The 264,744-nt window shown below is 46.3% G+C and overlaps 3 protein-coding genes across 8 annotated transcripts; 2 read left to right on the top strand and 1 right to left on the bottom strand.

Annotated features, from left to right (window-relative positions):
- Window positions 1-101,833: 101,833 nt before the first annotated feature.
- On the top strand, window positions 101,834-151,034 carry TINF2 (TERF1 interacting nuclear factor 2). Of its 3 annotated transcripts, XM_063913659.1 has the most exons (8): window positions 101,834-101,962; window positions 102,284-102,324; window positions 105,340-105,536; window positions 106,652-106,753; window positions 123,966-124,067; window positions 125,242-125,352; window positions 125,434-125,500; window positions 150,845-151,034. In XM_063913659.1, coding segments are annotated over exons 1-8 (633 nt in total). In that variant the 5' UTR covers window positions 101,834-101,960; the 3' UTR covers window positions 150,856-151,034. The 3 variants fall into 3 exon arrangements, with proteins under 3 accessions (XP_063769729.1, XP_063769731.1, XP_063769730.1); XM_063913660.1 differs by lacking the exon at window positions 101,834-101,962 and having other exon boundaries at window positions 102,107-102,324; window positions 125,248-125,352; XM_063913661.1 differs by lacking the exons at window positions 101,834-101,962; window positions 123,966-124,067 and having other exon boundaries at window positions 102,105-102,324.
- GMPR2 (guanosine monophosphate reductase 2) lies at window positions 151,022-226,717 on the bottom strand. Of its 4 annotated transcripts, none has more exons than XM_063913656.1 (10): window positions 226,629-226,717; window positions 225,952-226,044; window positions 206,438-206,557; window positions 186,145-186,228; window positions 185,463-185,636; window positions 185,282-185,363; window positions 184,278-184,384; window positions 183,517-183,559; window positions 151,605-151,764; window positions 151,022-151,493 (listed from the first exon to the last, which is right to left on the bottom strand). In XM_063913656.1, exons 2-10 carry the CDS (start codon window positions 226,036-226,038, stop codon window positions 151,307-151,309), a joined length of 1,044 nt encoding a protein of 347 aa, XP_063769726.1. In that variant the 5' UTR covers window positions 226,039-226,044; window positions 226,629-226,717; the 3' UTR covers window positions 151,022-151,306. The 4 variants fall into 4 exon arrangements, with proteins under 4 accessions (XP_063769726.1, XP_063769727.1, XP_063769725.1 ...); XM_063913657.1 differs by lacking the exon at window positions 226,629-226,717 and adding an exon at window positions 226,492-226,615; XM_063913655.1 differs by lacking the exon at window positions 226,629-226,717 and adding an exon at window positions 226,447-226,614.
- Window positions 226,718-226,786: 69 nt separating this feature from the next.
- NEDD8 (NEDD8 ubiquitin like modifier) lies at window positions 226,787-264,116 on the top strand. The gene is made up of 4 exons (XM_063913662.1): window positions 226,787-226,873; window positions 229,025-229,072; window positions 263,103-263,185; window positions 263,865-264,116. The coding sequence occupies exons 1-4, from the start codon at window positions 226,856-226,858 to the stop codon at window positions 263,947-263,949; spliced, it is 234 nt and encodes a 77-aa protein (XP_063769732.1). The 5' UTR covers window positions 226,787-226,855; the 3' UTR covers window positions 263,950-264,116.
- Window positions 264,117-264,744: the final 628 nt, after the last annotated feature.

Here is a 264,744-nt window from a genome sequence, read left to right as displayed (position 1 = left end):
GACAGGTGAGCACAGACCTCAGAAATACGACATGAGGCCATGAGGGACAAAGATTGCTGTTAGATGACCCAGTAATGGACATAATGTACTATGGCCCTATTCCACGCCCCCTTGTTTTAGGGAGCCATAAGTACAAATTGTGCATGCACATTCAATTCAGGAAAAGAGCAAGTTGCAGTCAAAGAGTGTGCAGCCTGGTTCTGAGTTCTGAATATTAAATATTCCAATCTTCAGATATAAAAGTACATTTTAATAATGCAACAAAGGCTCTTATTCCACAGTGTTGGCTTTAACATCACATCATATATGACAAGTAAACTGTGACAATATGTACTGCCATAAAGACTTCATATCAGAAATGGGGGAAAGAAACAGGAAGGAGAGGAAGAAGCTGTAAGGTAGGATACAAAAGCATGATTAGGGTGAGGAAATGTCAACAGTTAGTTGTATGTTTAGTAGGCACCAAAAAGAACATCAGCTATAGAAGTACAACTCAAAAATGACCTGAAGGAGGATTCTATCAATGTCCTATAGACTTTAAGAAGTAATTACTGCAGAAAGAGATCTATTACTTGGGGTTTGTACCAAATTTCATCTATAAGCATCAGGCTCGGTGAATCTCAACCAGTCATACCATGTACATTCAGACTCCAGATTTTTATGTAAGGCTGTCTAAATAAGCTCTTCCATGATCATATAGAGGGGAATTGAGGCTCTCCAAAGATAAGGAATTATGGTGTTGGTGGCTTTCATTGAGTGATTATTGGGTCTATTTACTAAGCCTTGGAGAGAGTACCAGTCAATCACTCCTGTCATGTTAGAGAGCATATATTGAATCATGTTGGGACTGTTTTGGAGAGCCACAATGTAAGACAGGAGTGTTCCACTTATATTCAATGAGACCTGTGATTACTTGCTGTTATAGAAGCTGTTAGAGCATCCTGCACCACCACCCGCTACCTACAAACACTCACTGGCTGGAAAGCTGTATGACACCACACTCCGCTCAAGTTCTGCTTCATCTAACAGTGTGTATAACTGTGAATATGGCTGTACATGCTGTAACTCCCCTGTTAAGTATCTGGGCTGTTCGGAGTTGTAAGGCAGTCGCTGGTGTGTATAGAAACTGTGGTACATCCTCAAGCTTGGCTCTGGAATGGACATGGTATGCGGTGGGTAGGGGGGGCATGGGGGTTAGGGCAGGGTGCAACTACCCCACCCACTCTGTTGTTAATCCGTCTATGAGATTAAGCTACAAAAAAATGGGCCAGGAATGATTAAAGATATCAGAATCTATTCCAGATCTGTAGTGTGGACATGAATGTGCAATGGTGAACCCCAGGAGTTTTTGTAAGCCATTGGAAGAAATGATCTGGAGCTTGTAATCATTATGAGAATCAGCTGTTTAACAACCCTCTCTCTCTGGAATTCTTCACTACTTGTGTGAGAGTGGCAAAATGGGAGGACATGACAAAATTATGTAGGGGAGACCCACTTTGAAATTGCTCTAAACTAGGTTCTGGTAAGTCTGTGTCACCAGCCTCCCTGGAAAAATCCAACAGCTCTCTGAAGCTCTAAAGATATCTATTTCTAAAAATCTGATTTCAATTTGGCTGTTAAAGATGAAAAAATTATTTTAATAGGCTTGAATTATTTCTGGTCAAGGCGATTCCCAGGTAACGAATATGTGAGAGTTGCCGTTTGAACTCAAAGGATCCTTGGAGACTTCTGATCGTGACCTCCAGCTCAGAGCCACTGACTTAGTGACCACTGGGGCAGGGAGGAAGACCACTGGGTTAGCAATTGTAGCAAAGAATTATCTGAAAACAGTACAAGTTTATGCACCGCCATTCCACCTGGATCCCACTAATGTCTCAGTTGATATCCGGTCTTTAGGTCGACAGTAAAAAGGTCAACAATCAATAGGTCAACCAATAATGGTCAACATGCATTAGGTTGACATAGTCAAAAGGCCGACATGGTCAAAAGGTTGACATGGCCATGGTTGACACATCACATGGTCAACATAAGTTTTGTCAGGAACCACAGTTCACGCACTGCTCGCACACGCCACTTACCGGTACGCTGGTGTATTCTGTGCCGCAGATCAGCCACTGGTGCTTTCTGTGGTTACTAGCATGATTTTTACTGACTCTGGCAGAGTCACATGATCCAGAGTCACATGATCCAGAGTCACATGATCCAGGTAATTACTTCCTGGTTCTGTGCATGCTGCCGACAGCAACCAATCAGCATCCTTCTTGGGGGATATAAGCAGACTTACCAGAGTCCTCATTGCCTGGAACAACTTGTCAGTTCTCCTGCAAGTTCTCCAGCGTCGCTCTCAAGGCTCCAAGCTTGCTCCAGAGATCCGTTTACCTGTGTCCTGCTGTACCTGCCTTTCCTGGTTACTTACTTGCTGCCAGAGACTTCCACTATCTCCATCTCAGTGTGTTACCAGTCTGCGGTGCTCAGTCCAGGATTCCCCTCACAGGCTCCGGATATCCTCAGCTACCCAAGCACTCCAGAGTTCACCGTCTCCGATATACTTACCTTTTCAAGTCACCATCGGACTCACCATTGATGGTTAAGCACTTCAGTATAATCCGGTATTAAGTATCCCTCACAGCCTCCACAGAGGAATCTGAGCAGAGGGCCGCGACCTGCCCGTCAGGCGCAGCGAAGACCATATCCCCTGGCGGGGGTCACTGGCGAAAACCCCTGGCGAGTTAGACTCCGCGCCTCTGCTTCAGGTCTCGCCAATTCTCTGTGCTCACTGTGTAAACTTCCGGAGTGCTCCAGCATATGACTTGTCCATATCTCAAGCCACCTGACTTCTGCCTCCCTGCGCCCTCCACTGGCTCACCCAGGTCATTACCGGGAACACAATCAGACCAGCCCGTGACAGATTGTTCAAGGCCGATGGACTCGGCACATGACCACAGTGTGGGCCCAGCGGCTCTTCAGGATGTTATTTCCCGTATAGAGACACAGGAAGCCACACAGCAGCAAGTCACTACCTACCTACAGGAAGTGTCTACTCACTTGGATGCCCTCCAGCAGTCACTCAGGTCACCTGCCCATGTAGTGTCCACTCCACCAGCTGCTCATTCTTCTGTGTCTGTCTCTCACTTACAGCTTCCTGCTCCTAATAAATATGCTGGCAACCCCAAGCTCTGTAGAGGATTTCTCAATCAATGTGACATCCAATTTGAACTACAACCACAGAATTTCCCTTCTGCTAGGACCAAGATAGCTTACATTGTCTCCCTGCTAACTGGTTCAGCTTTAAGTTGGGTATCACCGCTGTGGGAAAGGTCTGACCCTTTACTCACTGATTACGTCAAATTTGTTTCCGCATTCAGACGCATATTCGACGAGCTAGGTCGAGCAGTGTCCACCTCTACAGAGATACTCCGTATTAAACAAGGCTCCCGTCCCATGGGACAATTTGTAGTCCAATTCCAGACCTTGGCTTCCGAATTAAAGTGGAACAATGAAGCACTAACTGCTGCTTTCTGGCTAGGAGTTTCGGAGCGCATTAAGGACGAGTTGGCTACCCGTGATCTTCCAGTTCAGTTAGAAGATTTACTCTCCCTGTGTGTTAAAATAGACCTACATCTCAGAGAGAGAGGTCTAGAGCGGCAGGGAAAAGTTTTCTCCAGAGTTTCTTCCCCGCCTCTGCATTGTCCAGTGACTGCTAGTACAGAAGAACCTAAGCAAACAGGTAGATCTAGGCTCTCACCGGAAGAACGATCCAGGAGGCAAAAAGAGAAATTGTGTTTGTATTGTGCCGCTTCCGGACACTTTATCGGGTTCTGTCCTGAGCGTCCGGGAAAACACCAAGACCTAACCTGCAATGGGGGAGTCAGGTTAGGCCATTTAATAAAGTCTCCTCCTTCTCCCGACTTAGTACTTCCAGTTACCCTTGTGATTCCAGCAGGTTCCTATCACGTCTCTGCCCTTGCGGACTCTGGGGCAGCAGGGAACTTCATTACCTCAGACCTTGTCAAAAAATGTAATATTTCAGTCTCTTCATTGTCTCCGCACCTCTATCTGACTGCAGTCGATGGTAATAAAATTCTTGGCAGTTATATCACACATCAGACAGCTTCTGTTACCATCCAAGTGGGGGTTCTTCATCAGGAACGCATTGAGTTTCTCATCATTCCACAATCCTCGCATCAATTGGGCCTCACTTCAGATTGAGGAATGGAGTGATTATTGCCAGAAGCATTGCATAAGTGAAGTAACTCCTATCCGGTCCACTGAGATTAAGCCCTTGCCCGGCCTACCCACAGCATATGAAGAATTTTGTGATGTATTCAGTGAACAGGCTGCTGATGTGTTACCTCATCATCGTAAATGGGATTGCCCCGTTGACCTTCTTCCCGGAAAGTCCCCTCCTAAGGGGCGAACATACCCACTCTCTGTACCCGAGACTAAAGCAATGTCTGATTCCATTCAGGAAAATCTGCAAAAAGGTTTCATCCGCCCTTCCTCCTCTCCCGCCGGAGCGGGTTTCTTCTTTGTAAAAAAGAAAGATGGAGGCATGCGTCCCTGCATTGATTACAGAGGCTTAAACAACATAACAGTCAAAAACAGTTATCCTCTTCCTCTCATAACTGAGCTGTTCGATCGTGTCAAGGGAGCAAAGGTCTTCACCAAACTGGACCTCAGTGGAGCATATAATTTAATCAGAATCCGTGAGGGCGATGAATGGAAAACAGCTTTCAACACCAGAGATGGGCATTACGAGTACCTTGTAATGCCCTTCGGATTAAGTAACGCCCCTGCAGTTTTTCAAGAGTTTGTGAATGATATATTAAGAGATGTACTATACAAGTTCTTCGTAGTATATCTCGACGACATCCTGATATTTTCCCAAGATCTCCAAACCCATCGCAGTCAGGTGAAAGAAGTCCTGTCCCGTTTTCGTGTAAATAAATTGTACGGTAAAATCTCCAAATGTACCTTTGAAGTACCCTCTATACCTTTCTTGGGGTACATTATATCCGGCTCAAAATTACAGATGGACCCCGAAAAACTTGAGGCCATAAACGGTTGGTCCCAACCAACTACACTAAAGGCTGTCCAGCGCTTCATTGGCTTTGCCAATTATTACAGAAAATTTATCAGGGGATTCTCCACGCTCATCTCTCCAATTACAGCCCTGACCAAAAAAGGAGCAAATCCTGCCGCCTTGTCCAAAGAAGCCTTGTCCTCATTCCATCTGCTAAAACAAGCCTTCATCTCGGCTCCTATTCTCCAGCAACCAGACCCTGATAAGCCCTTTTCCCTTGAGGTTGATGCCTCTAATGTTGGTATTGGCGCAATGCTATCCCAGACCGCGGAAGATGGGAAGCAACATCCATGCAGTTTTTTTCTCATGAAAATTCCTTCCTGCAGAGAAGAACTACTCCATTGGCGATCAAGAGTTGTTAGCGATCAAGTTGGCATTGGAAGAGTGGAGGTACTTGTTAGAGGATGCCAAATTCACTGTAACCATTTTTACAGACCACAAGAACTTGCTCTACCTCCAAGCGGCCCAGTGCCTGAATCCTCGCCAAGCCCGCTGGTCACTATTCTTCTCGCGTTTTGATTTCAAGATCTTGTATTGTCCAGGCTCCCAGAATGTAAAGGCAGATGCGTTATCACGGTCCATGGAAGAAGATGTTCAGCCTCATGACCAGCGTCCCATCATCAATCCCACTGCCTTTGCCACCTCTCACGTGTCTCCTGTGCCACCTCCAGGGAAAATATATGTGTCGCCTGAACTTCGGCCGAAGTTACTATCTTGGGCTCACGCCTCACCGTTTTCTGGTCATCCTGGGGTTCTCAAGACACTTGAACTTGTTTGTCGCTCTTACTGGTGGCCCAAAATTAGGAAAGACGTCCAAGATTTTGTGGCCTCTTGTTCCACTTGTGCCCAACATAAAATACATCGCCAAGCTCCTGCAGGTGCTCTCCTCCCATTGCCCATTCCTATGCGTCCATGGTCACACTTATCCATGGACTTCATCTCAGAGCTCCCAAAGTCCCAAGAGTGTAATACCATCTGGGTAGTGGTGGATCGATTCTCAAAGATGGCACACTTTATACCACTCACCGGTCTACCTTCGGCTCCCAAGCACGCCCAAATATTCATACAGCATATTTTCAAGATTCATGGACTTCCTACAGAAATTGTCTCTGACCGCGGTGTACAATTCGTAGCCCGCTTCTGGAAATCCCTTTGTTCTGCCTTACAAGTAAAGTTAAATTTCTCCACAGCGTACCACCCCCAGTCCAATGGGCAAACGGAGAGGGTCAACCAGGACCTTGAAGCATTCCTCAGGCTGTACATTTCCTCTTCACAGGATAACTGGGTTAGTCTACTTCCTTGGGCAGAGTTTGCCCATAATTTCAGGTACCATACGGCTACGGGTTATTCACCATTCTATATTGTGTACGGTCAACATCCGCGTCCACCTAACTTCGAGGCACTACCAGCTTTAGAAGTGCCAGCTGCATCTTCTACACTCAAGCACTTCTCTCTAGTTTGGAAAAATGTCCATGTCTCGCTCAAGAAAGCTTCCAAGCGATATAAAATCTTTGCTGATAGCAAACGGCAAGCTGTTCCTCTGCTGAAACCTGGAGACAAAGTTTGGCTCTTCACTCGGAATCTACATTTAAGGGTTCCTTCCATGAAGTTTGCCCCTCGATTCATAGGCCCATACTCCGTGGAACAAATGATCAATACTGTGGCATACAAGTTAAAACTACCAGCCTACCTGAGAATACCTAATTCTTTCCACATCTCTTTGCTGCGGCCTCTCATTCTTAACCGCTTCCAAATATCTTCCCTGAGTCCCCCAGAGTCTACACCCGTCGAGGAGTCGAGTTCGAGGTCAATAAAATTGTGGATTCTCGCCGGAGATATGGGCATATCCAGTATCTTATCGATTGGAAGGGCTATGGCCCAGAAGAGAGAAGCTGGGTTAATGCCTCTGATGTTCACGCTCCTCATCTGATCTCAGCCTTCCACAGGGACAATCCTTCCAAGCCTCGTGGGTGTTCGGTGCCCACCCTAAAAAGGGGGGGGTTACTGTCAGGAACCACAGTTTATGCACTGCTCGCACACGCCACTTACCGGTACGCTGGTGTATTCTGTGCCGCAGATCAGCCGCTGGAGCTTTCTGTGGTTACTAGCATGATTTCCACTGACTCTGGCAGAGTCACATGATCCAGAGTCACATGATCCAGGTAATTACTTCCTGGTTCTGTGCATGCTGCTGCTGCTGCCTGCTGCTGCTGCTTCTTGGGGGATATAAGCAAGCTTACCAGAGTCCTCATTGCCTTGAACAACTTGTCAGTTCTCCTGCAAGTTCTCCAGCATCGCTCTCAAGACTCCAAGCTTGCTCCAGAGATCCGTTTACCTGTGTCCTGCTGTACCTGCTTTTCCTGGTTACCTACTTGCTGCCAGAGACTTCCACTATCTCGATCTCAATGTGTTACCAGTCTGTGGTGCTCAGTCCAGGATTCCCCTCACAGGCTCCGGATATCCTCAGCTACCCAAGCACTCCAGAGTTCACCGTCTCCGATATACTTACCTTTTCAAGTCACCATCGGATTCACCATCGATGGTTAAGCACTTCAGTATAATCCGGTATTAAGCATCCCTCACAGCCTCCACAGAGGAACCTGAGCAGAGGGCCGCGACCTGCCCGTCAGGCGCAGCAAAGACCATATCCCCTGGCGGGGGTCACTGGCGAAAACCCCAGGCGCGTTAGACTCCGCACCTCTGCTTCAGGTCTCGCCAATTCCCTGTGCTCACTGTGTAAACTTCCGGAGTGCTCCAGCATATGACTTGTCCATATCTCAAGCCACCTGACTTCTGCCTCCCTGCGCCCTCCACTGGCTCACCCAGGTCTTTACCGGGAACACAATCAGACCAGCCCGTGACAGATTGTTCAAGGCCGATGGACTCCGCACATGACCACAGTGTGGGCCTAGCGGCTCTTCAGGATGTTATTTCCCGTATAGAGACACAGGAAGCCACACAGCAGCAAGTCACTACCTACCTACAGGAAGTGTCTACTCACTTGGATGTTCTCCAGCAGTCACTCAGGTCACCTGCCCCTGTAGTGTCCACTCCACCAGCTGCTCATTCTTCTGTGTCTGTCTCTCACTTACAGCTTCCTGCTCCTAATAAATATGCTGGCAACCCCAAGCTCTGTAGAGGATTTCTCAATCAATGTGACATCCAATTTGAACTACAACCACAGAATTTCCCTTCTGCTAGGACCAAGATAGCTTACATTGTCTCCCTGCTAACTGGTTCAGCTTTAAGTTGGGTATCACCGCTGTGGGAAAGGTCTGACCCTTTACTCACTGATTACGTCAAATTTGTTTCCGCATTCAGACGCATATTCGACGAGCTAGGTCGAGCAGTGTACACCTCTACAGAGATACTCCGTATTAAACAAGGCTCCCGTCCAATGGGACAATTTGTAGTCCAATTCCAGACCTTGGCTTCCGAATTAAAGTGGAACAATGAAGCACTAACTGCTGCTTTCTGGCTAGGAGTTTCGGAGCGCATTAAGGACGAGTTGGCTACCCGTGATCTTCCAGTTCAGTTAGAAGATTTAATCTCCCTGTGTGTTAAAATAGACCTACGTCTCAGTGAGAGAGGTCTAGAGCGGCAGGAAAAAGTTTTCTCCAGAGTTTCTTCCCCGCCTCTGCATTGTCCAGTGACTGCTAGTACAGAAGAACCTAAGCAAACAGGTAGATCTAGGCTCTCACCAGAAGAACGATCCAGGAGGCAAAAAGAGAAATTGTGTTTGTATTGTGCCGCTTCCGGTCACTTTATCGGGTTCTGTCCTGAGGGTCTGGGAAAACACCAAGCCCTAACCTGCAATGGGGGAGTCAGGTTAGGCCGTTTAATAAAGTCTCCTCCTTCTCCTGACTTAGTACTTCCGGAGTGCTCCAGCATATGACTTGTCCATATCTCAAGCCACCTGACTTCTGCCTCCCTGCGCCCTCCACTGGCTCACCCAGGTCATTACCGGGAACACAATCAGACCAGCCTGTGACAAGTTTTTAACAGTTTTTTTACATTTTTTAAACTTTTTCATGCCTTACTATCCACGTGGACTACGATTGGGAATAGTAACCTGTGCCAATCACAGCAGTAGTGGAGTGAGGCACCTTGCCCTAAGTATGGCGAGTGAAGCAAGCCATGCGAGGGGACATGGTACACTAATTGGGGTTCCTGGTGGTTGGACGGTGTAAACGACATAAAAAAACATTGAAAAACTCATGTTGACCTTTTCTGGTGTGGATCTTTTGACCATGTCCTCCTTTTTTCCATCTCAACCTTGTTTCTGTCGACATTTTGGGGTCGACCTAGAAATTGTTGACTTTTTCACTGTTGACCTAGTGAGCCACACCCCATGTCAAATGCTTTCCAGTCTACTATGTCAAATGCTTTTCTCCACCTCTGGTGATATGTGGCCTTCCCCTACCAACATGATGGATTAAAATCAATCACTCTGGTGGCACTATCCTTTACTCATCTACAAATAATAATAATAATAATAATAATAACAACAATAATAATGATGATAATAATAACAATAATAATAATAATTATAATTATTATTATTATTATTACTATGATTATTATTATTATTATTATTATTATTAGATTGTTGGTCAGTTGAAACCTTTTGTCTGAAGAAGGCTGTGGGACACTGAACCCTGGGATTGCAGGTTGGGGCTGGAGTTGGCACTTAAAATAACTGTAACTTTAAAAGTAAGCTCACACACACACACACACACCTCCAGCAACCCTATCATACCAGTACTTCTTTAAAAGAGTCCAGAAAGGAATAGCAGTGTCCCAGTAAAACTGTTAAAACAATCAAACACGCTAGTAAGAAAAAGATGGTCAAGAACCAAAACCTCGCCCAACTGATTGTGAAGGAGGGAATGCAGTGCCTGCATCAAAGAAAAGTAAGTGACCAAAAACCCTATTTTTTGTGTCAGTAAGGCTGCTGGGACACTGCACCATGGGTTGTCTCCAAGGGAGGGAAATGCTCAGGCTTCCTGACTGGAGAACTGTATGACCAAAGTGGGTGTTGCTTGAGGTAAAAATATGAAAATGGTAAAAACAAGTAAACGTGTGGACAGAAGGCCAGTTAGTTGCACGACAGACTTGTTTCGCCGAAGCCCCATAAAGTGGTGTCCAGGATGTTGCCACCACCCTAGAGGAATGCACTGACACACCATCTTAAACCAGGAAAGACAATTTCCTGGTTTAAGTGAAAAGTCGAAACAACTCTCAGCTGGAATGTAGAAACTGTACAGAGAACCACTCTATCATCATGGAAGATGTGAAATGGTCGCTTGCAAGACAAAGCCCTAAACTCAGAAACACACTGTGCCGAGGTAATAGCCATAAGGAAGACCAGCTTCGAAGTAATGAACTGAAGATCCACTGACGCTAAAGGCTCAAAAGGAGTCTGTTTGAGAGCAGACAGAGCCAGATTAAGATCTCATGGAGCTAATGGCGGACGAAACGGAGGATAAATACGCACCATAATCTATAAAAAAAAGTTTGGACTTCTGGAAGAAGAATGTACTTTCAAAGAATTAAGTTTTAAAGCAGCTTCCAAACTCCTCAGAAGGAAGACTAAGAACCGAGAGAGGTGAATCTTGTATGTATGAACCCTTTTCTGTTCACACCACAAGATGTAGATGTTCCACAGTCTGTGGAAATTTCGTGACAAAACCAGTTTCTGGGCTCGTGGAACCATCATGGCATCCGCTGCAAAAGCCAAAGGGTCCCTGGGCCTCTCACAAAACTGTGGAACCTTGTAGAGTCCGTGAGATCCACTTGCGGAAGGCAAGAGTCATCAGCAGTCATCTCTGATGGTGAACAAACCTTGGAGTCGAAGGTGTAATGTCACTGCACATCATGGTTACAATGACCCAATTTGGAGTCATGAAGGATCGCCCTTGGAGAAGAAACAAGCCACCAATTGACATGACAGGGATACTGAACATTTCAGGAGAATTTCCCACTGGAATTCCTGTGAGAAGAACCTGGTGTACTGAATTGTCTCGAATGTATGGCTGTGATACCTTCCTTGTGCACTAAGCTTACCATCACTGGCATGATGTTGGTGAAATCTCACCTTCCTTGTGCACTAAGCTCACCATCACTGGCATGATGTTGGTGAAATAGCCATTGCTATTATGAATGGAATGACCTGGAATTGGAAGGGATCAGATCCGACTGCAAAACAGGGGAGAGAATGATGACCTGCCCAAATCGGAACGTGAAGATAAGTATCCCTGGTGTCCAGCCAAATATTTACTGACCTCATTGATTGAAGAGTTTCCATCCAAAAGAAATCTACCCACAACCTTGTGTTCAAGGCGCAGAGATTTAAGTTATGTCGAAATGAGCCATTGGACTTCCGAACAAGGAAAAGGTTGGAGTAAAACCACAGTTTCCATTCTAGTGAAGGAACTGGAGCAATGATGCCATCTGAAAAGAGATAATTGATAGCCTGATCTAATGCTACACTCTTCTCCATATCCCAGGGAAGAGCAGTGGCAAAAAAAATGCTGTGGTGATGTACCCCTGAGGTCGATAATGTAACCTCTTTAAATGTTGCCCTGCACCCAGGCATCTGAAGATGACTCCATGCAATGGTCTTTGAACCAGAGCAACCGCCCTCTTACTGTTGACCATACTCTGTGGAGAGGGACCCTGTCAGGTGCTAGGCTTCTCTTGAACCTTCCAAACAGAATATAGATAGCGCTGGCATATTAAAATAAATTCCTTTTATTTTTATTTTACACTAGTTTATTATAAAAGATAAAAAATAAAATAGTACCTCTCTAAAACATAGCTGGTTTTCACATAAACTTAAAAACAATTAATTTCTCAGTGGCCCAATATTAAATACAATTAATGTATACACAGAGAAACAGACTTCTGTTAATGAATTCTTTAAACAGCACACTGCAGTTATGCTTATTGTATACTTTGTATCCACTTAATATGTAGCAGATCTGTGGCAAATAATCAATACAATGTTAATGCTCTGAAGTCTGTATCCAGCTAGCACTGTATTCAGCCGCTGTGTTATTGCTTTGTTTTGCAGTAATATAAAGAACTTTTTACTGCCAGGTATCAAGGAATTAATAGTCATAAAAAGTTCACAGCAGTTCTTTTAGCAACTTCTCTCTAGGAGAGGTATTAGCTGTGTAACATGGCCATGTTAATAGGTGTAAATAAATGTTTTACCACATCCTTTTTTCTGGGTTTCGAAAGCAGTTCCTTGTCTCCCGGCTCTGGTGCTGCAAACCTTTCTGTGAGCCTTATCCGGAGGTTTGGTAGCCAATCCCAGCAATTTAAGCAGATCTTGGTTCTGTGACTCACCAGCTAGGTCTCGAGCATGATACTTATAAAAGACGCGTTTCCCCGCCTGTAGTTCAATCAGCCGCTTCCTCAGTCAGTAAAGATAGGTGCCAGGATACACCTAGTGTGTTGTTTTCTTTTTATTCTTCTCTTAAAGCTTGGCTACTGAGTGCCGATTGGCACCAGAAAATCTGCCCTCCGATGCTTAACCCCTGCCAGGGAAGAACCAACCCCAGTAGCCTGGGCAATAATGGTATCTAGTTCTGGTCCAAAAAGAATGCCCCCTTCAATTGGAAGAGCTTCCAAGCAATGTTTTGATTCAGAATCAGCAGTCCTAGTGCAGCGTCAAAGAGTCCTTTGAGTCAAGACAGCCATAGCTGAAACACTGGAATCCATTTGAGCACCATCTTGCACAGCTTCACACACATTTTCAGCTGCCCTGCAAAGCTGTTCTGCCAATTCAAGAAGGGAATTCCTGGACAAATCGTTGTGAGGCCTTCAATGAGTTTGTCGGCCCAAGTTTTCATGGCTCGAGCCATCCAAGCCGAGGCTACTAAAGTTAGCTAAAGACTCCAGAGCCTATAAAAATGGACTTAAGACAACTCTCCAACTTTTTATCTAGTGGATCTTTAAAGGATGTGGAACCCTGTGCTTTGGAAAACACGCAACCACAGCATCCAACTTGGGAGACCATTCCCAATTAGACACATGACCCACCAGGTGTGCAAATTTGTGAGGAACAGAGAGCTTTTTATCTTGGGCCTTCCAGGCCTCCTTGATGAGATTGGAGCGATCTGAAGACAGGAAAATAACAACCTTCTTGCACCAACGCAAGAACAGACCCACAGCCTCCACTTGGGAATCCACCTCTAAGCGGTCCAGAGAGTGGCGCACAGCTGCAATGAGGTCTTTCACACCATGACTGGAAGAAGTCTCTAGGTCCTCACCCTCCAGGATGTCAGTATACTGAAGTTCACCTGGAAGCAGGAAGATGCTTACTTAGGATTCCTGAAAAAGCATTCCAAATAAGTGGAAACTCTTTCAAACCCTGAAGCCGTATGCTCCATGGTACAGAGCATAGGTGAAAAGGACACTGACTGGGGAGCCCCCTGTTTAGGCCACACCACCTCCGGCAGTACCTGGGCCTGGCACTGCAAGATAAAAAGTTCTGTTTCTCACAAATCTCTTCTAACATGGTGCTGGTGATCTCTGTCTCCAGGCCAGGGACTGGAGTGCTGTGGGGAGGACTTAGCCACAGTGCACCCAAATCCCCCCTTCCCCCACCGCAGCTGAAGCATAACAAGCTGGTCCCCTTGAAGCAGCTGCACTGAAAAAGTTACAGAACATAAATTAAACTAAACCATGCCCTATCGCCTGAGGCACCTAAAAGAAACTGGCATGATAGGGTTGCAGGGGGGAGGAGCTTACTTTTAAAGTTACAGCTCCAGCCCCAACTGGCAATCCCATTATCCAGTGTACTGCCAGCTTTGCAGACAGAGAAAGCGCTTTTCTCCAGCAGGACTCAGTCGATTTCTAAGCATCAAAAACATAGAAAATAGTACAAAGGATTTACAGTAGAATAACAGAAAATGGGAAATGACACAGAAATGAAAACATAGAGAGCACAATAAACATAATGCAGGATTGGTGTAGTCATTTTGGATAATAAATTCCACTGCTTATATATTCCACCCTTGAATGGTACCAGGTGAGGCAGTTGTCTTGGGCACACTCTGTAGGATTACACTGTCACACCTAGAAGAGATGACACAAAACAGGGTGCTTGAAATTACCTAACACTAGGAGTAGGGTCCTAACATACCATCAGAACCATGTATTTTTCATCCCATCCAATAGTATACCAGGTGAGGCAGCCATGTTATACGTAATACAAAGGTTAGGGGAGGCATGAGGTAGCACTGCATCTTACCTTGCTTGCTCCTCAATCAGTGTGACCTTCCCCGTGATATTTGGGAAGATGGCACATAAGCACTAGAGGGCAAAGACTCTTGCACAGTGCCAGAGTTCTTACTTTCAAAGTGCGGTGCCTTCTTCCCGAAGATGTCACTGGGATAGGGGGTCATTCAGATCTGATCACTGCTGTGCGTTTTCGCACAGAGGGCGATCAGATCTGAACTGCACATGCGTATGCACCACACTGCGCCAGCATGTCGCACGGCTGCAACGGGGATCACCGGTCAGCGACGTGATTGTGCAAAGGATACATTCGCACGTGCGTTCGCAAGGAGAGTGACAGGAAGAGGCAGTTTGTGAGTGGCACCTGACCGTTTTCAGGGAGAGTCCAGAAAAATGCAGGCGGTCTCAAGGGTTTTCAAGGAGGGTGTCTGACATCAAATCCGGTCCTGAACAGGAATATGTGATTGCAGCAGCTAAATAAGTCCTGGGCTGCGTAGAAACTGCACTAAATCAGTTTGTGCAGCTCTGCTACACGTGATCGCACACTTGCACAGCGAAAATACACGGCGTCGAAAATAGGCGGCGACTTTCTGATCGTAGGACAGCAAAAATCGCTGCCTAGCGATCGGATCTGAATTACCCCCCTAGTGCCGGTCGCCACTGCTTATAACGAGAATGGAATGTAAAAGCAGAAGGTTAACTCTTTTCCACTTAGGACCAATACAGCTCTGTTGCCCTAGAGAACTTTGGGGGACATGTACTAAGCAGTGATAAAAGTGGAGAAGTTGCCCATGGCAACCAATCAGCATTGACATAACATTTATAATTTGCATACTATAAAACTATACAGAACAGTTGATTGGTTGCCATGGGCAACTTCTCCTCTGGCTCACTTCTCCACTTTTATCACTGCTTGGTACATGTCTCCCTTTGTTCGTTTAACTGTATGAAAAGTATTTTAAAAAAAATCATCTTTATCATCACGCTAGAGATCTTTAAATGAATAAGCCTCTAAATCTCTATTACTTTTATTGTTCTTTAGATACCCATAACGAAGCAAACACTTAACAAATCCGTTAATCATTATTTCAACTTTCTCTAGAATTATCCACTCTCAGTTCATCTCTTTGTGGAATGATAGAGCTCAGACGTCACCATACCTAGGTTACATTTCGTTCCTTAATTCTCTTGCTTCTCTCAAGATACCAAACCCTCCGCTACTTTGTACTGATGATGAAAGCTGTGTGTGAGACATTGCCTGCATCAGTGAATTTAGTCAGTTACATGACATCAGCTTTATGTGTCAGTCACTCTATTACAGTAAGGCCCTCTAATCTTTCTGTCATGCTGCCAGTTATATGTATGCTTTGCCAACAAATGAACATTCCGAAATTTTACATGAGGTTGTATTAGTAATAACTTAGTCCTGCCCAGACAGGTTGTTACCTGGATACAGCACAAACAAGGAACCAACAAAACTCTCACTTCACTAGATCCTTTAGGCATGTCTTAAATTGCAGAGAGCTGTTTGCAAAGACACTGACACATTCAGGTGTGCATTCATACACAGAGGCACCGTTTTGTATTTACTTTCCCTCTTGTGGTCGTCAGCGACAAGAACATACTGTTCCTGCTTAAACTAATAGTCCATCTTCAGACTTTATTTTTATATTTAACACTCCGTAATTACCTGTGATTTGCTGCAAATGCTAAGATTTTATATTTGAATGTAAAATTTAAAGGAGCAATCTGTTTAAAGGCTAACGAGTCTATTTTTCCCTTTTAAAAAAGTTGCTTATTGGCTGTTTTTGCGAACCAACTTCTAAAGAGGATAGTTACTAATACCCCTTCCATACCAAAAACTGCAGGTCTTACCCGGGAATACGGTCCCGGGATCATACAGCGGCATTCCCGGGTAAGACCCCTTGCATACTGCAGTCAGCAGCCCGGCATATTGCCGGGTTGCTGACGTCAGCGGTGACGCAGTGGGGGTGACGCAAGAGATCACATGATCTCTAAGCGCCGCCTGCTACATAGAGAGTGAACGGGAGCCGGGGCACATTGACCCGGCTCCCGTTCACACTGACCAGGTTCCCGGGAAGATCCCGGGACCAACCCTGGAAGATAGCAGGGTTGAAATGCCGGGGCAGGAATCCCGGGATTTTGACCCTGTACCCTTTCACACTGAGAAATTTCCCGGGTTGATGCGCGTTCATGTGCATTAACCCGGGAAATTTTGGCTGGTGTGAAAGGGGTATTATTAATTGATCATGCATAAAGAATTTTGGGGTGTTTTAAAATAATTTTTGGGTACTTTTCATATATAATAAGGAATATCCGAGTATATTGTATTTAAATAATCAAACCACATGGGGAATGCTTTATTCACAATCAAAATGTAAACAACTTTTCTTATGTTTATGGATGGGTATAGTAAGTAAGTACACACAGTGTCGGACTGGGGCATGTAGGGCCCCCCGGGGGAATACAGTGGTAGGGGCCCATGTTTAGGGGTGTGGCCAGTGTCTAAAGGGGTGTGCCCAGCCACCACATTGGTTTGTCTAACCATTTTGCAAGTGTTGGTCCCCTAAATAAATATATACAGTAAATACTGTAGTGTATGCATGATAATGTACTAGATTAGTAACAGTACAGTCTGAAACCTGATCCCTAGAGGAGGGGGTGGGCCCCCAGGCAGTAGGGCCCACCGGTGGTTTCCCCTGTATCCCTGTGAGCCAGTCCAACCCTGAGTACACATAAGGCTTAGGGGGCACTGTGTGCGAGGACTCAGGAGGACCCATTCTGCACATGTGCAGTGTCCCCACCATCGGACTTGTACGCTAACCATGAGGTTAGCAAACAAGTCTGAGAGCCTACTTCATATCTGATCGCAGCAGCAAATTTGTTAGCTAATGGACAAAACCATGGCCCTCATTCCGAGCTGTTCGCTCGCTAGCTGCTTTTAGCAGCATTGCAAACGCTAGGCCGCCGCCCTCTGGGAGTGTATCTTAGCTTAGCAGAATAGCGAACGAAAGATTAGCAGAATTGCTACTAAATAATTCCCTGCAGTTTCTGAGTAGCTACAGACCTACTCCTAGACTGTGAACACCTCAGTCTGTTTAGTTCCTGGATTGACATCACAAACATGCCCTGCGTTTGGCCAGCCACTCCCCCGTTTCTCCAGCCACTCCTGCGTTTTTACCTGGCACGCCTGCGTTTTTTAGCACACTCCCTGAAAATGGACAGTTTCCGCCCAGAAACACCCACTTCCTGTCAATCACACTACGATCACTCGAGCGATGAAAAAACGTTGCTCGAGCTTGTGTAAATATCCAAAGTTTTGTGTTAAATTACTTAGCGCATGCGCACTGCGTACCATGCGCATTTTCCACCTAATCGCTGCGTTGCGAAAAACGGCAACGAGCAAACAACTCGGAATGACCACCCATGTGCACTGCAGGTGTGGCAGATATAACATTTGCAGGGAGAGTTAGATTAGGGTGGGTTATATTGTTTCTGTGCAGGGTAAATACTGGCTGCTTTATTTTTACACTGCAATTTAGATTTCAGTTTGAATACACCCCACCAAATCTAACTCTCTCTGCACATGTTATATCTGCCTCCTCTCCCTGTAGTGCACATGGTTTTGCCCAACTGCTAACAAATTTGCTGCTGCAATCAACTTTAAATTACCCCCTAAGTCTTGTGTGGGCCGTAAGAAAAAGAAAAAAGTCTTATATGCAATTATGAAAGGTTAATTAGAAAAAAACAACAGTAAAGTATAATTAAAGAGATGTCAGATGTCAAGTATCGGGAAGAAAATAACTTCAATAGTGTGAGCTGTGTTATTCCCTCTCATATATCACTGTGCGGTCCTCTCTCCTCTATCTGTGTGAGTTGAGAGTTGTGTTATTTCCCCCTCATATATCCCTGTGGGGATGCGGTCAATTTACCTACAATCAAAATTCCGATGTTCAAAATCCCGGCAACCATTGACCGACGGTGAAGATCCCGACAAGGTCAAAATACCGACATTTGAAATACCAACAAGGTCAACATACCTACATTTAAAATGTTGACAAGTCAAAAGGTCGACATGAATTTTTCATGATTTTTTTTATTGAAACCGACTTGTTCATACTTCACCATCCCAGTGGATTTGAAGGGGGAATATAATAGCGTGGCAAGGCACTGTGCCCGAAGCATGGCGAGCATAACGATCCATGCGAGGGGACACGATACACTTACACGGTGTCCATGTCAACCTATGTCGACATACACACCAAAAAAACACAATGAAAACCATGTGTCGACTTTTTGACCTGTAGACATTTTAAATGCCAGTATTTTGACCTTGTCAGTATTTTAAATGTCAGTATTTTGATCTTGTCAGTATTTTGACCTTGTCGGGATGTTGACCGTCGGTCAGTTGTCAGAATTTTGACCATCGGGATTTTGATTGTAGGTATTTCATACTGATCCCTCCACTGTGCGATCCCCTCTCTTCTATCAATGTGAGCTGGAAGCTGTTTTACTCCCCCCTCATATATTACTATAATGCATATTAGTTGAGCTAGTAAAATTTGTGTTTCCAGAAGAATCGTCCTGCAATTAGGGCAGCTGGGTACACAGGGCAGTCAGGCACACACACATACAGAGCGTGACGGCTTCAGAGATGCAGTGGGGGGCAGAGCTTTGCCATTGCAGCTGGGCATGCACTGCAGTTCCCCCCGTGGACTTTTCCCCATCTCTATCACTATCTTCTTGTGCATGTGCAGAACTGTAAATGCTGCCCAATCAGAGCTAAGGTCTGATCAGGGCAGTCTGGTCAACAGTAACTCATTCGGGGGTGGCGGGCCGCATTCCATTCTTTTCAGAAAAGTAAACTTGGGCCGCAAAAGGATGTATTGTGGGACGCATGTGGCCCGCAAGTTTGACATGTCTTGGGGCGGAGTTACAGCATTGTAGGGGCAGCACCAAGAAAATGGGGGTAGGTCAGCGGCATTGCAGGGGAGGCTGCGTGATGTCACGCTCAGCTGCTTTGATAAAAAAATGACTGCTGACCACCTGACAGCACAGCCAGGAGTCAACCTTAGTTCCGATGCTGCGGACAGTAGCGGATCTTGCCACGGGCAAGCAGGACTTTTGCCCGGGGCGCCGCCTTCCAGAGGGCGCCGGCGCCATCCAGAGGGCACCGCACCATGGCAAGATCCGCTACTGCTGTGCCCCCAGCTGCCCACTATGTCCCGCTGCCGCTGCCCGCTGTCGATGCCCGCTGTGAAGGGAACTAGACGCGTAGCGTCTAGTTTCCCTTCGTGGAGAGGACCTTTACTGTGCGGTGCGCGATGATGTCATCGCGCACCGCACAGCATTTCAGCGGCGCTACTCTACTGTACTGGGGGCGTAACTGGCCATGCCCCCTGTATGAAGCCATGCCCCTATTTTCCGCCCGGGGCGCTAAAAGGGCTGGAACCGGCCCTGGCTGCGGACACATTGGGAGGGGGCCTCACACATGCTGTGCGGCCCCCAGTATGTGCAGAGATTAATGCAGATCTGGCTGTGTATGCAGCGATCTGCATTCATCTCTGAATAACCCCCTAAGTGTCCACCAGCAACTGCCAATGTTACCTAATGGTAGCGATGGCTCTGTTTGTTTTCAAAGTAATATTCTCTTTCCGCATAGCTTGCTTTAATCCTGTTGTTACACTTTATAAGTGGCATAAATAATCTTGCCATTGCCAATAATGTGAAGTATGTGAATGAGCTGTAGGGCAGGGCTCATGTAAATATACCAACTAATTGCAGAATTGAAATATAGGGAAAGTAAGAAATCAAAGTAATAATAATAATAATAATAATAATAATATATTTACATACACAGGAATACCACCATGCTTATTATTGCAAGCATGATGAGCTACAGTAACTCACCGTACAACAAGAGACTAGAAATGTATGTGGACCCCAGTGTTTTGGCTTTAGTTCTAATTCATCATAATTTTTTTGTTTTGGCTAAACCACCTCCAAGTGTTTTGGGTCGGATCCAGTTTTTGGTTCGGTGTTGGATTTCTTTAAAATCAATAAACATTGATTAACAAAAATAGAAAAAGGATACAAATCGATAAAAACAGCTAAAATCGTATAATTTGGACTTGTTAACATGCAATCCAGTCTTGAGGACACACTAATAGGGTCCATACATCTGAGTCGCATTTCCTCGATTCCCTGATCCATTCTGCTAATCCGCCAATCAGCAGCCATAAATGATCGATATTACATTGGGGATCTGGAAATGTATATCCTCAATTGCGGCAATACGTCTTTACGGTGCATGTTTCTCAGGTCTCCTCACAGAATCAGAAGTGAAATAATTTGTACCACCTGTGGATCTCTTAAAATATGTTATGCTGGGTACACACTTATAGATATATCTGCAGATCAATTGATCTACAGATATATCTATAGACGGACTGGGCAGTGCGTTGTGCATACACACTACCCAATCCATCTTGACTGACGTCACAAACTGGGCGGGTTTACATGCACCTGTCCAGTTGCGCTGTCAATCGCCTCCAGCTTGTGCAGGAAGTGCATACACGCAGAATGATGCACCAATATATCTGTCATCGTGTGTACTGCAGGGCCAGCGCAATATGTCTGTGAATGACGGCATTCACAGACATATTGTTGGTACACAGTGGCCGACAGACCAGCGATATATTGGCCAGTGTGTATGAACTTTTAGTCAGTATCCAATTAGGGATGAGCAGGTTCAGTTCCCTGAGAACCGAACCCTACCAAACATCACGTCCCGAGCCCTGATCCAAGTCCGGCTTGGCACTTCCCGCCAGACTCGGAAACCAGAACGAGGCAAAACGTCATCATCCCGCTGTCAGATTCTCGCAGGTTTTGGATTCCATATAAGGAGCCTCGGTCGCCGCCATTTTCACTCCAGTCCTGGAGAGTGTAGTGAGAGGACGTGTCTCCTCAGTGTCTGTGCGGGAAAGTGGAATGGCGTGTGGGGTGGTGACCTGCTCTTTTGTGTCATTCCAGTGCTGTCTTGTGCTGCATCAGTCCAGTGGTGGTGTCTTGTGCTGCATCAGTCTAGTCACAGTGGTGGTGTCCTATGCTACCATAAGTCCAGTGCTGCTGTATAAGTCCAGTCCAGTGCAGTTGTGCTGTCTTGTGCTGCATCAGTCCAGTGGTGTCGTCCTGTGCTGCCATAAGTCCAGTGGTGGTGTCCTGTGCTGCCATAAATCCAGTGGTGCTGCTGTATATGTCCAGTCCTGTGGTGCTGTGTTGTGCTGCATCAGTCCAGTGGTGGTGTCCTGTGCTGCCATAAGTCCAGTGGTGGTGTCCTGTGCTGCCATAAGTCCAGTGGTGCTGCTGTATAAGTCCAGGGGTACTGCTGTATAACCCCAGTCCAGTGGTGCAGCCGTATAAGTCCAGGGGTAATGCCGTATAAGTCCAGTGGTACTGCCATATAAGTCCAGGGGTACTGCAGTATAAGTCCAGTGGTACTGCCGTATAAGTCCAGTGGTACTGCCGTATAAGTCCAATCTAGTGGTGCAGCTGTATAAGTCCAGGGATACTGCCGTATAAGTCCAGTGGTACTGCCGTATAAGTCCAGTGGTACTGCCGTATAAGTCCAGTGGTACTGCCGTATAACTCCAGTGGTACTGCCTTATAAGTCCAGTGGTACTGCCGTATAAGTCCAATCTAGTGGTGCAGCTGTATAAGTCCAGGGATACTGCCGTATAAGTCCAGTGGTACTGCCGTATAAGTCCAGTGGTACTGCCGTATAACTCCAGTGGTACTGCCTTATAAGTCCAGGGGTACTGCCGTATAAGTTCAGTCCAGTGGTGCAGCCATATAAGTCCAGTGGTACTGCCATATAAGTCCAGTGGTACTGCCATATAAGTCCAGGGGTACTGCCGTATAAGTCCAGTGGTACTGCCGTATAAGTCCAGTGGTACTGCCGTATAAGTTCAGTGGTACTACCAGATAAGTCCAGTCCAGTGGTGCAGCCATATAAGTCCAGTGGTACTTCAGTATAAGCCCAGTGGTACTGCCGTATAAGTCTAGTGGTACTGCCGTATAAGTCCAGTCCAGTGGTGCAGCCGTATGAGTCCAGTGGCACTGCCGTATAAGTCCAGGGGTACTGCCGTATAAATCCAGTGGTACTGCCGTATAAGTCCAGTCCAGTGGTAATGCCGTATAAGTCCAGGGGTACTTCCGTATAAGTCCAGTGGTACTGCCGTATAAGTCAAGTGGTACTGCCGTATAAGTCCAGAGGTACTGCCGTATAAATTCAGTGGTACTGCCGTATAAGTCCAGAGGTACTGCCGTATAAATCCAGTGGTACTGCCATATAAGTCCAGAGGTACTGCCGTATAAGTCCATGGGTACTGCAGTATAAGTCCAGTGGTATAAGTACAGTGGTACAGCCGTATAAGTCCAGGCATACTGCCGTATAAGTCCAGTGGTACTGCCGTATAGGTCTAGTGGTACTGCCGTATAAGTCCAGTGGTACTGCCGTATAAGTCCAGTGGTACTGCCGTATAAGTCCATGGGTACTGCAGTATAAGTCCAGTGGTATAAGTCCAGTGGTACAGCCGTATAAGTCCAGGCGTACTGCCGTATAAGACAAGTCCAGTGGTACTGCCGTATAAGTCCAGAGGTACTTGCGTTTAAGTCCAGTGGTATTGCCGTATACGTCCAGATGTACTGCCGTATAAGTCCAGTGGTACTGCCGTATAAATTCAGTAGTACTGCCGTATAAGTCCAGTGGTGCTGTCCTGTGCTGTATATTATTTACTCCAAATAAAGGGGTTATTAATATTTAATCCAAATCATTTTTACAGGGTTTGCCCTGTGTTGGGTAGGGGTACGCTCTCCTGTGCCGCATATTGTGTTATATAACTCCAGAAAAAAAATGAAGGACAAAAAATTGGAGGATAAAATAGGGAAAGATCAAGAACCACTTCCTCCTAGTGCTGAAGCTGCTGCCACTGGTCATGACATAGACGATGAAATGCCATCAACGTCGTCTGCCAAGGCCGATGCCCAATGTCATAGTACAGGGCATGTAAAATCCAAAAAGCCAAAGTTCAGTAAAATGACCCAAAAAATAAATTTAAATTGTCTGTGGAGAAACGTAAACTTGCAAATATGCCAATTACGACACGGAGTAGCAAGGAGCGGCTAAGGCTCTGGCCTCTGTACATGACTAGTGATTCAGCTTCACGTGACGATGGAAGCCCTCATCCTCCCACAAGAAAAATTATAAGAGTTAAGCTGGAAATAGCACAGAAAAGAACTGTGCGTTCTAAGATGGTATCACAAATCCCCAAGGAGAGTCCAAATGTGTCGGTGGTTGCGATGCCTGACCTTCCCAACCCTGGACGGGAAGAGGTGGCTCCTTCCACCATTTGCACGCCCTTTGCAAGTGCTGGAAGGAGCACCCACAGTCCAGTTTCTGATATTCAAATTGAAGATGTCACTGTTGAAGTACACCAGGATGAGGATATGGGTGTTGCTGGCGCTGAGGATGAAGTTGACGAGGAGGAGGATTCTGATGGTGATGTGGTTTACTTAAATCAGGCGACAGTTGTTGTCCGTAAGATGAATAAGCCCATTGTCATACCAAAAAAGCCACTTCTACGGTGTAGAATTATTTCTCCACAAATCCGGGCAACAGGTGTCAAGCCGTGTGTTGCCTTTGCTAATCCGTAATAAGTAGGGGTAAGGACGTTAACCACCTAGGAACATCCTCCCTTATATGTGACCTGCAGCGCATTCATCAGAATTTATTGTCAAGTTCAGAAACTTTGTGTAAGAGCGTAAGCAGACCACAATTTCCTCCTCAGTTAGGAATGTCAGTAGTCCTGCAGGCCATGTCACTGGCATGACTGACGAGTCCTCTCCTAACCGGGATTCCTCCGGAGGATCCTTGAGTGGTACGCTTACTGCTGCTTCTGCCGCTGCTGCTGTTGTTGCTGCTGGGGGGTCAATCGTCATCCCAGAGGGGAAGACGGAAGACCACTTGTACTACTTCAACAAAGCAATTGACTGTCCAACAGTCCTTTGCGAGGAAGATGAAATATTACAGCAGTCATCCTGTTGCAAATGAGGCCTTGACAGCTATGTTGGTGTTAAACGTGCGTCCGGTATCCGCCATTAGTGCAGTGGGATTTAGACAATTGATGGAGGTAGTGTGTTCCCGGTACCAAATCCTATCTAGATTCCACTTCACTAGGAAAGCGATTCCCGGACTGTACAGGGACATTAAGGAAAGTGTCCTCAGTGTCCTGAAAAATGCGGTTGTACCCAGTGTCCACTTAACCACGGACATGTGGACAAGTGGATCAGAGCAAACCAAGGACTACATGACTGTGACAGCCCACTGGGTAGATGTATTGCCTCCCGCAGCAGCAGCGGCACCAGTAGCAGCATCTCACAAACGCCAGCTCATTCCTAGGCAGGCTACACTGTGTATCACCAGTTTCCATAAGAGGCACACCGCTGACAACCTCTTATGGAGACTGGGGAACATCATCGCACAATGGCTCACACCACTTAGACTCTCCTGGGGGTTTGTGATATCGGACAACGCCATCAATATTATGCGTGCATTAAATCTGGGCAAATTCCAGCACATCCCATGTTTTGCACATACAATTAATTTGGTGGTGCAGAATGTTGAGAAAAATGACAGGGGCATGCAGGAGATGCTGTTGGTGGGCAAAAAAATTGCGGGCCAGTTTTGGCATTCAACCACTGCGTGCCGAAGACTGGAGCGCCAGCAAACACTCCTTAACCTTCCCTGCCATCACCTGAAGCAAGAGTGATAACGAGGTGGAATTCAACACTCTATATGCTTCAGAGGATGGAGGAGCAGCAAATGGCCATTCAAGCCTATACATCCACCTACGATATAGGCAAAGGAGGGGGAATGCACCTTACTCAAGCGCAGTTAAGAATGATTTCCATGTTGTGCAAGGTTCTCCAACCCTTCGAACTTGCCACACGTGAAGTCAGTTCAGTCACTGCAGCTTGAGTCAGGTCATTCCCCTCATCAGGCTTTTGCAGAAGCAGCTGGAGAAATTGAAGGAGGAACTACTGTAAGACGGAGCAATTCCGCTAAGTATTTGGGACTTGTGGATGGAGCCCTTCATTTGCTTTGCCAGGATTCAAGGGTGGTCAGTCTTTTGAACTCAAAGCATTAGATTTTTGGCCACAATGCTCGATCCCAGGTTTAAAGCCTACGTTTATCTCTCTTTCCGGCAGACACAAGTTTGCAGAGGTTCAAAGTCCTGCTGGTGAGACAATTGTCAACTCAAGCGGAACGTGACCCGTCAACAGCTCCGCCTTCATTTTTCCCGCAACTGTGGCTGCGAGGAAAAGGATAAAATTTTCGAGCCCACCCACTGGCAGTGATGCAGGGCAGTCAGGAGCAAGTGCTGACATCTGGTCCGGACTGAAGGACTACTGACATGTCTACCGTCACTGCATATGATACTGTCACCATTGAACGAATGGTGGAGGATTATATGGGTGACACAGCATCCAAGTAGGCATGTCAGACAGTCCGTATGTATACTGGCAGGAAAAAGAGGCAATTTGGATGCCCTTGCACAAACTGGCTTTATTTTACCTAAGTTGCCCCCCTCCAGTGTGTACTCCGAAAGAGTGTTTAGCGCAGCCGGTAGCCTTGTCAGCGATCGGCGTAGAAGGTTACTTCCACAAAATGTGGAGAAGATGATGTTCATCAAAATGAATGATAAATTCCTCCAGGAAGACATTTACCAGCAATTGCCTCCAGAAAGTACACAGGGACCTGTGATGGTGGATTCCAGTGGGGACTAATTAATACTCTGTGAGGAGAATGTACACAGTGAAAGGGATGAGGAATCAGTGGATGAGGATGAGGACAACATCTTGCCTCTGTAGAGCCAGTTTGTGCAAGGAGAGATGAATTGCTTATTTTTTGGTGGGGGGATTAATTGCTTCTTTTTGGGGGGGGGGGCTCAAATAAACCAATAATTTCTGCCACAGTCGTGTGGCAGACCCTGTCGCTGATGATTGGTTTGTTAAAGTGTGCATGTCCTGTTTATACAAAATAAGGGTGGGTGGGTGGGCCCAAGGACAATTCCATCTTGCACCTCTTTTTTTTCTTTGCATCATGTGCTGTTTGGGGCCTTGTTTTTGAAACTGCCATCCTGTCTGACACTGCAGTGCCACTCCTAGATGGGCCAAGTGTTTGTGCCGCACACTTGTGTCGCTTAGCTTACTAATCCAGCGACCTTGGTGCAACCTTTTGGCCTAAAAACAATATTGTGAGGTGTGAGGTATTCAGCAGTGGCGGAAGTACCAGAGACAATGGAGTCGGTCGCCGCCGGGCGCCTGCTCTGACGGGGCATGCTGACCTCTCCATTGCCTCCAGTGCACTGCCCAGCCACTCCATTCTATTGAGGACCAGCGCCCATTAGCTTAGTGAAAGGGTAGGAGGCGGGGCTTGCAGACAGTGACAGATAATGCACCCGCCTCCTTACAGCCCTGCTGCCTGTCTCCCGTGCAGACCCCCTCCCCCCCCCCCTCACTGCCGCTCAAGTTATTTAGCAGTGCGGACTGCTGAGACTCGGGAGGAACAGGTACGATTGGGAGAGGGGACGGGGAAGAGCGCCGGGTTAGTGACAGAGTGCGTACAGGTGGGCACACACCGGGCTCAGGAATGGAACTTAGTTTAGTGTTTGGGGTAAAGGCTGTGCGTATATATGTTTCTGTGTGTGTATACTGTATGTGACAATGTGTGTGTGTGTGTGTGTGTGTGTGTGTGTGTGTGTGTGTGTGTGTGTGTGTATGTGGCTGTGTGTGTGGCTGTGTATTAATACTGTATGTGGCAATGTGTGTGTATATATGGCTGTATGTGTATATGTGGCTGTGTGTGTATGTGTATATGTGTGTGTGTTTACTGTATGTGGTAATGTGTGTGTGTGTGTGTGTGTGTGTGTGTGTGTGTGTGTGTGAGTATATATATATATATATATATATATGGCTGTGTGTGTATGTGCCTGTATGTGCATATGTGTATGTGTCTATGTATCGCAATGTGTGTGTGACTGTGTGTGTATGTGTGGCAGTGTATGTGTGTATATATGTGGCTGTGTGTCCGGCTGTGTGTTTATACTGTATGTGGCAATGTGTGTGTATATGTGGCTGTGTGTGTATGTGCATATGTGTGTGTGTATAAGGCAATGTGTGTGGCTGTGTGTGTTTACTGTATGCGGTAATGTGTGAGTGTGTGTGTATATGTGGCTGTGTGTGTAAGTGCCTGTATGTGCTTATGTGTATGTGTGTCTGTATATTGCAGTGTGTGTGGCTGGCTGTGTGTGTATGTGTATGTGTGGCAGTGTATGGGTGTATATATGTGGCTGTGTGTATTGATAGATCAACTCCAGCAGTGTGGTTATTGTCACCTAGAAACATTTTCATATTGTACATATGGGGACATCCACCTTTGTTCTATAGGCCTATACCTATTAGTTGTATTTTTATTTTCATTTGCATTATACTATTTTCTATACATATCAGGGCAGAAGCTATTACCAGTGTTCATGAAGAGACTGAGGGTAGGGGGGACATGCCTCAATAATTAGTACACACATACACGGTACTGGCCACACCTTCCCGAATTCTCACAATAGGCCCTTGATCCTCTTCAGCCCCAGACCCATGACCCTTAAATCGGCCCTGCCTGTTGGGGTGTTGCTGGTAAAGCAAGGAGCATACTCTTCAACTGTACCTTTTTGGCAGGTATAGTACCATTTTTTTATGGTCTCTACCGATTTTTGACTCTCCAAACTTTCATTAAAAGTATAGGAAAAGGGGAATGGCCACGCCCCTTTACCAGTGGCCACACCCCCTTTTTAAAATTTGTATCGCTTTCTATGTGTAAAATGTTGGAGGGTATGAAGGAGTGGGGTGGAGGGGGCACTAGTGTTATTATGCCTCAGGACGCCTGGTATTAACTTACGCCCCTGGTATTCAGAATAGACTGTTAATGAATGTTATTGAGGTTAATAATACCGTAGGATCAAAATTACCCACACATTCTGTGATTTTAGCTGTTTTTATGTTTTTTTCAAAAATCATCCAGATCCAAAACTAAAACCCTAAAGGGTGGTTTTGGCAAAACCAATCCAGATCAAAAACATGAGCGGGGATCCAGATCCAAAACCAAAACGCAAAACACAAAAAGTGCCCACCACACATCTCCATAACTAATACACCTATGCTACAGTAAGGAGATGGGGAAAACATGCACTGTTAAGCTAATTAGACACTAAATGATTTTTTTATTGGAACTTCAAACAGCTGGTCTTTTTTTTTTTTATTACCGATTTTCTGCTAAGGAGTTGGAGATAAATAGGATAAATTATAGGAAATATTTGCAAATTATTGAGAAGAATGCCCACACACCATACTTACCTACTCTTCCGGAAGTTGCGAGAGACTTCTAGTGAAGCAGGCATGGGGAGATAATCTCCAGAATTGCGGCACCCCTGTGGAGGGGGTGGGGCTTAGTAGCATGATTCGCATCACTTTATCCCTGTCCCCTTCCAGCAAATCGCAGCATTATGCAGTTGAGAGGGGGCCTAATGATGTGAGAGCCTGGCCATGTACCCTGAAATTTCCAGCAGTATTTCCTTTCCAGGCATCTCCCTGAGAGGAGACACAAAAAGTAGGTTTTCATGCCACATACTGCACAATATTGTCCTATGCGATAGAAGGACTTCTGGTTTAGGAAAAGGGAGTCCTTTTGTGCATGCTGAGAGTGATGCAGCGACGGCGGGAAGATATTCTACGTTTTTACCGCATTTTTAGCTTTAGTACATCCTGTCCTTAGTCTGTATACAGATATTCTGGATGTCCTCCATCTAGAACAGAAATAGAGCAGACTCTAACAAATTGACCACTTGAATTATTGAAAAAAATATCCAGCATTAATAAGTGTTCGGAGTGGTGTGTGTGCACATGATGCTAGCTGCATAGTTTTATAGGCAAACACCAGTGGATGACTCAAGCTATGAACAGCCCATTTACGTAACCAGTGGTGTTGATTATTGAAGTATAGCTGTACTCACTGTTGTATACACACTGGTTCTCATGGACCGAAGCATCAGTGTAGTGCAATTCTATACTTCTGGAGAGAGAGTGTAAGCTGCTTGCAAGTAGTGGTGCAGGATACTGGAACAGCTTCATGCAGGTAATCACCAGTGTCTCTCTGAAGCTAAGTGTGAGACTTGTGTCTCCACCATGTCACTTATAACACAATCTAACACAGTAAAAAGTAAGGATCTACAAAGATGGCTGCAGTCACATGATACAGCAGTACAACATATTGGAGGACAGACTTCTCTGTGGTGTCCTAGTGCCCAGTTTGAATGAGCAGTAAGGAGGCAGTAGTGAACTGCTTTTTAACAATAAATTCAGCATAAAATATATGCATGTGCCGCAGAGTTGCAGTGGACGTTTTACATTAAAAAAAGCACCAGTGTACTTCAAATGTAATCATAATTTACCAGTGTTGTAAAGCTACGCTTATAAAAACCAATGTTACAAAGCTGTGCACACACCAGCATAAACGTATAAATATAAATATATACAGTAGTATGCAGGTGCAAATGCATAGCAGCTGTAACCACATATTGCCACAGAAGTATTTTAAACCCATGGGGGTATATTTACTAAGCTCCCGATTTTGACCGAGATGCCGTTTTTTCATCAAAGTGTCATCTCGGTCAATCTCGGTCATTTACTAAACACTAATCACGGCAGTGATGAGGGCATTCGTAATTTTTTTCTAGTTCAGGTAAAAAATTACGAATGAATACACCATCAGTCAAATTACGCCTGTTTAAGTATGAATCTCGGTCATTTACTAAGAAGTGCAAAGCAAAAAAACCCAAAACACTGCCGTGAAAAATTACAATTCGTAAAAAAGTCCTAAAAAAAAACAGACCTGCTTTTTTTATTCGTGATTTGAGATGCATGCAGGGATCCATGAGATCCGTGCATGTATATCAGTGGGAAGGGGTTGGAAAGTGCTTTTTTTTGCCAAAAAAAATTGCGTGGGGTCCCCCCTCCTAAGCATAACCAGCCTCGGGCTCTTTGAGCCGATCCTGGTTGCAGAAATATGGGGAAAAAAATGACAGGGGTTCCCCCATATTTAAGCAACCAGCATCGGGCTCTGCGCCTGGTCCTGGTCCCAAAAATACGGGGGACAAAAAGAGTAGGGGTCCCCCGTATTTTTAAAACCAGCACCGGGCTCCACTAGCTGGACAGATAATGCCACAGCCGGGGGTCACTTTTATATAGTGCTCTGCGGCCGTGGCATCAAAAATCCAACTAGTCACTCCTGGCCGGGGTACCCTGGGGGAGTGGGGACCCCTTCAATCAAGGGGTCCCCCCCCCCAGCCACCCAAGGGCCAGGGGTGAAGCCCGAGGCTGTCCCCCCCCCATCCAATGGGCTGCGGATGGGAGGGCTGATAGCCTTTGTTGTAAAATAAAAGATATTGTTTTTAGTAGCAGTACTACAAGTCCCAGCAAGCCTCCCCCGCATGCTTGTACTTGGAGAACCACAAGTACCAGCATGCGGCGGAAAAACGGGCCCGCTGGTACCTGTAGTACTACCACTAAAAAAATACCCAAAAAAACACAAGACACACACACCGTGAAAGTATAATTTTATTACATACATACACACATACATACATACATACTTACCTTATGTTCCCACGCAGGTCGGTCCTCTTCTCCAGTAGAATCCAAGGGGTACCTGTTGAAGAAATTCTACTCACCAGATCCAGTGGTCCAGGCTCCTCGGCAAATCCAGGGATAATCCACGTACTTGAATAAAACAAAAAAACGGCTGCCCGACCACGAACTGAAAGGTGACCCATGTTTGCACATGGGTCACCTTTCCACGAATGCCAGAAACCCACTTTGCCTTCTGGCTAAGTGGGTTTCTTCAGCCAATCAGGGAGTGCCACGTTGTAGCACTCTCCTGATCAGCTGTGTGCTGCTGTCCTCACTGACAGGCAGCACGCGGCAGTGTTACAATGTAGCGCCTATGCGCTACATTGTAACCAATGATGGGAACTTTCTGCCCTGCGGTTGACCTAAAGTGACGTCACCGCTGAGCAGAAAGTTCCCATCATTGGTTACAATGTAGCGCATAGGCGCTACATTGTAACACTGCCGCGTGCTGCCTGTCAGTGAGGACAGCAGCACACAGCTGATCAGGAGAGTGCTACAACGTGGCACTCCCTGATTGGCTGAAGAAACCCACTTAGCCAGAAGGCAAAGTGGGTTTCTGGCATTCGTGGAAAGGTGACCCATGTGCAAACATGGGTCACCTTTCAGTTCGTGGTCGGGCAGCCGTTTTTTTGTTTTATTCAAGTACGTGGATTATCCCTGGATTTGCCGAGGAGCCTGGACCACTGGATCTGGTGAGTAGAATTTCTTCAACAGGTACCCCTTGGATTCTACTGGAGAAGAGGACCGACCTGCGTGGGAACATAAGGTAAGTATGTATGTATGTGTGTATGTATGTAATAAAATTATACTTTCACGGTGTGTGTGTCTTGTGTTTTTTTGGGTATTTTTTTAGTGGTAGTACTACAGGTACCAGCGGGCCCGTTTTTCCGCCGCATGCTGGTACTTGTGGTTCTCCAAGTACAAGCATGCGGGGGAGGCTTGCTGGGACTTGTAGTACTGCTACTAAAAACAATATCTTTTATTTTACAACAAAGGCTATCAGCCCTCCCATCCGCAGCCCATTGGATGGGGGGGGACAGCCTCGGGCTTCACCCCTGGCCCTTGGGTGGCTGGGGGGGGGGGACCCCTTGATTGAAGGGGTCCCCACTCCCCCAGGGTACCCCGGCCAGGGGTGACTAGTTGGATTTTTGATGCCACGGCCGCAGGGCGCTGTATAAAAGTGACCCCCGGCTGTGGCATTATCTGTCCAGCTAGTGGAGCCCGGTGCTGGTTTTAAAAATACGGGGGACCCCTACTCTTTTTGTCCCCCGTATTTTTGGGACCAGGACCAGGCGCAGAGCCCGATGCTGGTTGCTTAAATATGGGGGAACCCCTGTCATTTTTTTTCCCATATTTCTGCAACCAGGATCGGCTCAAAGAGCCCGAGGCTGGTTATGCTTAGGAGGGGGGACCCCACGCAATTTTTTTTAGGATTTTACTTTGTTTAATTTAAAAAAAAAAAAAATACGAACCCCAGCACGGATCACACAGATCCGGCCGAGATTGATTGTAAAAAAAACGGCAGTGTTTTGCTAATCACTGCCGTCAAATTAGGTAAAAAAACACGAATGACATCGACATCGGAAGCAAAGAAAAATACGAATACGACAGCTTAGTAAATTAGTCGTAATCAATTCAAAAAGTTGCAGTTTTACACTGCCGATGTCATTCGTGATTGAACTTTGACCTATTTTCGGAAATTACGAATCTTAGTAAATATACCCCATGGTCTCCAATTACCACCACTCGGAGCAATAACTCACCTGTTGCTTATGTATGTAGGCGAGAAAACCTTGTTGAAGTGCTGGGAGAAGAGGCAGTAGAAGCCATTATCTTTGGCCAGCAGCTTATTGCGAACTTGCACTCTGCATTGTTTCCTGTAAACCATCCACCTTGCTGTACTATCTGTGATCTTCCAGCTCTACTCCATGCATGGGTTGTTTCTCGTGAATAGATATCATCAAGGCAATGGTGGGCAGCTAAGCGGAACCCACCAGGGTCTTGCTCTAAAGTTACAGTTCTGTGGGGCCCCTCTGTGTATGGGGCCTCTGGGTGGCCACCCCACCAGTAATCCCAGGCAGAAGTAAATCCCTGCAAGTCCACTTTGGAGGGCAGAGCCTGGAAATTGCTTCAATTTATCTTTATGTTGTTAAGATTACCTAAATTAAGCAACATGTAAAGTAATGGACCCCTAACCTCTGAGACCATTTTATTCCTGAAATTGGGCTTGCTAGTCCCACACAACAATAGCACACACCAAAGCATCCTGCAGTTGAGCTTTAAAGATTTAAAATACTATTTCTGAAAGGAAGATGTTATTGGCCTTGTGCAGACCCTTCACTTCCAAGGTGTACATGAAGGATAGTTTACAATACATTGCATTTTTCTTCAAAGATTGTTGATAATTTACTTGCCATTTATAACTCCTATGATTGGATTGGCCTGTCTCCAATCCACACTTTAAACCAAAGCAATAAAACCCCCAGGCACTGTGTACTGGAGGAATGTTAAGCCACTGCGTATATCATCTACCAAATCTTTGTAATGTACATAGCCCAAATTACTGGTACCTACCTACATGTACTACAATAATATACAGAGGCATAGAGGTTTGTAAAAACCAAAACAAATTCTGAAACAAGCAGTTCCACTTCCAACATAAACCATATCTATCATTTCAATATGTACTGTATGTGCTAGCGGTGCAGAAACACCTGAATTCATACCATATTGAAATGTTTAGAATTAGGGTGTGCAGTCCAGCCCCATTCCCATATATTCCCATATATTCTATAATGTGTACATCTGTGTACACTTTAAGGTGGAGACTCCTTTAGCTTGGACTAGCACCCCTCCCACATGCCCTTGGGTATTTTTAATTAGCATACTAAGACTACATATTGGAATAGGCACTATGGGTGGAATTCAATTGTTTGTCTGCCGTCAGCAACTACATGGCCTCCAAACAAAGCTATTCAACATTAGCTCCGCTTGGGCGCGATGATTGCCGGCACCTGCATTTCAGCTAGCACACCCCTTGGGAGTATACAAGGGGGCATATGCCCCGGGAGCAGAATCTGAGAGGGTGCAGAGATGGGTACTCTGCCTCCCCTCCATCCTCTCAACCCTAAGGGGCTGTTACCTTTTGCTAGGTCCAAAAACTCTCAATGCAAGGTACCCGCTCCCCAGCACCACTAATGAAACTCCCCCCTCCCCGGCAACCAGAACGCTAATGAATGACTCTCCAGCTGCCCCTTTTAATTTCCCAAGCGCTGGTCCATGGCCGCTCACACACTCTTATGCCGGTGTAAGCCATGTCTGCCCCCAGACCTGTTCCCCAGCACCTCCCCCTTCCCGCACGCAGTTCCACCAGGGGAGGGCTACCTACTGCTGGGTCCCAGAACCCTTGCTTCAGGTCCCTGCTCCCCAGTACCACCAATGTGGAGTCCTGAGAAACCAACCCCCCACCCCCACCCACCCCACCTCAGCAACTAGAACACTTATGAATGGGCAGGGGTGGTCGTTCACACACTCCTGTGCCTGTGTAAACTATGTCTGTCCCCGGCCCTGTTTCTCAGGGCCTCCCACTTCATGCACGGCAGCACCACCACAGGAGGAAAGGGCAAGAGGAAGCAGAAGCAGCCGATAATTAGTCTGGGCACTGAGGTGAGGTCTCTATAAGCCAGGACAGCTGCTGCCTCACAAAGTGTGGTCCTAGGTCCAACTTGCATGCAGGGCTTTGTAGTCCTACAGCCGTTGGCAAGTTAGAGCCCTTCCCCACCCGGGGGTGTGATACAGTTATTGCATGGCTTATATTGGGCATATAACACCAGCCAGTCCTAGGGACTCCTCTCTGCAGCCAGGATACCCCACATTGTGTGTCCCCCCTCCCCAGAAAGTTGGTACTCCTCCTTTTTAATTGGCCCTAGGTCCTGACTGACATACTGGGCTTTGTAGTCCTACAGCAGTTGGCCAGTCAGAGTCCCCCACAATACTGTATCTGAGGTACATGTTAGTTTTCTTGTGTACCTATCCAATTTCCTAGTGAATGTGTGCTGGATGCACCCTGACGGTGCTGGTTGTCACTTTGCGAACTGTTTATTACTTTGTTTTTGACATGGTTCCAAAGTGTGTGTGTGCATGGAGGGCTACAAAATACTGCCTTGCCCCGGGTGCCTAAAATCCTAGTTTCGGCCCTGCAGAGCGTGGGGCCTCCTGGGTTGGTGTGGCCAGGCTGCTATGGGGGATCATAATTGTAACAGCCCATTTACTTAACCAGTGGTGTTGGTTATTGTTGTATAGCAATGTTAAAATGAGAAGTTTGATTCTCACATTTTAAAGAATGCCTTGGAGGAGTCATGTGGAATTTTAATCATGTATTAAATTGTGCACGACAGGTTCCATTCTGCAGCTCCCCGGCACTTTCCCTTCTGCTAAGTTACACACTGCCCTTTAAGCAGTCTGGCCACACGTCTCTTGAGTCCTCCCTGCGGCTATCCTGCTGGCTCAATCTACTGGATGCTGCCATGTTGGATTAGGCCAGCTGACTCCTGAGCCACCAATGGGAATCCAGATTCAGTCACCTGATTGAGACCACCAATCCCAGAGCAGCCAGGAGCATAAAAGCCTTTAGGTGCTCTTGTAAGTTGCCAGTGCAACATTGCTATACTGCCATGACCCATGGCTCCTGATCTCCCTGATCAGTCTTTAGATACAGAGCTACTGTCACATGTCTCAGTTCCAACCTGATACCAGTTCCTGCTGCCTGTAACACCAGGGCCGTAACTAGGTGTGTGCCGATGGTGCATTGCCCACAGCGCAAATGCACTGAAGGTGCACCATCTGGCATCACCCCCCAGCACAGCTGTGATCTTCAGTCAGTCAGTAGTGAAAGTCCCGGCGCTTGTCTTCCGCCTCTGCAAGGGAGTGGGAGCGCTGGCGTAGTGGCATATGGCAGCACACATCCCCCTTTCCTGTTGCTCTCTCCCTGAGTCCCGCCACCGCCGCTGCTACTGAATCTCACTGCCTCTGCAAGGGAGAGGGAGCTGTGCGCCATATGACAGCACTCATCTCCCCACTCCGTATGTGAGTTCCGCTTTTAGGAACTCACATACGGAGGAAGAAGAGTGCCTATTCGCTAGTACATTTGTGTACATGATATGGGTTTATAGTTGGTGTACAGCTCTATGTCATGCTCAAGTTTCGGTATTGCAACAATGTCAACCAACACAGTCATCAGATCAAAGGAGATACACATATAAACACAAAAGAAACCAACTGCGCTTAATGAAAAAATCACACAATTTTATATTTACTAAAAACCAATATCCGAATATTAATAAAGATACATGAATAAAATGGATGACAGTAATAATATGAGAAAAAAACATTCTAAAAACCGAGCCTTGATAAGCCAATCTCTAGACCGCAATTAGTCTCTCTTAGGGCAGTCTATATGCAAATGCCTGCATAAGCAACTAATGCTGGTGAATATAAAAATCCTGCAGGACATGCGTATGCATACGTTTTTGTTGCATCCAGAATGAAGATGAATAATTACCAAGTCCCTTGTGGTGTTTCAGTCGGGTATTCCACGTAGCGAGGGTCCAGAGTATTCTCTTTATCCAGCGCAATAACAGTGGTGGTTCTCCCTTTATTAATCTCCACAATCCAAGGACTGGAATCTCCCAATGTACAGACAACTTGTGCACTGTCCTGTAGAGTTACTCAGCAATGCCCCGGCAGCTTTATCAAAGGACTTTTGATAAAGCTGCCAAGTGACAGCGAAACGCGTTAGAGAGCCACATCTCTGACCGGGGCATTGCTGAGTAACTCTACAGGACAGTGCACAAGTTATCTTTACATTGGGAGATTCCAGTCCTTGGATTGTGGAGATTAATAAAGGGAGAACCACCACTGTTATTGCGCTGGATAAAGAGAATACTCTGGACCCTCGCTAGGTGGAATACCCAGCTGAAACACCACAAGGGACTTGGTAATTATTCATCTTCAGTCTGGATGCAACAAAAATGTATGCATACGCATGTCCTGCAGGATTTTTATATTCACCAGCATTAGTTGCTTATGCCGGCATTTGCATATAGACTGCCCTAAGAGAGACTAATTGCGGTCTAGAGATTGGCTTATCAAGGCTCGGTTTCTAGAATGTTTTTTTCTCATATGATTACTGTCATCCATTTTATTCATGTATCTTTATTAATATTCGGATATTGGTTTTTAGTAAATATAAAATTGTGTGATTTTTTCATTAAGCGCAGTTGGTTTCTTTTGTGTTTATATGTGTATGTTTATTGGGGTGACCAACTATCACCTTTTCCAACGGCAGCTTAGATAACCAGCCCAGTTGCAGCGCCTGTTCATTTACCATTTATGGTAAAACCAGATCAAAAGAGGCCTGTCAAAAAAAAGGCACTGACTGCAATTTTTTTTATAGTACTTTGTCATCAATCCAACAGTTTTAAACTCTTTGCTGGCTACTGTTATCTCTTCTTCAGTAATATCTGCTTTCAGTGCAAGAGCTATTTGCTTGGTTATATGTGGGAGGACGGAGATTGTCAGTGAAATACAAGTAAGGGAGTGCAGTGCATACTTCCTGTGCTACAAAAGGGGAATGTTGCTGCAAATTGTAGAGGTCCTATAGTAATCATGAAACTACTTCACCTTTTCCGTCGAATCATAGGTTACCGTAGCAGAGCATTGCAATTTAGTATCAACAATGAGAGCCTTTTCTTTCGGAGCTTACCCTCCAGAACAAGTCTGTCTTACCCACCTTATCTTAATATTGTTTTTAAATATTTGTATCCCTGCGTGACAATATGGTGTTAATTTGGTCATTAAGTGTGTCAATCTGGACAAGCTTCCACTGTACTATTAATAAAGGCTGTAATTTGACACTTTTTCATCCAGATTGCAGATTTACTGTCCCATTTTTTGGCTACTACACTCATGTTGTGTTTTAAGTTTCTACTGCCACTGTTGCCAGCTAGTGGCCATTCTTTATAATTGCATTTTCTGATTCTGTTCCCATCTCTCTGTCCAACTACACACTCACATCTCTATATAAATACTTAGTAGTTCATTGGAATTGCCAGTTAATTTTCTTAGCAGTGTTTTGCACCATAACTAAAGGGGTAACTTTTGGGTACCCTCTAAAGCTAAGTACACATTACACAATTATTGGGCTGATTTGTCAATAATTGGGACATCGCCCTGATTTATCGTATAGTGGGCCTGATATTAAGGTTGCCCTCTGCCTACGCAGCCTAACGGCCCACCCCGCTCCCGCAATGCCACCACAACGTCCCCTCCCACCCCGCGAATGCCTCTGCCTGTTAGTTAAGCAGAGGCGTTTGCACATGTGAGATGCCGTTGCATCTCACTGTGGGGGTAATTCAGAAATGATCGCTCGGTAGCATTTTTTTGCAGTGCTGCGATCAGGTCAGAACTGCGCATGCATATGCACCGCAATGAGCAGGCGCGTCACACGGGTACAAAGCGGATTGTTGCTGTGCAGCCGATCGCAAGGAGATTGACAGGAAGAAGGTGTCTGTGGGTGGCAACTGACCGTTTTCAGGGAGTGGTTGGGAAAACGCAGGCGTGTCCAAGCATTTGCAGGGCGGGTGTCTGACATCAATTCCGGCCACGGCCAGGCAGGAGTGATCACAGCGGCTGAGTAAGTTCTGGGCTACTCATAAACTGCACAAAATCTTTTTGTACCGCTCGGCTGCACATGTGCTCGCACACTTGCACAGCTAAAATACACTCCCTGGTGGACGGCAACTATGCGAACACAGGACTGCAAAAAAACACTAGCGAGCGATCAGGTCTGAATGACCCCCTATGTGCGCACGCACAGTGCGGCTTCTGTATGTGCACACACTGCACAGGGCATCAGCATGCGGATGCAGCCACAGCAGCATTCCATGCTGAATTAGTCCCAGTGTGTATGAACAATCATTTTGGCATTTCGCCAATATATTGAGAAAATCTTGCCCACAAATATGAACGATTGATTATCCAATCAGTCGCTCAATAGCAAAAAACTCGGCCACAATCTCCCGATATCAAGCAGTGTGTGTATTCTCAATAATCTGCCCATATTTCCTATGTTTTCCTGTCACTATGTCATCCTCTTTGTGGGCGGACATATGCAAATGCAGTATGATGTGGCAGAAAATCTGTAACTTTAAAAAAAAAAAATATATATATATATATATATATATATAGAATACTATGTACTCGGCACTCACTCATAAGTTGATAGGTGCTGCGGTGCCCTCCTGGAGGCGAAGACCTCTGGTAATAAATTGATGAAGAAGGCGGCACTCAGACAGGCATGGAAAGCAGTAAAACTTTTGTCAGTTTATTCCAACATGTTTCGGGGTAAATCCCCCGTCCTCAGGGTCATCATAACCAAACTGAACAAAACACCATACATATATACCCATAACAATTACCATTAAGACTCTAATCATACTCACCTGCTCTCACGCTGCTCAGACCCGCCGGACGCTCAGCAGCATTTCCTCGTTGCTCAGCAGTGACGTCATTGGGACGCGCCCCCGTTTGGTAACCATGGGAACCGCCGGGCACGACCTCTGTACACTGTAGATGTAACCAGGGACTCCACGCTGCCGGCCCGTGACGCTGTCAGGCTGCAATGATGCAGGGAGGTGCCTAAGCAAAACCAACATGACATAAAGACATTAAACACATACAGTGCTATGACAAATCAAAAACTGTCCCACCCCCACCTGTCAGTAATGAATATATCGAACTGGTAATGGTGCTATTAGATTAATAAATACCAATAAAGCAAAAAAGCAAAAAAAGCAAAAAGACAAAATAGCAGGAACATAACTTCCGCCAGAGCTCATAGCAGCAATATTATTTACTCTGATTATAATTACCATAATACTATAATGGTGCCTCACATGAAACAATTTAAACCCAGATTCTCATTGAGGCCCCGCGGTGATGGCGTGCCTAATTTGAAAATCCACCTAGACTCCCTCTGAAGGAGGACTCTATCACGGTCACCCCCTCTCAGATTTCTGGGGACATGGTCAATCAGTATTGCCCTGATGCTGGGTACCCCATGTTTGTGCAGCAAACAGTGTCGTGCAAACGGCTGGTCACTATTTCCCTTTTCAAACGCTTTTTTTATAGCACTTCTATGTAGTGCCATGCGTTCCCGAAACTGGCGAATAGTTTTGCCTACATAGGCTAAGCCACATGGGCAAATTAATAGATACACTACATGGGTAGATGTACAAGTAAGGCGATGGCGAATAAGCAATTTCTTGCCCGTATGGGGATGGTTAAAAGTGCTGCCAGTCATAAGGGTATTGCACGTAGCACACCCCAGACATCTAAAACACCCAAGTTTAGTTCTTAGAAAATGGGTTTCCTGTGTACCTGTCATATTAGAGACATCCAGTATTGACTATGTGATCCCCTATATTACGTCCCCTAGTGTGACTGGGTAAGAGTGACGTATTGGCTAAGGATGATAGTGACCCCTCAGTCTGAATGATAGGCCACAATGATTTCGCCCTACGTACCCTCCTGGTGCTAGCTACTGTGTATCTATTGACCCAGGGAAGTTTAGGGCCACTAGTAGTGTGGCTACGGCTTGAGGGGCTAAGGGCCTCTGTTCTAGGAATACTAAGGGCCTTGGCCCTGGCCTGTTGTAAAATGCCTAGTGGGTAACCCCGTTCTGCAAATTTTGCCTGCATGGCATCCAAGGCTAGCTCAGTTTCTTGAGGATCAGACGTGATACGTCTTACGCGCATAAACTGCGAAAAGGGTAAGCCCTTACGCAATGGGGCCGGGTGAAAACTAGAATGCTCAAGCAACATATTCCTGTCAGTTTTCTTGACATACAAGGAGGTGGACACTTGTCCCTCCTTAACAGTAATCAACACATCTAAGTAGTTAATGGAAAGGCTATCAACTATGTAAGTGAACTGTACAGGGTGTTGAGTGGCATTATGGTCCTCCCACAAGGCAATCAGTTCTTCCCGAGTCCCTAGCCATATTACTAGAAGGTCATCAATATACCTTCTATAGTATAGTACCTGTGACATAATGGCGGGATCAAGGTAAAACATGTGCTTCTCTAACTGATACATGAAAGCGTTAGCGTACGACGGGGCCACTGCGGACCCCATCGCACACCCCGCTAGTTGGAGCATAAACCGACCATTAAAAATAAAGTAATTGCGAGTGAGCACCTTCTCTAGTAAACTAAGAAAGAACGAAATCTCAGGCCCTTGGTAGGAATCATTATCCTGAAGCAGACATCTGACTGCTTCAATGCCAGCTCCATGCGGAATGCTCGTGTACAAGCTGGTAACATCTGAGCTGCACAACAACGTACCCTCTGGTATATTACCCAGAAGTTGGAGCTCACGTAGTAAGGACGTAGTGTCCTTGAGGTAAGAAGGAAGGGATTGAATACATGGGTTTAAATATGCATCGAGGTACACCGACACTGGATGATACAGCGACCCCCTGGCAGACACAATGGGCCTGCCAGGAGGGTCAACCAGTGTCTTGTGGACCTTGGGCACAGTGTAAAATAATGGAGCCCTGGGATGCTCAATGGTAAGCGCTCGGACCACTTCACTAGAAATGGTACCGGCTAAATTGGCCTCGTGTAGAATAGAATCAAGCTCAATTTTGTATTCTTTAGTGGGGTCCCTAATGAGTTTTTTGTAAACCTTACTGTCATTCAGCTGCCGTTCACATTCTTTAACATAATCAATGAGATTCAACACAACGATTGCCCCCCCCTTTGTCAGCCTTACGTATAATAATAATGTCGGTGCGAGACGACAATGCTTTTAAAGTAACTATTTCATCTTTAGATAAATTGGGATAAACACAGTCCGACAAGGGGGTAAGTTCCTCTGTTTCAAGCATACGTAGGAATGTGCGTATAGATGGGTTGAGGCTTGGGGGATCAAATTGAGACCGAGGGGCTATACGCCGCAACTGGGCAGGGATCTCAGAATTCGAAGCATCAGCTTTGTGGGTGTTGAAATGTTCCTGCCGTCTAAGAGATCGTCCCAAGCGATATACCTCAACTTTCCATTCTAAAGGGTCCGCCGGAACAGTAGGGACAAAAGAAAGGCCCTTCGCTAACAGTCGATATTCTTGATCAGTAAGAGGAACTGAAGACAGATTAAACACCAACTCTTTCAGGCTCTGGGTGGTTTTGGTGCGGGCAATTCTTTGATTTTGCCGCGACCTCCGCGTCCTCTCCCTCTTCTTGCGTGGGGGGTGCGGTTGGATCGCGTCCGCACCCCCGATGGGCCTTGGCCTAAAGGGAAGTTGCCATCCGATTGTGGTAAGGACCCAGATGCTCCTTCTGAGTCGCTAGCTGAGGTACTAGCTCCTATTTGTTATTCACGCCTCCTCCGAGGGTTAGACCGCCACTGTTGTTGGTCCCTGGACGTCCTGGAACCACCCAGCCATGGGTATACCTCCCGTTGCTGATAATCCCTTTGGACAGTAGCTAGTTTCTCTTTCTTAAACCGCACTAATTCCTGGCGGTATCGCTCTATTTGTGTAGTGAGCTTAGTTACCCATTCATTCTGAGTGTCCTGCTGTAACGTGGGCTTATGTATTGCCTCAAATTGCTGAATTTGCTCACGGACCATATTGAGCTCCCGTGTCGACTCCTCTACCACCAATAGTAGTAGATCCATGGAGCATTTGTTGAGGATTGCTACCCAACGTCTACAAAAGGTGGTATTAAAGCGGCCTATGGTAGGTGAATTGCGAATCCTAAATCCCCGTGGGATTAAATTGGACCGATAATAATCGGATAAAGAAATGCCATGGTAGAGAAAATCTACCTCTCTTTGCTTCATTTTCAACCATTTTCTATACAGTTCCTCATTGGTGTTAGTTATAGGATTATCATCCAACCTTTGTCCCACAAGTATAGAGTTGGCTTCAAAATCAGAGAAGCTAAGGCGTTCACTGGCATCCCGCTGGATCAGGTCCAAAGTAGCCTCACTGGTATTAGGCACTTCCATGGTAAAAAGTCACTGACGGCTCTTATGATGATGCCAGATTATCCAACTGACAGCAGGGTGCAGGGGTGGAACGTGCTCAGAAACACCATACACAAAACGCTAGCAGAGAGCGAGACTGCAGCCCAGACAGTGAGTCCTGTGTGGTCTGTATATAAGCTGTTGGTGCCTTAGCATGAGAAGACTAGGCTAGTACAATGGCACTATAGAAGCCCCATCGACTGTCAGTCAGTCTCAAATGTAGAATACTATGTACTCGGCACTCACTCATAAGTTGATAGGTGCTGCGGTGCCCTCCTGGAGGCGAAGACCTCTGGTAATAAATTGATGAAGAAGGCGGCACTCAGACAGGCATGGAAAGCAGTAAAACTTTTGTCAGTTTATTCCAACATGTTTCGGGGTAAATCCCCCGTCCTCAGGGTCATCATAACCAAACTGAACAAAACACCATACATATATACCCATAACAATTACCATTAAGACTCTAATCATACTCACCTGCTCTCACGCTGCTCAGACCCGCCGGACGCTCAGCAGCATTTCCTCGTTGCTCAGCAGTGACGTCATTGGGACGCGCCCCCGTTCGGTAACCATGGGAACCGCCGGGCACGATCTCTGTACACTGTAAATGTAACCAGGGACTCCACGCTGCCGGCCCGTGACGCTGTCAGGCTGCAATGATGCAGGGAGGTGCCTAAGCAAAACCAACATGACATAAAGATATTAAACACATACAGTGCTATGACAAATCAAAAACTGTCCCACCCCCACCTGTCTCTAATATGACAGGTACACAGGAAACCCATTTTCTAAGAACTAAACTTGGGTGTTTTAGATGTCTGGGGTGTGCTACGTGCAATACCCTTATGACTGGCAGCACTTTTAACCATCCCCATACGGGCAAGAAATTGCTTATTCGCCATCGCCTTACTTGTACATCTACCCATGTAGTGTATCTATTAATTTGCCCATGTGGCTTAGCCTATGTAGGCAAAACTATTCGCCAGTTTCGGGAACGCATGGCACTACATAGAAGTGCTATAAAAAAAGCGTTTGAAAAGGGAAATAGTGACCAGCCGTTTGCACGACACTGTTTGCTGCACAAACATGGGGTACCCAGCATCAGGGCAATACTGATTGACCATGTCCCCAGAAATCTGAGAGGGGGTGACCGTGATAGAGTCCTCCTTCAGAGGGAGTCTAGGTGGATTTTCAAATTAGGCACGCCATCACCGCAGGGCCTCAATGAGAATCTGGGTTTAAATTGTTTCATGTGAGGCACCATTATAGTATTATGGTAATTATAATCAGAGTAAATAATATTGCTGCTATGAGCTCTGGCGGAAGTTATGTTCCTGCTATTTTGTCTTTTTGCTTTTTTTGCTTTTTTGCTTTATTGGTATTTATTAATCTAATAGCACCATTACCAGTTCGATATATTCATTACTGACAGGTGGGGGTGGGACAGTTTTTGATTTGTCATAGCACTGTATGTGTTTAATGTCTTTATGTCATGTTGGTTTTGCTTAGGCACCTCCCTGCATCATTGCAGCCTGACAGCGTCACGGGCCGGCAGCGTGGAGTCCCTGGTTACATCTACAGTGTACAGAGATCGTGCCCGGCGGTTCCCATGGTTACCGAACGGGGGCGCGTCCCAATGACGTCACTGCTGAGCAACGAGGAAATGCTGCTGAGCGTCCGGCGGGTCTGAGCAGCGTGAGAGCAGGTGAGTATGATTAGAGTCTTAATGGTAATTGTTATGGGTATATATGTATGGTGTTTTGTTCAGTTTGGTTATGATGACCCTGAGGACGGGGGATTTACCCCGAAACATGTTGGAATAAACTGACAAAAGTTTTACTGCTTTCCATGCCTGTCTGAGTGCCGCCTTCTTCATCAATTTACATATATATATATATATATATATATATATATATATATTTTTTAGTGTGTAGCTCAGATTGGTGCCTACAATTTCCCGAAAAATCAACCGATTTTTGAGCCAACCAAGAAAAACTGACAGTGTGTACTTAGCTTTAGTGCTGTTATAGATTCACAATGTGCAAAAACCAAAACTCTGATCCAGCACCAACTGTAAGTGCACAACATGCAACATGTATGGCTGCTGAATGCAAGTTTAAGCAAAGCTACAGAGTACACAAATACAGAACACAGGGCCTAATTAATTTTGTACATGATGGCTGAATATCACACAGCTGAGCGATTATCGCCAAATTGCACATGCGCCATTATTGCAATGCGCATGCATGACAGTGCCACTGTGATCTCGCAAAGTAATTGACAGGAAGTAACCATTGGAAGGTGTTAACTGGGAGTTTATGGGGAGTGGTTTGCAAAACGCAGGCATGTCATGGCCATTTTTGGGGCAGGTATTTGCTGTCAGCTGCAAGCACGTACAGTACATACAAATACATGGCTCTGGCGTGTTCAGTCTGCTTAGCCATAGGACTACCCTTAACCTCGATATTCCTTGTTCTTGGCTTCTTGCGTATAGGCTGTGAATGTGTAAGCAATTGTGATTGCGTTTGCGATGGTTCTGGTTGGCTTCTCCGTTGATTCCTGGGCGGCAGCTTCACTTGCTAACATTAGCAGTTCTATAGCCTAGAAAATGGCAATTGCGTAAAAACAATTTAGGTCCACAGTCACTAGGAAAATGCAGGTCTACAGGAGACTTGAAATAGAAACAGTAACACTTAACAATTGCCCTGAAATATGCAGGTATGCGAAATACTGTGGAACAATATTTGAGCAAGCTTCCAGGATAGCACTGGATGAAGTATACAGGTATGCAGAATGATGTGGAACAATGCTTGAGCAAGAGTTCAAAATATCACTGATTGAACTATGCAGGTATGCTGTATGCTGTGGAACAGTACTTGAGCAAGAATTTAGGATAGTACTGGATGGAGTATGCAGGTATGCAGGTATGCTGAATACTGAGGAACAGTACTTGAGCAAGAGTTCAGGATAGCATTAATTGGAGTATGCTGGCATGCTGAACGCTATGGAACAGTGCTTAAACAAGGGTTCATGATGACACTGGAAACAAACATATGAGGACATATGTAATAGGATCCGAGTTTGCGGAAGGTATGGGATGCCAGACGATCTCTGACTAATTTTAAAGTGGCAATCATTTACAAGGCATGGTTTTGCCATGTAAATGATTGGCACTTTAAAAAATTTCCGAGATTGACCGGCATCCTGCACCTACGGCAGTCCAAACACCAAGTGTCCAACACAGACAGAAATCTACAACATTACATGGCAAGCAGTACACAATAATGACCAGCAACAACCTGCTTCAGTGGGTTAATAACAGCTGAAGAACCAGGTGCAGCTGATGAGGTAGGTTAATAAATTGCAGGTCATCAGTCCAGGGACAGAGGAGTTGAGTACTGGTAGCAACCCCCCTGGTGAACACCAGTACTAGACAGGCCTAGAACCGATTCCTAACAAGTGTACTGTGGGATAGTATCCATTTTTCTTTGTTTATTCTTGTTGACATATATTCTACTATGTGAATTACTCTCCTTACTTGGGAAATAATGGTGAAACCAACACCCACACCATAAGACTGTCTATCCCCCTTTCCTTCAACCTGATAGTGAGATTGGGAATTTAAGTCCCCTCACCTTTAACGGTGAAAGAAATCTCAGACACCATGATGTCCCTTATACACCAGCATACTTCCCAACATGACTCTCTCCAGTAGGGACACAATGCTCTGTTTCAGGACTTCCCTCTTATTTTAAGATTGCTCTCGTCAGTGCTGAAACATCTTTGTTATCATTAACCTGTTAAAAACAGATGAGGAAATTCCTAAATTAAGCGGGAAGTCCTGGAACAGAGCATGTTGTCCCTCCTGGAGATTGTCATGTTGGGAGGTATGCACCAGAGAGTTGGGAATCTCAATGCACATCTGGATCTGCTCTATGGTGTATAAACTCTTTTTCCTCCCAGTTATCAGGTTTTGAAAAATAGGGCTAAGTACACACCTGCAAAAACCTCTGTTGATACTCAATCTAGAACCATCCGACTGCTGCAGGAAAGGTGGACAATTTGGAGAATCATCACTAGCGTAATAACTTATGCTTTGGGGGTATACCGGAAAGCATTAAAGAGGTTCAGCTAATGGGATTCTTGAGTATGGACCTGCCTGTAGCCCTAGGTATTAAGGAGGTGATTCAGGTGACCCAAATGAAATGGGCACAGAAACTGGGTTCTGATAAGAAGAATGACTGTACTTGGGTGCACCTTACTTGGTTTGTTCAATGGCAAGTTTGAGATCAATATGAAAGTTTGCTCCAATTTTTGATACTTTCTGTGTAATTCCTCCTTCCTACTCTTATTGTTACTGAATTATCTGGCAAACGCTGTCCTACTCCAATGGTGTCCATCATGATCTTGGTGCTTAGGAAAATTAATAGAAAATGTAATTTAAAGCGTGGTGCCTTGATTTAAATTTCTTAATTTGTTGCACTCTTATGGTTGTTATGTTAACTGTTGACTCTTAATCCCATATATGCTTCTTACAATATTTTTTATAATGTGATTTTGACTATTTTTTATTAAGTGTCTAACCTCAACATTGTCATATGCCAATATGCATTTACTCCTGCTTTTCCATTTATGGTATATTTTATTTATCTGCCCAAGGGGGAATCTCTCTACTACTGTACCTCTCTTCATTTTATTTAATCCTTGCCCGTCTGGTTATTTAACACTACCTTCTAGATCCAGACCTGTAGAGATCTACCTAACTAGAGAGGAGAATACGTTAGTCATGTCATCTTTCTCTACTGTCAATTCCTATCCTCGTACACCGGTGTAGTATGGTATGCCGGCGGTCGGGCTCCCGGCGACCAGCATACCGGCGCCGGGAGCCCGACCGCCAGCTTACCGACAGTGTGGCGAGCGCAAATGAGTCCCTTGCGGGCTCGCTGCGCTCGCCACGCTGCGCTCGCCACGCTGCGGGCACGGTGGCGCGCTACGCGCGCCATGCTATTTTATTCTCCCTCCAGGGGGGTCGTGGACCCCCACGAGGGAGAATAAGTGTCGGTATGCCGGCTGTCGGGATTCCGGCGCCGGTATACTGTGCGCCGGGATCCCGACAGCCGGCATACTGAAGACTACCCCTCGTACACATACCAACTTGAAATTGATCTCCTTGAATGGAGTGGACTGAATACACATGTGAAAATGAGTGGTGCCTCATCTTGGAAAAATTTGCCCAGATTTTGTCTTCCTTCAGAAAACATATTAGGCATGAGGTGACCCTAAAGTGCTTTGAGCACCTTGGATAAGGACATGCATATCTGCTCCATAGCACAAAAACACAAGGGGAGTAGCTATTCTTCTCAATAAAAACTTACCCTTTAACATACTGACACATACTGGACACCCACTTAGGTTAGAGGAGAGGAGATGCCGTACACAGAGGCAGAAAGGTTTTTTCACAGTAAGGACAATACGAGTTTGGAATTCTCTACCTGAGAGAGTAGTGATGGCAGACTCGGTCAATACTTTTAAGAATGGCCTAGATAAATTCCTAATGGATAAGGATATACAGGGTTATGGTGGATAGATCACGTACCATAGTTATAATAAAATGAGGAAATACAACACAACGGCCAACTTTATCAACAGATAAAATTACTCATGAAAATAATACAGAATAGGAGAACATAAATAGGTTGAACTCGACGGACGGATTGTCTTTTTTCAACCTCATAAACTATGTAACTATGTAACTATGTAAAATTATAGATCTGGGAGATCTGTGTAGTGTCATTTATAAATTGGTCAATTTATATGCCCCAAACACAGACAGGAATAATTTTTTGGCACATATCACCCAACACTTCAGTATTGCCCCAACCCCCTCCATTGATGATGATGCTTATATGACATGGCCAACCATTAAGACATTGCTAATCGGCAATTATTGGAAAATGATCTATCGACTCTAGGTAAAAGGGACATTTACTTTACCAGATATCAGATATTGCTAGATCATACGCTGGTCCTGCCTCTCCCTTTACCAGCGCTATACCCGCACGTTGCCTTTTTATGTGACACTCTAAACCACTCTGTGATTTCAACTGGAATGACCAAATGACTTTTGGACTTCCCTTCTCTTACTGTACCCCAGCTGGCTTCCTCTCAAAACCTTTTGTCTTCCAGCATTTACAATTAACTTTATATTTTTCATAAAATCGATTTATGCCCTCTCAGATGCTTCCATGTGTTTTTTTCTTTCCTCCTGCCACACTTGCCCTATCTATGTACAAAGAGGAAGCTGATATTTAACATTATATGTTGGAATGCCTCTTCAAAACTGTTCATATAGTTGTGTATTTTTTAATGTATTTCATACAATTTAAAAGTATTTTTCAAATATTTAAATATTATATTATGCACATCTGCAGAACGGATCTCCTCGTCAAAAACTGGGGGACACAGTAGGATGGCACGGTCGCATGTGATCTGACCATGCCAGTTAAGTGGTTAAACGGGTACTTTTGGCACTTAATTTAACAATATGCACATGCACACTTACTTGAATGGGCAATTTTGGGGATGTTCATATAGGGGACCAATGTGTGATAAAGGATAGCAAGTCATTACTGTTAGCTATTAGTACAGCAGGATGGAAAACTGAACAGGTTCTCGGCCTCCGCAGTGATCTGAGACAACTTGTCTTTCCTGTTCAAAATGAACTGGGTGGACACACTTTTACACTGGGAAACACATACTGATCCTTTCTTTTCTATATGAGAGAGTACATTGATACTCCTCCCGTCTACACTAAAACCAAAGTAAGAAACCACCTGGTACGAACTCAAAATGAGGCTGTAGAGCCCCCAATTTAAATTACTCCTCCTAAGATTGCTGATAGCAACTCAGTGTATGCATTTTTGGCCCCTGCCTACAAAGTACATTAAGTGTTTTCCCTTTTCCTCACTCCTTGACAGTTGCCTCCCTACACCTGACATTATATCATATATAAACTTGCTGACTTTATATATGTTTTATGTTATCTGTTATGTCTTAAGACATTGTGAATCTCATTGATTTCTTGCCAATGATTGAAGTAGGTGTGGTATAAAAAGTGGAGACTCAGGGGGCGTGGCCTGGCCGTTGTGGAGAGTGGACGTGCTTCCATCCAGCTCCTGAAGGCATAGCCCTGAACTACCCTTTTCCCCCACCTGCCCTCTCCCTGGGCGCTCCAGGTTACCCCCTGCGACCCCTCCCGTATTGAAGTTGCCGCTGTGGGGGACCCGTGGAATCGGGGAGTGCTTTTAAGCACTCTTGCAGATTGCGGCCTTCCCCCAGCGTGAAGCCGGGGCCTAAAGTTTGAGGACGACCCGGGCTCGACGTCCGGAAGCGGGACCTCGTCACTGTGTGGCTTCTAGCGGGCCCCATCTGTCTGCTGCCGTCCCCTCTACATCCCCTGCACCTCCGTCTGGAGACTGGGTGCCGAACACCGGCCGTGGGGACGATATTTCTCCGTGACCGGAGATCGAGTGGCGGCCGTCTTACCTGCTGCCCCCTGGAGACGCCGAGACGCTGGTCGCTCCTCCTTCCCCTCATCCCCTGCATCCTCTCTGAAGCCTGGGACCCGCGGCGCGGTGCCGTGGGCTGTTCGGACCCCGCAGACCTCTCCGCCGGCAGCCGCCTTCCTTCTACTCCCCCCCCTGCTATATGCTCCGGAGCTCCGTCTGCGGGTGACGCGGCTGGGTCTTGGATCCCCGGTACGCGGGCGCTGGTCCCGGCAGCACTCGCATTGCAGAGACTGAGCGGGCCTGGGTGTCCCTCCGGCTGCCAGAGCCTGGAATGAACCCTCCTGGAGGCCGGAGCTGTCCTACCCATCTGGAACCCCCTTTCTGCCCCCACTGTGCCCTGAAGCGCCCCTCCTGTCAGCCACCTTGCTGGGTCGGTGGACCCTCAGAGCCCTCCGGGACGGCCCCCCAACGTGAATGCTGACCTCTCCCCTGCTACCTGGCTGCTCACCTTTTTGTGGCTTGTTCCTGCCCCTGGAGAGTTGGTGGAGGTCAGCTTTTCCTCCAAGCTGCAGTTCATGGGAGCTCCCTGGGACCTACACCTGTGCAGTGAGTAACTCCCCCTGCTTTGTGCTAGCTGTTGTTGCTATATATTTCAGTGCTGCAGGCTCCACACTGTTACACACAGCTACACACACCTCAGCATCTGGGTACTTTTACGGGATACTGTGCTGTGACTTTTGCTCTATTCCGACCCCCCTTTTACGATAGCTGTGCACTTTATTGCTGGACTGTTTCTCATTTACATACTCCCAGACGTCTGCTCCATGATCGCTGACGGGATGTGAGTGCGACTGCTCCTGACTGGCTATGCTGTCTATCTAGCAGGGGAATGTGTCCCCCGTCATCCTCCTAGACTATGGTATTGTCCTTTTGAAATGGTCCTTTCATTCACCCTCTTCTGATGGCCAGAGGCAAGAAAAATCAACAGGGAAAATCCGCCCGGTCTACACGTAGTACTTCGTCTCAATTGAATCTCCGATCCTACTTATCTATAACGCCTGTTGCTGATCCCTCTCCTACTACGCCTGATACAGGTATTGACCCGCCCACGATGGCTTCCTCTCCCCCGACTGGAGATCTACAAGCTCAAATGACCCAACTGCGCGGTGAAATTGGGGAAATTCTGACTCACGTCCGCTCCCTTCCTTCTAAACAAGACATGCAAGCTCTTGAATGCCGATTTCAGGACTCTATTCAAACCCAGATCTCGTTGGTACAATCTGATATAAAACATTTGGGTTCCCGAATTGTCGCTCTGGAGGAGGAAAGGGACACAGTGGAGGACCAACTACTTCATCTTCGCGACGTGGTCACTCAACAGGGATCGGACATGGAGCTGATGCAGAATAAATTAGACGACCTGGACAATAGAGGCCATCAAAATAACATTAGAGTCCGGGGCCTCCCTGAAGCGGTTCCTCCATCCGGCCTTCTTGACGCTCTAACCAAAATATTCGGCGAGATCCTGGGTCTGGACTCCGCTGACTCGATTGAATTCGACCGGGCTCATAGAGCCCTCAGACCAAAAGGGCCAGCTTCTGACCGCCCGAGGGACGTCATTTGCAGACTCCACTATTTCTCACAGAAAGAGGAGATTCTACGCAAGGTATGAGATTTAGAGGGAGTCGATTTTAATGGTACTCGAATCCAAATTTTTCAAGGCCTCTCCTGGCGTACACTCCAACAGCGGAGGTTGTTGAAGCCTTTGACAGAAGTGATGCGCAAACGCGACCTGAAGTACAGATGGGGTTTCCCGTTTGCCTTACAAGTGTCCCATGCTGGTAAGATCCTTTCTCTCCAATCTCCGGTGGATTTGCCTGGATTTTGCTCTGCTTTGGGACTAGAAGATATTTCCCTCCCTGATTGGCGAGCTTTTACTCTCCCCACCCTGGCCTCTACCAATTCAACCAGAAGAGAGAGGTGGCACAAGGTCCAGAATCCTAAACGGAAATCCAAAGGTGAAGACCCTCTCCAATCGGTGGATGCCACCTGACGGGAGTGCGGCTGAAGTGCTTTGCTTGTCCTTATTCAAGATCTGATTTCGACAGTCTCCCATGTCAGGTTTACAGACTGACCCCCCTGTGAGACTTATTTGCTTGGTTTCTCTGTTGTATTTGCTTCATGCCTTCAGATTTGTGGTGTACACTTTCAGGTTCCCATAAAGAAAGGAAGGGGAGGAGAGAAAAAAAAAAAGGAAAATAATTCTTTTTTTTTTCTTCCCTCAGCTTCCCAAGATGTTTGACAATAGCTGTACTCTGTTTTTCACCATTGTACCATGTCATAGCTGTCAATTACTAATCTATATTTAGACCTAGAACCTTACCCATACGCGTTGTCAAAGTCAAAAAAATATTACATAAAGAGAACATACAAACTACACACACTTAAGTCGCTATACTTGCAAATACGCGCAGCGAGCACAGTAAAATATGGTAACACACACATTTACACGGACATGCCACAGAGATGGATTCGACACTTATTTCATACAGTACATAATTATAATAATATCAAGCGCCAGACATCATGATGATTTAGAATTATATATATTGAAGTAATATCATGTATGTGTATTATTTGAACGGAACAAGATAGACTGGTCATGTTTACTATTAAAACAACCAGCTTAATATGTAGATTAATTTGATACTTGTTATGAAGTTATAGGACATTGCAGCGAATAGTTATGATTACATGTATAAAAGCTAAAATCGCTCTTATTAGAACAATAGATATTCTTAGAGGTAGAGGACAGGGAACTCAGGCCAGCCCTTTGGATGTCTTCAAGGCTGAATCTGATTACCATATACAAAGGAATTGGTGACTCATCGTGAACCCCTCCCCCAGAAACTAGATGAGACATAAGCTGACCACACAGGAGGTCAGATGGACTTGCTTTTTGGTCTCAGAGGCCGATGATGGACTTGCTAGCAGATCAGTTCCTGTATTTATTTACAGAGAGAGGGAGACATAAGCTACGTTGGAGGGAATAGTAATTGTATCGCTGGCATGTAACTGAAATTGTATGTAATTGTATGTAATTGTATGTTCTAACTGTTTACTGTGTGAGTTGTATTCATGTAACTATAGGTATACTGTACTTTGTAATATATATTGAATCCATATCCTTTTAACAACAAATATATACATCAATGAGCTTTGGAACTCAGATAATGTGTGGGTGTATTGTTTTCTCTTATGGGATGCAGTGTTGTGCGATGTACAGCGCACATTTATGGGATATGGTATGACAATGCTAAATTCCTTTGTCGTATAAACAACCCTTTATGAAGCTAAGAACACTGTACGCTGTTTGCTTAAGAAATACCGTATGGGTACGCTATTTGCGTAACGATCGCTAAGCCGTAGGCGAGACGCTCAAGCGTCACGTTCGCTCACGGCCCAGTGATCACAGGACACGTTATTGGTTATGTCTAGAGTAATGATTCGCTATGGCGTAGCTTACGCTCGAGACCACGAGGAGGTCACCAGCGGTGCAGACGCTCACAACGCTATACCTTAATGTTTAAACCTTATACCAAAGAAATACAAAGAATACCTTAATGTGAGTACAGGGTGTAAGTGCAACCTTGTGTAACCTGACTAACTACAAAGCTGCTTGAGCGTCACCGACACTCAAGTGAACACTTAACACTATAGGAAATACACAGATGCTGGTTTAGGTTCCAAAGCCTATTAACTGTATTATATCTAATATACTTGTAAAAGGGGATAACAGTACAAATGATACACTACAATATAACAGAGACTTCCTAACCACAGAACTAAACAATAAATACAAAAAGACAATACTACACTGACCTAAATGCAATACAATACAATACTATCTAATACAATACAATACTAGCCTAGTCTAGGGGAGATATGAGAGAACAGGACAGAGAGAGAGAGAGCGAGAGAGAGAGAGAGAGAGATTGGCTCACAGAAAGACAATGATAACGGAGAGAAACTTACGCACAAAGGGTATGATCGCCTGCGCCTCGATATCCAGCTCCCGGCTATCAGCAGATAACCGTTGATGAGAGAGTGAGAGCTGGATGTGGTCGGTCTGCCTATTTATGCCCCACACACAATGCAATCTCCTGGTCCTACAATCCCATTGTCCATTGGCCGAAGGAATTCGGCCCTGCATCATAACAAAAGGTCATAGGGTGATTCATACAGGTGGGCTGTGACGATTTCCAACAGCTCAGGTGGGTGGGAAACTGGGTTTCCCGCCGCATACCTGAGTATGTGTAATTAATAGAAATGGACATAAACTTCTTATGTCCATAACTATTCGCACGAGCGATTAATACGCTCCAAACCAACACCGGAATATTGCTAATTAAATACTCTTCCGATGGGTACCAAACACTGCTGTATGATTCCTGTTAGACCCTTCGTACGATATAAAGAGGGATTCCTCAGCTCTGGGACATTGTATTTTAACCAAACTTTCAGAATCTATCAAAGGGACCATGATCTATAAACTACATTAATTGTGAAAATATGTAACGAATGAGTCGCACGCTACGACTATATAAACTCTACCGTAAATACGCATACCGCGCCTGCGAGTGCACGCTATTGCGGGTATGCGCCTCCACGGGAGAGCGTACGCACGCGCAGCGCGGACCAGTGTGTGGTGCAAATATGGCAACGTGCATTGAGACATTTTTCTGACTTTGACAGTCCACCCTTTGGCAGTCAATAATAACTGCCACAAAACATTTAAGGAGAAAAATGTAAGTCAGGGGTTAATTGATTTCCATGGTTGGGTAGGGGAGGAGAGAGGAGAAGGTGTGAAGAGGGTATGACCTAGTGAGATAGCAGAAGCATGTGTGTATGAATCCATGTTTGGGGGGTCATGTATCATCGTGCCGTACGTGTTGTAAATCAAGCTTCGAGGTATTGCGAAGTATACATTTGAATTCCTTCTTATCCTGTGGTACAGGTCTGTGGATGGGCTGTCAAACTTTACCGAGCTCATTTCGGCTGTGGTTGTAACAAAATGGGGATGCACATTTTAGTTGATGATACATGAATGGGGGAGGTATGTGGTTGCTGATATCTGTGCCTGTATTCCCTATCATCTATGTGTGTCGTTACCTGAGGGTTGTAGAGATGAAGATAAAGAACACTTACGAAAAAATGCAATGATATTCTATGTCAGGGAAATGTACATCTGTTGTTGAAGTTGTGTTCGGTATCTGTTGAGAGTCGTCTTCTTTGCGCTGTTTTGCTCCTTAGGCATGAGCAACAAGCTTTGTCAGTGCCATCAGATTTACAAAAATGTTGGGCTAGCGTGAGTTTAAAAATACTAGGGAAACTGGGGATCCATGGCAAAGTTCATCAAGTGTCCATATTTAAAGTTGTCAAATCTTCTTCTTTGGTCAATCCGTTGTCTGTATACATCTCGTCTCGTCAGCTTCCTCGTCCAAGGGGGTCTTTGTATCTTGGAGAAAAGCAGAAAAACAGGTGAAAGAAACGGACCGTATAATCGCATTTTCATCACATCCTGGTTTCTATCATTGGGTCATAAATCAAATCCAGGTTAATTACGGTTTCCTCACTCCTCAAGCTCATCACTTTTGTACTTTGTTTGCACCTCATTAAAGCCTGCCCGCATCTAAATATCAATCCAATCGATATAACGACACCCAAGATACATAGTAGAAACTTTCCAACATCCATTATGACTCCTTGAGCCCACTCTCCCAAACCGGAGAACCAATTTCGCGGGTTCAACCATGACACCCAACTAGTCAGCTCATTACCTACAGCAGCAAGGGTGAGATTGTGTTTTCGACGAAATTCCCACTTCAATTGGAGAATATCGTCCATCTTTTGGTCTATGACCTCTACCGGATCCTCGGTGCTATTCGTGATATACGTGCAACACTTTATGCCGTACTGTGTTGCCAATGTAACACAATATCCGCCTGTTACTGCTGTAAGATAATTAAGAACCATTCTATGCTGTACCAGTTCTGTTTTGTAAGCTTGAAGTTCTCTTCCAGTGTATCTAAACGTGTCATCATACATTTCAGTGATATTATCTAACAAATTGGCGAGTGCGGAAATGTATCTATAATTCATCACCCCTCGAGCGGTACGAGTGAAATCTAACGCTACCAGAACCTGAATCCCAGTGGATTCATGGATAAGATCGGAGGCCGGATGCTCTAATCTTTCTGACAGTTGTCTTTTAACTCGGTGCTCGTAATGAGTGTGAGTATAAGGAGCTTGGGCACCACGGTGTATGTCCTTCATTTTGTCATGTGTAACAGTCATCACTTCAGGCAATACTTTTCCAATATAACACAATCCTTCAGAGTTTGGGGCAAGCCACTTGTACGCCTTTCTCCCGCATATGAAATATGCATCATCGGGGAGAACATAAGGGACGGAGAAGGACATGATCATGTTACAAACCTTCCAGGTGAAATCTCCTGACCCTAATTCTTCCATCTGCTTAATGCACGTATCGGTTTGTACGATATGTGCACAGTATCCTGGTGATACCTCTCCAACTCTAGTAATCCTATTTCCTAAGGTATATCGATACCGGAAAGATTTTCCTCTACTGGCTATGTGGCGTACGAGCTCTGTATCTGTAGGCATTCTATCTGCTCTGTGTGAAAAGGTCATGGTAAGGTTGCTCCATGACACTTCCCAATTTCCCGGTTTTCTGGGATTGGAGATGTTAAAACATAAGAGGGACCTATCCACATGGTATTGGTGGAGCTTCAAACTAGGAGGGCTGGAGATGTTAAACCTCCGGTCCACCGGTCTCCCACCACTTAGCTCAAGTACCTCCCCTAACGTTAAAGGAAATGGTACTAGCCCTGATTTGCTGTGACCCTGAGGTACTTGAGAGCATACCCAACAATCTGTTTGGTTTAACACGTTACCCACTAAGGAGTGATAGTCACTCAATGGATGCCGGTCTATATGGATATTAAAACTAGATTGGCATTTCTTTATGCATCCATCTTCAACCAGATTATCACAGAGCCTACAGATACAATTTTCTTCAGCTAACAATCCATCACAATTTCTTCTATCGGATCGTTTTCTGATACTCGCCTTTGCTTGTTGGTTTGGTTGATCTTGGAAAACTACGCCTCCATCATCATAATCGGAACCCATTCCAGAACCTCTTTCGACCTCTATGGTACTCTCGCCGGAACAGACTGCTCTGGTCAACATCATGGTTAACATCAAAATCCGGATCACAGTCTCTTGGGGCAAGTCCATCTTTGAGGAGGAAATAGAGAAGAATGAGAAGGGGGAAAAAGAAATTTTAAGGGAGAGGGGCTGGGAAGTGGAGAAAAACAATAAAAGGGAGAAGGGAGTCGACAACTGCTTTCGGTCTTCAAGGCTCAGGTGCCGCCTCAGTCCTCCTGGAACAGACACTCCAGTGATACAACCTCTACCGTCTGTTCCTTATCACGGGACTTCTCGGGATCAGCAACCTTTTTGCAGTGGGATGAATGGACCCAAGTCTCTCTCTCAGCAACCTTCAATGCTGTGGTGCTAGTCAATAAGACCTGGTATGGTCCTTCCCATCTATCAATAAGACAACCTGAGCGTAGAAAATTTCGTATCATTACATAATCCCCAGGTTCAATGTCATGACAATTACTATCTGGTAAATCAGGAATCATCAACTTCAGATTATCATTTTGATTCCTCAACTGCTTACTCATGTTAATCAAGTACTTTACAGTTACTTCATTGTTACATTTCAAATCATCCTGAGGGTTAATCATGACATGCGGTTGTCGACCAAACAAGATTTCAAAAGGGGACAGATTAAGAGGGGACCTGGGAGTGGTTCTGATGCTATACAAAACAATGGGTAAAGCTTCTGGCCACGTCAATCCTGTCTCTGCCATTACTTTACTCAATTTATTTTTAATAGTGCTGTTCACTCTTTCGACCTTCGCACTCGCCTGTGGACGGTACGGAGTGTGCAGCTTGCTATCAATACCCATCAATTTACACATTCCTTGAAAGACATCACCTGTAAAATGGGTACCCCTATCACTTTCAATGATTCTAGGGATACCATATCTACATACAAATTCCTGCACAATTTTCTTAGCTGTAAACATAGCGGTATTTGTAGCTGCTGGAAAAGCTTCGACCCAATTCGAGAAAACATCTATACAGACAAGTACATATTTCAAATTTCGACATGGGGGTAATTGAATGAAGTCAATTTGTATTACCTGGAAAGGGCCGCCGGCAGGTGGGATATGGGATGGTTCTGTAGGTATTGCTTTTCCAATATTCTTTCTCAGACAGGTAAGGCATGACATTGCTCTTTTACCCGCATGAGAGGAGAATCCTGGGGCGCACCAGTATGCTCTTACCAATTTGCACATCCCCTCCTTGCCTAGATGAGTCAGCCCGTGAGCTGCTTCAGCCAGACATGGAAGGTATGCCCTGGGGGCCACCGGTTTACCATGTCCATCCGTCCAGAGCCCTGAGGACTCTTGGCCATATCCCTTTGCCTTCCAGACTGCTCTTTCCTGTGTGGAACACAAATTCTGCATCTCACACAACTTTTGTGTGTTGATGGTATTAAATACCATCAACTGTGTGGTGTTTGTCCGTGTGGGGGTAGCAGCTGCAAGCTTTGCGGCTTCGTCTGCTCGGCTGTTACCAAGGGATACTGGGTCTTGGCTATATGTATGTGCTTTACATTTGATAACAGCCACTCTGTCGGGTTCCTGTATCGCTGTTAGAAGCCTTTTTATGTGAGCTGCATGCGCTATCGGTGTACCAGCTGCCGTCATGAAATTTCTGAGCCGCCATAGCGCTCCGAAATCATGGACTACCCCGAAGGCGTATCTAGAATCGGTGTAGATATTGGCAGACTTACCCTTAGCCAATTCACATGCTCTGGTTAGGGCGACCAGTTCAGCAACCTGGGCTGAGTGAGGTGGGCCTAGCGGTTCCGCTTCTATGGTGTCTTGGTCATCTACGACTGCGTATCCAGTACACAAGTCTCCCGAGTCTGACTGTCTGTGACAACTACCGTCCGTGTAGAACGTGAGTTCTGCATCTTCCAGTGGATTGTCACTGATGTCAGGCCTTGCGGTAAAATTTTGGGTCAAATATTCCATACAATCATGTGTATCTTCCTTTGCATTAAATCCTCCTTCCCCATCACTCTCACCTTCCACCCTTTGTGTCTGACCAGGCACACCTGGGAGAAATGTTGCAGGATTTAATGCGCTGCATCTCCTTATGGTGATGTTTACGGGGGCCATTAATGCCAATTCCCATCTTGTAAACCTTGCTGATGAGACGTGTCTGGTTTGGGCAGAATTCAATAAGGCAGATACCGCATGCGGTGTATGGATTGTGAGGTTGTGGCCTAGCACAACATCTTCGCTTTTTGTCACTAGCAATGCTATCGCCGCAACGCTACGCAAGCATGTGGGGAGGGATCGCGCTACCGTGTCTAGCTGAGCGCTGTAGTATGCAATTGGCCTGCTGGCATCACCGTGTTTTTGTGTTAGTACACCTGCTGCGCACCCAGCACTTTCTGTTCCGTATAGTTCAAAGGGTTTCCCATAGTCTGGCATACCTAGTGCTGGTGCCTGCGTTAGGCACTGTTTGAGTCTCTCAAATGCTGTTTCAGATTCGTCTGTATGCGAAATCCGATCAGGTTTGTTTGAAGAGACCATTTCCTGCAAAGGTAGCGCCAATATGGAAAACCCTGGGATCCAATTACGGCAATACCCACACATTCCTAAAAACGTCCTGATCTGTTGCTGGGTTTGCGGCAGTGTCATGTCTCCAATGGCTTGGATTCTATCAGCGGTCAGGTGTCTCAGTCCTTGTGTTAGACAGTGTCCCAAATATTTTACCTTAGCTTGGCATAATTGCAACTTGTCTTTGGAAACCTTGTGACCTGTGTCTGAAAGATGAAACAGGAGCTGTTTCGTATCCTTCAGAGATGCTTCCAGTGAATCTGAACACAGTAATAAATCGTCCACATACTGTATCAATACTGATCCACTGTCTGGTTGGAAAGACTGTAAACAATCATGCAAAGCCTGAGAAAATATACTTGGACTATCTATGAAACCTTGGGGTAACCGAGTCCACGTGTATTGGACTCCTCTGTATGTGAATGAAAACAAATATTGGCTGTCAGGGTGCAGAGGTACCGAAAAGAAAGCGGAGCAGAGGTCAATAACAGTGAAAAATTTGGCAGTGGGAGGAATTTGCATTAGGATGACAGCTGGATTAGGCACTACGGGGAACTGACTCTCAACTATTTTGTTAATCCCCCTTAAATCCTGCACTAGCCTTTAACCCCTCCCCCCACTCTTTTTAACAGGGAAGATGGGACTATTTGCTGTGCTGGACGTTCTTACTAGAATGCCCTGTTGTAGCAAGCGCTCTATTACGGGAAAAACTCCTAACTCCACCTCTGGCTTCAGAGGATACTGTGGGATTTTTGGAGCTATCCTACCATCTTTTACTTGCACAACTACTGGAGCTACGTTTGCCATTAATCCAGTGTCCTGTCCATCTTTTGTCCAAAGTGACTCTGGTATCTGAGATATCATCTCTTCTACTTGGGATGGATTCCTATTTGTCATAATGGAATGTGACATTAATTTTGATGGGGAGTCTAGCATGTCTCGTACTTCCTGAGCGTGATTCTCAGGAATGTCCAAGAATACACCTTCAGGAGTACAATAAATGACGCAACCCATTTTACATAGTAAGTCTCTTCCCAGGAGATTAGTTGGTGCAGATGCAGCCAGCAAAAAGGAATGCTTGGTATGCAAAGGCCCTATTGTAATCTCGGCTGGTTTGCTAACAGGGTAGTGCTGGACTACTCCTGTTACTCCCATGGCTGGAATTGTCCTACCAGTGGTTCTCATGCCCACTGTCGAATTTATCACTGACTTGGCCGCCCCTGTGTCTACAAGAAAGTTTAAAGTTTTACCAGCCACATTGATTGCAATCTCTGGTTCGCTTCCAAGACTGGCAATCAACTTAACTGGCTGCAGATTACAGGTATGGCCACACCCCTATTGGGTATGCTGACCTCCCTGAATCCCGCTGGCAGCAACTACTTGTGAGGGAGTTAGCTGGGAACTACCAGAGGCATGCCAGTCTCTGTTCGGGGGATATCTTTTTGTTTCCCCTGTATGTGGCTCAAAACTCCGCCTCTGTGGACCCTGCTCCCAATGTCGTGTGTTGTGTTGTTGTCTAGGGGGTTGAAAAGATCTTTGTACATTCTTTGTTCTACATTCTCGTGCAAAGTGTCCCGGTCTGTTACAAGAAAAACATGTTATTACACTTGCCTTACCCACAGGATTCGGTGGTACATACGCAGGCTGCCTTGTGGTCAGCGCCTGTATACTTACGGACATCAACTTATCACTTTGCGATTCCCTGTGCCTAGTGATGTTTCTGTCGTGATCAATAGCAGCCTCTCTCAATGTGGACACTGACAGACCTCGCCAACATGGTTGTGTGGTCTGTACCCTAGCTTTTAATGTTTCTTTCAAACCATCCATCAGTACAGATACTGCTACTTCTCGATGGTTTGGGTTGGTCTTAATGTCTTCTATACCAGTGTACTTTGCCATTTCTAATAGTGCCCGGTGAAAATATTCTGTTGCCGTTTCGGACTCCTTTTGCTTAATGGAAAATATTTTATTCCATTTAACAACGGCTGGGAAATACTCCTTTAGCTGTAAATTTATCCTTTTTACATTATCCTTGTTGTACACGTCTGTAAGCGGTACATCTTTATCCAATGCACAATCAGCTAAAAACTGAGTTGCATCAACATTGGAAGGTAAACAAGCTCTTAGCAGTATCTGCCAATCCTTGTTGTTGGGTTCTACAGTGTTACCTAGATCCCTGATGTATTTTTGGCTAGCAACTAAATCCTTCCTGGGGTCAGGAAATTCGGACACTATTGTTCTTAATTCCATTCTGGAAAATGGAGTGTACATGGCAATGTTCCTTATGGGAGTGGCTCCAGACACATCTTTTTTTCCATTGGGAACTGCTATTACCCTTACAGGAGCAATTCTAACAGCCTCTTCCTGTGTAGATTCTACAGCTTGTTGTGGTACAATTGTTTCAGTGTAGTGCATGGTGCCGTACTTACCCGTTGACACGACCTCACCTATCCCTCCGCTAGGGGCTTTCACTAATCTCGTGGGTGTCGCTGTGCCTACTGTGGTCTCTGCTATGGTGGCTGCAAGAGAGAGAGCTGAAATTGTTGCTGAATCGTCTTCTTGATCACACTCCTGAGGAAGGTTCAAAACAGGGTACATCTTGCACGGGTTAATACTTGCATGAGTTATTTGGTTAACATCATTAACATTTACAGTGTTACTAAGAGTTTGTGTTTTACAACCCAGTGCGTTTCTCTCCGCAATCAACCTCTCTCCTGCAATGTATGGTGGAGGAGGAGCTGTGGCAATCAACTTCCTGACTGCCCCAGATCCTGCCGCCAGAGCCAAACCTCTCTGTATCTCACCTTCCTGGTGCCATAACTGTAAACAATCATGATGTTGAATTCGTCTCTTTGTTGATTTTACGAGACATATCCTCCTCCTTAAATTTTGTAACACTTCTGGACTGAAGCTACCTATTCTTGGGAATTTGTCCCTGTCTTGTACAGTCATTCTCTCCCATTCATCACATAAAGATTCGGTGTGAATTCCATATTTTTCACACATTACATATCGTGCCGACCCAACTGGTCGGTTCACAGAATCAACCTGAACCAGGGTTGATCGCCCCCTACCTGAGCAACTGGCCCCCATAGTCTGCAGGTGTTGCTTAGTCCTCCTTGGATCTCTGTATCAAGGTTTTCAGCAAGCCTTTACAGACAACCAAATTACTCCACAGTAGGCCGGCGGTGGCGGTTTACCGAGTACCCCACTCACTCGCCCACCTCGACCAATACGACCTGATCACACCGATATGGTGCTGGCGTACTCGATACAGGGCCCCTATGGAACCTTCAGTTTACTGGAACATATGAGGGTTACCCGCAGGACACTTACTCTTTCCAGTAAAGTTGGGGTTGTTAGATAGTTCCTGAGTGACCAGCGAACTTCCCTTCCAAAAATAAAAAAAATTACACAAATCACGTCAGAATGTACAGATAGCGTTTGTGACCACTTTAATGGTATTAGGTCAGATTACTAACTACTGCACACAATTACGTGCGGTCCAATCGTTCAGTACACGAGCACTACTTGTCATGTACTGAAAGATCAATGGAATCGATGTTTCCGGCCGCGATTCCTTCAGCAAGAGCTTATGGCCTATATGGGTTCTGCACCAACACCCCAGGCGTTGTGCCACTGGACTTTTATAGCGGACCTTTTACCTTACGACCTCCTGGTCTTGTTACCTTATGACCTCCTGGTCTTGTTACCTTATGGTCCGCTATACTCTAATGCTCAAATATTATTTAACCAGGGATGCCTCCCTAGCCACCGTATATGTCACTTACACGTATGTCCCTTGACGAGTACCCGGCTTTCCTTTTGGTTCCACCTTAAAGTTATATAAACTTTTGTATACAAAACACACTCACTCAACACATGTACACTTTTGTTTCTATATCTATTTCTGCGCAGAAATTGTCTTTAGGCCAAAAGTGTTACCAATTAGGAGCAGGATCTGTTAAACTAAATTTCAGATTTTTCCAAAAATAGATTTGCGTTATTTACCGCGTCGCGTTATCTACCGCTGTGCGTTACTTATCGCCTTTGCGTTACTTCACTTTATCACAGCTTGAGCTACGTGGGCGTAACCGGACGCTACGTTGCGTAATGAACGCTGCGTGCGTCTGCCTTTGGATTGCGTACGCTAGTCTTTGTTAGCGACACGTGTACGCAATATAAAGATCCACCGTAACACAATTTCTATTTTTATCAATGTAAATGATCCCTGATCATCTACCGCAATCCACACTGACTGCCTTGTATCTCAGACAAACCGTGTGTTGTTCTATACTTTAACTATTACCTCTACTATTAAATAACAGCAAATCTCTTTTTAGCACTTTCTATCAACTATAAAATTGGCAAACAGGAATAGTGATATACGAAAATGAAACAGAAATGCAGATATATGCGTGCGTACGCAAGACAAAAGAAAAATAAACAGTTTTAAAAAGACACAAGCGTTTTGTTCTTACTTCCGGTTCCCGGATTCCTTCAGCACTCTTTATCTAAGCGAAGCAGACGCTTATCCCGCCAGCACTATGAGACAACCTCCCACCCTTTGCTGGAGGGATAATGTCTGCTGATCTACCTAGTGCAGATATGAGAAGGATAGGACGAGTCCCCAATTGACAATGCTAAATTCCTTTGTCGTATAAACAACCCTTTATGAAGCTAAGAACACTGTACGCTGTTTGCTTAAGAAATACCGTATGGGTACGCTATTTGCGTAACGATCGCTAAGCCGTAGGCGAGACGCTCAAGCGTCACGTTCGCTCACGGCCCAGTGATCACAGGACACGTTATTGGTTATGTCTAGAGTAATGATTCGCTATGGCGTAGCTTACGCTCGAGACCACGAGGAGGTCACCAGCGGTGCAGACGCTCACAACGCTATACCTTAATGTTTAAACCTTATACCAAAGAAATACAAAGAATACCTTAATGTGAGTACAGGGTGTAAGTGCAACCTTGTGTAACCTGACTAACTACAAAGCTGCTTGAGCGTCACCGACACTCAAGTGAACACTTAACACTATAGGAAATACACAGATGCTGGTTTAGGTTCCAAAGCCTATTAACTGTATTATATCTAATATACTTGTAAAAGGGGATAACAGTACAAATGATACACTACAATATAACAGAGACTTCCTAACCACAGAACTAAACAATAAATACAAAAAGACAATACTACACTGACCTAAATGCAATACAATACAATACTATCTAATACAATACAATACTAGCCTAGTCTAGGGGAGATATGAGAGAACAGGACAGAGAGAGAGAGAGCGAGAGAGAGAGAGAGAGAGATTGGCTCACAGAAAGACAATGATAACGGAGAGAAACTTACGCACAAAGGGTATGATCGCCTGCGCCTCGATATCCAGCTCCCGGCTATCAGCAGATAACCGTTGATGAGAGAGTGAGAGCTGGATGTGGTCGGTCTGCCTATTTATGCCCCACACACAATGCAATCTCCTGGTCCTACAATCCCATTGTCCATTGGCCGAAGGAATTCGGCCCTGCATCATAACAAAAGGTCATAGGGTGATTCATACAGGTGGGCTGTGACGATTTCCAACAGCTCAGGTGGGTGGGAAACTGGGTTTCCCGCCGCATACCTGAGTATGTGTAATTAATAGAAATGGACATAAACTTCTTATGTCCATAACTATTCGCACGAGCGATTAATACGCTCCAAACCAACACCGGAATATTGCTAATTAAATACTCTTCCGATGGGTACCAAACACTGCTGTATGATTCCTGTTAGACCCTTCGTACGATATAAAGAGGGATTCCTCAGCTCTGGGACATTGTATTTTAACCAAACTTTCAGAATCTATCAAAGGGACCATGATCTATAAACTACATTAATTGTGAAAATATGTAACGAATGAGTCGCACGCTACGACTATATAAACTCTACCGTAAATACGCATACCGCGCCTGCGAGTGCACGCTATTGCGGGTATGCGCCTCCACGGGAGAGCGTACGCACGCGCAGCGCGGACCAGTGTGTGGTGCAAATATGGCAACGTGCTTTGAGACATTTTTCTGACTTTGACAGGTAATAAGATGTGCAGGCATTTACAATATATATTAGAGCGGGCATTTTAAATATTTGTGAGAAATCAATTTGGCATTCATAGATGATATGGTAATAAGATGTGAAGGCATTTACAATATATATTAGAGCGGGCATTTTAATTATTTGTGAGAAATCAATTTGGCATTCATAGATGAGGGCTCTTACGGGATATCAGGGTCTTAATTATGCACTGTACATTACAAATGTGGCTGTAATTGACCGGCTCCAATGGACGCATTGAGAAGCTGATGAAAAAAACATTCACGTTAATGTATTTTGTGTTATCAGTAAGCCAATTATATGAAATTCAAGGGACAATGCGTTTCTCATAATATTTAAGATGCTAAAATGTATTTTTATTGTTGCAAAACAAGGTTCAAATAAGTCATATTGTGTTTGATTCAGATTGGATTGTTTATCTGTTTAAGTAGGTTTAAAAGTATATTTAAAAGTTGCTGCATAGCTTTGATATAGTTTTTATTTTTAACTCAGGCCTAAAATAACTTCAGGTGCTTGCATGGTGTGTGATTTCTTTGTGACAAAGGAAGCCGCATGGTCTGTCCTCCATTTTGGACTAACCACATATCCTGTCCACCATTTTGTGTAACCCTCATGGATGTGGAAGGGGGAGGAGCAGCGGCCATTTTGGGAAGGTCATTTTTCTAAATGGCTGATTTTCAGTCTGCTCAGAATAATCAGCTTTCCTTGGTCACATCAATCACCATTTATGAGTTACCATGCATTTATTTAACCCATGCCGTAGTCAATTACAAATAGTTTTAGCTGGGCCTAGTGAAAGTTAATAGTGAGATGAATACTTAGTGTAAGAATTACACACAGATATAAAAAAAAGGGTTTTTTTTCCTTTTACCTCTAGGATTCAGTTAACTCTGCTTGCTAGTTTAGGATAGACATTGAAATGTTGATTAACCTGTCCCACTACCCTCTTGAACAGGCATATATATGAACCTTTGTTGATATGCAAATTAGAGACTTTAAAGGAAATGAATTCATTCAGTAGGTATGTACTGTGTGGGGGTTCTATGAGAGTCAAGTGATATATATTATATAAATATATATTATATATATTATTATAATTATGTGTATATTTATATCAGTGTATGTTCTGCAAGATAGCTATCCAATCTGAATCATATCATTTAAATTATTGATCATTGCTAGATTCATTTAGACCTATGTGAAACCGGAGATATTTTGTTGCTATATAGTTAAAACTAAAATAAATGTTAAGGAAGTAAGTGTAAGACACACACGCAGCCTGGCCTTGTTGTAAAGGTTTATACAGAAAGAAACTGTGTGTTGTGTTAAGTGAGCGATTATAGTTAATATTGCTCACATTTATAGAATTGTGTGATTTGTGCTATTGCGGACGTACGGTTTTGTATACGTGTCTCGGACAAAGTACGGAACTGCACATGCGGCGTAAGCACGGTCGCGTGTTTACGCAAATTGCGTAAGAAATACGGTCGCTAAGTACAAATTACACAATAGTTAATTTAGTTTAAAGGCGGGACAGTAGCCACACTACAATAGCACCAAACCACCCGGTTTCTAAAGAAATTTAGTATAAAAACAAAATTTAGTATAAATAATTTTTTTTTTTTAATTGCCTCTGGGGGTAAAGCTGCCAACTTGAATGAATCCTAATTTTCTGTACAGAAAATTAAAGTGTATTTGAGTGAGCGAATGCAGGAGTGAGTGGATACTGAACCCAAGAACTGAAGTGGTCTAGGTGGTCTAAGCTAGGTGGTCTAGGTGGACACACTGGGTTAGTAGAGGCCCGGTGGCGTAGGGTTCGCAACCCTGTGTTATTAACTAGGTGGTCTTGGTGGACTGAGTGGTATCCAATACAACTCTTAGTGGTCTAGGTGGTCTAAGCTAGGTGGTCTACAGCAATCGTAGGGCATATAGATAACTAGTATCTATAGGCTGTGCTATTGCATAAAATGTCAGTTTGTTCTGCACAGTGCAACGGGATATTATTGTGTCATATGCGCTGTGGAAGAGCATACGCAGACGTGATTGTATAGACAAAGGGTTTTTTCATTGATAACTTTGGGAAATCTCCCTGGTGGGCTTCACTGGAAAGGGTGAAAGATAGTTATCTAATTTCTCTGTTTTTCACCCTACAAACAATTCCAGTTGAAAGATACCGAAAAGGAAATTTTCACTGCCTCTCTCAGGAAAATATTCCAAACAGAACTTCCACCGAAAGAAATTACGGTATAAGGTCTGATAGGAGCCCTAAGTTGGGTACATTGCGATCCGCTATCAACAGTGTATCGTTGTATTGGCCAGCGTGGGCGAGAGCGAGTGGAAGTCGCTCAGGTATACTTCCACCGTCTACTTATATTGAGTATTTTGGTGTTTGTGGGAATTTTTTAAAGATATTAGAAGAGACCCACAAATATGGGAGCCAGTTGCTCAAGTAAGAGACGTTTAGACAGGGTTCAGGCAGAATTGTGGCCAAAAGGGTCAGCAAGGTTTATCATGTGTGAAAAATATGGTTCACACACAGAAGTTTTATGCAATGAGTGGGTATGTATGACTAACAATGATAGGGTACCATTCCCTAGGGTGGGCAGCTTTGAACCAGAGGTATTACAGAACTTAAGGTTAAGGATATGTTTGATAAAATCCAAGAAACAAAGGGTCAGAGATACAAATTGTTTAAACCTGTGACAGCAAGAGGGGTTGGCGAGTTTGATCCTAAGGTATTGTAGCGGGATCCGGTCTGAAGATCGACAGTGTCTAGGTCGACAATGTTTAGGTCGACAGGTCTAAAGGTCGACATGAGTTTTTCACATTTTTTTCTTTTTTTGAATTTTTTCATACTTAACGATCCACGTGGACTACGATTGGAACGGTAAAGTGTGCCGAGCGAAGCGGTAGCGGAGCGAAGTCACCATGCCCAAAGCATGGCGAGCGAAGCGAGCCATGCGAGGGGACGCGGTGCACTAATTTGGGATCCCGGTCACTCTACGAAGAAAACGACACAAAAAAAAAATCCTCATGTCGACCTTTAGACCTGTCGACCTAGCACATGTCGACCTAGAAACCCTGTAGACCTTCCATCCATGTCGACCTAGTGACTGTCGACCTATAGTGGTCGACCTAAACATTGTCGACCTAGACACTGTCGATTTGATGAACCACACCCATTGCAGGTGGTATGTTTAACCAAAGTCATATAAGACAAGAATGAAAATATAAGAACTGTTTGAACTTGTAGCAACAATAAATAAGTAGAAAAAAAAAGAGAATGCAAGTACACCGCCTTATGTAGATGTGGAAGCAGTTACGGCCAGCATACAAACTATAGAAAATAATAAAAATATGAAAAATATGACTGTAACCTATATATGTACTAATGAATGTTGCAGTTTTATTTAGGAGGAGAAGGTGACCTGATCGTTTTCAGCCATTTCTCATGCACCCAGAGAAGTATCCAACCGGTAAAAGAAGAGCAGTAGCTTGTGGGGGAAGTGGCTGAGACCAGTGGAGCAGGTAAGTATGGTATCATTCGTGTACATATATAGTAAAATCCAAAAAAATTAAACAAAAAAAAATCAAGAAAGTAACGTCAGAAATAGAGAAAAACCTGTCCGCACATTAGTATTTGCCAGCAGGAAAGCGGACAGAGAAAAGGTAACCCCAGGGTATTTCTTTCAGTTACCATATAAGAAGTATTTGTTCCTAGTAATGCCCCTAGTAAAGATGAGCTCGGAAATGTTTGATGGACCATGTACAGACCCTTAATACGGGATGAGAAGGATTGAATGAAATACTTTGCATGACCTAGAAGTTTGTTAAACTTTTGTTTTGTTTTTGTCTCTTGCAGAAATAGAAAACTCTCCATCTGGATAAGACCACTGGTAAACAGTAATTCGGCAAATGGGAGGTGGCTGTCTCTGTGCAAATGGACGGGCTCAATAAGGCATTGAGTGTCAGGGTGCAGACTTCTTTGCAAAATTGGAAAGGTCACAGTAGCTAATCTTAGATAGTGTGCTATTGAACATCACAAGAATAGTGTTAGGCGCAGAGAACAACAAGTGGAGAGGTTGAGGACGGTAAGTATACTGGCACATACAGGAAAGACCCATCAGTCCAAACCCCAGATCCCAAATGGTCAATAATATGTTACACTTGAAGGAAGGAAGGGCATTTTGCCAGAGATTGTAGGAGTAGTAGGACACATAGTCAATATAGATCCCCTAGACAGAAAACACAAGCCACATTATTAAACACATAGACGGGACCAAGGGACATATAGTAAGGAATCACAAGCCATATAGAAAACACAGATTCGGCTAATGGGAAGAACAGAATAAATGCAACTTACTAATGTTACATTTCGCTGTTCTAGATGCATGTCCATCACAGGTAGAGGAAATTAACTCACAGATACCGGGTTCCCTATGTACTTAGGATGGACAGGACACTGGATTGATGGCTGGGATAGTCCCAGTAGAGATAAGACACACAGAAATGTTTTTTTTTAGGGGAGTAGACCAAGTAGAGAATCACTTCCCCGTAGTGCCCAATCCAGTTGTCAAATTTTTATAAAATCTTCTTCACCTCTACAAAACTCATCTGTCACCAACCTCTATTCTGTTTCTCTACAGTTTCCTCTTCATCTTTTGCGTTCACACAGGGTGGTACAATACATGGACCCAAGTACAGTTCAAAATCCACATGCCTAGGTCCTTCAGAGTTCTGCCCAAACCCAGTATATCTCAACAGCACGATGACACCAGTATTACTGCAGTGTGCCTTGTCATGCACAAAGGGTGGAGAATGGGAATACTGGTGAAGGGAAATTTTGTATAGACACTGATATGCCTGTTGGTGAATGGCAAACCTGACATTTTCTTTTTCCATTTTCTTCTTCCTTCTCTCCTCTAGAGATGTTTTTTTTTTTTTTTTTTTTAGTTATGCTCATGGTACTCTACATTGCAAACACACGATAGTTAAATTAAGATACAAAAATTTGGGTCCCCTGCAGGAAGAGGCCGTCTGGAGGACAAAGGGGTATGGCCACGAGTCCTCAGGACTGTGGGCAGGTGGACACAGTAAGCCAGTAGCCCCCAGAGCATACTTTCCAAGTCTAGCTGAGGTGGCACACGGTCTGACTCATCTAGGCAAAGAGGGTAGGTACAGGCTGATGAGAGCCTACTGGTGTGCGCCAGGATTCTATTCTCATGCAGGTAAGAGAGCAATGACCTGTCTTACTTGCTTGATGAAGAATATTGGTAAAGCAATACCAACAGAACCATCCCATATCCCTCCTGCAGACGGATCTTTTCAGGAAATACAAATCGACTTCGTACAGTCAACACCCTTTAGGATTATTGTTATGTATTGGTGTGCACTGATGTTTTCTCAAACTGGGTAGAGGCATTTCCTGCTGCCACGGATGCTGCTGTGTTTACCGCAAAGAAAAATATTGCGCAGAAATTTGTGTGTAGATAATGGTACCCCTAAAGGTTTAGCAAAGCTTGAAATTGTACTATTGTGATCATAGATACTGCCACTAGTATTATGTAGCTTCGGAACCACTCCCAGATCTTCACTCGACGAATCACCCTCTTCGAAATTTGTTTTGGTTTTGGTATTTGTGTCTTTTTGGTTGTTTTTGAAAGACAACCTCATGTCATGATTGATCCGCACAATGATCAGAAATACACCAATGAGGTGACAGTACAGTACCTTGTTGAGATGAGCCGGCATTTGAGAACTTGACAAAAGAACTTGAAACTGTTGATTGCTGGTGTGCCAAATGCTAACTGTATTGATTATGAACCAAGAGACTGTGTGATTGTTCTTACGCTCAGGTTGCCTAATAGACAGGTGGGAAGGACCATACCAAGATTTGATGACAGCACTAAAGGTCGCCGAAAGAGAGACTTGGGTCCACTCGTCCCACTGCAAGAAGGTCGCTGACCCGGAGAGAACTCGTGACAAAGTAGTTTATTGCTCACATTCATCGAGTTTGTGTGTTTGAAGTGAACTGTGTGTTCCAAGTGAACTGTGTGTTCAAAGAGCAAGGTGGAGAGCAAAGTGAACTGTGTGTTCCAAGTGAACTGTGTTTTCGAAGAGCAAGGCAAAGAGATCGCAAAAGTATCACCAGAGACTCTGTTCTGTGAAGACTGAGAGGCGGCACTGTTGGACACTACCTGAGCGTACTAAAGGACTGCAGAAAGACCAGTCATTGTAATTGATTTGTTATGAACAAGAGTTGTTTTGTTCTATTTCTCTTTTCTCTCTTTCCCGCTGACAAACATTTTCTTTCAGGATATTCTATTTTTGCGAGGTTTTTTTATGAGGAGTCGAGTGTGGGACTGGAACTGGTTCTGTAGGAAGGAGTGATTTCCTTATAGGATCCCAGGATTAGCCGATCAGTATGTTACAGTAGAGAAAAATCTAGTAGTTATGGAGTTATGGAGGAACAGTCAGACAATGGCTATTCACACACTGCAGATAAAGAGCTCATTAATATATGTGGAAGAAAGGTTTATGAGTGGCTATCCCCGAACTCCGAAGGGTTACGTTATTTAGGAAGGACACTACTTATAACCCTTGTTCAATTATTAAACAGACCTAGCATACGTTCCAGAAATGGAAACAATGTTCAGAAAATGACAGAAATATGTAGATCATGAAAATTTTATATGTCACTGTCACGATTTGTTTGTGTGTTCTTCACCTACCCAGCAGAACCTCAATTGAATCCAAACATCAGTGTACAAAGACGTAGGTACATGTATGTGTGAAATGTTCGTTGCAAATCAGACATTATAAGCCAAAGCACTGTCCCAGCATACTCTATAGGTTGAATGTTGTCCCACACCCAACCCGTGGTCCCGTGACCGCCGAGTGCATATAGAGGATGTCTCGTCCTCCTCCCTGTTTTCCCCAAATATAGTCAAGCGTCTGATTTGCGAAATGCATACATACTTGTGTCTAGGTCACCGATTATGGTATGAAATATTTTTTCTTATGTTAATAATTGATGGCAGTTATTGTTTACTGCCAAAGGGTGGACTGTCAAAGTCAAAAAAATATTACATAAAGAGAACATAACAAACTACACACATTTAAGTCGCTATACTTGCAAATACGCGCAGCGAGCACAGCAAAATATGGTAACACACGCATTTACACGGACATGCCACAGAGATGGATTCGACACTTATTTCATACAGTACATAATTATAATAATATCAAGTGCCAGACATCATGATGATTTAGAATTATATATATTGCAGTAATGTCATGTATGTGTATTATTTGAACGGAACAAGATAGACCGGTCATGTTTACTATTAAAACAACCAGCTTAATGTGTAGATTAATTTGATACTTGTTATGAAGTTATAGGACATTGCAGCGAATAGTTATGATTACATGTATAAAAGCTAAAATCGCTCTTATTAGAACAATAGATATTCTTAGAGGTAGAGGACAGGGAACTCAGGCCAGCCCTTTGGATGTCTTCAAGGCTGAATCTGATTACCATATACAAAGGAATTGGTGACTCATCGTGAACCCCTCCCCCAGAAACTAGATGAGAAATAAGCTGACCACACAGGAGGTCAGATGGACTTGCTTTTTGGTCTCAGAGGCCGATGATGGACTTGCTAGCAGATCAGTTCCTGTATTTATTTACAGAGAGAGGGAGACATAAGCTACATTGGAGGGAATGGTAATTGTATCGCTGGCATGTAACTGAAATTGTATGTAATTGTATGTAATTGTATGTTCTAACTGTTTACTGTGTGAGTTGTATTCATGTAACTATAGGTATACTGTATTTTGTAATATATATTGAATCCATATCCTTTTAACAACAAATATATACATCAATGAGCTTTGGAACTCAGATAATGTGTGGGTGTATTGTTTTCTCTTATGGGATGCAGTGTTGTGCGATGTACAGCAAACATTTATGGGATATGGTAATAAGATGTGCAGGCATTTACAATATATATTAGAACGGGCATTTTAAATATTTGTGAGAAATCAATTTGGCATTTATAGATGATATGGTAATAAAATGTGCAGGCATTTACAATATATATTAGAGCGGGCATTTTAAATATTTGTGAGAAATCAATTTGGCATTCATAGCGTTTACTTAACGTAGTTATGGTCCTCATTTATGTCCCTTAAACCCCCCATTTTTTTTTGTCTCTGCTTTGAAAGGACCCTTATTATTATTATTGTTATTGTTACTGTTCCTGGATTACACAGCCAACACCAGTTATCTTTGTTAATTACGTTTCACTCAAAATGATTGTTCTTTAGGATGGCAGGGCCGCGGCCCCCTAGTGTACCCCCCACCGCTATGGTTTCCCCGAGACAGAGGTACCCTTGCGGTCCCTTTCCTGTCTGGATGCGGTATCTTACTGTTCGATTTACTTTGTTATGTTGCTTTCTTTCTCTTTTGTTCTTTGACGCTCATATCTTCTCTTTCCTTTTTAGTCCCCTCCTTCCTTTTCTTTCTCTCTTTACCTGGTCCGCAGTGCACATTCTTTGAGGTCTTTCACTACCTCGACATATGGCTTCTACACTTAGGATACTCTCCATAAACGCCAGGGGTTTCAATGTCCCTGAGAAGAGGGCCGGAGCTCTTCGTTCATTTCATGCGGAGAGGGCTGATATTGTATTTGTGCAGGAGACCCATTTCCGACACTCCCCCTCTGCACCCCATATTAGGAATAGGTTCTTCCCCACCTCGTATTATTGTAATTATTCGCAATCTAAATCTAAAGGTGTGGCCATCCTTTTTGCTAAACATTTACCCATTACCAATGTTGTGGTCCACAGGTTGGAGGAGGGGAGATGCCTTTTACTTATATGCTCTATTTTAAACACGACTTTTACTTCTATGCTCCCAATCAAGGTCAACCTGCCTTCCTCGAGAATATTATGGACAGGGTTGACACGCTGAAACAGGGGATCCTGATAGTAGGGGGGGGACTTCAACTGAGCCCTCGACCACACCCTAGACACCTCCTCCAAGTCCCTGATGGTACATCACCGTTTGTCCAGGAGGGTGAGGCGCCTCCTCCACGTTCACCAGCTGTCCGACGTCTGGCGCATATTTCACCCGTCAGACCGGGATTATACATATTACTCGGTTCCTCATCGTTCATACTCTAGGCTAGATTATATTCTACTTGACCACAGACACCTACCCCTGGTTTGCGATGCTTCCATAGGCCAGATGACATGGTCCGATCATGCTCCGGTTAGACTGGACAATTCCATCGGACCCCCTCCTGCCCAGCGTTGCTCGTGGCGCTTTAACGAGTCTCTACTCCATGACCCGTACTGTAAAGCCCAACTTGAGGATGCCATTGCTATGTATATTGATTGTAATGTCTCCCCTGATGTCTCTGACTTGACAATTTGGGAGGCTCATAAATGTGTAATCCGGGGAAAATGCATTAAATTGGGCTCTTATTTAAAGAAACAACGATTAGTCCAAATTGAGGGACTTTTGCGGCAAACTGAATCCCTAGAAACCGCCCATAAGGCCTCTCTCTCCCCTGACACCTATGTAGATCTGGTCACAGCCCGTTCGGCCCTGAATAAATTACTTCTGGATAAAGTGAAACTTTCCTTTCGGAAGTGTCGCAACCGGTATTACCGCTGGGGCAACAAACCGGGCAAAGTGCTTGCCAGGGCCTTACGTACCCAAAGGGCGCTCTCGTTTATCCCCTCCATAAAGGACACGTATGGCCATCTTTTCCACGACACAGATAAAATTGAAGAGACATTCTGTTCGTATTACACCTCCCTGTACAATCTCCCCTCTCCCGATTCGGCTAGCGATAGGTTGCGCGACGTGGACGCTTATCTTACGAAGATTGGTTTCCCTAAACTCCCGGGGGATGCCGGGGAGGAGTTAGACAATCCCTTTACTTTCCAAGAACTCGATGATGCCATTAAATCCACTCCTTCTGGAAAGAGTCCTGGCCCTGACGGTTTCACCATCAATTATTATAAAGCCTTTAAGGATAAATTAACCCCTCTCCATTTGGAAGCGTGCAACACAGTCTCAGATTCTAACCCTTTTTCTAGGCAATCTCTTGAGGCCCACATCACGGTCATCCCTAAGGAGGGCAAGGACCCCTCCCTGTGTCCCAGCTACCGGCCTATATCCCTCCTCAATGTTGACGTCAAACTCTTTGCCAAACTCCTTGCTAATAGGCTCAAGTCCCTTCTATCCTCACTTATACACAATGACCAAGTGGGGTTTGTCCCAGGTCGTGAGGCGAAGGACAATACTTCTAAGATCATAGCTCTTATTCACCACGTCTCCTCAAAGGACTCTCCGGCGATCCTACTATCCACTGATGCTGAAAAAGCGTTCGACAGAATTGACTGGGGTTTTATGGCTGGGGTGCTGAGACACATGGGACTTGTTACGACCTGCTTGCATCGCATCCTAGCCCTCTACGCCTCTCCCTCGGCCAGAATTGTGATTAACGGTTCCTTGTCCGGATCGTTCGATATAAAGAATGGGACTAGGCAGGGCTGCCCCCTGTCCCCCATGATCTTTGTCCTCTGCATGGAGGCCCTAGCTAGGGTGATTAGGCTTAATCCAAATATTTCGGGGATCAGACTTCAGGACAATGAATATAAACTTGCCCTCTTTGCCGACGATTTACTGGCTACAATCACAAACCCTACAGTCTCCTTGCCTAATTTAATGGACAAGTTTAAGGTCTTTGGTGAGCTTTCCAATTTTAAAATAAATTACTCAAAATCAGTGGCACTGAACCTTACAGCCCCACCTACCATGGTCTCAGGACTTAAAGCGGCACTTCCCTTCACCTGGCATAACTCTCAATTGAAATACTTAGGGACTACCATTACCAGGGATCTTTCACGTCTTTTCGATTCTAACTTTACCCCCCTCCTAACTAAATTACGTGCAGACCTCCAGTCCTGGAATTCCAAGTCTTTCTCTTGGCTAGGCAGACTGGGCATTCTCAAGATGAATTCTCTCCCTAAAATCTTGTATCTATTGCAGACTCTACCGATCAAAATCCCTTCAACATGGTTCCGGGATGTCCAACTGTTATTTAGAGAATTCATCTGGGGCGGTAAAAGGCCCCACTTGAAATTTTCCATGATGGTTAGGCAGAGGGACAGGGGTGGCCTTCGCCTGCCAGACATTCAAGGTTACTACCAAGCCTGCCACCTCCAAAGGATCCTTTGGTGGTCCAGAGCTGAACCAACGAAACAATGGGTGCAGATAGAGGGCCAGGTGCTCCCGTCGCCTATTGCCGTTGCTCCGTGGTTACATACCCTTCCTGTCATTTCCCATCGCACTGTAGGCCCCACTTTGGCATGTTGGAAGGCGATTAGAAAATCCCCTTCTGTTTCTTCACCGGCTTCCTCCTACTTGTCCTTTTTATTTAATGAGCAATTTCCCCCTGGTATGACCACGCGGGCCTTCCAGCCTTGGTATAATTTGGGACTCTGGAGGGTCGGGCAGCTGGTGGGTGGGGGTGGGATTGTCTCCTTTTTGGATTTACATGAGAAATGGCATTTACCACCAAGAGATTTTTGGCGTTATCTGCAAGTTCGCCACTTTTTGGTATCTCAGGGCTACCCTGGGAAGGGACCCCCAACCCTCACGCCGTTTGAACGTCTTTGCGATAGCCCGTCACCTCCGCCCCATTCTATCTCCTTGATATACAACCTTCTGTTGGCAGACTCCAGCCCAACTCTCCCACCCTTCACTGAGACGTGGGATAGAAATCTCGGCCGGGAGCTCGGCGACAACGTTTGGGAGAAAATATTTAAACTGGCTCACGCGTGCTCCCCTAGTACACTAGTAGTAGAGACTCAGTACAAACTGATCTCTCGGTGGTATAGATGTCCTGATATTCTTTCTAAGATGGGTCTTGGAATCCCTAATACCTGTTGGCGCTGCTCTTCTGGCCCAGGGAACCCGCTCCATATATGGTGGTCGTGCTCCTTACTCCAACCCTACTGGAGGGAGGTACTTTCACTTTCTGCTGAAATTACGGGAGAAGAGGTACCAACGGATCCCCTGTTTTGGTTGTTTCATTACTCGTCTAAACCCATCTCGAGCTATAAACATTCCTTATTATGCCATCTCAACAATGCCGCCAAAGCGGTGATTCCTGTCCGCTGGCGATCCTCCTCCCCTCCAACCGTTAGGGATTGGTTGAATAGAGTAGATCTTTATATGGATTTGGATGATAAAATGACATCTGCTGATGGGGGTTATTCATCCTTCAGGGACACGTAGGTTAGATGGCTACTTTTTAAAGATTCCCCAACCTTTAGGTCCATCCTCGTCTCCAGTTCTTCCATGTCCTCTTAGACATTTCTCCACCTCAACGTACTGCTTCCCGTAGTGTCGTAGGCAAGAGACTCTCGATTTGGACCAGGTGATTCTGATTCTGATTCTTGTTCTTATCTTTTACCCTTTCTTTTCCTCCTCTACTTCTCTCCGTATCTTTTCTTTCCTCTTCTTCTTTATTCTGTTTCTTGATTTGTGCTAATAGGGTTAACAAGACATGTTTGACTATCAAATTATTCTTTTCCATGTGTTTGAGCTGTCATAAAACGTTGTTTACATGCTCTCCTGTTATTAGCTATAGGAGCTAGATAGGCCCGCAGTTGTATTACGATACTACTCTTTATTGCAATTGCCTACATGTTAACCGTTTGTCATTGCTACTGTTTTTCAATAAACATATTTTGCACTAAAAAGTGGAGACTGTCAGTGTGGTTGCTCAACTAATACTGCCATACCAAGTGTGTATTCATGCCATTGGTGTCCAATGAGAGAAAAGAAGTAACATTACATAGTTGCCTGTGTCATAATAATCACCTAGACAGTAACATGGACTCCCCAAAAAAACTAAATTAGGGTCTATGGTTCAATTGCCAGAGAAATTTGGTGGAAGCTAATCTCAAAACAGACAATTCTATGTGGCATGTAATCTAGTATTTCAGAATCAGCCATGTACTTCTTTTTCTGATGCCTTGCAATTATCAACATTATGAAAGGACCATGCTCTAGCCAGGGCATCTCCATTTTTAGAAAGGCAAGATGCCATGTGAAATACTCTACCACTCTTTCAACGTGCATCAATGGTGTTTGATGAGCCTCATAGAGCTGCTACCACTGAAGTCAGACTAACTAACTCACATACTTGCCTGTGACACCGGTCATGGCAATAACTGAAGATATTATACTTATGTGGCCATGATCTGGCAAGCTTGGGCTAAATGTCTTTAGCTAGAAAAGACCACAGTTAAGTCTATCCAAACTCAATATACAATCTTTATGGGAAGTATAATGAAGTAACAGAAAATACAAATGGGGCATTTCCATGGACTGTAGAAAGTTTTTACTGTTTATTAAAATGACATTAAAAATTGGACAGAAAGAGCAAAAATGGAAATTAGCAAACATCAAATTATAAAATTTGCATGCCTTTCATCATAGACCTTTGTCAGGAAATGTGGCTTAGTGACTTCATTATAACACAAATGCATGTATGATAATTAACATTCACTTCTGTAGTAACACATACAGCTTTAACATATTATATTAAAAACATCGGTATCAGATTAGTATGTTTAAAATGTGTTTCAACACCTAAAACCCAACATCGATTGAGAAAGATTTTCATCGATATGGAATCGATAAAAAACTAAGAAAAATAAACCCATCAGAGTCTCAAAATGTTACAATATAACCAGTCAGTATCAAAGAAATACAGTATCACTACAGGTTGAGTATCCCTTATCCAAAATGCTTGGGACAAGAAGTATTTTGGATATCAGATTTTTCCGTATTTTGGAATAATTGCATACTATAATGAGATATCATGGTGATGGGACCTAAGGCTAAGCGCAGAATGCATTTATGGTTCATATAACCCTTATACATACAGCCTGAAGGTAATTTTAGCCAATATTTTTAATAACTTTGTGTATATTAAGCAAGGTTTGTGTACATTGAGCCATCAGAAAACAAAGATTTCATTATCTCACTCTCACTCAAAAAAATCCGTATTTCGGAATATTCCGTATTTCGGAATATTTGGATATGGGATACTCAACCTCTATAACTAAATAATTATTTATGCATTCATAAAATATTAGCATATACACAGTCATAGTTAATGTGTTCACAATTAATTGCATCAAAGCGTATCAAAGCAATGGCTTGTAATTCTCTCCCATGCAACTGAACAATTACTGTAATGATTCAGTGTCAATAGAATTAATTCCTTATACATTTTATGGTCAAATTAAATTAATTAACGGCAAGATTAAATTCTACCATCTAATCTTGCTGCAAATGTATTTATTAAATGACCTTAATATTATAAGGAATTCACTGATGCAATTAATTATGAATATGGTAACTATGACTGTCTGTCTGTTAATTATTTTATAAATAATGTAAATGTTTAGCTACAATGAAATTTCTGCATTAATGTGTGGTTATAACTTACAATGTTGAGTCTATGAAAGTTTTAAATGAGCTTAAATTTTTATTTTATTTTGCATAACTGTTTTAGGAGACATGATAATATTTATTTTGGGTATGAACTACTCTTACAGGCTCTTATTTAGCACCTACTTGCATCGCCCTCTTCTTTTCTCTTAATTGTAGACCATAGGGGCGACCTATAACCTTAATCCAGCACTGCATTATAACTAGGGATAGAGCCAACGGTATCCGGACTCTGGGTCCACAGCACTTAGGTTGACACACCTTAGGTCGATGCCTATTGGTCGACAGTGACTAGGTCGACACCAGAAATATGAAAGCGCTGACACTCTGTATATATATATATGAAAATATTTTTATTTTTTTTTAACAATTTTCTTTATTCACACCAAGAGAGACTGAACGGTCAACAACATGTGGTACAAAAAGCAATGGCTTAATAAAATGTACATAACAGTCCTCATGGCGTCAGTTTTCCAATTATTTTGTGTATAATTAACAGATAAGCAAAACATCTCCTCGAAACAGGAGCGCATCATGGGGAAAATGGGAACATCAGGAGGTAACGTGGGAGGAGGGATGGGGGACAGAGAGAAGAAAAGAAAGAAAGAAAAAGGGGAGAGAGGGGACAACATATCCGTTCTAAACGACAGTGGGAGTACAATATCTGGATTGTCTGCATTAATTATAGACACTACACATATAATGGGTATACCTGTATATCATGAAGCAGTTCAGAGACAGTCAGGCACCAAAATTGCAGGGCGGTGTCCGGAGGGAGGGCCCGGGTGCGACCCACTCGGGGGACAATGAGATGGGGTTAAAGGCCAGGATTGAATCCTAAGTTGAGGGGGACCGCGTATTTAGCCAAGGGCCCCAGACTAATTCAAATTTGTGGGGGCAGTCATGCAGGTAATAGGTGATTTTTTCCATGTTGGCTACAAACCATATATGGTTGTTCAGGGCAGGGATCGTGGGCGGAGCGGTAGTTTTCCAATTTTTGGCAATCAAGGATTTAGCCGCTACAAGTATATGGGAAAATAATTTATTCAGTAGGGGGTCAAGGTCTGGGTGTGGACGAGCCAGTAGAAACATCCATGGGTCTAATGTAAGCTTAAGCCCTGCTAAGGAGTTCAATATGTCGAGCACTTTCCCCCAGTAGTTAACGATACGTGGGCAGGTCCACCAAATATGGAGGAGAGTACCCCGTAGGCCGCATCCCCGCCAACACACCGGGGTGGCAGAAGGAAACATCCGCGATAGTTTGTCTGGGGTATAGTACCACCTGTAATATAATTTATAGGATGTCTCCTTGAGTCGGGTCGAGATTGAGCTTTTAGCAATGCCCTCCCGAACTTCCTCCCAACAGGTTTCATCTGGGGGGGGGGGCCCAAGTCCCTCTCCCACTCCCATTCGTGGCGGGTCTGCGGTCCAGAGGAGGTCCCAACCAACAGGGTATATATTTTCGAGATTAGGCCTCTGCTTATGGGTTTTGCAAGACATAAAGACTCAAAGGGTGTAAGGTCCCGCTGGGCGTCGGCCTGTGGTAGGGATAGAAGGAAATGACGGAGTTGGAAATATTCAAAGAAGGGAGGGGACAGTGAGGGGAATTTGGACTTAATAACATCTAATGACATCCATTGGCCTTGTAGGGATAAGTCATGGACCACAAGGATCCGGGCATTAAACCAGGATGTAAATTTACGGGGAGGTATCCCGGCGGGAAAGTCTGGGTTGTCCCAGAGGGGTGTAAGAGGGGAGTGTGGGAAGGATAAGCAGTATTTCGTAGTAGACTTGTGCCAGATAGATAGGTGACATTTAAGGGAAGGTGAGATGTCTCTAAGGGCCAGTCGGTGTGGTTTGCCCAGGCCCCATAGCGAAGCCAGTGAACGGATTCCCATAAATAGTGCGGCGAGATCGACCCAGGCGATACAGCCACGGGGTGCAAATGAGGCCACCATTTGACTAAGATGGCTAGCCAGGTAGTAGAGTTTGATATCGGGGAATCCTCGGCCACCCGCAGTGCGGGGAAGTCGAAGTACATTAAAGGCAATCCGAGGGGGTTTGTCGTTCCAGACAAACTTCACAAATGAGGCCTGGGCATCCCTGAGGACCTTCTCCGGGACCCTCACAGGCAGGGTCTGAAAAAGATATAGAAGTTGTGGCATAGCTGTCATTTTAAGGGCAATTATCCTACCCAGCCAGGATATGATGTGCTTCCTCCATCTTATCAGATCTGAATTGATCTTGTTCAGTATCCGTGGAAAATTTTCGGAGTATAAGGAATTATAGTGGGAGGTAATATAGACTCCTAGGTACTTGATCTTATTAGTTTGCCAACGTAAGTCAAAGGAGGACTGTAGAGAGTGCCTAAGGTCTCCAGGGACATGTAGCAGCATGGCTTCTGATTTAGAGTAGTTTATTTTATATCCCGAGAGGGAACCATATTCCTCTATAATCCTGAATAGGGCGGGTAGGGAAGACTGCGGCTGGGTTATAGATAGTAGGACATCGTCGGCGAAGAGGGAGATTTTGGACTCCTGTGAGCCCATCTGCACTCCCCGGACACTGTCTGACTTCCTTATCATGGCTGCTAGTGGTTCAATGACCATGGCAAACACCAGGGGCGAAAGAGGACAACCCTGTCTAGTTCCATTAGTCAATGGGAAGGGGGGGGACAGTATCCCGTTGGTAAGAACTTTTGCTATCGGAGAGGAATAGAGTGCTGAAGCCCCAGTCAGAAATTTCGCCGATATCCCAAATGCCTGAAGAGTCTGCAGTAAGAACGGCCAAGAGATACGATCGAACGCCTTCTCAGCGTCAAGGGAAAGGATAATAGATGGAGTTTTCCTGGTATTCAATAGGTGGATAGTGTCGATCGCTTTTCTAGTGTTGTCTCTAGCCTGGCGTCCTGGTATAAATCCCACTTGATCATAGTGTATCAGTTCAGGTAACACACCGTTAAGGCGGGTGGCCAGAATCTTTGCATATATTTTAATATCAAGATTCAGTAGGGATATGGGGCGATAGTTGGCGCAATTTCGTGGGTCTCTGCCTTCTTTATGTATAACTATTACTCTGGCCTCCAGCATGGTACTTGGTAATGGGGCGCCCTGTAGGACCGCGTTAAATAGTACCCGAAGATGGGGGAGCAACAGGGGGGCAAATTTTTTGTAATATGAGGCCGTAAAGCCGTCAGGGCCTGGGGCTTTAGAAGATTTAAGGTTTCTCAGAACGGCTGTTATTTCCTCCTCCGTGATATCTCTGTTCAGATCTGCCGCATCAGTGACAGATAGTTGGGGGAGGTCAGCTCGTCGGAGAAATTCTGAGATTAATGCATCAGGAGGGTTGGGGCTTGGGGCCTTGGGGTTTAAGTTATATAGCTTGGTGTAATAATGTCGAAACTCCGTGTTTATACCCCCTGGGTCATATGTAAGTACGCCAGAGTCGGTCTTTACCGCTAAAATATTGTTACGAGATCTTTGGGCTCTGAGGCGAGATGCCAGGATTCTGTCGGCTTTGTCGCCTTTCTCGTAGAAGGTCTGGTTAAGCCTCTGAAGAGTCTTCGCCGTGCGTTCCGACAGAGAAAGTGACATTGCGTTCCTAGCCTCTAGCAGGGGCTCTAGGTTAGATATGGTGGGAGACAGTTTATGCTGACGTTCAAGGGTCTGGAGTTTCGTAGAGAGGGAAAGGAAGCTGAGCTTCTGGGATTTTTTAAACCTAGCCGTCTGGCTTATTAGATGGCCTCGGAGGACAGCTTTGTGTGCTTCCCACAGGGTAGTTGGGGATATCTCCGGGACATCATTGAGAAGGAAGTATTCGGTCAGGCAGTCTTTAATTTGAGAGGTGACTTCGTGGTTATGTAAGACGGAGTCGTTCAGACGCCAGGATGCGGGGGGAGGTCGTGGGGTGATGGATTGGAGTTCGGCAGTGATCGGGCAATGGTCAGACCATATCATAGGGAGAATACCAGCAGATTTCAGTTTTGGGGATATATCCCGGCTGAGTAGGATCATGTCTATTCTAGAGTAGGTTTTGTGTACCGGGGAATAAAAGGTGTAGTCTCTGGTCAATGGTTCAGATATCCTAAAGGAGTCGAATAGCAGGTGGGTTTTTAAAAGGTCTAGCAAGGCAAGGGATGCCAGCGTCGGACGGGAGTGGTGAGGGGACCGAGGACGGGGAGGGGATGACCTATCTATAGAGGCATCTAGCACCTCATTGAAATCTCCAGCCATGATGACTTCTCCTCGGCCGAGACTAGTCAGCTGTGCGCTGATTCTCCCGAAAAATGTAGCTTGGTTTTGATTTGGTGCGTATATGTTAATTAGGGTGCATAGGCAATCATTCAGCTTCCCCACTAGGATAAGCCATCTACCTGCTTTATCTGCATGACTGTCCAGCAGCTCGAACGTGAGGTGAGCAGCTATCAAGATGGAAACCCCCCTCTTCTTATGTGTGGCATCGCATGCATGAAACGTAAGTGGGTAAGCTTTGGATTTTAGGTCGGGGTGTAGGGATTTCTTAAAATGTGTTTCTTGAAGGAAGACTAAATCTCCCTTGGCCTGCTTAAGGGAGAGAAATAGTTTGGTGCGTTTGTGGGGGCTATTCAAACCTTTAACGTTGTGCGAGTAGACTTTAAGAGCCATGTCCGGCCGGATCTCGAAACGCTTCATCTCCTCCCTCCAGACACCGCATCTCTACGGAGAACCAGGACAAAAACAGAGTAAGTATGTGCAGATTCTGGTTGGCATTTATGTATGGACGGACAAAAGAAAAGAAAAAGCCTAGATACCAAGATAGTGAAAGAAACAGGGAGGACAAAACGTGGGAAAGACAGGGAAAAGAGGGGGGTTGGAGACCAGAAAAAACGGCATCTGGCCATATGTGCCGGTCAAGGGGAAACCATAGGGGGTCACCAGGTGACAACGACCGGGCAAGGGTATAAGACCCAATTGTGGGGACGCGACCTGGCCGAGCCAGACGTATCAGAGGTAGTGGGCACTCATCTCAGTGCCCCGAGTCTGGGAGTCTACGTTTGAAGGGATATATGCGTAACCATCTGCTCCCCAACTCCACCCTCCCCTAGGTTATCTAGCAATATGCCAACGGCCAGCCTAGATTACTATATCTAGATGGCGGTGCATTAGATGCGGGGAGGTGGGACGCTGTTGGGGCGGAAGCAGGGGAAAGCCACAACTGGGAGAGACGGACACACAGATAAGCAATGTAGAATAGGAGAATAAGGCAACATTTAGACTAGGCTGTCCTCAGGAGTCTCGACCAACAGAGGCGGACTTCCGAGTTGAAGGGACCCGTGTCCAATCACGGTTCAGAGAGCGTCTCGGAGTGTCGGACGATTCTGCGTGGGGAGCCTCATTTATCCGCAGCGGAGATTCGGGCATATTCAGAGACGGGGTAACGCCTAGGTTGCGTAGGAGATCTTTAGCTTCAGCTAGGTCCTTAGCCGAGTGGAGTCGGTTATGGTGCCACACAAGTATGCGGAAGGGGAATCCCCATCTATATCGAATGCCCTTATCACGAAGAGCCAAAGTGATAGGACGGAATTCCTTTCTTTTAATTAGTGTGCTGGGAGCAATGTCCTGAAATATTTGGAGGGAATGACCCAGAAAGTCCAGCTTGGAAAGTTTTCTAGTCTCCCGGAGCAAGTCCTCTTTAGCCGAATAGTAGTGGCAGCGGAGAATAACGTCTCTGGGTTGTGCTTGGTCCTGAGAGCGGGGGCGAAGTGCTCTGTGGGCTCTATCCAGCAGAAATTGATCTTCCGGCGTTGAGGGCAAGAGATGGACGAACAATTTCTTAAGGAAGCCGGGAAGGGATGTCATATCAATTTCCTCGGGGATCCCCCTGATGCGGAGATTATTCCGGCGCGCCCGATTATCCTGATCCTCCTGGTGTTCCAGGATTAGGCGCATTTCTTGTCTCATGGTATGGACATCATCTTCCACCCCCTGCTGAAAGGCGACCACTTCGTCCATTTTGGACTCCAAGTGGTCTGTTCTGTCCCCCAGGTCTGTGACGTCGGCTTTAAGAGAGGTGATAGCGGTATGGACCTCCGCCTGTATCGCCTGTACAGATCTTCTTGTCTCCTTAATTTCGCAGAAAAGCAGGTGAAGATCCTTTCGGGTCAGAGGTGAGTGGTCGGAATCTTCCGAGTCTGAGGCATCTAGTTGCGGTGTGGTCTCTTGACCTGTTTTTTTGGTGTTTGAATAGGCATATTTCTTCAGGTTCGGGGTCGCCGCTGCCACTTGTTGCTTTTTGTTGCCTTTAGACATATTTGAGCTTGCGTGTGTATGAACTGGTTAAGGAAAATTACTGCATCGGAGTGTTCAAAATAGTCCCGGTGGTGGAGACGGAGCAGCTTCTATTTTATAACATAGGTGATCCCGAGACTCAGGGCATGCTCCAATGGATCACATTATGAGAGATAGGCTACTCAGCCTGCAGCTGGGAACAGATATGAGGGCCGCCAGCAGGTGGAGCTCCAGGATCATATATCATAGGTGAAGCAGAACAGAGTAAAATGGTGAGTGATATTTGTGGTGAATTACTCTGCGCTGGTTATGTGTCAGGCCCCGAGGGTCCCCAGAGGGCTTATTTGTTGAATGCCCAATTGAGTTGAGCTGCACTGGTAAACATGTGGTGGAGAGTAATGAGGTAATGGCGGGCTAGGGCCCACGGGCCCAGCGGATAGCCGCTTCTATATCTGCAGGACAGAGATATATATATTTTGGGGGGCACACTACCAGGGTCCACAGGGGTGGGATCCTGTCTGCGGTCCAGCCGACACACAGGGTCCCCTGGTCTCACCTTCAGCCCCCGCCGGCAGCGACTCCAGTCCAAGATGGCCGCCGGCAACCAGCCTGTCTCCTCCAGGCCCTCGTGTGGGGCACCTCGGTCTATTTAGGCGGTGCAGGCAGCTCCGGCATTATGGGACAGAGCCGCCGCCGCCGCCCGCCGCACGCTGATAGGGTCTGCCGCCAGCCCCTGGCGGACCACGGCGTTCGTCCCGGCGCTCTCAGGGCTCGTTGCAGGCAGCCAGCCGCACCTGGTCTCACTCGCCGCCGGACACCGACGGGACTCTGCACCCACGGATACCGCAGGCGGAGTTGCAGAATAAGTAGCTGGGTCCTGCTTGTTGCCGGTAGGTTCCGCAGCCCTCGTCCACACCGAGCGGGGTCTCCTCCAAAATCTAGCCCCCGGCTTCCGCCCGGCACCCAGGCCCCAACCCGCAAGGAGGCAGGAGGCCTCCTCCGGCTCCGGGACTCGACGTGACGGGAGCAGGGGGGATTGTTTAGGGCAGCAGGAGCTTAGTGGGCAGGAATGTAAGCCAAATAAAGGCCTATTTCGGCTGTTTTCCAGCTCTGGTGCCAGGAGCTGATCCTATGCACGTCCTTCCAGCTTGCCTGCCAGGCCACGCCCCCGAAAATATTTTTATTTTTAAAATAAAAATATTTTATATATATATATATATATATATACAGAGTGTCAGCGCTTTCAAATTTCATCTTTTTTTTCCTTAGTTTTATTTGGGTTGAGTATCCCTTGGTTATATGAAGGCTGCGACAAATCTGTGCATTTAATTACTGGGTATTTGGTTGGCACCGGGAAGATTTCTTTCTTATTTTTTTCTTGACACCAGAAATAGGTTGACGCGGCCATTAGGTCGACATGGAAAAAGTTTTTAACTTTTTTTTTTTTACTTTTTCATACTTTACGATCCACGTGGACTACAATTGGGAACGGTAACCTTGCCCGAAGCATGGCGAGTGAAGCAAGCCATGCGAGGGGACATGGTGCACTAATTGGGGTTCCCGATCACTTTATAAAGAAAACAACAAAAAAACATTAAAAACTCATGTCGACCTTTTTCCACGTCGACCTGGTTCATGTCGACCTAAGGGCCATGTCGACCTATTTCCTGTGTCGACCTAACTGTTGACCAATAGTCGTCAACCTAATGTGTGTCGACCTAGACCCATATCTGAGTAAACAACATTCATTTATTTCAAGAAAGGAAAACATATGGGTTTTGAGAGATATGCTAATGTGATGGATATTATCACAATTTGCATAACGCCCAACATCTGGAGCTGGCAATGCAGTTCTCCCTCGCGTGGCCGAAAGGGGAGGGTGTCCTTTGGGAAGAGGGGCGTGGCTTCGTGGAAGTATCTCAATTGCCAGCCACGTGCCCATTTTCGTCATTGAGGGCAGTGGCAAACGCAGGATTTCTAGAGAGGGGTTTCCAAATGCAATCCATAATCTCCCACTCTGCGGAGCAAGTGCAGGAGTCTGGGGGAGCAGTAGAAGAACCTAGTAATGACCCTGAACATTGGTAGTTTTTATACATTGGATACTGTATGGAATACAGTATTAATATTTAACGCTATAGATTGTCTACAGTATAGGCTGTATCAAACATATTTAAACAATATAAATAAGATAAGTGGTCAGGAAAAGGTTAAACATACCATACTAAATAAACAAACAAACAAACAAACAAACAAACAAACATAATACACCCAGTAGTAGGCAGAAGTGCACTTTCTAAGCACACATTCTCCCACCTCATGGAAAGGCTTCTGTCTCTTCTTCCTGGCAGCTACCTTCATATTATATACCACTGCTATTATCGTTATGATTTGAGCCACTTGCCAAGAGGAGGGGGGTTTCCAGGCAACCAGAAACCCCCCCTGCGTTTGCCTATGGAGGGGGCATGCCCAGCGCTCCATGAGCTGCTGGCATGCTTCCAGTCCCTCTGTCTCCCAAGATTACACGCAGTGTGCATTCGCACAACGTCTATTCACAGAGCAGCGAGTGACAGGGAGCCTCCCAACTCCCCATCACCACTGTGCGACAGTGCGGCCCATGGGTGGGACAGCGGTACAGTCCAAAAAAAATAGGACCGTCCCACGAAAATCGGGACAGTTGAGAGGTATGCAATTTATGATAAGGTGTCACAAGCTAGTATTGTATAGATTTTTTTTCTAGAAAATATCACACAAAGCCCTGCAAATGTCTGTCTGGAAGAATAGTTAAATAAGAACACACCTGCATTATTTTATTTTATACAAACTATGTTGAAGTAAAATAGATTCATAAGACTAATGAGGATATCGGTGAACATATTGACATAAGCAGCTGTGCCAATCTTGAAAATTAATTAAAGAACAGGTGTGTCAAGCTTAAAAAAATTATTATTGTCTCCAGTAGTCTACGATATACAGAATGGAAGTTACTCAGAATCAATTCATTGGCACATCAAAGGTGCTTGTTAGGAAGGGATTAATCTAGACATGAAAAAAGGCAGAAATTCCCCCAGTACTCTGCAATGGACCAGCAAAAGAGAATTGCATCCTACATAACAATAAAATTCAGAGGACTCAGGACCTAATTCAGCATGGAACGCTGTTCCAACAGCGTTCACATGCTGAAGCCCTCTGCAGTGTACTCACACGCAGAAGCCGCACTGTGCGTGCGCACACAATGGGATGCAACGGCATCTCACATGTGCAAACGCCTCTGCCTAACTGACAGGTAGATGCGTTCGCGGGGTGAGAGGGGGCGTTGTGGTGGCATTTTAGGGGAGCGGTCCGGACAATGCAGGCGTGTCTAGACCGTTGTTTGGGGCGGGCTGCAGCGGCTGCGTGACACACAGCGGCTGTGAATCTAAACATACCGGGTTGCTGTCTGCCTTAGCAGCTAGGCTGCGTAGGCAGAGGGCAACCCTAAACCTGCGAGAGCGTCGCAAGACTGCTCTCGCATGTTTGCAGGTGGGGGGCAGGACCTGACATGCGGGGCGGACTTGCCATGTACTGGGCATCCCCCCGCATGTCAGACTAAAGGGTTGTAGGTGTGCGATTTTTCTCACATCTACAACCCATGCTGAATTAGGCCCTCACTTACACACATTTGCAAAAATATTATAAACCATCCAACAAATCATGGCGTCTCTGCTCACCTGGTCCTTCTCTACACAAAAATAGCCCCACTTTGGTTCATATATCCATGTGTTTCTACATTGAGAGCCAACTTACCTGGAGGCACACCATGTTCCTCCAATGTGGCAACACAAGTATCAGCTTTCCTACCAGCCACTGATCTCATACATACCTCTTAAAACAGTGAAACACAGAATGGACATTTTTAGAATCAATTTATTGTTCTACTCTGGAACTTAAGCGTTAACAATGAACATGGTGAAAAGGAATTCAAAGGATCAGCATCAATGCTTGTACAGACTCTATGATGGAAAATGTTGTGCGGAGTGTGTGTGTGTGTGTGGGGGGGGGGGGAGTGATATTTTTGCGTTATTAGAATTTATGTAATTTGAGAATTTACTATATGAACGGATTTCTCTAAATAGGTTGGGGAGTGTGATATGCGGCCCAGTGACAGTTAACTAGAAGAGAATGGTGTATAAAGATTTTTTTATGCACCCAGGCAACAACTATAATGCATACAACGTCAGAATGTCTGTGTATCCAAACTGCAGGGAACTCCATGACAGGTACAAATAATAAGAGGGTACAAATAATAAGAGAGGCCAGGGGTATCCTTGAACCCTGCCATTTTCTGATTTGAAACTACAAGTTAGAGAATCCATTTGCAAATAACAAAGTGGTAGGATTCTCGTATAAATGTCATGTTTATGGATGAAAGTGTGATAAGTAGCACTGCATGTTTAATAAGGCAATAACCTGTTTAGCAGGTGCAATATGGTAGTGACAGCTGATGCAAGTTCTGAATAGTCCTGGTAAAGGTAACAGCAGACAGTAGGGTCTGGAGTTCAATATGAGGGGGAGTAGGCGAGAGCATAATCAAATTTAATTTTTGGGTCTGGCACACTGTTTAAGCAAATAACAAAGGTAAAGTAATAACAATGTCAGGTTCTTGAAGCAATTCCGATTTACAATAATAAGCAGGCAAATGGAGCAGGCACAAGAGATGTCAAAAGTCACATCTAAAATCAGTACACATAGGATAAGAATGAGAGCGTGGTGTACAGTAGTGAAAATAACACTGGCAATCACCTAGCACTGAATGTTACCCCTGACCCTTCTTTATAGTGCTTGGAAACAGATATCTAAGGCTATAGGAAGCTGCTCTCAATCCACATATGTGTCTCTATCGAGAGGCAATCTAGGTAATAATAGGATTTTAATTACCTACTGGTAAATCCTTTTCTCGTAGTCCGTAGAGGATGCTGGGGTCCACATTAGTACCATGGGGTATAGACAGGTCCACTAGGAGCCATTGGCACTTTAAGAGTTTGAGAGTGTGGACTGGCTCCTCCCTCTATGCCCCTCCTACCAGACTCAGTATAGGAACTGTGCCCGAGGAGACGGACAACTTCGAGAGAAGGATTTTACACAGATAGTGGCGAGATTCACACCAGCTCATACATACAAGGCAAACCAAGCTAACCAGCTTGAAAACTCAGCAACGACTGAACAAGGTCACTTAACCAAGTAACAAAACAGTACTTAACCAAGAACTAAGCAGTACTGAACTAAGCAACCACTGCAGGATCACGAAGCGCTGGGCGGGCGCCCAGCATCCTCTACAGATTATGAGAAAAGGATTTACCAGTAGGTAATTAAAATCCTATTTTCTCTTACGTCTTAGAGGATGCTGGGGTCCACATTAGTACCATGGGGATGTACCAAAGCTCCCAGAAAGGGAGGGAGAGCGCGGAGGCTCCTGCAGAACTGATTGACCAAACTTCAGGTCCTCAGAGGCCAAAGTACCGAACTTGTAAAACTTAGCAAACGTGTTCGACCCAGACCAAGTAGCCACTCGGCAAAGCTGTAAAGCTGAGAAACCACGGGCAGCCGCCCAGGAAGAACCCACCTTACTAGTAGAGTGGGCCTTAACAGATGTAGGACATGGCAGTCCTGCCGTAGAATACGCATGCTGGATAGTGCACCTGATCCAGCTAGAGATAGCCTGTTTAGAAGAAGGACACCTAAGTTTCTTGGGATAATACAGGACAAACAAAGAGTCCGATTTTCTGTGACAAGCAGTCCTCTTCACATACATTTTCAGAGCCCTCACAACGTCCAAGGACTTTGATGAAATTGAGGAGTCAGTAGCGACTGCTACCACAAGAGGTTGGTTGATATGAAATGCCGACACAACCTTCGGAAGGAACTGCTGACGTGTCTGGAGCTCAGCACTATCTTCATGGAAGATCAAGTAGGGGCTCTTACAAGACAAAGCACCCAACTCCGACACAGGTCTAACAGAAGCTAAGGCCAACAGAGTGATAGCCTTCCATGTGAGAAACTTGACCTCAACCTCCGGTAGAGGTTGGAACCAATACGATTGGAGGAACTGTAACACCACGTTAAGATCCCAGGGCACCGTAGGTGGCACAAAGGGAGGCTGGATGTGCAGAACCCCTTTCAAAAAAGTCTGAACCTCAGGGAGGGAAGCCAACTGTTTCTGAAAGAAAATGGATAGGGCCGAAATCTGGACCTTTACGGATCCCAACCGCAGGCCCATGTCCACACCTGCTTGCAGGAAGAAGAGAAAACATCCCAGTTGAAACTCCACCGTAGGAAACTTCTTGGACTCACACCAAGATACATACTTTTTCCAATTGCGATGGTAATGTTTAGACGTTACTCCTTTCCTAGCCTGTATCAGGGTAGGAATAACCTTGTTCGGAATGCCCTTCCGAGCTAAGATCTGGCGTTCAACCTCCATGCCGACAAACGTAGCCACGGTAAGTCTTGATAAGCGAACGGCCCCTGCTGCAGCAGGTCCTCCCGAAGAGGAAGAGGCCTCGGATCTTCCAACAGTAGATCCAGAAGGTCCACGTACCAAGCCTTTCTTGGCCAGTCCGGAACAATGAGGATTGCATGAACTCTTGTTTTCCTTATGAGCTTTACAACTCTTGGAATTAGTGGAAGCGGAGGAAACATGTACACCGACTGGAACACCCACGGAGTTACCAGGGCGTTCACCACCACTGCCTGCGGGTCTCTTGACTTGGAGCAATACCTCCAAAGTTTTTTGTTGAGGTGGGAGGCCATCATGTCTATTTGAGGAACCCCCCAAAGATTTGTCGCCTCCATGAACACCTCTGGATGGAGGCCCCACTCTCCTGGATGGAGATCGTGTCTGCTGAGGAAGTCCGCTTCCCAGTTGTCCACTCCCGGAATGAAGATTGCTGACAGCACCACTGCGTGCTTTTCTGCCGAGAGGATGATTTTTGTTACCTCTGACATTGCAGCTCTGCTCTTCATTCCGCATTGTCGGTTTATGTAGGCCACTGTCGTTACATTGTCCGACTGCACTTGAACGGCCTGATCTTTCAGAAGATGTGCCGCTTGCAGAAGACCGTTGTACATGGCTCTTTGTTCCAGAATGTTTATTGGAAGACTGGATTCCAGATATGACCACCTTCCATGGAAGGTTTCCCCTTGAGTGACTGCGCCCCAGCCCTGGAGACTTGCATCCGAGGTTAGAAGGATCCAGTCCTGAATCCCGAACCTGCGGCCCTCCAGAAGATGAGGCATTTGTAGCTACCAGAGGAGTGAAATCCTTGCTTTCAGCGACAGACGTATCCTCAGGTGCATATGTAGGTGAGAACCCGACCACTTGCCTAGAAGATCCAATTGGAAGGATCGAGCATGAAACCTTCCGAACTGCAGAGCCTCGTAAGAGGCAACCATCTTCCCCAGAAGACAAATGCACTGATGAATCGATATCCGGGCCGGCTTCAGGACATCCCGGACCATTGATTGTATCACCGCCTTCTCCACCGGTAGAAACACCCTCTGCACTTCCGTGTCGAGGATCATCCCCAGGAAAGACAATCTCCTTGTCGGCTCTAAATGTGACTTTGGAAGGTTCAGGATCCAACCATGGACCCTGAGCAAATGAGTCGTGAGAGCAATGGACTGCAACAGTTTCTCCCTGGATGACGCCTTTATCAGCAGATCATCCAGGTATGGAATTATGTTCACTTCCTGTCTGCGGAGGAGAACCATCATCTCTACCATCACCTTGGTGAACACCCTCAGTGCTGTGGAGAGACCGAATGGCAGCGCCTGAAACTGATAGTGACTGTCTAACAGTGCAATTCTGAGATAAGCCTGGTGCGGAGGCCAAATCGGAATGTGGAGATACGCATCCTTGATATCTAGGGATACCAGAAACTCCCCCTCCTCCAGACTTGAGATCACCGCTCTCAGAGACTCCATTTTGAATTTGAACTCCCTTAGATAAGGGTTCAACGATTTCAAGTTCAAAATTGGTCTGACTGAACCATCCGGTTTCGGTACCACAAAAAGGTTTGAATAATAACCCACATTGTGTATATGAGGTGGAACTGGGACAATGACCTCTGACTTTTCCAATTTCTGGATAGCTTCCAGTAGGACAGTTCTGTGTGTCAGTAAAGCTGGCAAGCCTGATTTGAAGAATCGATTAGGTGGGGTTTCTTGAAACTCCAGTCTGTACCCTTGGGACACAATATCCTGTACCCAGAGACCCAGGCCGGATGACACCCAGACGTGGCTGAAATGTCTGAGTCTCGCCCCCACCAGCCTGTCCTCCAGGCTGCGTGGTCCACCATCATGCTGAGGTTTTTGAGGTTCCAGAAGCAGGCTTCTGGTCTTGGGAGCCTGCGGGTGCAGGCTTCTTGGATTTTGCCCGCCCACATCTAAAGAAGGTGGTAGGAGGCTTGGACTTGTCTTAGCGGTCCGAAAGGACTGCGATGCAGATGAAGAAAAAGGTTTCTTCGTAGAAGGCGTAGCTGACTGAAGAAATGGTGACTTACCCGCGGTTGCCGTGGAAATCCAAGTATCCAACGCTTCCCCAAATAGAGCCTGACCTGTGTAGGGTAGGTTCTCCACAATTCTCCTGGATTCTGCGTCTGCAGACCATTGGCATAGCCAGAGTCCCCTGCGAGCTGAGACAGACATGGAAGATATCCTTGCAGTCAGCGTACCCAGGTCCTTCATGGATTCCACCATGAATCCCGCAGAATCCTGTATGTTACGTAAAAATAATTCAATTTCACTTATATCTATTGAATCCAAATCCTCTAGTAATGTGCCTGACCACTTTAATATAGCTTTAGAGATCCATGTGCAGGCAATAGTAGGCCGCAGCGCCACCCCTGAAGCAGTGTATATGGATTTGAGCATAGTGTCAATCTTACGATCAGCCAGTTCTTTTAACGCGGTAGATCCAGGGACAGGTAAAACCATCTTTTTAGACAGTCTGGAGACAGATACGTTAACTATGGGTGGGTTTTCCCATTTTTTCCTATCTTCCTCAGGGAAGGGAAAGGAAACCAGAATCCTTATTGGAATCTGGAATTTTTTCTCCGGGTTTTCCCAGGATTTTTCAAATAAAGCGTTTAATTTTTTAGACACAGGGAAAGTTAGCGAGGCTTTCTTATTGTCAGTGAAGTAAGCCTCCTCAACCTGCTCAGGTGTTGTGTCAGTAATATTTAACACATCTCTAATGACCTCAATCATTAGCTGCAACCCTTTTGCAAGGGATGCCGCCCCCTCAGCACATCCCCATCACTGTCTGCCGTGTCAGAGTCGGTATCCGTGTTATCTTGCATAATCTGGGCAAGTGCACGTTTCTGTGGGTATATGCTAGGGGATTTTGAAGGAATAGGAACAGAACCTGACCAAACGGCCATAGACTTCTTTAAAACCTGAGTTTCAGTCTCAGTATGAGCTACCCTAGTAGAGATCTGAGAGATCATTCCCTTAATAGAGGTTAACCACTCAGGATCATTAATGGGGATCTGAGACATTACATTATTGTGCACATGGAATGGATTCCTCCTGAGAGGAAATGTCCTCTGCAGCATAAGACACAGACATGGCTATGTGAGACAACACACACACACACACACACACACGGAAATGTCAGACACAGTTTCCCCCCAAGTATGCCACAGAGAGACACAGCGATTGGAGCCAACCCACACACAGCGCTTCCCTAGGTAGATATACCACTACCTAGCACTTACTGTATACCTTAATAGACTACACAGTATTTACACAGCCTCCCCCCCCCCCATTTTACAACCCTCTGGTACCGCACAGGATAGTGGAGTTGCTTGGAAGGACAGCTCTCCCTGTCAGCGTCTCTGTACAGGATCTGCACACAGGAAAATGGCGCTGAACGCTGCTGGGTCCGCTCTGAGGAGAAGCTCCACCCCCTGAACATGGCGCTGCTTCCCGCTCTTCAGTTCTTTATACTGGCCTGAGGATTGTTGCTGGCAGTGTAACTGAGGTCCCTGACAGGCTTGTGACCAGTGTAGGGTATAAGCGCTGGCTCAGAGCGCCCCCCACAGCGCTGCACCATGTACCGGAGCGTCCGGAGCGCAGTCAGTACTGCGCTCCCACCCTGTTGCCGACATCTTCACACCGGCTCCTCGCTTGCCAGGGGGGGCGGTGACTCACTCACCACCGGAATCTTCTGGCTCTGTAAGGGGGTGGCGGCATGCTGCGGGAGTGAGCGGTCGCCTGGGGCGGCTAGCGATCATCACCCTCAGGAGCTCAATGTCCTGTCAGCGGAGATAGTGGCACGAACCAGGGCCGTCTTAACAGCAGTGTATGCCCCTGGGCACAGCAATGCACTGGGCCCCCTAACCATGCTCCAGCGGTAGGGGTGGGGGGAGCTATCTGCAGCAGCTTTGATGTCCCGCATGCGGTAGGGGGTGCTCTATGTTCTGCTCAGCATGTAGGACCTGGTGCAGTAATTTCTGCTAATTACTCCTTTACTGCACAGATGGGGCGGAAGGGAGAACACTAAACTGTAGAAGGGGGCATTGGGCTGAATGAAGGGGCCCCGGTACATGACTTCCAGGGTGGTAGGGGGTGTTTAATACGTAGGTGAGGGGTGGATAGTGGAGTCGTCTTAATATTCATCATTTTCTGGTGGGAGGGCAGCTTGCTTGACCACAGATATCTCCAGTTCCTGGATATAGATTTCTTAGCTTTGGATAAGAAACTAGAGAGTCCCACCTTTCAAAAGGTACTGGGGACTTGGGTATAAGAGTTCAGGAGCCAAAGCAATCCACCGACAAAAATATAAAACTGCATATTAGGTGTGTGAAGCTAGAGCAAGGACCAGCTGCTTGAAGGCTGATATCTCTGGTTCTGACAATAGTAGAGACAAGCTGCCAGTGTCCAACTAAAAGGAGAGAGTCCCAGCTTTTGGAGTATACCCTCAGAAAACCTCTAAGTCAGACAGAACCTGAGATATCTGGCTGGGAAGAGCAATTGACAGGCTTGGATGCAGTGGCGTAAGTTCATCCAAGACGCCCGGAGGCAAGATAAATATTGGTGCCCCCCCACCCCTGTATTTAGACAAAGTATATATATATATATATATAGTAAGAGAGAGCGAGAGAGCAAGAGAGAGCGAGAGAGAGTGAGAGAGCAAGAGAGAAGGTGATAGATGGCACTCAGGAGGATGGATAATTCAGCACATTGTTAATGCATACAATGCATTACCAATAGTTATCTTGTCAACTATATATATATATGTCCGCCATTCTTTGCAAGCATATTGGAGTATGCTTGAAGAAAATTCCAAAGGACAGCTCTTGCGGTAAGAGCTGTTCTTTGTGATGATAGGACTTCGAGTTTACTGACCCGGAATCCTATCTGCACATGCGTGGGCTGACGTGTGCTGCTGGGGGGATGCTGGGAGGGATCCAATTGGGCAGAAGGACTTAGCAAAGGGGAAGGGGGGGGGGGGAGGGGAGATGAAGCAACAGAGGTCAGACAGCAGGGGGGCAGACCGGAGTGAGCCTCTTCTAATCACAACACCGCCTCGCAGGGGCAAATGCAGGATTTTTATGGGGGAGGGAAGTTTTCCATGTGTGCGTGTGTGCAGTAATAGACACACAAATACACATATATGTGTGTCTCTAAATATATATATATATATACACACACACTATATATAGCACACATGCATATGGCCTCCCACACACATTTTCACTACAGAAACTATAGGCTGCTGCAATCATAATAGCCCACCACCCCTGCAAATATTTACTGTTGCAATAATTTATTATAGATCCCCCCACCCCCAGTACTCCCATCCCAGCAAATATAGACAACAGTCGTCTATTGTAGATCCCATCTCTCCACCCACACATACTGTATACATACTTCCACCAATCCCCCTGGGTTCACTACGATCTGCCGGCGGCTGGCCTCCCGGCGACCAGCATACCGGCACCGGGAGGCCGGCTGCCGGCTTACCGACAGTGTGGCGAGCGCAAATGAGCCCCTTGCGGGCTCGCTGCGCTCGCCACGCTACGGGCACGGTGGAGCGCTACGCGCGCCACACTATTTTATTCTCCCTCCATGGGGGTCTTGGACCCCCACGAGGGAGAATAAGTGTCAGTATGCCGGCTGTCGGGCTCCCGGCGCCGGTATGCTGGTCGCCGGGAGCCCGACCGCCGGCATACTGAAGACCTCCCATCCCCCTCCCTCATCTAGCAAATATATGACACAATAATTTATAATAGACACATCCCCCTCCCCCCCCTCCTGCACATACACAACAAGCAACCTGCCCGGGCTCCAGCACCACTGCATGCACCATACAGTTTAAGCGCTGTCTTACCTGCGGACCAGTACGGAGATAGAGCCCCATAGGAAGTTACTGCAGGAGAAGAGCTGCTCGCTGCCGCTGCGACTACCCCTACATTAGATTCAGGCAGCCGTCTCAGTCGAGATCCACTTGGTCAGCTGCGCCAATGCTTCGGCGGGCAGGGGGGGGGGGGTTTCAAGGAGACAACGGAGGCGAGATGCCCCCTTTAGACCAAGAGCCCGGCGGCAGCCAACTCCGTTGCCTCCCGGAGTTCTGCCTCTGCTTGGATGGTGACCACTGCTTTGAAGTCCGATATCTCTGGTTCCCCAGGGCCAATTTTCAAAAATCTGGTACCCCTGGAAAGAGGGGACCCTCAGCTATCAGCCTGGGACCCTTATACTCCTGGGGCCCTTGGGCAAGAGCCTACTGAGCCCATACTAAAAGACGGCCCTGGCTCGAACCCAGCAGGGCGGACACTACTCCCCCCCTTAGTCCCACGAAGCAGGGAGGCTGTTGCCAGCAGCCTCCCTGTGCCTAACTACTCTTAGAAAAAAAATAAAACTAAAGAAGCTCTAGGAGTTTCCCTAGCTGTGCCCGGCTCCTCCGGGCACATTTTCTAAACTGTTTCTTGTAGTAGCGGCATAGTGGGAGGAGCCATCCCACACTCTCAAACTCTTAAAGTGCCAATGGCTCCTAGTGGACCCGTCTATACCCCATGGTACTAATGTGGACCCCAGCATCCTCTAGGACGTAAGAGAAATATATTTTACACAGCTTAGTGTGTTTATGTGCAGGCTGCACTTTATTTGGAGCTGCCTTAAAATCACTATCAGCTGGAGGTGCTGCACTGTTATTGTGCTGTCATGGAGACAGCCTGCTACCATAGACCGCTATACGCATGTTTCTTATTCCTGCAAAAATCAGCAGCAGAGTGAGAGGAAACAGAGCTAATATACCACACTGACTCACAGGGCTATCTACTGGCCACTTGGACATTATTACCCTCCCACATCGGACATCACAGGACCACGCCACTTGTTGTATACTCTAGTTATGTAATTCGAAACAATTGATTTTTATTACTTCCTGCACAAACTCCATGTTTGTTATACTGGCAGGTGACCAAGCTGAAAAAGCTATGGCAAAGTTGATCCTCCATAAAAAAAACCTCAATGTAATTTTTTACATTTTGTTTTGTAAATGTAAAAAGGATTTTCTCTAAATATTTTAATTATTGAGAAATTGGCAATAGTCTCTCAGAATTTGTGCATTCCCAACATTGCTGCTTGTTTTATATAGTTAAAAATTGATGTAAAGTTTAGTCCTTTTTTTTTTTTACAAATACAATTTTCATTTTGTTGCTATTGAGCAGTTTTAGGTTCTATTAATAAGTATTAAAAGTGGTGATAAACTGTTAAATTAATAGAAAGTAATAATGGAAATTTTACCACCAAAATAATAATGTATTTATATATGATAATTAAAAAGAGTATACACTATAGATCTGTAAAAATAGTTTTTTTTCTGTCTTCTGACCCAGGACAGGGTGAAGGTGTGAATCCTCAAAGAATATACAGTACAACCACCTAGCAAAGTTTTAAAAACCTTCCTCTGTGAAAATAAAAAATACTGATCTGATTAGTAAGATTCATCACAAAGAATGTAAAAAAACATGTACTATATGAGGTTCTATAAAACCCACTCACATACAATATGCTATGTGTCAGACCAGTAGGGGGCACATGCTATCAGACCAAATGGGGACAAACAAGTACATACATTAACAGAAAGGGAACCACGTGAATTATATAATATGCTATTTCCAATGCTGTAAAGTTTAAGACAAGGTAGATCCTCGTTACTTAATGTACTTTATGCATTCATACTATAGCATGTGAAACAGCATATAGAGTAGGTGAGGAACCTGGGTTACATATCAGCCATAAAAGGGACCTTGGATCTAGCCTCTACCATAAACACCCAACGCTAGAGGAAGAAGAGACTTCAGAAATGCATTGTTGTAGTTGTAGTTAACTGTGTGCTAATTGCTTAGTGATATTCGCTGTTCTAGACTACAATTCCCATAATCCAGTTTACTACGTCACTTCCTCCGAGTTTGGCAAAGCCAAGCACTAGAGCTGTATAGTACCCAATTAGGTTTAGAGGCTATCGATGGGGTAGATGCTAGAATCAAGTGGGCTAAGGGACCTTTTCCGTAAGGGGGAGGAGTTACGACGCAAGGGGGAGGAGCTAGGCCAGCGGGATAGTTCCTCTACTATCCACGCCACCAACTATTACCTTTAGTAATTAGGTGGTGAGCGAAGCGGAGCGGAGCGAGCCACCGTGCCCGAAGCGTGGCGAGCGAAGCGAGCCCGCGAGGGTACTTTTCGGGTACCCTGTTCGCCCGTAGCTCCTCCCCCTGCTGGTGTAGCTCCTCCCCTCAAAACGTCACAAGGTCCCTTCAGCCCCTCCGATATAGAACCAACCCTATGGATGGTGCTGCACCGAGTACAACTTCAGCTTTAGATACATGTAAGTGCTGGTTAGTTTGATGTTAATACGAATTTTTATGCCTTTTAAGTTATTTTAAATAATTAGGTGTGTTTAATGTTTGTTAATGGTACTTGTTAACGTAGTATTTCTGGGGTCTAGTCATGAAGCAGTGAAAAGTGTGGAGAAGTGAGCCTGTGTAGAAGTTGCCCATGGCAACTAATCAGCTGCTCCATACAATTGTATAGTATGCAAATTATAAATGTTACTTCAGTGCTGATTGGTTGCCATGGGCAACCTCTCCACTTATTTCTCCACACTGCTTCATGAATAGACCCCTAATTTATAAAAGTTCAGGGTAATAACGTTTACAGTTCAAATTTACTATAGTAGCATACACAGCTAGGATCATATATCAATATTTCACTCTTTATTTCAGCTTGGAATATTTATACTGTACCTGCTTAGTTAGCTTTGCACTAACACAGGTGAAAGTAAAGGTGGGTACACACTAGGCGATGTGCTTGGTGGGCGACATTGCCTAGTGTTTCCCGGGCCGCCCGACGCGGGCATACACATGGTATGTGATGCCATGCCGCGGCCAGCTGGAGCATACAGCTTTGACAACCCACGGGGCCACGCGTCATCAGCAGCAGCATACACCCTGGCCAATATAGTAAACTATATCGTTCAGGAGGGGGAAAGTAAGCTATATAGTTTACTATATCGCTAAGTTTGTATGCACCTTTGGGGCTGAACACATTTTAGCTGATAAGTGTAACAACTGTGAATAGAGCACTGTGGAGGAGATGTTTGAATCAGCGAGTGGACATATGTGAAAAGAGTGGACATGTGTGCCAGTGGAGAAGTTGGCAACCAATCAGCTTTGAGGTAACATTTATCAAGTGCATTCTATAAAGTTATAGGTAGCAGCTGATTGGTTGTAATGGGCAAGTTCTCCACTATTTTCACTGTTTATGCATCTCAGCCCAGGACCATTCCTGTTGTTTGGAAGTGATTTGTATTGGGGGTGATTTATATAAATTAGCATTATTTTACAAGGCTTGGCTAATTAATATTACAATCTATGACCCTCATGGTAGGGTGATCAGCTAAATGGATCTGACCTTAATGTTCTGTGGCAATGCAGCCTACATATTTAATTTAATCCATTCTAGGCCAGTGGTTCTCAAACTTTTTTGAATCACGGCACCCTAGAGCAGTGGTTCTCAGCTGCAGTCCTCAAGTACCCCCAACAGTTCATGTTTTCCAGGTCTCCACAGGATTGCAAGTGAAATAATTTGCTCCACCTGTGGACCTTTTAAAATGTGTCAGTGAGTAATCAATACACATGTGCACCTGCTGGGTTACCTGCAAAACATGAACTGTTGGGGGTACTTGAGGACCGAGGTTGAGAACCACTGCTCTAGAGCAGTGTTTCCCAACCACGGTCCTCAAGGCACACTAAAGGTGGGTACACACTATTAGATATATCTGCAGATCAATTGATCTGCAGATATATCTATGTACGGATCGGTCAGTGTGTTGTGCATACACACAGCCCGATCCGTCGGGGGACTGACGTCATGAACTGGGCGGGCGCGAGCGCCCGCCCAGTTCACCTGTCAATCACCGACGGCCGCCGCAGCATGTGTACGGGCTGTCGGACGACCGCCCCGTACACACACAGCGACGCGCCAATATATCGTTAGATATATTGGCTGTCGGCTGTGCTGCGCGGCCGACGCGATACGTCTGTGAACGACGGAGTTCACAGACGTATCGCCCGTACACACTGGCCGACGGTCCCGCGATGTATCGGCCGTTCAAGAGAACGGCCGATACATCGACCAGTGTGTACGGGCCTTAACAGTCCTGGTTTTAGTGATATCAAGGCTTGAACACAGGTGACTTAATTAGTACCTCAGTTATTTTGATTTAACCATCTGTGCTGAAGTCTGGATATCACTAAAACCTGCACTGTTGGTGTGCCTTGAGGACCGTGATTGGGAATGCCTGCCCTAGAGTATCAGAATTTTTTTCACGGCACCCCTAGGCCAAAAGTTTCTTACTGAGAATTTTTTTTTTTAAATTGAGTACATTGTGTTTATATGTCATCCTTAGGTTCAGTTGTGTGATGAGGGACAAGATCTGCTTCTGATTGTCCACATATTTTATGGTTGGCAGGACCAGCACTGGTTTTGCCTATTACATTGACCATAAATAATTTGAATTGGTCCTGGACCACCAATCCAAGGCACCCCTGCAAGTGTCCCGAGGCAAACCAGGGTGCCACGGCACACAGTTTGAGAACCACTGTTCTAGGCTATAAAGTCTGACCTGGCTGAGTAAATTAGTTTGTGGTGCAAATGATTTAGTGGGGGAGCAGTTAGAACAGTCTTGATTGTTGCAGGTAAAAAGTCTGTGGTTAGAGATAATGGTGCTTAGTTAGTAAAACCAGGCTACTGTATGTTCAAAAATGTGTTATAACTCCTGACCAGTATCTAACAATATTGTCACCCCATTCCCTTGATGTTACCTCCTAACTTAACACATTACGCATTATATGATGTGTGTACCCAGCCGTCTCAGCTGGGTAACGATACATCAGCCGTTGCGTACACACTGAACGAGGTCATTACTGTGCATGGCGCCAAAGAACAACATCGTCAGATTGAGCAACATGTATGGGCAATCTGACGATGCGACAAACAACTCCATAGAAGCGTGCATAGTGCGTACACACTGGACGTTTTGCCATTTTCTGATCTGTTGGAAATTGGCAAATCATTCAAGTTACTGTCTACTGTGTCCCCAGCTTTAGGCACATCTTGTGTCATACCTATAGGTATGGTCATCATTATACATCTTTAAAATCTTACGTATTTTTTTAACTCTGATATCTAACCATAAATTGTTCAGTCTGAAAGATCCACTATGCTGGTAATAGCTGCTCTAGTTATTTGTGAGACGTTCTGACGTTGGAAGAGGCATGAGCTGAGAAACTATATGAAAACCACACACTTTCAGCATATTATGTATCTCTCTCTTTCTTAGGTCAGTATGAAAAAGTGAATCTCAGTGGTTTATCAGAATTGTCCATCTCTGCGGCTGCATGCTGGTGTGTGCTGAGGTCTCGCAATGTATCTCACTTTCACAGAGTGCTAGATTTCTTAAATGCCATATACAGAGCAACACCAGACTTGCTGCATTTTCGTCACTATGCAAAACTGAGCCTGGGTCTGCGTGCTGAGGTGGGTACACAGTTGTGGGCAAAGGAGTAAGTATGTGTGAGTGCAGGGGCAGAACATGGAGACATACTACAACAGGGGCATAGCCAGCATGTGGTGGCAAGTTGAAGTGGGGGGAAAAAAAATGAACGTCATAATACACAGACAATGTGCTGGTGTAATGGACACTTTCTCAGTAGCACTCACCGTATATAGGGGGTAATTCTGAGTTGATCGCAGCAGGACCTTTGTTAGCAGTTGGACAAAACCATGTGTACTGCAGGGAAGGCAGACATAACATGTGCAGAGAGAGTTAGATTTGGGTGTGGTGTGTTCAATCTGCAATCTAAATTGCAGTGTAAAAATAAAGCAGCCAGTATTTACCCTGCACAGAAACAAAATAACCCATCCAAATCTAACCCTCTCTGCACATGTTATGTCTGCCTTCCCTGCAGTGCACATGGTTTTGCCCAACTGCTAACAAAGTTCCTGCTGCGATCTACCCCCATAGAACATTATGAAAAGAAATGTATCCCGGCCTCACGTCTAGGATGTTCTCATGCAAGCTGCCATCTCGTACTACTCCCACAATGATACCCAACATCCTGTATAAGTAAGAAGAAACCAGTACTGACAAGAAACTTCTACACTCCTTGTGATGAGCTTTAAAGTTTCCAAAAAATCATAATGTTAATATTCAGAGAGAGACGTCTACAGCTGAGTGTAGGACCCCCACATGCAGTGGCCATTTTTTTTGTGGTCTGAACTTCCCTGCACAGAGACATTCATTTTCTGGTCGTAGTCATACGGATCACCCACCGGGCACTAACACCATACCTACATAGCGTCTATCACCGAGAGCACATGCTCCATTTGCTTTGTACACACTACACCACTGGGTGGGTAATTATTAGTTTCATTGTTATTGAGCATATTGAATATATGTTCATAATTTGGAAGCAATATGGCATGTGTGCAATAATAAATGGCTGTTTAGGTTTTTTTATTTGAAAGTGTTTATGAAATGTGAGCATTACAATGTTAGACTAATTTACATATTTATCCCATGTTGCATTGTGGTTCTAGATGTTTATTTTTTGCATGTATGTACTGTACTGATCAGACTCTTGTTATTACAGACTATACTAGACCTAGTTGATAGAAATGGCACTACAGCAGAAACATGGGAAGTATTCCAACAACTATTTCCAGATAATCCATTAGATGTTGCTCCACATGCGGTAAGGACTTGTGCCATTCACAATATGGGACATGTGCTTTAGGATTGGTTTAAAGGTATATTATCATGAGAAAATATATGATTTCTCATACGTCCTAGAGGATGCTGGGGACCACATCAAGACCATGGGGTATAGACGGGATCCGCAGGAGACATGGGCACTCTTAAGACTTTTCATTGGGTGCGAACTGGCTCCTCCCCCTATGCCCCTCCTCCAGACCTCCGTTTTAGAAATGTGCCCAGGCAGACTGAATGCACTCTGAGGAGCTCTACTGAGTTTCTCTGAAAAGACTTATGTTAGGTTTTTTATTTTCAGGGAGAACTGCTGGCAACAGACTCCCTGCTTCGTGGGACTGAGGCGGCAGAAGTGCAGGGTGCAGGGCGCGGGGGGCAGCCAGCACACTGCTCAGCACCATTATCTCTCTCTCCTCAGGCTGCAGAGAACACGCTGGTCCTCTCCTCCACTTCTGACAATTACGGGGTGCTATTAAGGGGGGGGCACAAAGCGATTGTGGTGCATTTAATAGTGTGAATTACTGTTTAAAAGCGCTATTTGGCTGTGGGCATTCTGTGTTCACAGGCATAGCATACTGGCGCTGGGATTGTGAACTGACTGCTCCTATACTGTGTCCCTCTGACAGATTTTACTGTGGGTTTGTCCCCAAATAAGTCCCAGTGTGTCTGTGAGTGCGCTGTACACGTGAGGCATGTCTGAGGCAGGGAGTTCCTCCCTGGAGGAAGCCATTTTAGGGACACAGACTTGTAATGTGGTGGCGCTGCCGGCACACCAAGAGCCTGCATGGGTGAAAGAGATACGTGACAGTAGGCATCTGATTAACCGAAGATTAGATAAGTCTGAATCTAAGGCTGTATGCTGGATAAAATCTGTGGAAGATGTGATTTTTCAGGATGCTGTTATTCCTTATGCAGGCGGCCCCTCTGGGTCACATAAAAGACCATTTTCGAATGTTGTAAACACTGATACCGACACGGACTCTGATTCTTGTGTCGACGATAGTGACTCCAGGGAGATAGATCATAAATTGGTAAAAAGTATACAATATATGATTGTGGCTATAAGGGACGTGTTGGAGGTTACAGAAACCACTCCTGTACCTCAGGAGAAGGCTTATTTATGTAAGGAAAAGAAATCCAAGGTCACGTTCCCTCCTTCACACGAACTAAATGCTCTTTTTGAAGGGATGTGGGTGAATCCTGATAAGAAATTTCGTATTCCCAAAAGGATTCAGATAGCTTACCCTTTCCCGGCTGAGGACAGGAAAAAATGGGAGTCACCCCCTGTGTTAGACAGTGCGCTTTCCAGGTTGACAAAGAAGGTAATTCTCCCTGCACCTGGCACGACTTCACTTAAGGAGCCGGCAGACCGCAAAATGGAAACGACATTGATATCCATTTGTTACCAATGGTACGCTGCTCAGGCCCATTATTGCCTGCGCGTGGGTGAGTCGCGCTATTGCAAAATGGTCAGAAAGCGTGTCATCAGAAATTGATACGATTGATAAAGATGAGATACTCCTGAAGTTAGGGAATATCAAGGACGCTGCCGCCTACATGCTGGAAGCAATGATATTGGACTCTTAAGTTTACAAGCCACTACCATGGCAGTATCGGCTAGGCGGGCGTTGTGGATTCGCCAGTGGAACGCGGATACAGATTCCAAAAGAAACATGGAGGCGCTCTCATATAAAGGTGAGGCCTTATTTGGCGATGGCCTGGATTCGTTAGTCTCGGCGGTTACCGCAGGTAAGTCGACATTTTTGCCCTCTGCACCTGCACCGGCAAAAAAGACCTATCACCCGCAAATGCAGTCCTTTCGGCCCAATAAATACAAAAAGACGAGAGGTTCCCCCTTCTTTGCAGGTAGGGGAAGAGGAAGGGGAAAGAAGCCCACAGCGGCTCCAGGTTCCCAGGAGCAGAAGTCTACCCCTACTTCTGCCAAATCCTCTGCATGACGCTGGAGCTCCCTTGCGGGGGCCGCTCGGGTGGGGGCACGTCTCAAACTCTTCAGCCAAGGTTGGATTCTGTCTGGCCTGGATCCCTGGGTGTTGCAGATAGTATCCCAGGGATACAAACTGGACTTTCAAGACGTTCCCCCATGCCGATTTTTCAAATCAACCTTGCCAGTTACTCCCCCAGAGAGAGAAGCAGTAACAGCGGCAATCCAAAAATTATGTCAAGACCAGGTCATAGTCCTGGTACCGTTGTCACAACAAGGGCGGGGTTTTTATTCAAGCCTTTTTGTTGTTCCGAAGCCGGACGGCTCTGTCAAACCAATCCTAAACCTAAAGGATCTGAATTACTACCTGAAAAGGTTCAAATTCAAGATGGAATCACTTCGGGCAGTGATTGCCAGTCTGGAGGAGGGGGACTACTTGATGTCGGTGGACATAAAGGATGCTTACCTGCATGTTCCCATTTATCCTCACCAGGCTTAACTGAGATTTGCGGTCCAGGATTGCCATTACCAATTCCATATGTTACCTTTTGGCCTCTCCACAGCGCTGAGGGTATTCACCAAGGTGATGGCGGAGATGATGGTCCTCCTTCGTCAGAAAGAAGTCAATATAATTCCTTATCTGGACGATCTCCTGATAAAGGCGAGATCCAGGGAGCAGTTGTTACAAAACATATCACTCTCTCTGTCAATACAACAACACGGGTGGATCATAAATTACCCAAAGTCACAGTTGGAACCGACGACAAGGTTGTCTTTCCTCGGGATGATTCTGGACACAGAAGTTCAGATAGTATTTTTGCCGTTGGAAATACAGAAAATGCTAAAACAGATACTGAAACCATCCTGTGTGTCGATCCATCAGTGCATTCGGTTGTTGGGGAAGATGGTGGCGGCCTACGAGGCCATACAGTTGGCAGGTTCCATGCCAGAGTATTCCAGTGGGACCTGTTGGACAAGTGGTCGGGGTCACACCTACACATGCACTGAAAGATAATCCTGTCGTCAAAAGCCAGGATTTCGCTCCTGTGGTGGTTACACAGCTCTCACCTACTATAGGGACACAGGTTCGGGATTCAGGACTGGGTCCTGGTAACCACGGATGCAAGTCTCTGAGGCTGGGGAGCAGTCTCTCAGGGAGAAAACTTCCAGGGACGTTGGTCACATCAGGAAGCCCATAAATGTGCTGGAGCGAAGAGCCATTTACAACGGCCTTCAACAAGCGGTACATCTTCTTCAAGACCGTCCCGTGCAGATCCAGGCGGACAATGTAACAGCAGTCGCGTACATAAACAGGCAGGGCGGAACGAAAAGCAGAGCGGCAATGGCAGAGGCGACAAAAATCCTCCGCTGGGCAGAAAAACATCTACAAGCTCTGTCGGCAATATTCATTCCGGGAGTAGACAACTGGGAAGCAGACTTCCTCAGCAGACACGATCTCCATCCAGGAGAGTGGGGCCTCCACCAAGAAGTCTTCGCAGAGGTGACAAGTCTCTGGGGAGTTCCTCAAGTAGACATGATGGCATCTCGTGTCAACAAGAAGCTTCAGAGATATTGTTCCAGGTCGAGAGACCCTCAAGCAATAGCAGTGGATGCACTGGTGGCCCAGTGGGTATTCCGGTTGGTGTATGTCTTCCCTCCACTTCCGCTGAGCCCAAAAGTACTCCGGATCATAAGAAAAACAAGGGTTCGAGCAATCTTCATTGCCCCAGACTGGCCAAGAAGGGCTTGGTACCCAGATCTTCAGCAGTTGCTCATAGAAGATCCTCGGCCTCTTCCTCCTCGCGAGGACCTGCTGCAGCAGGGGCCGTGCGTGTACCAAGACTTACCGCGGCTACGTTTGACGGCAGGGCTGTTGAGCGCCGGATCCTAGCCAGGAAGGGTATTCCCAAGGAAGTCATCCCCACCCTTATTCAGGCCAGAAAGGGAGTAACGTGGAAACATTACCACCGTATTTGGAGAAAATATGTGTGTTGGTGTGAATCCAAGAAACCTCCTACGGAAGAGTTTCACTTAGGGCGTTTCCTCCATTTTTTACAGGATGGTGTGGAGGCGGGCCTCCGATTGGGATCGATCAAGGTCCAGATTTCGACCTTGTCCGTGTTCTTCCAAAAACAATTGGCCTCTCTTTCAGAGGTTCAGACCTTCGTGAAAGGGGTTCTGTACATCCAGCCTCCATTCGTGCCTCCAGTGGCACCATGGGACCTTAACGTGGTATTGCAGTTCCTTCATTGGGATTGGTTTGAGCCTCTATAAAAGATAGAGTTGAAGTTTCTAACTTGAAAAGTGGTGATGCTTTTGGCTTTGACATCTGCAAGACGGGTGTCTGAATTGGGGGCCTTGTCTCACAAGAGCCTTTACCTGATCTTCCATGAAGATAGGGCAGTGTTGAGAACTCGACAACATTTTCTTCCTAAGGTGGTTTCATCTTTTCACATAAACCAACCTACTGTAGTGCCAATAGTTACTGACACATTCACTGAATCAAAATCTCTAGATGTGGTTAGAGCTTTGAAAATCTATGTTGCTAGAACGGCTCGTATACGGAAAACAGAGGCCCTGTTTGTCCTGTATGCTCACAACAAAATTGGGTGTCCTGCTTCCAAGCAGACTATTGCACTGTGAATCAGAAATACGATTCAGCAAGCTCATACTACGGTTGGATTGCCGTTACCGACGTCGGTGAAGGCCCATTCCACTAGGCATTACAACTGTGCCGAGCAGCTACTTAGTCAGGGTCAAACACATTTGCTAAGTTCTACAAGTTTGACACCTTGGCCGATGAAGACCTAAAGTTTGGTCAATCTGTGCTGCAGGGTCATCCGCACTCTCCTGCCCGCACTGGAGCTTTGGTATAATCCCCATGGTCTTGATGTGGTCCCCAGCATCCTCTAGGACGTATGAGAAAATAGGATTTTGATACCTACCGGTAAATTCTTTTTTCCTAGTCCGTAGAGGATGCTGGGCACCCATCCCAGTGCGTACTTTACCTGCAGTTTAGTTATTCGGGTTACACAAGTTGTGTTATCTTAGTTTCAGCATGTTGCCGCAATGTTTTCATGCCTGTTGGCATGCGTTATGTTAAATGCCATGTGTGCGGCATGGTTGAGGGTGTGAGTTGGTATGTATCTCACCACTAGTATTAAAGTAAGTCCTTTCCTCAAATGTCCGTCTCCCTGGGCACAGTTCCTATAACTGAGGTCTGGAGGAGGGGCATAGGGGGAGGAGCCAGTTTGCACTCAATGAAAAGTCTTAAAAGTGCCCATGTCTCCTGCGGATCCCGTCTATACCCCATGGTCTTGATGTGGTCCCCAGCATCCTCTACGGACTAGGAGAAAAGGATTTACCGGTAGGTATCAAAATCCTATTTTCTCTAACGTCCTAAGTGGATGCTGGGGACTCCGTAAGGACCATGGGGAATAGCGGCTCCGCAGGAGACTGGGCACATCTAAAGAAAGCTTTAGGACTAACTGGTGTGCACTGGCTCCTCCCCCTATGACCCTCTTCCAAGCCTCAGTTAGATTTCTGTGCCCGACGAGAAGGGTGCACACTAGGGGCTCTCCTGAGCTTCTAAGTGAAAGTTTTAGTTTAGGTTTGTTATTTTCAGTGAGACCTGCTGGCAACAGGCTCACTGCATCGAGGGACTAAGGGGAGAAGAAGCGAACTCACCTGCGTGCAGAGTGGATTGGGCTTCTTGGCTACTGGACATTAGCTCCAGAGGGACGATCACAGGTTCAGCCTGGATGGGTCCCGGAGCCGCGCCGCCGGCCCCCTTACAGAGCCAGAAGAGCGAAGAGGTCCGGAGAAAGCGGCGGCAGAAGACGTTCCTGTCTTCAAATAAGGTAGCGCACAGCACTGCAGCTGTGCGCCATTGCTCTCAGCACACTTCACACTCCGGTCACTGAGGGTGCAGGGCGCTGGGGGGGGCGCCCTGAGACGCAATAAAAAATACCTTACATGGCAAAAAAATGCATCACATATAGCTCCTGGGCTATATGGATGCATTTAACCCCTGCCAGAATATACAAAAAAAACGGGTGATAGGCTCCGCCCCTTTTTCGGCGGCCTTATCTCCTCAGCACACTGGCGCCATTTTCCCTCACAGCTCAGTTGGAGGGAAGCTCCCTGACTCTTCCCTGCACTACAGAAAGGGTTAAAAAAAGAGAGGGGGGCACTATTTAGGCGCAGTATTAAAAATACAGCAGCTATAAGGGGAAAAACACTTATATAAGGTTATCCCTGTATATATATATATAGCGCTCTGGTGTGTGCTGGCATACTCTCCCTCTGTCTCCCCAAAGGGCTAGTGGGGTCCTGTCCTCTATCAGAGCATTCCCTGTGTGTGTGCTGTGTGTCGGTACGTTTGTGTCGACATGTATGAGGAGAAAAATGATGTGGAGACGGAGCAGAGTGTCTGTAACAGTGATGTCACCCCCTAGGGGGTCGACACCTGAGTGGATGTACTGTTGAAAATTACGTGACAGTGTCAGCTCTATATAAAAAAACAGTGGTTGACATGAGACAGCCGGCTACTCAGCTTGTGCCTGTCCAGACGTCTCATAGGCCGTCAGGGGCTCTAAAGCGGCCGTTACCTCAGATGGCAGATACAGACGCCGACACGGATACTGACTCCTGTGTCGACGGTGAAGAGACAACCGTGATTTCCAGTAGGGCCACACGTTACATGATTGAGACAATGGCAAATGTTTTTATACATTTCTGATAATACGAGTACCACCAAAAAGGGGTATTATGTTCGGTGAGGGAAAAACTACCTGTAGTTTTCCTGAATCTGAGAAATAAAATGAGGTGTGTGATGATGCGTGGGTTTCCCCCCGATAACAATTGATAATTTCTTAAAAAGTATTGGCTGCATACCCTTTCCCGCCAGAAGTTCGGGTGCGTTGGGAAACACCCCCTAGGGGGGATAAGGCGCTCACACGCTTGTAAGAACAAGGGCTCTACCCTCTCATGAGATGGCCGCCCTTAAGGATCCTGCTGATAGAAAGCAGGAGGGTATCCAAAAAGGTATTTACACACATACTGGTGTTATACTGCGACCAGCAATCGCCTCAGCCTGGAGGTGCAATGCTGGGTTGGCATGGTCGGATTCCCTGACTGGAAATATTGATATCCTAGATAAGGATAGTATATTATTGCCTATAGAGCATTTAAAAGATGCATTTCTATATATGCATGATGCACAGCGGAATATTTGCCGACTGGCATCAAGTATAAGTGCGTTGTCCAATTCTACCAGTAAAATGGTCAGGTGATGCGGATTCCAAACGGCATTTGGAAGTATTGCCTTTGAAAAGGGACATTTGGGGTCGGTCTTTTAGACCTGGTGGCCACGGCAACAACTGGGAAATCCACGTTTGTACCCCAGGTCGCCTCTCAAAATAAGACGCCGTATTATCAGGCGCAGTCCTTTGTTGGCAAGCGGACAAAAGGTTCCTCTTTTCTGCTCGTGACAAAGGGAGAGGAAAAAGGCTGAAGAGATTAGCCAGTTCCCAGGAACAGAAACCCTTTCCCGCCTCTGCCAAGCCCTCAGTATGACGCTAGGGCCTTACAAGCTCAGGCACGGTGGGGGCCCGTTCTCAATGAATTTCAGTGCGCAGTGGGCTCACTCGCAAGTAGACCCCTGGATCCTTCAGGTAATATCTCAGGGGTACATATTGGAATTCGAGACGTCTCCTCCTTGCCGTTTCCAAAAGTCGGCTTTACCGACGTCTCCCTCTGACAGGGAGGCAGTTTTGGAAGCCATTCACAAGCTGTATTCCCAGCAGGTGATAATCAAGGTACCCCTCCTGCAACAGGGAACGGGGTATTATTCCACACTATTGTGGTACCGAAGCCAGACGGCTCGGTGAGACCGATTCTAAATCTAAAATCTTTGAACACTTACATACAGAGGTTCAAATTCAAGATTGAGTCACTCAGAGCAGTGATTGCGAACCTGGAAGAAGGGGACTACATGATGTCTCGGGACATCAAGGATGCTTACCTTCATGTCAAAATTTACCCTTCTCACCAAGGGTACCTCAGGTTATGGTACAGAACTGTCACTATCAGTTCAGACGCTGCCGTAGGGATGGTCCACGGCACCCCGGGTCTTTACCAAGGTAATGGCCGAAATGATATCCCTTCGAAAGTTGGAAGTCGGTGTAGCACTATCTCAGGTAGTGTTGCGGCAGCACGATTGGATTCTCAATATTCCAAAATCGCAGCTGGTTCCAACGACTTGTCTTCTGTTTCCTAGGGATGTTCCTGGACACAGTCCAGAAAAAAAAGGTGTTTCTCCCGGAAGAGAAAGCCAGGGAGTTATCCGAGCTAGTCAGGAACCTCCTAAAACCGAACCAAGGCTCAGTGCATCAATGCACAAGGGTTCTGGGTAAAAATGGTGGCTTCCTACGAAGCAATCCCATTCGCTAGAGTCCACGCAAGAACTTTCCAGTGGAACCTACTGGACAAATGGTCCGGGTCGCATTTTCAGATGCATCAGCGGATAACCCTGTCACCAAGGACAAGGGTATCCATCCTGTGGTGGTTGCAGAGTGCTCATCTTTTAGAGGGCCGCAGATTCGGCATTCAGGACTGGGTCCTGGTGACCACGGATGCCAGCCTGCGAGGCTGGGGAGCAGTCACACAGGGAAGGAATATCCAGGGCTTAGGGTCAAGCCTGGATACATCACTTCACATAAATATCCTGAAGCTAAGGGCCATTTACAATGCTCTAAGCTTAGCAAGACCTCTGCTTCAAGGTCAGCCGGTGTTGATCCAGTCGGACAACATCATGCCAGTCACCCACGTAAACAGACAGGGTGGCACAAGAAGCAGGAGGGCAATGGCAGAAGCTGCAGGGATTCTTCGCTGGGCGGAAAATCATGTGATAGCACTGTCAACAGTATTCATTCCGGGAGTGGACAACTGGGAAGCAGACTTCCTCAGCACGACCTCCACCCGGGAGAGTGGGGACTTCACCCAGAAGTCGTCCACATGATTAAAAAAACTCGACAGGTATTGCGCCAGGTCAAGAGACCCTCAGGCAATAGTTGTAGACGCTCTGGTAACACCGTGGGTGTACCAGTCAGTGTATGTGTTCCCTCCTCTGCCTCTCATACCCAAGGTACTGAGATTGATAAGATGGAGAGGAGAAAGCACTATATTCGTGGCTCCGGATTGGCCAAGAAGGACTTGGTAACCGGAACTTCAAGAGATGCTCACGGAGGATCCGTGGCCTCTACCTCTAAGAAGGGACCTGCTCCAGCAAGGACCCTGTCTGTTCCAAGACTTACCGCGGCTGCGTTTGACGGCATGCCGGTTGAACACCGGATCCTGAAGAAAAAAAAAAAAAGGCATTCCGGATGAAGTCATCCATATCCTGATCTAAAGCCAGGAAGGATGTAACCGCAAAAACATTATCACCGCAATTGGCGAAAATATGTTGCGTAGTGCGAGGCCAGTAAGGCCCGACGGAGGAAATTCAACTGGGTCGATTCCTACATTTCCTGCAAACAGGAGTGTCTATGGGCCTGAAATTGGGGTCCATTAAGGTTCAGATTTCGGCCCTGTCAATTTTCTTCCAAAAAAGAACTAGCTTCAGTCCCTGAAGTTTAGACGTTTGTAAAAGGGGTACTGCATATACAGCCTCCTTTTGTGCCTCCAGTGGCAATTTGGGATCTCAATGTAGTTTGGGTTCCAAAAGTCACATTGGTTTGAACCACTTAAATCTGTGGAGTTAAAATATCTCACATGGAAAGTGGTCATGCTGTTGGCCCTGGCCTGGGCCAGGCGCGTGTCAGAATTGGCGGCTTTATCCTGTAAAAGCCCTTATCTGATTTTCCATTCGGACAGGGCGGAATTGAGGACTCGTCCTCAGTTTCTCCCTAAGGTGGTTCCAGCGTTTTCACCTGAACCAACCTATTGTGGTGCCTGCGGCTACTAGGGACTTGGAGGATCCAAGTTGCTGGATGTTGTCAGGGCCCTGAAAATATTCCAGGACGGCTGGAGTCAGGAAATCTGACTCGCTGTTTATCCTGTATGCACCCAACAAGCTGGGTGCTCCTGCTTCTAAGCAGACTATTGCTCGTTGGATTTGTAGTACAATTCAGCTTGCACATTCTGTGGCAGGCCTGCCACAGCTAAAATCTGTAAAAGCCCGTTCCACAAGGAAAGTGGGCTCATCTTGGGCGGCTGCCCGAGGGGTCTCGGCTTTACAACTTTGCCGAGCAGCTACTTGGTCAGGGGCAAACACGTTTGCTAAATTCTACAAATTTGATACCCTGGCTGAGGAGGACCTGGAGTTCTCTCATTCGGTGCTGCAGAGTCATCCGCACTCTCCCGCCCGTTTGGGAGCTTTGGTATAATCCCCATGGTCCTTACGGAGTCCCCAGCATCCACTTAGGACGTTAGAGAAAATAAGAATTTACTTACCGATAATTCTATTTCTCATAGTCCGTAGTGGATGCTGGGCGCCCATCCCAAGTGCGGATTGTCTGCAATACTTGTACATAGTTATTGTTACAAAAATCGGGTTATTATTGTTGGGAGCCATCTTTTCAGAGGCTCCTCTGTTATCATACTGTTAACTGGGTTCAGATCACAAGTTATACGGTGTGATTGGTGTGGCTGGTATGAGTCTTACCCGGGATTCAAAATCCTTCCTTATTGTGTACGCTCGTCCGGGCACAGGCCCTCATTCCGAGTTGTTCGCTCGCAAGGCGAATGTAGCAGAGTTACACACGCTAAGCCGCCGCCTACTGGGAGTGAATCTTAGCTTCTTAAAATTGCGACCGACGTACGCGCAATATTGCGATTACAAACGAGTTAGCAGTTTCAGAGTAGCTCCAGACTTACTCTGCCTGTGCGATCATTTCAGTGCTTGTCGTTCCTGGTTGACGTCACAAACACACCCAGCGTTCGCCCAGGCACTCCCACCGTTTCTCCGGCCACTCCTGCGTTTTTTCCGGAAACGGTAGCGTTTTCAGCCACACGCCCCTGAAACGCCGTGTTTCCGCCCAGTAACACCCATTTCCTGTCAATCACATTACGATCGCCGGAGCGAAGAAAAAGCCGTGAGTAAAAATACTTTCATCATAGTAAAGTTACTTGGCGCAGTCGCAGTGCGAACATTGCGCATGCGTACTAAGCGGATTTTCACTGCGATGCGATGAAAAATACCGAGCGAACAACTCGGAATGAGGGCCACAGTATCCTAACTGAGGCTTGGAGGAGGGTCATAGGGGGAGGAGCCAGTGCACACCAGTTAGTCCTAAAGCTTTCTTTAGATGTGCCCAGTCTCCTGCGGAGCCGCTATTCCCCATGGTCCTTACGGAGTCCCCAGCATCCACTACGGACTATGAGAAATAGAATTATCGGTAAGTAAATTCTTATTATTATGTACTGGGTCATTTATTTTTAAAAGTGGCAATTTAATTTTAAATAACAGAAATGTATAATAGAAGTACATTGAAACTTACAAATATGCAATTGCTGACCTGACATTACTTTTGTTTCTCTAACGTCCTAAGTGGATGCTGGGGACTCCGTAAGGACCATGGGGAATAGCAGCTCCGCAGGAGACTGGGCACATCTAAAGAAAGCTTTAGGACTATCTGGTGTGCACTGGCTCCTCCCCCTATGACCCTCCTCCAAGCCTCAGTTAGATCTCTGTGCCCGAACGAGAAGGGTGCACACTAGGGGCTCTCCTGAGCTTCTTAGTGAAAGTTTTAGTTTAGGTTTTTTATTTTCAGTGAGACCTGCTGGCAACAGGCTCACTGCATCGAGGGACTAAGGGGAGAAGAAGCGAACTCACCTGCGTGCAGAGTGGATTGGGCTTCTTAGGCTACTGGACATTAGCTCCAGAGGGACGATCACAGGCCCAGCCTCGATGGGTCCCAGAGCCGCGCCGCCGGCCCCCTTACAAAGCCAGAAGGCAGAAGAGGTCCGGAAAATCGGCGGCAGAAGACGTCCTGTCTTCAACAAGGTAGCGCACAGCACTGCAGCTGTGCGCCATTGCTCTCAGCACACTTCACACTCCGGTCACTGAGGGTGCAGGGCGCTGGGGGGGAGCGCCCTGAGACGCAATAATAAACACCTTGGATGGCAAAAAAATGCATCACATATAGCTCCTGGGCTATATGGATGCATTTAACCCCTGCCAAAATACATAGAAAAACGGGAGATAAGGCCGCCGATAAGGGGGCGGAGCCTATCTCCTCAGCACACTGGCGCCATTTTCCCTCACAGCTCCGTTGGAGGGAAGCTCCCTGTCTCTCCCCTGCAGTCACTACACTACAGAAAGGGTTATAAAAGAGAGGGGGGGCACTAATTACGCGCAGTATTAAATATACAGCAGCTATAAGGGGAAAAACACTTATATAAGGTTATCCCTGTATATATATAGCGCTCTGGTGTGTGCTGGCAAACTCTCCCTCTGTCTCCCCAAAGGGCTAGTGGGGTCCTGTCCTCTATCAGAGCATTCCCTGTGTGTGTGCTGTATGTCGGTACGTTTGTGTCGACATGTATGAGGAGAAAAATGATGTGGAGACGGAGCAGATTGCCTGTAATAGTGATGTCACCCCCTAGGGGGTCGACACCTGAGTGGATGAACTGTTGGAAGGAATTACGTGACAGTGTCAGCTCTGTATAAAAGACAGTGGTTGACATGAGACAGCCGGCTACTCAGCTTGTGCCTGTCCAGACGTGTCATAGGCCGTCAGGGGCTCTAAAGCGCCCGTTACCTCAGATGGCAGATATAGACGCCGACACGGATACTGACTCCAGTGTCGACGGTGAAGAGACAAATGTGACTTCCAGTAGGGCCACACGTTACATGATTGAGGCAATTAAAAATGTTTTTACACATTTCTGATAATACGAGTACCACCAAAAAGGGGTATTATGTTCGGTGAGGAAAAACTACCTGTAGTTTTCCTGAATCTGAGAAATTAAATGAGGTGTGTGATGATGCGTGGTTTTCCCCCGATAACAACTGATAATTTCTAAAATGTTATTGGCATTATATCCTTTCCCGCCAGAGGTTAGGGTGCGTTGGGAAACACCCCCTAGGGTGGATAAAGCGCTCACACGCTTGTAAGAACAAGGGCTCTACCCTCTCCTGAGATGGCCGCCCTTAAGGATCCTGCTGATAGAAAGCAGAAGGGTATCCTAAAATGTATTTACACACATACTGGTGTTATACTGCGACCAGCAATCGCCTCAGCCTGGATGTGCAGTGCTGGGTTGGCGTGGTCGGATTCCCTGACTGAAAATATTGATACCCTAGATAGGGACAGTATATTTTTGCCTATAGAGCATTTAAAAGATGCATTTCTATATATGCGTGATGCACAGCGGAATATTGGCCGACTGGCATCAAGTCTAAGTGCGTTGTCCATTTCTACCAATAGAGGGTTATGGACACGTCAGTGGTCAGGTGATGCGTATTCCAAACGGCATTTGGAAGTATTGCCTTATTAAAGGGAGGAGTTATTTGGGGTCGGTCTTTCAGACCTGGTGGCCACGGCAACAGCTGGGAAATCACGTTTGTACCCCAGGTCGCCTCTCAACATGAGAAGACGCCGTATTATCAGGCGCAGTCTTTTCGTGGACAAGGGGGCAAAAGATTCCTCATTTCTGCCCCGTGACAGAGGGAGAGGAAAAAGGCTGCAGATATCAGCCAGTTCCCAGGAACAGAAACCCTCTCCCGCCTCTGCCAAGCCCTCAGTATGACGCTGGGGCTTTACAAGCAGAATCAGGCACGGTGGGGGGCCCGTCTCAATGAATTTCAGCGCGCAGTGGGCTCACTCGCAAGTAGACCCCTGGATCCTTCAGGTGATATCTCAGGGGTACAAATTAGAATTCGAGACGTCTCCCCCTCGCCGTTTCCTAAAGTCGGCTTTACCGATGTCTCCTTCTGACAGGGAGACTGTTTTGGAAGCCATTCACAAGCTGTATTCCCAGCAGGTGATAACAAGGTACCCCTCCTGCAACAGGGAACGGGGTATTATTCCACACCGTTGTGGTACCGAAGCCGGACGGCTCGGTGAGACCGATTCTAAATCTAAAATCTTTGAACACTTACATACAGAGGTTCAAATTCAAGATTGAGTCACTCAGAGCAGTGATTGCGAACCTGGAAGAAGGGGACTACATGATGTCTCGGGACATCAAGGATGCTTACCTTCATGTCAAAATTTACCCTTCTCATCAAGGGTACCTCAGGTTTATGGTACAGAACTGTCACTATCAGTTCAGACGCTGCCGTATGGATGGTCCACGGCACCCCGGGTCTTTACCAAGGTAATGGCCGAAATGATGATATTCCTTCGAGGGAAGGGAATTTTAGTTATCCTTTACTTGGACGATTCCCTGATAAGGGTAAGATCCAGGGAACAGTTGGAGGTCGGTGTAGCACTATTTCAGGTAGTGTTGCGGCAGCACGATTGGATTCTCAATATTCCAAAATCGCAGCTGGTTCCGACGACTTGTCTTCTGTTCCTAGGGATGATCCTGGACACAGTCCAGAAAAAGGCTTTTCTCCCGGAGAAGAAAGCCAGGGAGTTATCCGAGCTAGTCGGGAACCTCCTAAAACCGAGCCAAGTCTCAGTGCATCAATGCACAAGGGTTCTGGGTAAAATTGTGGCTTCCTACGAAGCAATCCCATTCGGCAGATTCCACGCAAGAACTTTCCAGTGGGACCTGCTGGACAAATGGTCCGGGTCGCATCTTCAGATGCATCAGCGGATAACCCTGTCACAAAGGACAAGGGTGTCCCTCCTGTGGTGGTTGCAGAGTGCTCATCTTCTAGAGGGCCGCAGATTCGGCATTCAGGACTGGGTCCTGGTGACCACGGATGCCAGCCTGCAAGGCTGGGGAGCAGTCACACAGGGAAGGTATATCCAGGGCTTATGGTCAAGTCTGGAGACATCACTTCACATAAATATCCTGAAGCTAAGGGCCATTTACAATGCTCTAAGCTTAGCAAGACCTCTGCTTCAAGGTCAGCCGGTGTTGATCCAGTCGGACAACATCACGGCAGTCACCCACGTAAACAGACAGGGTGGCACAAGAAGCAGGAGGGCAATGGCAGAAGCTGCAAGGATTCTTCGCTGGGTGGAAAATCATGTGATAGCACTGTCAGCTGTATTCATTCCGGGAGTGGACAACTGGGAAGCAGACTTCCTCAGCACGACTTCCTCCCGGGAGAGTGGGGACTTCACCCAGAAGTCTTCAACATGATTATACACCGTTGGGAAAAACTCGACAGGTATTGCGCCAGGTCAAGGGACCCTCAGGCAATAGCTGTAGACGTTCTGGTAACACCGTGGGTGTACCAGTCAGTGTATGTGTTCCCTCCTCTGCCTCTCATACCCAAGGTACTGAGATTGATAAGATGGAGAGGAGTAAGCACTATATTCGTGGCTCCGGATTGGCCAAGAAGGACTTGGTAACCGGAACTTCAAGAGATGCTCACGGATGATCCGTGGCCTCTACCTCTAAGAAGGGACCTGCTCCAGCAAGGACCCTGTCTGTTCCAAGACTTACCGCGGCTGCGTTTGACGGCATGGCGGTTAAAACCCGGATCCTGAAGGAAAAAAGGCATTCCGGATGAAGTCATCCCTATCCTGATCAAAGCCAGGAAGGATGTAACCGCAAAACATTATCACCGCATTTGGCGAAAATATGTTGCGGGGTGCGAGGCCAGTAAGGCCCGACGGAGGAAATTCAACTGGGTCGATTCCTACATTTCCTGCAAACAGGAGTGTCTATGGGCCTGAAATTGGGGTCCATTAAGGTTCAAATTTCGGCTCTGTCAATTTTCTTCCAAAAAGAACTAGCTTCAGTCCCTGAAGTTCAGACGTTTGTAAAAGGGGTACTGCATATACAGCCTCCTTTTGTGCCTCCAGTGGCACTTTGGGATCTCAATGTAGTTTTTGGGTTCCAAAAGTCACATTGGTTGAACCACTTAAATCTGTGGAGTTAAAATATCTCACATGGAAAGTGGTCATGCTGTTGGCCCTGGCCTGGGCCAGGCGCGTGTCAGAATTGGCGGCTTTATCCTGTAAAAGCCCTTATCTGATTTTCCATTCGGACAGGGCGGAATTGAGGACTCGTCCTCAGTTTCTCCCTAAGGTGGTTTCAGCGTTTCACCTGAACCAACCTATTGTGGTGCCTGCGGCTACTAGGGACTTGGAGGACTCCAAGTTGCTAGACGTTGTCAGGGCCCTGAAAATATAGGTTTCCAGGACGGCTGGAGTCAGGAAAACTGACTCGCTGTTTATCCTGTATGCACCCAACAAGCTGGGTGCTCCTGCTTCTAAGCAGACTATTGCTCGTTGGATTTGTAGTACAATTCAGCTTGCACATTCTGTGGCAGGCCTGCCACAGCCAAAAATCTGTAAATGCCCACTCCACAAGGAAGGGGGCTCATCTTGGGCGGCTGCCCGAGGGGTCTCGGCTTTACAACTTTGCCGAGCAGCTACTTGGTCAGGAGCAAATACGTTTGTAAAATTCTACAAAATTGATACCCTGGCTGAGGAGGACCTGGAGTTCTCTCATTTGGTGCTGCAGAGTCATCCGCACTCTCCCGCCCGTTTGGGAGCTTTGGTATAATCCCCATGGTCCTTACGGAGTCCCCAGCATCCACTTAGGACGTTAGAGAAAATAAGAATTTACTTACCGATAATTCTATTTCTCGTAGTCCGTAGTGGATGCTGGGCGCCCATCCCAAGTGCGGATTGTCTGCAATACTGGTACATAGTTATTGTTACCAAAAAATCGGGTTATTGCTGTAGTGAGCCATTTTTTCTAGAGGCTCCTCTGTTATCATGCTGTTAACTGGGTTCAGATCACAAGTTGTACAGTGTGATTGGTGTGGCTGGTATGAGTCTTACCCGGGATTCAAAATCCTTCCTTATTGTGTACGCTCGTCCGGGCACAGTATCCTAACTGAGGCTTGGAGGAGGGTCATAGGGGGAGGAGCCAGTGCACACCAGATAGTCCTAAAGCTTTCTTTAGATGTGCCCAGTCTCCTGCGGAGCCGCTATTCCCCATGGTCCTTACGGAGTCCCCAGCATCCACTACGGACTACGAGAAATAGAATTATCGGTAAGTAAATTCTTATTTTTTCTATATAAAATAGTATTACATCTTCTCTGTCTGGATAGCTTACATGATTAGAACATCTTCCTTTATTTTTTTACATTGACTTAAACTTTGTTCTTCTTTTTAGACCCACAGAGATTTGGAGAAGGTTCTGGCAGCCAACTCTAGCTTTCAAAATCTTGTGAATAACCTATTTAAGGATGAACAATATAGGATGTGTTACATGAAGGTGATGTGCAGTTTCATTCTAGCATGGATAGAGTGCCACACTTTGCCATAAGGATGGCCATCGATTATTTAAAATAATCAATAGTCTGTGAACAGTGGTAATACTTTTACCGTTGATGGGGGAGAACCAGATTGTTTCCCGCCATCGATGATACGGAGCTATCAATTTTTTTATTTTTCTCCAAGGTGTGTGGACACGAATCCTAGCCCCGCCCCATGCTCTGGGCAGCAACTCATTGCACCTTAAAGCAGGGATGACAAACCCCTGAAAAATGCCTCTCTCCACTCCAATCTATCCTCAGTGCCGCAGGCCAGCTCATCTTCCTCACCAAACGTACTATGTCCTCCTCCCCTCTCCTACAAGCCCTTCACTGGCTTCCCTTACCTTTCAGAATTCAATTCAAGCTTACACTCTCTTACAAAGCCCTCACCCACTCCACTCCCATTTACATCTTTGACCTTATCTCCCTCTACACTCCCAACCTTCCTCTTCGCTCCGCTAATGCACGCCACCTCTCCTGCCTGATTACTTCCTCCCACTTCTACCTTAAAAATTTCTCACGTGCTGCTCCCTTTCTCTGGAATTCTCTACCTCTCCCCCCTCAGACTCTCCACCTCTCTACAAAACTTCAAACGGGCTCTCAAGACCCACTTATTCAACAAACCCAGCCTAATCTTATCCTAAGCCTCTGTTCCATGCTCACTGTCTACCCCATCTGTGTCACCCCTGTGTCTGCCTCTCCCGTTTAGATTGTAAGCTCTCATGAGCAGGGCCCTCAACCATCATATGCTTATCCTTCTATTACTTAAGATCTTTGACGGCACCAAATCCCACAGTTTTCTGCCTCCCTGATATTTATGTCCGTGTCGTCTGCTGCTGTGGCTATGTTTATTTACCCTGTACTTGGCCTATATTGTCTTCAACTAAATTTTCCTGTTTTGATTATTTGTTTATGTACTCTGTAATTGGTGCTGCGGGTCTTTTGTGGCGCCATATAAATAAAGGATAATAATAACAACATTAGTGGGTGAAACCATCGATAGTTCCCTTGCAGATGGTTTCACACCATTGATGGATAACCCACTGATGGCCATCCCTACTTTGCCAGTAGGTGGCAGTAAGACCATGTTTTATATGCTTAGATGTGTGAAGTGTCAGTATGTCTTTTGTGCAGGAACAGGTTCATTTAGACTTTGGAGAGCCATTTGTTGCTGTTTTGGAGAAGCTGTTCAGAGAATTGTTGGCCAGACTTGCCACAGCACTGCCAGAAAACAGAAGACAGGAGGTACACACGTGTATTTATCTTTATGCACATACATTGTGTTTCCAACTCTTCTGTTACTAATTCCTGTATTTTCTTGTACAGCTCACATGTATTCTAGAAACATATTCTGTCGGAACACAATCTTGTTTTAAAGACAACAAGTCACTGGGTAAGACTAACCAATATACATCCTCTACACTTTCTCCATCTTTCATTAGTGCAGGATTACACTTTACATAATATGAGGGTGGTTCAAAAAGTAAGGTAACTAGACCTCCCACATGTGTAATGTTCTCTATTTCATTCTAATTTCCCGCCAAGCCATAGCAGGTAGACCACTGCTTCCCCTCACGGCCATTTGACTGCTTGGCAGGCCAGATCGCTGTTTATCTTGAATGTCTGCCCTGCTGTTATCAAAGGCAATGCACAAAATCCAAACCTGTTACCAGTGGCAGAACTTGTGAGTGGTGGGCCCAGATTCAAAAATATGTTTCTCTTACGTCCTGGGGGATCCTGGGAATCATTTAGTACCATGGGGTATAGACGGGTCCACTAGGAGCCATGGGCACTATAGAAGTTTGATTAGGTGTGCTAGCTTCTCCCTCTATGCCTGATAAAGCTAACTATTTATCTTATAACATTCACTATAAATGGGTAAGAGACTCAGTACGCAATTGGCGTGTGGGGTACCGTAAGGGTACGCACTTAGCGTAGCATACGCTCGGCCGTGATCGAGACGCACATGCGACACGCTCGCTCACAGCTTTATGCGTGGTGTCGAGCACGCTATAGGCGGTCGACTACCGTAATGCTACGCTACCAGCGTAGCGGACGCTCGAGTCCACAAGGAGAACACGAGCGGCGCAGACGCTCACGGGATGACAATCAGTAAACCTTGAATGTAACACACAGAAAGGATACTCTTATACTGTAAACCTTGTACTGAAATACTGTAGCGATGTAACGCTGCTTAACCTTGTTAATGCTAAAGCTGCTTGAGCGTTTGAGACGCTCCTATTACCCTCTGCAATATAATAAACACACGATACCTTGCTAAGGTTCCAACACCTTTACTAACAAGCTTTTAGTTATATCGAAAAGCGGAAACAGTTACAAGTCATACACTACATGCTAACATATCATTCTAACAGAATATCTAGACCGAAATATACAATAGCGTCACAATCCTATACTATAACAGAGAGAGAGCGAGAGAGAGAGAGTATGGCCAATACAAACAGAGAACAAGTTGGTTACAGAGAATTACTTACACACACTGGGAACGATCGCAGCGCAGCTTCTGGTACCAGCTCCAAGTTAGTCAAGATGAAAACCGTTTGTGGAGAGTCAGAGAGCTGCCCAGGCTGGCTGATCTTATATACACTGCGTACAGTACACTACAAAGGGACCTATAATCTCATTGTTCATTGGACACAGGAATGTCTCCTCGCATCATAACAAAAGGTCATAGGTTAGTTTGAACAGGTGGACTGTGACTATATCAAACTGCTCAGGTGGGAGGGAATCTGAAGATTCCCGCCGCATGGGTAATGAATCGCAAATATAGTAAATGTCCAGAAAATACTAATGGCCATAACTATACGCAGGAGCGATTAATCTTTACCTAACCAGCACCGGATTGTTTCTAATAAAATGTTCTTTAGTTAGGTACCAGACACAGCTGCTCAAACCCGGTCTGACCCTTCGTACCATACAAAGAGGAATTCCTCTGTCCAGCGACCCTTTACATTAAACAAACTTACAGTCATTATTAAGGGGAACATTATCTATAAAACATACTATTTGGTTTTATTATTTAACATTTGAGTCGCCCGCTAGACGCACACAAACTCTACCGTAAATGCACATACCACGCGCCAATGCGCACGGCCATAGAAGCTCCATTACGCAGCTGCGAGTATCCGCACGCACGGGAGAGAATGTGCACGTGCAGCGGGCAAGCGCATGAGGTGAATATATGGCAACGTGCAGCATGATATTTTTCCGACTTTGACAGTCCACCCTTTGGCAGTCATCAATAACTGCCACTTCCTAAAACAGTTCAAAAGAAAAATATATGTCATAATGCAAATACAATTTTATGATTGGGTAAAGGGAGGAGAGGAGCAGGTGGGAAAAAGGTATGACCTAGTGAGATAGTAGAAGCCTGTGTGTATGAATCCATGTTTGAGGGGTCATGTATCATCGTGCCGTACGTGTTTTAAATCAAGCTTCGAGGTATTGCGAAGTATACATTTGAATTCCTTCTTATCCCGTATTACGGGTCTGTGGATGGGCTATCAAACTTTACCGAGCTCTTTTCGGCTTTTAGTTGTAACAAAAATGGGGAAGCACATTTTAGTTGATGATACATGAATGGGGGGATATGTGAGTGCTGATATCTGTGCCTATATTCCCTATTGACTATGTGTGTCATTACCTGAAGGTTGTAGAAATGAAGATAAGAAGCAATTATGGTAAATGCAGTCATAAACTATGTGAGTTTAATATACATTTGCCGATTGAGGTCTTGTCTTGTGTCTTGTCTCGATGTACATGTTGATTGTAGTCTCCTGATGCTTTTGCTATAAATGACGGCAAAAGTTTTTCCATTGTCCAGAAAGTTAGTCACTAAAATATTTGGGCTATCGTAAAATTTAAATTCACTAGGGATATTTGGGGCTTGTAGCATAGTTCATCAATGGTCTGTATAAAAGAGGTTGTCAAATTCTTCTTCCAAGCGGATGTCTTTGTACCTTGGAGGAAAACAAAGGAGAAACGGGTGAAAGAAACGGACCGTGGAATCACATTTTCATCACAACATTGTCTCTATCGTTGGGTCATAAATCAGATTAGTTGTTGTTAGTACAGTGTCCTCGCTCCTCAGACTCATCACCCTGGTACTACCTTTACACTTCGCTAAAACCCGAACGTATCTAAATATCAGGCCAACCAATATGACGACTCCTAGAATACACAAAAGAAATTTCCCTACATCCATAATAATACCTTGGGCCCATTCTCCTAAGCCCGAGAACAAATTTCGTGGGTTCAACCATGACACCCAACTGGTCAGCTCATTACCCACAGCAGCAAGTGTGAGATTGTGTTTCCTTCGAAACTCCCACTTTAATTGTAAAATGTCATCCATCTTTTGGTCTATGACCTCGGCTGGGTCCTCCGTGCTGTTTGTAATGTACGTGCAGCACTTTATTCCATATTGAGTTGCTAGGGTAACACAATACCCGCCTGTCACAGCTGTGAGGTAATTGAGAATCATCCTATGCTGAACCAGTTCTGTTTTGTAGGCTTGTAACTCTTTCCCAGTGTACCTGAATGTGTCGTCATACATTTCGGTGATATTGTCTAATAAATTTGCAAGCGCAGATATATATTTATAATTTATCACTGCTCTGGCGGTACGAGTGATATCTAACGCGAATAGGAATTGAATCCTGGTAGATTCATGGATCAGATCAGAGGCTGAATGCTCTGTCCTCTCTATCAGGTGCCGTTTAACGACGTGCTCGTAATGAGTATGAGTATAAGGAGCTTGGGCACTGCGGTGAATATCTTTCATTTTGTTATGGGTTACAGTCATTACTTCAGGCAGTACTTTTCCAATATAGCACAATCCCTCTGAGTTTGGGGCAAGCCACTTATACGCCTTCCTCCCGCATATGAAATATGCATCATCGGGGAGAACATATGGGACGGAGTATGATATTATCATGTTACAAATTTTCCATGTGAAATCTCCTAACCCTAACTCTCCCATCTGTTTAGTACACGTATCAGTTTGTACGATCTGTGCACAGTATCCTGGTGATACTTCTCCAACTCGCATGGTCCTACTTCCTAAGGTGTACCTATACCGGAAAAATTTCCTATGGTCGGCTATCTGGCGTATAAGTTCTGTGTCTATGGGCATTCTGTCGGGTCTGTATGAAAAGGTCATGGTTTGATTACTCCATGACACTTCCCAATTTCCCGGCTTTCGGGGATTGGAAATGTTAAAGCGCACTAAGGACCTATCCACATGATATTGGTGGAGCTTCAAACTAGGAGGACTAGAGATATTAAACCTCTTGTCCACCGGCCTCCCACCACTTAGCTCAAGTACCTCTCCTACAGTTAAAGGGAATGGTACTAGTCCTGATTTGCTATGGCCTTGAGGTACTTGAGAGCATACCCAACAGTCTGTCTGATTTAACACTTTACCCACTAAAGAGTGATAGTCACTCAATGGATGCCGGTCCATGTGGACATTAAAACTGGACTGACATTTCTTTATGCACCCATCCTCAACTATATTGTCACAATGCCTACAGATGCAGTTCTCTTCAGCTAACAATCCTTCACAATTCCTTCTGTTGTCAATGCTACCAGATCGTTTTCTGATACTCGCCTTTACTTGGTGATTATGTTGTTCTTGGAAATCTACGCCTGCATCCTGGTCATCAGAACCCATTCCCGATCCTTTCTCGACCTCCATGGTACTCTCACCGAAACAGACTGCTCTGGTCAACATCATGGTCAACAGGAAAATCCGGATCACAGTCTCTTGGGGCAAGTCCATCTTAGAGGAGTAAAAGGAGAAAAATAAGAAGGGGGAAAGGAAATAGGAGGGAAGTGGGAACTGGAGAAAATAACAAATGGGAAAAAGAAATCTGGCTCGACAAGCTTCCGGTCTTGTTATTCTCAGCGCTCAGGTGTCGTCTCAATCCTCCCTGAACAGACACTCTAGTGATACAACCTCTACCGTCTGTTCTTTATCACGGGACCTCTCTGGGTCAGTGACCTTTTTACAATGAGACGAATGAACCCAAGTCTCTCTCTCGGCAACCTTCAATGCTGTTGTGCTGGTCAATAAGACTTGATATGGCCCTTCCCATCTGTCAATAAGGCAAACTGAGCGTAGAAAATTCAGTATCATTACATAATCCCCAGGTTCAATGTCATGACAATTACTGTCTGGCAAATCAGGAATCACCAACTTTAGATTATCATTCTGATTCCTCAATTGCTTACTCATCTTAACCAAGTACTTTACAGTTACTTCATTGTTACATTTCAAATCATCCTGGGGGTTAATCATAACATGGGGTTGTCGACCAAACAGAATTTCAAAAGGAGACAGATTAAGAGGGGACCTGGGAGTGGTTCTGATGCTGTATAATACAATTGGCAAAGCTTCGGGCCATAACAGTCCTGTTTCACTCATTACCTTGCTCAATTTTTTTTTAATAGTGCTGTTTACTCTTTCCACCTTCGCACTCGCCTGGGGGCGATACGGAGTGTGCAGCTTACTATTAATTCCCATCAACTTACACATTGTTTGAAAGACTTCACCTGTAAAATGGGTACCCCTATCACTTTCAAGGATTCTAGGGATACCATACCTACACACAAATTCCTGCACAATTTTCTCTAACGTCCTAGTGGATGCTGGGAACTCCGTAAGGACCATGGGGAATAGCGGGCTCCGAAGGAGGCTGGGCACTCTAGAAAGATCTTAGACTACCTGGTGTGCACTGGCTCCTCCCACTATGACCCTCCTCCAAGCCTCAGTTAGATTTCGTGCCCGGCCGAGGTTGGATGCACACTAGGGGCTCTCCTGAGCTCTTAGAAAGTTATAGTCTTAGAATTTGTTCTTTTCAGTGAGACCTGCTGGCAACAGGCTCACTGCAGCGAGGGACTAAGGGGAGAAGAAGTGAACTCGCCTGCTTGCAGCCGGATTGGGCTTCTTAGGCTACTGGACACCATTAGCTCCAGAGGGATCGACCGCAGGCCCAGCCTTGATGTTCGGTCCCGGAGCCGCGCCGCCGTCCCCCTTACAGAGCCAGAAGCAAGAAGATGGTCCGGAAAATCGGCGGCATGAAGACTCAGTCTTCACCAAGGTAGCGCACAGCACTGCAGCTGTGCGCCATTGCTCCTCTCACACACTTCATACTCCGGTCACTGAGGGTGCATTGAGGTATTTTTGCCAGCCAAGGTGTTTTTATTGCTGCCTCAGGGCGCCCCCCCCCAGCGCCCTGAGGCAGCAATAAAAACACCTTGGCTGGCAAAAATACCTCAATATATAGCCCCAGGGGCTATATATGAGGTAAATACCCCTGCCAGAAGTCCATAAAAAACGGGAGAATAGGCCGCGAAAAAGGGGCGGAGCCTATCTCCTCAGCACACTGGCGCCATTTTCCCTCACAGCTCCGTTGGAGGGAAGCTCCCTGGCTCTCCCCTGCAGTCTACAAGGGTTAAAAAAAGAGAGAGGGGGCACTAAATTTAGGCGCAGTATACATTATATATATATAGATATAAAGCTATAGGGGACATAACTCAGTTAGTCCCTGCAGTATATAGCGCTCTGGTGTGTGCTGGCATACTCTCACTCTGTCCCCCAAAAGGGCTTTTGTGGGTCCTGTCCTCGTTTAGAGCATTCCCTGTGTGTCTGCGGTGTGTCGGTACGGCTGTGTCGACATGTTGAATGAGGAGGCTTATATGGTGACGGAACAGAGGCCGATATATGTGATGTCGCCCCCTGTGGGGCCGACACCAGAGTGGATAGAGAGGTAAAAGGTATTAACCGACAGTGTCAACTCCTTACATAAAAGGGTGGATGACGAAACAGCTGTGGGACAGCCGGCTTCGCAGCCCGCGCCTGCCCAGGCGTCTCAAAGGCCATCAGGGGCTCAAAAACGCCCGCTCTCTCAGATGGCAGACACAGATGTCGACACGGAGTCTGACTCCAGTGTCGACAAGGTGGAGACATATACACAATCCAATCCGTGACTTGATCCCGGCAATAAAAAATGTGTTATACATTTCTGACTTTAACCTCTATAAATGGGTTTTAGGTTTGGGGAGAAAAAACAGGCAGTGTTTTGTTCCCCCATCAGATGAATAAATGAAGTGTGTGAAAAGCGTGGGTTCCCCCGTTAAGAAACTGGTAATTTATAAAAAGTTACTGATGGCGTACCCTTTCCCGCCAGGAGGATAAGTTACGCTGGGAGATATCCCCTAGGGTGGATAAGGCGCTCACACGTTTGTCAAAAAAGGTGGCACTGCCGTCTTAGGATACGGCCACTTTAATAGGTACCTGTTGATAAAAAAAAAAACAGGAGGCTATCCTGAAGTCTGTATTTACACACTCAGGTACTAGACTGAGACCTGCAGATAGTGCTGCTGCAGCGTGGTTGGTGACCCTGTCAAACAGGGATAATAGTTGGCAAACATAAAAACATATTAAAGACGTTGTCTTATATATGGGGGATGCACAGAGGGATATTTTGCCGTCTGGCATCCAAAATAAATGTAATGTCCATTCTGTCAGGAGGGTATTAGAGACCTGTCACTGGACAGGTGATGCTGACTTAAAAAGCGCATAGAGAGCCTTATAAGAGTGAGGAATTATTTGGGGATGGTCTCTGGGACCTCGTATCCACAGCAACTGCTGGGAAGAAATAATTTTACCTCAGGTTTCCTCACAGAAAAAGGTACAGTCCTTTCGGCTTCAGAAAAGCAAGCGGGTCAAATGGCGCTTCCTTTCTGTACAGAGACAAGGGTAGAGGGAAAAAGCTGCACCAGTCAGCCTGTTCCCAGAATCAAGATTCTTCCCCCGCCTCCTGTGAGTACACACCATGACGCGGGTGCTCCACAGGTGTAGCCAGATACGGTGGGGGGCAGCCTCAAAAATTTCAGCAATTAGTGGGCTCGCTCACAGGTGGATCCCTGTTTCTTCCAAGTAGTATTTCAGGGGTACAAGCTGGAATTAGAGATGTCTCCCCCCAGCCGTTTCCTAAAATATGCCTTGCTGACAACTCCCTCAAGCAGGGAGGCTGTGCTAGAGGCAATTAATAAGCGGTATTCCCAGCAGGTAATACTCAAGGTGCCCCTACTTCAACAAGGACGGGGTTACTATTCCACACGGGTTGGGGTACCGAAACCGCATGGTTCGGTGTGACCCATTTTATATTTAAAATCCTTGAACATAAAAAAATTCAAGTTCAAGATGGAATCGCTCAGGGCGGTTATTGCAAGCCTGGACGAGGGGGATTACATGGTATCCCGGGACATCGAGGATGCTTACCTGCATGTCCCCATTTACCATCCTCGCCAGGAGTACCTCAGATTTGTGGTACAGGATTACCATTACCAAGTCCAGACACTGCCGTTTGGACTGTACATGGCACCGAGGGTGTTTTATCAAGGTAATGGCCGAAATGATGATACTCCTTCAAAAAAAGGGAGTTGTAATTATCCCGTAATTGGACAATCTCGTTATAAGGGCGAGGTCCAAGGAGCAGTTGGTAGTCGGGGTAGCACTATTTTGGAAAGTGCTACAACAGCATAGGTGGATTCTAAACAGTCCAAAGTCACAGCTGGTTCCTATGACACGTCTACTGTTCCTGGGGATGGTTCTGGACATAAACCAGAAATAGTGTTTCTCCCGGAGGAGAAAGCCAAGGAGTTGTCATCTCTAGTCAGAGACCTCCTGAAACCAAAATAGGTAGCGGTGCATCATTGCACGCGAGTCCTGGGAAAAATGGTAGCTTCTTACGAAGCAATCCCATTAGGCAGGTTCCATACAAGAACTTTTCAGAGGGACCTGTTGGACAAGTGGTCCGGATCGCATCTTCCGATGCATAGGCTGATAACCCTGTCTCCAAGGACCAGGGTATCTCTACTGTGGTGGCTGCAGAGTGCCCATCTTCAAGAGGGCCGCAGGTTCGGCATACAGGACTAGGTCCTAGTGACCATGGATTCCAGCCTTTGAGGCTGGGGGGCAGTCACATAGGGAAGAAACTTCCAGGGACTTTGGTCAAGTCAGGTTATTTCCCTACACATAAATATTCTGGATCTGAGGGCCATTTACAATGCCCTGAGGCCAGCAAGGCCTCTGCTTCAAAACCAGCCGGTACTGATCCAATCAGACAACATCACGGCAGTCGCCCATGTAATCAACAGGGCGGCACAAAAAGCAGGATGGCGATGGCAGAAGCCACAAGGATTCTCCGATAGGCGGAAAATCATGTGTTAGCACTGTCAGCAGTGTTCATTCCCGGAGTGGACAACTGGGAAGCAGATCTTCTCAACAGACACGACCTCCACCCGGGAGAATGGGGACTTCCTCCAGAAGTCTTCCAATAGGATTGTACACCATTGGGAAAGGCCACAGGTGGACATGATGGCGTACCGCCTTAACAAAAAGCTATAAAAGATATTGCTCCAGGTCAAGGGACCCTCAGGCGATAGCTATGGACGCTCTGGTAACACCGTGGGTGTACCAGTCGGTTTAGGTGTTCTCCCCTCTGCCTCTCATACCAAAGGTACTGAGAATAATAAGAAGGCGAGGAGTAAGAACGATACTCGTGGATGGCCAAGAAGAGCTTGGTACCCAGAACTTCAAGAATTTATATCAGAGGACCAATGGCCTCTGCCACTCAGTCAGGACCTGCGGCAGCAGGGGCCCTGTCTGTTCCAAGACTTACCGCGGCTGCGTTTGACGGCATGGCGGTTGAACGCCGGATCCTGAAGGAAAAGGGTATTCCGGAGGAAGTAATTCCTACGCTTACTAAAGCCAGGAAAGAGGTTACAGCAACTCATTATCACCGCATATGGCGAAAATATGTTGCATGGTGTGAGGCCGAAAGGGCCCCAACAGAGGAATTTCAACTAGGTCGATTTCTGCATTTCCTGCAAGCAGGAGTGACTATGGGCCTTAAATTGGGTTCCATTAAGGTACAGATCTCGGCTCTGTCGATTTTCTTTCAAAAAAGAACTAGCTTCAGTACCTGAAGTTCAGACATTTATAAAAGGAGTGCTGCATAGTCAGCCCCCGTTTGTGCCTCCTGTGGCACCTTGGGATCTCAACGTGGTGTTGAGTTTTCTTAAAATCACTTTGGTTTGAACCACTAAAAACCGTGGATCTGAAATATCTCACATGGAAGGTGGTTATGTTATTTGCCTTGGCTTCTGCCAGGCGAGTATCAGAATTGGCGGCTTTGTCTTGTAAAAGCCCTTATTTGATTTTCCATATGGATAGGGCAGAATTGAGGACTCGTCCCCAGTTTCTCCCTAAGGTGGTGTCAGCGTTTCACCTGAACCAGCCTATTGTGGTGCCTGCGGCTACTAAGGATTTGGAGGACTCCAAGTTGCTAGACGTTGTCAGGGCCCTGAAAATATATGTTTCCAGGACGGCTGGAGTCAGAAAATCTGACTCGCTGTTTATCCTATATGCACCCAACAAGCTGGGTGCTCCTGCTTCTAAGCAGACTATTGCTCGTTGGATTTGTAGTACAATTCAGCTTGCACATAATGTGGCAGGCCTGCCACAGCCAAAATCTGTCAATGCCCATTCCACAAGGAAGGTGGGCTCATCTTGGGCGGCTGCCCGAGGGGTCTCGGCTTTACAACTTTGCCGAGCAGCTACTTGGTCAGGGGCAAACACGTTTGCAAAATTCTACAAATTTGATACCCTGGCTGAGGAGGACCTGGAGTTCTCTCATTCGGTGCTGCAGAGTCATCCGCACTCTCCCGCCCGTTTGGGAGCTTTGGTATAATCCCCATGGTCCTTACGGAGTTCCCAGCATCCACTAGGACGTTAGAGAAAATAAGAATTTACTCACCGGTAATTCTATTTCTCGTAGTCCGTAGTGGATGCTGGGCGCCCATCCCAAGTGCGGTTTATCTGCATTACTTGTACATAGTTATTGTTAACTAAATCGGGTTATTGTTGAGCCATCTGTTGAGAGGCTCTATTGTTTCATACTGTTAACTGTGTTTCATATCACGAGTTGTACGGTGTGATTGGTGTGGCTGGTATGAGTCTTACCCGGGATTCAATATCCTTCCTTATTGTGTACGCTCGTCCGGGCACAGTACCTAACTGAGGCTTGGAGGAGGGTCATAGTGGGAGGAGCCAGTGCACACCAGGTAGTCTAAGATCTTTCTAGAGTGCCCAGCCTCCTTCGGAGCCCGCTATTCCCCATGGTCCTTACGGAGTTCCCAGCATCCACTACGGACTACGAGAAATAGAATTACCGGTGAGTAAATTCTTATTTTCTTTGCAGTAAACACAGCGGTATTTGTGGCCGCGGGAAATGCTTCGACCCAATTTGAGAATACATCAATACAGACCAAAACATACTTTAAATTTCTACAAGGTGGTAATTGTATGAAATCAATCTGTATTACCTGGAAAGGGCCATCTGTCGGAGGGATATGGGATGGCTCTGTCGGTATTGCCTTTCCGATATTCTTCCTCAAGCAGGTGAGACATGTCATTGCTCTTTTACCCGCATGGGAGGAAAATCCTGGGGCGCACCAATAAGCTCTTACTAGCTTACACATTCCTTCTTTGCCTAGATGAGTCAGCCCGTGTGCTGCTTCCGCTAGACTTGGAAGGTATGCTCTGGGTGCCACTGGCTTACCATGTCCTGAGGACTCCTGGCCATATCCTTTTGACCTCCAGACTGCCTTTTCCTGTGGGGAACACAAATTTTGCATTTCACACAATTTGTGTGTTAACAGTATTAAATACCATCAGTCGTGTACTATCTGTTTGTATGGGGTTACCGGCTGCTGATTTAGCAGCTTCGTCTGCTCGGCTGTTACTAAGTGATACCGGGTCTTGGCTATATGTGTGAGCTTTACACTTGATAACAGCCACTCTGTCGGGTTCCTGTATCGCTGTTAGAAGTCTTTTGATGTGGGCTGCATGCGCTACGGGTGTGCCAGCTGCCGTCATGAAATTTTTGAGGCGCCATAGGGCTCCGAAATCATGGACTACTCCGAAGGCGTACCTAGAATCTGTGTAAATGTTGGCTGATTTGCCCTTAGCCAATTCACATGCTCTGGTTAGGGCAACCAGTTCAGCAACTTGTGCTGAGTGTGGTGGGCCTAAAGGTTCCGCTTCTATGGTACCTTGGTCATCTACGACTGCGTATCCAGTACACAAATCTCCCGAGTCCGTCTGTGACAACTACCGTCAGTGTAGAAAGTAAAATCTACATCTTCCAGTGGGTTGTCACTGATGTCAGGCCTTGCCGTGAAATTTTGGGTCAAATATTCCATACAATCATGCGTGTCATCCCCTGTATTAGATCCTCCTTCACCATCACTCTCATCCTCCACCCTTTGTACCTGTCCAGGCACACCTGGGAGATACGTTGCAGGATTTAATGCGCTGCATTTCCTTATGGTGATGTTTACGGGGGCCATCAATGCCAATTCCCATCTTGTAAACCGCGCTGATGAGACATGTCTGGTTTGGGCAGAATTCAGTAAGGCTGACACTGCATGTGGTGTATGAATTGTGAGGTTGTGTCCTAGCACTACATCTTCGCTTTTTGTGACTAGCAATGCTATTGCTGCAACGCTTCGCAAGCATGTGGGGAGGGATCGCGCTACTGTATCTAGCTGAGCGCTATAGTAGGCTACCGGCCTGCTGGCATCACCATGCTTCTGGGTTAAGACACCTGCTGCGCACCCAGCACTCTGTTCCGTACAGCTCAAAGGGTTTCCCATAGTCAGGCATACCTAATGCTGGTGCCTGTGTTAGGCACTGTTTAAGTCTCTCAAATGCCATCTCAGATTCGTCTGTGTGCGAAATCCGATCAGGTTTGTTTGAGGAGACCATCTCCTGCAAAGGTAGGGCTAGTATGGAAAAACCTGGGATCCAGTTACGGCAATACCCACACATTCCTAAAAATGTTCTAATCTGTTGCTGGGTTTGTGGCAGGGTCATGTCACGAATTGCTTGAATTCTATCAGCGGTAAGGTGTCTCAGTCCTTGTGTTAGACAGTGTCCCAAATACTTTACACGGGTCTGGCATAATTGTAACTTGTCCTTGGAAACCTTGTGTCCTGTGTCTGAAAGATGAAACAGGAGTTGTTTCGTATCTCTCAGGGACGCTTCCAGTGAATCTGAACACAGTAGTAAATCATCCACATACTGTATCAATATTGATCCACTCTCTGGTTGGAAAGACTGTAAACAATCATGCAGGGCCTGTGAGAAAATACTTGGACTGTCTATGAAACCTTGTGGTAATCGAGTCCAAGTGTACTGAACTCCTCTGTATGTGAATGCGAATAAGTATTGACTGTCAGGGTGCAGAGGTACCGAGAAGAAAGCGGAGCAGAGGTCAATCACAGTGAAAAATTTGGCAGTGGGAGGGATTTGCATAAGGATGACAGCTGGATTTGGCACTACGGGGAATTGACTCAACTATTTTGTTGATCCCTCTTAGATCCTGCACTAATCTGTAACCCCTCCCCCCACTCTTTTTAACAGGGAAGATGGGACTATTGGCAGTGCTGGACGTTCTTACCAGAATGCCCTGTTGTAGCAAGCGCTCTATTACAGGGTAAACTCCTAACTCCACCTCTGGCTTCAGAGGGTATTGTGGGATTTTTGGAGCTATCCTACCATCTTTTACTTGCACAACTACTGGGGCTACGTTTGCCATCAATCCAGTGTCTTGTCCATCTTTGGTCCAAAGTGATTCCGGTATCTGGGAAATCATTTCCTCTACCTTGGACGGACACCTATTTTCAACAACAGTGTGTGACATTAATCTTGTTGGGGAGTCTAGCATATCCTGCGCTTCCTGAGCGTGGTTTTCGGGTATGTCCAAGAACACACCTTCAGGAGTACAGTATATGACGCATCCCATTTTGCACAGTAAATCTCTACCTAGGAGATTAGTCTGAGCCGATGCAGCCAGCAGAAAAGAATGCTTGGTATGCAAAGGCCCTATCGTAATCTCTGCAGGTTTGCTTAAAGGGTAGTGCTGTACTACTCCTGTTACTCCCATGGCTGGAATTGTTTTACCAGTGGTTCTCATGCCCACGGTCGAATTTATCACTGACTTGGCCGCCCCCGTATCTACAAGGAAATTTTGAGATTTACCAGCTACATCAATTGTGACCTCGGGTTCACTTCCAAGGCTCGCAATTAATTTTACTGGCTGCAGATTACAGGTGTGGCCCCGCCCCTATGGTGCGTGGTGGCCTCCCTGCATTACGCTGGCAGCTATTACCTGTGAAAGGGGTAAATGGGAACTATCAGTGACTTGCCAGTCTCTTTTTGGGGGATACCTTTTTGTTTCCCCTGCGTGTGGCTCAAAACTCCGTCTCTGCGGTCCTTGATCCCAATTTCGTGTGTCATGTCGTTGTCTAGGGGGTTGATATGATCTTTGTGCATTTTTCGATCTACAATCTCGTGCAAAATGTCCCTCTTTATGACAGTAATAACAAGTTACCACATTTGACTTACCCACAGGGGTCGGAGATTTATACAGAGGTGGCCTTGTGGTCAGGGCCTGAATACTTACGGCCATTAACTTATCACTTTGTGACTCCCTGTGTCTGGTGATATTCCGATCATGATCAATAGCGGCCTCTCTCAAAGTAGCCACCGACAGACCTCGCCAACATGGTTGGGTGGTCTGTACCCTCGTCCTCAATACTTCCTTTAAACCATCCATTAACACAGATACTGCTACTTCTCTACTTCTCTATGATTCAGATTTGTCTTAATGTCTTCTATGCCTGTATACTTAGCCATATCCTGTAGTGCCCGATGAAAATAATCAGCAGCTGTTTCTCCCTCTTTTTGTTCGATGGAGAAAATTTTGTTCCATTAGGCAACAGCTGGAAAATACTCTTTTAACTGTAAATTTATTCTCTTTACATTATCTTGGTTGTACACGTCCGTAAGGGGTACCTCTTCATCTAATTTACAGTCAGCTATGAATCTCGCTGAGTCGACATTGGAGGGTAAACATGCCCTCAGCAATATCTGCCAGTCTTTGTTATTGGGCTCCACAGTATTTCCTAGCTCTCGAATGTATTTCTGGCTTGCAACTAGATCTTTTCTAGGATCAGGGAATTCAGACACCATTGATCTTAATTCCATTCGGGAAAAGGGGCAGTGCATGGCGATGTGTCTGAGAGGAGTGACTCCTGAAGTGTCAGTTTTCCCATTTGGCACTGCAATTACCCTAACGGGATTAAGTTCAATAACATCATCCTGAGTAGATTCTACAGCATGTGGTGAAATGGTTTCAGCATAGTGTATGGTGCCGTACTTACCAGTTGATACGACCTCACCTGTCCCTCCACTAGGGGCCTTTGATACTGCTCTTACTGGTTGGGACGTGCTCACTGTTGTTTCTGCTATGGTGGCTGCTAGAGAGAGTGCCGATATTGTTGTTGGCTCATCCTCTTGGTCACAATCCTGGGAAAAGTTTAAAACAGGGTACAGCTTGCACGGGTTAATATTAGCATCAACAATCTTGGTTACATTATTCTTAACATTTATACAGTTACTAAGTGCATGTTTATCATTCACCAGTGTGCCATTCTCTGTAACCACCTTCTTCTCTCCCGTTATGTATGGTGGTGGTGGCGTGGTGGCTATCAGTTTTCTGACGGTTAGATTCACCCGCTTGAGCCAATCCTCTTTGTATTTCACCTTCCTGTTGCCATAACTGTAAATAATCATAATGTTTGATCCGTCTCTTTGCAGATTTAATGAGACATATCCTTCTCCTTAGATTCTGTAACACCTCGGGACTAAAACTGCCTACCCGTGGGAACTTTTCCCCATCATGCACAGTCATTCTTTCCCATTCATCGCACAAAACTTCTGTGTGTGAACCGTATTTCTCACACATTACATACCTTGCCGACCGGATTGGTCGGTTTACTAAGTCAACCCGAACCGAGGTTGATCGCCCCCCTACCTGAACAACTGGCCCCCATCTTTGCAGGTGTTGCTTTCACTACCTCTGACCTTCAAATCAGGGTCTTCAGCGAACCCTTACAAAAACTAAGATGTCCGGGGTAGGCCGGCGGCGGAAGTTTACCGAGTACTCCACTCACTCGCCCACGTCGACCAATACGCCCACACACTTCCCTAGCGCTGGCGTACTCGACCTAGGGCCCCTGCGACCTGAACCTCTATTTACTGGAACATGTGGGTGTGATCCGAAGAGCACTTAACCCTTTCCAGTAACTATTGGTTGTTGGATAGTTCCCAAGTGACCAGCGAACCTCCCTTAAAATAAAAAAAAATTGCACAAATCACGTTAGAATGTACAAATAGCGTTTATGACCCCTCTAGCGTACGCAAATGGTACTGGGTCAAGTTACTAACTAATGCACACAATTCCGTGCGGTACAATCGTTCTGCACATAAGCAACTAATCTTATGTGCGGAGCGACCAGTGGAATCGAAAATTGTGGCTGCGAATTCCTTCAGCCAGAGCTTAATGGCCTATATGGGTACCGCACCAACCCTTCCTGGTGTTGTGCTCCTTTACTCTTTATCTATAGCGGACTTCCTAGTCTGCTGTACCTAGACCTCCTGGTCTGTTTCTGGACCTCCTGGTCTGTGCTACAGTAGACCTCCTGGTCTGCTATACTCTAATGCTCTTTTTTTTTAAATGTTTAACAAGGGATGCCTCCCAAGCCACCGTGCAGTCACTTACACGTATGTACCTCACGAGAACTCGATTTCCTGTGGTTCAACCCCAAAAATTAGAAACATATATATATATATATATATATATATATATATATATATATATATATATATATATATACACACACACTCTTTCACCTCATATACTCTTTACTTTCGTTTCTGCGCAGAAATCCCTTTCATTCAGTATCGCAGGCTAATCCCGAGGAGTTGCAACTAGAGAAGGATCTATTAGCTTAAAATTTTGGACGCTGAGATCGATTTGCGCTATTATCGCGTTTGCCTCCTTATCGCCTAACTAAAACAATACTATCGTGTGATTTGTATTATGTGGGCGTACCCAGACGCTCTGTTGCGTAATATACGCTCCGTGCGTCGGCCCTTGCGTCGCGTACGCTAGTCCCGCCCTTTGTTAGAGACACATGTACGCAAGCCAGGTATATCCACAGAAATACAATTAACACGTTTATATCAATGTAGATTATCTTTAACTGTAATCATCTACTGAACACCACACCGAACTTCCTTGTATCTTTAGGCAAGCCGTGCGCGTTTTACAAATTATTCCTTAACGTATTAATATTACTTTTAACTACCAATAGCAACAAATCTTTCTCAGCACGTTATCAATTGTGAAATGGCAAACAGGAAAGTGATATGTGAAAATACACAAATGAAAAGAAATACAGGTGTGTGCGTGCGTGCGTGTGTACGCAAAACCGAAATAAACAGTTTTAAAAGACAATAGCGTATTGTTCTTACCTCTGGTTCCGGATTCCACCAGCACTCCTTCAACGTAGCGAAACAGACGCTTATCTAGCCAGCACTACTGTATCCCGATACGAAGGGATACTGCCTTCCCGCCCTTGCTGACAGATAAAGTCTGTGTTCGCTAGTGCGGATATGTGGAGGACGGACGAGCCGCCAATTGATAAAGCTAACTATTTATCTTATAACATTCACTATAAATGGGTAAGAGACTCGGTACGCAATTGGCGTGTGGGGTACCGTAAGGGTACGCACTTAGCGTAGCATACGCTCGGCCGTGATCGAGACGCACATGCGACACGCTCGCTCACAGCTTAATGCGTGGTGTCGAGCACGCTATAGGCGGTCGACTACCGTAATGCTACGCTACCAGCGTAGCGGACGCTCGAGTCCACGAGGAGAACACGAGCGGCGCAGACGCTCACGGGATGACAATCAGTAAACCTTGAATGTAACACACAGAAAGGATAATCTTATACTGTAAACCTTGTACTGAAATACTGTAGCGATGTAACGCTGCTTAACCTTGTTAATGCTAAAGCTGCTTGAGCGTTTGAGACGCTCCTATTACCCTCTGCAATATAATAAACACACGATACCTTGCTAAGGTTCCAACACCTTTACTAACAAGCTTTTAGTTATATCGAAAAGGGGAAACAGTTACAAGTCATACACTACATGCTAACATATCATTCTAACAGAATATCTAGACAGAAATATACAATAGCGTCACAATCCTATACTATAACAGAGAGAGAGAGTATGGCCAATACAAACAGAGAACAAGTTGGTTACAGAGAATTACTTACACACACTGGGAACGATCGCAGCGCAGCTTCTGGTACCAGCTCCAAGTTAGTCAAGATGAAAACCGTTTGTGGAGAGTCAGAGAGCTGCCCAGGCTGGCTGATCTTATATACACTGCGTACAGTACACTACAAAGGGACCTATAATCTCATTGTTCATTGGACACAGGAATGTCTCCTCGCATCATAACAAAAGGTCATAGGTTAGTTTGAACAGGTGGGCTGTGACTATATCAAACTGCTCAGGTGGGAGGGAATCTGAAGATTCCCGCCGCATGGGTAATGAATCGCAAATATAGTAAATGTCCAGAAAATACTAATGGCCATAACTATACGCAGGAGCGATTAATCTTTACCTAACCAGCACCGGATTGTTTCTAATAAAATGTTCTTTAGTTAGGTACCAGACACAGCTGCTCAAACCCTGTCTGACCCTTCGTACCATACAAAGAGGAATTCCTCTGTCCAGCGACCCTTTACATTAAACAAACTTACAGTCATTATTAAGGGGAACATTATCTATAAAACATACTATTTGGTTTTATTATTTAACATTTGAGTCGCCCGCTAGACGCACACAAACTCTACCGTAAATGCACATACCACGCGCCAATGCGCACGGCCGTAGAAGCTCCATTACGCAGCTACGAGTATCCGCACGCACGGGAGAGAATGTGCAGCGGGCAAGCGCATGAGGTGAATATATGGCAACGTGCAGCATGATATTTTTCCGACTTTGACAATGCCCCTCCTACCAGACTCGGTTTAGAAAATGTGCCTGGAAGAGCCGGTCACGTCTCTGGAAGCTCCTGAAGAGTTTTATTGCATTTATTTTTTCTGTTCGTTATTTTCAGGCAGGACTGGATGGCACCAGCTTGCCTGCTTCGTGGGACTTAGGGGGGGGGGGAACGGCCCAACCTCTCAGGGTTAATGGTCCCGTTCCCCGCTGACAGGACGCTAGCTCCTGGGGGAACTATTCGCAAACCCCACCATGGCGAGCGTACTTTCCTACAGCACACCGCCACCCCTAACAGAGCCAGAAGAAAGAAGAATGGTGAGTACTAATCCGGTGTCCCGGTTAGCGGGTCGCCGGCCATTATGGCAGCATGAGGGTGACGCACGACTAAACGGGGCGGACTGCGTCTCCCGACTGTGTACAGACACAGATGCTGAACAGCGGACACAGTACCCAGACTGGCAACAAAGCCATAAAAGGAGTCTGTCTACATTTTATGCACATAGACACATACAGCCAGTATAAAGAAGAGTGGGAAGACCGCGCGCCATTGAAGGGGCGGGGCTTCACTATGAGCGGATCCAGCAGCTCACAGGCGCAATCTTCCCTACTGCAGCTGACACAGACGCTGACTGACAGAGATTCCAGATTACCTCAGCGGTACCAGGGGGTCATAGCAGGGGAAGAGCGATTATTAGTGCACTAAATCCCAAATCTAGGTACTTAGTCTACGACCCGTCTAAGCTTGGCATTAACGATTAGGGTGCCGTTTGCTGGTTACACACTTTCTCTGTGTCTCCCTGGAAGGCCTCTTTGTGGGTTAATTGTGCATTTAACCTTTTCCTGTGTGTTTTATGTAAAGCACAGTGTTCCTCTTCTCCAGGGGGTACACTAGTGTGTACTCGGTGTAGTAGGCTAGTGGGGCTGAACCAGCATGACTGGACTCCATTAGGGGGATGATTTCCTCCATTTCTACTTAGTTATCTCGGAATGAGAAAGAGACGCAATACTTAAGACACAGTGTATGACTGAGTTTATGAAAAAGGACTCAAACCCATACCAGCGTCCCAGTCCCCTGCCATTTGTCCGCAAAAACGTACTTTTGCCCATATCCTGCAGTCTGACTCTGATGATGAGGGGTCAGACATGGAGGAGGGTGAGGTGAACTCGGAGGTGGGGGAGGATACTCTGTCGCAGGGAATAAAGGCTCTTCTAGAAGCTATCGGAAAAGTTCTGAATATCCCTGATAAGATGACAGGAAAGTGAGGAATCTTATTTTAATATAAAGAAGAAATCCTCAGCCACTTTTCCTGTGTCAAAGGAACTTAATACCGTTTGACAAACCGTGGGTTAATCCAGGTAAAAAATTTCAAATCCCTAAATGGTTATCATCTTTTCCTCTTCCTCCTGAGGATAGGAAAAAACGGGAGAATTCACCGGTAGTGGATGCATCGGTCTCCAGGCTCTCACGGAAAATTGTATTGCCTGTCCCGGGTGCAGCCTCCATAAAAGACACGGCTGATCGCAAAATTGAGACTACGCTCAAATCTTTATACAGCTGCGGGGGTGGCCCAGCTACCCACTATAGCATGTGGGTGGATTACGCGAGCCATTGCAAAATGGTCAGGTAACCTCATTGAGGGGTTAGATACCTTGCCTCAAGGGGAGATTATTTTGCTCCTGCAACATATACAGGACTCTGCAAACTTTATGGTGGAAGTCATAAAATAGATAGGCTTGCTTAATGCATGCACTATAGCTATAGCAGTGTCTGTACGCAGGGGTCTATGGCTACGCCAGTGGACTGCGGACTCCAGGAAAGGTGTGAATGGCCTACCTTTCACAGGCAAGGTCTTATTTGGAGATGAGTTAGACAAATGGATCTCCAAAGCTACTGCGGATAGGTCCACATACCTACCTTCTGCTGCTCCCCCCAGCTAGGAAGGCTTATACAGGATCCAACTTACAGTCCTTTCGGACTGCTAAGTTTAGGGGCAAGGCCAGAGGTTCCTCTACCGCCGCTAGAGGTAAACCACGGAAACCAGCTACTACTGGTTCACAGGAACAGAGTTCAGGCTCTACTTCCTCAAAACCTTCCACATGATGGTGGACTGCAAGGCCTGGAAGACTGTTGAGTGGGAGCTCAGCTAAACTTCTTTAGTCACATCTTGACAAGATCGTGCCAGGATCCATGGGTCATAGACCTTATATCCCAGGGCTACAGCCTGGAGTTCCAGGAGCTCCCACCTCACAGATTCTTCAGATCAGGTTCACCAGTTTCACAAGTGGCAGAACTAACCTTACAGGACACTATTCAAAAACGGTTACAGACCCAGGTCATTGTTCCAGTTCCACCTCATCTACAAAACAAGGGTTACTATTCCAGCTTGTTTGTAGTACTGAAGCCAGACGGTTCGGTAAGACTGATTCTGAACCTCAAATCGTTGAACCCATACTTACGAGTGTTCAAATTCAAGATGGAATTTCTGAGGGCGGTGATCTCAGGTCTGGAGGAGGGGGAATTCCTAGTGTCTCTGGATATCAAGGATGCGTACCTTGATATTCCGATTTGGACGCCTCATCAGGCTTTTCTACGGTTTGCACTACAGGACTGCCACTACCAGTTCCAGGTCCTGCCATTTCTCCACAGCACCGAGGGTGTTCACTAAAGTGATGGCAGAGATGATGTTTCTACTGTACTAACAAGGAGTGAACATAATTCCGTACCTGGATGATCTTCTGATAAAGGCACCGTCCAGGGAACAGTTGTTGGAGAACATTGGCCTCTCAACCAGACTACTCCTTGATCAGGGGTGGATTCTGAACCTACCAAAATCTCACCTAGAACCAACACAGAGGCTTCCTTTCCTGGGAATGATACTGGACACAGAGTCTCAAAGTGTTCCTTCCTATGAAAAAAGCAATGGTAATCCAGTCGATGGTTTCGGCTGTCCTGTAGTCAACCCGGATCTCGGCGCATTTCTGCATACGCCTTCTGAGGAAAATGGTGGCCTCTTACGAGGCGATTCAGTACGGAAGGTTTCATGCGAGGCCCTTCCAACTGGATCTGTTGGTCAAATGGTCCAGATCGCATCTCCACATGCACCAGAGGATTGTCTGTCTCCAAAAGCCAGGATCTCCCTCCCGTGGTGGTTACAAACTTCTCACCTAGTCGAGGGTCAGAGGTTCGGGATTCAGAATTGGATTCTGCTAACCACAGACGCAAGCCTCAGAGGTTGGGGCACAGTCACCCAGGAGGTGCAGTTTCAGGGAAGATGGTCAAGTCGGGAAGCCTTCCTTCCGATAAACATCCTGGAACTCAGGGCTATCTACAGTGCTCATTGACAGGCACGTTTTACTTCTTCTGAATCAGGCTATTCAGGTCTAGTCGGACAATGTGATGGCAGTGCCGTACATAAACCGACAGGGTGTAAAGAAAAGCAGAGCAGCAATGTCAGAGGTGTCGAGAATTCATCTCTGGGTGGAAAAACACGCCATGGCGTTGTCGGCGGTCTTCATCCCGGGAGTAGACAACTGGGAAGTAGACTTCCTCCGCAGACGCAATCTGCACTCGGGGGAATGGGGCCTTCACCCGGAGGTGTTTCGGTGTTTGACACGTCAGTGGGGATATCCACAAATCGACATGATGGCCTCTCGACTCAACAAGAAGCTCAAGCGTATTGTTCCAGATGGAGAGACCCACAAGCAGTGGCGGTAGATGCTCGGACAACTCCCTTGGTCTACCAGCTGGTGTACGAGTTTCCTCCACTTCCTCTGATCCCAAGAATTCTAAGAAGAATTAAAAGGGAAACGGTTCAAGCAATTCTCATTGCTCAGGACTGACCACGAAGGGCCTGGTATGCGGATCTTCTCGAGATGCTGCTCGAAGATCTGTGGCCTCTACCTCTTCATGAGGATCTTTTGCAACAGGGCCCATTCGTCTATCAAGACTTAAGGTGGGTACACACTGGAAAGATATATCTGCAGACCAATTGATCTGCAGATATATCTATGGACGGATCGGGCAGTGTGTTGAGCATACACACTGCCCGATCCGTCGGGGACTGATGTCATGAACTGGGCGGGCGTGTACACACGCCCGCCCAGTTCAGCTGTCAATCACCGCCGGCCGCCGCAGCATGTGTACGGGCTGTAGGCTGACCACCGTACACACACAGCGACGCGCCAATATATCGTTAGATATATTGGCCGTCGGCTGTGCTGCGGGGCCGACGCGATACGTCTGTGAACGACTGAGTTCACAGACGTATCGGCCATACACACTGGCCGACGGATCCGCGATATATCGGCCGATATAGCGGCCAGTGTGTACGGGCCTTTACTGCAGCTACGTTTAATGGCATGGAAATTGAACGTCTGATTCTAGCCAGGAGGGGGACTCCTGACAAGGTCATTTCGACTATGATTGAAGCCAGGAAATGGGTAACGTCTAAACATTACCACCATATCTGGTAGAATTATGTCCCTTGGTGTGAGAGCAGACAATATTCTGCGGTAGAATTCCATCTGGGACGTTTCCTGCTTTTTTCTGCAGTCGTGGATGTGGGCCTACGTCTAGGCTCCATAAAAGTCCAGATTTCAGCCTTGTCTATTTTCTTTCAGAAACAATTAGCTTTCAATCTTGAAAGGTGTTCTGCACATCCAACCTCTCTTTGTGCCTCCCTTGGGATCTCAATTTGGTGCTGCAGTTCCTCCAGTCGGACTGGTTTGAACCGTTACAGGAAGTAGACGTAAAGTACCTTACGTGGAAGACTCACACTATTGGCCTTGGCTTCAGCAAGACGTGTGTCAAAGTTGGGGGCGTTGTCTCACAACGGCCCCTACCTAATTTTCCATGAGGTCAGAGCTGAACTCAGGACTCGTCAGCAAGTTCTTCCTAAGGTGGTGTCCGCGTTTCACATAAACCAACCTTTTGTGGTTCTGGTTGTTACGGACACCTCTGCTACTTCAAAGTCTTTGGTAGTTGTGAGGGTTTTGAAGGTGTATGTAAAGAGAACAACTTGTCACAGGAAATCAGACTCGCTGTTCGTTCTCTATGATCCCAATAAAATTGCACATTGGATCAGGCTCACTATCCAGCATGCTTACTCCACGGCAGGCTTGCCAGTTCCAAAATCTGTACAGGCCTACTCTACTAGGTCGGTGGGTTCTTCTTGGGCGGCTGCCCAGGGTATCCCAGTATCCCCTAGGACATAAGAGCAAATAGGATTTTAAATTACCTACCCGTAAATCCTTTTCTCGTAGTCCGTAGGGCAGAGATTTTCAAACTGTTACAACTCGCGGCACACTGAACAAGATTTAAATATTGCCAAGGCACATTCAAATATAATGGTGATGCATGGTGCAGTTGCGTGTCCTAGGATGTCATGTCGCAGCTTCTCCATAGGTAACGACTGAGCCACATCTGAGGGGTATGGGTCGGTGGGTAGACACAACTTAGGTCGACAGTCATTAGGTCGACCATGGAAGGTCGACATGCATTAGGTTGATGGGGACAATAGGTCGACATGTACTAGGTTGACAGGTCAAAAAGTCGACATGGTTTTTGTAAAAAAAAAAAATTGGCGTTTTCTTCGTAAAGTGACGGGAACCCTAGTTAGTGCACCATGTCCCCTCGCATGCTCCGGGCAAGGTGCCTTGCTCGGCACAGGTTACCGTTACAATCGTAGTCCACGTAGATTGTTAATTATGAAAAAAATCATATCGACCTAGTCGACCTAAAGCATGTCGACCTAATGACTGTCGACCAAAGCTATGTCGACATAACGACCGTATCCCCATCTGAGAAAGCCAGAATAGCCCACCACTGCCCGAGCCCAAACTTAGAACTGGCTCTGCAACCACTAAACCCACCAGTATTGATCGTTCCAGGGCCTCAGTAGTGGCAAAACACTGACGGGCCTGGCTGGGCTTCTATGTCGGCACACCTGGAGACTTCTCAGGGCACACTAGTGTGCCATGGCACATTGGTTGAAAAACACTGCCGTAGGGGATACTGGGCGCCCGCCCGGTGCTTCGTTCTTCCTGCACTGTTACTTAGTTAAGTAATATTGTTTGGTTCAGCTGTTGCTGTTACTGTTTACAAATTTTGGTTAGCATGGCTTTCCTCTTGTGATGGTTGTGATGGTTCAAATCTCACCACTTTCCTTTTTCTATATCCTTCTCTCAAAGTATGTCCGTCCCCACGGGCACAGTTTCCTAGACTGATTCTGGTCAGAGGGGCATAGAGGAAGGGACCAGCACACCTATTCAAACTTCTATAGTGCCCAAGCTCCTAGTGGATCAGTCTATACCCCATGGTACTAAATGGATTCCCAGTATCCTCTATGGACTACGAGAAAAGGGATTTACCGGTAGGTAATTAAAATCCTATTTTTGTTCCCCTCCAGGAAAGATTGTCCTTCTCTATCTATGTACAATCACCTGTAACGTATTAAAGGGTTTGACAGGCAAATTTTGTCTTCACAGGCTATGCAGCTAAGTCCATTGTCCTTTGTTTCAGACAAACTATACATGTGAATGTTCCCATTAATCTACCTACACATTCAAAACTTCTGCTATACCACAAATGATGTATTAATACTTTGTATATTAGTAGATGTTCTTATATAGTCTACTGTGTTTGAAGCTATGTGTCATTGCATCAGAATGTTACCCGTGACGGGACAATACTTTTTTGTTTTTCCTTTTCAGAAGTGTTTTAGCACAAAATCTGGTTGATTCTAATTTAAAAGTTGTGCTGAAGACCTTGCATTTATGAAGGCTGGCTTTGAGGAGATGAGATTGGAGTGTGAGTAACTCTGGAAGGCAGGAGGAACTATATAAAGTAGTACACAAGGAATAAGTATTTCCTTACACAATAAAATACACTTTATAATTAAAACGTTTATTGAAAATAATTCAGCGACTACATGCAGTTTTATACTACCTTAATATTTTGCAGTAGAGACTGGCCCTTGCACAGGAATGCTACAAGAAACTGATGTTGCCATTCACTTGAAGGATATGGAAGTGTAGGTCAGGAGGTAGACCCTGAGCGGAATGGTGTAAGTGTGTAAGCCATTGCATGCAGAGGTGGCACTAAGAAATAAATTAATACATATTGGATTGGTAAAGTTTGCTTAAATTAAAAATCACTTAAGGGAGGCATTGTTGTCAAGGGTTGCTGAACACAGGGTTGAGTTGCTGGGTCACCCTGATGAAAGTTGTTCTACGGCTCAGCTCCTTCAGCTTGGAGGCTCCTACATACGTGCAGGTAGAACGAATTCCTCCAAGTATGTCTTTGATTGTGTCTTCCACGTCACCCCGGAATGGGACCTCCACTGTTTTTCCCTCAGATGCCCTAATAGAGAGAAGTAGAAGTCAGGTGGTTGTTCATGAGACAGACATTTGGCTAGGAGAAGATTTAGAAATGGTCAAATTAGTAAAGAGATGCCATGTGGCTCATAGTCACCTATACTCCGCTACACCTCCTGCATGTTTCTTCATTGCTATTTCTGAACTCATACCATAGAACATTTTATATTTCTTGCCATTTTTCTCAATGGTTTCTCCTCCAGATTGTGTATGTCCAGACAACATTCCGCCTAGCATGACAAAATCTGCTCCAGCGCCTGCAATGAAAAACAGTCTTGTTTTTTTTCCTCTTCGCCAGGATTTAACATCAAAAGAATTTTGATTTCCCACACACTTATCTTATCTACATATTTTTCTTGTTTCTTCAAGTTGATAGATTTGTAATGTATTTACTTCAAACAAGTCTTATTCATAAAATATAACATGCTTGTGTGTTAAACTCCTAAACTGGAATATACTGTTTTTGCAATGCAAAACAAAATCAGCATTGAACTTTGGAATGCAAACTTTCTCTAGGATCCATAAGGGATATTGGGGAATCTAGTACGATGGGGTATAGATGGGGTCCAAAGGAGTGCACTTTAAATTTCTTCAACTGAGTGTGCTGGCTCCTCCCCTCTATGTCCCCTCCCACAGGCAATTTAGAAAAAAGTGCCCTCAGGAGATGATCTCTGAGCTACAGAGTTTTTTCTTCAATTTCGTTTTTATGTTTGTTATTTTCGGTATGCTGTTTGGGCAACAGCATACCTGCACCGTGGGAGTTGGGGGGTGGTCACCGGCCTCACGAGGTGCAGGGCCGCTTCCCCGCTGTGTTGTCACAGCTGCAACACGCCACACACCCCGAACGCTGCCTGAAGGAGACATCGGTGGTGAGAACACACCGGGGTCCCCGGTTCACTTGCGGCTGACCACGGGCGCGGCATATGGGACCCTCCCGGGGGGGGTCCTGCTAAGATCCCCCGTGTAGACTAGCACAAAAACACTAACACTTGTTGTGATGTTTAAGCAAAATGGAGACTTTGCCAGTATAATCTATCACTGTAACTCCAGCACCATTGGAGGGGGCAGAGCTATATCAGAGTGGGACCCGAGGCGTTTTGGCACCTTCCTCTGCTTACTGCAGCCATTCTCAGCACACACAGCGCTTCCTGATTTCTCAGCCACGTTGGATATCTGGTGCAGGGTGTAGAAAAGGGGGAGAGTCGCTTGTGTACACTATCTGGGTCCTCTCTAGGACAGAAGGCCTAATTCAGACCTGGTCGCCCGCAGGCTATTTTTTGCACTGCTGCGACCAGGTAATTGCCGCCTTCAGGGTGAGGGGGTAAGGGCTTTGCAGAGGTGCAATGGACTGTGCAGTGAGCTGCACAAACAAAAGTTTGTGCAGATTTCTGCACAGCTCAGGACTTAATCAAATGCAGCGATGATCAGGGCCGGCGGTCAAGATCCCTCCTCTGCAACGGCTGGGCATGCCTGCATTTTTCACAACACTCCCAGAAAACGGTGAGTTGCCGCCCAGGAATGCCTCCTGCCTGTCAATCTTCTTGCGATCACTTTTGTCAATGAAACAGTCGTTCTCCGGCGACACCCATCGCCTGGCAGTAACGCGCCTGCGCATTGCGGGTCACATGCATGTGCAGTTCAGACTCGTTCGCACGGCTGTGAGAAAATGCAGCGTGCGAACGGATCTGAATGATTCCAGAATTTGTTAGTGTTTACTGGAATATAGTTAGCCGACAGCCTCACTGGGGTTGTACAGCTAGGGCTGTGCTGGTGTCCTCCTCTCTCTGTGTCTCCTCTCACATACAGTAGGACAGGCTTACAATATAACTGTCTATGTGTATGTTATTGTGCTTACTGTGAAACATGGGTAAACACAAGCTGTGTGTCACGACAGGGTGTTTTTGTGAATCCATGGAACTCCGGCTAACTGAAGTAGATATTCCCGTAAGGAGGAAACTGGGTGGACGAAGATTGTCACGTTCAATAAAGTATATGAAAAGAAACTGACAGACTAACGTGCAGTGGAAATAGGCAATTTAGAGTCCATACAACGGAATGGTAGTGGATACTGGGGATTCGGTTGAAAAACTGCAACGAACAGTAAGCAAATGGGTTTTGTAATGTGGCTGAAAGACTGAAGATTTGTGAGCACTGGATGTTAGGAAAACTTGGCTGAAGAACTGAAGGAATGCAAACTTTGGTTTTAAACTGAAGGAATGCAAACTTTTGGTGGTTTAAAAGACGAGGCTGAAGAAGTGCAGACTTTGGTTGTTTGAAAGACTAGGTTGAAGAACACAGGAAATGCAGACTTTGGTTGTTTGAAAGGCGAGGTTGAAGAAATGCAGACTTTGGTTATTTGAAAGACGAGGCTGAAGAACACAGGAAAAGCTGGCAGCCCTCCACGGGACTCTGGATGATGCGGCGGTACAGTTTGCTGATCGGTTAACTGCTAACAGCGTACCGGGGAGCTGGCGGATATCTCGCAGCGGGGACAGCGGAATTAGGACCAGTACACTTGAATAGAGGGCTAGGGTTCTGACTAGCAGCAATGAAGCACTGGTGGAAAGTGCAAACACCTGAACCTAAAGCTCAGGTTGTTAAAGCAACATGATTGGCTGGTTACTTACCCATAGCCCAGTGGAAAGGTATATTGGTCTCCAACATGGCCGCCTCCTGTTTTGCAGACATACACAGGGGCGCTGCAGCCAGACTGGCCCCAAAGAATGCCAGCCTCCCAGAAGCAGCATCATCCCCACCGCATCCTCCTACCGCCCAGCAGCACTAAAAGCAGCCGTACGGGTAGCGCTCGAACTCCGGGCCCGGCGGTGAGTAGCCGGCGCATGACAGTACCCACCTCCTTGAGGGTGGACTCCGGACTCCTTCGAGCCTTACCTGGATTCATGGCATGGAAACTTTGAAGCAGTCTTGGGGCATGAATGTCCTCAGCACAGACCCAAGACCTCTCTTCCGGACCATACCCTTTCCAATCGAGAAGGTACTGAAGACGTCCGTATCGACGACGGGAGTCTAAAATTTATTTAACCTCAAATTCATCACCTCGCAAAGTTTGAATTCTAGGAGGTTTGGGCAATGCAGCACGGAATTGGTTGAGAATTAAGGGTTTAAGAAGAGATGTGTGGAAGGCATTGGGGATTCTGAGAGAGCATGGCAGTTTTTAACTTTGTATGCCACAGGGTTAAGAACTTCTATTATGTGAAAAGGACCAATAAATTTTGGGGTAAACTTGGACGGAACTTTGAACTTAAGATTGCGCATAGAAACCCAAAATTGGTCCCCCACCTTGTAGTTGGGAACTGCCTTCCGTTTCCTGTCTGCAAAAGATTTGTATCGCTTGGGAGTTTTAATCAAAGATTTGCGCACTTGTCTCCAAATTCTAGATAATTGCTTGAGAGCTTGGTCCGCTGCTGGAACTTCCTGAGCCGGAAGAGGTTGAAAATCCGGAACTCGGGGATGAAAACCAAAATTAGTGTAGAATGGTGTGGATTCCGATGAGGAATGAAAGAGATTGTGAGCGAACTCTGCCAGGGGAAGAAAATCTAGCCAATCATCTTGTGATAAAGACATGTACAGACGTAGAAAAGTTTACAAGTCCTGATTTACTCTCTGTTTGACCATCCGTTTGAGGATGATAGGCGGAGGAAAAGTTCAACTTGATATTCAATGAAGAACAAAGGAATTTTCCAAAACTTAGTGACAAATTGCGATCCACGATCGGAAACTATTTCCTGAGGAAGGCCATGCAGTCTGAAGATCTCAGAAATGAATAGTTTAGCCAGTAATGGAGCAGATGGAAGTCCTGTTAATGGTATAAAACGTGCCATCTTTGAAAAGCGATCCACCACCACCCAGTTGTATTCTGCCCCTTAGATGGAGGTAATTTGGTCACAAAATCCATCGAAATATGAGTCCAGGGCTGCATGGGTATGGCTAATGGGTGTAGTAAGCCTGGAGGCGATCCTTTGGGAATGTTATGTTGGGCACATTTAGGGCAAGCGGCTATAAACTCTTGAACATCCGTTTTTAGATGTGGCTACCAGTAGGATCATTGGATAAATTTAAGGGTCTTTTCAGGACCCCAGGATGACCCATAAAAGAAGAGTGAGCCCAAGAGAGGAGTCTTTTCCGAAGATTAGGAGCAACAAAAGTTCTACCAGGTGGAGGTGTTGGAACAGGAGAAATTTGGGTTGATAAGGACGCTGGATTTACTATAGCCTGTCTTTCTGCTTGGTTGTTTGCTTCAGAAGGGATCGAAAAAGGGCATCCGCTTTATTTTGTGAAACTGGCCGGTAGGTGAGTTTGAAATTAAGTTAGTTAAGACATTGGGTGGGTTGAAGATGCAGAAGATTCTTATGGTCGGTATATACTATGATGGGATACTGGGCATCCTCCAAGAGATACCTCCATTCTTCAAATGCCAATTTGATGGCGAGCAATTCTTGATCGCCGATGCCATAATTCCGCCCTGCAGGTAGAAATCGTCGAGAAAAATATCCACATGGATGGACTTTCTTCTCCTAAAACCTGTGATAACACCGCCCCAACTGCTTCCAATGATGCGTCCACCTCCACTTGGAATGGTTGACTCAAATCAGGTTGGTGAATGGGTGCAGATGTGAAGGCATGTTTTAAGACTGAGAAGGCTTCGGTTGCTTCAAGGGTCCAATTCGAGGGGTTAGCCCCCCTACGTGTCAGGGTTGTAATAGGTGCCATAATTGAGGAATCATTTTTAATACATTTTCTGTAAAAATTAGCAAAACCAAGGAAATGCTGAATTCCTTTAAGAGTAGAAGGAACCGACCAGTCTCCAATGGCTTAAACTTTAGTGGGATCCATTTGTAATTCTGAACCTGAAATAATATAGCCAAGAAACGGAATAGATGGTACCTCGAATGTGCATTTTTTTTCTAGTTTACTATATAACCGGTTTCTCCTCCATCGGGTCAATACCTCCATAATTTGGACACGATGGGATTCTAGATCTTTCGAGAATATCAGGATATCATCCAAGTAAACTACTAGACAATTGTAAAGCAAATCCCAAAAGAGTTCGTTCACATAGCTCTGAAACACGGCAGGGGCATTACACAAACCGAATGGCATCACAAGGTACTCGTAATGTCCATCCCAAGTATTAAAGGGCGTCTTCCACTCATCCCCTGAACGAATGCGGATTAAATTATAGGCTCCTCGTAGATCTACTTTTGTGGAGACCGAGGCCCCCTTCACCCTAGCGAACAATTCTGGAATTAACGTGAGTGGGTATTGATTTTTGATGGCGATTTCATTGAGACCGCGGTAGTCAATGCACGGACGCAGAATCCCACTTCTGCGGGAGACGAAGAAGGTCTAATAAACCCTTTGGATAAATTCTCTTGAATATAGTCCGTCATGGCCTGTGTCTCAGGAAGGGACAAAGGGTAAATTCGACCCCTGGGAGGTGTTTTACCCGGTACTAAGTCAATTGGACAATCCCATTCACGGTGAGGTGGCAGAGAGTCAGCTCCTTGCTTACTGAAGACATCTGTGAAGGGTTGGTAAACTGTGGGAAACTTAGTGGTATGAACGGTGCAGAGAGGTTTAACAGAAACTAAGCAATCTTGAAAACAGGGCTCTCCCCAGGAAAGGATCTCCATGGTTCGCCATCTGATTTGCGGATTATGTCTCTGTAACCAGGGTAGGCCGAGAATAGCATCATGAGAGACTTTGGGAATCACGAGAAAGGAGATGAATTCTGAATGTAGGACGCCCACCTTCATTTTGAGGGGCACAGTACGATGAGTGATTACACCATCGGAAATTCGACTCCCATCCACCGCCATGACAGAAACGGCGGGCTCTAAAGGCACTGTCTGAATTTCCGATTGCATAACTAAGGCTGAAGTAATTAAGTTCTCCGCTGCCCTGGAGTCGAGTAGTGCTGAAGTAGAAACTAAAGAATGCAGAACTTCTAAACAAACGGATAAAGTTGGTTCCTTCCTAAAACGTGATTCAATGGTAACTCCTAGCTTAACCTCTCTTGAATAAGCTAGGAGCGAGAGTTTTCCGGCTGGAGTGTGAAAGATTTCACGAAGTGATCAGAAGAACCACAGTACATGCAGAGGTTTCTCTGCCGGCGACGAGTGCGTTCCTCCTCTGTAAGCCGAGAGCAACTGATCTGCATTGGCTCTTTATTTGACAGGGAAGGTTGAGTCTGAGAATAATCCTGCCGAGGTCTTGGACGAAAGCGAGGATTGGGACGTTCAGACTTAGATTTTTCTAAACAACGCTCCCTATACCGAAGCTCAAGTTTGTTGCAAATGGAGATCAGGTCATCCAGTTTCGTTGGCACATCCCAAATAGTCAAATCGTCCTTGATCTTGTCTGAAAGCCCGTTCCAGAAGGCAGCCACCAACGCCTCCTCATTCCAATTTAACTCAGAAGACAAGGTATGAAATTGGATTACATACTGACTGGACAGGACGTGACCCTTGACGTAGACTAAGAATCTCTAAGGAAGCCGAGGTGGTTCTACCCGGCTCATCAAAGATCTTACGAAAGGAAGAGACAAATTCTGTGTAGTTTAAAAGAATTGGATCGTCTCTCTCCCAAAGAGGAGACGCCCATACCAAGGCTTGGCCGGACAGAAGAGAAATAATATAAGCTGTCTTAATCCGTGCTGTTGGGAAACTGGCAGACTGAAGCTCAAACTGGATCTCACACTGGTTCAGGAACCCTCTGCAGAGCTTTGGGGATCCATCGAACTTGCTGGGAGGGGGTAGCTGTAAACGAGATAGCGGAGTCGACACAGGAGAAGCTGTCGCCGGAGGGGGAGTTGCCGGAGCCTGTGGTGTCATAATAGCTGTATGGAGGGCATTCCACCGATTGGATATGGTTTGCATGAATTGGACTATTTGCGTTTGTATTGACTCTTGCTTATTTAGGCGAGAGAGAATATTGGGGGTCATTCCGAGTTGATCGCTCGCTGCCGATTTTCGCAGCGATCAGATGAAAAAACTGCATTTATGCGCATTCGTATGGGCCGCAATGCACACGCGCGTCATACGGGTACAAAGCCCGTTGTGGTTGTGCACAGGTTCTAGCAAAGTTTTTCTTCGCACTGACGGCCACAAGAAGATTGACAGGAAGGGGGCGTTTCTGGGTGTCAACTGACCGTTTTCAGGGAGTGTTTGTAAAACGCAGGCTTGTCTGAAAAAACGCAGGCATGGCTGGGCGTTTGCTTGGCAGGTGTATGACGTCAAATCCGGATACGAATAGGCTGAAGTGATCGCAAGCGCTGAGTAGGTTCAGAGCTACTCTGAAACTGCACAAACTGTTTTTCAGAGTTCGGCTGCCCAAGCGTTTGCACTTCTGCTAAAACTAGCCAGCGAACGATCAACTCGGAATGACCCCCATTGGCCATAGCATCACCTCCAGAAGATTGGTTACCTGACAGATCCATGTGGCCAGTGCTTACTGTCACGACAAGGTGTTTTTGTGAATCCGTGGAACTCAGGCTAGCTGAATCAGTAGATGTTCCCGTAAGGAGGAAACTGGGTGGACGAAGATACTTTCAATAAAGTATATGAAAAGAAACGATCAGACAGACTAGCTTGCAGTGGAAATAGGCAATTTAGAGTCCATACAACGGAATGGTAGTGGATACTGGGGATTCGGTTGAAAAACTGCAGCAAACAGTAAGCAAATGGGTTTTGTAACGTGGCTGAAAGACTGAAGATTTGTGAGCACTGGATGTTAGGAAAACGTGGCTGAAGAACTGAAGGAATGCAGACTTTGGTTGTGTGAAAGACGAGGCTGAAGAAATGCAGACTGGTTGAAGAACTGAAGAAATGCAGACTTTGGTTGTTTGAAAGACGAGGCTGAAGAACACAGGAAAAGCTGGTTGCTGTTGCAGATTTAGCTGCTAGGGCAGATGCAGCACCAACTCCTCCCCTCAGGCAGGTCCACAGAAGCGTGGGTTCCCTGCTCTAGGCTGATACAGATGAGGATATACAGGAGTATGGTGATAACTTGGATACCATTAGTGAGGATCCCGATTCTGCTCAGGGTATTTAACTCCTAATTCTGGCTATACAGGACGTGGTAAAGCTCCCTCTAGAGGACGATGCATCACAGAAGTCGTTTTTCTTTATACAAAACAAGCCTAATGTCACCTTCCCTGACTACAGCGTTAGATGACCTATTCAAACTGGCCTGGAAAAATCCAGACAAAAAAATTCCAAGTGTCCAAAAAATTTTTGCGCACTTTCCCATTTGCTCCTGAAGGTAGGAAAATTTGGGAGGAACCCCCCCAGTGGTTGATGTGTCAGTCTCTCGCCTGTCCAAAAGGCAGTGTTGCCTGCCCCGGGCTCCTTTAACATGAAGGATCCTGGGGATATAAAAATAGAGACTACATTCATATCTATTTACATGGCAGCAGGTGTATCACAAAGGCCGGTCATTGCGGGTTGCTGGATGACCCATGCCATTCATTCCTGGGCCACTCAAATTCAGGGGGACCTCTCGGGGGATCTGCCCTTGGTCACTATGGTGACCCTCCTAAAACACATTCAGGACACGACACGTGTCCTCTGTGATTCGTTCAAGGAGATAGGGAACATTAATGCTAAGACTTCTGCTACGGCAGTGTCGGTGCGCAGGGCCTTGTGGTTGCGTCAGTGGATTGCGGACGCAGAATCCAAACCTAGTGTGGAATCCCTCCCCTTTTCTGGGGAATGGCTCTTTGGTGTTGAATTAGATACCTGGATTTCCAAGGTTACGGCTGGGAAATACATGCTTCTTCCCTCTGGGGCACCGCCGGCGAGACGCTCCTACCCGGGGCTGTCTGCCCAGTCCTTTTGGTCTCGCAGATTTCGATCTAAGGCCAGAGGTGCCTCCAATGCGACTAGAGGCACCAGAGGTAAGTCCAGAAAGCCTGCAAGCACCAGCTCTCAGGATCAGACTGCCAGTTCTGCTTCCGCTAAGGCCTCTACATGACTCTGCCCACCCACCCCGAGGGGATCTCGAGGTGGAAGCTCGACCGTCACTTCAGCCACGTCTGGGAGACTTCCTACCAGGATACCTGGGTCAGAAATCTCATTTCCCAGAGCTACAAGCTGGAGTTCAACAATTCTCCTCCCCACCGATTTTTCAAATCAAGCTTTACCAGCTTTGGAGGATATGCAAGTTACGTTGCAACAGGCCATCCAAAAATTGGTCCAGTCCCACGTCATTGTTCCAGTACCAATACTGCAACGCGGCAACAGGTTTTTTCTCCAACCTGTTTGTGGTGCCGAAACCGGACGGTTCGGTAAGACCCATTTTGAATCTAAAATCCTTGAATCCTTACTTGAAGGTGTTCAAATTCAAAATGGAATCCCTGCGAGCAGGGATTGCGGGCCTTGAAGAACAGGAATTCATGGTCTCATTGGACATCAAGGATGCATACCTCCATATTCCGATTTGGTCGCCTCATGAGGCGTACCTGCAGTTTGCCCTGCTGGACGATCACTTCCAATTCCAGGCGCTGCCCTTCGGCTTGTCCACAGCTCAGAGGGTATTCACGAAGGTGATGGCGGAGATGATGTTCCAACTGCAGGTCCAGGGGGTCAATGTTGTCCCTTACCTGGACGATCTTCTGATAAAGGCACGATCCAGGGAGCTTTTATTGCTCCATATCAACCGTACAACTTCTGTCACACCATGGGTGGATCCTCAACTTACAGAAGTCCCACCAGGAGCAGACTCAGCGGCTCATGTTGCTGGATACTGTGGCCCAGAAGGTGTTCCTACCAGAGGACAAGGCGAGAACACTTCAGGAGATGGTCCACATCCATCCATCTTTGCGTAAGATTGTTGGGAAAGATGGTCGCCTCATACGAGGCGATCCAATATGGGAGGATCCATGCCAGAACTTTTCGGTTAGATCTCCTGAGCAAGTGGTCCAGATCACATCTACAGATGCACCGGATGATTCGGCTGTCATCTAAGGCCAGGATTTCCCTCCTGTGGTGGCTGCAGTCCTCCAATCTACTGGATGGCCGGAGTTTCGGGATTCAGGATTGGACCCTCCTCACGACAGATGCGAGTCTAAGAGGATGGGGAGCTATCAACCAAGGGAAGGGGCACAGCTCCAGGGCAGGTGGTCAGCCCACGAAAGCCTCCTTCTGATCAACATTCTGGAACTTCGGGCGATCTACAATGCTCTGCTTCAGGCCTCTCCTCTGCTCAGGGATCACGCGATCCAGGAACAGTCAGTCAACGCCACGGCAGTCGCATATATCAATCGACAAGGAGGGACAAACGCAGAGCCTTCATAGCTACTCCACTGGGTGGAAAGAAATGCAAGAGCTCTGTTGGCAATATTCATTCCGGGTGTGGACAACTGGGAAGCGGACTTCCTGAGTCATTATGATCTCCACCCGGGGGAGAGGGGTCTCCACCAGCAGGTATTCCAGCAAGTCATCAACCAGTGGGGCTGCCCGCAGATAGACATGATGGCTTCTCATCTCAACAAGAAACTTACCTGGTATTGCTTGCGAACCAGGGACCCTTTGGACGAGGGCAGTGGATGCACTGGCGTCGCCTTGGCCTTACCAGCTGGTCTACCTGTTTCCTCCGATTCCATTGCTCCCAAGGATGATAAAACGAATCAGGGTGTCTAGGCAACTCTGACTGCCCCGGATTGGCCTCGGAGGGCATGGTACGTGGATTTTCTGGACATGTCAGTCGAAGACCCTTGGCCTCCTGCCACTAAGAAGCAATCTTCAACAAGGACCGTTCATCTACCCGGACTTACGGCGACTTCATTTGATGGCATGGCGTATGAGCGGAACATCCTAGCTCTCAAGGGCCTTTCCAAAAAGGTTTTTGATACCATGGTTCAGGCAAGAAAACCGGTGACTTCAAAACACGATCATCATATCTGGAGGAGATATGTCTCTTGGTGCGAGGAGTGCACGTATCCACCTGCTGAGTTCCACTTGGGACGTTTCATACGTTTCCTGTAGGCTGGAGTGGCTAAAGGCTTACGTCTGGGTTCAATTAAGGTCCAGATTTCACCCCTCTCCATGTTCTTCTAGAAGAAATTGGCAGTGTTACCAGAAGCTCCTTTTGTGCCGCCTATGGCACCCTGGGATCTGAATGTAGTGTTGGATTCTCTACAGTCCTCCTGGTTTGAACCTCTGACGGTAGAAGATAAGTACCTCACGTGGAAAACGGTGATGTTACTGGCCCTGGCTACTGCTCGATGTGTCTCAGAATTGGGAGCCTTGTCGTGTAAAAGTCCATACTTGGTCTTTTATGAGGACAGAGCAGAGCTCCGGATTAGGCAGCAGTTCCTGCCGAAGGTTGTCTGTGTTTCACTTGAATCAGTCTATTGTGATTCCGTCCAATTCTGGCGCTTCTGCTTCTCCGGAGGCATTGGATGCTGTGCGAGCCTTGAAGATCTATGTCAAGAGAACGGCTCAGATCAGAAAGACCGATTCTTTGTTTGTGCTCTATGATGCACAGAATAAGGGTTGTCCTGCTTCAAAGCAGTCCATTGCTCGTTGGATTAGGCTTACTATTCAACAGGCCTATGTGTCGGCAGCCTTACATGTGCCTGAGTCTCTGAAGGCCCACTCTACGAGATCAGTGGGCTCTTCCAGGGCGGCTGCCTGTGGAGTCTCGGCCTTACAACTGTGCGGAGCTGCTACCTGGTCGGGGAAGAACACTTTTTTTTGTGAAGTTCTACAAGTTTGATACCCTGGCCAAAGAGGATACTCAGTTTGGGTAGGTGGTGCTGCAGTAGTCTCCGTTCGTTCCTTCAAGTTCTTGAAGCTTAGGGACGTCCCCATCGTACTAGATACCCCAATATTCCTTATGGATGCTAGTAAAAACAGGATTTTGGTACTCACCGTTAAATCCGTTTCTCCTAGTCCGTAGAGGATGCTGGGGACTCCAAAAGGACCATGGGGTATAGACGGGATCCGCAGGAGCTTGGGCACACTAAAAAGACTTAAAACTGGGTGTGAACTGGCTCCTCCCTCTATGCCCCTCCTCCAGACCTCAGTTATAGGAACTGTGCCCAGGAGAGACGGACAGTACAAGGAAAGATTTTTGTTTTAACTAAGGGCTACCAAACTACCAGCCCACACCATAAACATACCGTACAACCGGAATAACCCCAAACCAGATAACAGTATGCATAAAACTCCAGCAACCAGCTGCAACAAACCAATACACAACTCGTGTACAAACTAACTTAACCAGTAAGAAAACACACTGCAAGTAATAGTCCGCACTGGGACGGGCGCCCAGCATCCTCTACGGACTAGGAGAAAAGGATTTAACGGTGAGTACCAAAATCCTGTTTTCTCTTACGTCCTAGAGGATGCTGGGGACTCCAAAAGGACCATGGGGATTGTACCAAAGCTTCAGAACGGGCGGGAGAGTGCGGACGACTCTGCAGCACCAACTGAGCAAACGCCAGGTCCTCATCGGCCAGGGTATCAAACTTCTAGAACTTAGCAAAAATGTTCGAACCCGACCAAGTAGCTGCTCGGCAAAGCTGTAGCGCCGAGACACCTCGGGCAGCCGCCCAAGATGAGCCCACTTTCCTGGTAGAATGGGCTTTAACCGATTTCGGCACCGGCAGTCCTATCGAAGAATGAGCCTGCTGGATCGTACTACAAATCCAGCGTGCAATAATCTGTTTTGAAGCGTGATGACCAATCTTGTTCGCCGCATACAAAACAAACAACGCTTCAGTTTTCCTAGTAACAGCTGTCCTAGATACATATACTTTTAACGCTCTTACAACATCCAGAGATTTTGGAATCGCCACCTCTTCCGAAGCTACCGGAACCACAATAGGTTGGTTAATGTGAAATGAAGAAACCACCTTCGGTAGAAATTGTTGACGAGTCCTCAATTCCGCCCTATCCGAATGAAAAATAAAGTACGGGCTCTTATGAGATAAAGCTGCCAATTCCGACACTCGCCTGGCAGATGCCAGCGCCAAAAGCATAATGACCTTCCAAGTGAGAAATTTCAACTCAACCTTACGCAAAGGTTCAAACCAGGAAGACATGAGAAACCGTAAGACGACATTGAGGTCCCATGGAGCTACAGGAGGTACAAACGGCGGATTGATATGCATTACACCCTTCACAAAGGTCTGAACCTCTGGGAGGGCAGCTAACTCTTTTTGAAAGAAAATAGACAAAGCCGAAATTTGCACTTTGATGGAACCCAATTTCAGGCCTGCATCTACGCCCGCCTGTAAAAAGTGGAGAAAACGACCCAAGTGAAAATCCTCCGCAGGAGCCTTTTTAAGCTCACACCAGGAAACATACTTCCTCCAGATACGGTGATAGTGTTTCGCCGTAACCTCTTTCCTAGCCTTAATGAGAGTTGGAATGACCTCCCTGGGAATAACCTTACGAGCTAAGCTCTGGCGCTCAACCTCCATGCCGTCAAACGCAGCCGCGGTAAGTCTGGAAACACGCATGGACCCTGCAACAACAGATCCTCTCTTAGAGGAAGTGGCCAAGGATCTTCCACCAGCAAGTCCTGAAGATCCGGGTACCAGGCCCTTCTTGGCCAGTCTGGAACGACGAGAATCGCCTGAACCCTTGCTCGACGAATGATCTCCAGCACCTTTGGAATGAGACGAAGTGGAGGGAACACATACACCGACTGGAAGACCCACGGAGACACCAGGGCGTCCACTGCAGTGGCTTGTGGGTCCCTTGACCTGGAACAATACCTCGGGAGCTTCTTGTTGAGCCGAGACGCCATCTTGTCTATCAACGGAATTCCCCAGCGTCTTGTCACTTCTGCAAATACCTCTTGGTGCAGAGCCCACTCTCCCAGATGGAGGTCGTGTCTGCTGAGGAAATCCGCTTCCCAGTAGTACACCCCCTGTAGGAAAACTGCTGACAGTGCGCTGACGTGTTGTTCCGCCCAGCGAAGGATCTTTGTGGCCTCCGCCATTGCCGCTCTGTTCCTCATTCCGCTTTGCCGGTTTATATGGGCCACCGCTGTGATGTTGTCTGACTGTACCAGGACCGGTCGATCCTGAAGAAGACTTCTTGCTTGGAGCAGGCCGTTGTAAATGGCTCTTAACTCGAGAATATTTATGTGGAGACAGGCTTCCTGGAGCGACCATTTTCCCTGGAAATTTCTTCCTTGGGTGACTGCGCCCCAGCCCCGGAGACTTGCATCTGTCGTCAGAAGTACCCAATCCTGGATACCGAATTGGCGTCCCCCCAGGAGAGAAATTCTGGCTCTGGGAGATAGACTTATCTTCCGGTGAATGTGTAGATGAGATCCGGACCATTTGCTCAGCAAGTCCCACTGAAACACGCGGGCGTGAAATCTGCCAAATGGAATGGCTTCGAACGCCGCAACCATCTTCCCCAGAACCTGAGTACAATAATGGATTGACACACTCGTCGGCTTCAGAAGTTCTCTGACCATCGTCTGCAGTTCCCGAGCCTTTTCTTCTGGAAGGAATACCTTCTGTAACTCCGTGTCCAGAATCATGCCCAGAAAAGAAAGCCGAGTGGTCTGAATCAACTGGGATTTCGGCAAATTGAGCACCCAACCGTGCTGTCGCAGAACAGACAGTGACAACTCTACACTTCTCAGCAACCGTTCCTTGGACCTCGCCTTTATCAGGAGATCGTCAAAGAACGGGATAATTGAAACCCCTTGTTTGCGAAGAAGAACCATCATTTCTGCCATGACCTTGGGTGAAAATCCTCGGAGCCGTGGAAAGCCCAAACGGCAACGTCTGAAATTGGTAATGAGAATCCTGTATCGCAAACCTGAGGAAAGCCTGATGTGGAGGATATATCGGCACATGTAAGTAGGCATCCTTTATGTCGACTGCCGCCATAAAATCCCCCCCCCCTCCAGGCTGGCAATCACCGCTCGAAGGGATTCCATCTTGAACTTGAAGACTTTCAAGTATGGATTGAGGGATTTTAGATTTAGAATTGGTCTGACCGAACCGTCCGGTTTCGGTACCACAAAGAGGCTCGAGTAGAACCCCTCCCCCCGCTGGGACGGAGGGACGGGAACAATGACCTTCTGTAGACACAATTTTTGAATCGCCGCCCGGACCACCTCCCTGTCCGGAAGAACCACTGGTAATGCCGAAATGAAGAACCGGTGAGGGGGCATCTCCTGAAACTCCAGTTTGTATCCTTGAGACACGATTTCTAACACCCAAGGATCCAGGTCTGATTGAATCCAGACCTGGCTGAATACCTGAAGACGGCCCCCCACCTGTCCGGACTCCCCCAGTGAAGCCCCAGCTTCATGCGGTGGACTTGGTAGCAGCCGGGGAGGACTTCTGGTCCTGTGCGCCTGAGGCTGCAGGAAGTTTTCTTCCCCGTCCTCTACCCTTTGAGGCGAGGAAAGACGAACCTTTCCCACGCCTGTATTTATTGTGACGAAAGGACTGCATTTGTTGATGTGGTGCCTTTTTCTGTTGTGTGGGAACATAAGGAAGAAAAGAGGACTTACCAGCGGTCGAGACTAGGTCCGCCAGGCCGTCCCCAAACAAGACAGTACCTTTAAAGGGTAGAGCTTCCATAGACCTCTTGGAGTCGGCATCAGCATTCCATTGATGGATCCACAAGGCCCTCCTGGCAGATATCGACATGGCATTGGTCCTTGATCCCAAGAGACAGACGTCCCTTGCCGCGTCCTTTAGGTAATCCGCAGCGTCCTTAATATAACCGAGAGTTAGAAAGACATTATCTTTATCAAGAGTATCCATGTCACTAGCTAAATTCTCAGCCCATTTAGCAATAGCACTACTCACCCATACCGACTTCACAGCAGGTCTGAGCAATGCACCCGTATTAGCGAAAATGGACTTCAGACACGTCTCCAACTTGCGATCCGCCGGATCCTTGAGAGCTGCCGTGTCAGGAGACGGAAGCGCCACCTTCTTAGACAAACGGTATAGAGCTTTATCAACAGTTGGAGATGTCTCCCATTTTTCCCTGTCATCAGAGGGGAAAGGATACGCCATATAAATCCTCTTGGGAATCTGCCATTTCTTATCCGGCGACTCCCAAGCCATTTCACAAAGAGTATTCATTTCATGAGAGGGGGGAAACTTCACCTCAGGTTTCTTTCCCTTGAACAAGCAAATCCTTGTTTCCTGTACCGCAGGTTCATCAGAAATCTGCAAAACATCCTTTATAGCCACAATCATGTACTGAATACTCTTAACTAATCGTGGATGTAACGCAGCCTCAGTGAAATCGACCTCTGAATCAGAGTCCGTGGGGGAAATTTACTAAGCTCCCGATTTTGACCGAGATGCCGTTTTTTCAAAGTGTCATCTCGGTAATTTACTAAGCAATAATCACGGCAGTGATGAGGGCATTCGTAATTTTTTGCAAGTCCAAGAAAAAAATTACGAATGAATACACCATCGGTCAAAACGCGGCTGTTTAAGTATGAATCTCGGTAATTTACTAAGAAGTGCAAAGCAAAAAAAAAAAAAAACACTGCCGTGAAAAATTACAACTCGTAAAAAAGTGCTAAAAAAAAACAGACCTGCTTTTTTTTCCCGTGATTGGATAGGCATGCAGGGATCCATGAGATCCGTGCATGTATATCAGTGGGAAGGGGTGGGAAAGTTGTTATTTTATTAAAAAAAATTGCGTGGGGTCCCCCCTCCTAAGCATAACCAGCCTCGGGCTCTTTGAGCCGATCCTGGTTGCAGAAATATGGGGAAAAAATTGACAGGGGTTCCCCCATATTTAAGCAACCAGCATCGGGCTCTGCGCCTGGTCCTGGTTCCAAAAATACGGGGGACAAAAAGAGTAGGGGTCCCCCGTATTTTTAAAACCAGCACCGGGCTCCACTAGCTGGACAGATAATGCCACAGCCGGGGGTCACTTTGATATAGTGCCCTGCGGCCGTGGCATCAAAAATCCAACTAGTCACCCCTGGCCGGGGTACCCTGGGGGAGTGGGGACCCCTTCAATCAAGGGGTCCCCCCCCCCCAGCCACCCAAGGGCCAGGGGTGAAGCCCGAGGCTGTCCCCCCCCATCCAATGGGCTGCGGATGGGGAGGCTGATAGCCTTTTGTGATAATGAAAAGATTGTTTTTAGTAGCAGTACTACAAGGCCCAGCAAGCCTCCCCCGCATGCTGGTACTTGGAGAACCACAAGTACCAGCATGCGACGGAAAAACGGGCCCGCTGGTACCTGTAGTACTACTACTAAAAAAATACCCAAAAAAAGACAAGACACACACACCGTGAAAGTAAAGATTTATTACATACATGCACACAAACATACATACATACTTACCTTATGTTCACACGCAAGTCGGTCCTCTTCTCCAGTAGAATCCAAGGGGTACCTGTTGAATAAATTCTACTCACCAGATCGCGGGTCCCAGGGTCCTCGGGGCATCCATTTGTAATCCACGTACTTGCATAAAATAAGAAAACGGAAAGCCGAGCCACGAACTGAAAGGGGCCCCATGTTTTCACATGGGACTCCTTTCCCCGAATGCCAGAAACCCACTCTGACTGATGTCTAAGTGGGTTTCTTCAGCCAATCAGGGAGTGCTACGTTGTAGCACTCTCCTGATCGGCTGTGTGCTCCTGTACTGAGTGACAGGCGGCACACGGCAGTGTTACAATGTAGCGCCTATGCGCTCCATTGTAACCAATGGTGGGAACTTTCTGCCCTGCGGTTGACCTAAAGTGACGTCACCGCTGAGCAGAAAGTTCCCACCATTGGTTACAATGGAGCGCATAGGCGCTACATTGTAACACTGCCGTGTGCCGCCTGTCACTCAGTACAGGAGCACACAGCCGATCAGGAGAGTGCTACAACGTGGCACTCCCTGATTGGCTGAAGAAACCCACTTAGACATCAGTCAGAGTGGGTTTCTGGCAGTCGGGAAAAGGGGATCCATGTGCAAACATGGGTCCCCTTTTAGTGCGTGGCTCGGGTGTCCGTTTTGTTATTTTTTTCAAGTACGTGGATTACACCTGGATTCCCCGAGGACCCTGGACCCCTGGATCTCGTGAGTATAATTTCTTCAACAGGTACCCCTTGGATTCTACTGGAGAAGAGGACCGACCTGCGTGGGAACATAAGGTAAGTATGTATGTATGTGTGTATGTATGTAATAAAATTATACTTTCACGGTGTGTGTGTCTTGTGTTTTTTTGGGTATTTTTTTAGTAGTAGTACTACAGGTACCAGCGGGCCCGTTTTTCCGCCGCATGCTGGTACTTGTGGTTCTCCAAGTACCAGCATGCGGGGGAGGCTTGCTGGGACTTGTAGTACTGCTACTAAAAACAATATCTTTTCTTTTACAACAAAGGCTATCAGCCCCCCCATCCGCAGCCCATTGGATGGGGGGGGACAGCCTCGGGCTTCACCCCTGGCCCTTGGGTGGCTGGGGGGGGGAGACCCCTTGATTGAAGGGGTCCCCACTCCCCCAGGGTACCCCGGCCAGGGGTGACTAGTTGGATTTTTGATGCCACGGCCGCAGGGCACTATATAAAAGTGACCCCCGGCTGTGGCATTATCTGTCCAGCTAGTGGAGCCCGGTGCTGGTTTTAAAAATACGGGGGACCCCTACTCTTTTTGTCCCCCGTATTTTTGGAACCAGGACCAGGCGCAGAGCCCGATGCTGGTTGCTTAAATATGGGGGAACCCCTGTCATTTTTTTCCCCATATTTCTGCAACCAGGATCGGCTCAAAGAGCCCGAGGCTGGTTATGCTTAGGAGGGGGGACCCCACGCAATTTTTTTTTAAATATTTGACAGTGTTTAATTTAAAAAAAACAAAAAAAATGAACCCCAGCACGGATCACACAGATCCGGCCGAGATTCATTGTAAAAAAGTCGGCAGTGTTTTGCTAATCACTGCCGTAAAAATAGAAAAAAAACCACGAATGACATCGACATCGGAACAAAAGAAAAAATAAGATTTTACTTACCGATAAATCTATTTCTCGGAGTCCGTAGTGGATGCTGGGGTTCCTGAAAGGACCATGGGGAATAGCGGCTCCGCAGGAGACAGGGCACAAAAAGTAAAGCTTTTTCCGATCAGGTGGTGTGCACTGGCTCCTCCCCCTATGACCCTCCTCCAGACTCCAGTTAGGTACTGTGCCCGGACGAGCGTACACAATAAGGGAGGATTTTGAATCCCGGGTAAGACTCATACCAGCCACACCAATCACACCGTACAACTTGTGATCTAAACCCAGTTAACAGTATGATAACAGCGGAGCCTCTGAAAGATGGCTTCCTACAACAATAACCCGAATAAGTTAACAATAACTATGTACAATTTATGCAGATAATCCGCACTTGGGATGGGCGCCCAGCATCCACTACGGACTCCGAGAAATAGATTTATCGGTAAGTAAATTCTTATTTTCTCTATCGTCCTAGTGGATGCTGGGGTTCCTGAAAGGACCATGGGGATTATACCAAAGCTCCCAAACGGGCGGGAGAGTGCGGATGACTCTGCAGCACCGAATGAGAGAACTCCAGGTCCTCCTTAGCCAGAGTATCAAATTTGTAAAATTTTACAAACGTGTTCTCCCCTGACCACGTAGCTGCTCGGCAAAGTTGTAATGCCGAGACCCCTCGGGCAGCCGCCCAAGATGAGCCCACCTTCCTTGTGGAGTGGGCCTTTACAGATTTAGGCTGTGGCAGGCCTGCCACAGAATGTGCCAGTTGGATTGTGCTACAGATCCAACGAGCAATCGTCTGCTTAGACGCAGGAGCACCCATCTTGTTGGGTGCATACAATATAAACAACGAGTCAGATTTTCTGACTCCAGCTGTTCTTGCAATATATATTTTTAATGCTCTGACAACGTCCAGTAACTTGGAGTCCTCCAAGTCACTTGTAGCCGCAGGCACTACAATAGGCTGGTTCAGATGAAATGCTGACACCACCTTAGGGAGAAAATGCGGACGAGTCCGCAGTTCTGCCCTGTCCGAATGGAAAATCAGATATGGGCTTTTGTAAGATAAAGCTGCCAATTCTGACACTCTCCTGGCAGAAGCCAGGGCTAGAAGCATGGTCACTTTCCAAGTGAGATATTTCAAATCCACCTTATTTAGTGGTTCAAACCAATGAGATTTTAGAAAATCCAAAACTACATTGAGATCCCACGGTGCCACTGGAGGCACCACAGGAGGCTGTATATGCAGCACTCCCTTCACAAAGGTCTGGACTTCAGGGACTGAAGCCAATTCTTTTTGAAAGAAAATCGACAGGGCCGAAATTTGAACCTTAATAGATCCCAATTTGAGACCCATAGACAATCCTGATTGCAGGAAATGTAGGAATCGACCCAGTTGAAATTCCTCCGTCGGAGCACTCCGATCTTCGCACCACGCAACATATTTTCGCCAAATTCGGTGATAATGTTGCACGGTTACTTCTTTCCTTGCTTTAATCAAAGTAGGAATGACTTCTTCCGGCATGCCTTTTTCCATTAGGATCCGGCGTTCAACCGCCATGCCGTCAAACGCAGCCGCGGTAAGTCTTGAAACAGACAGGGACCCTGCTGAAGCAAGTCCCTCCTTAGAGGTAGAGGCCACGGATCTTCCGTGATCATCTCTTGAAGTTCCGGGTACCAAGTCCTTCTTGGCCAATCCGGAACCACTAGTATCGTTCTTACGCCTCTTTGCCGTATAATTCTCAATACTTTTGGTATGAGAGGCAGAGGAGGAAACACATACACCGACTGGTACACCCAAGGCGTTACCAGCGCGTCCACAGCTATTGCCTGCGGATCTCTTGACCTGGCGCAATACCTGTCCAGTTTTTTGTTGAGGCGAGACGCCATCATGTCCACCATTGGTCTTTCCCAACGGGTTACCAGCATGTGGAAGACTTCTGGATGAAGTCCCCACTCTCCCGGGTGAAGATCGTGTCTGCTGAGGAAGTCTGCTTCCCAGTTGTCCACTCCCGGGATGAACACTGCTGATAGCGCTATCACATGATTCTCTGCCCAGCGAAGAATCCTTGCAGCTTCTGCCATTGCACTCCTGCTTCTTGTGCCGCCCTGTCTGTTCACATGGGCGACTGCCGTGATGTTGTCCGACTGGATCAACACCGGTTTTCCCTGAAGCAGAGGTTCTGCCTGGCTTAGAGCATTGTATATTGCTCTTAGTTCCAGAATGTTTATGTGAAGAGACGTTTCCAGGCTCGTCCATACTCCCTGGAAGTTTCTTCCTTGTGTGACTGCTCCCCAGCCTCTCAGGCTGGCGTCCGTGGTCACCAGGATCCAATCCTGTATGCCGAATCTGCGGCCCTCCAATAGATGAGGACTCTGCAACCACCACAGAAGAGACACCCTTGTCCTTGGAGACAGGGTTATCCGTAGGTGCATCTGAAGATGCGACCCTGACCATTTGTCCAACAGATCCCTTTGGAAAATTCTTGCGTGGAATCTGCCGAATGGAATTGCTTCGTAAGAAGCTACCATTTTTCCCAGGACTCTTGTGCATTGATGTACAGACACCTTTCCTGGTTTTAGGAGGTTCCTGACAAGCTCGGATAACTCCTTGGCTTTTTCCTCCGGGAGAAAAACCTTTTTCTGAACCGTGTCCAGAATCATCCCTAGGAACAGCAGACGAGTTGTCGGCATTAACTGGGATTTTGGAATATTCAGAATCCACCCGTGCTGTTTTAGCACTTCTTGAGACAGTGCTAATCCCATCTCTAGCTGTTCTCTGGACCTCGCCCTTATTAGGAGATCGTCCAAGTATGGGATAATTAATACGCCTTTTCTTCGAAGAAGAATCATCATCTCGGCCATTACCTTTGTAAAGATCCGAGGTGCCGTGGACAATCCGAACGGCAGCGTCTGAAACTGATAGTGACAGTTTTGTACAACGAACCTGAGGTACCCCTGGTGTGAGGGGTAAATTGGAACGTGGAGATACGCATCCTTGATGTCCAAGGATACCATAAAGTCCCCCTCTTCCAGGTTCGCTATCACTGCTCTGAGTGACTCCATTTTGAACTTGAACTTCTTTATGTACAGGTTCAAGGACTTCAGATTTAGAATAGGCCTTACCGAGCCATCCGGCTTCGGTACCACAAAAAGAGTGGAATAATACCCCTTCCCTTGTTGTAGAAGAGGTACCTTGACTATCACCTGCTGAGAGTACAGCTTGTGAATGGCTTCCAAAACCGTCTCCCTTTCGGAGGGGGACGTTGGTAAAGCAGACTTCAGGAAACGGCGAGGTGGATCCGTCTCTAATTCCAACCTGTACCCTTGAGATATTATCTGCAGGATCCAGGGATCTACCTGCGAGTGAGCCCACTGCGCGCTGTAATTTTTGAGACGACCGCCCACCATCCCCGAGTCCGCTTGAGGAGCCCCAGCGTCATGCTGAGGCTTTTGTAGAAGCCGGGGAGGGCTTCTGTTCCTGGGAAGGAGCTGCGTGTTGCTGTCTCTTCCCTCGACCTTTGCCTCGTGGCAGATATGAATAGCCCTTTGCTCTCTTATTTTTAAAGGAACGAAAGGGCTGCGGTTGAAAAGTCGGTGCCTTTTTCTGTGGGGGAGTGACTTGAGGTAGAAAGGTGGATTTCCCGGCTGTAGCCGTGGCCACCAAATCTGATAGACCGACTCCAAATAACTCCTCCCCTTTATACGGCAAAACTTCCATATGCCGTTTTGAATCCGCATCACCTGACCACTGTCGCGTCCATAAAGCTCTTCTGGCCGAAATGGACATAGCACTTACCCGTGATGCCAGTGTGCAGATATCCCTCTGTGCATCACGCATATAAAGAAATGCATCCTTTATTTGTTCTAACGACAGTAAAATATTGTCCCTGTCCAGGGTATCAATATTTTCAATCAGGGACTCTGACCAAACTACCCCAGCACTGCCCATCCAGGCAGTCGCTACAGCTGGTCGTAGTATAACACCCGCATGTGTGTATATACTTTTTTGGATATTTTCCATCCTCCTATCTGATGGATCTTTAAGTGCGGCCGTCTCAGGAGAGGGTAACGCCACTTGTTTAGATAAGCGTGTTAGCGCCTTGTCCACCCTAGGAGGTGTTTCCCAGCGCTCCCTAACCTCTGGCGGGAAAGGGTATAATGCCAATAATTTCTTTGAAATTATCAGTTTTTTATCAGGGGCAACCCACGCTTCATTACACACGTCATTTAATTCTTCTGATTCAGGAAAAACTATAGGTAGTTTTTTCATACCCCACATAATACCCTGTTTAGTGGTACCTGTAGTATCAGCTAAATGTAACGCCTCCTTCATTGCCAAAATCATATAACGTGTGGCCCTACTGGAAAATACGGTTGATTCGTCACCGTCACCACTGGAGTCATCGCCTGTGTCTGGGTCTGTGTCGACCGACTGAGGCAAAGGGCGTTTCACAGCCCCTGACGGTGTTTGAGTCGCCTGGACAGGCACTAATTGATTGTCCGGCCGCCTCATGTCGTCAAACGACTGCTTTAGCGTGTTGACACTATCCCGTAGTTCCATAAATAAAGGCATCCATTCCGGTGTCGACTCCCTAGGGGGTGACATCCTCATATTTGGCAATTGCTCCGCCTCCACACCAATATCGTCCTCATACATGTCGACACACACGTACCGACACACAGCAGACACACAGGGAATGCTCCTAACGAAGACAGGACCCACTAGCCCTTTGGGGAGACAGAGGGAGAGTTTGCCAGCACACACCAAAAGCGCTATATATATATCAGGGATAGCCTTATAATAAGTGCTCCCTTATAGCTGCTTTGTTATATCAAATTATCGCCATAAATGTGCCCCCCCCCTCTCTGTTTTACCCTGTTTCTGTAGTGCAGTGCAGGGGAGAGACTTGGGAGCCGTCCTGACCAGCGGAACTGTGAGAGGAAATGGCGCCGTGTGCTGAGGAGATAGGCCCCGCCCCTTTTCTGGCGGGCTCGTCTCCCGCTATTTAGAGAAATTAGGCAGGGGTTAAATATCTCCATATAGCCTCTAGGGCTATATGTGAGGTATTTTTAGCCTTTATAGGTAATCATTTTGCCTCCCAGGGCGCCCCCCTCCCAGCGCCCTGCACCCTCAGTGACTGCCGTGTGAAGTGTGCTGAGAGGAAAATGGCGCACAGCTGCAGTGCTGTGCGCTACCTTTTGAAGACTGCAGGAGTCTTCAGCCGCCGATTCTGGACCTCTTCTGTCTTCAGCATCTGCAAGGGGGCCGGCGGCGTGGCTCCGGTGACCATCCAGGCTGTACCCGTGATCGTCCCTCTGGAGCTTGATGTCCAGTAGCCAAGAAGCCAATCCATCCTGCACGCAGGTGAGTTGACTCCTTCTCCCCTCAGTCCCTCGCTGCAGTGATCCTGTTGCCAGCAGGAATCACTGTAAAATAAAAAACCTAGCTAAACTTTTTCTAAGCAGCTCTTTAGGAGAGCCACCTAGATTGCACCCTTCTCGGCCGGGCACAAAAATCTAACTGGAGTCTGGAGGAGGGTCATAGGGGGAGGAGCCAGTGCACACCACCTGATCGGAAAAAGCTTTACTTTTTGTGCCCTGTCTCCTGCGGAGCCGCTATTCCCCATGGTCCTTTCAGGAACCCCAGCATCCACTAGGACGATAGAGAAAACCCGAATACGACAGCTTAGTAAATTAGTCGTAATCAATTCAAAAAGTTGCAGTTTTACACTTTCGATGTCATTCGTGATTGAACTTTGACCTGAAACGGGAAAATACGAATCTTAGTAAATTTACCCCCGTGTCTGTATCCGTATCCCTCACCTGAGTAAAAGGCCTCTTATGGGACCCGGATGGGGTCTGTACCTGAGATAAAGCCTCCTCCATGGACTTTTTCCACACCTGCGTCTGTGACTCAGACTTATCTAACCTCTTAGATAAAGAAGCTACATTGGAATTTATTGTATTAAGGAGTGCTAGTAAATCAGGAGTCGGCTGCGTCGACAGTGCTACATCTAGCCCCGCATCCCCACCTCCCATAACCTCCTCTGGTGAATAACATTCAGGCTCCGACATGTCGACACGTAGTATCAACACACAACACACACAGAACCGTCCCAGCAAGGTGACAGGCCCACAATGCAGCCCAGAAGAGGAGACAGAGGGAGTATGCCAGCTCACACCCCAGCGCCTGTATATTGGTACACGAATATATGTACCAAGCGCTGCCTTATTATCAAAAAGACTGGTACTCCACTGCGGCTCCCCTCTGGAGATGCCCCCTTTACTTTAAATCAGCGTGGAGGTCCCGGCAGCGTCTCTCCCTCCGTCTGGTGCAGGGAGAAAATGGCGCGTGTAAGCCGCGGACCAAAGCCCCGCCCCCTTCCCGGCGGCTTCGGCCCGCCAAATACAAACTCATGTAAAATGCCGGCGGGGGTCTGTAAAAGGTGCCTCGGCACTCACAATCATATGCCGCCCTTACAAAACTTCAGTAACATGCCTCCCAGGGCGCCCCCCCAGCGCCATGCACCCAGTGACAACCGTTGGTGATATATGTGTGGGAGCATGGAGCACAGCGTTACCGCTGTGCTTTACCTTCCGTCACTGAAGTCTTCTGCCGTCCTGAAGTCTTCTGATCTTCTCATACTCACCCGACTTCTGCCTTCTGGCTTCTGTGAGGGGGTGATGGCGTGGCTCCGGGAACAAGCAGCTAGGCGCACCAAGTGATCGAACCCTCTGGAGCTAATGGTGTCCAGTAGCCGTGAAGCAGAGCCTTGAAACTCACAGAAGTAGGTCCTGCTTCTCTCCCCTCACTCCCACGCTGCAGGGAGCCTGTAGCCAGCAGGGCTCCCTGAAAATAAAAAACCTAACAAAAGTCTTTTTCTAGAGAAACTCGGTAGAGCTCCCCTAGTGTGCATCCAGTTACTCCTGGGCACAAAGTCTAACTGAGGTCTGGAGGAGGGGCATAGAGGGAGGAGCCAGTTCACACCCAATTTTAAGTCTTTTTAGTGTGCCCAAGCTCCTGCGGATCCCGTCTATACCCCATGGTCCTTTTGGAGTCCCCAGCATCCTCTAGGACGTAAGAGAAAATAAGATTTTACTCACCGGTAAATCTATTTCTCGTAGTCCGTAGTGGATGCTGGAAACTCCGAAAGGACCATGGGGAATAGCGGGCTCCGAAGGAGGCTGGGCACTCTAGAAAGATTTATGACTACCTGGTGTGCACTGGCTCCTCCCACTATGACCCTCCTCCAAGCCTCAGTTAGGACACTGTGCCCGGACGAGCGTTCACAATAAGGAAGGATTTTGAATCCCGGGTAAGACTCATACCAGCCACACCAATCACACCGTATAACTCGTGATATTATACCCAGTTAACAGTATGAAATATAATTGAGCCTCTCAACAGATGGCTCAACAATAACCCGATTTAGTTAACAATAACTATGTACAAGTATTGCAGATAAACCGCACTTGGGATGGGCGCCCAGCATCCACTACGGACTACGAGAAATAGATTTACCGGTGAGTAAAATCTTATTTTCTCTGACGTCCTAGTGGATGCTGGGAACTCCGAAAGGACCATGGGGATTATACCAAAGCTCCCTAACGGGCGGGAGAGTGCGGATGACTCTGCAGCACCGAATGAGAGAACTCCAGGTCCTCCTTAGCCAGGGTATCAAATTTGTAGAATTTTGCAAACGTGTTTGCCCCTGACCAAGTAGCAGCTCAGCAAAGTTGTAAAGCCGAGACCCCTCGGGCAGCCGCCCAAAATGAGCCCACCTTCCTTGTGGAATGGGCATTGACAGATTTTAGCTGTGGCAGGCCTGCCACAGAATGTGCAAGCTGAATTGTACTACAAATCCAACGAGCAACAGTCTGCTTAGAAGCAGGAGCACCCAGCTTGTTGGGTGCATATAAAATAAACAGCGAGTCAGATTTTCTGACTCCCGCTGTCCTGGAAACATATATTTTCAGGGCCCTGACAACGTCTAGCAACTTGGAGTCCTCCAAGTCCTTAGTAGCCGCAGGCACCACAATAGGCTGGTTCAGGTGAAACGCTGACACCACCTTAGGGAGAAACTGGGGACGAGTCCTCAAATCTGCCCTATCCATATGGAAAATAAGATAAGGGCTTTTACATGATAAAGCCGCCAATTCTGATACTCGCCTGGCCGAAGCCAAGGCCAATAACATGACCACTTTCCACGTGAGATATTTCAGATCCACGGTCTTTAGTGGCTCAAACCAATGTGATTTTAGGAAAACTCAACACCACGTTGAGATCCCAAGGTGCCACAGGAGGCACAAATAGGGGCTGAATATGCAGCACTCCTTTTACAAATGTCTGAACTTCAGGTACTGAAGCTAGTTCTTTTTGAAAGAAAATCGACAGAGCCGAGATCTGTACCTTTATGGAACCTAATTTTAGGCCCATATTCACTCCTGCTTGCAGGAAATGCAGAAATCGACCTAGTTGAAATTCCTCTATTGGGGCCCTTTCGGCCTCACACCATGCAACATATTTCCGCCATATGCGGTGATAACGATCAAACGCAGCCGCGGTAAGTCTTGGAACAGACAGGGCCCTTGCTGTAGCAGGTCTTGTCTGAGCGGCAGAGGCCACGGGTCCTCTGAGATCATCTCTTGAAGTTCCGGGTACCACGCTCGTCTTGGCCAATCCGGAACCCCGAGAATTGTGTTTACTCCTCGCCTTCTTATTATTCTCAATACCTTTGGTATGAGAGGCAGAGGAGGGAACACATAAACTGACTGATACACCCACGGTGTCACTAGAGCGTCCACAGCTATCGCCTGAGGGTCTCTTGACCTGACGCAACACCTCTCTAGTTTTTTGTTTAGGCGGGACGCCATCATGTCCACCTGTGGACAATCCCACTGATTTACAATCATTTGGAAGACTTCTAGATGAAGTCCCCACTCTCCCGGGTGGAGGTCTTGCCTGCTGAGAAAGTCTGCTTCCCAGTTGTCCACTCCCGGAATGAACACTGCTGACAGTGCTAGTAGATGATTTTCCGCCCATCGGAGAATTCTTGTGGCGTCTGCCATTGCCATCCTGCTTCTTGTGTCGCCCTGTCGATTCACATGGGCGACTGCCGTGATGTTGTCTGACTGGATCAGCACCGGCTGGTGTAGGAGCAGGGATTTTGCTTGACGTAGGGCATTGTACATGGCCCTTAGTTCCAGAATATTTATGTGAAGGGAAGTCTCCTGACTTGACTATAGTCCTTGGAAGTTTCTTCCCCTTGTGACTGCCCCCCAGCCTCGAAGGCTGGCATCCGTGGTCACCAGGACCCAGTCCTGTATGCCGAATCTGCGGCCCTCTAGAAGATGAGCACTGTGCAGCCACCACAGAAGAGACACCCTGGTTCTTGGAGACAGGGTTATTAAACGATGCATCTGAATATGCGATCCGGACCACTTGTCCAACAGGTCCCACTGAAAGATTCTGGCATGGAACCTGCCGAATGGAATTGCCTCGTAAGAAGCTACCATCTTTCCCAGGACCCGCGTGCAGTGATGCACCGATACCTGTTTTGGTTTCAGGAGGTCTCTGACTAGAGAAGACAACTCCCTGGCTTTTTCCTCCGGGAGAAACACTTTTTTCTGGACTGTGTCCAGAATCATACCCAGGAACAGTATACGTGTAGTCGGAACCAGCTGTGACTTTGGGATATTCAGAATCCAGCCGTGCTGGCGCAGCACTTCCTGAGATAGTGCTACTCCCACCAACAACTGTTCCTTGGACCGTGCCTTTATTAGGAGATCGTCCAAGTACGGGATAATTAAAACTCCCTTTTTTTGAAGGAGTATCATCATTTCGGCCATTACCTTGGTAAACACCCTCGGTGCCATGTACAGTCCAAACGGCCGTGTCTGGCCTTGGTAATGGCAAACCTGTACCACAAATCTGAGGTACTCCTGGCGAGGATGGTAAATGGGGACAAGCAGGTAAGCATCCTTGATGTCCCGGGATACCATGTAATCCCCCTCGTCCAGGCTTGCAATAACCGCCCTGAGCGATTCCATCTTGAACTTGAATTTTTTTATGTATGTGTTCAAGGATTTTAAATATAAAATGGGTCACACCGAACCATGCGGTTTCGGTACCCCAAACCGTGTGGAATAATAACCCCGTCCTTGTTGAAGTAGGGGCACCTTGAGTATTACCTGCTGGGAATACCGCTTATGTGGAGCCCCCGCGTCATGCTGTGGACTCACAGGAAGCGGGGGAAGAATTTTGATTCTGGGAACAGGCTGACTGGTGCAGCTTTTTCCCTCTTCCCTTGTCTCTGTACAGAAAGGAAGCGCCATTTGACCCGCTTGCTTTTCTGAAGCCGAAAGGACTGTACCTGATAATACAGTGCTTTCTTAGTCTGTGAGGAAACCTGAGGTAAAAATATTTCTTCCCAGCAGTTGCTGTGGATACGAGGTCCCAGAGACCATCCCCAAATAATTCCTCACCCTTATAAGGCTCTATGCGCCTTTTAAGTCAGCATCACCTGTCCATTGACAGGTCTCTAATACCCTCCTGACAGAATGGACATTACATTCATTTTGGATGCCAGCCGGCAAAATATCCCTCTGTGCATCCCTCATATATAAGACGACGTCTTTAATATGTTCTCATATTAGCAAACTAGTATGCTTGACAGGGTCACCGACCACGCTGCAGCAGCACGATCTGCAGGTCTCAGTCTAGTACCTGAGTGTGTAAATACAGACTTCAGGATAGCCTCCTGCTTTTTATCAACAGGTACCTTCAGAGTGGCCGTTCCTAAAACAGCAGTGCCACCTTTTTTGACAACCGTGTGAGCGCCTTATCCACCCTAGGGGATATCTCCCAGCGTAACTTATCCTCCTGGCGAGAAAGGGTACGCCATCAGTAACTTTTTAGAAATTACCAGTTTCTTAACGGGGGAACCCACGCTTTTTACACACTTCATTTATTCATCTGATGGGGGAACAAAACACTGCCTGTTTTTTCTCCCTAACCTAAAACCCATTTTTAGAGGTGCTTGGGTTAATGTCAGAAATGTATAACACATTTCTTATTGCCGGGATCAAGTCACGGATGTTCCTAGTGGATTGTGTATATGTCTCAACCTTGTCGACACTGGAGTCAGACTCCTTGTCGACATCTGTGTCTGCCATCTGAGAGAGCGGGCGTTTTTGAGCCCCTGATGGCCTTTGAGACGCCTGGGCAGGCGCGAGCTGAGAAGCCGGCTGTCCCACAGCTGTTACGTCATCCACCCTTTTATGTAAGGAGTTGACACTGTCGGTTAATACCTTTCACCTATCCATCCACTCTGGCGTCGGCCCCACAGGGGGCGACATCACATATATCGGCCTCTGCTCCGTCACCATATAAGCCTCCTCATTCAACATGTCGACACAGCCGTACCGACACACCGCAGACACACAGGGAATGCTCTAAACGAGGACAGGACCCACAAAAGCCCTTTGGGGGGACAGAGTGAGAGTATGCCAGCACACACCAGAGCGCTATATAATGCAGGGACTAACTGAGTTATGTCCCCTATAGCTGCTGTTTCTATATAATGTATACTGCGCCTAAATTTAGTGCCCCCCCCTCTCTTTTTTAACCCTTTTCTGTAGTGTAGACTGCAGGGGAGAGCTAGGGAGCTTCCTTCCAGCGGAGCTGTGAGGGAAAAATGGCGCCAGTGTGCTGAGGGAGATAGCTCCGCCCCTTTTCCGCGGCCTATTCTCCCGCTTTTTTATGGAATCTGGCAGGGGTATTTACCTCATATATAGCCCCTGGGGCTATATATTGAGGTATTTTTGCCAGCCAAGGTGTTTTTATTGCTGCCTCAGGGCGCCCCCCCCAGCGCCCGGCACCCTCAGTGACCGGAGTGTGAAGTGTGTGAGAGGAGAAATGGCGCACAGCTGCAGTGCTGTGCGCTACCTTGGTGAAGACTGATGTCTTCATGCCGCAGATTTTCCGGACCATCTTCTTGCTTCTGGCTCTGTAAGGGGGATGGCGGCGCGGCTCCGGGACCGAACATCAAGGCTGGGCCTGCGGTCGATCCCTCTGGAGCTAATGGTGTCCAGTAGCCTAAGAAGCCCAATCCGGCTGCAAGCAGGCGAGTTCGCTTCTTCTCCCCTTAGTCCCTCGCTGCAGTGAGCCTGTTGCCAGCAGGTCTCACTGAAAATAAAGAACCTAAGTCTATCTTTCTTTCTAAGAGCTCAGGAGAGCCCCTAGTGTGCATCCAACCTCGGCCGTGCACAAAATCTAACTAAGGCTTGGAGGAGGGTCATAGTGGGAGGAGCCAGTGCACACCAGGTAGTCATAAATCTTTCTAGAGTGCCCAGCCTCCTTCGGAGCCCGCTATTCCCCATGGTCCTTTCGGAGTTCCCAGCATCCACTAGGACGTCAGAGAAAATAGGATTTTAATTACCTACCGGTAAATCCTTTTCTCGTAGTCCATAAGGGGTATTGGCTCACTGTGGCTTTTCTGCAGGTTTTTGTTATGTGGTTACCTGTTCAGCTGTTGCTGTCACCAGCCGTTGCTGGTTGTTATATGTTAGTGGTGTACTGGTATGTAAATCTCACCACTCTTTGTTCTCATATTTCCTTCTCTCATATGTCCTTCTCCTTCGGGCACTATTTTACCTATAACTGCTTGTGGGAGGGGGCATAGAGGGGAGGAGCCAGCACACCCCGTTGAAGAAATTTAAAGTGCACTGGCTCCTTTGGACTCCGTCTATACCGCATCGTCCTAGATTCCCCAATATCCCTTATGGACTACGAGAAAAGAATTTACCGGTAGGTAATTCAAAATCCTATTTTTATTATTTCTTTTTTTTTTTCTCTTTTATTTGAAATCATTGTAGCACAAATCTCGACACCTCAACTGGTGCTAGACTCGTGCAAACCTGGCACACTTAAGCAGTCCAGTAAAACAAAAGTGGGTGAAACTTTGCTACCAGCTATTGTCAACACCGCCATTGTCATTTATATAAGCTGTATGAGCAAGACATGTGTCTCTATTTCATTTAGTATGGAAACTCACCAAAAGCTTTGGCCACATCACCTGGACATGTGCAACCCCCATCCTGTGAACCACAGAAAATATGATGCTATTAAAAATTTTGTCAGAAGTTCTTAAGTTCTAAAATATGTATACACTGTTAACATTGAAGGCAATTATTTCACTGTGACCACATGCATCACAGTTTTAGGAGTTTAACATAGATTAGTGATCGTAAAGATTTTATATTACAGTATCATGCCTTGCAGCAGGAAGGCTGAACTTACTGCCTTTGCATGCCTGTGTAGAGGCAATAGGGTTGTCCATTCAAGAGGCCATTGTTACCTACCACCAGTGAGAAAACATCAAATGTTTTTAATATGATTTCTCTGTGTTTGTGGTTGAGAACCTGTTTTTGAACATTGATTATTAATGCCCTGCCCGTATACTGCATACAGTATGTCATGGGTTCAGGAACCAATCACAGTGGAGAATCTTACACCAATTCTCTCTGCTACACATACTGAAAATCATAGATCAGCACAACATTGCTTTGCAACAATCAACGGTTGGAATTGGTCCTGCCCATTGATGTTTGTCAAACATCGATTGACACCATTAGGAGGCAAATGTGCATAGTGGTAGGAAGATGGTCTTTGTTTCATGGGGAAATTATTTTTAGATATAGTAAGCGAAAGGGCATCATTTAGAATAAGGAGACGTTCTGTCTCTTGCAAAAATGTAAGGCTACTTATTGTTTATTAGTGTAACAAATCCAAAGTCAAATATGTGGTAATACTTACTGATATAATATGACCATTCAGTCCGTGTGCTGCATCCGCACACTCAATGACAGCACTTAACTGCGGATAGCCGACGCCTGTCTTCTTGCGGGTGGTACAAACAGAACCTGAGTTAGAATAATTGCAAAAGAGTGTGAATAAGGTTAATAGAAAAAAATCCTAATAAAGTGAGAAGTGGAGCAGAATGATGACATGCTCTGTTGGAAAGTTCAGCAGGTGATGTAAGCAGAAACACACAACCTAAAGTGTAAGTTTACACACAGCGATCATTGCACTTTGCCGGAGTCTCAAAGAGGCAGAAACTGTGAAGGGCAAATTGTGCTGTTGGACAATGACTGACCGTCCAATCTCCGTCATTGTGGCATTCCCAGAAAATTGTTGTTTGTACATCACGCTTAGGATGTTACAGATGCTGGGATGTACGTATCTAACCTAGCTATGTAATGGTTTGCATTGGAGGTCGGTTTCCAATGTGTAGATAGGCGATAGGTAAAAGGTAGACCGTACTTAAGATGTTTTTTTTGGTTTTTCACTTATTATTTGAGTTGATTTACCATTCGCTTGGATTACGATTGGGAATAGTAACCTGTGGCGACCATAGCGAGCCAACTTGCCCGAAGCGTGGAGTACACGTTTACACTGATTGGGTGTCATTTTGTATGTTTTAACAACAGTGACCACAAACAATGTCAACCTGTTTTGTATCAACCTTTTTACCCTATTGACCATATGTGGTTGATCTAATGACTGTCTAATTATTGTAGATCTTCTATACCACACCGTGTAGGTCATGTGGGACAAGTTCTTTTAGTCGACCTGATACTAGAGAGCAATAATTGGATACTATGGATGAAGTGTCAACTTTATTTATTCGTACATACAGTATCTTTTGCTCTAATATGTTACTACATATGTGCTCTGCATAGAACAGCAAACAGTTTAAGTTTTACCAGTCTTGCTGCTCTGGTACTCTTGTGAACACCATTAAAGTAATGAAATAATACCTGGTCCTATTCCAACCTTGATAATATCTGCACCAGAGAGGATCAATTCTTCTACCATTTCACCAGTTACAACATTTCCAGCCTAAACACAAATATATTATACAAGTTGATTTGGAAAAAGTAACAATAATCTGTGTAACATGTAAGGAGACAGTAGTATGAGTGTGTATATTATGCTTACCATGATTGTGTGCTTAGGGAACCTGGCTCTTACATCTTTCACATGTTGGACAAACTGCTCTGAATATCCATTAGCCACATCCAGGCAGATGTAGCGAACTTGAGGGACTGCAGATAAGACCTCCTCCAGATGCTGGAAATCAGACTGCCCCGTACCGGAGCTCACAGCTACATTCTGCAGAACATGCAGAGTGTAGAGTTCAGAGCTGACAATTGACGAGTGTTGGTGGCAGAATGCAGGTTGCTGTATTTATGTTATGTACAGGTTGAGTATCCCATATCCAAATATTCCGAAATACGGAATATTCCGAAATACGGACTTTTTTGAGTGAGAGTGAGATAGTGAAAACTTTGTTTTTGATAGCTTAATGTACACAAACTATGTTTAATACACAAAGTTATTAAAAATATTGGCTAAAATGACCTTCAGGCTGTGTGTATAAGGTGTATATGTAACATAAATGCATTCTGTGCTTAGATTTAGGTCCCATCACCATGATATCTCATTATGGTATGCAATTATTCCAAACTACGGAAAAATCCCATATCCAAAATACCTCTGGTCCCAAGCATTTTGGATAAGAGATACTCAACCTGTATTTAACTTTGTTTACTGGAGTCGTCATTTGAAAAATCATATGTAGGTAACAGAAATGATTAAAGAAGACTACTGTATCACTCACCTCCAGACATTCTGGATAGCTGGCAGCAAACTGCTTCCACTCCTCAGCTGAATAATGCTTATGTACTGCTGTGAAAAGAGAATACTAGAAGGAGAGAGAAAGATTAGAGTTAAAATATTTTTTGGTCTCAACTGGAAATCTCAAGCTATGTTTTGGTTTATTAATGAGACACTTTCAAGTGATAATGGCAAACTGATTAGCGGGAAAAGCATACGAAGGGGTATATTAATAATGAATGATATTCTTGTTATCACTCATTTCTAATCTTACATGGTGCTCCAACCAATTCGCTCCTGACTGTCATTTTTCAAACCCATGACAGGATCTGATTGGTTGGAGCACCATTTAAGATTAGTAATGACTGGTAACAAGAATATCATTTGTTATTAAATATTCCCCTAAAGCAGTGGATCCAAAGTACCCACAACAGGTCATGTTTTCCATGTCACCTAGCAGTTGAACAGGGTTATTCATTACTCACTGACACATTTGAAACGACCCACAGATGGAGCTAATTATTTAACTTGCAATCCTGTGAGAAGACCTGGAAACATGAACTGTTGGGGGGGGGGGTACTCGAGGACAGAGTTTGGGAACCACTGCCCTAAAGGACAGAACTTTTAATAAAATTATTGTAAAGCCATCTGTTCAATTAAAAGCATACATTATGAATTGAAAGGATACATGACCCCATAAACTCATCTGCAGCACTGTCATTCTGAATATGTTTATTGATCTGAAACATTAAGGTTGCATCTGATCACAGATGAACAGCAAAGGTTAAAAAGGATTGACACACCCACTGGCTGGCATTTGTGTGCTGAATCACTGCTACATAGGGAACCAGTGACATTATTGGGCACAACCAGTCAGTAGTTCCTTGTCAATTGAGAGGGAGCATTGCTGTGATGAAAAGCCCACAAAGATCACTGCTCCCACTGTGTATACGCAATTATACACTTTTTTTTTTTTTTTTTTTACAAATTTTTATTTGCACCTGGCATCACATGATGTAGATGAGACAGATCCCCGTTACTTATTGCAGAGTGACGAAATTATTATGATCACCAATTTTTGGATTGTGGGAGGAAACTGAAGTATCCTGACGGAACCCACGTAAGTACGGGAAGAATATACAAACTTCACACAGTTAGGGCCATGGTGGGATTCAAACCCATTATCTCAGTGCTGTGAGGCATTAATGCTAACCATTACACCATCCGTACTTTGAATGTGGAATAATAGTACTAGTAAAATTGCTGCAGTGGTGTATTGTTTCGAATGCAACATACTGTTAGTTGAAGATTATCAAATATTATTATTTGATGTACTGTTGTCCGTCTGTTACTGAACAAATCTGCCCACTCTCTGTTCCGCTGAAGCATCCAGTAGCCGTTTATGACTATAGGTCTTGCTCTCAGAACCAGTTTTCTGTCTGCAGGGCCACTGTGTACACTTTAACAAAGTGCTGCACTCAAACAATTTACCAATCAATTTGTTTTGATGGGATGGTACCTGGATCCCGGTGCTTGGAATGCCGGAGGTCAGAATACCGACTACGGCATTCTGATGCACAAAATACAGACACCTGGTAGGTAAGTAGTTTAATCCTCCCCGTCTCCCACCCTAACCCTCCCTCCCCGCGGCCTGACCCTAACCCCCTCCCAACAGCATGACCCTAACCTTCCCTGGCATACTTACGTTCGGGATGCCGGCATTCTAGATTCTGGTACCAGCATTGTGATCTATGTCAGTCTTCTGACCAGTGTCAAGATTCCGACTGCCATCATCCTGAACGCCGATATGCTGACCGGATCCCTAAATTGATAATGCTCGTACCGTAGCTGTGAGTGTCTACAATCATTCCACCTTCCAAGTATCAAATTGTGTAGTTTACCCATTATTTCTCTAACATCCTAAGGGATACTGGGATGTCTAGTATGGGGTATAGATGGGGTCCATTGGAGCCTGGCACTTTGTTTTTCTTCAGAGTGTGCTGGCTCCTCCCCTCTATGCCCCCCCCCAGACCCAGTTTAGAAACATTTGCTCAAGGAGCCGGGTGCATTCTCTGGAGCTCCAGAGAGGTTTTCCTTCAAATGTATTTTAGTTTGTTGTTTTCAGGTAGGACTAGTTGGCGCCAGTCTGCCTCCATCGTGGGACTTAGGTCGAGGACCGGTACCAACCTCTTACAAGGGTTAATAGTCCAGATACCCGCTGACTGAAGGGGAGTTGCTTTGCTCGCCCACAGCGGTGTGCGCTCTCCCCCACAGCATGCCGCCACCCCTAATTGCTGAGATGAAGACGTGCTGGTGGTGAGTACAGAACCGGGGTCCGCTGGCGGCATTAGGGTGGTGGGCACACAGCTCAGAGGACTGCTGTTGTCCCTCTGTATAAGCCCACAAACTGACGCTGAAAAGGGTTTTTTTCAACCCCATTTTCTATGTATAATTGTAACCCTACCAGTATACATAATGCGGGAACACCGTGCACCATTAATGGGGCGGGGCTTCGCGGAGAGCGGGACCAGTGGCTCGGAGTGCCATTTCCTCCTGCATCACAAACCAAGCTGGCTGCAGAGAAGTGCTGCTCCTAGGGACCCTCAGAAGCAACTTCTTTGGTACCAAGGAGCTTTGTGGTGGGGAGCATTATACTGTATATACATAATGCTCTAGGGGGGGGTAATTAAAAAACCATGTGCATTGCAGGTGTGGCAGCTATAACATTTGCAGAGAGAGTTAGATTTGGATGTTTTTTTTTGTTTCTGTGCAGGGTAAATACTGGCTGCTTTATTTTTACACTGCAATTTAGATTGCTGATTGAACACACCACATCCAAATCTAACTCTCTCTGCACATGTTATATCTGCCCCCCCCCCCCCCTGCAGTGTACATGGTTTTGCCCAACTGCTAACAAAGTTCCTGCTGCGATCAACTCAGAATAACCCCCATGGTTTTGCCCAGCTGCTAACAAATTTGCTGTTGCGATTAACCTTATCTAAGGTTCCCAGTTACTGCCTGGCAAAGCACTGCTTTAGCTGTACAGGCAAGGTGTGCTGGTTTCTCCCTCTCTGTCTCAATCCTAACAGGCTCTCTGGGTTACTGTGTTTTGACCTGTTCATGTGTGTGTTCTGCTGTACAGGAGGTCAGCAAGAAAGTAATATGTCAGTCCTGCAGCACAAAGTTTTCCCCTCCCCCGGGGGATCTCTGTTGTGTGCACAGTGCAGCCCCCTTCACAAGGAAGCAGCACTCAGGAGTCAGCGTGTCTGGACTCAATTAAAGGGATGATTACAGACATCTCATCTGAACTGGCTACTGCCAGGCAGGAGAGGCAAGATTTTTTTTTTTTTTAAATCTATGGCTGATTTTTTTGTTACAAAATTCTGACCAGAGGCCAGCTTCTCAGCCTCCTCTGCTTATTTCACAAAAACGCACACTGCCCCATGTTCTCCAGTCTGATTCAGAGGACTATATGCCAGACCTGAAGGAGGGGGAGGTGGAGGTTGATTAAGAAATTTCAGATACATAAGCGGTTACTGACATCATTTCCTTTTCCCCCTGAGGATAGGAAACGTATGGGAAAATCCTCCTACAGTGAATACTTCTGTGTCCAGGCTGTCGCGTAAACTTGTGCTGCCAGTACCCGGAGCTATCTCTTTAAATGACCCTGCTGATAGTAAGATTGAAACTACGTTCAAATCCATTTACACAGCAGTGGGAGTTGCTCAAAGACCCACAATTGCTTGTGGTTGGATTACACGAGCCACTGTTAAATGAACGGGTAATATAATTGAGGTTTTTGACACCATGGGGTACATTTACTAAGATGGAGTTCTATTTAAGATGGGATGTTGCCCATAGCAACCAATCAGCTTCTACTTCTCATTTATCTAGCACCTTCTAGAAGAAAATACCTGGAATCTGATTGGTTGCCATGGGCAACATCCCAACTTAAACAGAACTCCCATTTTAGTAAATTTACCCCTATGCCTCCAGATCAGTTTATCACGCTCCTGCAGCATGTTCAAAATTCTGCTAATTTCATGAGTGAGAAGATTGGCCTGATAAATGCACGCTCTACGGCTATGGCCGTGTCGGCACACAGGGCCTTATGGCTGCGGCAGTGGTCAAAGGATGCTGATTCCAAAAGGGGTGTTGAGAATCTTCCCTTTACGGGGGAGGCTCTATTTGGTAAAGAACTAAAACAAGTGGATTTCACAAGCAATGGCCGGTAAGTCCACCTATCTGCCGTCGGCGGCACCTCCAGCTACCCCGGCCCATCTCTGCAGTCCTTTCGGGTGGCCAGGTTTAGGGGCAAGGCCCAGGGGTGTTTCTAACACCGCTAGAGGAAACAGAGGTATACCATGCAGACCAGCGACTGCTGGTTCCCTGGAGCAGTGCTCAGGCTCTGCCTCTTCCAAGCCATCCGCCTGACGGTTGGCTCCAGCTTTGGGAAGACGTACAGGTGGGTGTGCGCCTAAAATTTTTCAGTCACGTTTGGGCAAAATCCTGCCGGGACCGTTGGGAACGAGACCTAATCTCCCAGGGCTACTGGTTGAAGTTTCAAGCGCTCCCACTTCGCAGATTCTTCAAGTCAAGCTTGCCAGTTTCACCAGTAACAAGGGCTACCTTGCAAGAAGCCATTCAAAACTTGCAGCACATGCAGGTCATTGTTCCAGTTCCACCTCTACTCCAAAACAAAGGCTTTTATTCCAGCCTGTTCATGGTCCTGAAACCGGACAGTTCGGTTCGGCCCATCTTGAACCTCAAATCTCTGAACCCGTACTTATGGGTGTTCAAATTCAAGCTGGAGTCTCTAAGAGCAGTGGTTGCTGGCCTGGAAGAAGGGGAGTTCCTGGTATCCCTAGATATCAAGGATGCGTACCTTCAACATCCCGATATGGCCGCCTCATCAGGCTTACCTCAGGTTTGCACTAAAGGAAGATCACTTCCAGTTCCAGGCCTACCCTTTGGTCTCTCCATGGCACCAAGGGTGTTCACGAAGGTGATGGCGGAGATGATGCTCCAGCTCCGTGTGATGGGAGTGAACATCGTTCCAAAGTTGGACGATCTCCTCATAAAGGTAGTGTCTAGACCACTTTTGTTGGAAAGCATCGACCTGACTACGCAGCTGCTCAGGAATCACGGGTGGATTTTCAATCTACAGAAATCCCAACTGGAACCTTCGCAGTGGCTTCAGTTCCTGGAGATGATACTGGACACGGTGTCTCAGAAAGTGGTCCTTCCTATGGACAAGGCATGGACAAGGCATGGACAATGGTTCGCTCCGTTCTGAAACTGACCAGGATCTCGGTGCATCTTTGCATATGCCTCCTGGGAAAGGTGGTAGCCTCATACGAGGCAATTCAATATGGAAGATTCTATGCTCATCCGTTCCAGCTGGATCTACTGGACAAGTGGTCAGGGTCACACCTGCACATGCACCAGAGGATACTCCTTTCACCAAAATAAAGGATTTCCCTGTTGTGGTGGTTGCAGATCTCCCACCTAGTGGAGGGTCAACACTTCGGAGTTCAAGCTTGGATTCTGTTGACTACGGATGCGAGCTACCGCGGCTGGGGTGCGGTGACCCAGGGAGCCCAGTTTCAAGGATGGTGGTCGCCTCAGGAGGCTTCCCTTCCAATAAATATTCTGGAGCTCAGAGCAATTTACAATGCCCTTCTACAGGCCTCTTCTCTCCTTCAACATCAGGCCATACAGGTCCAGTTGGACAATGCCATGGCTGTGGCGTACATAAACAGACAGGGAGGAACAAAAAGAAGGGCCGCAATGCAAGAGGTGTCCAAGATATTCCTATGGGCGGAACGCAATGCCAAAGCTATATCAGCCATATTCATTCCGGGAGTGGACAACTGGTAAGATTTCCTAAGCAGACAAGATCTGCCCCGGGAGAATAGGGCCTTCACCTGCAGGTGTTTCAGCTGTTGATTCATCGGTGGGGATGCCCACAGATCGACATGATGGCTTCTCGGCTCAACAAGAAGCTGCTGCTTTATTGTTCCAGGACGAGGGATCCTCTGGCCGCATCGGTGGATGCTCCGACGCCGCCGTGGGTTTACTGGTTGGTCTACCTGTTCCCTCCAATTCCTCTCATTTCTCCAGTTCTGAAAAGCCTAAAAAGGGAAAGCGTTCAGGCAATTGCGATTGCTCCAGATTGGCCTCACAGAGCCTGGTATGTGGACCTCCTAACCATGTCCTCGAAGAGCCCTGGCCTCTGCCACTTCAAGATGATCTTCTTCTGCTAGGGCCGTTCGTCTATCCAGACTTACCGCGGCTACGCTTGACAGCATGGAAGTTGAAAGGGAGATTTTAGCCAGGAAAGGTCTTACCGGCAAGGTTATCTCGACTATGGCCTAAGCTAGGAAGATGGTCACGTCAAAACATTACCATCGCATATAGAAGAAGTATGGGGGTAATTCAGAGTTGATCGCAGCAGTAAATTTGTTAGCATTTGGGCAAAACCATGTGCACTGCAGGTGTGGCAGATATAACATTTGCAGAGAGCGTTATATTTGGGTGGGTTATTTTGTTTCTGTGCAGGGTAATTACTGGCTTCTTTATTTCTACACTGCAATTTCGATTTCAGTTTGAACAAACCACCCAAATCTAACTCTCTCTGCACATGTTATATCTGCCCCCCTGCAGTGCACATAGTTTTGCCCAACTGCTGACAAATTTGCTGCTGCGATCAACTTTGAATTACCCCCTATGTCTCTTGGTGTGAGGGTCGACAGTACTTTACTGTGGCTTTTCATCTGGGTAGTTTCGTACTCTTCCTGCAGGCAGGTGTAGATATGGGCCTACGCTTAGGCTCCATCAAGGTTCAGATCTCGGCCTTGTCTATCTTCTTCCAGGGACAGTTGGCTGTTATCCCGGAAGCCCAGACTTTACTAAATGGTGTCCTTCGTATTCAAATTACACGTTGGATCAGGCTTAGAATCCAACAGGCTTACTATTCTGCAGCTGCCGAGGTCTGTTTGGGCCCACTCCACGCGGTCTGTGGGTTCTTCCTGGGCAGCTGCCCGGGATGTCTCGGCCTTACAATTCTGCTGAGCTGCTACTTGGTCAGGTTCGAACACGTTTGTTAAGTTTTACAGGTTCGACACCTTGGCTATAGAGGACCTTCTGTTTGGTCAATCCGGTTTTGCAGGGGTCTCAGCACTCTCCCACCTGGTCTGGGAGCTTTGGGACTTCCCCATAATACTAGACATCCCAGTGTCCCCTAGGACGTTACAGAAAATAAGAATTTAATACCTACCGGTAATAACTTTTCTCGTAGTCTGTAGGGGATACTCGGCGCCCGCCTCTGTGCTTCATTATTTCTGCAAGTTTTGTTCTTGTTTGGGTCTGCTGTTGCTGTCCCTATTTTCAAGTTGTGGTTAGCGTTACTATCCTCTTGTTGTATTGTGTGCTGGTTCGTTTCTCACTACTTTCTGGTCTTTTTTTCCTCCTCTCAAGGTATGTCCGTCTCCTCGGGTACCGTTTTCCTAGACTGGGTCTGCTGGAGGGGCGTAGAGGGGAGGACCCAGCACACTCTGAGGAAATTTAAAGTGCCAGGCTCCAATGGACTCCATCTATACCCCATGATACTAGACATCCCAGTATCCCATACGGACTACCAGTAAAGTAATTACCGGTAGGTATTAAGGGGCTAATTCAGGTTGGATTGCAAATACGAAGCCAACCGGAATTTTTGCGGTGGGCCTGCGAGCGCATGTGCAGCGCCCGTTATGTGCATGCGTCCGCACTTTCTGTGGAGGGCCGCAGAAAATGCGATCGCCTCTGCCTGTCAATCAGGCAGAGGCGGTCGCGGGGGGGCATCAACGCTCTGTTTCCAGGGAGGAGACAGAGTGTTACGGGGGTGGGGTGAACTGAACGGTGGGCGGTGCGAATGGGTCGTGGTCGCGGCGGCTGTGTGATGTAGCATGCAGCCACCGCAACAGGTAAGATGACGCCGGGACTCCTGCGATCGCAGCTACGCTGCGCCGGCAGGAGTCATCTTTAGTTTCTACTGAAAAGCAGAAATTGCGAAGCGATTACAATTTCTGCTTGTTGAAGGGGGGGAGGTGCCGGTGAGTATGCTGTGTGGCCCCCAGCATGCAACCAAAATGACAGCAAATTCTGCTGATTAGCAGAATTTGCTATCCTTATTGAATTAGCCCCTAAATTCCTATTTGCATGAGTGATAATTTCATTGTCTGCATATCTTTGCCTTTCCGTTCCTATAGAAAGGCAGACATCCTACATCAGCATTATCTGCACATAGTGGTCATAATAATTTGGCCACTCAGTGTATATAGTTATTTTGGGAAGATGGCATGGAGGCAGCATTGGGGTTCAGTATGATATACTGACTGACACAATACCGACTGTTATAATCCCAACAGCCATTGACCTACAGTCAAAAACTGAATTTTGGTACGTACCAGTAAATCCATTTCTCCAATTCCACAGGGGACACTGGAAGGTGGGGTATAGATGGCACCCAGCACTTTAACTTCTTGAAAATTGTGACTGGCTCCTCCCTTCTATAGACCAGTTTGAAAATGGATCCTTAGAGGAGACTGCTCGAAACACTCGACAGAGGAAATAGAAAAACTAGTAATACAATAGAATAAACAACAGTAACAAACAGTAAATGTCACCAGTCAACCCAACAGGTAAGTAACCATATATCAATGGAAAACTGCATAACCTGATAAAAGGAAAATAACAAAAACGCTCAGCGCTGGGAGGGCTCTCAGTTTCCCCTGTGGAATCGGAGAAATGGATTTACCGGTAAGTACCAAACTCCCGTTTTCTCCTTCATCCACTAGGGGACACTGGAAGGTCTTTATGGTGGGGACGTCCCAGAGCTCCCATTTCGGGTGAGACAGCTCGATCAAACTGAGAAGCTGAAGTAGCAAATGTATCAAATTTGACAAAGGTATTTTTCCCTGACCAAGTTGCCGCTCTACACTACTGTGTCAAAGAAATCCCCCTAGCAGCCGCCCAAGAAGAACCCAACGACCGCGTGGAATGAGCCGACACCGAACTTGGTGGCGGAAGAGAGGCTGCGAGATAAGCCTGTCTAATGGTAAATTTGATCCAACGAGCCAAAGCCTGTTTTGAGCCTGGCCATCCCGGCTTGGCAGCATCATACAGAACAAAAAGAGCATTAGTCTTGCGCAAGTCTGCTGTTCTCTCTACATAAATACGCAAAGCCCGAACAACACCCAGTGACTTCAAAGAAGGAGAATCACCTGAGAGGACCGGGACCACAACAGGCTGGTTAATGTGAAATGCTGAAATAACCTTAGGTAAGAAAGACCTATGGGTGCGGAGTTCCGCTCTGTCTTCATGAAATATTACATATGGCTGACAACAGGAAAGAGCTGCCAATTTAGGAACCCTCCGAGCCGAAGCCAGGGCCAGAAGTAAAACTACCTTCCATGTAAGAAACTTAAGCTCCACCTATTCCAGAGGTTCAAATAAAGATGATTGTAAAAAGGACAACCGTATCCAGATCCCAAAGAGCTGTAGGAGGAATGAATGGTGGTTTAAGCCGGATAACTCCCTGAATGAAAGTTTGCACTTCAGGCAGTAACGCCAACTTTTTCTGGAAAAAAAAGGGCAGAGACCTTTAGAGATCCAATGCTTAAACCTGCCGAGAAACCAGCCTGGATGAAAAGTAGAAGCTTTGCCCATCGAAAGGAAGTAGCAGAAAACGGACGCTGCTCACACCATGAAATATACGCTTTCCATATGAGGTAATAGTGCTTTGAAGTGACCTCCTTTCTAGCACTCATCATGGTATGAATAACTGGTGAGGGAACACCTTTGAGCTTTAGGATCTCCCTTTCAACAGCCATGCCGTCAAACGTAGCCGCTCTAAGTTTGGAAAATGAAAGATCCCTGTATTAGCAAATCCGGCCGTAGAGGAAGAGGCCACGGGTCGTCTATGAGTAACTGATGCAGGTCGCTGTACCACTTTCTTCGAGGCCAGTCTGGAGCCACGAGTAGAACCTTGACAGTCTCCCGCTTGATCCCCTTGAGCAGACGAGGTAACGGGAAACGGGGGGGGGGGGGGGGGGAATACACAAAGCGGAATTTCCAGGTAATCGGTAATGCATCCACATTGGGATCTCTGGTGCGAGAGCAGTACCAAGGAAGTTTGTGGTTCCGTCTGGACGCCATAAAATCTATTTGAGGGAGTCCCCAACGATCTACCAGTTGTTGAAACACTTGTGGATGCAATTCCCATTCGCCTGGATGCATATCCTGACGACTTAAGTAATCGGCCTCCCAGTTCTCCACCCCTGGTATGAACACTGCCGATATAGCTACTGCATGTCTCTCGGCCCAAACTAGGATCCTGGTGACTTCTCTCATAGCAGCTCTGCTGCAGGTTCCTCCTTGCTGATTTATGTATGCCACTGCCGTGGCGTTGTCCGACTGTACACATATTGCACGTCCCTGCAGGAGATGAAACACTAACATGAGAGCTTTGTAGACCGCCCAAAGTACCAGGATATTGATAAGTAGAGTCCGGGAGTCCAAAGGCCCTGGAATTGACAATCCAGAGTCACCACTCCCCATCCGCAGAGACTGGCATCAGTTGTGAAGAGCACCCAATCTGTGACGACAAAGCTCCTGCCCCGGTCAGATTTGTCGCATTCAGCCACTAAAGCAAGGACAGACTTGTGTCTTGGGTAATGGCTGAACTATTCGATGCATAAAAAGATGTGAACCTGACCATTGGGAAAGGAGATCTACTGTAGTTGGAAAGGCCTGGCGTGAAACCTGCCGTGCTGGACAGCCTCAAAGGCAGCTACCATCTTTCCGAGAAGTCGAATGCAAAGATGAATCGAAACTCTGCGATGTTGCAATACCAGATGAACAAACTCCTGAATGGACTGTATCTTGTCCTGAGGGAGAAACATCCTCTGCAGACCGTGTCCATGATCATTCCCAGGAACTGAAGTCATTGTGTCTGTTGTAACTGAGACTTCTGGATGTTATTGATCCAACCAGTGCGCAGTAAGAAAGTCTTGTGTAATTTTCATATCGCTCACCAACTTTTCCTTCGAGTGAGCCTTTAGGAGCAGATCGTCCAAGTAGGGAACAATGTTTACTCCTTCAGAGTGCAAGTGTGCCATCATTACTGCCATGACCTTTGTAAAAACTCAAAGCACTGAGGAAAGACCGAAAGCTAAGGCTTGGAATTGAAAATGTAAATCCTTGACTGCAAACCTGAGAACTCTGGTGCGGAGGCCAAATTGGTTTATGAAGATAAGCATCCTTGATATCAATGGACAACATATAGTCCCCCGCCTCTAGACCTACTATAACAGAGCGCAGGGACTCCATCCTGAATTTGAAAACCCTCAAAAATGGATTGAGACTTTTCAAATTCAGAATGGGTCTCACCGAGCCATCTGGCTTCGGGACTACGAATAAACTAGAATAAAATCCCTGTTTTTGTTGGGAGAGGAACTGGAACAATGACTCCTATTTCCAGAAGTCTTTGGATCGCCTGAAAAAGGGAATCCGGACGTTCACGTGAAACTGGTAAACCCGTGGTAAAAAAAATCTTGGAGGAGGTTTTAACTGAAAATCAAGTTTGTAACCCTGGAAAATTATGTCTCTTACCCAGGCATCTGTGCAGGTCTCTGACCAAACTTGTCCGAAATCCAGTAGACGAGCTCCCACCCTGGGAGCCCCAAGGAGGGAGGGTAGCCCGTCATGCGGCGGGCTTAGCGGTAGGCTTTGTGTCCTGTTGCAAGGTTGTTGGGGTTGCAGCACGACCTCGGCCTGTTAGCTCTGAACGTGGTGGATCCACCTCTGCCACGTCCTCTAAATTTGGATGGAACCCGAAAGGACCGGAAAGACGGCCTTGAAAAGGTCTTACTAGGAGTTGGAGCTGCCGAAAGAAGATATGTCGACTTACCCCCTGTGGCCTTGGAAATCAGAGTATCCGATTCTAAACTAGTCATTAAATGGAATAGCTTCTACAGCCTTTTTGGATTCCCCATCTGCCTGCCATTGTCTAAGCTAGAGCGCGCGGCGAGCTGAAATCGACAAAGCAGATATTCTGGATTTAATAGTTACTGCATCATTGGACGCCTCCCCTAAATATGCAGCAGATTCTCTGATATGTTCAGCTAACGTAATCAATTGCTCAGTAGATAGACCAGATTGAAGACCTGCTACCAATTGTTCCGCCCAGGCTTCTATTGCCTTTTTAACCCAAAGACTTACCAGGGTAGGGCGAAGAAGCACACCTGCTGCAGAATATATGGACTTTAAAGTAAAGTATTTTCCGATCTGCTTGTTCATTTAAGGAGGTAGCACTAGCTACTGAGACAATGGTCTTTTTTGATAATCTAGATAAGGAGGGATCTACCAGTGGAGGGTTCTCTCACTTAGAGCTATTCTCTTCTGGAAAAGGGTAAGAAAGTAACAGCCGACGGGTAACCTGAAACTTCTTTTAAGGATGCTTCCATGATAGAGCAAAACGATTGTCAGTTTCAGCAGAAATGGGGAAAGAAACAGCATCTCTTTGTCTTTTGGTAAAAAAGGAGGCTGCGGCGAATCCGTATCTCACTCCGTAAAATTTGACGCACTGCTAAAATAAGTGCGTATAAACCCTCAGATTCAATCTCCATTTCTTCCTGAACCAATTCAGTTACTGAATCTAGTTCCATCTCCCCCTCCTCTAAAGGAGGCAAATCTTCAGCGTCTGACTCATCAGACTGCAATGCAGCTGGTAAAAGTCTCTTTTTTGAAACCGTCTGGGAAGTACCAGCAGTAGGAGACTTTGACGCTCCCATGGATCTTCTTAGACCTTCAACTGACCTGGACAGATTAAGAGCCCAATCTGGCAGGGGTGGCGGAGCCTGGGACCTGGAAACTTCTCTATCTTTATGAGAAGCAGCCAGTTCCGCACACAAATCGGACATGACCCCTGTCAGTTGAGAAATCCAAGAAGGAGAGGGGTCCTGTACACTGGCCGAACTCTCCCCTGGGTTAGCTGATTCACAGTTATCACAATATAAAGAACCCTCACTCTGTTATGTGAATTTTGCTGAACATTTCTTGCAGGCATAAAGCTTCTGTGAAGCCTTTGAGTGATTGCCCCTGCTGGTCATACTGTAATTGTAATTGTCAGACGTACACACACACAGGCACATTCATGCATACTGGAAGCTGAAGCCGCCAGGAGCGTAGCTCCGCCCCCGCCAATTGCACCCATTCATGTTTGTAAATCCGTAAGCGGCAGATTGCTGAAGTACCGCCGCGGCTAGTGGCCAGCTACGTACGCCGCTGGGGGAAGTGCCCTGCAGTAAGCTTCTTATGAATCAGAGACACTGCTAGAGCTCCAGTGTATACTCACCCTCCTGCCGTGCTAGCTGGCCGGGCACAGGCTGATAGACGCTGCACGCAGTGGATGTGGAATTACCCCTGGGACTGATGTCCATATAGCTGGGAGCTGAGGCTGCACTTTTAATAAAACAGTGCCAAAGTCCCACCGGTAGCTCCCATGGTGCAGACAGACAGGGGCAGTAGGCTGCCTGTCTGTCCTCCGCTTTCTTTAATAATTTTCTCTGGAGAAGCCCAGAGAGAGGACTGGCACCCTCTGGCACATTTTTCAAACTGGTCTGTAGTTGGGGCATAGAGGGGAGGGGCCAGTCACAATTCTAAATTTAAAGTGCCAGCTCCACTTAGCCACCATCTATACCCCGCCGTAAAGACCTTCCAGTGTCCCCTAGTGGATGAAGGAGAAATACAGACAGTCAAAATACAGACATTCATTATGCTGACATAGTAAGAATAGACATTTGAAATGCCGACATGTCAAAATACAGACATGAGTTTTTGTTGTTTTTTTGTTGTTGTCAATGTTAACATGGACACCGTCTAAGTGTAACGCGTCCCATCACATGGCTCACCATGCTTTGGGCTCGGCACACTATATTATATTCCCCCTCCTGATCCACTGGGATGGTAAAGTATGAACAAGTCTGTTTTTGGGCAAAAATTCCTCAAAAACGCATGTCGGCATTGTATTCTGACTATAGCAGCATTTTGAACATGTTGGCATAATGAATGTTGGTATTTTGACTGTAGGGCAATGGCTGTCGGGATTATGACCATCCGTATTGTGTCCGTCGGTAACTCAACTGCTACACCAGCACTGGAGTTTAGGGACTGTGAAAAGTGATGAAAAGACATTCTATAATGCTTCTATCTGCTGATACAAGCCTGAAACAAGAAAAGAAGTCTCAAACCAAAAAAGTTAGCAATTGGGCAAAATCATGTGTACTGCAGGTGTGGCAGATGTAACATGTGCAAAGAGATTTGGGTGGGTTATATTGTTTCTGTACATGGTAAATACTGGCTGCTTTATTTTTACACTGCAATTTAGATTCAAATCTACCTCTCTGCACATGTTACATATGCCCCACCGGCAGTGCAAAATGGTTTTGACCATTAGTGTGCTTTTTTGCTTTACTAACAACTCTGAATAACCAACTAAGTTCAGTGTTTCCCAAATGCAGTCCTCAAGACACACCAACAGTCCAGATTTTAAGGATCTCCATGCTGAGGCACAGATGACTTAATTTGTACCTCCGTCAGTTTGATCATACCATCTGTGCACAAGTAGGGATAGTCCTAAAACCTGTACTGTGGCGAAGCATTGAGGACCGCGTTTGGGGACTACTGCCTTAGTCAGTATGATGATAATAAGAATTTACTTACCGATAATTCTATTTCTCGGAGTCCGTAGTGGATGCTGGGGTTCCTGAAAGGACCATGGGGAATAGCGGCTCCGCAGGAGACAGGGCACAAAAAGTAAAGCTTTAGGATCAGGTGGTGTGCACTGGCTCCTCCCCCCATGACCCTCCTCCAAGCCTCAGTTAGGTACTGTGCCCGGACGAGCGTACACAATAAGGAAGGATTTATGAATCCCGGGTAAGACTCATACCAGCCACACCAATCACACTGTACAACCTGTGATCTGAACCCAGTTAACAGTATGATAACAGCGGAGCCTCTGAAAAGATGGCTCACAACAATAATAACCCGATTTTTGTAACTATGTACAAGTAATGCAGATAAACCGCACTTGGGATGGGCGCCCAGCATCCACTACGGACTCCGAGAAATAGAATTATCGGTAAGTAAATTCTTATTTTCTCTATCGTCCTAGTGGATGCTGGGGTTCCTGAAAGGACCATGGGGATTATACCAAAGCTCCCAAACGGGCGGGAGAGTGCGGATGATTCTGCAGCACCGAATGAGAGAACTCCAGGTCCTCCTTAGCCAGGTTATCAAATTTGTAGGATTTTACAAACGTGTTTGCCCCTGACTAAATAGCCGCTCGGCAAAGTTGTAAAGCCGAGACCCCTCGGGCAGCCGCCCAAGATGAGCCCACCTTCCTTGTGGAATGGGCATTTACATATTTTGGCTGTGGCAGGCCTGCCACAGAATGTGCAAGCTGAATTGTATTACACATCCAACTAGCAAAAGTCTGCTTAGAAGCAAGAGCTGTTGGGTGCATACAGGATAACAGCAAGTCAGTTTTCCTGACTCCAGCCGTCCTGGAACCTATATTTTCAGGGCCCTGACCACATCTAGCAACTTGGAGTCCTCCAAGTCCCTAGTAGGCGCAAGACACCACAATAAGCTGGTTCAGGTGAAACACTGACACCACCTTAGGGAGAGAACTGGGGACGAGTCCGCAGCTCTGCCCTGTCCGAATGGACAAACAGATATGGGCTTTTTTGAGAAAAAAAAAACACCAATTTGACACTCGCCTGGTCCAGGCCAGGTCCAAGAGCATGTTCACTTTTCATGTGAGATGCTTCAAATCCACAGATTTGACTGGTTTTAAACCAATGTGTTTTGAGGAATCCCAGAACTACGTTGAGATCCCACAGTGCCACTGGAGGCACAAAAGGGGGTTGTATATGCAATACTCCCTTGACAAACTTCTGGACTTCAGGAACTGAAGCCAATTCTTTCTGGAAGAAAAATCGACAGGGCCGAAATTTGAACCTTAATGGACCCCAATTTGAGGCCCATAGACACTCCTGTTTGCAAGAAATGCAGGAATCGACCGAGTTGAAATTTCTTCGTGGGGCCTTCCTGGCCTCACACCACGCAACATATTTTCGCCACATGTGGTGATAATGTTGTGCGGTCACCTCCTTTCTGGCTTTGACCAGGGTAGGAATGACCTCTTCCTGAATGCCTTTTCCCTTAGGATCCGGCGTTCCACCGCCATGCCGTCAAACGCAGCTGCGGTAAGTCTTGGAACAGACATGGTACTTGCTGAAACAAGTCCCTTCTTAGCGGCAGAGGCCATAAGTCCTCTGTGAGCATCTCTTGAAGTTCCGGGTACCAAGTCCTTCTTGGCCAATCCGGAGCCATGAGTATAGTTCTTACTCCTCTACGTCTTATAATTCTCAGTACCTTAGGTATGAAAAGCAGAGGATGGAACACATACACCGACTGGTACACCCACGGTGTTACCAGAACGTCCACAGCTATTGCCTGAGGGTCTCTTAACCTGGCGCAATACCTGTCCCGTTTTTTGTTCAGACAAGACGCCATCATGTCCACCTTTGGTAATTCCCAACGGTTTACAATTATGTGGAAAACTTCCCCATGAAGTTCCCACTCTGCCGGGTGGAGGTCGTGCCTACTGAGGAAGTCTGCTTCCCAGTTTCCATTCCCGGAATGAAACACTGCTGACAGTGCTATCACATGATTTTCCGCCCAGCGAAAAGTCCTTGCAGTTTTTGCCACTGCCCTCCTGCTTCTTGTGCCGCCCTGTCTATTTACGTGGGCGACTGCCCTGATGTTTTATCCCACTGGATCAATACCGGCTGACCTTGAAGCAGAGGTCTTGCTAAGCTTAGAGCATTATAAATTTACCCTTAGCTATATTTATGTGGAGAAAAATCTCCAGACTTGATCACACTCCCTGGAAATTTTTTCCTTGTGTGACTGCTCCCCAGCCTCTCGGGCTGGCCTCCGTGGTCACCAACATCCAAAACTGAATGCCGAATCTGCGGCCCTCTAGAAGATGAGCACTCTGTAACCACCACAGGAGAGACACCCTTGTCCTTGGATATAGGGTTATCCGCTGATGCATCTGAAGATGCGATCCGGACCATTTGTCCAGCAGATCCCACTGAAAAGTTCTTGCATGAAATCTGCCGACTGGAATTGCTTCGAAGGAAGTCACCATTTTTTTACCATGGCCCTTGTGCAATGATGCACTGATTTTAGGAGGTTCCTGACTAGCTCGGATAACTCCCTGGCTTTCTCTTCCGGGAGAAACACCTTTTTCTGGACTGTGTCCAGAATCATCCCTAAGCACAGGAGACTTGTTGTCGGGATCAGCTGCGATTTTGGAATATTTAGAATCCACCCCTGCTGTTGTAACAGTATCCGAGATAGTGCTACTCCGACCTCCAACTGTTCCCTGGACTTTGCCCTTATCAGGAGATCGTCCAAGTAAGGGATAATTAAGACGCCTTTTCTTCGAAGAAGAACCATCATTTCGGCCATTACCTTGGTAAAGACCCGGGGTGCCGTAGACAATCCAAACGGCAGCGTCTGAAACTGATAGTGACAGTTCTGTACCACGAACCTGAGGTACCCTTAGTGATAAGGGCAAATTTGGGACATGGAGGTAAGCATCCCTGATGTCTCGGGACACCAGATAGTCCCCTTCTTCCCGGTTCGTTATCACTGCTCTGAGTGACTCCATCTTGATTTGAACCTTTGTAAGTGTTCAAATTTTTTTAGATTTAGAATAGGTCTCACCTAGCCTTCTGGCTTCAGTACCACAATATAGTGTGGAATAATACCCCCTTTTCTTGTTGTAGGAGGGGTAATTTAATTATCACCTGCTGGGAATACAGCTCGTGAATTTTTTCCCATACTGCCTCCTTGTCGGAGGGAGACCTTGGTAAAGCAGACTTCAGGAGCCTGCGCAGGGGAAACGTCTCGACATTCCAAACTGTACCCCTGGGATACTACTTGTAGGATCCAGGGGTCCTGTACGGTCTCAGCGTCATGCTGAGAGCTTGTCAGAAGCGGTGGAACGCTTCTGTTCCTGGGAATGGGCTGCCTGCTGCAGTCTTCTTCCCTTTCCTCTATCCCTGGGCAGATATGACTCTTATAGGGACGAAAGGACTGAGGCTGAAAAGACGGTGTCTTTTTCTGCAGAGATGTGACTTAGGGTAAAAACGGTGGATTTTCCAGCAGTTGCCGTGGCCACCAGGTCCGATGGACCGACCCCAAATAACTCCTCTTCCTTTATACGGCAATACACCTTTGTGCCGTTTGGAATCTGCATCACCTGACCACTGTCGTGTCCATAAACATCTTCTGGCAGATATGGACATCGCACTTACTCTTGATGCCAGAGTGCAAATATCCCTCTGTGCATCTCGCATATATAGAAATACATCCTTTAAATGCTCTATAGTCAATAAAATACTGTCCCTGTCAAGGGTATCAATATTTTTAGTCAGGGAATCCGACCAAGCCACCCCAGCTCTGCACATCCAGGCTGAGGCGATCGCTGGTCGCAGTATAACACCAGTATGTGTGTATATACTTTTTATGATATTTTTCCAGCCTCCTGTCAGCTGGCTCCTTGAGGACGGCCCTATCTATAGACGGTACCGCCACTTGTTCTGATAAGCGTGTGAGCGCCTTATCCACCCTAAGGGGTGTTTCCCAACGCGCCCTAACTTCTGGCGGGAAAGGGTATACCGCCCATATTTTCTATCGGGGGGAACCCACGCATCATCACACACTTCATTTAATTTATCTGATTCAGGAAAAACTACGGTAGCTTTTTCACATCCCACATAATACCCTCTTTTGTGGTACTTGTAGTATCAGAAATATGTAACACCTCCTTCATTGCCCTTAACGTGTGGCCCTAATAAGGAATACGTTTGTTTATTCACCGTCGACACTGGATTCAGTGTCCCTGTCTGTGTCTGTGTCGACCGACTAAAGTAAACGGGCGTTTTAAAACCCCTGACGGTGTTTTTGAGACGTCTGGACCGGTACTAATTGTTTGTCGGCCGTCTCATGTCGTCAACCGACCTTGGCGCGTGTTGACATTATCACGTAATTCCCTAAATAAGCCATCCATTCCGGTGTCGACTCCCTAGAGAGTGACATCACCATTACAGGCAATTGCTCTGCCTCCTCACCAACATCGTCCTCATACATGTCGACACACACGTACCGACACACAGCACACACACAGGGAATGCTCTGATAGAGGACAGGACCCACTAGCCCTTTGGAGAGACAGAGGGAGAGTTTGCCAGCACACACCAAAAACGCTATAATTATATAGGGACAACCTTATATAAGTGTTTTCCCTTATAGCATCTTTTTTATATATTTCTAACGCCAAATTAGTGCCCCCCCTCTCTGTTTTAACCCTGTTTCTGTAGTGCAGTGCAGGGGAGAGCCTGGGAGCCTTCCCTCCAGCCTTTCTGTGAGGGAAAATGGCGCTGTGTGCTGAGGAGATAGGCCCCGCCCCTTTTTCGGCGGCCTCGTCTCCCGCTCTTAACGGATTCTGGCAGGGGTTAAATATCTCCATATAGCCCCCGGAGGCTATATGTGAGGTATTTTTAGCCAAAAAAGGTTTTCATTTGCCTCCCAGGGCGCCCCCCTCCCAGCGCCCTGCACCCTCAGTGACTGCCGTGTGAAGTGTGCTGAGAGGAAAATGGCGCACAGCTGCAGTGCTGTGCGCTACCTTAAGAAGACTGAGGAGTCTTCTGCCGCCGATTCTGGACCTCTTCTCGTTTCAGCATCTGCAAGGGGGCCGGCGGCGAGGCTCCGGTGACCATCCAGGCTGTACCTGTGATCGTCCCTCTGGAGCTAATGTCCAGTAGCCAAGAAGCCAATCCATCCTGCACGCAGGTGAGTTCACTTCTTCTCCCCTAAGTCCCTCGTTGCAGTGATCCTGTTGCCAGCAGGACTCACTGTAAAATAAAAAACCTAAGCTAAACTTTTCTAAGCAGCTCTTTAGGAGAGCCACCTAGATTGCACCCTTCTCGGCCGGGCACAAAAATCTAACTGAGGCTTGGAGGAGGGTCATGGGGGGAGGAGCCAGTGCACACCACCTGATCCTAAAGCTTTACTTTTTGTGCCCTGTCTCCTGCGGAGCCGCTATTCCCCATGGTCCTTTCAGGAACCCCAGCATCCACTAGGACGATAGAGAAAATGCTGTTTAGACTGATGCTTACCTTGCACAGGGCTTGTGCCATCTCAAAGGTCCCCACTGTGTCCATATTAGCAGCAATTATAGGGATCCCTTCGTAACTTTGGCCAGAGTTCCTGAATGTAAAAGAACGAGAGAGCTCCACCTGCAAGATAAAAAAAAATAAAAAATTGCTATAGAGAATTAATAATTCTCATGAACAGTGTTTGAGAATGTTATGGAATAATCTTATACAATCAGCGGCGTCTGCAGTGTCAACTACATAGTGCAGGGGGTGTTGCTTGGCACATATAAACATACATGTTAAGATGTATGTAATATATGTGCTGGCTTGTTTTATCCCGATACAGCAGCGCTGTGTATAACAGCCACTGTGCGTTCACGGGACTCTGCATTAGGCATAACTCTACCTAAGTCCGCCCCCAGGCTCCCATTGGCTAGGTTTCACAGGAGTCTGGGGGGCGGGATTTATAGGACAGTGAAGCTGAATGTTGTATCCTGGGTGCAGCGGAGGCTGTAATAGACACAGTGCTGGCCATCCCTGGGGAACTGCAGCCAGCACATATATTACATAGATCGCTGCATGTATGTTTATGTGCTAACCGGCTACCCCCTGCACTATGTGTTGTGAGCTGCAGCTGCCACTGTATACAATGCAAACATTATTAGACTTTCTGGAAAACAACAGAGTTCATTTATTTCTTAATCAGGATTACAAAAATATTGTTTTTATGAGCATAAAATGCCAAGTTTTGCCAAGGACTGAATATTGGGTTCTGCCTTCCCTCACATACCTGGATGTTTGTAATGTGATATACTGACACGGCATAGAAGGAACTGAAACACAAAAATCTCTACCTAGCATTTTTTTTCTTATTAAGGCTACTTTACCTATCTCATATCAGAATGTCCTAAGTGGATAAAAAAGTGTATATCCTTGTAAAGAATTGAAAATGAATTAAGTACACGTACTGTGAGTTTTGTTTTTAAGGGTGGACCTGATCACAAGTATCAACTGATTGGCTCCATGGGCAGAATTTCTATGCTAGCACCTCATTAGAATCACAATTTTCAGACATCAGTAGCATTTGCTTTTTGCATCTACACAATCAGGAATTGTCATATTTGTAAGCCGATCCTCTCCTATGATTGACATGGAAGGTTTGGCACATTCTCCGGCATCGCTTGGCTCTTACAGCCCATAAATAACTAAATCATCTCAATAAATACCTATTTTTTTGTCACAATTTGGAATTCCAGGATGGCATGGTTTATTACCTATATGGGAGGTTGGGGGCTTATTCCTTACATCAACTTGACAGAAAATCTAGGAAACACCCTCTTGTTCACTGAGGCAGCATTAAGGCTCGAGAAACTTTGAACATTTCCAATGGCATTTCTACAAGTTCAACATTATCTCCACCGCTACATGGGTCTTAACGGCTGAAGACTGGAAAAATGCTCTAGACAGGTCCATTTTAAAGCATCCCCTATCTAACGCCACTATTTCTCATTACTATGTACTCCTAAGAGAACCATTGATCACAATGCTTTTAGTACTGGTTTTAGGCAATGGCTTACTCATTTTCTTTCTTTTTCTAATCAGGCCCTTCTTTGTATTCTCAATATATCTTGAAAATCATTAACAGACAGCATATACTGCTAACGTTGTTTAATGTGATCCACAGAACATTCCTTTCTCCCCACAGACAATTCTTTGTGAGTTTCAAACCTTCTCATACATGTCTGAAGTATCATTGGGATGAAAATGACTGGTATGACACTCTATGGGAATGCTTGGCGATAAGGGTGTTCTGACTACAGGTTAAACATGATGCAGAATTATGTCCCATACTCTCCAGAATGGACAATGTTTGTAATTCTGCCCAGGTCTCAACTCATTAGTAAGAGTGGCAACAGGAGCTTATTAACAGTGGAGACCAGTGTGCAGCCTCCTCCTTTCATGAAGTCGCCCCCCCCACAACTCTGTAGCATTAAGGGGCACAGACTCTATTGCGCATGCATAGATCTCTGGGAAAATTACATGGTGGCTATTTTGCCAAATATTTCCTTTCTGTGCATGCGCAAAACCCTGGGAAAATGTCCACAGCACCATTTTACCGGTGATTTGTGGAGAGGTATTTAAAAAATGGGTGTGTGGTGTGGGCCCCCCTGCACTCAGGGAACTGCAACCGTTATAGATACGTCACTGGGTGGTAATAAAAAACAAACAACTTTCTACTGGTACAAAAAATAGCTATTTATCTAATAAGATCCACCCTGTGGCCTCCCTACATTGTCATTAAATAGAAAAGGAGACATATTTTGGATTGACTGGGTGGAAATCATGTTTGAATAAGAAAACAGGTAGAGTCCTTTGTTGATGAATGGTAGAGTTATATATAGACAATACCTCTTCCTTTGCAAAAAAGGATTCATGGTAGTGTATGTCTCACTGCTTGGTATGAATTACAGGTACTTGACGAGGATCCTCTGATAACTGTATAAACCATTTGGAAGCGATGATTGCATTTTCTCCCATGAAACAAACAGACTTTGTTAACTTACCTTCTGGTGTTTAATGCCAGGGCTTGATTGATATATTGTGCTTTAATTTTTAATTATATATGTAAACGTACTCATACATGCGAATGTCATTTTACATTCAAATAGCCACAGATCTGTAAAGGGGGGTACTCACGGAGCGATATTCTAAGCAATCTGACTAGATTGCTTAGAATATCAGCATGATCGCTCCGTGTGTAGCCCCCTCAGCGATAGCGATGCGCGGCCCCGCACATCGCCATCGCTGCTGCTAGATTGGCCTGCATGCAGGCCAATCTAGCGAGTCGCTCACTTCACCCGCTGGGTGAAGTGAGCGGCCCCCCCGTCTCCCCCCGCACGCTCAGCACAGATCGTGCTGTGCTGAGCGGCAGGAGAGATGTGTGCTGAGCGGTTCGCTCAGCACACATCTCTCCTTAATCGGCCCGTGGGTACTGGGCTTAACATGCGAGAATTCACAGCTATCGGCCGACACTTTATTTTTATGTAAAGCCGGTGTTCAAAGCTGGCGGTCTAAAACTGTTATTACAAACAAGGTCTATTTTTCTGCTGTGGAAGAGATCACAGAATAGATTCGTACACCCCTAATACCCCTTTCTCATACATCCTACGGACTAAGAGAAAAGGATTTACCGGTAGGTACCAAAATCCTATTTTTCCATTAGTGTAGCACGGGGGTGCAGCCGTGTCGCCTGACACGGCTGCAAACCCGTGCTACAGCCCCCTGCAGACAGCGCTCACCAACCCGGCAATTGCCGGGTTGGTGACGCGGCAGGGGCGGCGCTGGGAGATCACATGAACGGTTTTGAAGTTATATGCCTTTAAAGCTGTAATTTTTTTTTTTTTTTTCATTGTCAATGCAGCTCACCTCATTGAGCTACAGAGGTTATATATATATATATATATATATATATATATATATATATATATATATATATATATCCAAGCAAGGACGTGGCACTCGTGCATAACAAAATCACATAATCATATGTAATATGTAACGTTTCAGTGGACTCGCCACTGTCGTCAGACTTTATTGAAAAAAACAGATAAAACATACCTATTTAAACCACCCGCGTGAACTCCCTCAGCTGATCCACGCCCGAACATCCGGGCGGGAGGAAATGATGTCATAGTGCTGATTAACATATTACGTGCATGAAACCATCACCATGGAAACCAGCAGAGAAGCGTATTTAGCGCTATAAAATGAATGAAACAGTAGCAATGTGTGGTATATACAGTATAACAATAAACATATCAGAGAAACAATGAAATATAACGTTAGTACTATGGTTTAGAGTATCTTTCTAAAACCAAATACAAAAACGAAAATCCTGCAGCGCTACATCAAATACAATATGGTAAATACGGCTAAGGAATCAGTGTAATCTGGTAATAGTGCCATTCAGGCGCTTACACCATATATATACAGAATGAAACCTACAGGTAAAGTACACAAACTTCACCCCACAATTTTAAAAAATTAGCTGATAATGAACAACATCAAAATTTGTAAAGGCAAAGTTTATAAAAAACAGGCGTATGATAGATGTTCATTAAGACCTCTTGGATGTATTACATCAAGTTTAGATATCCATCTTGCTTTAAGTCGTAGCAATTTAGAACTACGGTCACCTCCTCTTATGTCATTGGGAACATGATCGATCATCCTGTAGCGAAGACTGCTAATAGGATGTTTACAGACTGCAAAATGTCTTGCAACGGGTTGGTCACTGCTCCCCGTTTGGAAGGCATTCCTGATGGCTGAGCGGTGGCATGTCATTCTTTCCTTAAATTTCCTATCTGATTTCCCAATATAACTCAGCCCACAAGGGCATATAATCTGATACACTGTATGCGTAGAGTTGCATGTAAGCCGATATTTAATCATGATTTTTTTACCGGTGTGAGGGTGATTGAAAGAATCGCCAGCCAATAAAAATTGGCATGTTACACACGTACATCTGATGCACCCTAATTTAGTATTAGGGATTGACAAAAAATGTGTAGCAGATTGTCCAGCGTTAAGATTCATTTTGGAGACATCAGTCTTAACCAAATAGTCCCTGAGATTTTTACCCCTAGAGTAACATGGCATTAAATTGGTGTTAGTCAGATGTAGCTGTTTATCTGTTTCAATAATTGGCCAGTTCTTTTTAGAAACTTTGGCAATTGCTTCTGATTTATTGGTGAATTTATTGACCCAAGGAAACCTCGCTCTTTGTGGCCCATTGGTGCTTTTCTTCTTCAATAGTGAAGATCTATCCAATGACAAAGCTTTTGTTTTGGCTGTCAACAGCAATTTATGTGAGTAACCCCTACTCAATAATTTTACAATCAAGGTGTCAATTTGTTGTGTCGCCAATTTAGTATCACTATTTAATCTCACAATCCGAATCATCTGGGAATAAGGAAGCCCTCTTTTAAGAGATGATGGATGGCAGCTGTGTGCGTGTAATAATTGGCTGCGGTCAGTTGGCTTAACATAAATTGTAGTGATTAATTTACCATCAAGGATCTTAATTTTAGCATCTAAGAAATGAATCTCACTTTGATTCATATCAAATGTGAATTTAATGGTACTGTTGCTCGCATTATGTTGATCTAAGATGTCAATTAAAGAGTTTCGGTCTCCTTTCCAAATCACAAACAGGTCATCTATATAGCGGCAAAAAAGGATGGCTTGAGCTTTAAAAATCTCATTGTTATAAAATAAATCTTCCTCAATCGCAAACATCAAAATGTTTGCGTATGTCGGAGATACAGCCGATCCCATTGCACACCCCTGAATTTGCATAAAAAATTGTCTGTCATAAAGAAAAAAGTTATTGGTCAGGACTAATTCTAGCAATAACAGGATTATTTCAATCTTGCCAGCATCAAACGCCTGCCTTTTGACAAGAAATCTTTTAACTGCTGCTAGTCCCATGTCATGCGGAATGGAAGTATATAAACTCACAACATCGATGGTTACCAACCAGCAACCATCAGGTACCGATTCTACAGACTCTAATCTGTTGAGAAATGCTGTGGTATCCATCAAAAAACTAGGTTCTTCAAATAATAGGGGTTGCAGCAGAGAATCAAGAAAAACAGATAAAGGTTGTAATAATGATCCCCTGGCCGACACTATCGGTCGACCAGGGGGAGGATATACCTGTTTGTGGATCTTAGGTAATAAGTAAAACAAAGGCACAATTGGAAAATGAGGGACCAAGGTAATCATTACTTCATTAGAAATCAACTTAACGTCAAATGCATATGTCAACAATTCAAGTAGTTTTTTCTTACAACACTCTGTGGGATTGACCTGCAATTTCATATAAACATCAGTAGATGATAATTGACGTAATACTTCAGTGTTATAATCACAAAAATCTTGAAGCACTATCGATCCACCCTTATCAGCTGGTCTAATAATAAGCTTGTCGTTCATGGATAATGCCTTAAGGGCGTCTCTTTCCAATCTGGTAAGATTTGGATGTGTTTTAGCACCAGAAGAGACTGTTTCTTTAACTTCATGATCTAATAATCTCATGAACGTTTTCAAGCTAGAATTATTAGACAAGGGGTCAAACACTGATTTATTACGAAATTGTTGTAATTTAGGTGGAAACGACACCTGCGAGTCAGAACTCTCTTTAGAGCCAAAATGCTCCCTGAGTTTAATTTTACGTTGCAACGAATATTTTTCAATATTCCATTGCAAACTATCAAAAGGGACAGAGGGCACAAAAGAGAGACCTTTGCTCAATAGTTTAAGTTCTGTATCAGAGAGTTCGTACGATGACAAATTATGTACTATTTCTTGGTTTTTGTGCGCGATGGCCTGCTTCCTCGTCCTCTGCCTGTCGCATTGGTGGCCCCTCCGCGTGAATCTTCGTTTTCTATGGCGATTGGGGCCTTTATATTCACCCCTAAAGGGGCAGCAGCAGACTGGGATTTTTCTGATTCACTCGTAGTTTCCTGTGAGGAATCAGTGTCAAACCGAGATTTATACTTCTGTTGTCGACGAAAAAACGGACGTTTATTTCCATCAGGTCTGTTCCCAGAGAGCCATCTGTAGACAGAGTGTCTTTCATAGTCCTCTTCTACTTTTGCTAATTTACGTATTTTAAAGTCAATCAAATCCTTCTTGTATTGTGATATTTGGGCTTGTAACTTATTCATCCAGTCCCCATCTTTGTCTGCAATTAACGTAGTCATATTGGAACTTTCAAAGGCTGCGATTTTGGTTCTAGTAATTTCCAGTTCTTTAGTAGATTGCTCGATGACTAAAAGAATTAAATCTAAAGAACATTTGTTCAGGATAGCTATCCAACAGCGACAGAAACTGGCATCCTGTCTCCCAATAGTGGGACAGTTCCGTACCCTGAAACCTCTGGGGATCTTCTTAGAACGAAAATAGTCGCTCAGTGATAGACTATGTAAATCAAAGTCTACCTCTTTTTTCTTTAAATTGAGAAGATCTCTGAAGATGATATTCGGGGCCATGGAATGTATTTCATCCCGCATACCTTTTTTGCGTAGAATCGTCTCTGCATCAGATTCCGAATAGGAAAGTACATCGCCCACAGGAAAGTTGAACAAACTCCACTGCTCCTGATTCTCCTCCATTGCCACTTGTGGTTAAGGCTGTCTGCGACCTCTGCAAGTCACACTGACACGCTGTCTTCAAACCGGGTTTCCTCAGTCCTAAGTACCTTAGGCAAGTACTCTGTTAAAACGTCCAGCAACAGGACCAGAATGAGAAAAGTCTTAAAGATAGTTTGTATAGAGCAATATAGAAGCTGGTTGCCGTTACCAAGAAGATCATTAAAAATGATCAACTATACAAAAAGAAACGGGTAAGGCACTCCATATAATCAGATACACCGCCGGTGCCGACGTAAAATCAAATAGATATATCCAAGCAAGGACGTGGCACTCGTGCATAACAAAATCACATAATCATATGTAATATGTAACGTTTCAGTGGACTCGCCACTGTCGTCAGACTTTATTGAAAAAAACAGATAAAACATACCTATTTAAACCACCCGCGTGAACTCCCTCAGCTGATCCACGCCCGAACATCCGGGCGGGAGGAAATGATGTCATAGTGCTGATTAACATATTACGTGCATGAAACCATCACCATGGAAACCAGCAGAGAAGCGTATTTAGCGCTATAAAATGAATGAAACAGTAGCAATGTGTGGTATATACAGTATAACAATAAACATATCAGAGAAACAATGAAATATAACGTTAGTACTATGGTTTAGAGTATCTTTCTAAAACCAAATACAAAAACGAAAATCCTGCAGCGCTACATCAAATACAATATGGTAAATACGGCTAAGGAATCAGTGTAATCTGGTAATAGTGCCATTCAGGCGCTTACACCATATATATACAGAATGAAACCTACAGGTAAAGTACACAAACTTCACCCCACAATTTTAAAAAATTAGCTGATAATGAACAACATCAAAATTTGTAAAGGCAAAGTTTATAAAAAACAGGCGTATGATAGATGTTCATTAAGACCTCTTGGATGTATTACATCAAGTTTAGATATCCATCTTGCTTCAAGTCGTAGCAATTTAGAACTACGGTCACCTCCTATGTCATTGGGAACATGATCGATCATCCTGTAGCGAAGACTGCTAATAGGATGTTTACAGACTGCAAAATGTCTTGCAACGGGTTGGTCACTGCTCCCCGTTTGGAAGGCATTCCTGATGGCTGAGCGGTGGCATGTCATTCTTTCCTTAAATTTCCTATCTGATTTCCCAATATAACTCAGCCCACAAGGGCATATAATCTGATACACTGTATGCGTAGAGTTGCATGTAAGCCGATATTTAATCATGATTTTTTTACCGGTGTGAGGGTGATTGAAAGAATCGCCAGCCAATAAAAATTGGCATGTTACACACGTACATCTGATGCACCCTAATTTAGTATTAGGGATTGACAAAAAATGTGTAGCAGATTGTCCAGCGTTAAGATTCATTTTGGAGACATCAGTCTTAACCAAATAGTCCCTGAGATTTTTACCCCTAGAGTAACATGGCATTAAATTGGTGTTAGTCAGATGTAGCTGTTTATCTGTTTCAATAATTGGCCAGTTCTTTTTAGAAACTTTGGCAATTGCTTCTGATTTATTGGTGAATTTATTGACCCAAGGAAACCTCGCTCTTTGTGGCCCATTGGTGCTTTTCTTCTTCAATAGTGAAGATCTATCCAATGACAAAGCTTTTGTTTTGGCTGTCAACAGCAATTTATGTGAGTAACCCCTACTCAATAATTTTACAATCAAGGTGTCAATTTGTTGTGTCGCCAATTTAGTATCACTATTTAATCTCACAATCCGAATCATCTGGGAATAAGGAAGCCCTCTTTTAAGAGATGATGGATGGCAGCTGTGTGCGTGTAATAATTGGCTGCGGTCAGTTGGCTTAACATAAATTGTAGTGATTAATTTACCATCAAGGATCTTAATTTTAGCATCTAAGAAATGAATCTCACTTTGATTCATATCAAATGTGAATTTAATGGTACTGTTGCTCGCATTATGTTGATCTAAGATGTCAATTAAAGAGTTTCGGTCTCCTTTCCAAATCACAAACAGGTCATCTATATAGCGGCAAAAAAGGATGGCTTGAGCTTTAAAAATCTCATTGTTATAAAATAAATCTTCCTCAATCGCAAACATCAAAATGTTTGCGTATGTCGGAGATACAGCCGATCCCATTGCACACCCCTGAATTTGCATAAAAAATTGTCTGTCATAAAGAAAAAAGTTATTGGTCAGGACTAATTCTAGCAATAACAGGATTATTTCAATCTTGCCAGCATCAAACGCCTGCCTTTTGACAAGAAATCTTTTAACTGCTGCTAGTCCCATGTCATGCGGAATGGAAGTATATAAACTCACAACATCGATGGTTACCAACCAGCAACCATCAGGTACCGATTCTACAGACTCTAATCTGTTGAGAAATGCTGTGGTATCCATCAAAAAACTAGGTTCTTCAAATAATAGGGGTTGCAGCAGAGAATCAAGAAAAACAGATAAAGGTTGTAATAATGATCCCCTGGCCGACACTATCGGTCGACCAGGGGGAGGATATACCTGTTTGTGGATCTTAGGTAATAAGTAAAACAAAGGCACAATTGGAAAATGAGGGACCAAGGTAATCATTACTTCATTAGAAATCAACTTAACGTCAAATGCATATGTCAACAATTCAAGTAGTTTTTTCTTACAACACTCTGTGGGATTGACCTGCAATTTCATATAAACATCAGTAGATGATAATTGACGTAATACTTCAGTGTTATAATCACAAAAATCTTGAAGCACTATCGATCCACCCTTATCAGCTGGTCTAATAATAAGCTTGTCGTTCATGGATAATGCCTTAAGGGCGTCTCTTTCCAATCTGGTAAGATTTGGATGTGTTTTAGCACCAGAAGAGACTGTTTCTTTAACTTCATGATCTAATAATCTCATGAACGTTTTCAAGCTAGAATTATTAGACAAGGGGTCAAACACTGATTTATTACGAAATTGTTGTAATTTAGGTGGAAACGACACCTGCGAGTCAGAACTCTCTTTAGAGCCAAAATGCTCCCTGAGTTTAATTTTACGTTGCAACGAATATTTTTCAATATTCCATTGCAAACTATCAAAAGGGACAGAGGGCACAAAAGAGAGACCTTTGCTCAATAGTTTAAGTTCTGTATCAGAGAGTTCGTACGATGACAAATTATGTACTATTTCTTGGTTTTTGTGCGCGATGGCCTGCTTCCTCGTCCTCTGCCTGTCGCATTGGTGGCCCCTCCGCGTGAATCTTCGTTTTCTATGGCGATTGGGGCCTTTATATTCACCCCTAAAGGGGCAGCAGCAGACTGGGATTTTTCTGATTCACTCGTAGTTTCCTGTGAGGAATCAGTGTCAAACCGAGATTTATACTTCTGTTGTCGACGAAAAAACGGACGTTTATTTCCATCAGGTCTGTTCCCAGAGAGCCATCTGTAGACAGAGTGTCTTTCATAGTCCTCTTCTACTTTTGCTAATTTACGTCTTTTAAAGTCAATCAAATCCTTCTTGTATTGTGATATTTGGGCTTGTAACTTATTCATCCAGTCCCCATCTTTGTCTGCAATTAACGTAGTCATATTGGAACTTTCAAAGGCTGCGATTTTGGTTCTAGTAATTTCCAGTTCTTTAGTAGATTGCTCGATGACTAAAAGAATTAAATCTAAAGAACATTTGTTCAGGATAGCTATCCAACAGCGACAGAAACTGGCATCCTGTCTCCCAATAGTGGGACAGTTCCGTACCCTGAAACCTCTGGGGATCTTCTTAGAACGAAAATAGTCGCTCAGTGATAGACTATGTAAATCAAAGTCTACCTCTTTTTTCTTTAAATTGAGAAGATCTCTGAAGATGATATTCGGGGCCATGGAATGTATTTCATCCCGCATACCTTTTTTGCGTAGAATCGTCTCTGCATCAGATTCCGAATAGGAAAGTACATCGCCCACAGGAAAGTTGAACAAACTCCACTGCTCCTGATTCTCCTCCATTGCCACTTGTGGTTAAGGCTGTCTGCGACCTCTGCAAGTCACACTGACACGCTGTCTTCAAACCGGGTTTCCTCAGTCCTAAGTACCTTAGGCAAGTACTCTGTTAAAACGTCCAGCAACAGGACCAGAATGAGAAAAGTCTTAAAGATAGTTTGTATAGAGCAATATAGAAGCTGGTTGCCGTTACCAAGAAGATCATTAAAAATGATCAACTATACAAAAAGAAACGGGTAAGGCACTCCATATAATCAGATACACCGCCGGTGCCGACGTAAAATCAAATAGATATATCCAAGCAAGGACGTGGCACTCGTGCATAACAAAATCACATAATCATATGTAATATGTAACGTTTCAGTGGACTCGCCACTGTCGTCAGACTTTATTGAAAAAAACAGATAAAACATACCTATTTAAACCACCCGCGTGAACTCCCTCAGCTGATCCACGCCCGAACATCCGGGCGGGAGGAAATGATGTCATAGTGCTGATTAACATATTACGTGCATGAAACCATCACCATGGAAACCAGCAGAGAAGCGTATTTAGCGCTATAAAATGAATGAAACAGTAGCAATGTGTGGTATATACAGTATAACAATAAACATATCAGAGAAACAATGAAATATAACGTTAGTACTATGGTTTAGAGTATCTTTCTAAAACCAAATACAAAAACGAAAATCCTGCAGCGCTACATCAAATACAATATGGTAAATACGGCTAAGGAATCAGTGTAATCTGGTAATAGTGCCATTCAGGCGCTTACACCATATATATACAGAATGAAACCTACAGGTAAAGTACACAAACTTCACCCCACAATTTTAAAAAATTAGCTGATAATGAACAACATCAAAATTTGTAAAGGCAAAGTTTATAAAAAACAGGCGTATGATAGATGTTCATTAAGACCTCTTGGATGTATTACATCAAGTTTAGATATCCATCTTGCTTCAAGTCGTAGCAATTTAGAACTACGGTCACCTCCTATGTCATTGGGAACATGATCGATCATCCTGTAGCGAAGACTGCTAATAGGATGTTTACAGACTGCAAAATGTCTTGCAACGGGTTGGTCACTGCTCCCCGTTTGGAAGGCATTCCTGATGGCTGAGCGGTGGCATGTCATTCTTTCCTTAAATTTCCTATCTGATTTCCCAATATAACTCAGCCCACAAGGGCATATAATCTGATACACTGTATGCGTAGAGTTGCATGTAAGCCGATATTTAATCATGATTTTTTTACCGGTGTGAGGGTGATTGAAAGAATCGCCAGCCAATAAAAATTGGCATGTTACACACGTACATCTGATGCACCCTAATTTAGTATTAGGGATTGACAAAAAATATGTAGCAGATTGTCCAGCGTTAAGATTCATTTTGTTTAAATAGGTATGTTTTATCTGTTTTTTTCAATAAAGTCTGACGACAGTGGCGAGTCCACTGAAACGTTACATATTACATATGATTATGTGATTTTGTTATGCACGAGTGCCACGTCCTTGCTTGGATATATCTATTTGATTTTACGTCGGCACCGGCGGTGTATCTGATTATATGGAGTGCCTTACCCGTTTCTTTATATATATATATATATATATATATATATATATATATATATATATATATATGATATATATGATATATAATACAGCAGTATATTTCCATAGAAAAATAAAAATTCCATCCAAAAACATTTTGATTTTCTCAAAAAGACAATATTAAAAAAAAATTTTTTAAATAGTCTCAAAAATTTGTCATGCCGTTGTTAATAAATCCCCAAAGTTTTATTTTGGGATCACATGCTATGAGAGCTTTCATTTTTGAGTGATTCATGAAAATTGTATTTAAAAGTCAACAAACAATATTTTTTCCAGTTGACTATATTAGAGGAATACACGTTCCTCTGCTGCCACTTCTGTGCAGGCATATAGATGTAAGTGAAAAGATACTCCATGTGGAAAGATACTTCAGTTGTGTTGAACATATATTGTGTTGCCTTTCTCTGACGTCCTAAGTGGATGCTGGGGACTCCGTCAGGACCATGGGGATTAGCGGCTCCGCAGGAGACAGGGCACAAAAGTAAAAGCTTTAGGACTAGGTGGTGTGCACTGGCTCCTCCCCCTATGACCCTCCTCCAAGCCTCAGTTAGGTTTTTGTGCCCGGCCGAGAAGGGTGCAATCTAGGTAGCTCTCCTGAGCTGCTTAGAATAAAAGTATAGACTTAGGTTTTTTTATTTTCAGTGAGTCCTGCTGGCAACAGGCTCACTGCATCGAGGGACTAAGGGGAGAAGAAGCGAACTCACCTGCGTGCAGAGTGGATTGGGCTTCTTGGCTACTGGACATTAGCTCCAGAGGGACGATCACAGGCCCAGCCATGGATGGGTCCCGGAGCCGCGCCGCCGGCCCCCTTACAGAGCCAGAAGAGTGAAGAGGTCCAGAAATCGGCGGCAGAAAGCATCTTGTCTTCAAGAAAGGTAGCGCACAGCACTGCAGCTGTGCGCCATTGCTCTCAGCACACTTCACACTCCGGTCACTGAGGGTGCAGGGCGCTGGGGGGGGGCGCCCTGAGACGCAATGAAAACACTATTTATGGTAAAAAATACATCACATATAGCTCCTGGGCTATATGGATGTATTTAACCCATGCCATTTTACCTCATAAAAAGCGGGAGAAAGGCCGCCGTGAAGGGGGCGGAGCCTATCTCCTCAGCACACAAGCGCCATTTTCCCTCACAGCTCCGCTGGAAGGACGTCTCCCTGACTCTCCCCTGCAGTCCTGCACTACAGAAACAGGGTAAAAAAGAGAGGGGGGGGCACTAATTTGGCATATAAAAACATATATAGCAGCTATAAGGGAGAAACACTTATTTATAAGGTTGTCCCTATACATATATAGCGCTCTGGTGTGTGCTGGCAAACTCTCCCTCTGTCTCCCCAAAGGGCTAGTGGGGTCCTGTCCTCTATCAGAGCATTCCCTGTGTGTGTGCTGTGTGTCGGTACGCGTGTGTCGACATGTATGAGGAGGAAAATGGTGTGGAGGCGGAGCAATTGCCTGTATTAGTGATGTCACCCCCTAGGGAGTCGACACCTGACTGGATGGTCTTATTTAAGGAATTACGTAATAGTGTCAGCACTTTACAAAAAACTGTTGACGACATGAGACAGCCGGCAAGTCAGTTAGTGCCTGTCCAGGCGTCTCAAACACCGTCAGGGGCTCTAAAGCGCCCATTACCTCAGTCGGTCGACACAGACACAGACACTGACTCCAGTGTCGACGGTGAAGAAACAAACGTATTTTCCAGTAGGGCCACACGTTACATGATCACGGCAATGAAGGAGGCTTTGCATATTTCTGATACTACAAGTACCACAAAAAAGGGTATTATGTGGGGTGTGAAAAAACTACCCGTAGTTTTTCCTGAATCAGAAGAATTAAATGAAGTGTGTGATGATGCGTGGGTCTCCCCCGATAAAAATTGCTGATATCTAAGAAATTATTGGCATTATACCCTTTCCCGCCAGAAGTTAGGGCGCGTTGGGAAACACCCCCTAGGGTGGATAAGGCACTCACACGCTTATCAAAACAAGTGGCGTTACCGTCTCCTGATACGGCCGCCCTCAAGGAGCAAGTTGATAGGAAGCTGGAAAATGTCCTAAAAAGTATAAACACACATACTGGTGTTATACTGCGACCAGCGATTGCCTCAGCCTGGATGTGCAGCGCTGGGGTGGCGTGGTCGGAGTCCCTGACTGAAAATATTGATACCCTGGACAGGGACAGTATTTTATTGACTATAGAGCGTTTAAAAGATGCGTTTCTATATATGCGTGATGCACAGAGGGATATTTGCACCCTGGCATCAAGAGTAAGTGCGATGTCCATATCTGCCAGAAGAAGTTTATGGACGCGACAGTGGTCAGGTGATGCGGATTCCAAACGGCATATGGAAGTATTGCCGTATAAAGGGGAGGAGTTATTTGGGGTCGGTCTTTCGGACCTGGTGGCCACGGCAACAGCTGGAAAATCCACCTTTTTACCCCAACTCACCTCTCAGCAGAAAAAGACACCGTCTTTTCAGCCTCAGTCCTTTCGTCCCCATAAGGGCAAGCGGGCAAAAGGCCAGTCATATCTGCCCCGGGGTAGAGGAAAGGGAAAAAGACTGCAGCAGACAGCCTCTTCCCAGGAACAGAAGCCCTCCACCGCTTCTGCCAAGTCCTCAGCATGACGCTGGGGCCTTACAAGCGGACTCAGGTGCGGTGGGGGGTCGTCTCAAGAGTTTCAGCGCGCAGTGGGCTCACTCGCAAGTGGACCCCTGGATCCTACAGATAGTATCCCAGGGGTACAGATTGGAATTCGAGATGTCTCCCCCTCGCAGGTTCCTGAAGTCTGCTTTACCAACGTCTCCCTCCGACAGGGAGGCAGTATTGGAAGCAATTCACAAGCTGTATTCCCAGCAGGTGATAATCAAAGTACCCCTCCTACAACAGGGAAAGGGGTATTATTCCACACTATTTGTGGTACCGAAGCCAGACGGCTCGGTGAGACCTATTCTAAATCTGAAATCTTTGAACACTTACATACAAAGGTTCAAATTCAAGATGGAGTCACTCAGAGCAGTGATAGCGAACCTGGAAGAAGGAGACTATATGGTGTCCCTGGACATCAAGGATGCTTACCTTCATGTCCCAATTTGCCCTTCTCACCAAGGGTACCTCAGGTTCGTAGTACAGAACTGTCATTATCAGTTTCAGACGCTGCCGTTTGGATTGTCCACGGCACCCCGGGTCTTTACCAAGGTAATGGCCGAAATGATGATTCTCCTTCGAAGAAAAGGCGTCTTAATTATCCCTTACTTGGACGATCTCCTGATAAGGGCAAAGTCCACGGAACAGTTGGAGGTCGGAGTAGCACTATCTCGGGTACTGCTACAACAGCACGGGTGGATTCTAAATATTCCAAAATCGCAGCTGATCCCGACGACACGTCTGCTGTTCCTAGGGATGATTCTGGACACAGTCCAGAAAAAGGTGTTTCTCCCGGAGGAGAAAGCCAGGGAGTTATCCGAGCTAGTCAGGAACCTCCTAAAACCAGGAAAAGTGTCAGTGCATCATTGCACAAGGGTCCTGGGAAAAATGGTGGCTTCTTACGAAGCGATTCCATTCGGCAGATTTCACGCAAGAACTTTTCAGTGGGATCTGCTGGACAAATGGTCCGGATCGCATCTTCAGATGCATCAGCGGATAACCCTGTCTCCGAGGACAAGGGTGTCTCTTCTGTGGTGGCTGCAGAGTGCTCATCTACTAGAGGGCCGCAGATTCGGCATTCAGGATTGGATCCTGGTGACCACGGATGCCAGCCTGAGAGGCTGGGGAGCAGTCACACAGGGAAGAATTTTCCAGGGAACGTGGTCAAGTCTAGAGACTTCTCTCCACATACATATACTGGAGCTAAGGGCAATTTACAATGCTCTATGCCTAGCAAGACCTCTGCTTCAAGGTCAGCCGGTGCTGATCCAGTCGGACAACATCACGGCAGTCGCCCACGTAAACAGACAGGGCGGCACAAGAAGCAGGAGGGCAATGGCAGAAACTGCAAGGATTCTTCGCTGGGCGGAAAATCATGTGATAGCACTGTCAGCAGTGTTCATTCCGGGAGTGGACAACTGGGAAGCAGACTTCCTAAGCAGGCACGACCTCCACCCGGGGGAGTGGGGACTTCACACGGAAGTCTTCCACATGATTGTGAACCATTGGGAAAAACCAAAGGTGGACATGATGGCGTCCCGCCTCAACAAAAAACTGGACAGGTATTGCGCCAGGTCAAGGGACCCTCAGGCAATAGCTGTGGACGCTCTGGTAACACCGTGGGTGTACCAGTCAGTGTATGTGTTCCCTCCTCTTCCTCTCATACCCAAGGTACTGAGAATTATAAGACGGAGAGGAGTAAGAACTATACTCGTGGCTCCGGATTGGCCAAGGAGGACTTGGTACCCGGAACTTCAAGAGATGCTCACAGAGGACCCATGGCCTCTGCCGTTAAGAAGGGACTTGCTTCAGCAAGGACCCTGTCTGTACCAAGACTTACCGCGGCTGCGTTTGACGGCATGGCGGTTGAACGCCGGATCCTAAGGGAAAAAGGCATTCCGGAAGAGGTCATACCTACCCTGGTCAAAGCCAGGAAGGAGGTGACCGCACAACATTATCACCGCATTTGGCGAAAATATGTTGCGTGGTGTGAGGCTAGGAAGGCCCCCACGGAGGAATTTCAACTCGGTCGATTCCTGCATTTCCTGCAAACAGGAGTGTCTATGGGCCTCAAATTGGGGTCCATTAAGGTTCAAATTTCGGCCCTGTCGATTTTCTTCCAGAAAGAATTGGCTTCAGTTCCTGAAGTCCAGACATTCGTCAAGGGAGTACTGCATATACAACCCCCTTTTGTGCCTCCAGTGGCACCGTGGGATCTCAACGTAGTTCTGGGATTCCTCAAATCACATTGGTTTGAACCGCTCAAATCTGTGGATTTGAAATATCTCACATGGAAAGTGACCATGCTGTTGGCCCTGGCCTCGGCCAGGCGAGTGTCAGAATTGGCGGCTTTGTCTCACAAAAGCCCATATCTGATTTTCCATTCGGACAGGGCAGAACTGCGGACTCGTCCCCAGTTTCTCCCTAAGGTGGTGTCAGCGTTTCACCTGAACCAACCTATTGTGGTGCCTGCGGCTACTAGGGACTTGGAGGACTCCAAGTTGCTAGACGTTGTCAGGGCCCTAAAAATATATATTTCCAGGACGGCTGGAGTCAGGAAAACTGACTCGCTGTTTATCCTGTATGCACCCAACAAGCTGGGTGCTCCTGCTTCTAAGCAGACAATTGCTCGTTGGATTTGTAGTACAATTCAGCTTGCACATTCCGTGGCAGGCCTGCCACAGCCAAAATCTGTAAATGCCCATTCCACAAGGAAGGTGGGCTCATCTTGGGCGGCTGCCCGAGGGGTCTCGGCTTTACAACTTTGCCGAGCTGCTACTTGGTCAGGGGCAAACACGTTTGCAAAATTCTACAAATTTGATACCCTGGCTGAGGAGGACCTGGAGTTCTCTCATTCGGTGCTGCAGAGTCATCCGCACTCTCCCGCCCGTTTGGGAGCTTTGGTATAATCCCCATGGTCCTGACGGAGTCCCCAGCATCCACTTAGGACGTCAGAGAAAATAAGAATTTACTTACCGATAATTCTATTTCTCGTAGTCCGTAGTGGATGCTGGGCGCCCATCCCAAGTGCGGATTGTCTGCAATACTTGTACATAGTTATTGTTACAAAAATCGGGTTATTATTGTTGTGAGCCATCTTTTCAGAGGCTCCTCTGTTATCATGCTGTTAACTGGGTTCAGATCACAAGTTGTACAGTGTGATTGGTGTGGCTGGTATGAGTCTTACCCGGGATTCAAAATCTTTCCTTATTGTGTACGCTCGTCCGGGCACAGTATCCTAACTGAGGCTTGGAGGAGGGTCATAGGGGGAGGAGCCAGTGCACACCACCTAGTCCTAAAGCTTTTACTTTTGTGCCCTGTCTCCTGCGGAGCCGCTAATCCCCATGGTCCTGACGGAGTCCCCAGCATCCACTACGGACTACGAGAAACAGAATTATCGGTAAGTAAATTCTTATTTTTACATATTCCTCAAGTGGGCCAGGGACAGGATATGTTTGGGTGGGCGTTAAACAGTGAAGAAAGCCCATTGATCACTGCCACTCGCCTCCTAGCTGCCCTGTTACAGGCTGTATTTGAAAAATGAGAGAAGCTGTTTGGTTGGTAGTTGCTCTGTTTACAATTTACCACTCTCCAATGCTTAGTACAACTGCCCGTATGTAAGAATGGTCCTGTTATATCCTCTTCAGCCGTAAGTGTCGAGACAACTGAAATGAATGACGGTTCTGTGAGGTAAAATGAGCGATGAGGTGGTAAACTGCCAGAGTTACTACACACTTTCCGCCGACACATTGGCGGTATCCTAGAAACAGGATTGCTTCCAAAGAGCGTCTGTCCTTGTTGTTAATCAATTTTTTAATTTCTAAGAACCACTATTTGTTTAAACATATAAATAATTAAATTGTTCCCATCTGTGTGCTGTACCATACCCTCCAACATTTTACACAAAAATCGGTACAAATTCGAAAAGGAGGCGTGGTTACGGGTAAAGGGCCTTTTGCTATGCTTTCAATGGAAGTTTGGAGAGCCAAAAATTGGTACAGACCATAAAAAAAAGGTACTGTATCTGCCAAAAAGGTGCAGCTGGAGGGTATGTTGTGTGCGATCCTCTTACTTTAACCGGCATGCTGACATGATTTTAGCAAGAAAAAAATAATAGACTACATTTATGAAACATTCACCTCACTGCGAGATTTTAAAGTACTTCTCTTCGGCCTCAGCAAAACATCCTTAAAGTCCAGCTTGATGTCATTGTCTATTCGCGGCATGATAACCTAGAAGTAGAGAGGGAGACAGATGAGCCCAGCAGCGGAGTGCGGGATGACAGTGGGATACACAGAATAGAGGTGAGGCAGGAACGCAGCAGTCAGGAACAGCAGAGACCGGTGACCGCAGGAAGAGACATGTGCGCGGCACCAATGACAGCGGATAGCAGGGCAGCAGCACAGGCAGCCCTGGGAACAGAGCAGTAAGTGGCAACTGTGGTGACCTGGGGCAGGTGAGCTGAGCACTATATGGGGAGACAGAGGGCAGTGGCTGGCAGCAGCGGGGTGACAGGGATGGTACTGCAGAGCATTAGATACAGAAGAAATACCAGGGCAGCGGCCGGCCGAGGGCAGGCACCAGGCAGATGGAGGGGACAGAGGCGGCAGCAGGTTGCGCGGCGCTGTACACACCTAGCTCAGGTAACCCGGGGCAGCGGCTGTCACTGTCACACTCACTCTCACACACACACACACACGTTATCCGGCTACTGCTGGCAGCTTCCTGAGTCCTGACCCCGGCTACAGGAAGCGGCGAGCAATGCATGCCGGGGCGGGATCTGTTGCCCCCAATCGCGCTGACTGCTGGGCGGTACCTATGTGTCCCAGCAGTGACAGGGAAGCTGAGTGACAGGCGACACGGAGAGTGGGAGAATATAACGGGCCGGGGTCATCCGATACATGTGCCCGGGGAGGGTCTTGCTATCCGCTACGCCCACTTCCCCTAACGTCTGGTTCCGCCCCCGGACGCAGGAAGACAATACAGCGGCACAGTGCGGAGAGTAAGAGGAGTGCCCGCACACAGCAGCAGCAGGACGCCAGTATGCTGATCAAAGTAAAGGTGGGCGCAGAGTTCATCCGGCCCGGGGTAGCAACAGGCAGCTCGCTTGGTGTCGGGGACTAATACACCCAGCACTGTGTGTGGGTGGTACATGAAGCAGAGCACAGATCACTGTGGGTGGGTGCGGGGAGATAAAATGCCCCCCTGAGGTGTAATAATGGGTACTGAATACTCGGCGAGGCCTATACGTGACGCGACACCGTGCTGCAGTGCTGCTGCAGGGTCACTAATAGATTTTGTGTGTGTAAATACTATAGTTTGGTTTCGTTAACATTCAAGCCAGCCCCTTCCTGACATGTGCCTACTCTCATACTAAGCATTTGTTGTTTCAAAATACCCAACCTCCAGTATGTAGCACTGAGGTTCAGGTTACTCTGGGACCCTGACTGCTATTCTATGTATGCTAATTGACCATCTTCTAGGCATGCCTCTGTCCCCCTGGAGGCCCTCTGATGAAATAATCATAATCTTCCCAACTTTTCATGGCTGCTCTTCCTATGTTCTCAGGTTCCTCTTGACCTTAAATTGGGTACACTCTCAAAGAGTGTTGAACTGCTTTTCCCTCCCTGCAATTTACCACTTCTTGCCCCTACAAGAGTTGACCATTTATTGTCTGATGTTGAGTGCTTGCACCATCAATGGGAGGGCACCGATGGTAAACGCCTGATGGTGAGTGCCGGCGCCATCTGTGCATGTACATAGTCAAACCATATATGGCTAATTGTCGATGGTGAAAACCCATCAACTATCAATGATGGAGCTGTCGATGGTCATCACTAATCTATCCTTTCCCTGTGTCCTCGTCTTACATAGTTGACTTTATTGTATGATATGTTAAGTTACACTATTACTATGTGTAGTACTTGCACAAAACAGAATATACAAGAGATGGGGGAAGGGGGGGGGGCACAATCCTGGGCGCTAGTACACCTATTACAGGAATGGCATGGAATATACAATGCGTTTATTTCAGTGGAATTCGGATCGGATACTGGGCCTAATACAGAGTTAATCGCAGGAGCAAATTTGTTAGTAGTTGGGCAAAACCATGTGCGCTGCAGGTGGGGTAGATAGAACATGTGCAGAAAGAGTACCCCACTCAAAATAATGTATTTTTAGCTATGATGCCCCAAAAGCAGTCTGGAGGTTTTTACTGTAGGCTTTGGTCGTGGACCACCTTGTACTCAACGCCTGAATGAAGATACCATGGGCATGTAAACAAAAATGTATGCCACTGTGTATTACTATAAATCAACTTAGAACACACAAAATGTTATACTGGTGTTGTAATGAGGGCGTACCCTGACTCACACTCGTGAAAATAAAGTTGTGCCTGTCAAGGTTTCTTTCTTACAGCTACCCATAAACCAAGCATCACTGTTTCTTTATAAAAATGTCCGTACCCCACTCACTATTGATGATGAAAACAACGAGCACATCAAGTTATCTTTCAGCTGTATGGAGCGGCAAGCGTACCCCACTCACAGTAGTGTAGAAGGCTCCAAAACACGTAAAGGTATCTTGCTTTAGCCGTCCCTGTAGTAGTCCCAAAAAAACTTCCAACCACTTCCACAGATATAGCCAGAAAAATATGGTGTCTACACGATTATTAAAGCCAGTTAAAATGTGTTCCCCAAAAAAGTCCCCAAACAATAGGAACATAGTAAAAAAGAAAAAAAACATGAAAAAGACAAGAAGCGTCCAGGTACAAAGTTCCTCCAGAGGAGATCCTATAATATGGAGAAAACAGTACAGCATACCTTTTTTAAAGGGGAGAGAGCAAAAAAAATGGCTGTCCACACTCCTCTGACAACGCGTTTCGGTCATCAAATGACCTTTATCAAGGACCTGTGTGCAAGTGTACTTAGAAGAATTGATGCGGTTTTGAATGCAAAGGGGGGCCACACCAAATATTGATTTGATTTAGATTTCTCTTCTGTTCATTCACTTTGCGTTTTGTTAAGTGATAAAAATAATATTAACACTTCTCTTTTTGAAAGCATTCTTACTTTGCAGCATCTTTTTCACAGTACTGTGCGTTTGTAAAATAACATTAAAAAATATATAATTTTAATGTAATAGTGTGTGACAATGCATACTATTTAATGAACCCTAACCCTTTAATATATTTAGTTATGTCTATAATTTCAGACGCTGACGGGGAAGGAGATAGAAATTGATATAGAACCTACTGACAAGGTATGGTAATGGTGTGTGTTTAGGTTTTGTGAACATACTGTAGTGTAAGCTGAATACTTGTATCTTAGTTATTTATGTATTAATTACCTTAGAAATGCAGCCTGTATATGCACTATACATGTACGGTACCCAGTTGTTAGTATGTTTGATTTTTTTTTTTAAATAACAGCTTACAATTGGGTTCTTAGCTGCCACTTTACATCTTAGCCACACGTGACTCTTTGAGACATTCAAAATCTGCAATGATCGTGATCATGAGGTACTGGAATGGCAGACGTTGCTAGTATAGGCAGTATCCCTGGTATGAGCTGTAGCACTATTGGGGGAGACAGAGGGCAGTGGCTGGCAGCAGCGGGGTGACATGGGTGGTGACAGGGATGGTACGGCAGAGCAGGATAGACAGAGGAAGCAACCAGGGCAGCAGCCGGCCGGGGACAGACACCGGTGAGACGGCATCTCAGGCAGATGGAGGGGACAGAGGCGGCTGCAGGGGGAACAGGCTGCGCGGCGCTGCACATACCTAGTGCTCAGGTAATCTGGTGCAGCAGCTGTCAGTGTCACACACACACAGGTTATCTGGTTCCTTAGCTACCACTTCGCACATCTTAGCCACACGTGATTATGTGAGACATTCATAATCTGCAATGTTCGTGATCATGAGGCATTGGAATGGCAGACATTGCTATAGGCCAGAGGTTCCCAAACGCGGTCCTCAAGGCACCCCAACTGTTTTTAAATGTATCCATGCTTGGCCACGTGACTTAATTAGCATCTTAGTCAATTTTATTTAACCATCTGTGCTGAGCCATGGATATACCTAAATCCTGGACTGTTGGGGTGCCTTGAGGACCGCATTTGGGAACCTCCTGCTATAGGCCCTCATTCCGAGTCGTTCGCTCGGTATTTTTCATCGCATCGCAGTGAAATTCCGCATAGTGCGCATGCGCAATATTCGCACTGCGACTGCGCCAAGTATCTTTGCTATGAAGATAGTATTTTTACTCACGGCTTTTTCCTCGCTCGGCGATCGTAGTGTGATTGACAGGAAATGGGTGTTACTGGGCGGAAACACGGCGTTTTATGGGCGTGTGGCTGAAAACGCTACCGTTTCCGGAAAAAACGCAGGAGTGGCCGGAGAAACGGGGGAGTGTCTGGGCGAACGCTGGGAGTGTTTGTGACGTCAAACCAGGAACGACAAGCACTGAACTGATCGCACAGGCAGAGTAAGTCTGGAGCTACTCTAAAACTGCTAAGTGTTTTTTGTTCGCAATATTGCGTAAACTTCGTTCGCACTTTTAAGATGCTAAGATACACTCCCAGTAGGCGTAGACTAAGCGTGTGTAACTCTGCTAAATTCGCCTTGCGACCGATCAACTCGGAATGAGGGCCATAGGCAGTATCCCTGGTGTATAATGCATCTTCTGTTCCACTGGGTCTCTCATGTCTCAAAGAATAGGTAGGCCAGGCATGTTTGCTGTTTTCTGTAGCTTATGCTAGCCATACCTCAGACCTTCCAACTTGTCTGTCCAACTAAAACAGTGCTCCACACGCATAACCAACTTTTTCATCAGACCAGCCAACTTTCAGTAGGCCAGCCAACGTCTCTCCAATTTGTGATGTCCTAGAATAAGGCAGACAACGGCTGCCTACTTCTGCATGTTTTGAATAAATGAATACTTAGGGGTTTTTTAAAGAGCTAAAACTTATGCATGTCACTAGTGGCGCTCAGGGCACATGTCCTCCTGACACCCTCTAAACCACCTTGTTATACCGCAGGCCCCGGCCCCTACATAAGAACCAACTACACAGCGGAAGTTGTTGTTAACACGGAATGGAGCGCCACTGAAGATGATCAGGAGCTCGGCCCCTCTGTCAGATTAGTAAGCGTGGGATTCGGGTACTGGTAAAGTGTCCTCTTTTGTACTAGAGCTTAGAGGTGGGGTAGAAGTAGCGGTCCATGAGAACATGGTAGTTTTGCCACTGGCAGCACCCTCTTCATTCTGGTGCTCTACGCACCCGCGTACCTGGCGTATGCGTCGGGCCCGCCCTAATCACGTCTGCATTAAAAATGCACATTATGATAAATGCGGGGAAGGGTGCTGGATTCCTGCACTCAACTATTGTGTTTCAAATTATTGTAACCAGTGTATAAATAAATAAATTATGTTGCGAAAGTTTAGTAAGAATCAGTAAAGAGATGTATCTAATGTTCTTGCAGTGTTCTATTTGTTACTGTTCGTGTCAGCCTACCTGGCTGTGTGCTGGGCGGGAACTGTATGATGTACTGTAAGTGATAGAGAGGTCAGGAGGAGGTGGGTGCAGAGAGCGAGTTCTGGAGGAGGTGGGTGAGGTCAGGGTGCAGAGAGAGAGGTGTGTGTGTGTGTGTGTGTGTGTGTGTGTGTGTGTGTGTGTGTGTGTGTTCTATATCTCTCTCTCTTTCTGTGTATTACCGGCACTCAAATCTTCTCGATGAATGCCCCGGTGCCTATATATTTCTCTTACGTCCTAGAGGATGCTGGGGTCCACATTAGTATCAAGGGGTATAGACGGGTTCACTAGGAGCCACTGGCACTTTAAGAGTTTGAGAGTGTGGGCTAACTCCATCCTCTATTCCCCCTCCTACCAGACTCAGTTTAGAAAATGTCCGGAGGAGCCGGTCACAGCTAGGGGGGAGCTCTCCAGAGTCTCTCTAGTAAAAGTTTTTTCTTGGAGTTTATTATTTTACAGGGAGGCTGGCAACAGCCTCCCTGCTTCGTGGGACTAAGGGGGGGAGTAGTGTCCGCCCTGCGAGGTCTGAGCCACTATCTCCGCTGCCAGGACACTGACCTCCTGAGGGTGCTGATCGTTAGCCACTCCAGGCGACCGCTCACACCCACAGCATGCCGCCACCCCATTACAGAGCCAGAAGACAAGTGGCGAGTGAGTCCCCGTCCCACCCCCACCCCCCCTGGCAAGCGGGGAGCCAGTGTGAGGATAGCGGCAACAGGGTAGGGAGCGCAGTACTAACTGCGCTCTGGGGCTCAGTAGTATATAGTGCGGCGCTGTAAGGGGCGCCCTGAGCCAGCACCTATACCCTACACTGCTTAGCAAGCCTGTCAGGGTCCCTGGATCGCAGCCAGCAGAAATCCTCAGGCCAGTATAATATAATGAAGAGCGGGAAGCAGCGCCATGTTCAGGGGGCGGAGCTTCTCCTCAGAGCAGACGCAGCAGCGTTCAGCGACATTTTCCTGCCTGCAGTTCCTGTACAACACAACAGACGCTGACAGGAAGAGCTGTCCCTCCAAGCAACTCCAGCTATCCTGTGCGGTACCAGGGAGCTGGGGAGGGGAGGGGGGGGGGGGGGTAGGTAGTCTATTAAGGTACACAGAGAGCGCTGGTAGTTTCATTAGTTCTACCTCAAAAAGCGCTGTGTGTGGGTTGGCTCCAGTATATGTGGCATACTTGGGGGGGGGGGGGGGGGGGTGAGAACTGCGTCTGACATTTTCCTGTGGGCGTTTAATATCTCACATAGCCATGTCTAGGGACTCTGGGGGACATGTGCTAAGCAGTGATAAAAGTGGTTGCCATGGGCAGCTTCTCCACTGGCTCACTTCTCCACTTTTATCACTGCTTAGTACATGTCCCCTTCTGTGTCATTGCTGCAGAAGATGTTTCCTCTCAGGAGGGATCCATTCCATGTACACAGGATTGTAATGCTTTGTCTCAGATCCCTATTGTTGAGCCTGAGTGGTTATCTTCTAACAAAGGAATGATCTCTCAGATCTCTAATAGGGTAGCTAATACTGAGACTGAAACTCAGGTGTTGAAGTCTATGGCAGTTTAGTCAGGCTCTGTCCCTATTCCTGCAAAATCCCCTAGCATGTTCCCGCAGAAACTTGCATAATTTGGGCAAGTGCACGATGACACGGATACTGATTCTGATACTGCTGAGGGGGGCGGCATCCCTTGCTAAGGGGGTGCAGCTTATGATTTGGCCATTAGAGATGTGTTAAACATTAATGACACAACACCTGAGCAGGTTGAGGAGGCTTACTTCACTGATAATAAGAAAGCCTCGCTAACCTTCCCTGCATCTAAGGAATTAAACTCTATATTTGAAAAATCCTGGGAAAACCGGAGAAAAAAATTCCAGATCCCAAAAAGGGATCTGGTTGCTTTCCCCTTCCCTGAGGAAGATGGGAAAACCCACCCATTGTTGACGCATCTGTCTCCAGACTGTCTAAAAAGGTGGTTTTACCTGTTCCTGGATCTACCGCGTTAAAAGAACCGGCTGATCGTAAGATTGACACTACGCTCATCCATTTACACTGCTTCAGAAGTGGCGTTAAGGCCCACTATTGCCTGTGCATGGACTCTAAAGCCATAGTAAAGTGGTTAGGCACATTACTAGAGGATTTGGATACAATGGATAGAAGTGACATTGAATTCTTTTTACGTAACATACAGGATTCTGTGAGGTTCATGATGGAATCCATGAAGGACTTGGGTACGCTGACTGCACGGTCTCAGCCCGCAGGGAACTCTGGCTACGCCAATGGTCTGCAGATGCAGAATCCAGGAGAAAAGTGGAGAACCTACCCTACACAGGTCAGGCTCTATTTGGGGAAGCGTTGGATGCGTGGATTTCCACGGCAACCGCAGGTAAATCACCTTTCCTTCCCTCTGCTACACCTTCTACGAAGAAACCATTTTCTGCAGCTGTGCCGCAGTCCTTTCGGACTGCTAAGGCAAAAAAGTCCAAGCCTCCTACCACTTTCTTTAGAGGTAGTCGTGCAAAATCCAAAAAGCTTGCACCCGCAGGCTCCCAGGACCAGAGACCTGCTTCTGGTTCCTCAAAATCCTCCGCATGACGGTGGACCACAAAGCGTGGAGGGACGGGCTGGTGGGCGCGAGATTCGGACGTTTCAGCCACATCTGGGTGTCGTCCGGCCTGGATCCCTGGGTACTGGATATTGTGTCCCAAGGGTACAGACTGGAGTTTCAAGAACTCCCGCCTCACCGATTCTTCAAATCAGGCTTGCCAGCTTTGCTGACAGACAGGGCTATCCTACAGGAAGCCATCCTAAAATTGGAAATGTCACAGGTCATTGTCGCAGTTCCACCTCATATGCAAAACAAGGGTTATTATTCAAACCTTTTCGTGGTACCGAAACCAGATGGTTCGGTCAAACCAATTTTGAACTTGAAATCGTTAAACCCTTACCTGAGGGTGTTCCAATTTAAAATGAAGTCTCTCAGAGCAGTGATTTCAGGTCTGGAGGAGGGAGAGTTTGTGGTATCCCTGGATATCAAGGAAGCGTACCTCCACATTCCGATTTGGCTGCCGCACCAGGCTTATCTCAGATTTGCACTGTTGGACAGTCACTATTACTTTCAGTCACTGCTATTCGGCCTTTTCACTTTGCCGAGGGTGTTCACCAAGGTGATGGCAGAGATGATGGTTCTCCTCCGCAGACAGGGGGTGAACATAATCCCATATCTGGACGATCTGGTGATAAAGGCATCATCCAGGGAAACGTTGTTGAAGTCCATTGTTCTCATGACTCGTCTGCTCAGGGAACACAGTTCGATCCTGAACCTTCCAAAATCATATTTGGAACCGACCAGGAGGTTGTCTTTTCTGGGAATGATCCTCGACACGGAAGTGCAGAGGGTGTTTCTCCCGGACGAGAAAGCGTTGGTGATACAAACAATGGTCCGGTATGTCCTGAAGCCAGCACGGGTTTCGGTTCATCAGTGCATTCGCCTTCTGGGGAGGATGGTGGCCTCTTACGAGGCTCTAGAGTACGGAAGGTTTCATGCTCTGTCCTTCCAACTGGATCTCCAGGACAAGTGGTCGGGATCTCATCTGCACATGCACCAGAGAATACGTCTGTCGCCGAAAGCCAGGATTTCACTCCTCTGGTGGCTGCAACTACCTCACCTTCTGGAAGGCTGCAGGTTCGGGATTCAGGACTGGATCCTTCTAACCACGGATGCAAGTCTCCGGGACTGGGGCGCAGTCACTTCAGGGGTAAACCTTCCAAGGACGGTGGTCAAGCCTGGAATCCTGCCTTCCAATAAACATTCTGAAACCAAGAGCCATCTACAACGGTCTTCTTGAAGTGGCCCATCTTCTGCGAGATCGAGCCATTCAAGTGCAGTCGGACAATGTAACGACGGTGGCTTGCATAAACCGACAGGGTGGTACGAAGAGCAGAGCTGCAATGTCAGAGGTAACAAAAATCATCCTCTGGGCAGAAAAACACGCGTTGGCGCTGTCGGCAATCTTCATTTCGGGAGTAGACAACTGGGAAGTGTTCTTCCTTAGCAGACACGATCTCCATCCAGGAGAGTGGGGACTCCATCCGGAGGTGTTCATGGAGGTAACAGATCTTTGAGGTGTACCTCAAATAGACATGATGGCCTCTCGTCTCAAATACAGTGTAAAGATCCGTAAAGGCATCACTCCAAGTGACTATTAAATAAGACATTACGTTACCGTTGTTTTGTCAAGGATCCTGACGAAAGAAGTTAAGTAAACAACTTATGAAATGTTGACAAAACAACGCTAACATATTGTCTAACATATATAACATATAACTAATATTGTCTAACATATAGTCACTTGGAGTGCCGCCTTTACGGATCTTAATACACACACACACACACACACACACAAACAAGTTCATTATGTAGTGATACCTGAGTGCCGCAGGAGGGAAGTCCTTAGTGCCAACTGTCTCTCTCTCCCTCTGTTCCAGATGTTGGCAGTGGGGGGTATGGTCCAGGGGGGATTTGAGGGACGCTGGCAGGGGACACTGCAGTGAAGGGGTTTACCATCCTCAGGTTTGTGCTCACCAGGAGGGGGTCACATTGTGCCAGGTGATCGCGGGTGGTGGATATAGTTATCGGGGGCATGTGGGGGGATATTCTTCACTTGCCCTATCTTCCTACGGGTTCCTGCTGACCTCCGCTGCTGACAGGGGTCCCGGTGTAGACAAACAGTGGCAGTTGCTAAATCATTCCTGGAGATAATTATACATCAGGTGCTAGAAAGGGGGAGGCGTCACAGACAAACAGCAGAGAGGGGTGGTGCTTTTCCCCCTTCCCCCTGGTATCCCCCCAGCACACTAAAAATTTACCTGTAACCATACCTGAACCTATCTGGTAATAGAATTTCAGAGAATTGGTCGCATGCGTTTGCAAAGATATGTTTAGCTGCTGAGCCGCATCAAGGCTTCTCCGATATCAGCAGTCCTAACGCTACATAATAGCAGTGCCCACATAGGGCAATGTGATTTGTCTAGAGTAAGGCCTCATGATAAAGGCTCACACTCCGGTGTGACAGGGGCAGCAGTAAAGTACTGCCGCTGCTGCCCCTGGTTCTCCTCCTGCTCCGGCGATACTGCTCTCAGGTCCCAGTGTCATGGTGGCAGTCGGTCAGCAGTGAACTACTGTCGCCGCCCATCCCTGGTTCTCCTGACACGCAATCATAAGGGGGTGCCGTGGGTGGAATGCGGGGGTCCGTGATCGCGGGTGAGGTGCAACTGCTGAGGGTCCCGGTGTGACAGGGGCAGCTTGGCAGCAGTGATGAACTGCCCCTGAACCTCCTCCCCTGCTCCTGCTCCACAGTGCTGCCGCTGCCGGGGATCCAGATAGTGTGACAGATGTAGGCGGACACTACTGGTCAGTGTCCGCCTGCTTATCTTTCAGTTGGGGGACAGTTCCCCCTACACCTGAACGATTAGTTGGGAAAATCAAACAAGTTTGATTTTCCCAACTAATTGGACCAACCGTTTCTGGCTGTTCTTTGGCGTGTGGGAGCAAACGGCTGATAATCATTTCCTCCCACACACTGCCAGATTATCTTTCCAACCAACTAGTTGGTTGGAAAGATAATCGTTCTGATGTATGGCTAGCATTACTCTTTGGCCTAATGACACACCATCTGATGCTACCTAAAGGACACCACCCTGCTATAGCCAAGAACAGATCTGGATATAAAAATGAGAAAAGTGCATGCTTGGATGAATGCTGGTGTTTTGTGCAACATTAAAGGACTGGGTAGACTGAGAAGGGATTTGGAACTAGTTTGGCCGTTCCATATTTCTAGCACACTGTTCCGTGCTCATTCCCATTGGGGTAATTGCACCCTGGTGCTTTATGGAGACAAACATCTGAAGTATACCTGCTTGAGGTATCCTTGCCCCTATGATTATGGAGTTTTCATATGGTGCATATGGTTCATATGGAAACTAATGAAGTATAACAAGTCACAACGGAATACCTTGTGGGCTCGGCGGCGCTCTGCGCTCGCCACATGTTATATTCTCCCTCTATGGGTGTCGTGGACACCTAGAGTGGGAGCAGAGCCTGTGGCGCTGGTGTTTGGGCAGTGGCGTTTCACCGTCTACTGAGATTCAGGCGGCAGCATTGTGACCGCTGGGATCCTGACAGGCGGTCTCGTGATTGCCTCCAATCACAACAACAAAGTATGTGCAGCCTGTAATGGAACTTTCTCTGTTGAAAATGTAGGTGCCTTTTGTACAAAGTGCAGTTTTCAGACTAAAGAAGAGTCCGTGGTTTAAAGCATTAATAGCTTGAATGCGGATAAAAGAATAGTTTGTCACCAAGGAGGATCTCTATGCTTGGCACCGACCTAAAAGCACAAGGTCCCAAATAAGTGTAGATATTCCCACTCAGAACAGTATTTTTAAGGTTTGTTAGAAGATAAGGTTGAGGTGAGGTTGTGAGTTTGAGTCCTGGACTGTTGTGAGTTGGAGTTTCTATATTCTCCCCATGCTTGCAGGGTTTCCTCTGAGTACTCCGGTTTCCTCCCGCACTCCAAAAATATACTGGCAGCTTAATTGGGTCCCAACAAATATGATCCGTAGTGTGTCCATGTACATTTGTCTCTGTTAGACTAGAACAGACAAGTGGTTCTTATCTAAAGTCACATTCCATGTTTCTATGAGTCTGTAATCAATAAACTCTTACAAACAACGGAAAATACCTCTTAAATCGTATGATGCAGATTTTGGAAGATATTTATTAAATAGTGTGGAGCTAATAAAAATCCATCTAAAGCAACTATTCCACACATCCTTAAATCTGTGCTGGATGGAACCAGTTAAGGTGTTGCCTTAAAAGTTCAAAGTCCAAGAGTCTGTACTAAGGGGCTAATTCAGCATGGATCGCATTTATAAAGCTACTCGCAGGTAGCTTTGCAAATGCGATCCATAATAATGCAAATGCAGTATCTGGTGTTTAACACCACCTACTACATTTGCAGTACTATGGATCGCATTTGCAATCCAAACGCTGCAACCGCATCATAAAAAATGGAATATCAAAAAATGGAATATCAAACTCCACTTTTTTTTTTAATCAAGTCACCCACCAGAGATATGAGGTCAATTTAGGTGAAAAACAAGCAATTTCAAAGTGCTCTAATCAAAAAGAAAAAAGTAGACAAGATAGGTAACTCAAAACTAGTTTGGCAAATCTTTGAGTATAGAACTAGAGTCCCAAACAAAATTACAGCTCTGAAATTGTATTCCTCCCCACTGAAATACAATCCAAAAAATAGACTTTAAAAACATCTGACCATTCACCTTGGCCTTAAATTTCAGTCATAAGGAAGTGAGGCAGGAAAATGGTTATATGACAAATGTAGCTTGAAATGTGCTGAAAATAAAAAAAAAAATTATCCCAGTTTCTATGACTTTTCTGAGCTGAGATATTGCATTTACCCCAAACGTTCACAAAAGTGAAAAATGTCATGCCATCTTCAAATGAAGGTAAATAAAGTAAAGGTGGCTTCTGACTACTAACTTACACGGGTTATCAGGTATCCGTTCAGATGGTCGACAGTGCTAATGTCGACACTCATTAGGTCGACCACTAATGGTCGACATGGACAAATGGTCAACACATGAAATGTCGACAAATGAAAAGGTCGACGTAGCTTTTTTTTTTTTTATACGTTTTTTACTTTTTCATACTTTACCATCCACGTGGACTAACGATTGGGAATAGTAACCTGTACCGAGCGCAGCGGTAGCGGAGCGAGGCACCTTGCCCGCAGTGCGAGCCATGCGCGGTACACTAATTGGGGTTCCTGGTCATGTTACGGAAAAAATTACACAAAGTTCAAAAATCCACGGCGACCGTTTCATGTGTCGGCCATTTGTCCATGTCGACCAATAGTTGACCTAATGAGTGTCGATCTTAACATTGTCGACCATTCATACCGGGTTATCACACACAAAAAATATCTGGATTATTTAAAATGATCAAGCATCCAAATTTCTTTTTCATCCACTAGGGGTCACTGGAGTACTCTTGGGATATGGGCGGCTTAGCAGAACAAAGGCACTGAATATTTAAATTTAGAACTCTCCACCCCTCCATATCCCAGAGTACCTCAGTGTACGACCTCAGTGTTTTTTCTGTGCTCAAAGCACTAACATCGGCTTGTGGGAGTTCCCACACTTGGTGGAAGATTTTATTAATTTTCATTTTTACTTATTACTTTTTCATTTTTACACATCCCTTCCCAGTTTCTGAAAAACATGGGTCCGGGATGGTGCCGCTGCAAGGCAGCGCATGGCGTGTCGGTCCTCACAAAGAGCACCCTCACAGCCACAGGCAGCCCACTGTCTCCTGCAAGCTGGACGGAGCTTACAGATAGAAGCCCCGTCGCAGCCATGACCTGAAGAGCTGGACGGAGCTTACAGATAGAAGCCCCGTCACAGCCATGACCTGAAGAGCTGGACGGAGCTTACACATAGAAGCCCGTCGCAGCCATGATCGGAGATACAGAGCGTAAGGTAGGCTGGGGAACGGGGCGGTCAGCGCAGGCTGCCATCCCGCTATGTGGGTCAGTATTGTAATGCCGCTCATACATCCGCCCGCCACGCTACGTCTGGCAGCCCAGCCGCTCCATACAGCGGCCGGCCGCCCATCCCAGCCGCTACGTCCGGCCGCCCATCCCAGCCGCTACGTCCGGCCGCCCAGCACGCAGACACTCCATCTGTTGCCAGCGCTAACAGGGTGACAACCGGGCCGCCGCTCCGTCCGGCTGCCTAGCAACGTCCACCCGCAGACGCTCCGTCAGTCACCAGCGCTAAGAAGCGGAGCGCTCCTGGTGACCTCCGCTGCTCGGCAAGAAAGCCTCCCTGCAAGTCTTCCCCGGCTTCCCGCTGAGACACAGCGTTACAGGGAGCACGGGGGGAAGGGGGGCGGTGGAATCTGGCGGATTACAGCGGCAAGGTTATGTAAAATACTTATATGAACAGCAGCCACAGTTTATGTATATATATATATATGTGACATGTATTCACTAGATAATAGGCTATTGAGCCTATATTAATGATAGTGAGGCATGTATTGTAACACTGGAGGCATGTATTGTAACATGCCCTGTGATTATCACTGTATAATAGGCTATTGAGCCTATATTAATGTCTGTGGTTATCACTGTATAATAGGCTATTGAGCCTATATTAATGTCTGTGGTAATCACTGTATAATAGGCTATTGAGCCTATATTAATGTCTGTGGTAATCACTGTATAATAGGCTATTGAGCCTATATTAATGTCTGTGGTAATCACTGTATAATAGGCTATTGAGCCTATATTAATGTCTGTGGTTATCACTGTATAATAGGCTATTGAGCCTATATTAATGTCTGTGGTTATCACTGTATAATAGGCTATTGAGCCTATATTAATGTCTGTGGTTATCACTGTATAATAGGCTATTGAGCCTATATTAATGTCTGTGGTTATCACTGTATAATAGGCTATTGAGCCTATATTAATGTCTGTGGTTATCACTGTATAATAGGCTATTGAGCCTATATTAATGTCTGTGGTTATCACTGTATAATAGGCTATTGAGCCTATATATTATTCACACTAGAGCATGTGTTGTACCCTGCCTGTGATTATCATTGTATAATAGGCTATATTAACACTGAAGCAATTGTAACTTGTTCTGTGATTATCAGGGTCAGCATGGCAAAGGGGCCATTTTAACCATGCTTCCTGTTGTTTTACAGTTTGTAATTCCGGAACATTCCTGCCATACATCTCTACGCCACCAGAGGCGCAGGGGTGTTAGTGGGAATTTTGGTTCGGGTTTCACATAGGCTGCCCATGTGAACTGCTTTTCAGCCATAAATAAATATATATTACACACCTTCAGATAATAACTTTACTAAGTCGTGCAGGTGTCTGTCCGTTGCCTATTGTGTTGTCTGTCTGCATAGGGAGTAAGGCTCCAGCGCAGACTAAAAATACTTTTAAACTAGACATAAATCTACCACATGTTCACTATGTTTGTAGGTTTTCAGAATCCCAGATCCTATGTTAAACATTGACAATTCAAATTAACTCCGCTCGACAGGAGCGGTAAGATCGACGGAAGTTATTCCGCAGGCTCTAACAAAGGAGTCTCAGTCTTTCCAAAGGTACAATTTCCCTTTGGGTACCAAGGTGTTAATTTAACTGGTCTTATAATTTAATGCAGTCTGACAATACTATGTCAGACCTCACAGGGCACATTAAACCAGCAGTCAGATAGTGCGGGGTTTGGGCAACCATACATTGCTAATGACCAGTGAGTCAATGTCTCAAATTTACAGAGACTAAGGAGACTCTTAACATCTAATCCGTCGAATTTAATAAATCTTCAATGAGTTATTATTTAGAATATCTGACTAACATTTAACTCTATTTACCCGTTTCCACATCTAAATGGGACAATCCGCCATTGGTGAATTCGTCTGTGACAAACATTATAAAGACCCAAGATACATTTGGGTCACTAGGCGCTCTATGTATGGAAACAATGACGATCACGTTAGACTTATCGTTAATGAGAATCTGCAGAGTATCTCTGTAAAGCTTCTGCTGACGCCTGTTACCTCGATTCTCGCTTTTCATCGTCGCTAGTTTCAGCACAACAAGGCCAGAAGTTGTTTGGTCCTAAATTTGATATTCAGGCCATTGCCGCCTCCGGTATCAAAACGGAAATACTTTGGCCCGACGTTTAATCCCTTTAGACTTCAGTCTTTTCAAGGCTGTGGTACAAAAACAGTCACGACTTGTAACGCCAGGGTGCTAAAGTCAACAAGCCAGTGGCTTGACGGCCTCTTAGGCTATTTCGATTTTCCAATTGTGGAAGCGCGCCTTTACATCCAGACTTCCACTCATGGATGTATCCGCTATTTACAGTTTAAAAGACAAGACTGCCTATGTCGGACGAAATTAGGCGTTTTGGCAGGTTGCCATTCAGTCTCTGCTGGTTTCAGCTGTTTTTTTATTTCCAGGCCTGGTACACCAACAGAGTCAGGGTTACTTATTCCCCTCTGTTTGGGGTAACGAAGCCGGAGGGCTCCGTCGCAGTCTCAATCAGCAAGTCACTTACTACAGTTTGAAAATGGATTTACTGCGGTTAGTACTTGCATATTTGGAGCCACAAGATTGCAGGATTGCGCTTGATCTTCACAATGCGTATTTACCCATTCCGGGTTGGTCATCGCATCACAGGTTCTTGCGTTTTGCAATACGCCACAACCATTAACCATTTCAGGTTCTACCGTTTGGCCTCTTGTCAACGCCTCGGGTATTCACCAAAGTGATGTTGGTGATGATAGCTCATCTCAGAGCCCTGGCGTTGACAATCGTTCCATACTTTGACGATCTGCTCATAAGAACTCTGTCTCAACAGAGGTTCCTCTTAATGGCGCTACTAACGTACACCACGGTGGCAGGTCAAGTTCAAAATATAATTCCGTCTGAACGACTTCAATTCCTAGGTATGATTATAAATACGGTAAATCAAAGAGATTTACCTACTACACCAGAAAGAACAAATATACCATCTAGTACACGCACACTAGCGGTACATTGGTGTATTCGCCTATTAGGAACAATGATGTGTTTTCAAAGCGCTTTAGTTCGCCGGGTTTCACTCGCGTTTCCCACAGGGGGGCGAGGGTGTATATACTCTGGACGAGAGTCTCAGAGGTTGAGGAGTTGTAGTTAAAAAGGTCAGCGACAGGGGTTCTAAAACGGATCACGACAGATTGCTGTCTATAAATGTCCTGGAACTTCGTGCAATTTACAATGCACTACATGCTTCGCTTTCAGTCTGTCCAAGTGCAGTCAGACAACGCAACGAGAGTTGCATACACAACAACCAGGGAGGACCGAGAAGCCGCATGGCAATGCGGGAGGTAGCTCGAATCCTCAATTGCCCAGAACACCATTAGGTGATGTTGTCGACGGGGTTCATTCTGGGAGTGGACATCTGTTAGACAGATGATCTCACCCGTCGGGATTTTCATCCAGAAAACTGGGCATTAAATCCAGAGGTGTTTCACTTGTGGATCCACAGGTGGGGTTACCTTCAGGTGTACATGATGGCATCTCGCCACAATTACAAACGCTCAGTATGTGTACAGAACGACAGATCACAAGGGCAGTGGCGGTGGAGGCTCTCACATTCGTGTGGTCATACAGCCTCGTGTATCTGGCTCCACCGTTTTCCGCTGCTCTCTCCGTTGCTAAAACGGATCATAAGACAGTTCGACACAGTCATACTAGTAATATCTCATGGGTTTCGGAGAGCTTGCTTCTCGAATCTCCAAGGAATACTCGCACACGATCTTTGCCCGCTCATAATACGTCCAACCTGTTACAACAGGGACCGTTCTTTTACCCCTATTTACATATGTACCGCGGCTGCGGTTGACGGGGTGGTGGTTCAGACCGCCCTCTTAAGAAAAAACATAGGGCATTCCAGTATCGGTTTTACCAACCATGTTACGAGCTAGGAAGCCGCTTACGGCAGCTCATTATTACAAAATTTGGTGTGCCTATATAGGTGGGTGTGAAGCTCGGAAGTTCCGACTTCATCTTTCAAGTTACCCGTATTCTGGTATTTTACACACGGGGTGGAATGGAAAACTGCGTTTATCTGCACTAAGGGTGCAGGTATCTGTGGGGTCAATTTATTTTCAAAGACGTTTGACTCTATTGCGTCGGTACACACTTTTCTACAAGGTGTCATCAGAGTGCAGCCTCCATTCATCCCACCTACAGCGCCATGCGACTTGAAGCTGGGTTCAGATTTCTTACAGTTTTCATATTTTGAACCCTTACAACAAATGGGGATTAAGTTTCTCACTTGGAAAACGTTTTTCTTCTAGCCTTCGCTTCGGCAAGGGTTTTGTTTTCAAATTTGGGTGCCTTGTATTCCAAGCCACCGTATTTGGGTTTCCTCATGACAGAGCGGAACTTCGGACGAATTCCGATTTCTTATTTTTCATATCAATAAACCAATAGTGTTTCCTGTGTTGACAGCACATTCTAGAATTCTGAATGTGGTACGCGCATTACGCGTTTATATGACCCGAACGTCTACAGTTCGTAATACGGATACGTTGTTTGTTCTCTATGATGCTGCCAACTGGGGTTAGCCAGTTTCTCAGCAGACATCATCCAGTTGGATAAAACGGACTACATGTCAGGCTTACCTTAAGGCTAAGTTACAGTCGCCTACGTCAGTAATAGCTCATCCCACAGGTTCTGTGGGAATGTCATGATCAGCTGGTCGTGAAGCGTCTACGACGCGGCTATATAGTCTTCAGTGCACACGTTTGTGCGCGTTTTACACGTTATGAAACGGTTGCGGCATCAGCATCTAGCTTTGGCCGCCTAGTGTTACAGGTGCCAAACAGCTCTCCCGCCCACGGGGGAAGCTATGGTACATCCCAAGAGTACTCCAGTGACCCCTAGTGGATGAAAAAGAAAATAGGATTTTGGTACTTACCAGGTAAATCCTTTTCTTTGAATCCATAGGGGGCACTGGACGCCCACCCAGAGCAGTTTTACCTGGGTTGTATTAAGCTCAGAGGAGCTTATAGTAACACATTTTCACCGATTGGTTCAAATTATAAATGTCTTATCGGTTATGGTGTCAACGGTTTAGTTGACAGTAACGTTATGTGTCAACTTTGTGGTTGTCCATTATGTTATAGGAATTTTCCATTGTCAACCTCTCTATAGTTCCTGTTCGCTCAGTAAAAAACACTGAGGTCGTACACTGAGGTACTCTGGGATATGGAGGGGTGGAGAGTTCTAAATTTAAATATTCAGTGCCTTTGTTCTGCTAAGCCGCCCATATCCCAAGAGTACTCCAGTGCCCCCTATGGATTCAAAGAAAAGGATTTACCTGGTAAGTACCAAAATCCTATTATTTTAATTCTGGACCATTTCATATGGTTTGAGGATGGGGCCCCGGACCACTGGCAAATCGCAACCGGGTGCAGGATGATGTTGGTAGTGGAGTGTAGGACATGATCGGGGTAGTGGTGGTGGAGAGCAGGGGCAGGATGGGAGAAGTATTGTGGAGCAAGGGGCAGTATGGGAGTAGTGGTGGGGTAGCAGGGGACAGGAAGGGACTTACCATAAACACTGCAGTCTGAGATCCTGCTTTCTCCATTCACCAGCTGCACTTGTTGTGAAAGCTGTGGCTAAGGTCCCTCTGTGTGTGGTCTCCAACCAGGTACCTTGCACTCTAGCAGCATTACTTCCATTCAGGTGTGAGGAGCTGACTGGATTCAAAGCAGGCGCCAGCTATCTGACTTCACTCTTCAGTGAAAGTCTGATGCCGGGAGTCACGCTCTCCTTCACTCCGTTGACAGCGCTGCTGCTAACCGCAGCCTCACACAGCACAGGAAGCCGAAGTAAGTGTGACGGCCCAGGTAAGGAAGCTCCAGCGTCCCCCTCCTGCTCCCATCCGCTCTGCAGCAGCCACAGGGGCGAGCCAACCCAGAGACAGGGAGTGGAGGCTGAGGGCAGGGGCACCTCTAAGCCAGAGTTACGAGTTACCATATATGATTCGGAGACAGGGAGAATACTGATAGTAAGAATAATTTAAATAAACCCTCACAATTAACGGAGTATAATTGAAGTTCTTAGCACACATTTGCGCAAATATGCAGGCCCATGTACCGCGACCAGGTGACTTCATCACATGGTTTACTAACATTCTTAATATTATCACATTATATAAATGTGTCCAGGTCTTACCTTGAAATGTTTAGAAAAAGATGAAAAAGCGCTGGTATGGGGCTAAATAATATAAACTTTATTTTTTTATTTTTTTTAAATAATAAAAGAGCAATATCTCAATCAGTACAATACTGTAAACAAGGCCGGCCGCAAAAACCACAGTAATTACACCATAAAATGTGTGTATTCTTTTCTCGCTCCTGGGATTAAAAAAAAAAGCAGCAATGAGAATGTCGAATAAATCATGTAGTTCTCAATTCTGAGCCATTAGACCTAAATGGTAGGTTTGGGACACCCTTCAAATAGGGAGCACAAGAAAGACAATAGCCATGCTTGTTAAAGCGCTGTTAGCTGACGAAGATAAGATAATAGCTTGTAATAATTAGTGATGTTAGTTTAGTAGTACTACAAGGCTCAGGATATTGATGTTAAAAATCAGCATGTAAAGAAGAAGTCATTGAGTTAAAAATAAGAATTTACTCACCGGTAATTCTATTTCTCGTAGTCCGTAGTGGATGCTGGGAACTCCGTAAGGACCATGGGGAATAGCGGCTCCGCAGGAGACTGGGCACAACTAAGAAAGATTTAGGACTACCTGGTGTGCACTGGCTCCTCCCTATATGCCCCTCCTCCAGACCTCAGGATACTGTGCCCGGAAGAGCTGACACAATAAGGAAAGGATTTTGGAATCCCGGGTAAGACTCATACCAGCCACACCAATCACACCGTATAACTCGTGATACTATACCCAGTTAACAGTATGAAAAATAACTGAGCCTCTCAACAGATGGCTCTAAACAATAACCCTTTAGTTAGGCAATAACTATATACAAGTATTACAGACAATCCGCACTTGGGATGGGCGCCCAGCATCCACTACGGACTACGAGAAATAGAATTACCGGTGAGTAAATTCTTATTTTCTCTGACGTCCTAGTGGATGCTGGGAACTCCGTAAGGACCATGGGGATTATACCAAAGCTCCCAAACGGGCGGGAGAGTGCGGATGACTCTGCAGCACCGAATGAGCAAAAGCAAGGTCCTCCTCAGCCAGGGTATCAAACTTGTAGAACTTAGCAAACGTATTTGAACCCGACCAAGTAGCAGCTCGGCAAAGTTGTAAAGCCGAGACCCCTCGGGCAGCCGCCCAAGAAGAGCCCACTTTCCTCGTGGAATGGGCTTTTACAGATTTAGGATGCGGCAGTCCAGCCGCAGAATGTGCAAGTTGAATCGTACTACAGATCCAGCGAGCAATAGACTGCTTTGAAGCAGGAACACCCAGCTTGTTGGGCGCATACAGGATAAATAGCGAGTCAGTTTTTCTGACTCCAGCCGTCCTGGAAACATAGATTTTCAGGGCCCTGACTACGTCCAGCAACTTGGAATCCTCCAAGTCCTTAGTAGCCGCAGGCACCACAATAGGTTGGTTCAAATCAAAAGCAGATACCACCTTAGGAAGAAATTGGGGACGAGTCCTCAATTCTGCCCTATCCATATGGAAAATCAGATAAGGGCTTTTACATGACAAAGCCGCCAATTCTGATACACGCCTGGCCGAAGCCAAGGCCAACAGCATGACCACTTTCCACGTGAGATATTTTAGTTCCACGGTTTTAAGTGGCTCAAACCAATGTGACTTAAGGAAATCCAACACCACGTTGAGATCTCAAGGTGCCACTGGAGGCACAAAAGGGGGCTGAATATGCAGCACTCCTTTAACAAACGTCTGAACTTCAGGCAGTGAAGCCAGTTCTTTTTGGAAGAAAATCGACAGAGCCGAAATCTGGACCTTAATGGAACCTAATTTGAGGCCCATAGTCACCCCTGACTGTAGGAAGTGCAGAAATCGACCCAGCTGAAATTCCTCCGTTGGGGCCCTTCTGGCCTCACACCACGCAACATATTTTCGCCATATGCGGTGATAATGGTTTGCGGTCACCTCCTTCCTAGCTTTAATCAGCGTAGGGATGACTTCCTCCGGAATGCCCTTTTCCTTCAGGATCCGGCGTTCAACCGCCATGCCGTCAAACGCAGTCGCGGTAAGTCTTGGAACAGACAGGGTCCCTGCTGCAGCAGGTCCTGTCTGAGCGGCAGAGGCCATGGGTCCTCTGAGATCATTTCTTGAAGTTCTGGGTACCAAGCTCTTCTTGGCCAATCCGGAACCACAAGTATAGTTCTTACTCCTCTCAGTACCTTGGGTATGAGAGGCAGAGGAGGGAACACATAAACCGACTGGTACACCCACGGTGTCACTAGAGCGTCCACAGCTATCGCCTGAGGGTCCCTTGACCTGGCGCAATATCTTTGTAGCTTTTTGTTGAGGTGGGATGCCATCATGTCCACCTGTGGCCTTTCCCAACAGTGTACAATCATTTGGAAGACTTCTGGATGAAGTCCCCACTCTCCCGGGTGGAGGTCGTGCCGGCTGAGGAAGTCTGCTTCCCAGTTGTCCACTCCCGGAATGAACACTGCTGACAGTGCTAACACCTGATTTTCCGCCCATCGGAGAATCCTTGTGGCTTCTGCCATTGCCATCCTGCTTCTTGTGCCGCCCTGACGGTTTACATGGGCGACCGCCGTGATGTTGTCTGACTGTATCAGCACCGGCTGGTGTTGAAGCAGGGGTCTTGCCTGACTTAGGGCATTGTAAATGGCCCTTAGTTCCAGAATATTTATGTGTAGGGAAGTCTCCTGACTTGTCCATAGTCCTTGGAAGTTTCTTCCCTGTGTGACTGCCCCCCAACCTCGAAGGCTGGCATCCGTGGTCACCAGGATCCAGTCCTGTATGCCGAATCTGCGGCCCTCTAGAAGATGAGCACTCTGCAGCCACCACAGTAGCGACACCCTGGCCCTTGGAGACAGGGTTATCAGCCGATGCATCTGAAGATGCGACCCGGACCACTTGTCCAACAGATCCCACTGAAAGATCCTTGCATGGAACCTTCCGAATGGAATTGCTTCGTAAGAAGCCACCATCTTTCCCAGGACTCGCGTGCAGTGGTGCACCGACACCTGTTTTGGTTTTAGGAGGTCTCTGACTAGAGACGATAACTCCTTGGCTTTCTCCTCCGGGAGAAACACTTTTTTCTGTTCTGTGTCCAGAACCATCCCCAGGAACAGTAGACGCGTTGTAGGAACCAGCTGCGACTTTGGAATATTCAGGATCCAGCCGTGCTGTTGTAGCACTTCCCGAGCTAGTGCTACTCCGATCAACAACTGTTCCCTGGACCTCGCCTTTATAAGGAGATCGTCCAAGTACGGGATAATTAAAACTCCCTTTTTCCGAAGGAGTATCATCATTTCGGCCATTACCTTGGTAAATACCCTCGGTGTCGTGGACAGACCAAACGGCAACGTCTGGAATTGGTAATGACAGTCCTGTACCACAAATCTGAGGTACTCCTGGTGAGGAGGGTAAATGGGGACATGCAGGTAAGCATCCTTGATGTCCAGTGACACCATGTAATCCCCCTCGTCCAGGCTTGCAATCACCGCTCTGAGCGATACCATCTTGAACTTGAACCTTCTGATATAAGTGTTCAAAGATTTTAAATTTAAAATGGGTCTCACCGAACCGTCCGGTTTCGGTACCACAAACATTGTGGAATAGTAACCCCGTCCTTGTTGAAGGAGGGGTACCTTGATTATCACCTGCTGAGAATACAGCTTGTGAATCGCCTCCAGCACTACCTCCCTGTCCGGGGGAGCTGTCGGCAAGGCAGATTTGAGGAAACGGCGAGGGGGAGACGTCTCGAATTCCAGCTTGTACCCCTGAGATACTACCTGTAGAATCCAGGGATCCACCCGTGAACGAGCCCACTGGTTGCTAAAGTTCTTGAGACTGGCCCCCACCGTACCTGGCTCCGCCTGTGGAGCCCCAGCGTCATGCGGTGGACTTAGAGGAAGCGGGGGAGGACTTTTGTTCCTGGGAACTGGCTGTATGTTGCAGCTTTTTCCCTCTTCCTCTGCCTCTGGGCAGAAAGGACGCGCCTCTAACCCACTTGCCTTTCTGGGGCCGAAAGGACTGTACCTGATAATACGGTGCTTTCTTTGGCTGTGAGGGAACATGGGGTAAAAATGCTGACTTCCCAGCTGTTGCTGTGGAAACGAGGTCCGAGAGACCATCCCCAAACAACTCCTCACCCTTGTAAGGCAAAACTTCCATGTGCCTTTTAGAATCTGCATCTCCTGTCCACTGCCGAGTCCACAATCCTCTCCTGGCAGAAATGGATATTGTGTTTATTTTAGATGCCAGCCAGCAAATATCCCTCTGTGCATCTCTCATGTATAAGACCGCGTCTTTAATATGCTCTACGGTTAGCAATATAGTGTCCCTGTCTAGGGTATCAATGTTTTCGACAGGGAATCTGACCACGCAGCTGCAGCACTGCACATCCATGCTGAAGCAATAGCCGGTCTCAGTATAATTCCTGAGTGTGTATATACAGACTTCAGGATAGCCTCCTGCTTCCTATCAGCAGGTTCCTTTAGGGCGGCCGTGTCCGGAGACGGTAGTGCCACCTTCTTTGACAGGCGTGTGAGCGCTTTATCCACCCTAGGGGATGTCTCCCAACGTGACCTATCCTCTGGCGGGAAAGGGTACGCCATTAGTAACTTTTTAGAAATTACTAGTTTCTTATCGGGGGAAGCCCACGCTTCTTCACATACTTCATTTAATTCATCAGAAGGGGGAAAAACCACTGGTAGTTTTTTCTCCCCAAACATAATACCCTTTTTTGTGGTACCTGGGGTAATATCAGAAATGTGCAACACATTCTTCATTGCCGTAATCATGTAACGGGTGGCTCTATTGGAATGTACACTAGTCTCATCATCATCGACACTGGAGTCAGTATCCGTGTCGACATCTGTGTCTGCCATCTGAGGTAGCGGGCGTTTTAGAGCCCCTGATGGCTTTTGAGACGCCTGGGCAGGCACGAGCTGAGAAGCCGGCTGTCCCACATCTGCTATGTCGTCAAACCTTTTATGTAAGGAGTTGACACTGTCACGTAATTCCTTCCACATGTCCATCAATTCAGGTGTCGACCCCGCAGGGGGTGACATCACATTTATCGGCCCCTGCTCCGCCTCCACATAAGCCTCCTCATCAAACATGTCGACACAGCCGTACCGACACACCGCACACACACAGGGAATGCTCAGAACGAGGACAGGACCCCACAAGGTCCTTTGGGGAGACAGAGAGAGAGTATGCCAGCACACACCAGAGCGCTATATAATGCAGGGATACACACTACGCAAGTGATTTTTCCCTATAGCAGCTATATATATATTATATGCGCCTTAATTTTGTGCCCCCCCCCCCCTCTCTTTTTTTACCCTATGTAGTCTGGAAACTGCAGGGGAGAGCCTTGGGAGCGTCCTTCCAGCAGAGCTGTGAGGGAAAATGGCGCCAGTGTGCTGAGGGAGATAGCCCCGCCCCTTTTCCGGCGGACTTCTCCCGCTTTTTTAAATGTATATTTGGCAGGGGTATTTTACACATATATAGTCTTTATGACTATATTATGTGGTATTTGCCAGCAAGGTACTCATATTGCAGCCCAGGGCGCCCCCCCTCCACCCCCCCCCAGCGCCCTGCACCCATCAGTGACCGGAGTATGTAGTGTGCATGGGGAGCAATGGCGCACAGCTGCAGTGCTGTGCGCTACCTTGATGAAGACCGAAGTCTTCTGCCGCCGATTTCCAGGAACGTCTTCTTGCTTCTGGCTCTGTAAGGGGGGCGGCGGCGCGGCTCCGGGACCGGACGACCGAGGCTGGGCCTGTGTTCGATCCCTCTGGAGCTAATGGTGTCCAGTAGCCTAGAAGCCCAAGCTAGCTGCACGCAGGTAGGTCCGCTTCTCTCCCCTTAGTCCCACGTAGCAGTGAGTCTGTTGCCAGCAGATCTCACTGAAAATAAAAAACCTAAAATATACTTTCTTTTCTAGGAGCTCAGGAGAGCCCCTAGTGTGCATCCAGCTCGGCCGGGCACAAAATTCTAACTGAGGTCTGGAGGAGGGGCATAGAGGGAGGAGCCAGTGCACACCAGGTAGTCCTAAATCTTTCTTAGTTGTGCCCAGTCTCCTGCGGAGCCGCTATTCCCCATGGTCCTTACGGAGTTCCCAGCATCCACTAGGACGTCAGAGAAATTATGTAATCAGCAGTACTGAAAGGCTAACAGAGTGGTCAGCATACAGAGGGAAAGTCAATGGATATACATATTACTACTATCCTGCGTTTTGATGGCAAAACTCCTCCCGGCCACTGGTGCCTATTCATCCATTTAGTGGGCCATATCCAGAAGTAAGTAATGATTTCCAATTGCTGCAGGTGTACCGGTATAAGTAAGACTCCTTTCTGTTGTAAGATCACCCCTATAAGCAGGGAATCCTGCTGGCTGCAAGGGGTTCAGAATTACCGCTGCATGTGGCCAGTGGCGCTGATCTGTTAATGAGCTGACTCCTGTATGCTGGCTCAGAGGATACAGTGTTGCCGCTGTGTGGGGCATGTGGCGCTGACCTCTGTGAATGAACTAGCTCCCATTTGTGGTAAGCGTTACTCAGCTGTGCGGCTGCGGGCTCCGTACCTGATGCGTTTCCCCACCTTCCTAAATCATTGGCTACCTCAGATCAGTATGTAGTGTCGCGTGTATCCCACTTACCTTTAAATAGTGGCCGCTGGGCGAATCCGCCCCTGGTGTTACCAGCTCAGTTCTATCATCTTCTAGGCTTATGACCCTCTTTTAAGTTGTAGTCATGTGGCTGTATCTCCAATACCCCACGTCCTCATTGCTACTTGCAGGGAATACGTCCTGGAGTTGAGGGCCATATACAACGGCCTACGTCAAGCGGAGGCATTACTTCGGGACAAACCGGTTCTGATTCAGTCGGACAATGTCACAGCAGTGGCTCATGTAAACCGCCAAGGCGGCACAAGGAGCAGAGTGGCCATGGCAGAAGCAACCAGGATTCTTCACTGGGCGGAGAATCATGTAAGCGCACTGTCGGCAGTGTTCATCCCGGGGGTGGACAGCTGGGAAGCGGACTTCCTCAGCAGACACGACCTGCATCCGGGAGAGTGGGGACTTCATCACGAAGTCTTCGCACAGATCGCGGGTCGGTGGAGACTGCCTCAGATAGACATGATGGCGTCCCGTCTCAACAAAAAGCTAAAGCGATATTGCGCCAGGTCAAGAGACCCTCAGGCGGTAGCTGTAGACGCCCTGGTGACACCATGGGTGTTCAGATCGGTCTATGTGTTCCCTCCTTTGCCTCTCATACCCAAGGTGTTGAGAATAATAAGGCAAAGAAGAGTGAGAACAATCCTCATTGTTCCAGATTGGCCACGAAGGACTTGGTATCCGGATCTGCAAGAGTTGCTCACAGAAGATCCGTGGCCTCTTCCTCTAAGGCAGGACCTGCTGCAACAGGGGCCCTGTCTGTTCCAAGACTTACCGCGGCTGCGTTTGACGGCATGGCGGTTGAACGCCAGATCCTAGTGGAAAAAGGTATTCCGGAGGAGGTCATTCCTGATTAAGGCTAGGAAGGACGTGACATCGAAACATTATCACCGCATATGGCGAAAATATGTTTCTTGGTGTGAGGCCAGGACTGCTCCTACGGAGGAGTTCCATTTGGGCCGTCTACTTCACTTCCTTCAAACAGGAGTGAATTTGGGCCTAAAATTAGGATCCATAAAGGTTCAAATTTCGGCCTTGTCCATTTTCTTTCAAAAAGAATTGGCTTCTCTTCCTGAAGTACAGACATTTGTGAAGGGAGTGCTGCATATTCAGCCTCCTTTTATACCTCCGGTGGCGCCTTGGGATCTTAACGTGGTATTAAGTTTCCTCAAGTCACCTTGGTTTGAACCACTCAAAACAGTGGAGTTGAAATATCTCACTTGGAAGGTGGTCATGTTGTTGGCCTTAGCTTCTGCAAGGCGTGTTTCGGAATTAGCGGCTTTGTCATATAAAAGTCCCTATCTGGTTTTTCACGTGGATAGGGCAGAATTGAGAACTCGTCCTCAATTCCTACCTAAAGTGGTCTCATCTTTTCATATGAACCAACCTATTGTCGTGCCTGTGGCTACGCGAGACTTGGAGGATTCCGAGTCACTTGATGTGGTCAGGGCTTTGAAGATTTATGTGGCCAGAACAGCTAGGGTCAGGAAGACAGGGGCACTGTTTATTCTGTATGCAGCCAATAAGGTTGGCGCACCTGCTTCAAAGCAGACTATTGCTCGCTGGATCTGTAACACGATTCAGCAAGCACATTCTTCGGCAGGATTGCCATTGCCAAAATCGGTTAAGGTCCATTCCACTAGGAAGGTGCGCTCTTCTTGGGCGGCTGCCAGAGGGGTCTCGGCATTACAGTTGTGCCTTGCAGCTACTTGGTCGGGATCAAACACCTTTTGGTTCTATAAGTTTGATACCCTAGCTGAGGAGGACCTCCTGTTTGCACAATCTGTGCTGCAGAGTCATCCGCACTCTCCCGCCCGTTTGGGAACTTTGGTATAATCCCCATGGTCCTTACGGAGTCCCAGCATCCTCTAGGACGTTAGAGAAAATAAGATTTTACACTTACCGGTAAATCTATTTCTCGTAGTCCGTAGAGGATGCTGGGCGCCTGTCCCAAGTGCGGACTTCTTCTGCAAGACTTGTATATAGTTATTGCTTACATAAGGGTTATATTATAGTTCATCGGTTTGGACCGAGACTATGTTGTTTGTTCATACTGTTAACTGGGTAGTTTTATCACAAGTTATACGGTGTGATTGGTGTGGCTGGTATGAATCTTGCCCTTGGATTAACAAGAATCCTTTCCTCGTACTGTCCATCTCCTCTGGGCACAGTTTCTCTAACTGAGGTCTGGAGGAGGGGCATAGAGGGAGGAGCCAGTGCACACCCAGAATCTAAATTCTTTCTTAAAGTGCCTATGTCTCCTGCGGAGCCCGTCTATTCCCCATGGTCCTTACGGAGTCCCAGCATCCTCTACGGACTACGAGAAATAGATTTACCGGTAAGTGTAAAATCTTATTTTCTCTGACGTCCTAGTGGATGCTGGGAACTCCGTAAGGACCATGGGGAATAGACGGGCTCTGCAGGAGACTGGGCACTCTATAAGAAAGATTTGGTACTATCTGGTGTCCACTGGCTCCTCCCTCTATGCCCCTCCTCCAGACCTCAGTTAGATTTCTGTGCCCGGCCCGAGCTGGTTGCACACTAGGAGCTCTCCGGAGCTTCTAGAAAGAAAGTTTAAATTAGATTTTTTATTTTACAGTGAGACCTGCTGGCAACAGGCTCACTGCATCGAGGGACTAAGGGGAGAAGAAGCGAACCTACCTGCTTGCAGCTAGCTTGGGCTTCTTAGGCTACTGGACACCATTAGCTCCAGAGGGATCGACCGCAGGACCCGTCCTTGGTGTTCGTTCCCGGAGCCGCGCCGCCGTCCCCCTTACAGAGCCAGAAGCATGAAGATGGTCCGGAAAATCGGCGGCAGAAGACTTCAGTCTTCACCAAGGTAGCGCACAGCACTGCAGCTGTGCGCCATTGCTCCTCATACACACTTCACACTCCGGTCACTGAGGGTGCAGGGCGCTGGGGGGGGGGGGCGCCCTGAGCAGCAATAATAACACCTTGGCTGGCATAAATACACCACAATATATAGCCCCAGAGGCTATATATGTGGTAATTACCCCTGCCAGAATACAGAAAAATGCGGGAGAAAAGTCCGCCGAAAAAGGGGCGGAGCCATCTCCCTCAGCACACCGGCGCCATTTTCTCTTCACAGTGTAGCTGGAAGACAGCTCCCCAGGCTCTCCCCTGTAGTTTTCAGGCTCAAAGGGTTAAAAAGAGAGGGGGGGGCACAAAATTTAGGCGCAATATTGTTTATACAAGCAGCTATTGGGGATAATTCACTCAGTGATAGTGTTTATCCCTACATTATATAGCGCTCCGGTGTGTGCTGGCATACTCTCTCTCTGTCTCCCCAAAGGGCTGTGTGGGGTCCTGTCCTCAGTCAGAGCATTCCCTGTGTGTGTGCGGTGTGTCGGTACGGCTGTGTCGACATGTTTGATGAGGAGGCTTATGTGGAGGCGGAGCAGATGCCGATAAATGAGATGTCGCCCCCTGTGGGCCGACACCAGAGTGGATGGATAGGTGGAAGGTATTAACCGACAGTGTCAACTCCTTACATAAAAGGCTGGATGACGTAACAGCTATGGGACAGCCGGCTTCTCAGCCCGCGCCTGCCCAGGCGTCTCAAAGGCCATCAACGCTCGGATGTCGACACGGAGTCTGACTTCAGTGTCGACGAGGTTGAGACATATACACAATCCACTAGGAACATCCGTTACATGATCCCGGCAATAAAAAATGTGTTACACATTTCTGACATTAACCCAAGTACCACTAAAAACAAAAAAGGGTTTTATGTGTGGGGAGAAAAAGCAGGCAGTGTTGTTCCCCCATCAAATGAGTGAATGAAGTGTGAAAAAGCGTGGGTTCCCCCGATAAGGAACTGGTAATTTCTAACAAGTTACTGATGGCGTACCCTTTCCCGCCAGAGGATAAGTTACGCTGGAAGATATCCCCTAGGGTGGATAAGGCGCTCACACGTTTGTCAAAAAAGGTGGCACTGCCGTCTTAGGATACGGCCACTTTGAAGGTACCTGCTGATAAATAGCAGGAGGCTATCCTGAAGTCTGTATTTACACACTCCGGTACTAGACTGAGACCTGCAGACTGCTGCAGCGTGGTCTGTACCCCTTTCAAACAGGGATACTATTTTGCGAACATAAGACGTCGTCTTATATATGAGGGATGCACAGAGGGATATTTTGCCGGCTGGCATCCAGAATTATTGCAATGTCCATTCTGTCAGGAGGGTATTAGAGACCCGACACTGGACAGGTGATGCTGACTTCAAAAGGCACATAGAGCCTTATAAGGGTGAGGAATTGTTTGGGGATGGTCTCTGGGACCTCGTATCCACAGCAACAGCTGGGATGAAATTTTTTTACCTCAGGTTTCCTCACAGCCTAAGAAAAGCACTGTATTATCAGGTACAGTCCTTTCGGCTTCAGAAAAGCAGGCGGGTCAAAGGCGCTTCCTTTCTGCACAGAGGCGAGGGAAGAGGGAAAAAGCTGCACCAGCAGCCAGTTCCCAGAATCAAAATTCTTCCCCTGCTTCCTCTGAGTCCACCGCATGACGCGGGGGCTCCACAGGCGTAGCCAGGTACGGTGGGGGGCCGCCTCAAAAATTTCAGCGATCAGTGGGCTCGCTCACAGGTGGATCCCTGGATCCTTCAAGTAGTATCTCAGGGGTACAAGCTGGAAGTCGAGGCGTCTCCCTCCTGCCGTTTCCTCAAATCTGCCTTGCCAACAACTCCCTCAGGCAGGGAGGCTGTGCTAGAGGCAATTCACAAGCTGTATTCCCAGCAGGTGATAGTCAAGGTGCCCCTACTTCAACAAGGACGGGGTTACTATTCCATACTGTTTGTGGTACCGAAACCAGACGGTTCGGTGAGACCCATTTTAAATTTGAAATCCTTGAACACTTACATAACAAAATTCAAGTTCAAGATGGAATCGCTCAGGGCGGTTATTGCAAGCCTGGACGAGGGGGATTACATGGTATCCCTGGACATCAAGGATGCTTACCTGCATGTCCCCATTTACCTTCCTCACCAGGAGTACCTCAGATTTGTGGTACAGGATTGCCATTACCAATTCCAGACACTACCGTTTGGACTGTCCACGGCACCGAGGGTGTTTACCAAAGTAATGGCAGAAATGATGATACTCCTTCGAAAAAAGGGAGTTTTAATTATCCCGTACTTGGACGATCTCCTTATAAAGGCGAGGTCCAGGGAGCAGTTTCTGGTCGGAGTAGCACTATCTCGGGAAGTGCTTCAACAGCATGGCTGGATTCTAAACATTCCAAAGTCATCATCTCTAGTCAGAGACCTCCTAAAACCAAAACGGGTATCGGTGCATCACTGCACACGAGTCCTGGGAAAAATGGTGGCTTCATACGAAGCAATTCCATTCAGCAGGTTCCATGCAAGGACCTTCCAGTGGGACCTCTTGGACAAGTGGTCGGGATCGCATCTTCAGATGCATCAACTGATAACCCTGTCTCCAAGGACCAGGGTGTCTCTACTGTGGTGGCTGCAGAGTGCTCATCTTCTAGAGGGCCGCTGTTTCGGCATACAGGACTGGGTCCTGGTGACCACGGATGCCAGCCTTCGAGGCTGGGGAGCAGTCACACAGGGAAGAAACTTCCAAGGACTATGGTCAAGTCAGGAGACTTCCCTGCACATAAATATTCTGGAACTGAGGGCCATTTACAATGCCCTAAGTCAGGCAAAACCCCTGCTTCGAAACCAGCCGGTACTGATCCAGTCAGACAACATCACGGCAGTCGCCCATGTGAACCGACAGGGCGGCACAAGAAGCAGGATGGCGATGGCAGAAGCCACAAGGATTCTCCGATGGGCGGAAAATCACGTCTTAGCACTGTCAGCAGTGTTCATTCCGGGAGTGGACAACTGGGAAGCAGACTTCCTCAGCAGACACGACCTACACCCGGGAGAGTGGGGACTTCATCCAGAAGTCTTCCTACTGTTGGTAAACCGTTGGGAAAGGCCACAGGTGGACATGATGGCGTCCCGCCTCAACAAAAGAGATATTGCGCCAGGTCAAGGGACCCTCAGGCGATAGCTGTGGATGCTCTAGTGACACCGTGGGTGTACCAGTCGGTTTATGTGTTCCCTCCTCTGCCTCTCATACCAAAGGTACTGAGAATAATAAGAAAACGAGGAGGAAGAACGATACTCGTGGTTCCGGATGGGCCAAGAAGAGCTTGGTACCCAGAACTTACAGAAATAATATCAGAGGACCCATGGCCTCTACCGCTCAGACAGGATCTACTACAGCGGGGGCCCTGTCTGTTCCAAGACTTACCGCGGCTGCGTTGGACGGCATGGCGGTTGAATTCCGGATCCTAAAGCATAAGGGCATTCCGGAGGAAGTCATTCCTACGCTGATTAAAGCCAGGAAAGTAGTAACCGCAAACCATTATCACCGTATTTGGCGAAAATTGGTTGCGTGGTGAGAGGCCAGGAAGGCCCCAACAGAGGAATTTCAGCTGGGTCGTTTTCTGCACCCTACAGTCGGGAGTGACTATGGGCCTAAAATTGGGTTCCATTGGAGTCCAGATTTCGGCTCTGTCGATTTTCTTCCAGAAATAACTGGCTACACTGCCTGAAGTTCAGACTTTTGTAAAGGGAGTGCTACATATTCAGCCCCCCTTTGTGCCTCCTGTGGCACTGTGGGATCTCAACGTGGTGTTGAGTTTCCTGAAATCACATTGGTTTGAGCCACTTAAAACTGTGGATCTGAAATATCTCACGTGGAAAGTGGTCATGTTATTGGCCTTGGCTTCGGCCAGGCGTGTGTCAGAATTGGCGGCTTTGTCATGTAAAAGCCCTTATCTGATTTTCCATATGGATAGGGCAGAATTGAGGACTCGTCCCCAGTTTCTCCCTAAGGTGGTATCAGCTTTTCACTTGAACCAACCTATTGTAGTGCCTGCGGCTACTAGGGACTTGGAAGATTCCAAGTTACTGGACGTAGTCAGGGCCTTAAAATTATATTTCCAGAACTGCTGGAGTCAGGAAAACTGACTCGCTTCTTATCCTGTAGGCACCCAACAAAATAGGTGCTCCTGCTTCTAAGCAGACTATTGCTCGCTGAATTTGTAGCACAATTCAGCTGGAGCATTCTGCGGCTGGATTGCCGCATCCTAAATCAGTAAAAGCCCATTCCACGAGGAAGGTGGGCTCATCTTGGGCAGCTGCCCGAGGGGTCTCGGCTTTACAACTTTGCCGAGCTACAACTTGGTCAGGGGCAAACACGTTTGCTAAATTCTACAAATTTGATACCCTGGCTGAGGAGGACCTTGAGTTCTCTCATTCGGTGCTGCAGAGTAATCCGCACTCTCCCGCCCGTTTGGGAGCTTTGGTATAATCCCCATGGTCCTTACGGAGTTCCCAGCATCCACTAGGACGTCAGAGAAAATAAGATTTTACTCACCGGTAAATCTATTTCTCGTAGTCCGTAGTGGATGCTGGGCGCCCATCCCAAGTGCGGATTGTCTGCAATACTTGTATATAGTTATTGCCTAACTAAAGGGTTATTGTTGAGCCATCTGTTGAGAGGCTCAGTTATATTTCATACTGTTAACTGGGTATAGTATCACGAGTTATACGGTGTGATTGGTGTGGCTGGTATGAGTCTTACCCGGGATTCAAAATCCTTCCTTATTGTGTCAGCTCTTCCGGGCACAGTATCCTAACTGAGGTCTGGAGGAGGGGCATAGAGGGAGGAGCCAGTGCACACCAGATAGTACCAAATCTTTCTTATAGAGTGCCCAGTCTCCTGCGGAGCCCGTCTATTCCCCATGGTCCTTACGGAGTTCCCAGCATCCACTACGGACTACGAGAAATAGATTTACCGGTGAGTAAAATCTTATTTTTTTTCCCCAAGCCTACAGTAAAGCACCTTGGGGAAAAAAAAAGCCCTGCGCGGCATTGAAACGTCAGTACACTATGCCTTTTATACTTTAATACATTAATTTACTCACAAGGACTACTAAGTGCCACCTGGTTTCTACTGCACGAAGGGGGGGGCATGCCAGTATCCACCCAGGGAACCATTGCACCATATACACATAAACACACACACATACATACATAGGGAGCTGCTCTGGCTGCAGCTCTCCCTTCACCCCTCTGGATATTCTACAGTAGAGAGCTATGGTAGCTCTGTTGCTGCAGCAGTGCAGCGGGTCCGCAATTGCGGCTTTTAACTGAGCCGGAGACAGCTGTGTCTCTGTCTCAAGAACAGAAGATTCGGCTCATCAAGGGGGGGTTTCAGGGACTTGGAAACCCACCCTGCGTGCGCCACTGAGGGGAGAGCGGATAACATGCTTGCCTTGCCGTGTCAGAATTTTAAAGATCCGGATGCCGGCGTCTGTATTGTGACCGCCAATATCCCGTCTGCCGGTCACACGTACTGAACCTGTACATCCCAGTGTTCCCTCCAGACTTCAGTCCTTCTTTGTTTGGATTAGACAAGCTCTGAGGCTACTTACAGATTCACACCTTCTCCTTTTGCAGAATTTGAAAGAGAAATAACAAATTCTACAGAAGGCTGTTTTCAGTATTTTGTTATCCATGGAAAAGGGGGAAGGAGAGGTCCTAAGAACTGGTACTCAAACTGGTGTTTAGTAACTGTAGGTAATACCAACATTCTTTTGTAATTGATCCACAGGGTTTTAGGCGCACAAGTGTGGAAGTTAAGATAAAGGTAAATAAAACCTTACCTCTACTGGTATATGTCAAAAAGGAACACATGCGTTCGGTATGATATGCCAGTGGCCGCGATTCCAACGGTCCGCATACCGACACTGGGATCTTGGCTGCCAAAATGCCGGCAGGGGGGGTAAGTGCAACCAAGCCCCTTGCGAGCTCGGTGGCTCGTTGCGCTCACCACAGGTTCTGTTCCCTCTCTATGGGTGTTGTGGACACCCACGAATGGCTATAGCGGGGTTCCGGCTGTCAGCATTGTCGGTGGCCGGGATTCTGGCATCTGTATCCTGATCGCTGGAATCCCGACTGCCGGCAATGTAACCGCATCCTGAACAAATAGGTAGTCACTATGTGACTATGCTCAAAACAAAAAAATCATATTATAATCTAGTCCATAAATTAATGATCTGGGTGAAGAAATATCACAATTGTATATCTCATGACACAAGGTCCGTTTCATAAGCTACAATGAAATATCAAGTAAATATAGTATAATTCCCCTAACTTGTTATGCTGGGTGGTCTTTAGTTTGCCGGCGGCCGGGCTTCCGACGACCAGTATACTGACGCCGGAACCCCAACCTCCGGCATACCTACAGCTTTTCTCCCTCTTGGGGGTTCACTACCCCCCTGGAGGGAGAATAGATAGCGTGGCGCGCATAGCTGCCTGTATGCTTGTCGCCGGGAGCCCAACCGCCGGCATAACATCCTGCACCCGCTATGCTGACTACCATATGAAGATAATATAGGAGAAGCCAATAGCATTTAATATAAGGCCAGCTTTGTTGCTCCACTTGCTTTCTACAATATATCAACTTACTGCTAAAGCCACCCTAAGAGATGACCACAGGCTTGCTTGGTATTGTGATGTAGGGTAGGTGATCATGCGCTACAGAAAAGTCTGCTAGGTTTCACTTGGGCGATACATTTTTTGCAGATACTTCTTCTTTGTGGCCACTGCTCCACATTTTTTTTTAGAACTGTTTAAAAATATGTACTTTTTGGAATGCACTTTACCAGCTTTGATCTTCACTGTGGCTGCATTTCAGATGCCTCGTTCTTCAATGTATTCTTTTCTACTTTGATACATTCACTGAAAAATTAATCTGGATTTATTTTGAATAATTATTCATAAAATTTCTGCTTCTTCAAAAGGAGATGGAACCACCTCCCCAATTACACACTCCTCTCCTCCAGTGTAGAGAGAATGTGGTCTGTTTAAAAAAGAAAAAGCAACATATCTTATTTAGGGATCAGTACGAAATCCCGCCGGACAGGACCCCTGCGGTCGGAATCCCGACTGGCACAATCCCGACGGGGCGAGCGCAACGCAGCCCCTTGCGGGCACGGTGCCTCGCTACGCTCGGCACACTAATTTATTCTCTCTATGGGTGTCGTGGACACTCACAGAGAGAGAATATGTCGGGATTGTGCCGGTCGGGATCCCGGTGTCGGAATTTCGACCGCCGAGATTCCGCCTGGCGGGATCTTGACCACATACCCTTATGTATCGTTGCCAACACCCTGGTCTAATTTTCCTGTGAATATGTGTGAGTTTACTAGTGTTTGCTTTTGATGTTGATAACCTGCAGGTGGAGAGGATTAAAGAGCGAGTGGAAGAAAAGGAAGGGATACCACCACAACAGCAAAGACTGATCTATAGTGGTAAACAAATGTAAGTTATGTTTGCATCCGAATCATATCCAATGTTTAAATATTGACCCAATGTTGTATTCCTAACGTATCTGTAAAATGACAACTCTGTAATTGCTGCCTACCATGTGTTTTTAGAGTTGTAAGCTTCTGTTACATTCACTAAATTTTGCAATTAACCAGTACCTGTGCTAAAGACTTAGCTGGTCCCACTGATTGTATTGGGTCAAGAAAATATAATTTTATTTTTTTTATTATTATTCCGTATGCAAGTTTGGCTCCTAAACTTTCTTGAATCACGGCGCTGCAAGAATGAATACATTGTGAAATGTGCTGACCTGTCCTCCTTAGGATCAGCTATGTCTCAGAAAGACCTGATGATATTTGAAATTTTAGGGAATTGGTTATTTTAGATGAAGTTGATATTTCCTTATACATAGCCGACCTCTGCATAATCTCACTGATGGATACTGCAGTTGTCCCCTCTTCAGATAAATATAGCTGATAACCGGTTAAAGTAGCTTGTGCTAAGTTACATAGCAAATATAAAAAATGGGCACATTAAGTTCTGCCGAGGTTTATGAACGTCTTCATCTGCAAACGTTTGTAGCATCTTTTATAAGGAAACCTGTTTTTTTACGATATCCATCATATGTTGTTCAGCTCTGCCTCTGGGTAACATCTTATGTACTTTATTTCAGGAATGATGAGAAAACCGCTTCAGACTATAAAATACAAGGAGGGTCAGTGCTACATTTGGTTCTTGCACTTAGAGGCGGTTGCTGAAGGATAACTACAGCCTCCTCTATGGATTTTAGCTGTTGAGGTGCTGCATCCAGTGGTCCTGTGGTGTTGGACTGTCCTGTCCAAACCTCTGCCAGCTTGTATGTAAAATAATTAGATGATGTTGTCTATTGTTTATGTTCACCCCTAAATAAATGTTCCTCCAAGAATTCTGCCTTGCCATTGATGTTTCTTGTGAAAAGGTGGTTTGGTAATTTCTTCAGGTTTTTTCTTTGTGCTAAAATGTCAAGATGGGTACACACATGCCGATAAAGTAAACGACACTGATTTTGCCCTTCCTGAGCGATGTCGTTTACCATATTGACTAGTGTGTACGCTGCTGAGCGATGCCTTGCCCCGCGGGTAGTTAACGACCCTCGCTGTCGACCGTGCATGCAGCTCAATGTGGACTGTCATCCAAAAACTGCATGCATGGCCCTGAGCGACATCGTTTGCTTAGAACTCAGTGTGTACACACTGCCGACAACCGCCCTGGCAGGGAAGGGAACACACTAGGCAACGTCACTCATAGAGCACATCACCTAGTGTGTACCTACCTTAAGTGATGGTTTTATCTGTGATTTTACCAATTACTTTTATTTTATTTATTTTTTAATTATTATTTTTTTTATTAAGGCTTTGAAAAATACAACAAACAAATAATATTAACTAGACATGGAAGAGTAAATGCGGCATAGAAAATGAGAACATTGCCCTGGGGCTAAATAAAGAAAGAAGACTCTGTAATATAAGCATCCTGTAGCATCGGTAGTCAACCAGTGGATGTAAACCCCCAGC

This window comes from Pseudophryne corroboree, chromosome 1, assembly GCF_028390025.1.
Source record: "Pseudophryne corroboree isolate aPseCor3 chromosome 1, aPseCor3.hap2, whole genome shotgun sequence".
NCBI classification, from domain to species: domain Eukaryota; kingdom Metazoa; phylum Chordata; class Amphibia; order Anura; family Myobatrachidae; genus Pseudophryne; species Pseudophryne corroboree.
This window is presented reverse-complemented; position numbering and strand designations above follow the sequence as displayed.

What these genes read in the sequence shown, in the direction of transcription:
- GMPR2 (XM_063913656.1), bottom strand. Translation starts at nt 226,038, where the DNA reads ATGCCGCGAATAGACAATGACATCAAGCTGGACTTTAAGGATGTTTTG. An exon ending in TCCCTAAGCACACAATCATG is followed by an intron (nt 185,364 to 185,462) that starts GTAAGCATAATA and finishes ATTTGTGTTTAG; the next exon opens with GCTGGAAATGTTGTAACTGG. An exon ending in TGATGTGGCCAAAGCTTTTG is followed by an intron (nt 151,765 to 183,516) that starts GTGAGTTTCCAT and finishes TTTTCATTGCAG; the next exon opens with GCGCTGGAGCAGATTTTGTC.
- NEDD8 (XM_063913662.1), top strand. An exon ending in ATATAGAACCTACTGACAAG is followed by an intron (nt 229,073 to 263,102) that starts GTATGGTAATGG and finishes GATAACCTGCAG; the next exon opens with GTGGAGAGGATTAAAGAGCG. An exon ending in ATCTATAGTGGTAAACAAAT is followed by an intron (nt 263,186 to 263,864) that starts GTAAGTTATGTT and finishes ACTTTATTTCAG; the next exon opens with GAATGATGAGAAAACCGCTT.
- TINF2 (XM_063913659.1), top strand. An exon ending in AACTTCAGCTTTAGATACAT is followed by an intron (nt 102,325 to 105,339) that starts GTAAGTGCTGGT and finishes TCTCTTTCTTAG; the next exon opens with GTCAGTATGAAAAAGTGAAT. An exon ending in CAGAAAACAGAAGACAGGAG is followed by an intron (nt 125,353 to 125,433) that starts GTACACACGTGT and finishes TTTCTTGTACAG; the next exon opens with CTCACATGTATTCTAGAAAC.